At 32.4% G+C, this 288358-nt stretch overlaps 8 protein-coding genes and 1 non-coding gene across 21 annotated transcripts; 4 read left to right on the forward strand and 5 right to left on the reverse strand.

Annotated features, from left to right (window-relative positions):
* The first annotated feature begins 2650 nt into the window (after positions 1-2650).
* LOC145318196 (uncharacterized) lies at positions 2651-31608 on the forward strand. The gene is made up of 8 exons (XM_080159537.1): positions 2651-2713; positions 8601-8908; positions 10316-10452; positions 14668-14820; positions 17417-17465; positions 26800-26914; positions 29616-29678; positions 30444-31608. The coding sequence occupies exons 1-8, from the start codon at positions 2662-2664 to the stop codon at positions 30545-30547; spliced, it is 981 nt and encodes a 326-aa protein (XP_080015663.1). The 5' UTR covers positions 2651-2661; the 3' UTR covers positions 30548-31608.
* A 17385-nt stretch (positions 31609-48993) lies between these two features.
* On the reverse strand, positions 48994-107624 carry LOC145315788 (uncharacterized). 2 transcript variants are annotated; one of them, XM_080155872.1, is made up of 13 exons: positions 107315-107624; positions 83480-85952; positions 69990-70321; positions 69503-69822; positions 68712-69116; positions 68364-68440; positions 64016-64212; positions 56747-56957; positions 55990-56176; positions 55224-55538; positions 50824-51086; positions 49560-49602; positions 48994-49176 (listed from the first exon to the last, which is right to left on the reverse strand). In XM_080155872.1, the coding sequence occupies exons 1-10, from the start codon at positions 107333-107335 to the stop codon at positions 55241-55243; spliced, it is 4521 nt and encodes a 1506-aa protein (XP_080011998.1). In that variant the 5' UTR covers positions 107336-107624; the 3' UTR covers positions 48994-49176; positions 49560-49602; positions 50824-51086; positions 55224-55240. The 2 variants fall into 2 exon arrangements, with proteins under 2 accessions (XP_080011998.1, XP_080011997.1); XM_080155871.1 differs by having other exon boundaries at positions 56732-56957.
* Positions 107625-158447: 50823 nt separating this feature from the next.
* Positions 158448-196837, reverse strand: LOC145315789 (beta-galactosidase-like). Of its 3 annotated transcripts, XM_080155874.1 has the most exons (25): positions 196730-196837; positions 195873-195889; positions 195676-195732; positions 195073-195167; positions 194463-194513; positions 194305-194398; positions 193809-193917; positions 192984-193070; positions 192518-192623; positions 192039-192098; positions 191161-191207; positions 187824-187914; positions 171124-171208; positions 169588-169632; positions 168628-168714; positions 168233-168301; positions 164930-164978; positions 164506-164585; positions 163891-163985; positions 162967-163062; positions 162621-162661; positions 162245-162380; positions 160894-160964; positions 159557-159599; positions 158448-158938 (listed from the first exon to the last, which is right to left on the reverse strand). In XM_080155874.1, exons 1-25 carry the CDS (start codon positions 196826-196828, stop codon positions 158805-158807), a joined length of 1944 nt encoding a protein of 647 aa, XP_080012000.1. In that variant the 5' UTR covers positions 196829-196837; the 3' UTR covers positions 158448-158804. The 3 variants fall into 3 exon arrangements, with proteins under 3 accessions (XP_080012000.1, XP_080011999.1, XP_080012001.1); XM_080155873.1 differs by lacking the exon at positions 195676-195732 and having other exon boundaries at positions 195816-195889; XM_080155875.1 differs by lacking the exons at positions 191161-191207; positions 195676-195732 and adding an exon at positions 191536-191582 and having other exon boundaries at positions 195816-195889.
* Positions 196838-201498: 4661 nt separating this feature from the next.
* Positions 201499-215183, forward strand: LOC145315790 (carboxypeptidase E-like). The gene is made up of 14 exons (XM_080155876.1): positions 201499-202062; positions 202575-202733; positions 203159-203311; positions 204937-205056; positions 205745-205819; positions 206432-206577; positions 207064-207147; positions 210385-210486; positions 211001-211079; positions 212028-212145; positions 213021-213067; positions 213404-213476; positions 213822-213949; positions 214612-215183. Exons 1-14 carry the CDS (start codon positions 201946-201948, stop codon positions 214687-214689), a joined length of 1479 nt encoding a protein of 492 aa, XP_080012002.1. The 5' UTR covers positions 201499-201945; the 3' UTR covers positions 214690-215183.
* Positions 215184-220860: 5677 nt separating this feature from the next.
* On the forward strand, positions 220861-253676 carry LOC145315792 (uncharacterized). Of its 10 annotated transcripts, none has more exons than XR_013878135.1 (12): positions 220861-221338; positions 222116-222214; positions 222566-222765; positions 223327-223396; positions 224139-224220; positions 241438-241634; positions 242036-242157; positions 242490-242707; positions 243003-248911; positions 249049-249946; positions 250323-250373; positions 252531-253676. XR_013878135.1 is itself a non-coding variant. In XM_080155879.1 (12 exons), the coding sequence occupies exons 2-11, from the start codon at positions 222117-222119 to the stop codon at positions 250345-250347; spliced, it is 7383 nt and encodes a 2460-aa protein (XP_080012005.1). In that variant the 5' UTR covers positions 220861-221338; position 222116; the 3' UTR covers positions 250348-250373; positions 252531-253676. The 10 variants fall into 10 exon arrangements, 8 of the variants coding, with proteins under 8 accessions (XP_080012005.1, XP_080012009.1, XP_080012008.1 ...); XR_013878136.1 differs by having other exon boundaries at positions 249796-249946; XM_080155879.1 differs by having other exon boundaries at positions 243003-248475.
* On the reverse strand, positions 224588-236876 carry LOC145315793 (A disintegrin and metalloproteinase with thrombospondin motifs 3-like). The gene is made up of 12 exons (XM_080155886.1): positions 236720-236876; positions 230384-230439; positions 230130-230213; positions 227792-229415; positions 227467-227719; positions 227102-227173; positions 226754-226930; positions 226598-226694; positions 226231-226312; positions 225941-226055; positions 225168-225233; positions 224588-224679 (listed from the first exon to the last, which is right to left on the reverse strand). The coding sequence occupies exons 2-12, from the start codon at positions 230435-230437 to the stop codon at positions 224634-224636; spliced, it is 2670 nt and encodes an 889-aa protein (XP_080012012.1). The 5' UTR covers positions 230438-230439; positions 236720-236876; the 3' UTR covers positions 224588-224633.
* Positions 232388-232459, forward strand: TRNAT-UGU (transfer RNA threonine (anticodon UGU)). Its single transcript has one exon. It is a non-coding gene; the product is annotated as a tRNA-Thr (tRNA).
* On the reverse strand, positions 237324-240865 carry LOC145317948 (zinc metalloproteinase/disintegrin-like). The gene is made up of 5 exons (XM_080159237.1): positions 240620-240865; positions 239091-239140; positions 238350-238436; positions 237912-237967; positions 237324-237544 (listed from the first exon to the last, which is right to left on the reverse strand). The coding sequence occupies exons 1-5, from the start codon at positions 240734-240736 to the stop codon at positions 237324-237326; spliced, it is 531 nt and encodes a 176-aa protein (XP_080015363.1). The 5' UTR covers positions 240737-240865.
* A 12418-nt stretch (positions 253677-266094) lies between the features above and the next one.
* Positions 266095-275633, reverse strand: LOC145318160 (uncharacterized). The gene is made up of 15 exons (XM_080159506.1): positions 275420-275633; positions 275020-275035; positions 273602-273879; positions 273298-273383; positions 272825-273030; positions 272070-272280; positions 271722-271884; positions 271439-271492; positions 271245-271303; positions 271037-271162; positions 270497-270824; positions 270231-270370; positions 269884-270112; positions 269107-269658; positions 266095-269010 (listed from the first exon to the last, which is right to left on the reverse strand). Exons 1-15 carry the CDS (start codon positions 275631-275633, stop codon positions 268388-268390), a joined length of 3285 nt encoding a protein of 1094 aa, XP_080015632.1. The 3' UTR covers positions 266095-268387.
* Between the last annotated feature and the right edge of the window lie 12725 nt (positions 275634-288358).

Below are 288358 nucleotides of genomic sequence, written 5' to 3' on the forward strand. Positions count from 1 at the left end.
ATATTGATCATCCTTGTTCACTTCTGTCTTAAAAATTGCGAAAAGCATCCTTTGTTGTTATGTTGCACAATGTTCTTAAATTATATATTTTATTTGTTGGATAGTTTGGCGAATTCCTTTTAATTTCAATGGATCACTTAAAACCCCTCCTTCTAATTTGAAATACAAGTTATTTGTTTATTTTTGGAAGAATTAGTAAAGCAAGTTTTATGAATTAGGTCTTCGAATAACAACTTTTTCCAATGAGACACAAATACATTTTAGAAAATCTTACGAAAGGGGATAAGATTGGTCCACTGGCGAAAATATGAATTTTACCATAATATCTGTAGCTAAATTCAGACAGGCAGAGTCGATAACATTTGATGGAACCATTATGGAGAAAAACAATTCCCTTCCCTTTACTTACTTGAAACTTTTTCTTTTCCCAATATATTTGAATACTTTTTGTAGACTGTTTTTGTTACAATCACAACATTTACTCATAGGAATTAGAAAGGTACTTTTATGTATCTTTTTATTTTACGAATTTAAATTTTAACAGCGGCTACGCCCCTAGAGGCCTCTAGAGGCTCTTTTTGGGAAGTTGAGAGTGTGATGGGTATTAATGAGCCTTTTAATTTACATTTTATTCTTTTGGGGAATAAATTTTCCAGGGGCGATGTTTCTTGAGTTGGTGGTGTTAACCTTCCCAAATTTTTATAAACCTTTATTGGACCTATTAAAAGCCTCCTTGCGTGCGTCAACAGTGATCACGTCCTTAAAATTGAAATTGAGGAGGACTGCCTTCTATTTTTTAGCCCCTCAAAATACTGTGCACGCCACTGATACCCCCAATTTGCAATTTAAAATCAAAACTACAAATTCTTTCCTACATAATTATTGTTATATTGAACTAATCAAAGCGTTTAATACTAAAATATCTTTAATTTTCACCTCCAAAAAACAAGTACATTTATGTTCATAAGAGCAAAGCAACAACAAGTTAAAACTATTTTTAAAAGAAAATATAACAGCAAACTGTAATACAGTAGTAGTTTAAATAATATTGTTCCATGGTAAGTAAATGCTCTGTTTTAACGACGAAGACTTACTTTTTAACATATCTTTTCGCATAATTTTACTGACAATTTTATGTGTGTTGATTTTGCTAAACGCCTGTACTTAGTTGGGGTTCAACGTTTTAAAAATGTACATGAACGTTCAAGCTAAAAGTTACCTTCCCTCCAAAAAAAACAATAAATTTTGTACTTATAGCAGATACATATATATATATATTATGTAATATGTTTTGTTTTTTGCCTCTTTTAATATCTTTGCTATAGTGACATGGGACAGATAAATCATTGTTCTATAATATAAAACAATGTTCATTGTTCTTCAAAAGTAGGTTAAAACTTACAATATAAGAACAGAAGGGTTCAGAACAAGAAACAATATTTATAGCGACAGAGAGTTTAAAATAAATACAAAATCATAATAAATATGTTAAAAAAGAAATTAGGAAAAAATTGTTAAAAGGAATGATAAAGGGAAACTAGAAGAGATACAGGGAAGAGAAAATAAGGAGAAAATAAAAGAAGTAGTTACAGACACCAATGGTTACTGAAATGATATGTAAAAATTTAAAAAGATGGTACACTGAGCAAAACAGCTCGACATGCCTACAATAATGACTTACTGAAAAGCCCCACTGCATAAAAACAAAAGAGAAAGATTCTAAGAACCATCTTCAATTTGTAAATCTTTCAACAGAAGAGAAATTGTCCTACTGAGATGAAAATTAAAAACCAAATAATAATTCAATTCATCAAGGAAAAGAATATTAGGAGCTGGCAACTGCTGTTTTTATTGAATATGAGAAAAAACAGCCGCTAATGTATATAACATCAGAGATCTAAAGGGATAATACAATTTATGTACATCCCAAATAATGATACACAAAATTCCCCCTCCGGTAGATTACAATTAGTGGTTGAAATTCTTGGACTCTTTAATGTAACCAATAAAAATGCATTAAAAGTCCCCAAAGTTTTAAAGACAACTAATAAGAAAACGTTATCATAAAACTTTGGTGACTATACAACAAAAACAGCCAAATATCCACTCCCTTTCTGATAAAACATAACCCTAGAAGGATTTATATACATAGAAGTAATTGCGCAATAAAATTAATTTTCATTTAAAGAGTACAAATAATAAAAGTAAAGAAAACCACCTTAATTAAAATCAGAATTTAATTAAAATATAACAAAAAAAATTTTTTTTTGAAAATCCAAGCTTTATTAATTTAACATAGAATTTTAATATTATTTTTTTCAGACTGACAATGCTTGATTAATATTAGTAAACTTCTCTCAATAGGAATCAGGTTTACAGGGAATAATATTGTATCTGATAACAAACGTAATTTTTCATGAAGCTTTCCTTAGTGCCTATAAGAAATGACGCCATTGGCCTACCATTAGTCAATTAAAATAGATAATGGCCTGTCTTGATCATTTGTATTGTACATTTACAACGTCATTTTTTTATTTGGCAATGTAAAGAGCTTCAAAACTAACGCATTTTCTTATATTTTAGCAACGTGTTTTACTTTTGGAGTGCGCGTGGATGCCGTTACTTACTTAATATTCTAGCAGACAATAAAATAGTGAGAATATGATGAATAGTTTCTGCTGGACCCTTCCTTTTATTCTGGTATCTATACAAGGTAAAATCTGTCATTTTTATGAGCCCAGCTACTCTATAATAAAGGTTCTTATGATTGTCCGTCCATGCAAATATTTAAAATAAAACTAATATATCTTCCTAGTTTTAAAAATACTGAAACATAATTTAACTTAAAATTTCATTATACATCTTATGAAGTAATTTTTCAATAATACCAGCCAAAATTAGAATTTTTATTTCTTGAAATATGCAATGAGTTGCGTAGTTTTTTAATATAGGTTGGCTTAAATTGATTAATGTATATGAGCATTACTTACCAAATGTTATAAAATATTTTACTGGTCTGTAATTTGGTTTTTCTAATTATACGTAGATTGCGTTTGCTTTATTGCTAGCTTTTTTTAAAGCAAATAATCTGAAGAATAATTGTTTTTTATATAAGAAAAAAAGAATTTCATACTTAAAAAGTTTTAATTTAAAAATATTGGGATACGTTGGAATTCATTACCTGTAAATTCTAAACCTGTATTACTGGATAATAATACTATTTTTAGTTTGTAAAAAACAATTTTTTTTCCACATGAATATAAAAATCTGAATAGAAACAATCTTGAAAAGATGAAAATATTTTTGTTAACTATTGTATTTTTTTATTTTGTACTCGTAGGTATTTTTTTATATATTCAAAGGGTTTTATTTTTCACATAGAGAAAAATCCATTCATTCCCAACAGGTTGAAGTAGGAGTCGTGCTTAGAAAGGGAAGAGGGGGGTGGGAGGTGTAAACTTAATGTTTTGAACCTCTATTATTTTTTTCGATGTTCACAAATTCAATCCTTAACATCAAATTTTATACATGCTTTAAAATGGGTAAATCTTAAATAATTATCCAATTTTTCAGAACCTTTCACCTCTCAGCGGCATTTATAAAAAATTAATTGTACGTTTGATAAGAAAAAAGAAGATATTTTAAAGAAAAATTCTTTACAAATTTCAAAGATTATATGGATTAGGAAAATTATTTACATGTAATACCAAATTATAGCTAAGGTGATGAAAACTTATTATTGGGAAATTTTTTCTTTTTTATACATGTAATACCAAAGTATAGATGAGATGATAATTGATTTATTAACAATTATGTTTCTTTTTAAAAGCGAAGCTTTTCTATAATTAGGGTCGGTCCATCCGTACGTCCGTCCGTCCGTCCGTCACGGATAGCTTTTTTCGTTAATTTAGGCATGTTAGAATTGTCCTATCGATTTCAAACTTTGCATGGTGATTCCTGTAATAGTTACGTACGATTTAGAAAGCGTAGCAACTCTATAATCCTTACCAAAATGTCCGTACGTTCATTTTAAAGATGTTGATTTTTTACTTTTTTAACAACAAATTTTTATATGATCTAATTATCCGATTGATCTGATTTTTTGTATACTGATTCCTGGGACATCAAAGTACAATATTATAAGCGAAGCAACTCTGTAATTAAGTCCTAAAAATGTAAGTATGTCCATAAACATTATTCTGTAATAAGCAGTTTTTCAACAAATTTACATACAATTTTGCATCGACTCTTATACATTTATATTCTGACTATTCAGTTCTGACACTATACAAGTGTTAATGTCCGTTTGTCCTACCGTTTCAGCGCTTCGCTTTTATGGATGTTGTCATCCTTGTTTATACAGTAATTAAGTTTAAATAAAAACATTTTTGAAAATGAATAATTGTCTGACAGTATCAAATTTAGAGTAGCTACACTGTTGTTAAACAAGGATGACAACATCCATAAAAGCGAAGCTCTGAAACGGTAGGACAAACGGACATTAACAATTGTATAATGTCAGAACTGAATAATCAGAATGCGAATGTATAAGAGTCAAAGCAAAATTGTAAGTAAGTTTGTTGAAAAACTGCTTGATACAGGATAATGATTATGGACATAATTACATTTTTAGGACTTATAGAGTAGATTATAGAGTTGCTTCGCTTATAATATTGTACTTTGTTGTCCCAGGAATCAGTATACCAAAATCAGACCAATCGGATAATTAGGTCACATACGAATTTGTTGTTAAAAATGTAAAAAAATCAACATGTTTAAAATGGACGTACGGACATTCTGGTAATGATTATAGAGTTGTTACGCTTTCTAACTCGTACCTAACTATTACAGGAATCACCATGCAAAATTTGAAATCGATAGGACAATTCTAAGATGCCTAAATTGACAAAAAAAGCTATTTAAAAAAGTAAAAAATCAACATGTTTAAAATGGACGTATGGACATTTTGGTAATGATTATAGAGTTGCTACGCTTTCTAAATCGTACCTAACTACTAAAGGAATCACCATGGAAAATTTGAAATCGATAGGACAATTCTAACATGTCTAAATTAACGAAAAAGCTATCCGTGACGGACGGACGGACGGACCGACCCTAATTATAGAAAAGCTTCGCTTTTAAAAAGTGCAATATTTGTGAAATCATAATTTCACAGTTTGTTTGTTTTCATCAGGGCTCGACAACCGTGTCTTTAGGCAAGCAGCTGCTTAAGAGTGGGGTCGAAAAGCTAGAGCTGTGGCTGTTTAAGCCTAAGTGATGCTTAGAATTCCTATGATAAAATTTAATAGCTGCAGCTGTGGGTAGATGCGGGTTCGCTCGGCTTTTGTCGAATTAACTTCAGCTTCTTAAATTCCATGTGGCTTAAGTTGCTGCATTTGAGATTCGCTTCAGGAATAAGGTATAACCAACAAGCGAAATAAATCCAAAATAATATTTGGGGGGCAAATGGAGAGGTCGTCAATTTTACGATGTGTTGCTCCCCCAACGACAGCTGAAAAACACGTATAGGTTTCGTGATTTTTTCCCGAATTAATAAGTTATTGGTAGAGGCTGGGTTCGCTTTAGCTAAGTCAGTCTTAGGGTGTATGAATTGAAATTTGATGGCTGCGGCTTATTTGAATGGCTTTATAAAGCTGCGCAGCTGAATACGGCTGTCAAGCCCTGGTTTTTTATTAGGGTTGGGCCGGATACTTTTTTGGCCGTATACTGGATATCCGCCTGATTCTAATGCCGGATATCCGGTTCTGGCCGGATATCTGGCCAAGGTTCGATATCCGGCAATTTACCGGATAGCCGGATATCCGGCGTCAAAAATCAGCTGGATATCATGTAACCGGATAGTTTTAATATCCGGTATCCGGCCGGATAACCGGCCAAACCGGATATCCGGCCCAACCCTAGTTTTTATTGTAAAATAGCATCAAAGCGAGTTAAATTGAATTAGAACATATTTTCACGCATCTTCTTCCCCCTCCCCCCAAGTGGTCCACCCACTTCCCTGCATCATTTAGTGAGCTCCAAGAACACTTTATTTGCTACCGTTGCATGTTTACTATTCTCATCTAACAGAGACCTTAGTTTCAAGATACATGTAGTTTTTAAGCTTGACTTTGTTGAGACCATTCCTCTAACAAGAAGGAGGTTGGAGTGATCCATAATTTTTTTTTTTCGTGGGGGGATGTGTTCTTTAAGATTGTAAAGGAGAACCATATCGGTCATTTAGTGGTCAGAGAGATCCTTTGCTACAGACCTTGCTTTTAAGTACAGTTCCTTAATTCAAATATCTACCTTATTGTAGTAAAAAGAACCCATTACTTTTCTATACCAGTGAACAACGAATATGGAATAGTAAATTAGAAATGTTTTTGTGTACCTAACTGTGATAGTTATTGCACCAGAGGCAAACTATTTTCCACTAATTGTCTCAAGATGGCGAGATATATTTACCTAACCCCTTTATAAATCTATGTAATCTAAAGTTTTGAAATGCACAGCGTATCCTACAGATCTTTTCTTCCATCAACTATGTATCTACTGCCATTATTTCAACAATCATTACCCTTTATGTTATACTCTATCATCACTCATTTTTAAAAACAAGAATGTTTGATTATTGGTTTACATATAAGCTCCTTTGAAAAGTTGAGAGCTGTTAATAAAATCAAAATTAAGAAAATATTATATACATCATTTTTTATTAAATATTATAAACATAGTACATATTATTTTCTTAAATCGTCTGTAACAGTTAGGGAGTTGAATCCATTTTTATAGAAGCAGAAATATAATCTATGATTATGGTTTGGACCCTCTAAAACTGTAATCTACCTTTCCACTTTCCCCTCTCTTGGTGAAGATATCTTCAACGCTGATACGATTTTTGAAATGTAAGAGTCTACTTTCCCTTCTCTTGGTGAAGATATCTTCAACGCCGATACGATTTTTGAAATGTAAGATTCCACTTTCCCCTCTCTTGGTGAAGATATCTTCAACGCTGATACGATTTTTGAAATTTAAGATTCCACTTTTACCTCTCTTGGTAAAGATATCTTCAACAAGAGAGACAAAAGTGGAATCTTATATTTCAAAAATCGTATCGGCGTTGAAGATATCTTCACCAAGAGAGGGGAAAGTGGAAGGGTAGATTACAGTTTTAGAGGGTCCAAACCATAATCATAGATTATATTTCTGCTTCTATAAAAATGGATTCAACTCCCTAACTGTATAAAATGTTTTTTTATGATTTAAACAATTGATAAATTAAAATTTTCGTTGTTTGTTAAATTCTATAATAAGCTTCTTCATAAAATCAATAAACATTAAAAAATAAAATGAATCAATTAGCGCAATTATGGATGGCCAATTTCTCTTTAAAAAAAATTAAATTTAAATCAATAGAAAGTGAGGAGGAAAATATGCTTTGGAAATAGTTGCAAAGAAAATATTTAACTGTGTTTGTGTGTGTGAACTAAAGTGAAAGAGATATGGTAAGAATAAATATTTAGGAAGAGAGAAGGAGAGAGAGAAAGTTTGGTTTGTCTTGGCGCTAAAGTTATTTGACTAGTGAAAAGATTTGGGTGTGATTTGGCAGCCACGTATACAGCTTTTAAAGTTATGAATAATACTTTAGTCCTGCTGCCATCATCAGCAATGTGTATGAAGTGAGGGAACTATACTCCCCCCCCCCCCCCACCCCATCCCCCCCCATATATATACCCACAACCATATTGGCAAATCTGAAATTAATTCAATTAGAATGCAGGGAATATTTCAAAACTTTATTACATTAAATAGAAAAGGAGAAAGAGAGAGAGGGGGTGGTATAATATGAGGCGAGGAAAAGAGAGAGATATGGAGAGACAGATTCTAAATGAGAGATTTACTGAATGCAAAAATATTTTGCAATGGAAGATTATTCCAAATCCACTATTTTAATTTCTTTTATTTTCATCTCAACCTGTTGGAAATTTTCCTTTTTTTCTCCACTGATTATTTAAGATCCAAAACCTATGCATCTATAAAAACATTTCATTCGTTAAATATCAAAAAATTTAGAAAATTAAATGCACTTATCAGAGTATAGGTTAACAATTGATTTATTAATGATTATTATTCAAAGTTAACTTTTTCCTCTTTGTCTTGGAAACATTTTATCATATATTTCATAAATAAGAACACAGTAATAGTGTCTGACTGATTATGACGTAACAAAAAAAAATAGCCAATGAGAGGCCACTATAAATTTTACCATTGGTCAATAACGGCCTCTTCTTGGCTATTTTTTTTGTTACGTCATAATCAGTCAGACACTATTACTGTGTTCCATAAATAAATCGATTTTTGAAACCACATATCCCTCCCCAATTTTGATTTTGAACTAGAAAATCTCCTTAATATTTCTAAACTAACTGAATGAAGCCTAAAACTATAAAAAAAATACATCAAAAAGTTGGAGATGGTAATAACAGATATGTTTGTAATATAATTTTTAAAATATTCTGTACATAATTTCTGCTCCTTCTCCAAATAAAAAAATTACTGTATTACATTTAAAAAATGATTTTATTCTATTTGCCTAGGTTCTGGACAGATAAAAGACACAGGTAGAGACACACTAACCTTCCGCCACATGAACAAGCGCTCAGAGATAACCATGATGAAGGATGGCCTGGTCCTGCGCTCAGGCACCAGAACTCGCGCCATCAACAAGCGGTCAGAGCTACGCTTCAACCATGGTTACCAGTACCTGGAGGAACATGTGAGCAAGGCAGATAATATCACTGAGGACGGGGTGGCCATCCTCCCTTCACGGTCGCCAGACGTGATCGCCATGGCGGGCAGCGATATTCGTCTGTCTTGCTTTGTTCATAATATTCAAAATAAAACAGTAAGTTTCGTTTTCTGTATGCATACCTATTTTTCTAGGAAAGTTTATCATCAATTTTGTAATAGGTTATTTAAAAGTAAATAAACATTTCGAAGTGTAGGAAAGAAATGGTTAGGTTATTCAAAAGCAAATTAACTATAACAATAGTTACAAACACAGCTAGATCTTTTATTGCTTGACCTTGTCTGGAAGTCCTAGCAATGCAAACGTTACCTGTATGTGGTCCAAAGAAATATCTAAACACTCCATATTTACAAATATGCGATGACAAAATTTATGTAAAGAAGGTGTATCAACTATTTTTTTTATAGCTAGCCGGTTCTTTTAGTAAGTAGTAGATGTAAAATTTTTCATAGAATTCAGATATGCAATCGGTTTTTTTGTAGACCTCTTATTTTTTAAGTAATTTAAGTTTAAAAAAAAAAAAATTAAGTCGATTTTAAGGTACTAAAATGCAACAAAAAAAAGAAAGAAAATGGTCATTATGAACAAAAATAGTAAGATCTTTAATTTGACACCTTACTTTTTCAATTCTGTCAGGTAATTATTGAAAAAATCGATTTTTTTAAACCCACGAGAATAAAAACTTTGAACTTAATTTTATTATTTCACAAATAAAAAAATATGGGTTCATATATACCATTAGAATCAGAAAAATATTACGAATCCATTGTAAGCAAAATTGAAAAAAAAAGTTTACAATATAGTATATAAACTACAATAAAAGGAATTATATGAAAATATCATATTATGTTGTACAGGCAACGTCTTAATTCTTCAATTGAGTATAAAAATGGGAAGGGGGTAAAGAGGGGGTAAAGAGGGGGTAAAAAAGGAAAGACAATAGTGTTGTCTGAACAAAAAAAATAATTTGGCCATTTCTGTAATTTTTTAATTTTTTAATTTTTTTCAATTTTGCTTACAATGGATTCGTAATATTTTTCTGATTCTAATGGTATATATGAACCCATGTTTTTTATGTCTGTTTGAGAAAATATTTAGGTCTAAAGTTTTTATTATACCGAGGTTAAAAAAATAGATTTTTTCAATAATTACTCAACAGAATTTTAAAAGTAAGGTGTCAAATTAAAGATCTTACTATTTTTGTTCTTACTGACCATTTTCTTCTTTTATTTTGTTGCGTTTTAGTACCTTAAAACCGACTTAATTATTTTTTTTAAAAACTTAAATTACTTAAAAAATAAGAGGTCTACAAAAAAACCGATTGCATATTTGAATTCTATGAAAAATTTTACATCTACTACTTACTAAAAGAACCGGCTAGCTATAAAAAAAAAAGTTGATACAACTTCTTTGATGGATTTATAAAAACTTTTGATATGCACGAAAATTTATTTTTTTGTTAGAATTATTTTTCAGTGAGATTTATTTATTTTATTTTTGTAGGTCTCCTGGATCCGTCATTCAGACGTGCACATCCTAACATTTGGTAGATATGCATACACACAAGATTCCAGGATTTCCTCCATTCATCCAGCGGAAGCCTCAGTTTATAAGCTCAGAATATCTTCAGTTCAAAAGAGGTGAGTTTATAAATTTGTTGCGGATGCATCTGTTTTGTTGGTGTGTGGCAGGGACCATTTTTTCTTTTTTTTTTCATATTGGTTGCAGCGAAAGCATCATTAGACCTGTTCATTATTCTTACTTCTTTTAAAATAATTTGTTTGTGTACTAGTATACAAATACCTTAGTTTGCCAAAAACTTAAGATGTGTATCATATGTTGATTTCTCTTTTTGTTTATTGAAAACAAGGACAACTCAATGTATGTTTGATCGAAATTCAATAATTTAAAAAAAAAGTGTGCTTACATGTGTAATTATCTTAATTTGGTTGTTAGTATTTCCGCAAAAAAGAACTGCATAGAGACTGTCCGAGTGATGGACTTACAGAATATTTAAAGAATAACGTAGCTTTGCTACTAAAAACGCCATCTAAGCGAAATTAATAATTAATTAAGTTTCTTCTTGTGAAATTTTTAGAAAAATAATACATTTTAACTGGTGATATTGTTTCACAAGTGGTCATATGTTACAAAACTTTGCCGAACATCCCGATTGACGTCATCCCATCTAATGTGATGTAAATCATTTTGTTGGAGATTCTATTTCTAGCTTCAATAAAATGTTAAAGCGACTACGACACAGGTCATATTTATGCTCAACCTTGTAGTATAATAAGTTTCTAGGAATTTAGATGAATTTTCTGATTAATTCGAGCTTTAGAGTGAGAAAAGTACAAATATTGGACAGGTCTAAGGAGCATAGACAGACACACCATGTATATATAATATATGCATTAAAATATTTTAATAAAGATGTACTCAGTAAATTTGAAAAGGATTATGTTATTTTTTTAATAAATAGTACTTTCCTGCAGGGCTCTTTATTTAGCACTAGCACCTAATTTCTTATTTTAAATTTTAAAAGAAAAAGTAAAAATATTTTTTTTTTTTGGGGGGGGGGGGGGTGGGAGTATTTTTCATTTTTTGGGGGGTTTAGGGTGTCCCCCCCCCCTCAAGAAAATAGTTTTAAACCTTCCTGGGACCTATGAAAAGCTACCCAGTAAAGGATAACTCGATCGGTTCAGCAGTGACCGAGATCATTTGGTACAAACAAACAGACAAATATCCTTTTACTTTATTACAAGGACTAGCGGCTACGCCCCTAGAGGCCTCTAGTGGCACTTTCAATGTTTGGTGTTTTAAAAAATAATAAGATACTTTGCAATGTTGCGATGGAGTCTCTATTAAATTGCTACGATACTTTGCAATGTTATGTAGGAGTCTCTATTCGAGGAAAAACAAATTTCCTAATAGTTATTTCTTACATCGTATTATAAACGGCTTTCCGCGGATATAGAAAGTACAATAATGAGATTAAAACCAGTTTTTTAGCCCCAAGGTGCCGAAGGCACCGGCTAAAAAAACTGGTTTTAATCTTATGATTGTACATTTCTATATTCGTAGAAAGCTGGATATAATACGATGCTAGACATAGTTTTTTCGTATGGATGAGAACCGGTTCCTATCCACCGGATTCGAATGAATACGAGAAACGTACTTACCACATTATAAAATCACCTGAATCGCAAATGATTAGAATAACACAAACTATCCCTATCCCCGGGATTTACGCTTATCATCAAAATACCTCATCATTTTTCAAGGTGTCCGTTGTCGATTAAGAAAAATTTGCGGATTTTCCCAAATCCAGCTTTTGGAAATGTGATAGAAGACCTTTAGCGGAAGTGTTGACACACCATTCTTATACATACAAAGTTCAATACTTTCTGCTTACCATAGGACAGGATTCAATGAAATCTTGAAACCAATTTCCCCAGTTCCATAGAAATAAAGCTATAACCATACACGTTATTAAGAATTAAGGCACCAATGTACTTATACTCGCATGTGAACTTACAGTATAAAGATTTCAACTCAGTAAAACAAGGATGGTAATGCAAAATAGATGCGGAGCATTGAAATTAAGTTTAAAAGTACACTATTTTTTTGTAAGCTTTTTATTTATATTTTTAAACAAGGATGACAATGCGCTTTACTAGCAGATTTTACAATATTGAAGAACTATGATATTTTTGATAGCCTAGAAAAATCCAATGTCATTAGATATACGAAAAACGCTTAATATATACCCCATCGTAACATGAATCTTCATGATAGGTTTATCATCCATAGAGCAAATTTTTGATCAGGTACATCCAGAACGGATGGACGGACATTGCGTCATGGACATAATAAACTTCGTTTCTAAAACGATGTACATATATTTTAATTTGAGTAGGAAAACAAAACGCGGAAAGTACCCAAAAATGTGTAAAAGACCTAGAAATGTGGTTGGCCACTTTTTGCTGACTATGAATATGTAAACTGATACAATAACCCATAAAAAATGCACAAAATTTGGCAACAAACATTGAATTTACAGCGCAAGTTCGACGAAACTTTAACAAACAATTAGGTTTTTTGGACAAAAATGAAACATTACATAACAAGGACAATTATTTCCTTAACTAGCTTGCCAATTATAATCTGACGACATTTTTAGCGTGAAAAAAGCTAAATGATTTGTTTTGTAGGTAGATATTTTGAATTTTAATTCCTATCTAAATGTGAATGACATAAATCATATATTTTATGGAATATGTTTTATCTTTCAAACTCCGTCAATAAATAAGAAGTATGTATAAGCAATTTTATAACTTCCTCGGTCTGAATAGTTATAGGAGCTTCACAAAAAGAAAAGAAAAATAAACTCTATTTAAAGCTAATGAAAATCAAAACTTATTTCTTTAATTTTGATTATGTCTAAAAATTAGAAATCTTTATCCCGGTGTGCTACATGCTAGAGTGTCTTTTTCAAAGTCTTTCTCCAATTTAATTCTGATTTAAATAAAGGTTCCAAAAGTTTTAAAGCAAACGAATCATGAAATATTTGGATACTAGTATAATTTACAGTCCAATGTTGTTAAATGAAAATGGTCTAAGTATAATCCTAATTCACTGTCTTGTCTTAGAGACTATTGGCGCATCCCTTAGTTTTTTCTTAAAATGCAAAAGTACAAAAAAAAACTAGAATATGTACATAGTAAAAATATTTCTTTTCCTTTTATAGTTATGCAAACTTTAAAAAAATATGCAGTATGCAAATATGAATTTTAGCCAACCCCTGACTTGAAAAAAAAACTGTACCTGGATATCCGTATTGATTGTGTATGTGTATTGTGTAAGTCTAGTTTTATACATCAGATCTTTCTGATTCTTCATTGATCCGAATATGTTGTCTTAAGCTTACACTTTAAAAGTTGAGAAATAAACCCAGATTTAAAATTTATTTTTCTAAAATAACGTTAAAAACTGTTAAAGTAATTTTGAAATAATGCAATGTTTATGCTAGGAAAAAAATCACCTGATTAATATTTTATGTTGATTTTATTGTGTAATGTTAACTGCTATCACTTTAATACTTTTTATCAAAAGTGTAAAAAAAAGGCAGTGGAATGTTTTATAAGTAAAATTATTTAGATCCCTCACTCTGTAACCATATTTCTACATAAACTCTTCTAATACTTCCATTCTGAAAATGTTTTTTACCATTACTGGTGGTTTTCTGAAAATTTGTATAACTTCCTTTGTTTTGATTTTGTAATTATCCATGAAATGATACTATTTTAGTAAAGAAATAAATTATTTAAAATGTTTCAAATAATTTATTTCAATACCATTATGATTTAAGGAAAGCTTTGTAAGAAATGCATTTATCAAGACACAAATGTTCTTATTTGACATTTGTTAAGCCCATAAGACATGCCACATTATATTATTTCATATAATATACATATAAATTAAAGAGGGATATTCTCACAAAATTTGCTAAATTGTAAGTGTGGTTAAATTTAAGGCCGCAGATTTGAATGGATTTTTTTACTATTAGCTGCTTGGATTAGACTTATAGTGAGGCTTAAAGTTGTTGTTGCTAGCTCTGTTGCTGATTTTTTTTGGCTGTGCCTTTGTTGGTTGGTTGTGGCTGAATGGAACTTCGGCTTTTAGTGATTCCCTTAGGCAGCGCGGCTGAGATATATTCCATGACTTATGTAAGCCGCGTGGCTGACATTGAACTTCTGTAAATCTTGTAGCTTTATGCGGCAGGGCTGTGATTGAGTCTGGTTTTTCATATTTTCATATTTTCCTCTTTGATATTAATTTTATTCTAATTTCAGTGATGCTGGTATCTACGAGTGTCAGGTGTCGACGTCGCCCCCCATAGGGCACTACATCAACCTGACCGTGGTGGAGCCAGAGACTGAGATTATAGGGGGCAGGGAGATGTACGTCGACACTGGCAGCACCATTAACCTCACCTGTATAACAAGGTAGGAAGTTTAAGTTTAATATTACATTAATAAATATAGGAATTGCAAAGCTCTAAAACTGCAGGAAACTAGCAACGTGACGCAAAGCAAATTAAGAATTTACCCGATCTAACCCAATTAAAAGAAGCATTACAAATACTTCTGTGTAATATAAATATAATATCAAAATTACAACATTGGTTTAAAGGCCGATTTTTACCTATAAACAAATTTGTGCTGCACTACATATTATCCTTTGTAAGCCTACAGATAACAAGAGTAACAACATTCATTAAAGAGAAGATTAAACACTAGTTTTTACTTTCTAGTCTCATTTAATTAAGAAATTAAGAAAAATATTTATTATTCTGATAAGTAATGTATTGATGTTACTTAATCTTTTTGTATTTAAATTTTTAAATGTACCTTTCCCCCTCTTAGGGATAGGACCCATATAAGCCCCCCCCCCCTTCCTAACATAAATTCTATAATTCCATTTTAGATTTCAAAACAAAGTTTTATTTAGGCTACATCCATTTCTTTAATTGGGGCGGAGGAACTCATGTTATAAAAAAAAAATTCTAAAGGAACGAAGCATATGAGACGACAATTACGGAGTAACAGGCTTAAAACAGAAAAGCTTCGCTTTAAATATTTGTGCAACCTTTGAGGACAAAAGGTTTGCTGGTGTGTCTCCTAACTTAGCTCCGGGAAACTAACATATTTTATAATTTCAAAGAAAGGAGAAACTTCATATAGAAAGGACAATTTTTTTTATAGAATGACAAGTTTTAAAGATTTTATTGAATTTGAAAAAGTGACTAAGGACTAGTTTTAGAGGTCAGATATAGTTTCTTGAAGGTGATGAACATCACAATGTCTTTGGAGAGACAAACCACTGCACAATTAGACACCTGTTTTATACGTAGTTTAAACCTTCTTTAAAAAAAATATCCAATATTTTTAAAGGTATAAAAAAATATAGAAAAAATAATTAGTCCACCTCTGTGTTATAAATAGCAACACTGCAAAGAATATATTTTCTTTCCCTTTCTCGAATCATTCCAAATTATTTAAACAAAGTTTAAATGGTGCTTAAAATTTAAATGTCAACTCTAAGAAAAACTGGTTATTGAATCTATTAGATTATATATCGTGTTAAAAGACAAGATATATGAAATGTATATATTGTTTATGTATATTATATTAAAGATTTTGGCTTTTGTAGCCAATTGGGTGCAACTATCCAGGCCATTCAATTAAGCTCCTAAATTTTTACGAAGGCAATTATGACCAAAAGTATAAGCTCTTTATATAAAACTTTTGGTTAAAGTATCCCGAATGACGTCATATTAGATAAAGGGCTTATTTGGCAAAATTTTTTCAAATTAATCCCCTTTCTTTATAAATATTATAAAGTTGCTTAAAATCTACGAGCTAACAATTTACAGCGAAGAAAAAAATATTGTTCATTACCAAAATTGAGTAAAGTATTGACGAATGAACGAAATATACTTTTTATATATAAAGATGCTACGCTTTCAAAAATATTTTGCTGCAGTCTGACAAAGTTTCAACAATCAATCTTTTAATTTAAACAGTATCTAGCTTCATAAGGATAATTCGAAATTGATATTTTTAAATTTAATTACTCTTGTCATAAAAATCTTTTATTATTGTTTATTTTCATCTGTGTCTTATGCGAATATGCAATACAATGCGATTTTTAAAACAGGCGGAAATAAAAAAAATAGGGTAAACTTAAGTGCTTTATTTGCAAAAGGATTCAAATACAAATAATTAGAATTTTATACTGTTCATAATGCCACATATTGGCAATAAAAAAAAACAAAAGTAAAACCGCTCGATATTCTCAAAAATGCAGGATTTAGCTTTTTGGCGACTGTTTTTCAGCGATGTGTTGCTGTGGTTTTTTGTTGCGGCTTCGCTTGAACTAAAGCTTCGGTTTCAGGGAAGTAAAGATGTCCATTGCGACTCCGTGGATTTCGAGCACTAAGATTGAATTAATCAAAATTGTCTTTTCCCTCTTTCCCTGTTTGAAAGAATTCAAATGCATATTAGAGTACAAATCAACTCAAAATTTAATCCTTTTATCTGTGTCATTTAGTTCTTTATTGGAAAAACAACAAACGAATTCTTTTGTGTAAATTTGAAAATAACCAAAAATTAAATTGGAAAACTAGAATTATAACTATATCTATAAATAGCACAGCAATAACAAGGTAAATTTTTCAGTATAAAAACCAATCACTTTAATTATTACTCCCCCCCCCCCCACACTATTCCTCCAACAGCTATAGAGTAATTGTGCTACTAGATACTGTTCTTTTATATCATTACCAGCTGGTACTCCCCTAGAGGGCTCTAGGAGCACTTAAAGCACATCAGTTTAAATTTTAAAAATATTTTTTTTTCTTTGGAGATACCCTATCAAAAAATAGTTTAAAATCTTTCTGGACCTATAAGTAGCTTCATTGTAATGGTGGTCCATATCTGTTGAGCGGTTAGAAAGATCTTTCTGTACAGACAAAAAGCTTACTTCTTTATATAACAGGACATTTATATCATTTTAAATATATATTTATCCTTATTTTAGGTTTTCAGCTGGAAGGCCAGAGTATGTGAAATGGTTCCATTTTGGAAAGGTAAAGTGTATTCTTTTAAAAGATTTGTGCGTGGAAAGCTACGTGACACTTTCAAAAATTTTCCCGTTGTTATTTTCTTTTGTAAGCTCTATTTTTTGTGTGATTTTAGTGTCTATCCCTTTGAGTAACTAAAAGTATGAAGACAACGCATAACTAGTATCTGAAATTTAAACCTTCTAGAGTGATTTTACAACTAATAAAATATATTTTATGTCTCTAAGGGCAAGTATATCATAGGCTATTATTTGAGACCGAAAGCTGGCTCCGTTCATTTGAGTTCAAGACCATTGCCTGGAAGTCTCATGTTCTTATGGTGATGAAATTGTGCCTGTTTACGACCAAGTTATTCTCAATATCCGTTGAATAACTGTCACGTGTCTGACATAGAGGCAATAGGAATTAATGTTAATTTCTTTGGTAATGACTCGGTTTGGGACAAAACTCAAACCCTTTACCATTTGGTATACAAAGCGGAAGAAAATTGGATTACGTAGAGATGAATTCTAAGCTCTCGCCGTAAAAACACTGTAAAAAATGCAGTCAAAATAAATTTTAGCATAATTTTATTTACTAGCTTCAGCGCTAGCTCCTAATATCTAGAGTGTCTGTGTTCAGAGTGGTAGGAAATGGCCGACAAATAGCCTAAAACTAAACAAAGTTTAAATCTGAAAAAGAGTTAGCATAGAGCCATATATATAAAGCTTTCCTACAAGGGAGAACTCAATCGGTTCAGTTGTTATTGAAATCTTAGGCTACAGACAAAAAACCTTACTTTGTTTTATTTTGATCATTTATGATATATATGACTGTAGAAAATAAAAAAAAAACTGTAAGAGAAAGAATATAATTAGAACTACATATGTTTGGATTTTGTTTACAGTGTATATAGTAATCATTTGGCAAATTATTTTTTTATTCACGGATTTTATGGATATAGAAAAATTTAAATTTAAAATTATTTCTTAGTTATTTCTCGCATCGTATTATAAACAGCTTTCCGCGGATATAGAAAGTACAATTATAAGATTAAAACCAGTTTTTTTAGCCGGTGCCTGGTTTTAATCTTATGATTGTACATTTTATATTCGTAGATAGCTGGATATAATACGATGCTAGACATAGTTTTTTCGAGTGGATGAGAACAGGTTCCTATCCACCGGATTCGAATGAATACGAGAATTGTTATTTCTCGCATCGTATAATAAACGGCTTTCCGCGGATATAGAATGTACAATTATAAGATTAAAACCAGTTTTTTTAGCCGGAGCCTGGTTTTAATCTTATGATTGTACATTTTATATTCGTAGAAAGCTGGATATAATACGATGCTAGACATAGTTTTTTCGAGTGGATGAGAACCGGTTCCTATCCACCGGATTCGAATGAATACGAGAAAAATAATTCATTCAAACAAATGTATTGGTTTGAAATGTATTCATATTTATTTGAAAAAAATATGAGAATTTTAAAATTGACCTAACCCTTGTCCCTATTTGCTTTAGAGAAAACATTTGAATGAAAAATTATTTTGCATGTGGTTGGACTAATGTAATAGGAAATAAACGAGGATCACAGCATCCATGATAAACAACTACCTTTACGTAACACTATTGCTCGTTGGTTGGGAGGTAATGGGTTCGAATCCCATTCCCGGCCAAAACCGCGTCACAACTAAAACGTTATAAATGTTATGCCCACTACTGCTATGTCAGATGCTCGGCATTTATTATAATGGTAGGAGGAATACCTTGGACCAAATAAGACGCAACTCATTACCATGCAAAGTTAGGACTTCCAGACAAAGGTCGGGTTGCTTGTCTACAATATTTAGGATGTTATAGTGTATTGGGACCTTCTATAAAATTATGTTACTACGTTGTTATCAGCCGCCCACAAAGGCTAAACAGACGTTCAGTTTAAGAGGGTTATACAGCTGACGGTCAGGGAAATCAAGACTTAAGATAAAGTATAGCCCAAAAACGTAGCCGAGTAAATCATATTTTTTCATCGCATGACAAAATATATTTACTTCATAAAGAAACGGACAATACTTGTCATAGAGTAGATGCTTAATCCATACTTACAGAAATTACAATATATAGAGTAGATGTGCTACTAAAAAGTAATTAGTATTTCTATTTGTTTTCATGCATGCCATTGTTACATGTTTACATACGTAATACACAAGTTTCCTTTAACATTTTATTTAAGACGCGAAACTAAATAGGAAAGAATAGAAATATAATCCTAATAATTAGGATGGCTCCTAATCTGATTTTTTTCGCTAGATTTAAACAGTTTCCAAGCCATTATAAAAAGTAAATTTTTCCTTGGGGGTATCGCTTAAAAGTGCCCTTTTTTCACTTAGTCCAGAATATGCCCTGTTGCCATACTAAACTTCCCTGAAAATAGTGAACAAATCGGTTGCCTGTTTACAAGATCTTAGAGCGCGAACGAACACACAAACTTCTACTATATAGTAAACTAGCGGCTATGCCCCTAGAGACCTCTGAGAGAATGGGGGAAGTCTACTCTTTACTTTTTAGAAATAAAAATAAATGGTCTTTATTATTTTCAATGGGCAATGTCTCTTGGGAGTACATGTAAGCATACCCTTCCCAAAATAGTTATATACCTTTCTTGGACCTATAAGAAGCTACACTGTACAGGAGACCCATTGACATTCAGCTGTTAGAGGGATCCTTCGCTACAGACATAAAATCTTACTATTTTAAAAATAGTGAATTATAGACATACCTTTCGGCGGTGAGGTATTTTTAAAAAGTTATACGGGCGACTTCTTAAGGAGATAAAGGTTTATTAAAGAAGTACACTTCAAGTAAATAATCTATGGCTACCAAGCCAACGTATGTTTGGCCATTACACTTTGCCAATTGCAGACTTTTAACCCAAACTTGCCACAAGCATGTACTTTACATACCAATTCAATTTGGAAATAAATATTTGAGTTTATTATTTGTTTGAATAGACAAGAATATTTGTGCTGCATATTGGATTGGAGCAAACTTTGTGTATGACTCTACTGGTCAACCATGTCATGTGTCAGTGTGTGTGTTTGTTTAGTAGCATAACTATTCTTTATCTAGGTAAAGTTTGACCGTCCGCCACCAAATTACGACTCGTGTCCTATTAACCCTTGCACTAAATTTGAAAGATTAGTTTTGCTATAACTGGACTTATAAACTATCTTTGATTATATATTCTGAATTGATCTAAATTATTAAATTGCAGTTTGACCGTCCGCCACCAAATTACGACTCGTGTCCTATTACCCTGGTACCAATTATCTGCACATTTTCCTTTTTTCCCTTCTACGACCACTAAACATGAGCCCTGCAACTGACTTTGTCCGTTTATTCATTCATGATTTTTCGTGCTTCGCTACTTTGGGATGTTCTTATACTCGTTTCATTTATTTGTTCAAAATAACTTTGACTTATAAAACTATCTTTACTAAGATATTCTAAATCGATTCTAAATTATGAAATTTCAGTTATAATTAGTTAATCTGTCCTATTACAGTCATGATCATCCTTGTTATGTGTTAATAATTTTTCGGGTTTATGTGTGTGTGTGTGTGTGTGTGTGAGTGGTGGAATTTATAACTTTATACAGTTAGGGAGTTGAATCCATTTTTATAGAAGCAGAAATATAATCTATGATTATGGTTTGGACCCTCTAAAACTGTAATCTACCCTTCCACTTTCCCCTCTCTTGGTGAAGATATCTTCAACGCCGATACGATTTTTGAAATATAAGATTCCACTTTTGTCTCTCTTGTTGAAGATATCTTCACCAAGAGAGACAAAAGTGGAATCTTAAATTTCAAAAATTATATCGGCGTTGAAGATATCTTCACCAAGAGAGGGGAAAGTGGAATCTTAAATTTCAAAAATCATATCGGCGTTGAAGATATCTTCACCAAGAGAGGGGAAAGTGGAATCTTACATTTCAAAAATCGTATCGGCGTTGAAGATATCTTCACCAAGAGAGGGGAAAGTGGAAAGGTAGATTACAGTTTTAGAGGGTCCAAACCATAATCATAGATTATATTTCTGCTTCTATAAAAATGGATTCAACTCCCTAACTGTTATATATATGTGTGTGTGTGAACAAATTTATAAAGCTTATGGATCTTTAATAACAATTTTAAAAAATATTAATCCTTTCAAATGTCCCTTAGTACTTCATTTCTTCCTGCGTAATTAAAAAAACAAGGATGACAACATCCATAAGTAGCGAAGCACAAAATTTTGTGGATGGGACTGACAGTCATTGTTGTTTTTTTCAAACGACGGAAAATTTAATTTTGATATCTTTAAATGAAAAAATTTTGAAAATCGATTAATAAACACCAAAGATATGGGGGAAAATGTAAAAAATATAAAAATAGCCAAAAACCTGCAAAAAGGCAGTCTGACCGTCATTGTTGATTTCTTCAAATGACCGGAAATTTAATTTTTATATCTTTAACTGAAAAAATTTTGAAAATCGGTCCATAAACACCAAAGATATGGGAGAAAATGTAAAAAATATAAAAATAGCCAAAAACCTGCAAAAAGGCAGTCTGACCGTCATTGTTGTTTTCTTCAAACGATGGGAAATTTAATTTTGATATCTTTAACTGAAAAAAGTTTGAAAATCGGACCAAAAACACCAAAGATATGGGGAAAATGTAAAAAATATAAAAATAGCCAAAAACCTGCAAAAAAGCAGTCTGACCGTCATTGTTGTTTTCTTCAAACGACGGAAAATTTAATTTTGATATATCTAACTGAAAAAATTTTGAAAATCGGACCATAAACACCAAAGATATGAGGAAAAATGTGGAAAATAAAAAAATAGCCTAAAACCTGCTAAAAAGCCGTCCGACCGCCATTGATGTTTTATAGTTAATTGTGCTCCTTAATGATGGGAATGTTGTCAAAAAATTTCAGCTTTCTATCTTTTATAGGGGCTGAGTAAATCCCATTTCCCCCATAGCGTTACGGACTGACGGACGGACTGACGGACGGACTGACGGACGGACGGACAAAGTGAATTATAGAGTAGCTTCGCTACTAAAAAAAAATAAGATAATGGAAGTGAAAAAGAAATAAAAAGAAAAAGGAATAAAGAGAAGAAAAAAGAAAAAGAGAGAAAGAAAAAAAAAAGTTTGGGAAAGAAAGAGAAGAAAAGAAAAAGAAAGAATAGTTATTTCTCGCATCGTATTATAAACAGCTTCTGCGGATATAGAATGTACGATTATGATTGTACATTTTTATATTCGTAGAAAGCTTGATATAATACGATGCTAGACATAGTTTTTTCGTATGGATGAGAACCAGTTCTTATCCACCGAATTCGAATGAATACGAGGAAATGTTTTCCTTCTTTGTGATAAGTCACAGGTTAGTATATATCGAGACAGAGAGAGAGAGAGAGAGAGAGAGAGAGAGAGAGAGAGAGAGAGAGAGAGAGAGAGAGAGAGAGAGAGAGAGAGAGAGAGAGAGAGAGAGAGAGAGAGAGAGAGAGAGAGAGAGAGAGAGAGAGAGAGAGAGAGAGAGAGAGAGAGAGAGAGAGAAAGAGAGAGAGAGCGAGAGAGAGGGGGGGGGGGGTGATAAAATTAAAAGATATATAGATAGATCTATAGAGAGAGGGAGAGTTGAACTACCCGTTTTTAATAATTCATTGTGATTAGTTGGAAGAGAAACCTAATAGAGATCTGCAGAACAAAAGGATAATAACACATATAGAGCAGCCTAACTAAGTAGTTTCTTAAAATCATGCTTAAAATTAATTCAAACTGTAGTTTACAGGTTGTTATTTCTTGGAAATATATGTTTAAACGATTAAAATAAATAGCTCAATAAGGCCCACAAGTAAAATACAAATAACCAATAAAAAAATGCTTTTAAAATTGATATTTTGTTATTAGAAAATATTGTATTCCATATTCTAGTGCATAGCCTTTATAAAATTATCCATATTAAAAGTATGTACTGTATAAATTTGATTTCTATGATGTACTGCGATCCTTTACAATGACTTGAAATAATACTTTTTGACCTAAGATTAAACATCACCTGATTGAATTAAATTACACAAAATAATATAATTTCCAACTACAACGCATTAACAAAATTGAGTTAAAGAACATTAAAACTTTGTAAGTAGATGTTTATTTTACTAATGATTATGCATTAGCACTCCATAAAAATGGTAAAAATCTTTTATCAAAGTTTGGCAAAGTTATAACTCAAATGTTCATTTCCAGGTTTATGAAATTACTTTTCAACCAAATTGTGATTATTTTCTGCAAGTTTTGACTAAATAATTACACACAATGAAAAAGGAATAAAATGAAAAAAATGAAGTGTTTACACAAAGTTAAATGTTCTCCTTTATTCTTTTTTCTCTCCTTTTTACTCTCTCTCTCTCTCTCTCTCTCTCTCTCTCTCTCTCTCTCTCTCTCTCTCTCTCTTTCTCTCTTTCTCTCTCTCTCTCTCTCTCTCTTTCTCTCTCTCTTTCTCTCTCTCTCTTCTCTCTCTCTCTCTCTCTCTCTCTCTCTCTCTCTCTCTCTCTCTCTCTCGCTCTCTCTCTCTCTTTATTTTAATGTACAAAGTATTGGTGATGGAATATGGTTTACAGTAGAGGGGTTGAAACATATAAACAGTTTGAAAAGGAAAAAAGGTATTTTGATGTAGCTGTGTTTAGTGCCCTAAGAAAATCGGGATGGATGTCACCTACCTATTCTAATGACGTCATAGTAGAGAGAAAGAGAAAAGGAAGGGGGGAAGAAACCCCCTAGAAAAGAGATGGGGTATAGGGTATTTCCTGACTTCAATAGAATAGGTAGGTCAAAAGCAGTGACATCTATCCCCATTTTGCTAGGGCACTATAGACAGCTATATTTTTTTATGCTTATTGTTTTGTTAAGTTATTGATAGAAGGACCAGCATGGACAAAGCCCCGAAAGCTTAAGGACCCAACATTAATAGTTGACAATGAGGAGTGTTGAGTTGCGTCATTTTTTATATACGCAATTCTAATACCAATTTCCAATTATAAATTTAGAATCATGATATGAAGTGCCAACAAATATCGAGTTTATTCGATATAAAGTGAGAAATTTATAAGTGTGTAAGTTTTTTCTGCGTTCGCCTCTTTCAAACTCCCAACTGGTTTATGCAGTTTGCCTTCACTCAAAATTGCTGCCTTTAACTGCAACTCACTTCTGGTTATAAAGGGACAAAATTTTTAATATTGTATTTTTGTTATTCTGAGTAGCGAAGATAATCTATAATTCATTTTGTCTCTTCGTCGGCCAGTCAGTCCGTAACGCAGTGGGGGATATTTGATTTTCTCAGCTACTAATCAGCAGGAATTTTTAGTGATGATTCCTATGAAATACGCGTATCTAGTCTATATATTATTCGTCCGTTTGTCAGTCAGTCATTCTGTTTTAGAGTTGCGGGATTTTTTATATCCTCCCTCTTTCTTATTTTTGTTATAACAACTGAAAATATGCTCTATAACTTATTTTGTCAGTTTGTCAATTCCATGATTTGTTGCGTTTCGCTAAATTTGAATGTTGTCATCCATGTTAATTAATAATTTATAATCCTAGGGAATTTACACCATAATTTTCTTCTCTTCCCAAAACACTAGCCTAATACTCTGCAAACCTTCACTGAAAAGCATCCACGTTTTATTTTTCGTATATTATAGACTATGCTTACTTCGTAAAGGCTTTAGAAATTTTCAATACAGGGAACACAAAATGTTTTATCTAAGAAAATGCAAATAAATCCATGAAACAGCAATTTTAAATAGATGTTATATTTTTGCCAAAAAGTCTTCCTTTGTCATAATAATATTTTACCCTTTTCCCACTTTATCATTAGAATATGTTTCAGGAAAAAAAAAAATACCATGTAAGCATATTTAATGTATGATATAACATACTAATATTCAAATACTTAGCAAATTTAGAAGAAAAATAACTTTTATATAACTAAAAAATAAACAGTATAAATTTTTGTATAAAGATTTGAAGTAAAAAGTTGAAAACTGAAAAAAAGTAAACTTGTTGAGACTTTGTAAAAGATTAACCATGGTGTATCCAGGGTGTCCAATACAATACACAAAAAAAATTATAAGAAAAAAAGTTGTAATCTCTAAAGCTATCACTACTGCATAGTTTAATTAAATCTAACAACTGATTTGGTGTTTTTTTTGTGGTCTGCTTTAGAATTTTCTAAGCTATAACCCTCCACTCCCCCCCACTCACCAAAAAATGTTACATCATGAAATTTTTTTTCTTTATTTATTGCGCTTGTTGTGAAATTTAGATAAATGCCATCAATCATAAACAATTACTACTTTCATGTTAAAGACTTGCATTCAAAGGATTGGTTGTCTGTTTTTGTATTACACTACTTCCTTTTATTATCTTCCACTATTGAACCTATCGTTACCATGTAATAAACAGTAGCTTTTTTTATTGAAGAATTTTACAGTGGCAATCATTAACAACATTCCCAATCTCAATAAAATATTTGCCACTAGCGGTTACGCCCCTAGATGCATTTTTCTAGGGTCAATTTCTCCTGGGAGTTTGATGGTACCCTCCCCTAAAATAGCCAAGGGTACCTGCCAAGCTTTACTGTAAAGGCAGATTTTTTGTTACACACATAGAGACACATTCTTTTACTTCGCAAGTTATAGCGGCACTGATAAATAACCATTTGAAGTGTTTACGGATTATATTGAGTCTAATTACATGACAAACAGCTGCACTATTACAAAATAACAAGCAGCGATCTGAGGATCAAAGAAAATAGTTCTAGTAGTGAAGCCTTTTAAAGAGCTATTAGTCATTAGAAAAAAAAGAGTATATTAGTACGCTTGTACGTTGATCGTTGAGTCTTGACAAAATAGGGGAAAGGAATAAAAAAATCAACCGAAGAAACTTGCAAAATTGCTTTCATATTTAGGATTTAATATTATCACACTTTATGTAAAAGTTGATATTCTTGTCTCAAAAGATTGAGTTACTTTTTAAAATGCAAGGTGGACAATATATCTAATATAATCCTATTTTTCTTTTTTGTCCGTTAATAACTTGTTGATACAAAGTAAAACAAGTTTGTACGTCCGGATTTCGCAAACCTCTGAGTGTATTGGGCTCTAATTATAGGAAATTTGTCATGTGAAAGTTTTAAGCTATTTTCTTGGTGGTTAAACTGTAACCATCCTTGTTGGAATTTGTATTTGTAATCATTGTCTTTTACCTACCAAAAATGTATAATAAATGTATGTTTGATTTTAGGAAATATCTTGGGAGGGTCCACGGCCAGGAGTAAGCTCCATAATGGAGGCTGGACAGACGGGGGAGGTCACGGTCAGTCAGCTCCTCATGCAGAAGGCCAGAGAATCAGACTCAGGTACAAATTTATTTTTTACGATCTGACAACTGTTTTTGATAACACGAAGTTTGTCTGAAAGTTCAAACTGTACATGGTATAAGCATAAGACGAAGTGAAATTTGTTCACTTCAATCAAAGTAACAATTTTTAATTCTTAAGTATGCTGAAGTACCTAACTAACTCATACACTTGAAAACACACACAAACACATGCCATCTATAATAAAAAATGTTGGATATATGTAAATGTACAAAAAGCATTTATTTTTCTTTTCAATATTGCATTTGAATTCCATCAAGGTTGTATACAACAAAGATGTCAACATACATATAAGCGAAGCTCAATAATCAAAATGACAACTGGGATTTAGAGTATCTGCGCTCTAAATATTGTGATTAGTAGACATTTGAAATGAAATTATAGTTTTCTTGGTGTAAAATTTTTATAAAAATCCCATGTTTTAAAACAAAGTTTTTTAAAAATTCATTATCAAACAATAATTTCAAGTTACAGAAGGAGTTATTATGTTTATATCAAATCATCGTCTATTGTCTTATCCCTTGGCCTTAAGATTCAAGCTTAAGAAGGACGTACAGAGCTTTTGTTTTTACTTAAAGTGTGGTTTTGTTAGCCAAAAAATCATAGTAAACAATCTAAGTCCTTTTCATAACTGTAGTTGAGATTAGCTTTGCTTCTTTCAAAAAGTATATAAAGCATAATACTCCATACAAATACAGTACACACACGCCCACTGACACAAACACACACACTTACACACACGCACACACTCACGCACTCACCCACACATATATACAGAGTGATTAAATAAAACTGCGTTTCCAGATTTTCTGACACAACCAGGAGGAATAAAAAGAACAATTATTATCAATTAGTAATAGTATTAATTTTTTTACTTAATTGGTAGAATATATCGTTGTCCGTGTAAAATGTTGTTTTAGTAAAAAAAGTATTTTAATTCAACCTTAAGACAAATAATTCTACCAGAAAAAAGCATCGCACGCACCTTTTTGAAATTTATTTGCTCTAAAATGCGCCGTTGTTTCAAGAAAAATTTAAAAATAACTTTTATAAGTTTAATGTATTTTTTTTACATAGAATAAGAAACTATAATTGTTTTTTTCTTCATATTTTTCCTATTGGTTATTTCTGATTATAGGAAAACGCAGTTTTTATTGAATCATCCTGGTTGTATATTGATGATCTTAGCATATGCTTAAATAATAAATATACACCAACTATCCTAATTATTACATTATTTAGATTGGCCAGATATCAATATATCATAAATGTGTGTGCGGGTGGATGTGTGTGTGTGTGTGTGTGTGTGTGTATGTATGTGTGTGTGGTGGTGTGTAGACACTGCTTGCTTTGATATTAATATCTATGTTTATGTAACTTTTCATTTACAGATAATTAAATATAAATATTTAAGCATTAACATTAAATAGTCAAAATTTTTAAAAGTAAAAATTTTTTTTTATACGAAAAAGAAACGTTTAGCATTCTTTAATATCTTTAAAAGACTTAACCTAACCTACGTAAATGTCCTTGTTATTGACGAAGCCCAATCTGTCCCACTTTTTCCCTTTTTCTTTTCCCTTAATATGACGTCATATAGGAATCGTCTTGCTCAAAGTGGTACAGATTGGGCTTCGTCCTTTTGATAAGGAGCTGTTAACCTTAAATAAGTAATTAATGTTACCTTGACTTAATCAAAGTGTTTAACAGAAAGGAAACTTGTTTTTCACCCTTGACTTGACTTGAGTGACAGAAAGAATAATTATTCTAACTTCATCTTTCATCTAATATCATCAATCTTTGTTTCCAATCAGAATCTGCACAAGAGATATAACTTTCAAATTTAGACAGATTTATAAAGCATAGACTTTAATCTGTAGTTTACAGATCATGGAGGGAAGGGACAAAGGACTGTTTATTATTCTAATCCCCAAAGTTTTATAAGAAAGCTTAGTTATTCGTTAGCTAATAAACTTTGGGGACTTTTATTAAATTTTGATTGGTTACTTTATCAAGTTGAGTGACCAAACGCACTATCCACTAACTGTAATCTTTAGAAGGGGTAATTTTGTATATCATAATTGGGATGTACATCAAATTATTGGCCATTGTCTTATCCCTTTAGATCCCTGACGTCTGGTATTTAAAATTTTTAAAAATAAATCTTTAACGAACTTTACATAGACATTTTGTTAATTATGGTCGACCGTAACAGAAAGCTTTTATCGTTAATTTAGGCATGTTAGAATTGTGCTTCTGATTACAAACTTTGCTTGATGATTCTTGTAATATTTATGTAAGATTTAGAAAGCGTGGCAACTATGTAAACGTTACCAGACAACAATTTGTTGTCTAATAAAATTATCCTATTGATCTGATTTTTGGAATAGTGATTCCTAGAACAACAAACTACAATACTATAAGTGAAGTATCTCTATGATAAATGTGAGTATGTCCTAAAGCACAATTCTATATTTAAGCAATTTTGCAATAAGATAATACACAATTTTCAAGATTCTTCTATCCCAGAATTATACTTAGAAATTAGACCTATAGGAAGCGTCCTTAAAATGAATTACTCAGACTATTCAAAAGTTAGCAGTATAAATATACAAACCTTAAAAAAATCTTACTACTTTGATTTTGTACTGTAATATCAGATATGTTTTTTTTTTTGTAGGGAACTATACCTGCTATCCTCATAATTCTAAACCAGCTTACATTCAGATTCACGTTCTTCAAGGTAATATTTTGATGATTTGGCTGCTATGAAAAATTAAACAGATAAATATAAAGGATGCGATTTATGTTTAACTGTTTAAATTCAATTAACTTTCATGTCAATGGCTAAGGCTGGTATTTATGAAAATTTGAATTGTTAGTATTTATTTTATTTTGACTGCATATTAGCACGCCTGACAGTATTGTAAAGGCTGCATTATGGTAAAAATAATCATACTGAACATACAGCAGTTGCAGCTTTTGATCCTTAAAATATTTTATTATCATCTCAAAGCGATTATTCTGAAAACTTTTAACTTTTTAACGAAAAAGGCAGCTTTGTAAGGCTGCAGCTTCGGCTGAGTCGTATTAAGGTCATCGGTGACGAACCCCAAACTGTCCCACTTTGAGAAAGACGATTCCAGTGACGTCATATACGTTTCGGGAAAGAAAAAGGGAAGGGGGGGAAGAAAATCTCTTCAAAAGAAATGGGAGAAAAGGGAAGAGATTTTCTTCCCCCCTTCCCTAAACGTATATGACGTCACTGGAATCGTCTTTCTCAAAGTGGGACAGTTTGGGGTTCGTCCCATCGGTTACAGGCGAAAAAAAACTAAAGTTTGAAAAGGGACCCCTTAATTAGATAAGAATATATTAATATTTTATGGCGTTAAACAATTCTCTAACCTAGATAATATTAAGGAAAAGTATATTTGGTTAGATATTGCTTATCTGCTGTGAATATTTGTAATTGTGTTATACATGTAGAAATAATCTATAATGTTATCAGGTAAACATCCTGCGGCTATACAACGAGCATCAGCTATCCTACTATCAAACATTATTTTACTTTATGTCATCTTTATTCACTGTAGTATTAGTAGTATATATTAGCACACTGTGTTCTATAGATTTCATTTCTAAAAATGTATCCAAATCTTTTAAAGCGATTCAGAAAAAAAACTAAATTTTAAAATTTATTTATGAAATATTTTATACGTGAAGAATCAAGAAAATTACTGAAAATTGGGTTTTTAAAAAGTTTTGAGTCGCTTAAATACAAAATTATCCTATTAGTTCTATTTTTATGTATGAAAATTTTTATGAGTTTGATGATATTCAATGTCAAAGAATTTAAATCTTCAAAAGCTCTAAAAATTTGAACAAAGGTCTAAAAAATAAAATCTATTAATTTCATTTTATTTTACAAATATTTTTGTTTTAAATATTAGTACTTGTATATTCATCGCATCGTATTGAAGACAGTTTTCAGTGGAAAGAAAAATTCCTATTTTGTGTGCCCATAAGAGCCTAAGGCCCGAACCAATAAAAAAGGTTTTAATTCTATGATTTTATTTGATTTTCTGTAGAACTTTGTCTAATACGTCGCGATTCATGTTTTTTAGTGTATGGCTCAGTACTAATTTTCATTAAATAATCGAATTCGTAGCCATTATAAAATATTTTTAAAGTTAACCAATAAAAACGAATCAAGTCGTATGTACAAAGAAAGGTCATTTTCCGCCAACTCTATAAGCTGCTGACTGTTAAACGGCTGGATGTACAGCATTTTGAAAACTTTTAAATGATAGAATATAAATCAACTAAAATAGCCAGATAAAATTTTGTGGGTGACTGGAAAATCAGCAACTGTTGTCACATTTTTTTTATATTATTCCTATTGAGTTTTTTTTTATTATTTGGGTGCATTGATATGACAATTACAAAAAAAGGTAGCCTTTACGTTCAGACATTTAGCAGCTAAAAGCTTTATGAAATTGGTAGAAAAAAGAACATTACCTTCGTAACTTTGACTTAATAAGAACAAAACTAATTGTTTTATATGACTTAGCAAGATATGAACAAGATATATTATCTTAAAATGTGATGGATGTTATTAAATAGTAAAATAATTTGATTATAGCCATTTGGTAAATAAACACTAAATATGCAAATCTTGTTTTTTTTATTGTGCTTTTAAAAATAGTTTTTCCTTCTCTACCAATTCATTTTTTTTGCTTTCTCGTTCAAAGGACTTCCAGAACAATGATCTTCAAAAAGTTGTTCTCTGTGCCAAGGATGTCCAAGTTTTTTTTATTTCCGACCTAAATTATTAGAATACAATTTATAATCGTTCATGCAGCAATTGGATGTCTACTGCGAAATTACTAGGATGTATGTTTGTCTGTATAACTTATACCAAAAGTAAGGGGTTTAGAAATTATTGCTGTTGATTTATGATGTTGCTGCTGATGTTTGCGACTGCAGTTGCCGAGCCTTGGAAAATTACCTTTTTTACAATGGCATCTGTTATCATACATTGTACATTAGGTTTTCTTTTTATATTTAGTGTTTGCACTTATAATTATTTATTAATAATAATTACAATAAATCATTAAGGTTAGAATAGGGTTTTGTTTGTATCATAATAATGAGGTTAATCATAAATAATACTGAATAGAAGTCGTGTTGCATAGGGCTTAAACAATACACTGTTTATAAATGGCTTTTATAATTTATGTTTGTTATTAAACGTCATTGTTCACTTACAAATATTAAATTACTATAACGTAAACTTTATGACAAAGAAACTGGAAATATATATATAATACATACAATAAAGTAAAAAATCTCTGTCTGTCTCTGTGTACCGAAGGATCTAACTACCCACTGAACCGATTTGGTTCTCTTTTACAGGGTAGCTTCTTATATGTCCCAGAAACTATTTTTAGGGAAGGTACAATCACCCTCCAAAGAGAAATCGCCCCTAGAAAAAAACCCAAAACTTTTTTCTAGAACTTTTCCTTTTAAAACTACAATTGAAAATAGGGGGTGGGGTCGACACCCCCATCCCCTCAAGAACCCCTAAGGGCCTCTAGGAGTGTGGCCACTAGTTAGAGTTAGAATAAGCCCCATCCCACCTTTCTAAAATTAATGTCAATTTAAGTATTAACAGCCAAATTTGAACAGGTTTTAAATTAAATCACTAGGATACATGGCTTGTTTAAATTAATCAATTATTTTTTATTTTCATTTTTAAAATCTGTCATAGGACTATTAAAGATAATAATTAAAATAATTTAAATACATAGGAAAAAAGAATGGTGAACATAGATAAAGAAAATACTCACAATAATCAGAAATCAATCTTATACAGTGAATTTGACGAGTGTAAAAATTGCCATACGGATTCATTCTTTTTAAAGAGCTGCATGGCAGTTCTAACGACAAATCAAAATATTTTTAAATTTCTTTGAAGCTTATATGACAGGCGAGTATACATTTTACCATTGGTCAATTACAATGTATACTGGCCTATCAATGGTCATTTGTAAATTATGACGTCATTTTAATAGGCTCTCTACATGCTGTTTCTAGGGATCTTGGACAAAGTAGCTTCGGACAAAGTAGCTTCGGACAAAGTAGCTTCGGACAAAGTAGCTTCAGGACAAAGTAGCTTCCGGACAAAGTAGCTTCAGGACATTTACTTAAGAAAAGTAGCTTCCACTATTAATAAAGGTCATAGCCGCACGCTCGGCCCCCTGGCCTGCCTAGCCGCGGGCGCTCGGCCCCCTAGCCTATAACCTAACCTAACCTAACCAAAAAAATTGTAAAAACATTATTAAAATTATAAAAATCTATCAACCACTTTTTCCAAAATCCACGAAATTCTAAACCACCTATGTATTATCAGTTTATGATATTTTTCTTAAATAAATGTTCTGAGGCTAACATAGGTTAGGTTATAGGCTAGGGGGCCGAGCGCCCGCGGCTAGGCAGGCCAGGGGGCCGAGCGCTGCGGCCATATTGGAGACTATTTTTCTAAGGAAGCTACTTTTCTTAAGTAAATGTCCTGAAGCTACTTTGTCCGGAAACTACTTTGTCCTGAAGCTACTTTGTCCGAAGCTACTTTGTCCGAAGCTACTTTGTCCGAAGCTACTTTGTCCAAGATCCGTTTCTAGTATTTCTTTTGATGCTGTCTATTCTTGTTTATTATTTTCCTTTTCTTGCCAAACATCTTTCACCTCGACCTTCAGCACATTTATCATTTTTATTATTGAATGCACTAAACAGAGATAAACAAATAATGGGTAAAACAATTGTTAACAATAGTTAAGAACATCAACAATTTCTGTTAAGTTTTGCAAAGAAATCAATCTTTCCACAGTTTTTCCATCATAACTTCTGCAAACAACAATTATATACTACAAGAAAAGAATTTTTATATGAATTAAAGGCTTATGATGTTAATAAAAATAAATTTGATACAATGCAACAAAATGTAAAGCTATATTTATTAAACAAGGACAATCATGCCCGCAAGTAGTGTAGCAACAACAGGCTGAAATACTTTTGATAAAAACAGCCAATTGTATTCAAATTTGTATTTAATTTTTGTGTGCACACTTTAAAGTTTATCCTAAACCCTTATGAAGTCATTCTTATTTTAAAAAAACAAAATAAAAAAACGTAAAGTTTAAAAAAACCTTAAGGTATCTCTACCCCACTGCCCCTACGCCAAATACTTGTTTAGATACCATGAAGCAAAATTATTGCTAGTGGTTAGGCATTATATCATTAAGAAGGCAATTAAGGCCTAAAGAATGAAAGAAATGTAATGTAAATTTAATCCCCATGTTGAGAACACAAAAAATATGATATTACACACAACAATTTTATAATGCTCGTTTAATACAAACTCACAATTTATACGAGAAAGCAAGGCCGAAAACAGTCATATATGCGCAGATCTATATATATTCATAATTTATATGATATAGCATAGAATAAATAATATATAAATAAAAAGAAAAGTTTAAGAAATTTTTTGTTGTCCCCTTTCCCTTTTGGAAATTTGAAGTATATAAAATTTGGTTAAAAATTTTCAAAATGTTTAGGTGTACAAGTAAGGGTCTGTGTACTAATAGCGAACTAATTACCTGCTACTGCTAAGATAAGAACAAAATCAATTATACTACCTCATACTTAGAGTTAAAGAAATATATATAAAAAATGTTCAAAGTTCGTTTAATGGTTTTCATTTCGAAATAAAGTTTGAAAAGGTGATTGAAGGGGAATGATTCCTTAGATTTTGTAGCTTTTCTTCAATAAAAAAACCTAGTGATCTTTTTAACGAGGGGGGGGGGGGGTTGTCTTTTGGCAGGGAGGGGAGTGTTGTTTTTTTGGCGGGGAGGGGAGGGTTGAATATAGGGCAAAGCTCGAAGTGGCATTCTATAAAAAGATATTATTTTGAATTGAGAAATTTCTGTTTTTGAAAAATAATACAATGACAAAGGCATGAAGTATTGAAGTATTGCTTTTTTCCCTTTTTATGTTTTTTTTCTTTCTCCTTTCTTTTTATAAAAAACTTTACTTATTAATCTTCAATGATATTTTAAAACTTGAAATATGGTATTAAAATTATATACAACAATGATCTATCTTATTATTTTTATTCTCTTTACTTTCATATTTGATTTATTTTGTTTTATTTTTCTCTAAATTCCTTCATATATTTTTTTTCATCTTTCTTATTATTTACTGATTTCTCTAACATAATATAAATGTTTATTTGTGTTTTTTTTTTTTTACCATCCTCACAACTCAATTTTACTAAATTAAAGTTTCAATTTTCCCTTTCACATTTAATTTGTTTTATATTCTTTTTTTCCTTTTCGTCTTCTTTAAAAAGGGGCTTCAGGAATCAAATACACTATCCCCATTTTGGTCAAGATAGTACTACTGTAGCTCCTGGTGCATATCCTGAAAATTTTCCGTCTTTTCCACCAATTTATATTTAGTTAATAATTAATCTCTTTGCATATATTATTTTATTTTTATATGAGACTAAACATCATAATATAAACTTTAAATTGTCGATAGATAGCAGCAATTTAGAGTATTGTATGTGCTATCTCCTAAGCTAGGGGGTACCTGGCAGCACCAAATAAACATTATTATTATTATTATTATTAATTTTAGGATTCATGGTTTTCTCACTCACAACTTATTCCTGTAAGCATTCTATACATTCACAGTACATACAGTATTGAAAATAATCATTACTGTTCACGCGGAAAATTTGGAAGCACGCAAGTTTGACTTTGGGTAATTTAGACAAAGATACATTTTTGACTTTTTCCTTTTATTTTCAAGGTTTTTATGTCTGACCTCATTTTTTAACCAGCGCCAGTAGCTTAAGTTTAAACAGGTCCGCTCGTTGTCATGTCAGCAAGGTGTTGAGTTCGAGTATCGACAAAACTATAATATTAATATAGCCATTAAAAGAGTTGGCTCTACTTTATCATACTACTAGCGGATTCGCCTCTAGCCTCTAGGGGCTTTGCCAAAAGAGGTTTGATCAAACAAATTTTTCGTATTTAAGATTTAAAAGAAAAATTAAAAAAATTTTTTTTTTTTTTTTTTTTTGGGGGGGGGGGGGGGGTAGTCGACCCCACTATTTTAGTCTGTAAAGGAAAACCCGATCAGTTCAGCGGTTAACGAGATCCTTCGCTACAAACAGACGAACAAACAGACAGACAAACATCGTTCTACTTTGTATTATAGATAGCATTTAAAATGCTTTGGTTAAAAAATGAAGCAAGCCGTTAAAAATTTAGAAACAAAGACAAAGGACTTTAATCAAAGGGTTAATAGTCTGTTGGATGTTGTAATTCATTAAAAATAATCTGTAAATTTAGATAAGGCCTTGTGGTGTATCAGTTCTATAGAGGTCATGGGTAAATGTAATAGCATGAATGTTCTTATTGGAAAAAGTTATTTTATCACAGAAAAGAAAAAATCAATATTAATGAGGGAGTAAGTTACTATTGAGATAAAATTTATTATTTTTATAGTCGTTCTATATTTGCTACTAGCGGCTACGCCTCTAGAGGCCTCTAGTGGCACTTTAGATGTTTTTGTTTGTTAAAGTTTACGATAATTCTATATGTTACGGATACCTCTTAATGTTACGTTGAAGTCTCCCAGATTTCAAGAAAATTTTCAATTTTTTGTTATTTCTTTTGGGAGGGTGGTAGTACCCTCCCCCAAAATAGTTAAAAAACCTTCCCAGGACATATGAGAATCTACCCTGTTAAGGAGGACCCGATCGGTTCAGCAGTTAGCGAGATCCTTCGGTACAGACACACAGACAGACAAACATCCTGTTACTTTAGTATAAGGATTAACAAAGAAAAAGGGGATGGGTGGGTAGGATACCATTTATTGTTCATTGTCTTATTGTTTTTTCTTTTCTTAAGATAAGATTTTCAATAGATATTCTACATCTTTTAACAGTTCCTTGTTCATGCCATACTTTTGTCTGGTCACACCTGAGGCCTTGGCATTTCAAATATAAACAGAAATTGATAGATATCATATTTATTTATTGGAACCTACATATTTTGTTATATAAATTGTTACCTAAGTTTAAGATATAACAAGAACAATTATTTCCCTAGGTATGTTAGTAGTAAAGAATATATTTAATGGAATTATAACAATAAAATTTTCATAATCTCTTAGTATATTTAGCAAATGCGGTTAGATGAATAATTAAATTTTAAGTAATTTAGTAAACATGCTGTCAATTTATGCAAGGGTCTAAATCACAGAGAGAGAGGGGACAATTTACTGTTTATTACATAATACCCAAAGTTTTATAATAACGTTTTCTTATTCGTTTGTCTAACCACTTTGAGGACTTTAGTGAATTTTGATTGGTCGAGTGTTTAAACGTTTCAACCACTATTTTGATCTACAATTTAGTACATCATCATTGGAGATGTACATCAATTTATCGACCATTCTCTTATCTCTTTAGATCCCTAGCTAAATCAGACTAAAAATCAGACATAGCTAACTATAGGGTTGTTCAACTACCAAAAATAGTGTGTGTGTGTGAGTGTGTGTGTATAAAATGTGTCCTGTGAAATATTGTGTGAAAATAAACATGTAGAATGTGCATCCAAAAATGTGTACATTACACTATATGTACACTACTGTACACACACACATATTATGCATATGTACATAAGTATCAAAGAAGATAAAGTATAGAATAGAATCCAGGTAGAAGATTCTGCCTGGCTAGCCTGAATTAAAATTGGAACATTTGAAAGACTAAAACGGCTATAAGGCTGTTAGTAAATCACACGATTTAAGTAATTATTCTGAAAAAATATTCAAAATAAATTCCTTTTGCAATAATTTACTAAAAGCCATGTAGCCGAGTGTCCAGCTTTCTTTACCCTATTCACAATGGATTAAAATCGAATTTTATGTGCAAAGCCTAAAAAATGTTAATTAAGTAAGCAAACTACTTTTTAAAATATACAAAAATTATTGGTCTCAGCATTTATATGATAGGTTTCGCTCCTATGCTGTTATAAATGTGGTCAATCATACTTATCAAAACAAAGTGTACATAAAAAGTAACTTTTCTTTTTTGTCTAAAACGACCAAGCATCTAATGCTGGAATCACCACCACGTGAGGTGTGTTATAGTGGTGGATTTCTTAGTATGACACCAATATTTTGAATGGTTGAAGAGTACCCACTATCCTCTGTATATGAGAGCAATTTATTGAAAGACAAATCTTGCAAAACACAGTATAAAACTAAATTTTAAAGGCTTAAAACAAATATTTAACAGTATCTATTAGATTTTGAACAAATTAAACTTTTTAAATTTTGTCCAACTAGTCACTGTGATTTGTACTTTACCATTATTGTCTTTATTGCGCAAGTCAAAGATTCTTTCAAATTTCCCAGAAATATTTGGGGTTTTCACTTTTATTCCTCCTTATTCTATGATAAGTATGTGTGTCGGGTTTTGCACTTATTTTGAATATTTTTTTTCATATCGGGTTAAAGAGAAATGACAATTGATATTAATATTTTTTAGTAGCAGCAAAGCATATTTAACAAGTCATATCAGTTTACATGTATGTAGACCTTTTTTGCTCACTTTTCTAAATAATCAACCAATTACTTGTAGAGATAGAGAAGCCTCCTAAAAAATTCAGTTTTATAACATTGCATTGGCAACATAAAAATCACCTTAGACATTTGGGCCTCACCAGCAGGTACACTGGCTATCAGACGCAGTTAGTATTTCCAAACAAAATTGCCTATACGTTGGATAAAAATATATCCATACCTAATACACGTGGTAAAAATGAGTCTACTAGAATACATCAAAATGTTTATAGCCGGAAGAAACAAGGATTGAAATAATCCAGATATTGTGGATCAGACAATGGGCAAAAAAATATTCATCTGCTAAAATATTATTTGTAAAAGTTTGGTATCTTATATTTTCAAGATAAATATAGGGATACAGATTAATTTTTGCGCGCCATTATCCTACCCCTCTCTGGTGAAGTCCCATAGGTAAAGGTGAAGTTTATCCACTTCCATGGTTTGTACTTAATATGCCTACAACTTGATGTGCAGCTAAAGTTAGAGTAAAAATTTTATATTTTAATATTTCAGGGATAAAAAAAATGAAAGATAGATTGATATATATCCAAAATGATGATAAATAGAATTATACCTTATTCCCGATATTGAATATTTTTCAATTGCAACAAATATATTGAATCAAGTGGAATTATTAATTTATTAGGGTTCCAGGACAAAAGCAGGTGTCCCAAACGTCGGAGTGGACTAACGCAGGAGTGTTAAAATATTAATTAAAGTAAGTATTTCCATACACGTTAGGTTAGGTTAAGATATGAATATACAAATAAGCCCCCCGCAGAGGTTAGACAATGAGGCATTTAAAAACCTAAAATATGGTTAAAAATAGGTTATGTTAGGTTAAGTGTCCACTCCTGCGTTTGTCCACTCCGACGTTTGGGACTCTTGCGTTTGTCCTAGGACCTTTATCAGCTATTTTCATTCATTCTTTTCTTTATTTCTTATCGATTGTGTTTATTTATTCTGGGAAAGAGAGATAAGTTATGTAGATTGTATGGATAGAAAGGGTTTCCTATAGCAGGGAAGTATTGTAGAGGATCCACAGATTAGTTCATGTTAAAGAACAGAAACTGAATTACATAAATGGAGTTAACCAAAACACTAAAAGAGGCATATCAATTTAATTTTTATATGTATGTGTCCGTTTGTTTATAACAAAAGATCTTTCTAACCACTAGACCAATATGACATAAGTCTCATAAGTTCTTTAAAAATTATAATTAGAGATTAGCCGCACCAAAAATATGTGATCCAAATATTTTTTTCTCACTTCTTTCTTGAAATTAAAAAAATCAAAAAAAATCAGAAGGGGTATAAATGTAATTTTTAAGATTTTCTGTGCTATTAAACGATTTTTTTATTACATAAATAGTTTTGGTGGTGGGGCGACCCTACAGCCGATTGTCCATTTCTATCATTAAAATTTACCTAGAGTATCAAGCATTTTAACAAAATTTTAAGAAAAGTTTTCTCTGAAATTAAATTCTTTAAAATTGCATTTATTAATTTTTTTTCCACTCAAGGCAATTGAGATTCCATGTATCAGTAGTAACAACATTACAAATATACTAATGTAGTGTTCACATGGCATTCTATAATGCGTTTTCTGTGACATAACTTTTCAAATCCATGGGTTCCCAATGGTTGTACAATTACATATATAGGTAGATGGTTAGGACTGTCCAAGTAGGATGGACATATTCACAATTTACTAATAACAGTAATGTAAAACTTATGTTCTACCGAACTAAATTCCTAAAATTATCTTAAAAAGTAAAAATTTTTAAAAAAGTTTAGAAAGAATTTTTTAACTCTAATATCAGCTGAGATAAAATTTTGAAAGAAGAGAATTAATAGCGTTTTTTTAAGTTTTAGGGCAAAAAATTATTAATCTTAGACATTGTCAACTACCCTAAAATTTGTTCTTAGCCTTATTATCAGGGATCGGAAGCCGCGCGTAAGCCGCGTGTAAGCCTCAGTGAAATCGTCATTTTATCACTTTAAAATTTAGCTGGATGTATAAAACTGTCTCTTTAGTAGACAATCCTTCTTTCAAAAAATTTCTTTTTCTGCTCACAAGCAGGTTTAAAACTGAGGCTTATGCGCGGCTGAGGCGCGGCTGAGGCGCGGCTTCCGAACCCCGCTTATTATGAAACTGAAAAGGGAGAGAGGTAGTAAAAGATAGTGAATGAATATTATGTTAATCTGAGTGGATATCAATCTAAATTGAATTGTTTCTCTGATTGTCTGGAGGTTCAATCCTTAAGAATATTTTATTATAATTTTGTAACTATGTGTGTTTCTCAGATCTTAACTAAAAATTAAATATCTTGACACATTATAGGTTAACCTTCAAATAATTTTGTTATATTGAACTTAAAGGGCTCATTTTGCAGAAACAGCTAAGTTTAATTAATCTATTGTTCAATAAGCCTATCGTTGCCACAACAATGGCCACCGTTTAAGTTTTTGATAGCAAACAATAGTTTAAGGATCGGGCAATAGTGATTAATGCTTGGTCTTTACACGTCTCTTTCCTGCCCTTGATATATACTAAAACATATCAACCTATCTAATCAACACGACCTATCAACCAATCTATCTGTCTATCTATTATGACAATGTATCAACACGACCTGTCAACTAATCTATCTGTCTATCTATTATGACAATGTATCAACACGACCTATCAACCAATTTATTTGTCTATATATTATTACAACCTATCTAATCAACACGACCTATCAACCAATCTATTTGTCTATCTATCTATTATATCAACCTATCTAATCAACTCTACCTATCAACCAATCTATCTGTTTATCTATTATGACAATTTATCTTTTCAACACGAACTATCAACCAATCTATCTGTTTATCTATTATGACAATTTATCTTTTCAACACGAACTATCAACCAATCTATCTATCTATTATATCAATCTATCTAATCAACACGACCTATCAACCAATCTATTTATCTATCTATCAATACAATCAATCTAATCAACACAACCTGTCAACTTATCTATCTGTCTAGCATTAAAACCTTTAAAACCAATAACCTATTGACCGTCTGATCTAACCAAGCAAGCTAAAATCTAAAATTTATCAGCCTATCTAACCTTTAAATCTTGCTTATCTAATCTATAAAACCTATTAGCTTATCTAATCTATAAAACCTATTAGCTTATCTAATCTATAAAACCTGTTACTCTATTCATTAAAAACAACCTGTAAACCTACATCTATCCACACAAAAAAAATCAACGTACCCAACGTATTGACTCATACAGTAAGTAAAAATAATGTGGAAAAAGCTTCATTTCAGATGATTATTCTTCAAAATACTGCTCTTAAATAAACAACGTATATATATTACGATTTTTAAGGACGTTATAAAACTTTACCCAGGACAGGTGAGATCTTTTTTAAATTTTAGGCAAGAACAATTTTTTCCACAAGTAGCGCAACAATTATACTATAACAATATTATCAAAGGACTAAAGAGAAAAACTTATCAAGAAAGACGACAAATAGAAAAGGTTTATTTTATGTAAATAGCTTTTAATCAAGTTGAAAATACTTTCCAGTAGCCCCTGGGTAAACAAAATTGGTTTTAATCTTATAATTTTTCATTTTAATATCCGCAGATATCTGTCTATAATACGATACGATAAATACCTATTCCTTCATATTTCCAACATGATCCCTATTATGTTTGCCTCCAGGGAATAGAAACTTTTCTTTTAAGCACCTGAAAATATGTTGAATAATACGAAAGTTTTATGCATCTTTTTTTTACAAAATAAAAACCATATATATTCTAACATTAAATTTACAACTGGATTTATGGTAGAGCAATTTTTTATTTACATATCAGCGGTCAACTGTCTTTAATACTGCACAACAAAAACTGATGGAAAACCATGATTGTACCTAACATATCCAATATACTCTCTGCTACAAATATTTTGTACTCCTCTACAGATTTTCGCAGCAAGCTTTTCTACAAATTATGGGCATGCCAAACAATTTAGAACAATGACAATTGAGTCCATAAGTTGCGCAGAATTTATGTTTGTGTACCAGTTAAATAGGGAGATAGAGAATTCTATAGGGCCTTAAGTATGTATTTTGCTTGTTCGTCTATCACAAACAGATATACTACCATTGTTATAAAGTAGTTTCGCTACTAATAATGATTACTTAAATTCCAATTAATTTATCTTTGTTGTTGTTGAAATTGAATATCATTAGAAGTTTTTATATTCATGATATATTTCCTTTTTTAAAGCTGTATTATTGTTTAAATTATGTTTGAATACATCCTTGTTTTTGTTGTTTTTGCAAAAGCAAGTGCAAAAAAATGCGCAAATAACCTAATGCTGAAGCAAATGATAAGTTGATAGAAATTGATAAGCTGAGGAATGTTAATCATTCAAACTAAAATTATTTTATGCATTTTACTTCATTTCCTCAATTTATTTTTTATGTACTTTTTATTTTGTATTATGATATCATAATTTACAAGAGAATGTTTCCATTGCTACTTAAAAGCTTAGGAGTACCCAGAATTATATTGTGTTGTTAGCCAGTATCTTAAGGGATATGACAATGGTCAAAATTTTTATACATGCTACATAAACACGGTAAACAAAATTACGTTAATAGTTCTATAAAAAAAAACAGGTTTGCTGAGGGTATGAAATATTCAATAATTAAACAATCATTTATGATGACTTATTTTGAAACATGACCAACAGACAGACGGACAAAACAATGTATAGACGTAATGCGCATATGTCAAATAATTTTTGACTTAAAATTTCAGCTGTCTATCTTCAATAGATGACGAGAAAATCCCCCATAGCGTTACAAACAGACTATTGGACAGACAAAATGATTTATAGAGTAGCTTCGCTAATAAAAATAGGCAAAGGGGTTCAAGATAGGCGGATAAGGACATAATAGACACGTTTAAAATCTGAATATATCCTAACATGAAACACAATACAGATAAAGATTCGTCACATACTGAGTTACTTACAATAAGGTTACAAAAAATACATACGGAGTGAGCGAAAGTAAAGTCTTATAGAATATATGTACATTACGTTTGAAAGGTTGAAATAATATATCAACTTTGAGAGGTGAATTACAGATATGTTTCAAACCAGTTCTATTCCTGACGTACTAAATATGATTAAAACCCATAAAATATTGTTTACCGACATAGATAATTTTCCCGTTGACTAATGCATCATTGCATACACCCGACAACAATATTTGTAAAAATATAAACACAAAAATAGGCAGCAGGGTATGCATGAAATGCTTTGAATAAATTTGCCATAAAAAGCATTGGATCTTCAAGTTATGAACATTTCATTACAAATAAACTGCATTTATATTACAGTTGCACAAAGCCCATATAGCATAAAAAAAAAGATTTGCAGCGCTGCCTTTTCAAGCACCAACTATAAACAGGTAAAGGGAAAACTTGATATTCATGGGAGAACCATAAAATAACAAGAACAATATTGTTAAGAAGCAGTGTTCAAAAAAACATTAAAATATATTTAACAATGTAATATTGCGAAGAAGTTTGAAGCAAAATTACGTAAATTTTTTTTATGTACGTCTTGATGGTCAAACGAACGCAGGTCTTACCTAGATTAATGAGAAGTTTCACAATTTTTTTTTATCTTAGATAAATTTAAGATTGTTGACTTAAAAACCAGCGCCTTTTTATATTTATTTTTAGAGAAAAATCTTTCTTTTTATCGCTTTTTAACGGACTGAATGAAAAATATTCTTTATTCAACGCCTATGGAACCCAGACAAAGCTTCCCTGAAAAACATGTTGATGTATAATTATATTAAAATAATAAAAATTGAGTTATTAATATCTTAAATTAAATATTGACATAAAGAAGGACAAACAAATAAAAGAAAGTAATGTGGGTTATAGGGGTTTGTAAAAAGCATCATTTATTTAAACCTGTTGGATTTCTTTTAACATTTAAATGATTAAACAATATCATAGTTGCAAAGTTACCGTAGATTTAGGGATTCAAGCCATAGCAGAAAATAAAATAAATGTATAGATTGTCCCCTAACTTCTAATGCAGCTGTCAATACCGTTTGTCCGGAAAGCTCTGATTTCAAGCCAATGCCTTGGAAACTTTAGTTTTTGCTATTTGTATATTGATTCAATGATTCCTACGACCATTGGGCATTATTATATAGGCATTGCATCGAAAACATTACATCTCAATTTCTCAAAAAATGTGTTTGTTTTAAAGATCATGTCATAAAAACAAAATTTTAACATAATATTTATTAAGACTTATCTTATAGAATTTTGTTATATTTTTAACTTTTGGATTAATTTAACAATCTTTGCCTTTTTGGATTTAACTTTTTCTTGTTTAATCATCTAATTACTTGAAGTAGAGTGAGGAACTATACCCTCGTAAATTTGAGGTGAATATGAAATTTGTTGAAAATGAATGTCACATATACTTAACCCATTGTGCCAAATATAAAGCTAAGTGCTTGGCCCAAGTGTATTTCGCATATGGCTTTTTAAAAGCAAAGATTTTCTATAATTAAGGTCAGTCCGTCTCGGATAAGTATATTAAAATTGCTCTCTCGATTTCAAATTTGCAATTTTGATTGCTGTAACAGGTAGGTATGATTTAGAAAACGTAGAAACTACATAATCAACTTTAAAAAAAATGATTCCGTCATCCTTTTCAAGAAAGACGGATCACATGACTAAAAGACTTAGAGCACCCATTTCAATTAATGGTTTATATCGACTAAATAGTGTTTAGTCAAGGAGTAAGGGAGGGGACAATGGGCAATTAATTCAATTTAAGAGGGTTCGCTGAAAAGCAATGAAAACCAGATTTATCAAGAAAATTTTACCAAAATTGTAAAGGGATCATGATAACCTAATTTAGAACAAAATTAGTTCTAAGAAAAAAATCATTTACTTGAAAATTAAATTATCAACACATCACAATGTAGTAAACATTCTGTAATTAATCACTAGAAAAATCTTGTTTAGAACTACCTCAACACTTCTGATATATTTATAACTGACCCCTAAATTCAAGCGGTTCTTAGATTATTTAATACATAAATATCACAGTAGAGTTTCTGTACATGAAAAGACATTTTCTTGGGAAAAAATATTTGCTAAAACCAGCGATAAATAACAAACTTTTCTGTCTGCATATTCAAAACTAGCGGGGCATTGATGCGCAAGTCCCCAAAATCAGTAAGAATCTGCTGTATTCGTGCACATTCCTTTTAAGCCAGTCCCCAAAGTCTGAGACTCCTTAAAAATTGAATATTCGATCCATTGTCCCCTCCCTTACTCCCTGGTTTATTATATGTTGTCATGGTTGAATGATAATTAGCATCATTATATTGCATGATATTTAGTACGACCTTATGACCAATGCTTAAAGTCTTAAGATAACAGAAAAAATATGTTCCAAATAATCTTTAAGCAAAATAAGACAGCACTTTTTTTAGCTTTGGAAAGAAGAATTATTGCTGTAATCAAATGTAAACAAAAACAATCAAATGAACATATGCGCATAGCTTAGTTTCAGAGTAGCCCTGTGTTTTTACTCTGGTGCAAATTATTTGGTAGATTTTGAGATGACCTAGGACACACTTGCCTGGAATGCAAAATTCCCAACACATTCCTGACAGATCTTGGTGGATATAGATATTTACACATCATATTTGCTTTCTCTCTCTCTCTCTTTCTCTCTCTCTCTCTCTCTCTCTCTCTCTCTCTCTCTCTCTCTCTCTCTCTCTCTCTCTCTCTCCCTCTCTCTCCCTCTCTCTCTCTCTCTCTCCCTCTCCCCCTCTCTCTATATTTACACATCATATTTGCTCTCTCTCTCTCTCTCTCTCTCTCTCTCTCTCTCTCTCTCTCTCTCTCTCTCTCTCTCTCTCTCTCTCCCTCTCCCCCTCTCTCTCTCTCTCTCTCTCTCTCAAGTGAGCACATTTTTATCACTAGAGAGCCTTGGGACGGCCACATAGTGCGCTATTATTGTCACAAAATATTTACTTCTTTTAAAATAAACTAGATGATTCGCATCTAGCCTATAACCGCTTCACCTCCAAATAGGAAGGCACGAGCTAAAAATCTGGTTTTAATCTTATGATTGTATATTTTTTTATATTAGTAGAAAACTGATTCGATGATATACATATCTTTTCAGTATGGATGAGAACCGGTTCTAATCCACTGGATATTAATCGTTTTCCAGGAAGAATTATCGAAATTGTGATAATAGATCTACAATATTTTGATTTCAAGGGCTTTTTCTAAGTACTCTGACTTAAGTTTTGATTGCTTTAGGATTTTTCCTTCTTATTTGTATATCTAATATATTTACAGCAATGATAGTACACCCGTTCACGCATATGATCGGGAGAGTGAGAGGAAGAGAGGCAATTTTTTTGCATTCTATTGCTCTATGATAAAGGAGGGCCCATTATTTAATACTCAATATGCTTCATACAATATTTATCTATTATTATTTATTACATCATTGAGTACAGCCCTTCTGAAAGTATTGAGAAAAAGAAACATTGATAACAAAAATAGCATATCAAATATATGTAATATTATCTTCATAAATACACAATTCTTTAAAAATTCTAACTTTGCAAAAGCATTTGAAAGATCAGTGTAATATGTATACTTAGCTCTAACATATTAAATATTAGATATTAACTAACTTTCAGTTTAATGGCCAAACTGTGCAGGGGCGTCCAAGCTTTTTTTTTTGGGGGGGGTAAAAAATTTTAGGGGGGGGGGTAATTCGTGTTTGGGGGGGGTAAAATGGCGCGCGAAGCGCGCCGAAATTTTTTTTTACCCCCCCCAAAATTTTTACCCCGGGGGTAAAATTTGATTGGGGGGGGGTAATTACCCCCCCTAAAGTCTGTTGGGGGGGGTAAATACTCCCCCCAAATCTGTTGGGGGGGGTAATTACCCCCCCCAAACTAATTTACCCCGGGGGTAAAATTTTTGGGGGGGGTAATTTAATTATGTAAAAAAAGCACCTACCTAATCTATTAAGTTAATAAGTACTATCCTATAACATAAAGTAGTAAGTAAGGTTTATTTGACTATAGCTTCAGATTTCATTACTTTTAATACTGAGTTCTCCTTTTTAGGAAAGCTTCACATAGATCCCATGATGGTTCCACACTATTATAGGTCAATCCTTTGAGTGGTTTTAGGCTATTTTTCTCCTCCCTTTTTACCCTTTAGAAAACACGAGTTCTTAGATGCTAAGGGCGCCACTACTATTCAAATATATAGTAGTATCTCATTCTTTAGAACATAAAAATACAATAATTAACTCACTAACCAATGAACCAATATGATTATACTTTAAAGTGAAGCGTCTTATAGGTCCTGGTAAGTTTTATAACTAGTTTTGAGACACCCTGACATCCTCCTAAAAGAAATCGCCTATAGAAATTCTTTTTCATTATTTAATGAAATATTTAATTCAGTTAGGTATCTATTTTATGGAATTTTCAGTGCTTTACAATTACATCATAGATCCCCGGAATGGTTTTTGCCCTTATAAAGGCCCAAGCAAATAAAACATGATCAAACTATTAAATTTTTTGTTATCATGGTTAAGAACTGTTTTAACTGGTTGGACTATATTGGGGTATAGTCCCTTTTGTGGCAACCTTCTTTAAGGGGCGTTTCTTCGTTTTTTTCACACAAGCTTCTCTCCTATTTCTAGCCCCTGCGGGGGGCCAATTGCTTAACCATGTGGGGCACCACCTAAACCAATATAACCTATCCTAAAATAAACTATCAGTAAAATTTTTTTTAAAGAACATTCAATTTGGGGGGGGTAAATACCCCCCCCAAAAAATTTTTTTAAAGAACATTTATTTTGGGGGGGGTAATTACCCCCCCCAAAATGGTTTGGGGGGGGGTAAATACCCCCCCCAAAATCGTTGGGGGTGCCTACGGCACCCCCAAGGTAGGGGTAATTTTTTTTTGGGGGGGGTATTGTTCACAAAATTTTGGGGGTGCCTACGGCACCCCCAAAATCGTTTGGGGGTGCCAAATGGCCCATTACCCCCCCCCTTGGACGCCTATGAAACTGTGCATGTTGACGAATTATGCCTGTTGTTAGACAAGGCATTCCTTCAATCTCTTACATTTAATGTCTTTAGATATAATGCAGTTTCTTCTGAGATTCGAACCATTCACCTTTCTGAAAAGCGGATCCTCTATGTGTTACGCTATAATGACGAATGGACAAACAATTAAGTGAAATAATATAGAATTAAGAAAATAATTTAATTGACAAGATTACAGGATAGCATAATAAATAAATAAAATAAATTAAATAGATATAATCACAAACAATATAGAAGACAAGTTAATTATGGTGCATTTTTTATATGGATAACAAATTATTTGATAGTGAGTCTATTTAATGCCATTAAGTTTTCTCCAGACTCTCGCACTGAAATAATAAATATAAAATCAGTAATAGTTATTTATAGCATCGTATTACAGACAGCTTTCCGCTGGTGGTAAAATAAAAAAATTATAAGATTAGCCACGGGTCAACTAAACTGGCGTTGATCTTATCATTCGTGGAACATTGTCTGTAATACGATACGATACATAATTTTTCAGTATTGTTTAGAACCATTCCTAATCCAGCGGACCATTGGATCGTACTGGAAAAAACATATATCACATGATTATATAGAGAAATTTTCGTTTTCTTTTTACATAGCAAACCTATACTTATTTCTATATTTCTCAATACTATGAAAAACCTAACCTTTTAAAATCTTGAGATTTAAATTTTATTTTCTAATTATAAAAACGTTTATTTACCTTTAAATATATAAAGATTTTCTAAGGGAATCAGTTTAATAACCTGAAAATAATTTAAATAATTATTATAAACAATAAGAATTTTCAAACAGTAGGTTCTTTCTTATTTTATGAATATTGAAAAATGCAAAATTAAGAAAGTTCTAAATTTTGTTTTTAATATTCGTATAAAATTTCATGCTTTTTAGTTTATTTTTAGAAAAATACCACAAAATGATATGTATTATTTTAAATTTAGAAGAATACTTTAGATTTAAATTTAAACTTAATACTAAATAATACATTTGATTAAAAAATAATTATAATTGCTTTAAGAGACAATATATAATATTTATAAGAAATGGGTTCTTTAAACCTTTGCACCAAAATTATCTTTATTAAGTTTTTAGAACACATTTTTATCTTTAAAGAAGGAATTAGGTAAACATTATTTGCGCGGCTACCCTTTAGCCGATTTTCCATTTCTAACTTTTAAAGACCCACCACAAAACATGCATTTAGATATTTAAATGGTGGCGCGAAGCGCCCGAAAACTTTAAAACCCTTCATTTTCTCAAAACCAAAAAGAGTTAACAAAACTAGCAAACAGTGGGCTTATTAAAAGTATAATGTTACCAGAATTTCTTGAAAACAAACGACAAATCAATCTTTTTCCAAATGGCAAATACACTCTGTATTAGCTTGTAAATCTTGGTTGAGGAAAAGTGTGCAGAATAATTAGAGCGATGTTGTCCTTTAGGTTCCAAGTTAAAATTCGTGCTATTTCATTTAAAAGTTTACTTTAAATGACCAAAAATATATTTATTTTTTTTTATGTATAATTAAATCTAATATATTTATTTGATTTATACACAGAAATCTAAGTTATTTAAAGAATATTTGTCTCCAAGCGTTGAATTTTGTCCAAGTCCCTTTAAAGACTATTCTGCAGGGACAAAGATACGACCAAGGTTTATTCTTACAAAACACTGAACTGAAACCTCTACTTTAGCATGCAAAAATTAATGAATTCATGCAATAATTTTAACAAAAGCACCTATTCTCTATTTAATTTATAATTTACTTAAAGTATAAAATTCAATAAGATACCTTTAATTTAAATTAAACAGAAAATAAGTGTCAACTTAATTGAATTTTTAAAAGTTTAATTTTATGTATATTTCTTTTATATCCAAAAAATAAAAGTCGGGAAACATTAAAAGAATGTGATACTAAAAAAAATAAAATAAGTTGGAAACTTTATAGAAAGTTATTTTAAGTTTACCTGAATTTTAAAATAAAAGATTATACCATAGTTTCTTTTTTACTTTTATTAGCAACAGTTTTAACAAGAAAATTTAACAAAAAAACTAAAATGATGAATAAAATGTGTGACTAGAAGATAAGAATGAATGACTAGCTTGATCGGTTCACGAAAATGGGCAAAATTTTGATTTTTCTGACTAGAAAGTTTAGGCCTTTAATTAATGTAGTTTGAAGCTAATGATGGAATGTTCAGCAGTTTAGAAGGGCTCGCACTGGATACACCTAAAAAAATAAACATAAAAAAGTTAATAGGATAAATTTATGTCTGCTGTTTGTTCTTCTTTTACAGTCGTCTAAATAATGAAGTGATTAGCTCCCCCCCCCCCTAACTTTTTAGAAGAATCCCGCTCAAAATTACAAGAAAATTTTAAAACAATTTTAACTAAGTAATTAAGCTTTTTATTTGAAAACAAACAATCTTTGAGACGGCTGAATTCTGCTATTAAGGAAAGCTTTTCCAGATTGCTCCTTAAGAAAATGCAACGTTCTAAGGCTTGGGGCTAAGCAACTGATAATAATGTAAAAGGTTTTGGACCTTTGGTGTAATTTATTTGAAAAGAAACCAAAGCACTATTTGAAAGAGAGGCTTTTTATGTAAAGCAAATTACTTAAAATTTCTCAAGCTAGCACATTACTTGCTAACTATTCCTTTTTATCTATGTAAGGCAAAGGTAACCATAACGTTAAGGCTAGCCTACAACATTTTGTTGGATAATGTTTAATGTTACAACAAAAGTATTAAAAATATTAATCGTTGTTACTAAACTTTTTAACTGAGTAGGAACTAAATATACCCGATGTTATGATTTCTTACATATGATTCTAAATTAGATTATTTCCTAGTTTAAAATGCAAAGTCATTCTTTTAAAGCAAATAACTCAACACATTGAGCATCTGGTCATGTATAAATAACGTGCTTTGAAAAGAATCATGGCGTTTTTAAAGCCACAGCTTTCTTTTAAATCCACTAAAAGACCTGTTAAACATTTGTGCAGTGTTCATATCAACATAGGACTGTAGCTGCAATTTTAAAATTATATTGCATTAAGTTTGAAAAGCAATAATCAATTTAATAAATAATAAGCAAATTTTCCTTTAATAATAAAATATTAGAATGGTCGACATTGAAACACTATGTCTGAACATTGTTCCTAGATTTGATATCCTATAATATAAAGTAGTAAGGTTTTTATGTCTGTAGCTTTTGATTTCTATGACAAGTAAACAGATTGGTTTTCCATTTTAGGGAAGCTTCACATAGGTCCTGCGATGTTTTTAGGCTAATTTCAATTTCAGATTCAAGTCTTGAATTGGTTTTAGGCACAGCTACTAGTAGATTGATAAATCACAAAGAGTAATTCAATAAAATTAAAGCGTAGGGGAGGAAAATGTTTATTTTAGTTCTTTATTTCTAAATAAATGAGGAAATCAAACAAAATACTAGAGCAGACAGTCTTTGTCTCATCTCAATTTTTGATTGTTTGATTGCAACTGTGTTGTGTAAGTGATTGATTAGTTTGTTAAGTCTGTATCAGTCAGGGACTTGATGGCTAGGTTTTGGAGCAGCACAAATTAAAGAAATTACGCCATAAGCCACCACATAAGCCTCAGTCGAACTATAAGCTGCACAATAAAAGTGGCAGCTGCACAAAATCACACAACTATAGTCTAGCAATGAGTGCGACTGCCAAGTCCTGCTTTATATTATTAGAATTATAAAAAAAGGAACTACACACATTGCCGATTTTGAGGCATGATTACTTCAAAGTTCATATGATATAAAGTTGATTCAAGTCCCTAATTGTATAAAAGATAATAGTTGGCAAATATCCAAGATTATTAAATGATGTTTAACCAATCAATTAGGTTTAGGCTGCCGCCTACCATTCGCCAAATTGGCGGATTTTTTTACTTTCATATTACAGGCAAATAAAAAAAATCAATGATGTTTGGATCGAATGCAATGATTTATTTGTTCGACTTGTTCTAAAATAAATTTTAATAAATAGGGTGGCGATTATTGAAGAGATCTCTCAATCAAGCTATTTAGAATACCAACCAATAAACATAAAACTTTATATAGCTTCCTAGAAACAGGCAGAACTTAGCAAGATTAAAATAAACATCCAAAGACTTATGAATTTTTTTTATTCAACAAAGCATTCGATACTAACATTTAAAATTCGATATTTTTAACATTAAACGATATCATTTTCCTTAGCACATTGATTAAAATCTTTTTACTAATCATTCAGAACCTTCTATATAATAAACTATCCATTTATTAGTTAAACAGTAAAGTTTAAGTACAATCTTGCCACTTTATTGATTAGAATGTGTACATTTTTATCAATTCATAAATACAAAAGCTTAGTCTATAAACAATTGAATATATTATGATAGAGATAGAGGGAAAAATCTTCCATTGTCAATAACCTTCTTCACTAGCATTAAGGGATTTAATCATATGTGTTACAGCGCTCGGTAAAAGTAAAAAACTAAATATAAACCTACAGATGTTTGTCTATATAGAAATTTCATGGTGGACAAATTATTCTGATTTACCATCTAGGGGAATAAATCTGTTACAAAAGAAAACAAGAAAGTGTGTATAGAACAAATTCTATTTGATTTTCTAAAAAAAATGTTTTAAGTTCTGTAGTAAGAAATAGATTTATGCTTATTTTCAATAAATACCACAAAAGCAACTTATACTTTTGCCAAGTCTATAGCAAGATCGATTTTCTTTATGAATTTTACAAAATAATACTTGTCCTAATGTGATTGGGCCTCAGACAGGTTGAATCTGTTGAATAGATGGCTAGAAGAAAAAATTAAATGTAGCAACGGATTTTGACGGTCTTTCTGCTAGGTATAAAATTAATATGAATAATATTAATATGTATATGGTTATTTTTTTAAATATTATGTTCAAAAAATCTTCTAAAATATTTGTAAAAATCCTTTAAATTTAAATTTGTTTTAAACTTTAGTTTTACATTGACATCTGAAGAGTGCAAACATGCACGAAACAATTTGTAATGTCTGAATAAATATGTAAAATTCATATTTTGTTTGTGAGTTAACCTCTTATATTATTCTCTACATTATGTATTGAGAACTCTCTGGTAACAATTTTGATACCTTCACTTGCAAGATGAAACTAGTCTCCTATTATTAAAATAGTTGAGACCTCTGATCAAAATTGAATCAACGCTCTGAAACAAAAATGATTTTCTTCAACTACTATCCTGATTCCTGAAGAAGAATTGCAACCCCCCCCCCCCCCCCATGACCAACTTCACGCAGCACCTGGCAAGACTGGTCCTCTCATGGCTTACAAGATCAAGAAGAAGAATTTAAAGAAAGAAACATTTCTTACTCTGCCTCGACGGAACTTCTGGTGCTGCTGTATATGGTTATTTTTTTAAATATTATGTTCAAAAAATCTTCTAAAATATTTGTAAAAATCCTTTAAATTTAAATTTGTTTTAAACTTTAGTTTTACATTGACATCTGAAGAGTGCAAACATGCACGAAACAATTTGTAATGTCTGAATAAATATGTAAAATTCATATTTTGTTTGTGAGTTAACCTCTTATATGAATAATATTATGTGCTATGCATAAAAGGTATTAAGGATAAAGACAGCATAAACCAATTTTACTAGCATTGAAGAGTTCAATTGAGGCATGTTAAACTCATACTTTGCATGACGATTCCTGTTACAATGTTATGTTAAATTAATGCTTTTATTTGTTGTTTGGAAATGGATCGTGTAAGCCTTGGGTGTATTGTAACTGTATTGTAACCCAAATAAGTGAGAGGGATTTGTCTGAAGTTTCTTTGTGTTTTTAATAGCTACTCTACAAGTCAAGCTTGTTGGTATAGCAGTTTACTGTGCTATTAGACGTCACAATAACTAGAGAGTGGAGAAGAGCGGTACCCACATAATTTTCTTAGTTGGCGCAAATATTTGGGTGTTTAGAAGTGTCCAAACATTTCAACCAATAATTTAAAGCTACAGAAGTGGTTATTTTGTTTCTGGCAGCGTCCAATGTCTGAATTCTAGTTATTATCAAATATAAAGTTTCACTACCATTGGGCGTATTCATGCTAATTTCTTATTTGAATTTGTTTTGAAAAGGAACTAGAATGAATGTTACTTCTTTATGTACAATATGTAGTATTTATTTAATCATATTGTAAACATTTGGATTTTTTGAAGAGTGAAGCTTCTTTTCAACAACGTCCGCAACATCCCAGGACTTATATGAAGTTTCCCTTAAAATGACATTTCAGTCAATTCAGTAGTTATTGAAATCTTAAGCTTTATATCATAGAACCATATGGTTACCTTAAATATGAAAGAGATCAAGACTGATGATTAAACTCTGATGACAACCTTCTCCACCACTCTAAACTGCGAGAGCTCGGGGCCAAACTTAAATCCATCTCCTCATCCTGGTGGCGGCTGTGACCGTTGTGGCCATCCTGGTCCTGGGACAATATCCTGCCCTCCCTCTGGTGCCAACCATGGCGTTTCTTCTTCACTGTGTTGAAATCTTCCCCAATAAGTTGGCTAAGCTCTATGTTATCAATGGCTACGTCAGTAGTGTTGGCCAGTTCAGTGGACTCTTCAGTGCTCTCCTCTCTTCTCTCGTTTGACTCCCTAAAAATATTATTTTTTTGTCAGAAATAAAAGTATGTGTGCATATTATAGGAAATGTTTTTGAGATAAAAATAGTAGTGAATGATCATTATAGAAACAAAATGTTCTATTCTTGTCTTTTCAGTTACTGTCATTTTTTTTCTCTCTCAAAGCAATGTTACCCCCAACCTCGTAAAAATCATAATTGATTTTTCCAATGAAATCAAACAATAAAGTTCATTCAAAGAAATGTCATTTTCTTGACATCTAGGGTCTAAGTCCAAAGAGTGTAGTTAACATTCAGTTGTTATTAAAATTAAGTTTACGTAATGATGGTAGGCATGGTTATTTTATTTTTAAATTTGAGGGGGGGGTATTTCAGCCACATTTCCCGAACCCTAACATATAATTATTTAGCGGTTTGAGAGATATATCGTCGTTAAAAAACATAAACGCAAGTTTTAATTTCTACCTGTTTTGATTAAACTCGGCAACGGCGGCTTTCAGTCTATCAGTCTCCTCCCTTGTCTTCTCATGTTGTTCCATCATCTCCATGAGATGCAGCCTGTCCTTCTCCATCTTTCTCTTCATGTGCTTCAGGTGTGTCAACTCGGAGATATCCTTCATCGCCTTCTCTCGCCTCATTTGAAGCATTTTACCTGAATATAACTAGTATTAGTAGCGTAGCGGCGGCGTATGGTTCAGGACAACAGTACCCCCTCCCTTGTACCCCCTCCCCTCCTTTATTTTTATATAAATTGAAAGTAAGTATTTATTTTGTTTTATCAAAAAAAGAAGATGGGGGGGGGGATGGTTGTAGTGCTCGAGACAACTTTTAGGAAAAGCACCAAATTAACTATTAAATTCAAAATTTATTTAGAAACTTAGAAATGCATTGTTTATGATAAAAAAGCGTAAAATCTTTGTACTTCTATTTATAATAAAATAAATAAAAGTTGTATAACTATAAACAATGCTAATGATGAATGGATAACAAAAGGTAGTTCGTAAAATTTAAAAAAGGACTTTCATAACTTAAAATTTTCTACGCCGAACAGTAAATAAATATCTAGATTATGGACATACATGTTATTAGTGCATAAGATGCTACTTTGCATAACATTGGGATGGGACATTGGCATGAATATTTATTATTTTAGTATTCTTAGACTTTGGGGACTTATCAAGATAATTTCACCTTCTTAAAAAAAGACCTGAAAAAGACCCACCTCTCATGGCACGGTGTCTGCGTCCCGTCCTTGGGGCTTCCTGGAAGGTCGGAGTCCTGTGAGCCTCTTGGAAGGGCGAATTTCTGGGAGCTTCCAGGAAGGTCGGGCGTTTCTTGACTTGTGGTGGCCTCTCCTGCGGCAGATCCAACTTGACCTGCTCATCAGAACCAGAAAGCTGGATGGTCTCTTCATCCATCAGATCATTTAATACCTGAAAAACAGAAAATATTTTTTAAAAATGTCTTAAAGTTAAAATGTCCGGCAGGGGCAAGGTGAAGGGTATTCAAAAATGTATATAGTGTATTATAGACCACAAGAGGGGTTTTATTTCATAGTAAAGATTTTGTATCCACTTTCCATGTGTCCACCCAAATTCATATTTATCGTGTAGGGGGTGTATCCACTCCACTTATTATTTGCCAGAGGGGTGGATACACCCGAGCTCTGCACGCCACTGTGTCTATGTAATATGTTTGAAGATCTTTACTAAATCTTCATAAAATCTGATCTTACATGTAAGAAAGTTACAAAAGGTTTCTTGTGGATTTATTGTACACTGTCAGTAAAAGATGATTAATTTCTGGTTATTAAGAAATAGTATTTTTTATGCTAAAGTTTGCTAATGTTATCGTTATTAACACATATACTTTTAAGGGCCCCAGAATTCGGTTATGTTCCAATAAAGAAACCTGACCGCAGAAAGTCCTTGAAGTTGACATTTTTGGTCCAATATTTCAAGGTCACAGTGCGTTGTAGAGGTTAATTTTGAGTCTTTACGATTTCTGTAGGGTTGTTATTTTTCATCTATGGGCTGGTTTCTGTACAAAAAAATGACCAAATCCTGTGGTACTTTGATACACACAATGCGTGAATATTTTACTGATACATCAAACATATGCTTCACTTTTTTTCAATTGAGAAATTTTCCCATCCACAGTTGAGGACACTAAAAACATTTTTTTTAACAATCAATTCACAGAAAAATCGTCAGAAATTTGAAGAGAAATATTTTCTTTCTCTCAATGTTTGAAAGATATTGCACAAAATTGCATTTCTAGTGACTTTTTTTTCACAATATGTATTTTTTATTAGAAAAAATACTCAATAAGTTGGATATACTAAAGGTGTTAAAATATTTTTGGTGTTAGTGTGTCCAGCAAGATCATTAAAATTGCTAGATTATTAATTCTTTTTTTTTTCAGCGAAGCTTCATAATAATTTTTAAAAATATCAAGACATATATATTGCGTAGAAAACCATTTAAAGACTACCTCATCCCTCCCCTAAGAAAACAATTCTTCTTTTCTAAGATTATACATTTCGGATCATGGAAAGAAAACAAAGTCATTCCTTAATTAGGACAGAAGTCACCTTCCTAGGAAGGACATAAGTAGCTTCCCTTATGTGAGAATTTGTTAGATGAAGGGCATAACTTGTCTCCCTTAACAAAGATTTTGCAAGATGAAGGACATAAGTAGCCTCCCTTCACCACACAAAACCTAGCTTTTTGGTCCTTCACATAGCAAAATCTTGCATAAAATAGTTTATCTGTCCTGCACATAGCAAATTCTTGCAAAACATAGCAAATTCTTGCAAAACATAGCATTTATGTCCTTCACATAGCAAATTCTTGCAAAACATAGCAAATTCTTGCAAAACATAGCAAATTCTTGCAAAACATAGCAAATTCTTGCAAAACATAGCAAATTCTTGCAAAACATAGCAAATTCTTGCAAAACATAGCAAATTCTTGCAAAACATAGCAAATTCTTGCAAAACATAGCATTTATGTCCTTCACATAGCAAATTCTTGCAAAACATAGCAAATTCTTGCAAAACATAGCATTTATGTCCTTCACATAGCAAATTCTTGCAAAACATAGCAAATTCTTGCAAAACATAGCATTTATGTCCTTCACATAGCAAATTCTTGCAAAACATAGCAAATTCTTGCAAAACATAGCAAATTCTTGCAAAACATAGCATTTATGTCCTTCACATAGCAAATTCTTGCAAAACATAGCAAATTCTTGCAAAACATAGCATTTCTGTCCTTCACATAGCAAATTCTTGCAAAACATAGCAAATTCTTGGAAAACTTAGCATTTCTGTCCTTAACATAGCATTTTGGTCCTTCACATAGCAAAATCTCACAAAACATAGGGTTTTCTGACCTTTTTCTACCAGGAGATCAGAACTAAATCAGAACACACATAACAAGAGTTTTTACATAATACATTAAGATTAACTCTGCATAAATTATGATAATTCATTATTATTACCCCTCCCCCCCCCCTATTTAAAATTTACCCCTGCATAAATTATGATAATTTATGCTGAGTTAAATGTACTGTTTGATCTTCTATCTAACAGGATATGAGAACTTAATCAGAACACACATAACAAGAGTGTTTACATAGTACATTCAGATTAACAATTATTCAATTGGCCCCTTTTCAGTCCATCATATGACTTGGGAAGGAGGTTGAGGAGCATTTTATGCAGCCTAAATTCCACTATGCTATGCCACTTTTCCTAAAAGGCGTCATAACTGGCCTCTTTTGTGTCCATCATATAACATGGGAGGTGGTGCCATGTAGGAAAAGTGGCATTGCATTCTTGGGAATTTAGACTGCATAAAATGCTCCTCAACCTCCTTTCCATGTCATATGATGGACTGAAAAGGGGCCAGCTATGACGCCTTTTAGGCCCTAGAATGCAATGCCACTTTTCCTACATGGCACCATAGCTGGCCTCTTTTGTGTCACAACCTCCCATGTCATATGATGGATGTACTATGTAAACACTCTTGTTATGTGTGTTCTGATTAAGTTCTCATATCCTGTTAGATAGAAGTTCAAACAGTACATTTAACTCAGCATAAATTATCATAATTTATGCAGGGGTAAATTTAAAATAGGGGGGGGGGAGGGGTAATAATAATGAATTATTATAATTTATGCAGAGTTAATCTTAATGTATTATGTAAAAACTCTTGTTATGTGTGTTCTGATTTAGTTCTGATCTCCTGGTAGAAAAAGGTCAGAAAAACCTATGTTTTGTGAGAATTTGCTATGTGAAGGACCAAAATGCTATGTTAAGGACAGAAATGCTAAGTTTTTCAAGAATTTGCTATGTTTTGCAAGAATTTGCTATGTGAAGGACAGAAATGCTATGTGAAGGACATAAATGCTATGTTTTGCAAGAATTTGCTATGTTTTGCAAGAATTTGCTATGTGAAGGACATAAATGCTATGTTTTGCAAGAATTTGCTATGTGAAGGACATAAATGCTATGTTTTGCAAGAATTTGCTATGTGAATGACAGAAATGCTATGTTTTGTGAGGTTTTGCTATGTGAAGGACAGAAAAGCTAAGTTTTGCAACTTGAAGGGCATAAGCAGCCTTCCTTATGTAAGAATTTGTCCGACAAAGGACATAAGTCACCTCCCTTAAGTTAGATTTTGTTAGATGAAGGACATAAGTAGCCTTCCTTAGACCAATTTCCAGTGACTTCTGTCCTAATTAGGAATGACTTTGTTTTCTTTCCATGATCCTATATTTCTTTGAATGCTATAAATAATCTAGATAATTTAAAGTTAAACAAAAACAACGAAATATGTGATTTTTTTCTGGAATGCATTATTACAATGTCTACAATTTAGTTATGCCACTTAGCCTTAAAACCGCGGGCTATAGTTGATCCTGACCGCGAATTGTAATAAAAATTTAGGCTAATGTTCAGTAAACAATTTAAGTGGATTTTTGTGTATTTGAGACGAGGATTTGTATGAAAAAAAACCTTTTTATAAAAAAAAATCCATCAAACTGAATTCTTTTAATTAAAACATAAAGAATAATAACCTTTTTATATTACAAATATATAACATTCGTATTCATTTCTATATCAGTAAAATTAGAATCTTTTGCTAGTATAGATAATATAAAAAGAAAAATATAGAAAATCGCATGGAAATGGAAACATGTAGAGGACATAAAATCTTATTATAGCGAATGGCAACTTATTCTTACAAACTGAAAAAGAACAAACTAGACGCTTTAGTAAACCGGACTCCACTCAAGCTTCCAAACGTAATGTTACTCGACATAATTGTTTATAATTGTTTTATCTCACATATGTATGCGTTTTGTATTTTTTGTTGTTTTTCAAATTTGTTTAAAAATGTTTGTTTACAATTTAATTACTTTTCAAGGAGCTAACGATTATTTAAAAGAAACTTTGTAATACTAAGGGGCTTCATAGCACTGGGAAGGTTAAATGCAGCCCAGCTTTTTTTATTTGAAGGGTCCTAGAACAAACACAGGAATGACAAACGTCGGAGTTGAGATTACATTAACTAATATAAATCAAGATAAAATCTTCCATATCTTAACTAACAAATCTTCGCAGATTATTTGCAGCTGCACTTTAAATCAGCGGCTGCCGAGCCTTAATATGAGAAAAATAATCGTAGAAAATTATCAGACCAAATTATTAACCTCCGGACATAAGTAGTTGCCAGCAAAATAATCTGAATAATAAATTACATATTATTATCATTAAGGTAAAAGATATATTACAACGGAGAAAAAAAAATTCTGGTCAAAATTCTTCTGTCAAAGTATTTTTTAGTATCAAAACATTGAAGACAAAATAAGTTTTACTTTGGTTAACTAATTAAGGAAAGGGGCAAAATATTTTTTTTTCAAGTGTAATATCCTTGCCTCTATTCCAATCCAATTACTTTTGCTTTGTTAGGCCAAGTAGATTAATATAAAGTTAGGAGAGCTGTTCCTTTGTCTGTAATATTTTAAAGTGTCGAACTATGACGTCAGAAAAAATTAACAATTAACCAATAAGAAGCCAGTATTCACTGTGGTAAAATATATAGCGGCCTCCCATTGGTTAATTGTTAATTTTTTCTGACGTCATAGTTCGACACTTTTACTTGTTTTCTTTTAAAATTTACTTTTTTAAAATCAAATAAATTTGTAACCTATTATTGAAATGAAATATTGATATTATGTTTTACTATTTTCAGTTCCTTCGTCCTCAAGTATATTCACTAAAAAGTTGAGCTTTATTGTCAGAAATCGTTCTGCTTTGTACTATAGATAGAACTGGATGTATGTCCAGCAAGATCTCATAATGTGAATTGCATTATTAATTATATTTATCATTGTGAATTATCATCTTTTGCGCGGCCAATTCACTATTAAACTATTTCCACGGCCAGAGATCAATGATTCTTTTTTGTTGAATATCTTCCCACTGATTTCTGCTTTTATTAGTACAAAGACTTAAATTCATAGTTCTTAAGATAGATAGTCTGAATCTGTTCCTAAACAGACAATCCTTCTTTTCAAGACTCTTTTTTTTTGCACACAAGAGGGTCAAATTTGAGGCTTATGCGCGACTGCTGTGTATAGTATAATCAAAATATCAATGCATTAAAATGGTTACTTATTTAAATTTTAAAAATAAAAAGACTTTTATTTGGCCTACCTAAGCAAAACTTACGGTATCGAGGATTCGAGATTGAGAACGGTGATGTAAAATGCGGATATGATTTCTTAAAATCCTTGAATTTACATACAAAATACTTTTGAGACACGCCTAGTACTCGGTTATGGGATTTAATATTTGTTGGAGGATTATTCACATTATAAGGTTTGGTTTCTAATACTCCAACCTGTCGATATCCATGGAACCCCTGTTGTACATTTTGAAACTATATACTAATTATAAGTTTTCTGTCAAATGCAAATAGAATTGACTATAAAAAGTAGCAATAAATCTAAGTTATTTTTGAGGTGGGAACTTCATTTACCCCCTCCCCCCCCCCCCTGCCTAGTAAATTATTGTGGGGGATAACTCTATCGCCATCTAAAAAGCACTGTGGAAGCTTTTGTGAAAATAATATGATGTCTTCATAATTTTATGTAGCTATCTGATTTCGCAAATCACTGAACCAATTATTTTCTAAAAGTAATATTCTTATTGGTTTTAAACATATTTTTGTAAATTGATGATGGGATTTAAACCAAAAGTTATAACCCTCCTAAAAATAATTGTGCACTGCCCCTTATTTAAAGTCTAAGTTGGTGGAAAAACCTTTGACACCCATTGAGTCTATTGAGGAAGCCACAAGTAATATTTTTATCCACACAATAAATCTGATTGACTTAAGTATCTGGTTACACAGCCATTACGATCAATATTTTGGTTAAATGATACTTTAATAAAATAATAAAAAACCCAAGTCATAAAATTGATTGCCATAAAGTTAAATATCATGCAATTCAATGATAACTGTTCACTTTATTATATCATTATGATATCTATTTATGGATGACCAATCGCTGTCATTCTGTACATAAATTCTTGTAAAAAGGAATAGGATATATTCTTAGTGAAAATTTGCCTTTGGTACATTTCTATTATTTCGGGGGTTAAAATCAGCTCATACCAATAACGAAATTAATTCGGAAGAAAATCACGAAACCTATACGTATTTTTCAGCTGTCGTTGGGGGGCAACACATCGTAAAATTGACGACCTCTCCATTTGCCCCCCAAATATTATTTTAGATTTGTTTTGCTTGTTGGTTATACATTATTCCTGGGTTAAAATGAATATAAATTAATTTAACGTAATTTTTCTCTCTTCTAACACAATTTAGATTATTCATAATTATGAAAAAATCTTACATATATAAAATCTAGATAAGTAGTGTCCCTTTTCATCTATAACCTTATACAATCAGTTTCAGATAGACAAACATACATATATATATTTACAATATTGAAGAGTAGAATGGCTTCAAATGATCTTTTTATAATATTTAATGCATTTAAATAAAAAGTAATGCAATATATCTTTTTAAATTTAATCAGATTGCATCGTTTTGCCTCGAACCGTAATTAGGAAGATTTTCATATGATTTATTCAGAAATATATTCTACTTTTTGCTTCGCCCCTTTACTTTTAGGTCTTTCGACGAGAGGATAGCTGATTTTTTGTCTTATATTATCCCATTTTAAGTATTATTTATTAGGAAAGTTATTTTATTGTCATTATTATAACTATAAAGCTTTGTCACTGAAATTTTGAAAGATCAGTCCTGTCGTGTGCGATATCTTGATTATTCAATGTAGGCAATTTTCCGCTGAGCAGGCTAATTTCGTAGAGGCACAAATAACAAAAATTTGCTACTTGCTGAACCCAGCCAGTTCGTCCAAGAATCACCCTTCATAACTAAAAAAATACCTCTCTTTGGCGTTTGGCAATTGCTTCTAGAACATTTAGTCTTGATGAAGTATTGGCTGTGTTGATATTCATGTCATTCAGAGCCTCCTGAATATCCTCCAGGATTCTGCGCTGTCTCCTGCTGGCGGCCTCCAGCTCCTGGATCCGGGTGATGGTCATCAGGTTTTCGCTACGGCTAGGCGACATCAATCTTTTATCTAGAATGAAAAAGTTTACTATTTTTGTACAAAAAAATATATTTTGAAAACAACTTATTATTGTATTTTTTTCAGCTTTATTATTAATAATAATATTTTACTGAATAGTTGCTTATAAGTATATTTTTCTTCTCTTATTTGAATATCTAAATTTACTATAAATAACATACTTGTTATCTGTTTGTTGATTAGGACCTTAATACAGCTAAAATTTTATTTGTTCATCCGATCATAGGGCTTTTTTTATTTAAAAGAAATGAAAATTCTGCCTCTATGCAGTAAAAATTCAAATAGACACATTTAAATAAAACTAAGATATAGTGTAATTCTAAATGGTTCCTTATTTTCAATGTGGTTCTGAATCCGATTGTTTTCTACTGGATAAAAACCGGTTCCCATCAATATTTGAAAAATTTTACCGTATCATAATATAAATGGTTCTCCTCGGAATGAAATATAATGCGTGATTATTCGGAACAAAATTGTGCATACATTCAGGGGCGTCCAAGCTTTTTTTTTGGGGGGGGGTAAAAATTTTTAGGGGGGGGGTAATTCGTGTTTGGGGGGGGTAAAATGGCGCGCGAAGCGCGCCGAAATTTTTTTTTACCCCCCCCAAAATTTTTACCCCGGGGGTAAAATTTGATTGGGGGGGGTAATTACCCCCTCTAAAGTCTGTTGGGGGGGGTAAATACTCCCCCCAAATCTGTTGGGGGGGGTAATTACCCCCCCCAAACTAATTTACCCCGGGGGTAAAATTTTTGGGGGGGGTAATTTAATTATGTAAAAAAAGCACCTACCTAATCTATTAAGTTAATAAGTACTATCCTATAACATAAAGTAGTAAGTAAGGTTTATTTGACTATAGCTTCAGATTTCATTACTTTTAATACTGAGTTCTCCTTTTTAGGAAAGCTTCACATAGATCCCATGATGGTTCCACACTATTATAGGTCAATCCTTTGAGTGGTTTTAGGCTATTTTTCTCCTCCCTTTTTACCCTTTAGAAAATACGAGTTCTTAGATGCTAAGGGCGCCACTACTATTCAAATATATAGTAGTATCTCATTCTTTAGAACATAAAAATACAATAATTAATTCACTAACCAATGAACCAATATGATTATACTTTAAAGTGAAGCGTCTTATAGGTCCTGGTAAGTTTTATAACTAGTTTTGAGACACCCTGACATCCTCCCAAAAGAAATCGCCTATAGAAATTCTTTTTCATTATTTAATGAAATATTTAATTTAGTTAGGTATCTATTTTATGGAATCTTCAGTGCTTTACAATTACATCATAGATCCCCCCCCCAAAAAAAAATTTTCAGTAAAATTTTTTTTTAAGAACATTCAATTTGGGGGGGGTAAATACCCCCCCCAAAAAATTTTTTTTAAAGAACATTTATTTTGGGGGGGGTAATTACCCCCCCCAAAATCGTTTGCGGGGGTAAATACCCCCCCAAAATCGTTGGGGGTGCCTACGGCACCCCCAAGGTAGGGGTAATTTTTTTTTGGGGGGGGTATTATTCAAAAAATTTTGGGGGTGCCTACGGCACCCCCAAAATCGTTTGGGGGTGCCAAATGGCCCATTACCCCCCCCCTTGGACGCCTATGCATACATTTATTGCAAATTGTACATTTTTGTCCTAGGAATCCTCATTCCATATATCAGATGAATTAGATTATTTTATCATGCAAAAAATGTTTTGTCTTATCAAAAAAGTTATCAGCATATTTAAATTGGACATATGGATTTTCTGCTACACTTCCTGAATCATATCTAACTGTTACAGGGAACCATCAAGCAAGTTTAAAATGGATAGGACAATTTTACAAAATTATAGAAATTTTCGCTTAAAAAAAACTACTTGTCAAAGTATGAAATTGTAATAGAACTAAGTGAATGCAGTGAGAAAAGAAACTTTATATACATATATTATATCATATACTCATATAAATGTATATATTATATAATAAAACAAAACAAGTCCACAGAACTGCAGCTTAAAGAAATTATAAAAAAAATTTTAGGGGATATGTTTTTTTCTCTCTTGAAATGATGGAGGTAACCCTCCCCGAAACTCAACAAGAAGCTTTATTTTAAGAAGAGCAAGTTTGTGAGATCTTTCGTGACACAGGCAGACAAACAGAATAAAAGTTTTACAAACAGACAAACTTTTTGGAGACCACTGTCTTGAAGACCCTCAAGAGGGGCTATACAAATGCCATAATGAAAGGATAAGAAAAAATTCTAATGAAAGAAAAGATATAACTCTTTGCTTTTTCTTCAAAAAGCTATAATAAAAAAAGGTTTCAAGGGGACACACAAAAGTGAGATGGATAAACGGATAACAATATTAAATTTAGTAAATGATCATACAATATTTATTGATAAAAAATCAAAGGTCTTTAAAACCATACGTAAGTTAGACTTTCATTAAAAAAAGGAAGGCTATAGAGAAGCTGCGCATGTTATAATGTAAAGCAGAATTAATCAGATATCACTTTCAACCATATCATATATTAAAATATTTTCCTTCTATTCAAATAAAGTTTTCCTTCAGCTTTTTGTGTTCCAAGCAAAATTTTTTGTTGTGTGATATTTAGAATATAATATACTTCTTTTGTAATTTATGTATGATGTAAATTAAATTTTTTTGTAATGATTTCTTAGCATCATTATTGTTTCTTATTAACCTTTACTTTTATTAATATTTAAACTGTCATTTAACATTTTACATAATGCTTTATTTCCTCAATTTAATATCAGACTTGATTGGTCTTATTTAATGAATTTAAATAAATAAATCACCCCTTTACTATAGATTTTTGAATTATAGAAAAAAATTGTGCCATAATATTTTATCCTTATTACAGTTAGGGAGTTGAATCCATTTTTATAGAAGCAGAAATATAATCTATGATTATGGTTTGGACCCTCTAAAACTGTAATCTACCCTTCCACTTTCCCCTCTCTTGGTGAAGATATCTTCAACGCCAATACGATTTTTGAAATATAATCTTAAATTTCAAATCTTAAATTTCAAAAATCGTATCGGCGTTGAAGATATCTTCACCAAGAGAGGGGAAAGTGGAATCTTACATTTCAAAAATCGTATCGGCGTTGAAGATATCTTCACCAAGAGAAGGGAAAGTAGAATCTTACATTTCAAAAATCGTATCGGCGTTGAAGATATCTTCACCAAGAGAGGGGAAAGTGGAAAGGTAGATTACAGTTTTAGAGGGTCCAAACCATAATCATAGATTATATTTCTGCTTCTATAAAAATGGATTCAACTCCCTAACTGTATTATATGCATGCAGAAGGGGAGTTGTCAACGTCCCCTTAACAAAATTAAGGAGGTGGATAAACGTCTCCAGGGTTTTACCAACTTACACCCAAAAGGGGGTTAACATATTTATTAATTTATTTCAAAAAAGATTTGACATTTATCTTTTTAAGACTTTTTTCAAAATTGAACACGAAAACATCCTAATACTCACACCCCCCTACACCCCGCTGACTATCAAATAACACCCCTCTTATAGTCTGTGAAACTCTCCCTAAAGCTCACACCCCTTGACTTTGATTTAAGGGAATGTCAAAATTTTCGGATGCGCTTCGCGCACCCTCCTTGCACAACCCGGTGCACGCCACTGTCCTAATATAATATATGTATATTTAAAATATTCTCAATTCACACAAAGTGGGAAGTTACATCTATTTCCTTTCTTATTTGCAAATAGACGCACACACACACATACACACAAAACATTTTCACAAAATTTTCCTTTATTTGTTAAAAGATTTTATTCGATTTATGTTTTTGAATTTTTATGATCAATTCAGTTTTAGAATAACTATCTCATATTGCATACTAATTATTTTTGTACAAACAGGTTGACCTACGACGCGTACGTTGATAAGTCAGTTAGATTTTTATGAATATTGAATAGGCTACATAACACTTTTTATTTAACAGCGGTAGAATATAAGAAAACACAAAATATTACAGTTACAAAAAACTAAGAAGAAACTAATATTAACATGGCGATTATGTTAATAAGTAACAAAGCAATAACAACCTTACGACCGACTGGGATGACCTGTAGAGTAGCTTTGCTACTAATGACTAAACATAAACCCTCACCAATTTCTTTTAGGAGAACTCCTTGTGCCTCAACTTGCATCTCTAATCTCTCTATTTTATTTTCTTGTTCTTCAGATCTAAAATTCAAAATAAACAAAGTAGAATGCATCTCAACCAAATTATGAGCTTGGTTATATGTAATACTTGTGACTTCGCCCATTACCTCTTGGGGCTTAGTTTCAAGAGTTAAGGCCTTCACTCTAAAAAGCTTAATATTTTTTTTACAAAGAGAAGGTTTTCTGGCAAAGGGTTAGTCCCTCCCCCCCCCCCCTCCCCCCATCAAAATATTAAACTCAGGTAATGTACAATTAATAATCGATTTTATTTCTTGTGTATGAATTGAATTACCTAGCTAATTGTTGCATCATAATGTTATGCATCCTCTCATCCTTCTGGGCCTGCAGCAACAGCTTAGCACTGGTCTCACGCATAGATCCTTCATCCTCGGTGTTAGCAGCACCCTCCTTACCACCTCCAATATTGAGTGTCACCAGCGGTCCGTTCATCTCATCCCTCTCACGTGGCATTATGATAATATGAGGCATGTCAGAATTCTTTAGCTGTCGCATCATCTCCTCGTCTCCCATTATAGTTTGCACAATTTCTTTGTCACTCATGTCTTTGAAACGGAGATGGTTGATTCTCTTCGGCATTTTGTCAGTTTTTGTCCTGGTGGCCATTATTTGTCTGGCCGGAGGTTCCAGGAGCGCAGGATCTACGGGCCGCCGCCGAGGTACCTCAGGAACACTAAATCTGAACAAAACAAATTTAAAATATAAAACTGTATGAAAAATTTATGTTTGCTACTTCCTTCATTGACGTGTCATACAAAGATCAGCAAAAACAAGCTAAAAAACAAAAATAAATGAGAAAATAAGCTTCCATACAACTACAAGAAAGTAAACAAAGTAAACAAAAGTAAAACATACAGTTTTAAAAAAATGGTTGAATTTTATTAAGTCAACAAAAAATCAATTACATTGTTAGTTTGTACCAATTAATCAACAATAAAAAAACCTTTAAAGTTTTAAGCTAACGAATGAGAGTGCCGTGTTTGTAATTCTTTTAGGGCTAGTGGAATTTACAGTAAAATGTCCCCTTCTTTTCTAAGTTTTCTAGTTCCTGAAATGAAAACATACCTGGTTCCAGTTGTATCCAGTCTGAAGAGTGGGTCTACAGTAGGAGGAGCTAGGTCAAATAACAAAGAATCTGGATTCCTATGAGGCATAGTGAACAAATGTTCCTGCGGGGGAATATTCTCAATATTATCTCTTCCTAACAAGCCAGCGTCTCTGTCTCTCTCGGCCTCGTCAAATATGTCCATAAAGGCTGTAGATGAAGGACCAGGGGGACCACGTGGTCCAACAGGTCCTTGAGGTCCTCTGGGTCCTGGTGGACCTGGAGGTCCAGGAGGTCCAATTAACATTTTTACATCTTCCATTTCCAGATCTTTCATCAACTAAAAAATTGCTCAAGGTAATATGAATATTCTTGATAAATTATAGACTAAACATTAAATGTATTTTACAATTCTTTCTTTTAACTTACATTACAAATTAATATCCCATTTTCATGAGTTTGACTTTATTTTCCATATTTTGATTAAAGAAAAAGATAACAACTGACCTTTTTAACATTAACTTTGTTTTTCTCATTATTGTGTCTGTTCCTGAACATCTCAGCCGCGGTCCTGATGTCCCACGGATTTGCTGGCGCCTTAAATCTATCCCTGGACAGTTCAGCCAACAACTTCTGGAGGTCAGTCTCCAGGAGACCACTACCCGGCCTCTCCGTCACTCCATCAATATCCTCAAGAGAGTCTGTAAGTCCCTGAAGGCCAGACAGCTGCTGGAGGTCAAACTCCGGCCTGTAGGTTGACACTTCAAGAATTTCTAGGCCAGGTAACTCTGTGACGTCACCACTGGCTCCTTCATCAGCAACGACAGCAGCCCCGTCCTCTGTAAAAACTAGTTTTTCTAACTTGCTCTTATTTCTATTGCGCATCCATTCTCTGCATGAAGCGTGCATTAAAATGCAAAATCCAGCGCAAGCTTATTCAATTTCAAATTAAATTTTGTAATTAAATCTATCCAATAAAAAAATTTAATTATTTACGTATAAAATTAAAAGCGTGAAAATTGTGCACTGTTGGAATGCTCTGTAGGTGAAATAAAAAGCTTTTAGTTGATTTGCATATTTTCAAAAGCAAAAAAAAATCATAAACTGCAAATACACAGCCACAAAATATATATATAAATATATTTATAACAGTTTGTCTATTTAAACGTGCTTTGTTGAAACTCGCGTACGTGCATTACTGTGGTGTTGTCGCTTTCATTGAGTGTCATATTGTGGGAATTATCCTCTCTCAACAACATGCAACTAGGAAACGGTATGGGGATAACACAGCAAAGAAAGTAAGGGAAATAAAAGTTTGGACATATAAAACATGATTATGGTCATTAATTTGTTTAAAAGTTTAAATGTTTTATTATGTTGTAATTGTTATCAAGAAAGGATACAATAAAACATTAAAAATAATCGGTGGTTTCCTTCAAAGTGTCTTGTAAAGCAAAGAACCCTACTCTAATCATTTTTTAAAACTTGAAAATAGCGGGTGAAGATTATTGGGTACAGGGTAGGGGCTGCAGGGATAGGTCCCCCACAGGGGTTAGAAATAAAGAAAATAACTACTTCCCCTATTTTTAATTTAGTTTAGAAATAAGGGGGTTGGGATGTTCTGCGCTTGGTAAACACTTTGAGGGAAAACACCAAAGTATATGTTTGCTATTGGTTTGCAAAAAACGCACAATGGGTTTTATTACTTGTAAAAATAACAAGATATTCATTAAATTATGCACTAGAATAAGACAGATTTTAATCTATAATACAAAGTAGAACGATGTCTGTCTGTCTGTCTGTCCCTTAAGATCTCGGTAACCACTGAACCGATCGGATTCTACTCTTCAGGGTATCTACCTATTGGTCCTGTGGTGGTTTTAAGCTATTTTCTTGGGGGGTGGGACTTCCCCAACCCCCCAAAAACCAAACCCCCCCCCATTTTTTTTTTTTTTTTTTTTTTTGAAGGAGATTTCCAAGGTCCTTTCGATTTTCGCCATAATCTTTTTTTTATCACCTCTTGGGGCAAAGCCCCTAGAGGCTCGGGGCGAAGCCGCTAGTAAGCTAAAAACTATTTAGTTGTATAATTCAACACCAATATAGGAAGAAACAGAACAACAATAAATATAAATGTGTGTACGTGTGTGTGTGTGTGTGTTTGTTTCTTTATTGACTATGCCATGGTGAAAGAAAGATAATAAAATTGCCATTAATTGCAAGATTTATGGTAACTAGGTATTTAACATTATTATATGCTGTAATGATTAATATCTAATTATTAAATAGGAAATTTTAATTGCATTTTTAAAGCAATATTTATAAAAAGGGAAGCAAATTAAAAGGCGACATTTAAAATCTTTTTAAAACATTTTTTCTGTTGATAGTTAAATAAGCATATAAATATAAAATTAAATCAAATATTCTAGTGTAGCATGACAGTCGGACAGACTGATAAAAAGTATCATAGTGTAGAATTTTAAAAAATCATAAGGTAATTGACCTTATTCGTTAAAAAACCGTATAGAGATCAGTTTTGGATGGCCATAGTTCCTAGAGTGTGAACCTTAGACTCCTGGATTAATCATTATTTTCGCTCTGTGATACATAAAACACTTTTATAGTCCTCACTATAATGCCATATTTATTAACAATAAAACATAAGCTTTATAAGCTTTGTAGTATGTCTTCATATAAAACTTTTGATTAAACAAAACTAAAGTTTAAAAGACAAAGTCTGGTAGATATATAAAAATTTAATGAAAACCAAATATTTCTGTAACGTAAATATTGGAAATTTTGAAGAAAGATTTGAAAATATTGTCCTATTTCAAATATTGAATTGTACTCAGTCGTTGGGATAGATCTTCTAGGTTTTAAATCATATAATGTTTGGGATTAATTTTAAGGCTTTTAAGAATAAATAGGGTTAATTAAGCAAGAATATACCTCTATCATTCCAAGAGAAATCTTACCAGGAAAATACCACCTGTAACCTCCCCCCCCCCCCCCTAATTTACTGTATTTCACTTTTTTTTTAACCATACATTACAGAGGGTTGTCTCCCGCCTCCCTTTCCTTACATGCCCCTAGAAGTCTCTGGGGGCGTAGCCGCTAATATATCAAATAGAAGTAAAGATCTTTTTAAAACTATTTAAATTTCATGGATACAATCAATACATGTGTAATTCAAGAGGTAGTTTCAGGTTATTATAATGCAATACCCCAAATATACCCATTTAAAGAGATTCTAGAAGTTACGGGGGAAGCCACTTGTTACTTATATTAACAAATTATGAAGTTATTGAAACCAAAGTAATTTTATAAATATGATTAATTTTGCAACAAAAATACATTGAAATTTGTTTTGCAAATCTTGAAATAATATTTTATTTACATAACCACCATAATATCCTTCAGCTCAGGGAAAGAAATTACAATGGCGGTTAGATTAATAAACAACCAATGGGACACCATTATTTACATGCTAAGAATTTCATATTTAAAAATTGAGGGGATGAATTTTTTAACGTCATTTGTCCTTCTTCCAGTATCCCTGAGTTCAACCATATTGTGCATATATACAAATTTTTATCAATATCAATAATTATTGTTTTATAAGAAAATCAAATATTTAATTAAGTAACCTTAAGAATTGTGTAATTATTTCATAATATTGGATAATACGACGTTATCAATACAGAAGGTAAACTTCAATTTAATATGATTTTAGTAAATTTACTTTTTTATGACTTGGCATTTGAATTAAAATTTATTAAGCTACTTTTTTTTGTAATTTAGCTAGATTTGTAGTTAGGGATAGGATATTCTCTTTATTAATTGCACCCGGATTTTCTGCATTTTAATTTTCCTAAATTTTTCTCCGCTTTCTCTGATATTCCACTTGTCCTTTTCATCTGGTGTTTGTAAATGTGGCATAAGTCCATGATTTTCCAATATTTGCTGCAGATATGTCTGCTGTTCTCTTGTGAGATGCGCACTGCCCGCAACAACCTCTGACAGCGGAGTCTTCACGATAGGAGCGGTCAACTCGTCAGCTTCGTCGGCTGCTTCGGGCTTTCCAAACCGCAGGGAGGAGCCGCGGATGTTCCATTTATTTTCCGGCACCTTGTCGTTGAATCTTGTCCGCGTCAGAAGCTCTTTTAGATCATTCATTTTTTGTTGCTGAAGGGCTGACTGTTTTGTAATTTTCCACGGGTTTTCTGGCACTGTGGGCGCAGAAAATCCATTTGATGAAAACAAATTTTGTAGTTCTTTTTGTTTCAAACTATCCCTGTATTTTGCTGCGCTGTCATGAATGTTCCACGGAGTTTGTGGCACTGCTCCGATATTGTTAAAACTCTGTTCAAATAACTTCTTAAGATCTGATGCTTTCATGTGAACAGTGTTGTCACTGATGTGCAAAGCATCAGCTGGCATTTCAATATTTGCGTCACCGCTGGCTTCCAGAAGCTGTTGGAGTTCTGTGGTTTTTATGGAAACTATCTCTTCCCTGTTTATATCAATGTGCATTTAGAAATATAGTTCAGATATGGTATGTGTAAATTTATTATAAACCATTGTAATTATTCTTTAAAGCTTTAAAGTTATGTATGGTTAATATGTTTTTTTAATCCTATATTGTAAGTATGTAAATCTTTAACTATTTAACTGTGCGGTTTTATAAAATAATTTTGAACTTAATAAAATTGGGTTTTAAATAATAATGCAATTTTTTTCTTGATAACATTAAAATTATAATAAGCGTGCAGCAGTGTTTGTTTCAAACCAAAGCAGCCCCGGGCATAAACTGATCTTGGCTACAACAATTAACAATTCTTCCATATAAAATATGTTACATTAAAAAAATAAACTAATCTATTTTAAAACTAAATGAACATTTCCTTCCCTGTCTGCCTCTTGTCGAAGCTCGGCTTCCTCGCGGAACTTTTTGGCCGCTTCGCGGATATCCCACTTTGTTTCCGGCACCTCAACATCAAGCCCATTGCCGGCCTCGAACAGCTTTTGGAGGTCAGAAAGTTTCATCTCAACTTCGCCGGTGTCCGGTCTGAATTTCCATGTGTTTGTTGGGGCCACGGGCCTCAGCTCTGGACTTGATTCAAATAGTTCCTGTAAATCTGTTAACTTGATATTAACGGATTCCTCTTTTGGGGCAAATCTAGTGGAGCTGTTGTTGCGGATATCCCAGATATTTTCTGGCACCAGTGGTCTTGCTGAAATATCATTTTGAAACAGTGCCTGTAGATCTGTTAGCTGCAACTGTTGTGTTTTCTGTTGTAAAGTCGTGGGTGCCGGCGTGGTAGTGCCAAATCGTAGTGAACTTTCTCGGATATTCCATGGCATGTCAGGTCTGGCTGGCCTGGCCTCCAGGCTGGATTCAATCAGTTTCTGCAGGTCTGTCAACTTGATCTGAGGGGAGGAGTTTTGTCCTGTTTGTGCCTGATCCTGACCTGATTGAGAATCACGAAACTTTGGAGAGCTGGCGCGAATATTCCACGGATTTTGTGGGGTGTCAATGGTGAGGCCGTCATTTTCAAGGAGGGACTGTAGTCTGGTGTTCTGTATGGACTCTGGCCGTTCTAATTGTCCAGTGCTTTCATCTCGTTCTTTGTTAACATCAACAATTCTGTTCAAACAAATATTATCAAAAATTGAGTGGCAGCAAAGTAAAAATAAATTAGTTGAGATTTTTATCTATATTTTAAAATAATGTAACTTTAAGGTAGTGGGACTTTAAAATCAGCCATGTGACGTCATAAAAATGAGAGATTATCCATCTCTATATTAGGGGTTTACTTTCCCCATTTGTACCACTTCACTTTAAGCTAAACTTCAATGACATTGAAAAAATTAAAAATAATAAAATAGGATGAATTTTTCGTGTGTTTGTTTTTACTATAGGTCATGTTAGTTTAGGTTATATTGGGTTGGCAGCCCCGCAGGTAAAGGCCTCGCAAGGTTAAAGCTTCGCAGCTCTCCACATTAAAAAAAGAAAAAGGTATTCCGTGCATATTTTTCAATTTTTCAATATTTGGGGTAGGGTTAGTGCTTGCTAGGCACTTTAAGGGAATGCACCACAGAATTTAAAAAAAACAAAGACTTATGTGGTGTGTGTATTGTAAAATAAAACATTTCAGCATCATCATTCCCTCAAATATTGTCTCCATAGAAATCAAATCAATCAGAGTCATTAAATTCTTTCATGATTATTATTCAGCAATTCTAAATGAATCACACATTCCTTTGTTATTAAACATAGTATTATTTATATTTTATATTGTTTGTTTCATTCTATATTTTAAATTTTTATATGTACTTGTTTATCAGGGGCGTGGATAAAATTTTGGCAAGAGAGGGCATCGAACAATTACCACTTGATAATAGTACCCCCCCACCCTTTTTTTCTTTATTTTTTAAAATTACCAACGAATAAGTGAGATTTTTGCCTACCAAAAAAATTTAAACCGCAAAAGCTGGACATTCTAAATATTTCAAACCATTCTTTATAGGGGAAGAAAGAGGGAGGGGGTGTTATTAACCACTTTCAACCCACCCCATGTGAACGCCAATGAATTGTGCATTAAGTTGATTCCACCCTTTTGCATAGCGGTAACCATCAAAGTAAAATTAATACAATTATAATCAAATCATGACAAATCATTATTTAATGAATTTATATTATTGATACATTTTTTGTTTTATTAAATGTAATTCATATAATTTTACACCACAAAACTTTTAATAATATATTTTGTAACTTAATTATCTAATCAAGTTCATTTTTAGCTTATGCAACAAAAGAAAGAAAACAAGGATGACAACATCCATAAAAGCGAAGCACTGAAACGGTAGGACAAACGGACATTAACACTTGTACAGTGTCAGAACTGAATAATCATAATATAAATGTATAAGAGTCAAAGCAAAATCGTAAGTAAATTTGTTGAAAAACTGCTTGATTCAGTGTCAGAACTGAATAATCATAATATAAATGTATAAGAGTCAAAGCAAAATTGTAAGTAAATTTGTTGAAAAACTGCTTGATTCAGGATAATGTTTATGGACATACTAACATTTTTAGGACTTGATTATAGAGTTGCTTCGCTGATTATATTATACTTTGTTGTCCCAGGAATCAATATACCAAAAATCAGATAAATCGGATGATTAGATCACATAAAAATTTGTTGTTAAAAAAGTAAAAAAATCAAAATGTTTAAAATAGACGTACGGACATTTTAGTGATGATTATAGAGTTGCTACGCTTTCTAAATCGTACCAAACTAATAAAGGAATCACCATGCAAAATTTGAAATCGATAGGAAAATTCTAACATGCCTAAATTAACGAAAAAAGCTATCCGTTACGGACGTACGGACGGACGGACGGCCGGCCGGACCGACCCTAATTATAGAAAAGCTTCGCTTTTAAAAAGATAGCTCTGCTTTGCGTCCAAATGACCTTTTTATTGTAAGAAAAACAAAACTAATATAACTTTATCTTATTTGAATTGCACTTTCTGATTCTCAGTTTCTTGTTTTCTTTTTCATCTTTCCATTTTATTCCTCTCACTTTCTACTTTTTAGGCTTATTTCATATATGATGCAAGATATTTACAAAATTATTGGTACAACTAGCTTTTGTATATGTCATATTTAGAAATAATGCAAGTTCCAATTTTTGCTTATGAATTTTTTAGCAATATAGGGAAGCTGAGTAAAACATATTTTACAATTGTCTAAAGAAAAGAGAGATTTTTTAACCGAGTAAAAATTAATTGTGGCCAAAATCAATTTAAAAGATTATTTCCATTTTCTAAATTTATATTTAGAAATATACAATACAAAGTAAGTTTATATCATTAATTTGTTTGGCTTTCTGGGAAGCTTTTAATGCCCAATTGAATAATTTTACTTTATTGTAGCATCTACTAATCAAAGACTAAACCTTTTCTCTAACATTATTTTGTTTTAGAAGAAAAAAAATGAAAAGCACAGTAAACTATAATATAAAATGCTTTTTTAATCTTTGATAATATTCCTGAGTTGTTCAAACGACTTAGTGACTTTTCCATCAGGATTGACCTGCCAGATCACTTCTGGTGTCGTGTCAAGGTCACTCTTGCGAGCTCGATCTAAAAAATAAAATAATTTATCTCTAACTATAGAAAATTTCTTTTTGCTTCCTCTCTAGCCTTCAGTTGATTCGCTACCCCCAAGAAAATAATCTAATATCTTGAAAAAAGCAGACCCCAGTTGGTCTAGCAATCAAAGATATCTTAAGATTTATTCTGACAGTCAGACATATGGACAGACATCGTTCTATTTTGTAATTTATATATCTCATTTTAGATCATAATCGAAACAACAGAAGATTTAATAATTTATACTTCATAATTATCAGGAACAGTGTATTTAAAACATTTTTTAATACATTGTTTATTTTTGTATTTCTTCTTTTCAAATCAACATTCAAAAACCAATTTTATTCAGCGTTTACCCTACCGAAATTAAAATAAAACAAGGATGACAACATCCATAAAAGCGAAGCTCTGAAACGATATGACAGACGAACATTAACTATTGTTGAATGTCAGAACTGAATAGTTATACAAAATATGAAAATATAAGGTTTGACAAAATTATACGTAAATTTGTTACAAAACTTATTAAATGCAGAATTCTGTCTAAGGACATACTGACATATTAATACTTGATTATAGAGATGCTTCGCTCATAATATTGTAACTTATTGTAATAGGAATCAGTAATCAAAAAATCAGATCAATCGGATACTTTTATCATATAAAAAAATGTTATTGGAAAAGAAAAAAAATCAACGTGTTTAAAATGGACGTACGGACATTCTGGTAACGATTATAGAGTTGCTCCGCTTTCTAAATCGGACCTAACTACTACAGGAATCACCATGCAAAATTTGAAATCGATAGGACAATTCTAACATGCCTAAATTAACGAATAAAAGCTAACTATCTCGGACGGACGGACTGACCCTAATTATAGAAAAGCTTCGCTTTTAAAAAGTTTATGTAGAAAATGCGGGAATTGAGGGAATGGATAACCAAAGAAAATAAAAACTTCCTCAATTTTAAAAAATTAATAAAACAAATAAGACTTCAAGAAAAGATTAAAGTATGGGGTCAATTAAATAGTGTATTTTTATGCAATATCAACCATTTATATTTCCCTTTAATCCTGAAAAATATGTGCGTTAATGTGAAGAAAATGAAAGTGAGTGATGTGATAAAGTTTGTCTGTTTATAGTTTGTAATCGTCACAAGCAAGTTAACTAGCTAGGATAAATATTAAAATGGATTTATTATCAATTAGATCTTACACCAGATTATCGTGTTCTATAATAAAGTGAATTTTGTGATTGGCTAAAATAACGATCCACTACCCCCAGGGAGTAAGGGAGGGGACAATGGGCAAATAATTTAATATAAGAGTTATCAAAGAAAGGGCATAAAATCCAGTTTAATCCAATAAATTTGTAGGAAATTATAAAGGGATTGTTAATTGAATAATAGATTTCCATAGCGTCATGTAAAGTGAAATCACAACTTGTTTTTGATGAAATATATTGAGGTTTTTTGGTGTGATTTTTATATCAAAAGATAATTGGACCCGGCCAGCTGCTAGCAAGAATATGACTGCCCCTTTTTATTCCGTTTATTTCCCTTGCTCCTTGCCCCCACCTCCCTTCTCCCTTCTCCCCGTCTGCTACATTCCAAACTAACACAACGAGTGTTTATTTCCCTTGCCCCCACTTCCCTTATCCCTTCTCCCCGTCTGCAATATTCAAAACATACATAACGAGTAGCGGCATTTCATGCGCAAGTCCCCAAACTCAGTCAGAAACTGCTAAATTCTTGCACATTCTCTTTAAGCCAGTCCCCAAAGTCTGAGACTCCTAAAAATTGAATATTCGATCCATTGTCCCCTCCCTTACCCCCTGCACTACCCCCCTTTAGAACCCTCCCCTCCTACTGGATAAACAAACTGACCAATAAATGAAAGCGGATATAGCAAACTAAATTAACGAAAATTTTCCCCCTAAAAAAAAAATTAGGCAATCGCGTTGCACCCTCTATAATAACTATAATAAAGTATCTAATATTTGCTTTTTATTAAAAGATTCTCATATTTTATCTAACACAAGAAACCAATTTAAAATTTTTACTTGGAGGTGAGAAATTCTGAAATTTTATCGGTTAGAACAATTACAATTTTATTACATTTTTTCTTTTCGCTACCACAGCTACTCTACAACACAACTATAGTTAGATAGTCAGATTGTACGCAGGAATAGGTCTAGACAATAACTATATTAATTCGAAAAATATATTTGGCTATTTCAGCTGTTTTCAGGGGAGCTGTCGCAGTAAATACTACGTTAGCCCTCCAGAATCACATAAATTCACAAAAATGCAAGAATTCTCTCTTTAATTTTTGTACTTCCATCACATGTCTATTTGTCCTTTATTTTTATTCTTCGCTAATATAGTGCTTAATTATCCTTGTATATTTTGTCAAGGAGGCTGCTAACATCAGAAATTTAAGACTGCACGATAAAATGTGACTCCATAAATCATGAACAATGTCATTTCAAACTAATTTTTTATAAAGATTTCTACACATGTGTGGAAACTTTATAACTCCAGGGAGGGATAGTTTATCAGAAGGAAAACCTTTCAAATAAAATCCTTTTTTATATTGAGTTGTTAATTATAATATTATGCTGTAATAACAACAGTTTTTTGATAAATGAAGAGTTTTTTATATCTAAGATTAGTGTAAAAGACAGAAACTAACATATTATCAGATAACTAATACTCTTTAAATACTTAAAGCCTATATCTATAATACAAAGTAGAATGATGTTTGACCGCCTGTCCCTTAAGATTTCGGTAACCACTGAACCGATCGGATTCTACTCTTCAGGGAATATACCTACTGGTCCTGTGGTGGTTTTAGACTATTTTCTTGAGGGGTGGGACACCCCCAACCCCCCCAAAAACAAAAAAATCTCCATGCCTTTTTTAAAAATTATTTAAAATAGTAATGGAGTCGGGGATCTCCAGGTAATAAAAGATGTAATTATACCTCTTGGGGCGAAGCCGCTAGTTTAATATGTGACAATTGAATTTGATTAGAAATTTAATTCCTTTTAAAGTGTCACATCTAAAAAAATGTATTTCTTACCAAAAAGCTCTTGCAGATCATTCATTGTTGGTCCAGCCAGGTAGATATTTGACCTCGCCGTGCTGGTCAGCAAATTTTTGGGCGTGGTCAGACTTCCGTCAATATTACCACCATTTGGCGTGACTGTCACTGATGTAAAGGCATTTCTAATGTTCCACACTCCAGTTGATGGCTCTCTATACAGATATTTTTATAGTAAATTAAATTAATTGACTATTTCATTGTAAATATTAGGTTTCTTTTCAGAATAGATATATAAATACTTGGATGTTGCACCAGATTTCTATCTACTCTAATAAAATCCTTTTTCACCTTCTTTACCCCATCCCCTGGAACTGGATTAACGAATCGACCAATAAATGAGTATTAGAATTAGTAATTAGAAACCAAAATTAACGATTGATATCCATTGACATCAGGTTGCTTTATTGACAGGCATTTTCTCATTTTTCCTTTCACAATTCCCATATTGTTTGTTGAAAATTATTCACTAGTGGCTTCGCCTATAGCCGCTCTAGTACTGAATTCCCTCAGAAATTGGGAAAAAGGGCTGGATGGAAGTTTAGCTTTATTTTTGAATGTTAATATCTAATCCCCCCGAATATTACTATATACAGGGCTCGGCATTCACACGCGTCAGCTGCGACTAGGCCTCAAATTTAAACCCGTTTGGATGGCATAATTTTTTTTTGAAAAAAGGGATTGCCATATGTTGGTCATGTTTAGACTGCCAGCTGATTTTTACAATTGTTATTTGTTGATTTCCATAAGACTTTCAGGCGAATAAAGCGCGGCTGCTGAGCCCTGATTATACAAATCTATATCCCTCAGAAAATAGCTCAATACCATTAATAGTAAGGAAATGATTGAAATGTATACAATTACCTAAAATCTGTGAGAGAGAAAGTTTGAATCAGTTTTCTCAGATCTTTGTTTGTTTGCCAGTCCTCAACATTTACAAAATAATAAACAATATAATTTTAACCAACAAATAATTCAAATTACCCAGCTTAATAATCATTTTTGAATTTTCAAAGAATTTAAAAATATTATAGCACATTTTTGGGAAATATTTGCAAACTGTTGATTGGCGTAAATGTTTTTTTTTTTATTATAAAAAAAATATGTAAGAGGGTTATAATCAAGTTTAAGTTTACAATAAAATTTTTTTTTTTAAGTTTAAATATAGGAACATTACACAGTTATCAATGAAAAAGAAGAAAATTTTATCCCATAAGCAAATGGGTAACCTTGCCTTTCCTTTTTACCCTAGAGGCACACGTCTGGTTGGAACACAGTAATAGTGTCTGACTGATTATGAAGTAACAAAAAAAAAATTAGCCAATGAGAGGCCGCTATTGACCAATGGTAAAATTTATAGTGGCCTCTCATTGGCTAATTTTTTTTGTTACGTCATAATCAGTCAGACACTATTACTGTGTTCGTCTGGTTGTGTTCATCATTTTTTTAAAGTTAGAAATCGTGTAAATGACTTTTTAGTCAAATATTAATTAAATTTCCCTTTTCTTATTGTAAATAGATAGAAATGTTTAAAAAGTATAAATTGTTTTAGCAGAATCCTACTAATTAAAATTATTATTATCATTTTATATTGGTGTGTCCCTGAGGAGTTGGATTTGTTGTGATGGCCACATTCTCAACATCATTTTCTGTTGTCAGTGAAATTTGTGCAGATTTGGGGCCGGATAGCTCCATTCGTGCAGTATCAACCTTACTGCTAACATTTCTCATTATTTCACAATATTTTATTATTTTATTTTAATTTGAAAGAAAACAATTAATTTACTATGAAATTAATCATGCAAGCTATTAAATGATAATTAAATAAAAAGGCAATATCCCTTCATCATTATAAAGGAACCCGAGCTTCTCTAACTGTAAAAAAAAAGAAAAGCCCCGCAAGGACGGAGACTCCCCCCCCCCTCCCCACCCATACGCAAACTGAGATTGTATACCTAAAATCAGGACTCATCTGCGGAACAATCCACTCAGCCTTGGGGATAGACTTGCCATCCAGCTTCTGAGACTGGATCTTCCATATTCCGTTGCCAGGCACCAGAAACTCCTTCTGATCAATACCTGACAACAGCCTTTGCAACTCATTCTCCTTCAGTTGAATCTGACGGAGCAATTTTTCTCTGTCAAGCTCCTCCTCTCTCTGCTTAATCTCTTTAATCAGGTCATCCTTTTCCATGGCTAAATATATAACGCCCAGCATAAAAAGCTTTAATAGAATTTGTAAAACTAAATTTTTTTCTCAAAGGAATATTTGAATAAGGAGAATAAGGATGAGGATTAAAGAAGGAGAAGGAGGAGCAGGTGACATTTCTTGGTGAGCATCTTCTTTCATTATTTTTGGCAGGTTTAAATTCACAATAAGGAGATATTATATTAGGATAGGAAATACAAGGCAAGTGGATAAGGAGTGTGAGTAAAGAATGGTGTGGTAAAACGTGCAATAATTCAATCAACATCATGCTGGTCGTGGGGGTGAGGAATAAAACATAAGTATTTCTAAATACTTGGCAAGTCATACACTATAATTCAATCATACAGATGGAAAATAATTTCTCATTTTGGTCACGATTCTAATTGATAAAAATTGGTTTAATATGAATTAGATTAATATTTACAAACGGTCATGTGTTAGTAGGACACTAAAAAACTAAAGCTATAACTAAAAGCTATTTTGAAATATTTAAGGATTGAAAACAAATTAAAACATTGTCCTACCTGGAACAGGAGAACGTTTTGACCTGGCCCCGTGGTGGAGAGACTTGATGTGTGGCGGATGCGGCATTCTCAGCTCTGGCAGCACATGGGTTCCAGGTACAAGTATATGGGCGGCCCCGGGAGCATGGGGCACGGGGGGACCGTGGGCTATGCTCTCAGGATGGTGGGGCTTGTAATCCTCATATGGTAAATAGTGGAGTACATATCCGGGATCTCCTTTGTGCAAATAGTCTGGCATCTTAGGCTTGTATGTGGTTGGATGGTAGTCAGGTCGGGGAGTAGCGTATAGTCTATCAGGCAGGGCCTTTACTATTCCAAAAACATCTTCCAGAGAGCCTCCATCGTTAGGGGGAGCATACCCATAACCAGACTTGGGCGTATAGGAGGGTTTGGGAGGAGCATATGCAGGCTCTGGGTGGTAGGCAGGTTTAGGTGCTTCATAGGCTGGCTTAGGGACCAGATAGTCTAGCTTGGGTGGGCTGTAGGATGGTTTAGGGGCATGATATGCTGGGACAGGAGGAGCATAGGCTGGGGTTGGTGCAGCGTAGGATGGTCCATGATGGCCGAGACCAAATATCTCCTCAAGGGATCCACCTTTATGTGGAGCCTCATAGCCATAGCCAGATTTAGGTGCCTTGTAGGATGGCTTCTTTGGAGCAATGTAGTGCTTAACAGGAGGTTGCATTAACATCATGTAATGATAATCGGGTTCTGGAGCATGATAAGCAGGCTCAGGGGCGTGGTAGGCTGGCTCTGGTGCGTGGTAAGCTGGCTTTGGTGCATGGTAAGCTGGCTCAGGGGCATGGTAAGCTGGCTCAGGGGCGTGGTAAGCTGGCTCTGGGGCGTGGTAGGCGGGCTCTGGTGCATGATAGGCGGGTTCAGGAGCATGATATGCAGGCTTCACTTCTGGAAGAATGTATTCCTTTTTAGGTTCTGGTGCATGATAAGCTGGTTCAGGGGCGTGGTAGGCGGGCTTTGGAGCTCCATACTTGGTTGCAACACCAAATATTTCCTCCAGAGAGGCTCCATGCTTAGGCTTGGGGTAGCCGGATACTGGATGGTCATAGTCAGGCTTAGGTACATACACAGGCACAGGATCATGGCCTTGCGCGTGATGGTGCAGCATGTGAGACATGTGAGGGTATTTGCTTTGGTAGTACAGCGGCATCTCAATGCCGAATACATGCTCAAGACTAAAGGGATGTCCTTTCATTTTAGCGTATGGAGATACATAGTCACCAGTAGGATGGCTATAGTCTGGGGTGTAAGGTTTGCTTGGAGCATGATAGGCGGGCTCAGGGGCATGGTAAGCCGGTTCTGGGGCATGATAAGCTGGTTCAGGGGCATGGTAAGCAGGCTCTGGGGCATGATAAGCCGGTTCTGGGGCGTGGTAGGCTGGCTCTGGAGCATGATAAGCTGGCTCAGGTTCGTGGTATCTTGATCCAACCCCGAAAATTTCTTCAAGGGATCCTCCATAAGCAGGCTTGGGATAGCCAGATGGTTTGTGACTCACAACTTTCGCAACAACAACAGGCTCATGGTGAACTGGCACATGTTGGTGGACAGGAGCTGGATGGTGCACAGGGGCATGGTGTACAGGATGGTGTAGGGCAGCGTGTGTCTCATGACCGTGCACTTGGTGATGCTCTTTATGTACAGCATGATGGGTTCCATGATCAAGGACACCATGGCTGACATGATGAGTTGGAGTAGAGATGGTCACATGATGGCCTCCATGAGGTACAGGAGTAGGAAGTCCGAGGGAAGCATGGTGAGCGGGAGGTGGTGGGGGTGGGAGGTGAGACTGTGGCATCATGTGGATGTGTCCATGTTCATCAATATGCAGAGGCTGGTCTAGAGGAGGGAATAATGGTAGATGAGCAGCTGAAACACCTGGAGCTGGTGGTAATTGACCAGGATGAGGTAAAACTTGAGGTGCATGGTGAATCATATGGTGGGGATTATGTCCTGGCAACAGTGAAGCTCCTGCTTTACTGTCTGCATCAGCCTCGGCTTTAGATTCAGCGTCAGCTTCAGCATCTGCGTCAGCTTCAGCACTAGCATCTGCATTAGCATCAGCTTCAGCCTTTGCGTCAGCTTTAGCATCAGCTGATCTCTTCTTTCTATTTCTCCACTCAATGCTCTTTTGAAAATTGGTGGCAAATGATTCTATTTGTGGGAATCCCAGTACCTCGGGTGATGGATAGGGAACTATATTAGAAGCAACAGAGTCAGATCTGTCTGATATAATATCAATAAATACGACAGCATTGTCATCACTTGCCTTCTCTTCTGCTTCATCCACTAGCTTTTCATTTGATAGTGAAACAGAGGCTGCAGAGTTGGAGACACTTGGGCTTGGTCGTCTGTCTCCCTCTTTGTACACACCGGACAGCTGTAGGAGGTCTGAGAATAGAGAGGCTTCGCTCCAGCCTGCTCCAATTAACAACAGCAACACACAAATCTTGTAATTCTGAAAAGAGAAAAAAATATATTAATAAAAATTAAAGTAAAATAATATAATCTAATTCAGACAAAAATATAAAACGACCAGAATCTGACCAGATAGGAATATCTCATCTTATGAAAATTTTTCTTCCATTATTTCTCAAAGTAATTCTTTTTATTTATATTAGTGTAAATTTATGAAAAAGTATTCGGAGTTTTAACTTTTAAGAAACTTTTATTTTAGTTGGAAGCAAAATAGTCTTTTTCTTCATTTAAGAAAAAATTTCCGTCCATTTCAAACAAACTATATTTCTTCAATAATATGAACGGGAACTAAGTAAAACTGGAAATGCCAAACCTAAATGCCATAACTTTAATTTAAAAGCATAATAAAAGAAGCATTAATTATTTCATAAGCCTACTTGGCAAAAAGTCCAAGTTAAAAAAAAGTTCCCACGCAACTATATTTCTTCTATCATTGAACTGTTTACTTAATTATAATTATTTTATGTTGGCTGTTTAAACAAATAATTTACAAGAACAATATGGTCCACAGCATCAATTGCAAAAGCGTTTATAGCAAAAATAGTGAATTTTGAATTATGAAAGAAGACCAAAAAAGCTTTTTTACAACAAAATTGACTGATAAAAATGAGATGTTTAAGTGACAGAAATATTTTCAATTATTTAGGCTGTGTTTCTTTGTGGTTAGTCTCACTTAACACTAGCGCCAAAACAAATAGTTTATAATGTTTAAAGCCTTTAAATTGTACTCCAAATTTCTTATACAGACAATAGACATACCCTAACTATAGTGAATCTGCGATAAATATAATACATAAAGTTGGCAAGGGTATCTTCTCTCTGTAAACACTAGTTAAAATATAAAATTGCAATAAAAGTATATATTACACATTAAATTAGCTACTCTTTAATTAGGGTCTGACTGTACATCCTAACGTCTGTCCAACCATGTTGTAATTTGTTAACTTTTGTCTTGAAAACAGAAATTGGTGAAAAAATCCTTACACTTACTCCTAAATTACTTTAACGATTATATTTCATTGTAAAATAAATACTGTTCAATTTGATGGCTTGTAATTGCCATAAAAATGAAATCTGAATTAAAATTTAATATTTAGGTTATGAGCGTAAAATTAGACTAAATTTCAAACATTGAAAAGTAGAGAAGTTTATTCAATGGTGAACAAAATTAATAGATCAATTGAAATCAAAATCAGGGATCTAAAGGGATAAGGCATTGGCCGAAAAATTAATGTACATCCCCAATGATGATACACAAAATTACCCCTTCAGAAGATTAAAATTTGTGGTTGAAACGTTTGAACACTCAACTTAATGATCCAACTTATCAAGATTCACAAATTCCCCAAAGTTGTTAAGTCAGCGAATAAGAAACCGTTATCATAAACTTTGAGGACTAGTTTAATAAACAATTTTTATATAAATCAACAAGGATGCCAACTTAAAAAAAGCGAAGCTTAAAAAATGATATAGTCAAAGTAAAAACTCATTTAATATTAAACATTATTTCTAATCGTCCTAAGAATCATTAATCCTTCAACTGTTAAAATTAACGACTAAAGTAATACTTTATACCATGCAGACAAATTCCAATGATGTAAGTTTCTGCTTCTATATGTATACACATTACACATAGACTAACATACATCCTAGTGCTTCATATATTTTGAGAGGTATTAAATCTTAACAAAATGTAAAATTTTCATTAATTTGATATAAAAATTGTTATTTATGAAACCATTTTAGTGGCCATATGTGTGAAGTGCACCTTGTCTATTAAGAGATATAAGTTTTCCGGAATTTTAATGTAGGGAGTAGATTTGAAATCTGCATCAAATTTTAAGGATTTTTTATAAAATTCGTTTTTTGTAAAATTCTTTATCTAAAAGCGAAAATACATTTTAAGTTAATTAATTTTGACCAATAGGATAGGTGGATTTTAAACTACCTGCGCTCTAATTGGTTGAATGATGTACGACATCCAATCAGAGCGCAGATTTTTTAAATCTACCAATCACAGATGCCAAAATTAATTAACTTAATTTGTATTTCCGCTTTTAGATAAAGAATTATACAAAAAACGAATTTTATAAAAAATCCTTAAAATTTGATGCAGATTTCAAATCTACTCCCTACATTACAATTCCGGAAAACTTATATCTCTTATTGTCTATGCCGCAGCTACTCTATGATTAGTATAGGTCTGTATTTCTTTAGAATAGAGGAAGTTAAGTTAAAAAAATACGAATTTCTAGTTTATATAGTTATCTATTACATCATATTATAGACAGATATTAAAGTAAAACTTATAAGATTAAAACCCCGATGGGCCGAATGCTAAAAATAAGGTATTTGGTAAAATTATAATTTTTATTGATTTATTGGTAGTACCTGCAAAAAAATTCTACCAATGACTCGCAAAATTTAAACATATTTTGTGAAGTTTTTTCTTCAGGATAAAAAATGTAACATAAAGTGATGCTTTTCATATATTACAAATTTTGTAATTTAAAACATTTTACGGTCTGGCAAAACAAAATTTTTAAATCCTTTAATATATTGCTGCAATAATTATTCCGAATATTGTAAACCATAATATTTCAAAATCTCGGGTTTTTTTCAGAATGTACCTATGTAATTTACTTGCAAGTTATAGAATTCTCAGATTCTGATAAAGATTATGTAAAACAAAAAAAATAAAGTCTACAAGCATTAAACTTTCAAATTTTCCAAACAAGTTTTTGTAAACGGTAATACACGGTAATATATGAAATCTTTTAATTTTGCTCAATAAAAAAGTCAATGGTCAAATAGAAGCAGACCCGTCCCAAGCGTTTATTTTTAAATTTTTTTATTAGATGCATTGCATCTCTATAATTCTCCTCCTCCCTCACTCATATGGGTACATATAAACTTAGAACTTATAAAACTCATAATTTTATTGTGTGTGAGATTGTTTATTTACTCTGTAATTCCAAATTCTGGGAAGGGGATTGGGGAGGTTAATATTTAATAAATTTTAAAACCAATTTAGGTGGTATATTATTTCTTTTACCCCCCCCCCCCTTAAATGATTGAATTAGATTATTCCTTACTGTTACAGAAATCTTCACAAAAGCTTTAAAATTGACAAGAATATTACAAATGCTAAATACTTGTAAATTAGCTATCCGTTACAGGCGCAAAGACCATTATAAAAGTATCCACTTTTGATAATTAATTATTTCTATTATATTCACATATATATATGATATATATGTTTGTGTGCTAAGTTTTGTTGTTATTTGACCATACCCTGACCTTGCTCCATACAATGTTGGTTTTCAAACATTTTAACAATAAAAGCAAATATTTTCATCTATGCAAAAATTTTATTTTAAGCATTTAACCTAAACATTTTTTTCTAAAATAGTCTTATTATCAGCTTGCATCCGTTTCTTTTCAAGCGGAATAAAACCGGTTCTTTTTCTCAAAGAAAATTATATCTTTAATGGTTCCAAAGATGTTGTACATAGAAACGTACATAAAAGTTACATGATCTAGTTTTAAAACACAGCTTAACTGGTTGTGAAATAAATGAAAGTGTTTACTTAAAGCTAAAGACACAAACAACATATGATTTAGATGTATTGAAATCTTCAAAAATTGTTCCCCTGTTTAAAACACAACTTCCCCTATTGATTTAAACTTGCAATCAAAATCTGAAATTTACACAAAGTTATAAATTTTAAAAGCGAAGCTTTTCTATAATTAGGGTTGGTCCGTCCGTCCGTCCGTCACAGTTAGCTTTTTTCGTTAATTGAAACAGATTAGAATTGTCCTATCGATTCCTAACTTTGCATGATGATTCCTGTAGTAGTTAGGTACAATTTAGAAAGCGTAGCAACTCTATAATTAATACCAAAATGTCCGTACGTCCATTTGAAACATATCGATTTTTAACTTTTTTGACAACAAATTTTTGTATGTTAAAATTATCTGATTCTTCTGATTTTTTGAAAACTGATTCCTTTTCCAACAAGGTACAATGTTATAAGCGAAGCATCTCTGTAAACAAGCAACAAAAATGTAAGTATATCCTTAAACAGTATCATCTATTTATGCAGTTTTACAACAAATTTTCTTACAATATTGTTTGTACTGGTGCATTTAATATTCTGCTCATTCAGTTCTGACAATCTACAAGTGTTAATGTTCGTTTGTCCTTCCATTTCAGAGCTTCGCTTTTATGGATGTTGTCATCCTTGTTTGATAATGATCAATTGTTCTATCCGTTCTATCCAAAACAATTTAATAAACCCTCTACAGAAATATCGCAATTAATTAATTCTTAAGATAAATCACTATCTTCAATGAAAAATGATCAGGGATATAGGATGATGCATCTAAAGAAAAACTATTTTTTACGATAGGGTATGATTCACCTTCAGCACACAAAGACAGACAGAAATTATTTTACTTTCATTTTAATATAGACTATCCAGTGATTTTCCTGTTTTTATATATTATATCTCTCTTTTTATTTCCATTTCTCTAGTCTCCAATAACTTTTATTTTTATTTTTTTTAGTTCATAGCTAAGCAGTTATTAGATATTTTTCAATACGCTCCTCTCTCTCTCTCTCTCTCTCTCTCTCTCTCTCTCTCTCTCTCTCTCTCTCTCTCTCTCTCTCTCTCTCTCTCTCTCTCTCTCTCTCAAAGTGCCCAAAGTTTTTTGAGAAAACATTTTTTATCAAACTTTGGAAATGTGGATACCATTTGCATGTCCCCTCCCTCCCTGTACAAGACACACATGCATCCAACTACTCTTGTTTAAAGAAATGTACTTGCTAAAACTTTTCTATGATATACACATACATACATACATCTACTTCTTCTAGTACCTTTTTATCTCTCTTAGTAGAGAATGGTTTTTGTACCTTTTATCTTTCACTTTTTACGCTGTTTACTTTATCTTTTATTTTTTTCTGAATTTTTATTAAATACTGTGTCACAAATAAAAACCTGAAGCACCCATATCATATATGTCAAAAAAGTTTAGGTTTAAACTTTAAAACAGTTCCATATATGTAGATATAATCGTGATTAAACTCCAGTTTTGGTTTTTTTTGTAGTAAATTAACATTAAAGTTTTTTTATTAAAAAATAAGGGTTAAAAAACCTTAACATTCAATTCAATTTTGGACCTGGGTTTCTAACTTTCCTCCCTCTCCTTTTTGTTGAATCCCCCCTCCCCCGGGGAGAAATATAAAATATTGTATGTATAAAAGTTAAAGAAGATCTCTTTTAAATCCTTTATTGCAAAACTTATCTATGTAGGTAAAGATGGCGGGACCGGGTCAATAAAATATTAAATTTTTTAGATATTTACTTCTTGAATTATATTTACTTTAAAGTTACTGATACGTTTAGTGTGACGCGAAGCATCTCAACATTTAAGATATTTCTCTCAGCCGCTAGTATCATATAAAGAAGTAAGGCTCTTTGTCTATAGCTTAAGAGTTTAGTAACTGCTGTTCCGATTGCATTCTTCATTTTAGGGAAGCTTAACATATTTTCATGGTTGGTTTAAGGCTATTTTATTTTTTAGCTTTAGTCATGTTTTATTTAGACTATTTTTCTGCCTTTTCTTACCCCTTTAAATACAAAGCCCCTAAATGCTAGGGGCGCAGCCACTGGTTAATTTTTATATTCTTATTTTTAGAATATTAGCTGCTTTATAACCAACTTTGACTGTTCGTGTGGAAATGATATTCTTAGATTAGGTTGGTGAAGATTCCTCTAACTAATAAGCATATTTTACAAATGTATTATCTTGTTTTTTTTTATGTTCTTGGGATGTGATCGTTATTGTTTTTCTTCCAATCAAACGTAATTTAAGCAATTAAATATTTAATGATTAATTGTTCTTTTTATATTAAGTAATATTCATGACGTTGATAAAATTATATAGATATTATGAAATGAGTTCAAATGACATCTTTAATGTTTAGAGACAACTTATTTAAAAAAAAAACAATCTAAACATTTACATTAAGTTAATTTAAGGTATTTGTTTTTAAAAATGGAACAATTTATTATTGCAAAAGGTAATTTAAGTAAAAAAGTGTAAAAATAGCGCTAATCATAATTTAGCGAACAGTTATAGCTAGCCAGAGAGATAAATGATTTTGTATTATAAAAATGATGACAAATCTACTCCAGACGATTATTTCGGACGGTGCTAATGGTTTTGTAATTAGTTCTATGATACAAAGTAGAACAATGTCTGTCTGTCCGTCCTTAACTGGGTTTTGCTAATCATTAAGGTATATAATACATGCTGGTTATATTATGGTTTTAAGCTATATTCCAGGGGGAAAATTTGCATCTTACCCCACCAAATTGATTATTGAAGAAGTGGATTTAGTTGCCAAAATATATATTTTCTTAATACCCTTTTAGGGCTTCGACCCTGAGGCAAAGAAACAGAAAATCTGTATCATAAAATACTGTTCAAAATATCCGTCCATCTATAATATGATATCTCTGAATTTTAAAGATATTCATTTAAAAAGGTTTAATGTCTAAAAAGGTGTACATTGGTTGATTTTAGTTTTTCACCACACCCCCCCCCCTTCCTAATCCCTGTCTAAATACCACAAGCACTTAACTGGAATATAATTATATAAATTATATTGATTCTAACTATGGGATAATCATAAACACATATATATATATATATATAATATTTATCTATATTAATAAGATAATGAGAATCTAACAATTATTGTTTATATATCTCATAGGCTCACCGCCTGTAGCCCCTGTGGAAACCCTAATCCTAAAACCTGGCTATAAGAACATATACAAAACTTCTTTGAAAAGTTTTACCTAATTAATCAAATCTTTTGCTCCAAACAGAGAGACTGATGGTATAAATTGAGACTGACAGACAAACAGACAGACAAAGGTAACTCAAAAATATAACCATTGCTACCTTAGTTAAAATCATTTCTTAATCAAAGAAAAATATAATTATACACTTCAGCTTTGCAAGAAGCCGAATATTTTCAATAAATTGTTCAAATTATTTTTTGCTGACCTCACATGGTCCGTTGGTCAATATGTCGTACTGAAGAGGGTATCAAAGTGTAACGTTGATTATTTCTCTCCTGTTTTTAAGACAGAAAGTCAAAATATTGCTTTATTAAAAGCGAGGCTTTTCTATAATTAGGGTCGGTCCGTCCGAGATAGATAGCTTTTATTCGTTAATTTAGGCATGTTAGAATTGTCCTATCGATTTCAAACTTTGCATGATGATTCCTGTAGTAGTTGGGTACAATTTAGAAAGCGTAGCAACTCTATAATCATTACCAGAATGTCCGTAAGTCCATTTTAAACATGTTGATTTTTTTACTTTTTTAACAACAAATTTTCAAGTGTTTTAATTATCCGTTTGATCTGATTTTTGGTATATTGATTCCTGGAACAAAGAACAATATTATAAGCGAAGCAACTCTATAATCAAGTCCAAAAATGTAAGTATGTCCATAAACATTATCCTGTTTTAAGCAGTTTTTCAACAAATTTACCTACAATTTTGATTCGACATTTATACATTTATGTTCCGATTTTTCAGTTCAGATACTATACAATTGTTAATGTCCGTTTGTCCTACCGTTTCGGTACTTCGCTTTTATGGATGTTGTTATCCTTGTTTATTTAGAATTTATCTCTCCTTCGCCTATCAATGTTCCATAAAATAAAGTAAAATATTAGTTTTTATTAATTATGTATTTAGCAATTGATCTTTGTTATAAAATTTTAAATTTTTTTAGCTTACAGAGCAACGATTAATTTATCAAGTATTGATTAATTGATAGATAATGGTATAATTGACTGAACAAAGTGAAAAAAGAAGAATGTAAAAGTCTTTTCAAAAGTGTTTGAAAATTTTCTTAGATACAAGCAAGAAGATAGGGGACTGTAAGTTATACAGGTTCCCAAGGTTTCACAATTCAAACTTCTCCGCCAACATTTTTTAAAAGCGAAGCTTTTCTATAATTAGGGTAGGTCCGTCCGTCCGTCCGTCCGTCCGTCCGTCCGAGATAGATAGCTTTTATTCGTTAATTTAGGCATGTTAGAATTGTCCTATCGATTTCAAACTTTGCATGATGATTCCTGTAGTAGTTGGGTACGATTTAGAAAGCGTAGCAACTCTATAATCATTACCAGAATGTCCGTACGTCCATTTTAAACATGTTGATTTTCCTACTTTTTTAACAACAAATTTTCAAGTGTTTTAATTATCCGTTTGATCTGATTTTTGGTATATTGATTCCTGGGACAACAAAGAACAATATTATAAGCGAAGCAACTCTATAATCAAGTCCAAAAATGTAAGTATGTCCATAAACATTATCCTGTTTTATGCAGTTTTTCAACAAATTTACCTACAATTTTGATTCGACATTTATACATTTATGTTCCGATTTTTCAGTTCAGATACTATACAAGTGTTAATGTCCGTTTGTCCTACCGTTTCAGTGCTTCGCTTTTATGGATGTTGTCATCCTTGTTTTTTATTAAACGGATAATTCAGTCCATCGTAAATGGGGCCCTACATCAATTTGGCATCCGTCGTCTTATCCCTTAAACCCGCGACAGTGGCTCAACATACAGCGCATCTGCTCGTCGTCGGGAAGGTGATAGGTTCAAATCTCGGTCCGACATCGCGTCATAACTAAAGACGTTAAAAGGGTTCCTACTGCTGATATGTCAGATGCGCGACATAAATAGTTATAGAAAGGGGGAATGCCTTGGCCCAAAACAGGCGCAACTTATTACCATGCACAGTTAGAACTTCTCAGACAAAGGTCGTGCGATCAAAGGATTAGTTGTCGGATGGATGTTGATACCCTAGGCGATTGAGAGCGTTACATTGCAATTTAAAATGCAAAGTATGTTCAAAGGTGACGTGGAGATGACTTGTACCCGAAGCGTCACCACGCCCCTTGAGTCAATCCCTTAGGATCCCTGGAGGGAAATGTTTGGTCTACAAATGAACGCAACATGATCAATTAGATTCTTAGGAACTAGCAAATACTGGATAAGTATCGTGCAATCAAAGTGTTGTTATGGCTGATTAATTCTATATTTCTTTCTGTTGTAAATTATTTTTTTCTTCTTATTACCTATCCCTGTATTCAATTTATGGATTAATTCCAAGAAAATGTAAATATTTGTTCCAATCTAAAAAGTTTAAAGTACAACAGATTTACATCTCAATGATTTTTAATAAGAAAATCTTTATATCTTATGTACTTTTTAATAGCACAACTACATTATATTTTTATTTGTCTAAACAATAAACTTATGATGCGACGTCCGAAGTATTTAAATAATTATTCCTGTATGGCGACGAACCTGTTCTGGGCCATACTGAAAAATCATGTATCGTATCGTATTATAGACAATTTTAACGAATAAAAAAATAAATAATGATTATCAGTTCTGTTGTCCTCAGGTTCTACGGGGAAAACAAAACTAAAATTAATCTTTTATGGGGGTTGTATCAGAGGGTCTTGACCATTTATAAGATATATTATTAAAAATGTAGGGAGGGGCAAGGGGGACTGGAGTTAGATACTAAAGGAGGTGTATTCACCCCCTTAATTTTACCAGGGGGTTTGATTATTTACCATTACCTCGTAAGGGCGGGATTCTCCTTCGATTTAAGTGATCATCTAGAGAATCCAGAGCATCATCCACTTGTAATGGGATGCGATACTTTAACACTTTAAGGATATTGGGTTAAGTAACATCCATCAGACAACCAACCCTCTGATTGCAAGACCTTTTTCTGAGAAGTCATAACTGTGCATGGTAGTGAGTTGCGCCAGTTAATGGGCCAAGGCATTCCCCATACTCTTACTATTTATGTCGCGCACCTGACATAGCAGCGGTAGGAACCATTTTTAACGTCTTTAGTTATGACGCGGTGTCGGCCCGATTTCGAATCTCTCACCTCCCCGGCGACGAGCGGATACGCTACGTGTTGAGCCACGATCGCGGGTATTGGGGTTTGATACTCCCCCCTTCAGCACACTTCTGTAGAACAGGTTACATGTAGTTTTATCAATTTTGAATTCAATTACTATTATGTGATTATCAATAATCAATAATTATTTGATTATCAATTTTAAGAATTTTTTATTTTGCTTTGAAAATAAACTATAGATAATTATTACAAAGTTTAATTTAAATAGCAGCACCATGAGAAACAATATAAGAACAAAACCATAAACTTCAATTGTCACACACAAACACACACACACACACACACACACACAAACACACACACACATAATATGAAACACAGATTAATTTAATAAAGAACCGCTAATGTTCCATGTAGCAACGCCTATGAAACCCTATCAAACACAAATTAAAGAATTATATTAGCCATTGTCAATTAACGCATTTTTAAATGCTTCTCACGTGTCCGTGTGTGTGTGGAGGGTTGATTGGAGGGGGGGGGGGGGTGAGTGTGTTAAAAATGATCTGACAGTTATTTTATATTTTAGAATGGTAATGTGCAATTTTTAAAATACGCGAAAGTTTAATAACCTTTAACAAGGTACAAAAAGACTTATTGGGATTTAATCAACTTAATGATTATCTTAAGAGACTTAACCAGAGATGTAATTATGTTAAATACCAATTCATAGGGTCAAGCTAAAACTGCTTTAATAAAACACACCCGAGGCACAGCCAATAATGACAGATTTTCAAATGCGTTTTCAACTGTAAAGTATTGTCCTTAAATAGAAAAATATCAATTATCATATAATAAAAATTAACTTTCAATAATAGGAGTCAAGGTGTAATTTGTATGGGTTTCTTCATTTACACTTTTTTTAACTAGCCGTATTATTGGATGTCTTTAATAAGTTTCTGAATAAATTAAAACTTTCTGAATTCAAATCTTCCCTGTAAAAAAATGGTCAAAACCAATGCTTATATAAATCTTTCACCTCCTCCCCCTCATAAAAAATAACAATTTATATGTTTTAACAGTTGTCTTAAATAAAAAAAACCTTCTTGATTTAAAGAAAAGATTGTAGATAATATATTAGAATAATTAAGCTTATTAATGTTGTAGCAAACAAAGACCCCCCATCAAGATATTGTATCATTGATTTTAAACACACCATCCATATGTAGCACTGAAAAAAAAACAATGTACCAACAATTTTCATAAAAAAATCTTTTTAGATGTAACACTGATTTAGAAAACCAATTTTGGGCAGGAGTTTTAAGATTTTCTCAATATGATATTTATATTAACTAATTCAATATATATCAACTTATGTTTGTCAACAAACAAAAATTTTAACTTAAACTTATATTTAATAGGTGTCCACCATGACAGACGGTTGTAAAAACGGGTATATCCTAATTAAAGAGAAGCTGTGCTATCAAAAATTAAACAACATATGGAATTGATAGTAGTTTTGTTCTTTTCATAGGTTTCAACTGTTAGCCTTTAATAGAAAAATATTTCATTGTTTAGGCCATTGAAAAACAATTTGAATTAATATTGACAAAATCCCTTATCAGAAAAGTGGAGCAAAATTATATATCGAAACAGTTCTGAGATTTTGAAGGATCAAATTACCTATTTAACTATCTCATTGGGGCGGGATTCTCTTACGATTTCAAGTGATCGTCTAGAGAACCCAAGGGCATCACCGCTTATAATGTTGTTATTAATGTTATCAAATTAAGACCTAAACCTAATTAAGAAGTGTAATTGTATAAGTCTAGTTTGAAAAGTTTGTATTCCGTTGGTACATATACGTCCTTTGAACTATCCAATCCAAATAATCCAGTTTAGACACCAAAACTTTACTTTCTGAATAACCTCATAAATTAATTATGTCAATTTGAAACTCAAGAACATTAATTAAGCATTGCAAAAATTAAGAAACTTTGGTTCATGAAAATAATGAAGGATTTGTTGGACGATACTATTAGCTGTTGATTAAACCGCCGAAGGAGTGAAAACCCGGTTTCATGAAATTGAAATTGGGAAAAAATTAATTGTGAGTGGGTGGGGGGGGGGTATTTACATTTAACAACCGTATATCCAGGAGGAGAAGGGGTAACCTACCACGACAAAATAACTAAAACCTGCCTCATAAATAAATTTGACATTTTAAAAAATCTAATGCTGTTAATATCGTTATGAATTCATTTTATTTACCCATTTGATTCCTGGGACAACAAAGAACAATATTATAAGCGAAGCAACTCTATAATCAAGTCCAAAAATGTAAGTATGTCCATAAACATTATCCTGTTTTTAAGCAGTTTTTCAACAAATTTACCTACAATTTTGATTCGACATTTATACATTTATGTTCCGATTTTTCAGTTCAGATACTATACAAGTGTTAATGTCCGTTTGTCCTACCCTTTCAGTGCTTCGATTTTATGGATGTTGTCATCCTTGTTATATTATGAATAAGATGTTAATGAAGAAAATAAAGTACTTACAGTGGTTATATAACAATAACAATAATATATATATATATATATATAAATGGATATAGAATACGGGGATATTGTATGAGATTCTCGCATACCTTAATGTTTCTCCTAGCTGGCTAATATAACGAAACCCCCATCCGCCTCACCCCTTTGTGACTTTACCTTATCCCCTCTCTTGACCATGTAGGAACACATTGACCAATATCTGAGGACTATATCAGCAAGCTTAATGGACGACAATTATTCCCTTGTCACAATATCCACTTATTTTATATTCCAATTACATAAATGATAAATGTTAGAATACTCTAAATGGTAGACTTTGAACTTTTGAAGTTTAATTTGCTAAGTATCTTGAAGTAACTATTACATTTTCTCTTTTCTCAACTTAAACTCCGCAAACTTTCATTTTACCTTTTGTCTTTTGTATAAAAAATTGCTTCGCCCCTAGTCTCTTGTTGCTGTTCATTTGAGGGACTGTGTAGAATAGTTAAATTTAAAAAAAGAAGGTTTAATATGCAAATCATAAAATAGGTCTATAAAGGATTCAGGTTATTTTATTGCGGGGGGATATGTCAGCCGCTCCCTTGAAATGCGGCTCTCGTTAAAAATTTATCCCAACCAATCGCAACTGAAAAAAATAACGATACCACCCCTCCACCCCCTTCCCCCCCTCCTAGTGGATGAAAAACTGTTCAATAAATAAATAAATGAGGTCCATGTTACTACCTAAATTGGCGACAAATTTTCCAGTCAATTTATCGGCGTTATCCTCTTAGAAATTTTTTTTTTAAGGGGGCCGAGCGCTGCGGCTAGGCAGGCAAGGGGGTCGAGCGCTGCGGCTAGGCAGGCTGGGGAGCCTGCGCTGCGGCCAGAGTTCATAGTTCGCTGTCGAGGGGGGGGGGGGGGGATAATACCAATTTATCTTATATGTTTTATAACCATTCGAACACCTCAAAAAATGTACTTATATGGAATCTTATATATGGAATCTGTAATCGAATGGTACAGAATAATAGCCTAAACCCTCCAAAGACTTACATTCAAAAAATAAAATGGCATTAAACCATACAGAGATATTTGTATGTGAAGCTTCCCTAAAATTGAGATCACTAGCGGTTCATTTGTTAACGAGATCTTAACAGACGGACAAAAACATTCTTACTAAATACTTTATAATATAGGATTGCCTTTTTCTCTGCTTATATAGTTTTTGTACTTAATCTATGCAGTTTTTTGGGGTTCAAGTCCAAATTGGCGCAAAATTTGAAGTTGTAAAATGAAATGAACTAACTATTCCTCTGTTAAGTGTCGCTTATATGTTCAATATGGCAGAATCAACTCAACACATATGCGAGTAAATTCTTCATTTTTGCAGTGAAGCAATTCTTTGCACAGAAAAAATACATTCTTTGCTCGCACAAGCAGTATAGCATAATCTTATGAAATATGTACAACCATTTTTTTAAGACCTTCATTATTAAAGAAAATTGGTGTTGTATTGACTTAAACACTATAATGCATTCAAATTATCTCAATGTGTTAGACAAGTTTCGTAAACATTTTTTTGCGAAATTTGCTAAACAATTGAATAAATATTTAACGTTTTGAAGTTCAAGATTGTTGCGATTATGAAATTTTTAATTGATTGGTGAGCGAACAAAAAGTTTACATTTTTTATTTCTCTCATAAAACTTTATTTTAATTTAAAAATCTACATTTCAATAGTTAAAATTTATGTTTAAAGTTAACGAAATATCTGACAAAATCAGAGGTAATGATTTACTTTTTCAGACTTAACAAAGCTTTATTATTGTAAAATTGACGACAAAAAATGCAAAAAAAAAGAAATAAATGGAAATTTTAGAAGACTTAAGGAATGCTTTAAGCAAATCATCTGCAAAATCTTTATCCAAATTTAAATTTTGAAAAAATATCTTCACAATACTTAAACTGTATTTTTTTTAAACAGAAATAAATATTTTCATACAGTGTTTAAAGCATTTTTTCTCACCATGTGATACAAAGACATTATTAAGATTGAAAAATACCAGATAGATAATTATTAATATCTTCTACAATAAGACATTTATTTTTTTTACAATTTTTCCTAACTTGGCTGTGTCCCTAACCTAGTTATGAATTTCCTAATAAATTATCCTTTCACCACCCTCACACTCTATATTATAATTCTCGCTAGATTTTTTTTCCATGTAATGTATTTTCAGTAGAAATATAGGCTGCATCACAGATAAGAAGATCTCCTCTTTACGGTAGATACCTACTGGTCCCGTGGTGGTTTTAGGCTATTCCCCCCCCCCCCCATTTTTTTGCAGAAGATTTCCTTGGTCCTTTTTTTTGCTGAAGATTTCCCTGGTCCTTTTACGAATTTCGCCTTGATTTATTTTTGATCACCTCTTGGGGCAACGCCCCTAGAAGCTAGGGGCGAAGCCGCTAGTCTATGATACAGAGTAGTACGATGTCTGTCTGTCGTCTGAAACTTAAGATCTTAGTAACTACTGAACCGATTGGGCTCTACTCTTCAGGAAATATACCTACTGGTCCCCCCCCCCCCCTCTTGGCCGTCCCTGCTAATATTTATTCATTTTCTAAATGTATCATAGTTTACTGTTAGTAAATAATATAATTATTATGGAACTTTTGAACGAGTTTTAATGATAAACTAAAAACATTTGACTTATCTTTCCAAAAAAATTTAACATTGTGGTTGTAACAATAATTAATAATTATCATTTTTAACACAATCAACCATTGTTGGACCAAACGTTTAATGGTCCATAATTGTAAAGACGGCTGTTTTGACACACATAAAAGTAAAAATAAAATAAAATTTGTACATTTCAACTAAGGGCTGGCATTATCAATCCATAAGAAGCACAGTTTATACTCATGTTAAAAGAAGAGCGTATATAGATGCAATTATGTCAGGGGAAACTTGACAAGAAATAACAGAAATGCATGTAATATTGACGCCATGTAATTAGTTTACAACTCCCCCCCCCCCCCTCCATAATATTCAAATTTCTATCATGACACAATGAATGTCAGGACCAACCGAAGGACAAAAATGTTAGATATAGAGAAGATGCTCATATATAAGAGAATATTCTCAAAAAAAGAATTTTTAAGGCTACTAATTATTTTGGCAAAGTACTTATATTTCCATTGGATTAAAACCGGTTCTCAGCCATACTGAAAAATTATGTATAGTAGTTAATCGTAGATTATCCAGTTTTCTACGAATATAAAAATGTACAATCATTTTTTTATATCCGGGGAAAGCTGTTTATAATACGATGCGATAAATAACTATTATTGATGGTTAAGAAAGGTTTAATTAAAAATTATATAAGTTACAGTATAACGTTTTCAAAGGTTAGGTTATGCTTGCAATCCGTGAGTTGAGATAAATCAGACAATATTTCGTATATAAAAATAAGATAAGCCAGTTTTGTGGTATAACTGGACTTTACATTAATACATAAGTCTTATTGGATCTGTCTGATTTGAAAATGTTTGATAATAACATAGAGAAAAAAAATAAAAGAAAGGAATCGAAGCAACTAGAAGACGAAAACAGGCAGTGGGCCTAGAGGCCTACTCAGCGCTGTAGCCGCGCTAAAATTTATTGCTATTCCACTACTTTTCAAATGGGAGGATTAAAAATTATTAAAAAAAATTTTTTTTTTCTTTTTACTATTTCCATATTTAGGGCAAGAATATTAGATTAGATATTTTCGTTTTAATGTTTTGATTAAAAATTACATAGAATTTTATTTTTATTTAAAAAAATTTGTTCATGAAAGATGAATCCTTCTATTTCTAAAAAGGAGGAAATTTTTTTCATAATGAACATTCAGCTGAATCTGACCGACCACGGCTGTTTGCTAAATATCGCTTTTCTTTTTATTCACATTATTATTTATGATTGACTTACAAAAAGCCCTGGGCGGCTTTTGATTTTCGTCTGCTTCTAAATTTAGGGATGGGGAAGTAGTATTTTACCATGAAGAAGGGGTGAGTATTCATCCTCTTATCCTTTTTCCTTATGGATAATAAAAATATTATATTTCCAACCAGCCTGGGAAATAGGTAACAATATTGGTGTCCGTACCATTTTTTCAATAATTATTAATAGCATTGTATTGTATACAGTTTTCCGCGGATAATAACATAAAAAAATTTAGTATTTATTTAAATTATACTGGGGCTGAGAGGCCGAAAGCCTGGGTCAACAAAACTTAAAATAATTCTATGATTGTTTATTTTATTATTCGCTGTGAACTGTTCTTTTTTTATGGAAAATTTTTTTAATTGATACTATACGATACATGATTTTTCAGCATTGCTCAGAACTGGTTCTTATGTAGCTAAAATGAATTGGATTCGGAGCCGTTTTGTATAACAACAGTTATCATCAGATAAAAAATGAAAAAAAAGGTAAAGATGTAATTTGACAAACTTTTGTTGAAAATTTTTATTAAAAGCGAAGCTTTTCTATAATTAGGGTCGGTCCGTCCGTCAGTACGTTGAAGAAAACCATACCAGGGATGTTGGTTTGAACGAATACTAAAATATTAATATAATTCAGAGAAATAGACTTTTCAGGGTATAACATATATTTCCATGTATTTTGGTCAGGAAGAGCATTAATGTGTGAATTGTGGGAGGGGGATTTTGTCTGAAGAAAAAATATATACTCAAACATTCATGCTCACTCATACAACCACAATAACATGTCAATATCAAAATATTGTCCAGTGGGTGTCAAGGCCGTCCAAGTTTTTTTTATTTTGTTTGGGGGGCGGGGACACCCATCATACCCCTCCTTCCTTGGACGTCCTTACTGGATACCATCATAGGGTTGTATTAGTCATGCTTAATGTTACCATCAATACCAGGTAAATTAGCTCCTCTAACGAAAATATAACGAAGGAAGAATAAAAGAAACAAGAATTTTAAAAAAAATATGCTGAATGTAAGGACAAAAGTCGTTAATGAAATAGTTGGATTTCTATAGGACGTTCAAAGTTGTTGTAAATAAGCAATAGCTATTATACTTATGCTTTCATAATTTCGTTTTAGACGGAATGAAAATCTGGGATAATTTTACAATGCATAAATGTAACAGGTTTCATGCTAAATTTAGGGATACAAATATCATATTTTATTGTTAAATAATGTTAAATAATCTCAAATTTATTTTATGTACATATAAATATATGCATTTAAATAATTTCATAACATCAAATCCATGAAATTCTTGTTAATAAAGAAGTATAAGAAGTAAAGCTGCCGTAAAGCTGATAGGTAAGATAGAGGTTTAAATATAAAAAAACAAGGATGACAACATCCATAAAAGCGAAGCAGTGAAACGGTAGGACAAACGGACATTAACAATTGTATAGTGTCAGAACTGAATAATCATAATATAAATGTATAAGAGTCAAAGCATAATTGTAAGTAAATTTGTTGAAAAACTGCTTGATTTAGGATAATGTTTATGGACATACTTACATTTTTAGGACTTGATTATAGAGTTGCTTCGCTTATTACATTATACTTTGTTGTCCTAGGAATCAATATACCAAAAATCAGATCAATCGGATGATTAGATCACTTAAAAATTTGTTGTTAAAAAAGTAAAAAAATCAACATGTTTAAAATGGACGTACGGACATTTTGGTGATGATTATAGAGTTGCTACGCTTTCTAAATCGTACCTAACTATTAAAGGAATCACCATACAAAATTTGAAATCGATAGGACAATTCTAACATGCCTAAATTAACGAAAAAAGCTATCCGTTACGGACGTACGGACGGACGTACGGACGGACCGACCCTAATTATAGAAAAGCTTCGCTTTTAAAAATTATTGTACAAATTCTAGATAAATTCAGTAAACCTGCAGGGAGGAATGAGAAATTGGAATGTAAATTACACTGGCTCCTAATGTTTTATAACCACGTAGTCTTATTCGTTTGACTCATTGAGTTGTGATTGGTTGGCGCCTAACTAGTAGTATTCAAACTTTTCAACTTTTTCTTGGGGGGTAGGACACCCCCAACCCCCTCCAAAAATGAAAACTCCCCCACCCCAATTTTTTTTTACTTTTTATTTTAAAATCTAAAATAAGAAATTGGGTTATTAAATTTGACTCTCCCCTCCTCAAGTGCCCCTAGAGGCCTCTAGGGGCGTAGCCGCTAGTCAAGAATAAAGGAAAAGGCCTCTAAACTTGGCCTTTGGGTAAGGATCAACTAGTTTGGAATGGTACAATCATGGACATGGGAAAATACATATGAAGAAAGGGAGAGGTAGTTTTCTGGTAAAATCCGTAAAGGTTATGTGTTATAAGTTAAAAACAGTAGTAGAACGGTAAAAATTTATGTTATTTCAAAAAAAAATTGTCTATAGTTCTTTTCTATAAGAAATACACATATTTAGTGAATATTATCGTTCTACTACTATTTTTAAGCCTTAAAACACACACCTTTACGGATTTTACCAGAAACTTACCTCTCCCTTTATTGCGCCAAATTTTCCCATTTAAAAATAACAATTTTAATATCGCAACCACCAGTAAGCTGTTTTAATGCCATACCCTATAAATAGCTAGTATTATTCTATATTATTTATGAAACTTGTAAATATATTAAAAAAGAATAAATGAAAATTGGGCCGAAGGACAATAAATTTTTGCTAATATAAATAGAAATATTTATAAATGAAATTGATATGATTAATGTAATAAATTACACATATTTAAAATTGATCCGTAATTTACTGCTAATAAATCATATCATTTCGAATAATTTCTTTATTAGTACCTTTTCATAAACTACAAGTAAGTTTATTTTGTCTCAATAAATTTACATTCAATAAAGGCGAAATAGTTTTTTCTTAAATTGATTATTCATCCTTCCTGTAATAAACAGATAAGCCATGAGAGTGTCATGTCATAAATTTACCATCCAAAATAAATCATATAATAGAAAGGTAAAAATATGCTGTTTTATATCATTCGTTTGTTTGAAGCTTAAGATGGTTTTAGGCTGTTTAATTTTAGAGTGAAGTCTACAGATTTTAATGTTCTTCTTTCGTACCCCATTGAAAACAGAGCCCCTAGCAGAAAAGGGCTGGTACATATATATTGAACCTAACTTGAATAAACAATTATTAGAATGAACAGAATATATATTTGAAATACCCAATCGCTGCAAGGCATCTCATATTTAGAACAATTGTTACATATGAATTTAAAATATCTCCCATGTAAATATACTAAAACAAACTTGCCAATTCTCGCATGAAATTTCTCGCAATTTTAAAATCCAAATTGAATTTTGTAGAAATATCTATCTATATATCTAAAATTTTTATATATATGTAGATATAGCGGATATTGGTGTTACAGCGATTTCGCATTAACGCCAGATTAATAATCAAAATATACCTAATAGTTCAGGAATTATTAGGTCATTTACTTGGGTGTGGGGGGGGGGGGGGGGGGTATTTCGAAAAAACGAAGAGGAACAATGAGCATATTTAGTTAAAATTATGACTAGCATATTTAAACTAGATACTTGAGATTATATGAATATGGGTTGCATCTAATACTTAGATAAATTGAAATAAAGAAGACCTTAAAAAAAGCTGGACAATAAAACTAAAAGTGGCAGATATGATGGAACACTGTGTGTATACATATAAATATATTGAAATATCATACTTGATAGAGTTAAAGTGGACCATTTTTGGGTTAAAATATAATTCATGCCCTGCCCTGCAGAGCCCCTTCAAATATCTACACAAGGGCCCACAAAAATAAAGATTTTTTTTTTTTTTTTGTAGTGAATCTACTTCATAACTAAAGTATTTCATATCTCTGATAGTAACTTAAAATTGATTTTCAAATTTTAATTACAAAACACTGGATTAGCTTTCCAGCTAAAATTTTTTTTTGTGATCTATCGCAAAAAAATATAAAAATGTCTTTTACTATATTAATCATCATTATTACTTCTGTCTTACCGTATTACTGTTTCTTTTCTTTATTATTACTTTAAGTTAAATTATTTTAATCGCCATTAAAATTAAAATTGTTAATCTATAAGTTCAAGTCATAGAAAAAAAGTCAATTCAAAAGCCTTCTTATTTCCATAAAACCTTATTTAATTGTTAATCTCTGTTTAAAAATTAATAAAAAAGACAAGAAGATGAAGTTTTTTTTCTCATAATCAACAGGGGGCATCAAGGAAGCTATGAAAAGTATAAAATTAGTAATTATATAAATCATCCTTTAAAATTTGATTTGCTCTGGGCGCAAACTAAAATAAACTCAACCAAAAACCAACAATATAAGATATTCAAAGAAACATTAATATGGTCTTAATTATAAAAGATAAACAAGGTCAATTATATTAATAAATGTTGTTGGACTATAAAAACCTATTTATAACATAATGCTCCTCTCTGGATAAGGCTATATAAATGGTTTAATTATCTGGTTAAGTTAGATCCTTATCCATGCCTTGTACTCGTTATAAGATATGTATTTGGAACAGCATGTTAAAATTTTCATAATAAAGTTAAGAAAGTCGATTTTTCGATATTCCAGGGAAAAAAAACTTTGTATTAGGTCAAGTTTGTGAAATGCAAGATAACTTTTAATTAATATAAGTTCAGGTTCATGCATTAAAGAAATATTATTCTAGATTTTAAAAAGCAAACTATATGTATAACATTCTTAAACAATTTTACTGATATAGTTTTAAAACGCTTACCATTTTAGATCTGATTTTCATCCAACTATAAACAAGAAACAACCAAAAAATCACAAAAACCACTTGAGTTCCATTTCTGTCACCAATATATACAATATAATAATTTTAATCTGTCCACTTTCCAAGCTTTTTAATTTAATAAAAAGCTTTTGGTAAGAGATGAAGACAGTGCGCGTGTTATAAAACTAATGCCGCTACTCTCAATTCTATGTTTGAGCTACAGGCTTCTTTGGATTATAATAATGTTTTTTTCAGGGTGACCTAACGTCTCCCTTGAATGTGCACACCAAAACTGAAGCAGCTACCATATGGCTGTCGCTAGAATCACATATTAAACGTCTTAGAACTCACACTCTCACATACACACCCTCACACATAACACGAACACACACGCACACAGGCGGAGCTCGTCGGAGGTTCTTGAGGAGAAGGGGGTAGTACGGGTGTGAGGCGTGTTGGTGGTAGTGGTGGTGGTTGTAGTGGAAGTGGCGCAGTGCTGTTGTTATTGTTGTTGCTGGTAACCTTATTGGACATGTGGTCAATTACAAATTATATGGGGGGAAAGGAGGGGTCGCCATTTTTTATATCAAAGAGGGGAATGGTTGAGAAAGATGTGAAGATGTGAGATAGCTCTTGTTAATTGTTGCAGAGAAAGGTATCACAGAGGCAGAGAGTGAGATAAAGAATACATTTATTGTATGTGGTGATAATTGGAAAAATAATAGTTACAGGATGCAAAAGGCAATTAACAGTAGGCAGAGCAGAGGGTTGGTTGAGTTTGGTTCTTTTTAAATATTTCGTGGAATTTCCAGAGTTTAAAAGTTGAAAACCAGGGCTCGGCAGCCGCCTGTAATCAAAAGGAAAATAAACCATTTACAATTTTAAAAATCAGCTTGAAGTTCAAACCTGACCCAATCCCCTTTGTAAAAATTTTCAGAGCATTCATATGGGTTTAAATTTGAGGATTAGTCACGGCTGCCGAGCCCTGATTAAAGCTATGAAAGAATAAAAGTAGATTAATAGCCTATCTATTCACTTGTTTCATAAAAATATTAAAAATTCTATCCTGTTTTAAAAAGTAGTAGAATTATCCATAAATTTCAAGTAAGTTTGGTATTGGTCCGGAGCATGTTTTAGGCTATATTAATTAATATTATTGTTCATTAAAATTCTATTAAACAAGGCATCTTCAATAAAGTATTTTCGTATGTCTATCTGCCTTCCTAAAAAGGAATCCGTAACTTTAATACAATTTAACCAAATATTTCCTGGGTCTCTTCATCTAATATTTTGAAACAAAAAACGGTTTAGAATACCACCAAATATGCAATATGCTCTAATTACCTAATTTTATACCTTTTATATCTTTTTTATTTCCCACCATTGAACTTTTTATAGGGCTGTTGTAAATAGTTTGAAATTACGGTATATTATTGTTCTTTTCCTTGCTTTGAAAGATAAAGTTAAATATTTACAAGAACAACATGAATTTCATTCAATGCAGCTTTCAGAAAACTCATTTAAAAAGCAAAAGATCTCCTGATCAAAGTTATATTAGGATCTAGAGGTGTTTTGGTTAGTTGTATAATTGAATGGGAATCTGAACTGCAATCTCTTGTATAATCTTGACCTTTCATCTGCTACATACCGAAGACGTTAAAAATAAGGCACAGGACATCAAATAGTTTGAGTAAGGGGAATGCCTTGGTCCCAAACAGGCTCAACTCATTACCATGCACAGTAAGGATCTCTAGACAAAGATCGTGCAATGCAAGGGATGGTTGCCTGCTATGTATGAGGTATGTGGGTATGAGGTGAAGGACCAAGAGTCTAGCCTCTGAGTTAACAAGTTGACTGTTCAGTCCAGGTGCAATTTACCCAAACGACATAAGCACACGAGCCCTTCCCATCCCCCCAAAAATATTTTAGTTTAAAGTTATTTTTACATTAAACTGTTCGAAAAAGTAGGAAACAGAGAATGGTCAATAGAACTGATCTAAATATATTTATTTTCAAATACAGTCCTTAATATGAAAATACAACAATAAGTATTTTACTAGTAGCTTTACAACTAATAACATAATAACCCAAGCTTTGCCCTAGAGGCTTTAAGCTAAACCCTCAATTTGAACAGTTTTATAAATGTTATAGGCAATAAGGGACAACATTTTTATTGTGTCAGAGCTTCTCTTTAACTTACCACTGTACAGGTGGTTGTCAATTTTGATATTTTAATAAATCATAAAATTTGAGATTTGTTACATTACTTCATTATACTTCTAAAGCCCATCGTTTAAAAATTCTTGATTTATGAATCAAATAAAAACATTTTATGGGGGGAACACTTTCCTTTTCTAAATAAAAAACGACACTATCTTCCCAGAAGCAAGATGAAACTTTCTGTAAAAATACATTATTTGTTATAAGAACTTACGGTGCTTTAGAGGCTTTTACAGAAGGGGGTTAGAGAGGTAGCCCCACGTACCTTAATTAAAAGGAATAAAAACGGGGATATAATTCAGATTTACAGACAGGCATACAGATTACCGGTTACGTTTTTTATAAGGATTCGAACATAAATATGTGAATATCCTATTATTTTAAGAAGTTTTTGTTTGTAGCTTAAGATTTTAAAAGCCTTTGAACAAATTGAGTTCTCCATTTTAAGACATTGTTCTATGAATAGTTTCTTATCTTCCCAACCCCTTCGCATACAGAGCTCCTAAATGTTAGGTGCGAATCCGCTAGTATTCTTATATTTTGCTTATCAAATAATGTTGTAAATAAAATTTGAATTGTTCATAGCCTTATAAAACACAGCCCCAAATGGAAGAAAACATTGTATCAATTCATACCTTATACGTAAACAAAGATAAAGATTTGAGATTTCTCCGTGCAATATTTAGGGGAGGTGGATAATGATTTTTTCAAAATAGGACAAAACTTGACCGGTACAAAAAAGTTTTCTTAAATATTTAGGACTGAGAGGTCCAAAGGTTTTGGGGGATTTTAGAGGATTTAGAAATTTAAGATATATAGAGATAAAAGATTTGAAATTTTAAAAAAGCCAGTTGCGTAATACTACCACACATATTTATATGCAAAGTAGTAATCTTTATAGTTTGCATATCATCTGGTCAAATTTTGTTTAGACCAATTTTCTTGTCTTCAATATATTTAGTATTTAACACGGGTCGCCAGCCGTTTATTTTTAAGAAGACTTGCTGCAGGTGCAGATTGTTGAATAAAGGTTCTTGGCAGTTGTAATTGATTCAATACAATATATAGATGATTCAATAGCCTATGACAGTTTAAAAACATCTACAGCTGCGAATGAACAAAATATAAAAAAAGAAAGTACATAGATGGTTAGGATTTTAGCCGCTTTGTTAGCGGCTACTGCTGTCATTTCTGATTCTTTCAACTATATCTTCTTATTATAATATAAGGTTCATCATTTTATTCAATTCAACAATTTGGGAAGCTCTATATACATCAAACAATGATATTTAGAATATAAACTTTGTCTTGCTAAGCAAGAGCGACTTAATTTGCGTGTGCTTGTGGCTGTCGAGCCTTGGTATATAATGACTATAGTTGGGAAACTTGTAATATTTCTATTATTTCACTCACATGCATATGCTACTTTTAATTTACTTCAAATAACAAGAACAATTATGTTCATAAAAGCTCAGCATTTGACAAATAATAAAATAAACACTAACATAGAAGATGAATAATACTCAATTTATTTAAGAGACTCAGTTATACATACAAACAAACGTTCAGACCATTATTCCTAAGAAGCTACTTATCAAATGGGGAGTTTACTGTTAAAACTTCATTCAAAATGAGTAATAGTAAAAAGAACAGTATACACAAACGGATAAAAGCAGTCAATGAGCGGTCTGACTGTCAATTATAAATCCGTCATGGTATGGACACCTTACACAATAAGTCTTCTATCTTTCATAGAGACAGTTGTACTAGTGATAGAGTAGCTGCACTACTCCTCTTAATAATGATAATAATATTTTCAACACATAGACATTATACTTTGCATTTTTTTGCTTAATACCACAAATATAGGACTGTGCCCCAAGCCTCAAGGGTCAATACTATACATATGTAGAACTAAAAATGTTTTTTTTCTGGATTATAAGTTTAGGGGGGGGGGGGGGCTTGGAATTTTTTCGTGGATAAGTACAGCATGACAAGTATCTAACAAGGAAAAGGGTACTTAGAGCCATTGGTACGGGGGTTATAAATATTTATCGTATTTATTCGAATCCGGTGGATAGGAACCGGTTCTCATCCATACGAAAAAACTATGTCTAGCATCGTATTATATCCAGCTTTCTACAAATATAAAAATGTGAAATCATAAGATTAAAACTAGTTTTTTTTAGCCGGTGCCTTTGGCACCTCGGGGCTAAAAAAAACTAGTTTTAATCTTATAATTGTACATTCTATATCCGCGGAAAGCCGTTTATAATACGATGCGAGAAATAACTATTCTTTCTCAAAAATTTAAATAAAATGGGACGACGCGATGGAATGGTTCAGTGGTCCAATAAGATTCTCTGAAAAAAATACAAAAAAACATGCCAAAAAAAACATACGTTGTATGGTTATTGAAATATAAATGATAAAAGAAAATTTTAACAAATAAATTTAATCGTTATTTTACATGTTTTATTGTTTCAAAAGAAACTATAAAACAAAATTTTACGGTAGAATTGACAATTAAAATAAAAGAAGAAATTTTATAAAAAGACCAAAGGTTATCAAAATAATTATTTTCTTTTTGTTATAGCGGTTAAATTTGTGCTATAATCAATTAGTATTTTTATATATATTATTAGTTTTATTATCTAATTTGTTATTATCGTACATTTTTTTGTTGTTGTTGAAATTTTAGATAATCTATCTATATACGTCTAAAGTTAAATCAGTAGGATCAAGTTTAGATAAGTAAAAAATGATCAAATATTCATCTTTACGTAAACATCAATTAGAAGAAAAAAAAGCGTAGGATTAAATGAGTAGCTTCGCTCTTAAAAATTTCTAAGGCCACACTTTCTTGTTAATCCCAAGAAATGTATGAAATGTTGGATATGAGATTGATACATATGCAAACATAATTTTTTATGCAAACATATTTTTTCCGGTTCAAAAAGCAGATTACATAATTTTATAGTCAAATGATTTAACTGTTTCATTCAATTTCAATAAAGCTTTTGTTTTTTATTAAATATTTTCTTTTTGATTTCATTGAATAATAATATCTTTAAAATAAATAGATGTTGGATATATATGTTTGTATGGATTTATATTAAGATATATAAGTTGGAAAGAATTTTAATGTTAGAGGGAGATTTGAAATCTGCATCAAATTTTAAGGATTTTTTTTATAAAATTCGTTTTTTGTATAATTCTTTATCTTTAAGCGGAAATACAATTTAAGTTAATTAATTTTGACATCTGTGATTGGTGGATTGAAAATTATCTGCGCTCTGATTGGAGAAGATTAAGTGTCGCACATCATTCAACCAATTAGAGCGCAAGTAGTTTCCAATCCACCTATCCTATTGGTCAAAATTTATGAACTTAAATTTTATTTCCGCTTTTAGATAAAGAATTATATAAAAAAGGAATTTTATAAAAAAAATCCTTAAAATTTTATACAGATTTCAAATCTCCCTCTAACATTAGAATTCCTTCCAACTTATATATCCTAATGTATATTCTACAGTAATTTGCTGAATTTTGCGAGTATACATGGTTAAACTGGCATTTATACATCCAATTATTTTGTGCTACAAATACACCCAACATTGTCAAATATACAATCTTTTAAAGCCAAATGAACTATATATGTCTTTATATATCTTTAAAAGTGTCAAAAATACATCCTATTTAGTTTATTCTCGTACTCAGCAACATTAATTATTTACGAATAATGTCCTTATTTGTTAAAAAAAATCCTTGAAAAAAAGAAATGTGTTTACCTCTGATTTTTTTCCATTTATCCCTGCCTATTATATTGTTATGACACATAAGTTATGTGAAAACGCCTGTTTCATATGTACACAAAATATACAATTTCGATTTTCTGTCAATTTTTATTGTATTATTGTATATCGTCAAAATTTTATTAGAAGAAGATCGAAGTTTTCTAAATTTAAAATTGAAATTTAGGATCATGGAAAGAAAACAAAGTCATTCCTAAATTGGGACAGAAGTCACCTTCCTAGGAAGGACATAAGTAGCCTTCCTCAAGTGAGAATTTGTTAGATGAAGGGCATAACATGCCTCCCTTAACAAAGATTTTGCAAGATTGAGGACATAAGTAGCCTCCCTTCACCTCACAAAACCTAGCTTTTTGATCCTTCACATAGCAAAATCTTGCATAAAATTGGTTTTTGGTCCATCACATAGCAAAATATTAGAAAATTAGAAAAATTAGCAAATTCTTGCAAAACATAGCAAATTCTTGGAAAACTTAGCTTTTCTGTCCTTCACATAGCAAATTCTTGCAAAACATAGCAAATTCTTACAAAACATAGCAAATTCTTGCAAAACATAGCAAATTCTTACAAAACATAGCAAATTCTTAGAAAACTTAGCTTTTCTGTCCTTCACATAGCAAATTCTTGCAAAACATAGCAAATTCTTACAAAACATAGCAAATTCTTGCAAAACATAGCAAATTCTTGGAAAACTTAGCATTTCTGTCCTTCACATAGCTAATTCTTGCAAAACATAGCAAATTCTTACAAAACATAGCAAATTCTTGCAAAACATAGCAAATTCTTACAAAACATAGCAAATTCTTGCAAAATATAGCAAATTCTTACAAAACATAGCAAATTCTTAGAAAACTTAGCTTTTCTGTCCTTCACATAGCAAATTCTTGCAAAACATAGCAAATTCTTGCAAAACATAGCAAATTCTTACAAAACATAGCAAATTCTTGCAAAACATAGCAAATTCTTGCAAAACATAGCAAATTCTTGCAAAACATAGCAAATTCTTGCAAAACATAGCAAATTCTTGCAAAACATAGCAAATTCTTGGAAAACTTAGCTTTTTTGTCCTTCACATAGCAAATTCTTGCAAAACATAGCAAATTCTTGGAAAACTTAGCTTTTTTGTCCTTCACATAGCTAATTCTTGCAAAACATAGCAAATTCTTACAAAACATAGCAAATTCTTGCAAAACATAGCAAATTCTTACAAAACATAGCAAATTCTTGCAAAACATAGCAAATTCTTACAAAACATAGCAAATTCTTGCAAAACATAGCAAATTCTTGCAAAACATGGCAAATTCTTAGAAAACTTAGCTTTTCTGTCCTTCACATAGATAATTCTTGCAAAACATAGCAAATTCTTACAAAACATAGCAAATTCTTGCAAAACATAGCAAATTCTTACAAAACATAGCAAATTCTTGCAAAACATAGCAAATTCTTGCAAAACATAGCAAATTCTTGCAAAACATAGCAAATTCTTGCTAAACATAGCAAATTCTTGCAAAACATAGCAAATTCTTGCAAAACATAGCAAATTCTTACAAAACATAGCAAATTCTTACAAAACATAGCAAATTCTTGCAAAACATAGCAAATTCATACAATGAGGGTCCCAAACTCAAAAACGAATTTTCAGCGCGATCCGACCACTGGTTCTCAAGATACGGTGACCTGGTTTCCTTGGTACCGATGGTAAGATTTGGGAAATGGTTCGAATCCTTAGTAAATTTGGCTAAGTCCAAAAATTTTTTGACACTTAGAATATTTTCGACCTCGTGTCCTCTCAGTAGGTACGCTTGGTGTCACCTGGGTATTTTTTCTTCAAAAATTTGACTAAGTGTCAAAATATTTTTGGACTTAAAATTTACTAAGGATTTAAACCATTTCCCAAATCTTACAGTCGGTACCAAGGACATCAGGTCACCGTATCTCAAGAACTGGTGGTCGGATCGCGCTGAAAATTTGTTTTTGAGTTTGGGACCCTCATTGTATGAATTTGCTATGTTTTGCAAGAATTTGCTATGTTTTGTAAGAACTTGCTATGTTTTGTAAGAATTTGCTATGTGAAGGACAAAAAAGCTAAGTTTTCCAAGAATTTGCTATGTTTTGCAAGAATTTGCTATGTTTTGCAAGAATTAGCTATGTGAAGGACAGAGAAGCAAAGTTTTGCAAGAATTTGCTATGTTTTGCAAGAATTTGCTATGTTTTGCAAGAATTTGCTACATTTTGTAAGAATTTGTTATGTTTTGTAAGAATTTGCTATGTTTTGTAAGAATTTGCTATGTTTTGCAAGAATTAGCTATGTGAAGGACAGAAAAGCTAAGTTTTCCAAGAATTTGCTATGTTTTGCAAGAATTTGCTATGTTTTGCAAGAATTTGCTATGTTTTGCAAGAATTTGCTATGTTTTGAAAGAATTTGCTATGTTTTGCAAGAATTTGCTATGTTTTGTAAGAATTTGCAATGTTTTGCAAGAATTTGCTATGTTTTGCAAGAACTAGCTATGTGAAGGACAGAAAAGCTAAGTTTTCCAAGAATTTGCTATGTTTTGTAAGAATTTGCTATGTTTTGCAAGAATTTGCTATGTTTTGTAAGAATTTGCTATGTTTTGCAAGAATTTGCTATGTTTTGTAAGAATTTGCAATGTTTTGCAAGAATTTGCTATGTTTTGTAAGAATTTGCTATGTTTTGCAAGAATTTGCTATGTTTTGTAAGAACTTGCTATGTTTTGCAAGAATTAGCTATGTGAAGGACAGAAAAGCTAAGTTTTCCAAGAATTTGCTATGTTTTGTAAGAATTTGCTATGTTTTGCAAGAATTAGCTATGTGAAGGACAGAAAAGCTAAGTTTTCCAAGAATTTGCTCTGTTTTGTAAGAATTTGCTATGTTTTGCAAGAATTTGCTATGTTTTGTAAGAATTTGCTATGTTTTGCAAGAACTAGCTATGTGAAGGACAGAAAAGCTAAGTTTTCCAAGAATTTGCTATGTTTTGTAAGAATTTGCTATGTTTTGCAAGAATTTGCTATGTTTTGTAAGAATTTGCTATGTTTTGCAAGAATTTGCTATGTTTTGTAAGAATTTGCAATGTTTTGCAAGAATTTGCTATGTTTTGTAAGAATTTGCTATGTTTTGCAAGAATTAGCTATGTGAAGGACAGAAAAGCTAAGTTTTCCAAGAATTTGCTATGTTTTGCAAGAATTTGCTATGTTTAGCAAGAATTTGCTATGTTTTGTAAGAATTTGCAATGTTTTGCAAGAATTTGCTATGTTTTGTAAGAATTTGCTATGTTTTGCAAGAATTAGCTATGTGAAGGACAGAAAAGCTAAGTTTTCCAAGAATTTGCTCTGTTTTGTAAGAATTTGCTATGTTTTGCAAGAATTTGCTATGTTTTGTAAGAATTTGCTATGTTTTGCAAGAATTAGCCATGTGAAGGACAGAAAAGCTAAGTTTTCCAAGAATTTGCTATGTTTTGTAAGAATTAGCTATGTTTTGCAAGAATTTGCTATGTTTTGTAAGAATTTGCTATGTTTTGTAAGAATTTGCAATGTTTTGCAAGAATTTGCTATGTTTTGTAAGAATTTGCTATGTTTTGCAAGAATTAGCTATGTGAAGGACAGAAAAGCTAAGTTTTCCAAGAATTTGCTATGTTTTGCAAGAATTTGCTATGTTTTGCAAGAATTTGCTATGTTTTGTAAGAATTTGCTATGTTTTGCAAGAATTAGCTATGTGAAGGACAGAAAAGCTAAGTTTTCCAAGAATTTGCTATGTTTTGTAAGAATTTGCTATGTTTTGCAAGAATTTGCTATGTTTTGTAAGAATTTGCTATGTTTTGCAAGAATTAGCTATGTGAAGGACAGAAAAGCTAAGTTTTCCAAGAATTTGCTATGTTTTGTAAGAATTTGCTATGTTTTGCAAGAATTTGCTATGTTTTGTGAGAATTTGCTATGTTTTGTAAGAATTTGCAATGTTTTGCAAGAATTTGCTATGTTTTGTAAGAATTTGCTATGTTTTGCAAGAATTAGCTATGTGAAGGACAGAAAAGCTAAGTTTTCCAAGAATTTGCTATGTTTTGCAAGAATTTGCTATGTTTTGCAAGATGAAGGACATAAGCAGCCTTCCTAATGTAAGAATTTGTCAGACAAAGGACATAAGTCACTTCCCTTAAGTTAGATTTTGTTAGATGAAGGACATAAGTAGCCTTCCTTAGATCAATTTCCAGTGACTTCTGTCCTAATTAGGAATGACTTTGTTTTCTTTCCATGATCCGAAATTTATATAATAACATTTTTTACTTTTAAGGATTTTGCTGTGTTTTAGGATTGTTTATTATTAGTGGCCTCAACGATACAATCCTTGAACGTCCTTGTTATGGATGATTCGCATAGGTCCCTAAATGTTATTTGCAATTAGGATGGATTTAGGCTATTTCATTACCATCTATCTCGATCCTACCCGCTAGTTTGGCATAAAAAATGAATTAAGGTTAGCAAATATCGACTAATGTTTTTTTATGGCAAAATACAAAATAAACGTGATGAATCTAATGTCTGTAAAATAGAAATTTAGTTCAAACTAAGGTTTCTTTTTGTAGTTAAATAGTTGTAAATTAATGTTAATATCATGGTTAAAACAACAAGGATGATTACATTATTCTATACATATGAGCGACCACTTTTATATATAAAAACATATCCTTTTTATTGACACTTGGCCAAAAGTGTCTAGCAAGACTAGAAAACCAACTCCCTTATTTCAAATTTGAATTTAGCGGCTTTCTCTTCTTTAAGACATACCACTGCGGGTCCTAACCCTGCAAAGCCGTTAACTGGAGTACCCAAGCTTTGGTATTTTCTTTAACTTATTATATTGTTAAAAGAGCATAACCGACCAAACAATATACAAAACTATTAAAGAATTTTCAGCTCTAACAAGAGTTTGTACTAAGACAAGCTTTGCTTTGTTTGCAAAGTAATATTATAACAAGAACATTCATGATATACGGAGCACAACAAAACAAACAAGCTATATTCAAATTATAAGATACAAAAATATAATAAAGTGTTAAACACAAGAGAGAAAAGTAATTGGTAAAACCAATTAATGTAATTTTTTGTCAATAATTTATCAAATTTAAAGTTTAATTAAGTGACACAAGTTACTTGAACTTATGAGCACACACTAGATAAAGAGTGCCTTCATTGACAAATAGATGGTTGTCAGTCCGACGTGCGGACATACCACTGCAATAGAACAGCTGCGCTACAAGGAAAAGAAAATGTACATACGCGCAATGTTGCGAGTTTTGTTGAAATAATCAAATAAAAAACTTGTCCTAAACTTTTCCTTTCTCTTCTCTTCTGTGTGGATGAAAAGTTGAAGACTACTTGAGATGGGTCTGGACAATAACACAAGATTATCAACACAGGTAGACCATACTTGACATGGGTCTGGACAATAACACAAGATTATCAACACAGGTAGACCATACTTGAGATAAGTCTGGACAATAACACAATATTATCAACACAGGTAGACCATACTTGAGATAGGTCTGGACAATAACACAAGATTATCAACACAGGTAGACCATACTTGAGATAGGTCTGGACAATAACACAAGATTATCAACACAGGTAGACCATACTTGAGATAGGTCTGGACAATAACACAAGATTATCAACACAGGTAGACCATACTTGAGATAAGTCTGGACAATAACACAAGATTATCAACACAGGTAGACCATACTTGAGATAAGTCTGGACAATAACACAAGATTATCAACACAGGTAGACCATACTTGAGATAGGTCTGGACAATAACACAAGATTATCAACACAGGTAGACCATACTTGAGATAAGTCTGGACAATAACACAAGATTATCAACACAGGTAGACCATACTTGAGATAAGTCTGGACAATAACACAAGATTATCAACACAGGTAGACCATACTTGAGATAGGTCTGGACAATAACACAAGATTATCAACACAGGTAGACCATACTTGAGATAGGTCTGGACAATAACACAAGATTATCAACACAGGTAGACCACTTGAGATAGGTCTGGACAATAACACAAGATTATCAACACAGGTAGACCACTTGAGATAGGTCTGGACAATAACACAAGATTATCAACACAGGTAGACCATACTTGAGATAAGTCTGGACAATAACACAAGATTATCAACACAGGTAGACCATACTTGAGATAGGTCTGGACAATAACACAAGATTATCAACACAGGTAGACCATACTTGAGATAGGTCTGGACAATAACACAAGATTATCAACACAGGTAGACCACTTGAGATAGGTCTGGACAATAACACAAGATTATCAACACATGTAGACCATATTGAGATGGGTCTGGACAATAACACAAGATTATCAACACAGGTAGACCATACTTGAGATGAATCTGGACAATAACACAAGATTATCAACACAGGTAGACCATACTTGAGATAGGTCTGGACAATAACACAAGATTATCAACACAGGTATACCATACTTGAGATAGGTCTGGACAATAACACAAGATTATCAACACAGGTATACCATACTTGAGATAGGTCTGGACAATAACACAAGATTATCAACACAGGTATACCATACTTGTGATAGGTCTGGACAATAACACAAGATTATCAACACAGGTAGACCACTTGAGATAGGTCTGGACAATAACACAAGATTATCATCACAGGTAGACCATACTTGAGATGGGTCTGGACAATAACACAATATTATCAACACAGGTAGACCACTTGAGATAGGTCTGGACAATAACACAAGATTATCAACACAGGTAGACCATACTTGAGATGGGTCTGGACAATAACACAAGATTATCAACACAGGTAGACCACTTGAGATAGGTCTGAACAATAACACAAGATTATCAACACAGGTAGACCACAACAACACAGATAGACAATAGGTTAAAGTGTAATACATCCGCTAATTATCGGGAAGGCGTTGGGTTTAAGTTTCAACAACTAAGCTGCCCACAAAATGTTAATCCCAGTCCCCCTGTGAAGACCTAAAAAGGGTCTAGAGACCAGTGGCGCATTGGCTGAGAAAATACAAGAAAATGTAAAAGACCAACCCGAAACAAAAATCAAGAAGCGAAACTGACAAAATTTCTGAGAGAATATTGAAAAAATGCAAATAGAAACGTCAACTCTTTTAACAACTTTTCTTTTCTTGTCATATGATATATTTAATAGATTCATATTATTCATATCAGAAAACAAGGATAGTAAAATTCTTTAGTAGCGCAGGTTATGCGGGATTATAATGGTAATGCCAACAGAATAATGGATTGTAATTAAGGCTTATGCCATATCGTCCTATATTCAGTTGCCAGAGTGGGTGATGTATTTAAGGCGTGCACAGTGCGGTGAAAAAAGGGGAAAGACATGTGTTCCTAAAATCATGTTTGACGGGGGGGGGGGGGGGGGGGTTCAATTTTTCGCGTCTCTACGCCATCGTCAAAGCATAAAAATCAGCTTAGAATATTTCTAATTCAATATTTGTATGTATTTTTTTTAGATTATCAACAGTACATCTAAAAATTTTCTGTTTGCGCACGGATTGACGAAGGTACCTACGGACAAAAACTAATTACACAGAATCTAACCTACACAAAATCTTTTACATAGACTAGACATTATGAACTATATATTATCAATACCTTGATGTCAAATATGCCGATTGTACAATTTATCCACGTTTTTATTTCTAGAATATAGCGAATGCCCTTATAGAGTTATTCTTAAATAGTTTTAAGCAATAATACTTATTTTGTTTTAGATATGGACGAAAAAATGTTCCTGAGGTGGATTCTTAAAAAAAATTTGCCCCTCTAATCGCTTAGTGGGGCAAAATTGTTTTCGTGAAAAATCCACCAAAATCACATTAAAAATCTACAAAAATTAAACAAAATCATAGAAGGGTTATTAACATAAGATTTTATTTAATTTTTGTAGATTTTTTTATGTGATTTTGGAGGATTTTTCACAAAAATTTTTTAAGAATCCACCTCTGGTGTTGATTATCTTCACAAATCTATGAACTTTGTGTCCCACTTCACCCAAAAAGGCTTAAAACCACCAAAGGACCAGTCGGTATCATGAATCTAAAGGGATAAGACAATGGCCGATAAACTGATGTACATCCCCATTGATGAACACAAAATTACCCCTTCTGCAGATTACAATTAGTGGTTGAAACGTAAGAACACTCAACTTATTCAACTAACCAATAAAATTCACTAAGGTACCCAAAGTTATTGAACCAACGAAAAGGAAACGTTATCATGAAACTTTGGGGACCAGTGTAATAAACAGCCCATTGTTCCCTCTCTGTCTCTGAGTAGGTATATTCCCTATGAAAAGTACAACCTAATCGGTTTAGCGATTAGCAAGATATCAAGCTTCAGAGAGACGGTAAGTCATCGTTCAACTTTATATTATAGAAAGATTTAATGACAATTTTAGCTTTTTCATTCAAGTTATTTTAGTTTTCTGCTGTTGTTTACCTATGGCCATATTTTTCCTTGTTTTTGTAAAATCTAAAGATTTATAATTAGTAGACAGTTTTCTTTGTAAACCGCACAACATTCGTTGAACAAGGATGACAACATCCGTAAAGCAAGCAGATATTTAAAATCATATCTTAGGACAATCAGACATTAACACACTTGTAGAGTGTCTTCTTAATAAGCAGTATTCAAGTATGATCAAAATTGTAAGTATATTTGTTACAAAAATGGTTAAATACAGGATACTGTACTGTTCCAGTAACGATTATTGAGTTGCTATGCTTTCTAGACAGTACCTAACTTTTACAGGAATCACCATGCTAAGTCGATTTAAACGATAGGTCAAATCTATATTAACGATAAGAGCTATCTGTTACGGACGTACGTCGTACGGACTGACCATAGTTATAAAAAGCTCCGCTTTCAAAAATGTTGAGGTTGATAAATTGTTACCCTGTCTAATGAAAATTTGTACAAACACAATTTCATTACAATAGCTAAAACAAAAACGTTAACGTTATCTTTGATTAATAAATACATTAGATTAACGAACAAATTAATCATATGTTTTATGTGTGCTCCAGTTTTAAAAGCAAAGATTTTCTATAGATAAATTCTGTACGTCTATACGAATCAACAGAAATAGATAGGTTTCTTGTTAAAAGCGAAGCTTTTCTAAAATAGGGGTCGATTCGTCGGTACTTCCGTCAGCAAGGGTTAGGTTTTTGACAACAATTTTTTATGTTATATATTTATTCTATATATATTATATATCTGCTTTTTGAAATGCTAATTCATAGGACAACCAGTAACAATATCAAAAGCGAAGCATCTCTATAATGAAGTCCTAAAAAATGAAATGTAAGTATGTCCTTTAAACAGTATCCTGTACGTAATATTTTTTGCCACGAATTTATTTACATTTTTTCAAAACTTATACATTTATATTTTGCTTATTCAGTTCTGACAGATTTAATGATCGATATTCCTATAGTTTAAGAGCTTCGCTTTTATGGATGTTGTCATCCTTGTTTTTTAGGCATAACAATTTGTACATTTTAATGTTGAATTTGGCTTGTAAAATAATTATTTGTGGAAAGATAGGGGCGTGGATTTATCTAATTGCTATTGTCCTTTACCTTCTCAAGAATTTCATATTGTATCTTTGATTTTCGGATCTACTGCAGTTCACGGTAAAATATTGCTGGTAAGCGGCATAAGAAGGCCTACAAATAATCTGGAATAGTCATCAATCAATAATGCATAATTATCTCGCAGTGCAGAGAAATGCGCGAAAAATACCTATTTTACGATTTTTTTCTTCAGTGAAGCTTTCTCTGTGCATAATTGGATCTTGGCTATTCCAGATTATTTGTAGGCCTTCTTATGCCGCTTAAAATGGTGTGCGTGTATGATCTGTACGTTCAGCCGTTTGGCAGCTAGCAGCCTTTAAAATTCATAGATTTTTGGAAATATTGCTTACCAGCAATATTTGTAGTAGATCCTGATTTTCTTTTCATAAATTCTAGAGAAAGTTTCAACATTTTATGATCAATTAACTTTCAGACTATGTGTAAATACAATGCACTGCAGTGAATAACAGACAGACAAACCAACAAAGGAGCAGAGAAACAGAGAGAGACGGGGGACTTTGGGCTGTTTATTACACTAGTCCCAAAAGTTTTATAAGAACGTTTTCTTGTTCGCTAGCTCAACAATTTTGGGAAACTTAGTGAATTTTGATTATTTGGATAGTGAAGTTGAGTTTTCAAACGTTTCAACCACTAATTTTAATCTAAAGAAGAGGTAATTTTGGGTAATCATCATCTTTGGTGATGTACATCAACTTATCGGTCATTGTCTTATCCCTTTAGATCCCTGCACACACACACACACACACACACATTCCCCAGGAAAACATTGAGTTTTTTTCCCTCTGACTTATGAAAAGATAAAGAATTGTTGATAATTGGCCTGGCCCTTTGTATTCATCTGTCATTAATACATCTCTCTTTTATCTGAGAGTGTATGAGTGTATGTATTGTATATCAATGCATTGTTTCATACATTCTATACTATCCCTCAAAATTCTTTATAACTTCATTCTGCCCCCCCCCCCGCTTTCCCCCTCATTCCGATTTTTAACCATTCTATTTAAAATATTAGATAAGTAAATTCCAATTTTCGAATTAACATATTCATCTTAAATAGCTGCTTAGAAATTGCGGACATTTCTAATCAATGAGGAGCTTTGCTAAAAAGTATTATTTTAGAGAAATCATTACAAGTCCTTTGATCATATAGAAACTATGTATTTCCTCAATCGAAGTCATAATGTACTATAAAAACAACCTTATAGAGTAGCATCCCTGCCAGAGACTAAAATATTTTCAAACACATTTCTTTATTTGGGGTCTGTCTGCTCTTCTGACTCAAAATAAGTCCCTAGTGTAAATCTGCAGTCTACAATCTCAAATATTTTTCATTTTAAAGAAACCGCAGCTCTTTTCGCCGCAGCTGTGTCTCGGCTATAAAAGTACGTTAATATTTTCTTTCACAAAGACGAGCGAAAAATATTAATCTTACACGACCACGACCCAAAGTAGCTGCTTCCAAACTAAGCCCGACATGGGATGCCGAGCCTTGATACATACAGACTTCAGGATTTTATATTTTACATAAACTTTTCTTTGTTATTACTGTATTACAATTTACTGTTGTTTTCTGAAATTTAAAACATCTGTCTGTGTTATTCACTTAGCTAACAATCCTAATTATGTCTCCGAGATTTATGTTTAATTACTACTATGGACCAATATCTGTTATTTAATCCAGTCAAAACAATTTTATAAAGAATTTAATCGTTGACATTTAACTGAATCGATCAAGCTTGAAAAAGAATTAAGTGTGTGTGTGTGTGTGTGTGTGTGTGTGTGTGTGTGTGTGTAAATGTGTGTAAATGTTCGTGTGCGCAAGTGTAAATGAAAAAGTACAGATATATTATCTATTTAACATTGAAGCTACTCTATAACTCTGTTTGAATGTATGTATTCCTTAAATGGGGAGATGTGATTTCCTCGGCTATGACTATTTGATTTTGTGGTGTCTGTCTGTCTTTCTGTAATGCTCTTTGTGACTTCCAATTTCTATATCTAGGGAAGATGGTTTTGTTGTTATATTAAGATCCACTCTATTAATTATATGATCCATCGGTCTGTAAGGCTCTAAGTCTTCTAAGACACTAAATTTTGCTGTGTTCAATTCTGCTCTTCATTCAACTTTCAAGTAGAAATGCGATATTATAAACTCATATTTGATTTTGATATAAAGTTCTATCTATTCAAAAAATTTAAATTAATTTTAAAATATATATTGGGCTTAAAGATTATTTTTGGCTCCGCTACTTTTTGATGATACTATAATTGCATGTTTATCTACGCCACTCCTTGACTGAAATAAAACATTATTAAATTATTTTAACATTTTTATTTTCTTGTGTTTTACTCTTGTTATTATTCTTATTTGAAGAAATGTAAGATAAACTTCTAAGTCTCGATACTAATTCCACATCTGCTAAACTATCAGCTCTCTGCTTGATTTCATCAACGCCAGAGATTCCAAAGGTAGAAAGCAGCTGAAATACGAAAAAACTTTTTTCAGCCCATAGACGTCCAAGGGGGGGGGGGTAATGGGGCGATTACCCCTGCCAACAGATTTCAGGGGGGGTAATTACCCCCCCCCAAGCAAATTTTACCCCCGGGGTAAAAAAAATTTACGGCGCGCTTCGCGCGCCATTTTACCCCCCCAAAATAAAAAGCTTGGACGCCCCTGGTTCAGCCGCAGACAAAGTAAACAGTTTATCGCCGAAGCTGTCACGACTGCTGATAACTATTAATGAAAAATAATTAAATTTTTTTCTTAATCTTGCTATTAAAAAGCAACAGTAAAATAAGAATTGTATCATCATCATAAAACCATTTTATCGGAAACTTTTTGATATGTATTAATCCTGGATTACTTAAGGATATTTCATTTTAGAAAAATTAACCAATGCTGTTGTTGTCTGTATCATCCTTATATAAAAGAAACAGGGTGTAGGTCTGTCTCTCTGTCTGTTAAGGGAGTTAAATCAATTTATCGTCTTAACTCTTAACTTCTTAAGATCCTTGATAATATCCCTAATTTATACGCAGATTTGTTTATTCCTCAGTCAACAATTTGGAGGTAAAACAAGCAAATTTTTATCATCAAAAGTTTCCTAATGTCTGAAACTGATAATGATTGTGCTTAAAGTATTAGATATCATTTATTAATTGTAAAGCTCCTATTTAACTATGCGTATTTAAGAAAATACACGATAAATTAATGTACATTCCACAATTGTGTTGAACAAAATTACCCTTTCCGTAGTTTGTACTGCCCAATCAATGTACCAAAGCCTTACAGATTTTTAAGCCAACGAATGAAAGAATGTGTTGTGAATCATTTTAATTTATCCTATTATATAAAGTAGTAAGCGTTTTTTGTCTGTCCCGAAGGATCTCGCTAACCGCTGAACCGATATTGATCTCCTTTACAGTGAAGCTTCTTATGGGTCCTGGGAAGGTTTTAAAATATTTTTTGAGAGGGTGGCTTCACCCCCTTCCCCCCAAAAAAATATTTTTAAAACTCAAATTTAAAATGGGATGAGGTCTACTTTTCTCCCTCCTACCAGTGTCCTAGAGGCTTCTAGGGGCGTATCCGCTAGTACCCAGATAAAGGAACTAATTCCTTAAAAATGAGGTCAAATGAAGAATTTTAAAGAAAATTGATGAAGTAGAAAGTTCACCTTGTCGTGCATATGTAAATAATCCAAACTTTTTTCATTAAAAATACATTGTTGAAAGTCTACATTTTTAAAAATTTGCATACACTTAATTTAGAAAAATGGTATTAATATTATAATAACATATCTAAATAACAATAAAAGTAGCCTGAAAGCTAGGGGGTGAAACAACTAATACATCCACAATGTTGCTAATACGCTAATATCAACTTTCTTTGAAAGGAAGCTATTCGTCTTAAGTTTGTGTGTCATGATCTTCACTTAATGGTTTTTAAACTCAGTCTAATGTTGAATAAAAACCTTGTGTATAAATTCCTGTAACAATGAGGTACAATACTAAACTGATATGTAAATATAGCAATAAAAAAAATCAATGTTGGATTAAATCTATTTTGAAACATTTTAATCTGTTACAAAAGTGTTACCATGAACGATCGGACACAAACTTTTTAATCATGTATAGTTCCACGTAATGTTTAATTGCATAAATAGTTTATGTAATAGGCATACATGTATAATATAAACAAGAATTTAAGAAAGCAAATCTAAACAAATAAGATAATTGAACAAACAAAAAAGAAGAGATTGAAAGCTCCTTTAATAATTTAGAAGTATAATATCACGCATACTTTGAGCAAAAATTCTATTTTTATCAGTCATAAAACTTTAACTGAAGGATAATAAATTAGAACGCGCCTGTATTTTGAAAGGTAATTTGTAGGTATAATTATAATCCACTAAGTAATTTAAAAAAATGTGCCAAAAATATGTCACAGGACTAAATTTTCTATCGAAACATTTTACTATTGATGATAGAACAGATATAACTTAAATATAGTAAAGCTTTGCTTTAAAGAAGCAAACATACACACCAAAAAAAGAACACATGCACAAAACTATTATTTCCACAGATATCATAGCTATAGAAAGACATTTTTTATATATTTTTTTCAAAACTTCTTTTAAAAATCATTTTGGGACATTGGAATCAGAAAAGACATAACTGATCCTCAAAGGGTACTACCTAATCCAAGAAATAAGCATGGCGACGAGGTCCAACACAATAATGTTTTAGAAGCCTACTTTATAAAGTAATAATAGCATTTTTTATACGCGGATGACATAGCAACATAAATAAGTTACTTATTATCTTCAGTTTTGACGTGGTTAAGAATAGAATACCTTTCAACTAACTGACATGCATTGACGCTGTTTAAATGCCATTAGAATAATTACATTTTCATAATTTATCAGCACGGACAACTTTTATTTACTGCCAAAAGTAGTCGCCACAAACTATTGCACTGTTTGTTGCATAATAACATAGGATCCCTCTGGGTAGGCAGTGCAGTGTTATTAAAAGACAGAGTTGAAATCTATATACTTGATGTCTTTGCAGTTGAGTTTCTAAATTCTGTGCAAACAGAAAGTTTCAATGTTCAACAGTAGACAATAAAATAAACGAGAAGAAAGAAAATTTAAAAGCTTAGTTTTCACGGCCAAACTTTGCGCACTTTGTTAGCTTTAATGACAATTGAATGGATATGAATTTAAAACTGTATACAAACAAACTGACTTGTAGTGCTCATTTTTTGGTGAATCTTTAGTTTTGGAAACGTTATTTTGTCAGTTTATGAGTATGAACAACTGTATTCTTTAATTAAGTTTTCAAGAAATTGTTTCTTTTCCCCCTTAAGTAAAATTGCAGTTTAATTTTTTACTGCCCAATAATATTTTACTACTAATATATGGCATGACTTTTTTGCAGTATTCTAAATAAAGGGTGAGCAAAAAAATGCGCAGATTTTTAAAATTCAAATTGCACGGCTTCTATTAATAGTAGAAAAATGTTACGCATACCGTTAGAACCGCTATGAAGTGTATTTTTTGGAAATATAAGAACGATTCCTCTGCTGCATATAGTTAGGGAGCTAAGTAGTAAAATGTCCTAACTGACTTAAAACTTGACTTGCGAGTAAAATTTAGAACGTTTTACCACCTAGCTCCTATATTATTTGTAGCACAGGCACCGTTTTTATATTTCCAAAAAAAAGAGTTCATAACGGTTCTAACGGTATGCGTAACATTTTTCTACTATTAACACAATCTGCGCAATTTGAATTTTAAAAATCTACGCAGTTATTTTTGCACACACTATTCTCTAAGTCAAGTTTTACGTCAATTGGGACATTTTAACGCGTAGCTCCTAACCAATGTGTAGCACATGAATCGTTTTTACATTTCCAAAAAATACAGTTCATAGCGGATCTAACGGTATGCATAACATTTTTCTACTATTAACACAAGCCGTGCAATTTGAAATTTAAAAATCTACGCATTTTTTTTTGCTCACCCTTTATTACACTATAGTTTTGTTATCCTATTTTATAATTAAAAGTTTTTATTATTTAGGCAACATTATTCAATATCATATACTTTTGTACTGCTAGGAACAGCATAAGTAACTAGAAGGTTATATGGGAAAGCCCTTCACATTGAGTGTCCAACCTCTATTTATCTCACCTCCTCCTATGATAAAGCTATAGCTAAGATAAGACATTTAAACTGCTTTAACGTTTTAGAGAATATAAAGAATCCAATAACTATTTGGCACATACTTTAAATAAAGCTGATTTTTTTTTATTTGGGAGAGGAAGACTTTATGTTTTCTTTTTTGTTTGGCTTGTACCATGTAATCTAAGAACACTTATTGACAGCAGTGCTTATACTTTGTAAATCAACTTGTGAATGTGTACAACCAACAAGCACAATATCAGAAATAAATATTCAGGAAGTTTTTAGGGGGCTGTATGAACATTTAATATGGATGTTGTCTTCCTTGTTTTAAAACTATACTTGGAAGCATAGACGTCCAAGGATAGGGGGTAATGGGGCGATAACCCCCCCCCCCCCCCATTTAAAATTTAACCCTACCCTGGGGGTGCCCCCAACCATTTAGGAGGGGGTATTTACACCCACCCCCAAACAATTTTGGGGGGGTAAATACCCCCCCCCCAAAATAAAAAATCTCTGATAAAAAAAATTTGTAATACTAAATATCAAATAAATACACACACACACTCAGCCTAAATGTAGGAAAGCCATGCGTTAACTTAGTAAAAACAACAGGAGTTGAAAAATGCAAAAAGATAAAATCCAGACAGTTTTGCTAGATGCAGTTTCAATTACACGACAACAGTTAAACAAGGAAGATATCATTCAGAAATAGCCTAGATATAAAACAATAGTTTTTAATTTATTTTAACTATCTGTCCGTCTTAGCAAAAGACATCAGCAACCGATTTGACTATCTGAGAATTACTGCAGGTTTAATATTTTTTATGATAATAAAAATGAAATATCATTTTGTAATTAGCATCCTGAATCTAAAAAAGTCTAAATCAAAAAGAGTGTTTTTTCATCAATCCTAAAAATACTTTTTTGTAACAAAGTAATAAAAAGTATTAACAACAAAAAATGAATTTAAATAAAAACATCATTGACAAAACCATAAACACATATTTTTAAACTAAAACTTTTCTGAATACTATCAAGTAATAAAATGCAGCACATTTTGTAGAGTAACTGCGCTACTAAAAAATAAGATTTTCATTTGATTATACGTGATTGATACAGCAGATGGCGAACAACAGTTATAATTATACACACGCCCCTCACTACTGACTCAATTTTTATACTCACCCACTTTTTAAAAGCGAAGCTTTTCTATAATTAGGGTCGGTCCGTCCGTCCGTCCGAGATATATAGCTTTTATTCATTAATTTAGGCATGTTAGAATTGTCCTATCGATTTCAAACTTTGCATGATGATTCCTGTAGTAGTTGGGTACGATTTAGAAAGCGTAGCAACTCTATAATCATTACCAGAATGTCCGTATGTCCATTTTAAACATGTTGATTTTTCTACTTTTTTAACAACAAATTTTTATGTGATCTAATTATCCGTTTGATCTGATTTTTGGTATATTGATTCCTGGGACAACAGAGAACAATAGTATAAGCGAAGCAACTCTATAATCAAGTCCTAAAAATGTATGTATGTCCATGAACATTATCCTGTATCAAGCAGTTTTTCAACAAATTTACTTACAATTTTGCTTCAACTCTTATACTTTTATATTCTGATTATTCAGTTTAGACACTATACAAGTGTTAATGTCCGTTTGTCCTACCATTTCAGTGCTTCGCTTTTATGGATGTTGTCATCCTTGTTTTCACTAAATGTCAAGTTGACATTGACCAAAAATGATTGGGTAATAAAGATCTTAATATAACATGAGTTGGCCCAAAGCAAAGGTGATAAAATAGGACAGTTAGAATCATTTTAAAAAGTTTTCATCAATATATGTATGCGTGTCTGTTGGACAAAAAAATGTATTTAGGCTTTTTTACAATACACGATCCCAGGTCATAAAACAAGTATTTTAACTATTTAATAAAAAAAAGTCTTTGGATATGAACGTACGTCGTAAGTAAATTTATAATTTTCTGTACAGGGGCTTTGCGCCAAAAAATTTAGATTATTTTTTTGCTGTGCTACATATATGTACATAGCTGTCCTTGTTGATATAATACGATTTTAGATAAAAATCATCCAAGTAGTTGAATGTATTGAATATATTTATTTTTGCTGTCTAGAAGAGCATTGATATAAGCAGGATATGGTAGCTCTTGGCCACGTAAAGTTGCAATTTTTTATAAGCCACAATTGCGGATTTAGACAACAAAAATCCGGAGCAGCACCAGACTTGGAAGATTTGGGCAATTAACATCTGAAGCCATACCGGCTATCTTTTCAAATATTCGTTAGCGGGCCTCAGTTTTCTAATACTTAGCCGCAGACTGCTGCTATAACAATGAACGGCTACTGAGCTCTGGTCCAAAATGTGCATCAGTATTGAATAGGTTAATTGTTCCCGTTGAAATAATTCCTTGTTTACACTATTTATACAAATAGTTTACAAATTACTAATTACAAATTATTTATAAAATTCAATAATAGGACGAGTTACGATAAATATATACCCATCCCAAACCCCCCAAAAAATAGTAACTAATAATGGTTGCGACTTAAATTTTGAGGAAAAATGGTTACCGTTTTGTTGACTATTTTTTTAGTCGCCTTTGAATTTCATGTTTATCAAAGAACCAGGTAACTTTGAGTATAAGAAGATTAGATTAGGCTCTCAAACCGGCCATTTTGTCGTATATATGTCTGTCTGGCCTTTCATTACGCTTAGTTTGTTATGAAAGTTGAGATTGAATTTTACCAAATTCATAAGTTTCTGATTTATAACTAACCTCGCTCATTAGTCATCGCGTCGTTTAGGCCTTTCAAAACTTTTAAAAATTCTTTTAAAAAAAAGATTTTGTAATCCTTATTTATATAAAACTTTGGAGGTTCCTCTGTTGATAATATTTGTTGCATTCCATTCTATTTGTTTTGGCTGTGAGGAAGTGATTTTGTTGGCACATGTGTGCCATGGATTTAGGGATGATTATATTTGTATTGGCTTTGGTAATTTAATTGGCACATGTGTGCCATGGATTTAGGGATAAATATATTTGTATTGGCTGCAAGGAAGTGATTTACTTGCCACATGTGTGCCATGGATTTAGGGATAATTATATTTGTATTGGCTGTGGTGATTTTCTTGGCACAAGTGTGTCACGGGTCTAGGGATAATTATATTTGTATTGGCTGTGGTAATTTAATTGGCACATGTGTGCCATGGATTTAGGGATAAATATATTTGTATTGGCTGTGAGGAAGTGATTTACTTGGAACATGTGTGCCATGGATTTAGGGATAATTATATTTGTATTGGCTGTGGTGATTTTCTTGGCACAAGTGTGTCACGGGTCTAGGGATAATTATATTTGTATTGGCTGTGGTAATTTAATTGGCACATGTGTGCCATGGATTTAGGGATAAATATATTTGTATTGGCTGTGAGGAAGTAATTTACTTGGAACATGTGTGCCATGGATTTAGGGATAATTATATTTGTATTGGCTGCAAGGAATAGACCTACTTGGCACATGTGTGCCATGGATTTAGGGATGATTATATTTGTATTGGCTGTATGGAATCAAGGAACTGATTTACTAGGCACATGTATGCCATGGATTTAGGGATAATATTATTTGTATTGGCTGCGAGGAAGTGATTTACTTGACACATGTGTGCCATGGATTTAGGGATAATATTATTTGTATTTGCTGTGAGGAAGTGATTTTCTTGGAACATGTGTGCCATGGATTTAGGAATAATTATATTTGTATTGGCTGTGAGGAAGTGATTTACTTGGCACATGTGTGCCATAAATTCTGAAATAATTTGGACAATTTTTATTCAAAGGCTCATATAAGTTTTTTCTATACCTTTTGTATGTATGATACTTGCAATTTTACTCGTTATAAGTTTGTTTTTGAATATAATGTATATTTGTTTAAGTGGGTTCTCGAGTCAGAAAAAGCTTTCTCGTATTCATTCGAATCCGGTGGATAGGAACCGGTTCTCATCCATACGAAAAAACTATGTCTAGCATCGTATTATATCCAGTTTTCTACGAATATAGAAATGTACAATCATAAGATTAAAACTAGTTTTTATAGCCCCGTGGTGCCGAAGGCACCACGGGGCTAAAAAAACTAGTTTTAATCTTATAATTGTACATTCTATATCCGCGGAAAGCCGTTTATTATACGATACGAGAAATAACTATTATCGCTTTTTAAATTTGCATCAGCTTCGCCTAAAGATGACTTTTTAGGAGGTGGGGGATGGGGGGCGCAAGTACATCTATTCCCTAATGTTTAGTTTTAAATCAATGTTTCCATTTTGGATTTGTGCTAACGTCACCCAAAATTAATAAAATCCTTCAAGGGACCTATAATTGGCTCACACTGTAAGGTAAGCAATTTGTGACTTTTATACTATTGATACGGCAGGTTCTAGGCCAGAAAGCTGCAAGATTTAATGTGATTAGAAAGGTAGCTGTATACAGGTTTCGATAACAAAAATACTTAACTGTCCAGACTCCACAAGGACAAAATATGCATAATAATAATATTAACAAAAGGCAACATTCTATATTAATAATATGGTTCAACGGGCCAGCATATGAAATGTAAGGCACTTTTATGAGAAATTCATTTCTACAATATCAGACTCACGCTCTGACGAAATGTCTTCGGTACCAACCTTTCTGGGAATGTCTTTATGTGTGATTTGGTTTGTATGTGTGTTAATGTGTGTATTAATTTTGTTTGTGTATGTGTGTGTGCATGTGTGTGTATGTGTTTGCAGATAAAGATAGCAATGTTACGATTTTGCAAACATAGGCCATATGCTTCATTAAAAGGTCTGTCTGGTAAAATTTTTTCTTTCTGCTTAACTAAATGGAAAGCAATATTGAATTTTGATTTTGAATAGTAAACTTTCACCAATAAAGGTACTAAGAAAGAGAGGGAATGTCTGATTGAGCCAATAGGAGAATCGCATCGGTACATACATTTAATTTCATTGGTTGAAATTTTGTACACATCTTGTCACGAATGCATGTTTTTTTCATTTCATACATAGTTAAAAGTCAGCTGTAAACAGTATATTTTCTTAGTAGAAAGCTTTGCGGAATCAGAATTAATTGCCCAAAAATTTCGTTTAAATTTGAAAGCTTCGAAACGAGGTGGATTCTTAAAAAACAAGTTAGGCTGGCTACTCGCTGGTGAGGCAAAATTATTTTTGTAAAAAATCCTCCAAAATCGTAAAAAAAAATTTACAAAAATTAAATAAAATATTAAGGGGTTATTAACATATGATTTTGTTTAATTTTTGTAGATTTTTAATGTGCTTTTGGATGATTTTTCACAACAATAATTTTGCCTCACTATCGAGTAGCGAGTCTATATTTTTTTAAGAATCCACATCAGCTTGAGTTGAAAGTAAACAATACTTTTGTCTGCTAGAAATGTTCCTTCTTAGATTTGACGAAAAAGGGGTTCAGAATATGCTTCTATTCTTCTATTTCTATTCTTTCACCATAAAAAAAATTAGAAATACTTTTATAATTTTATGGCATTAAAAACTTAGATATCACTAGAACCCACATATGTAAAGGAAACGTAGCCTACACAACAGTTGGCAGGTTTCTAATGCCTTTTTGATTTTCAAATTTGTAATCATAAAAAAAAAGAATGGACAGTCCATTTAAAGTTGTTATTAAATTGTATAACTAAGCGGGTTAATAAATTGGTTTAATATAACGGAGGAGACATTATTGTTTTCTGTTTTTACTAACAAATTATTGTCTATATTTATTATTACAAGAACACAAATTTAAGTAAATTTAATAAGCAATAAGCAATTATCAAATTATATATTTAAACATTAGATTATTTTCTTTGTTAAATTTTCAATGGCAAATTGTTTTTTAATTTTAAATCAAGAATAATTATATCAAATGAGCGAAGTTTTTTAATGACTAATCTCTTCTATAGCTATCAAATTTCACATTTGCGATAATCAGAAGCTGAGTGAAAATAATGTAGATGAATTATTGCAGCCGGGGATGTATATAGAATCTTAAAACAATGCGACTTTTAAGACGACGGATATTTGCGACTGTTCCTTCGCCTGTATATTTCTAAAGATTTGGCCTTTTGAGTTCTGCTTAATCCCTTCCAAAATTTAGTGCAGGTATTGCATTAAAATATGTAGTCATATTGCTATTTGTTAACTATGACCATTTTAAGGCAATGACATAAGGAATTAATTTGCATGACGTTGACGTTGTCAAAAGGTCAACATTTTTAGCACATATATGCATGTTGTCTTCCTTGTTTTATATTTTCAATTAAAAAAACACGTAGTATATGCTTGCATTTTTCTAAGAATACCGCTATAGAAAAATAAAACTTCTTATACTTTCAAACCCTTTCTAAAATTAATTTTGTCTGTCAGACTAATATTAAATCTGATAGCAAACATAGACCTTTTTGTCATGGGAATCTTCATAAAAAGAATCATAATCTAATATTTGAATAGCCGATTAAAACATTGTGCTGGGCAGGAAGCGCTCCTTAGTCCTTAGTCATGCATTTGTGAAAATACGTTTCCTCAAACCTTAGGCCAAAAAAGCAACAACGACGACCTTTCCAAAATGCGGCATCCGTTGTTTCCGCCTCCGAGAGAATTCTAGAATTTTCTGTCTCTTCCGGAATCTGCATGCGCTAAGATGTGAGTAAAGCCATTGAAAGAAAATGCATGTTTGCTACTAAAGATCTCCCATACGGCTCTTCTACTTACACGGAATCAAAACCTGGTACAATTATAATTGTGCGAACGTATATAGGGCCAGTTATAGAGTAGTTTTTTCTTCTTAAATAAAACAAATAGTTATTCTTTAAACATTTATTGAAAATTGATCATGTTGTATTATGTATTAACAATGATATCATGTTTTAATGTATTGATCTCGTAACTATGGTTGTATTTGTACTTGACTTAATTAGGAATGTTGAATAATTCTGTTATCTCTTCGAATATCTTCATCTTCGTACTATGTTGCATTTATATGCATTTTCTAATGTTCTTCTATTTTTTTAGATGCTCGGATTTGACACACAGAAAACTGTCCCGAATTTGTATCAATTTTGAGGAACCAGACTCCAGTTACATCATATTTTTCTTTCCCGAAAAAGGGAAGGGGGAGAGAAAAAAAGGGAAGGGGGGAAGAAAAAAGAGATGGGAGAAAAGGGGGTTTTCCCCATCTCTTTTGAAGAGATTTTCTTCCCCCCTTCCCTTTTTCGGGAAAGAAAAATATGACGTCACTGGAGTCTTGTTCCTCAAAATTAATACAAATTCGGGACAGTTTTCTGTGTGTCCTCGGATTTCATCGCAAAATGAACGATTGTAACCCATCTGTGTTTCCTCATTTGAACAGTCTGTATAGTAAAGCTTCTCTTTAGTCGTAGAATCTTCATATTATAGAAACTATATTTTAATTTCGTTACTTTTAATTCTGAGCTATGTTATTTCTCTCTTTTTTTATTCTTGTTAATTTCTAAACTAAGTTCTTGATTAAATCTAAGAACTCTACACTTTTATGTGTGCAAAGTTCGGATCATGTTATAGGGTACCATACTCGCCCAAGGGGAAAGGTTTATTTCCCTCCCCACGATAAAAAAAAACTTTAAAATCCCTCATTTTATGCTTCCTTCCCTCCAAAAAAGAAATTTATAAGCATGGACGTCCTTAGATGTCACGAACACTAATATAAAATGATTCTTTCAATGTATATTATATCAACATAAGACAGTATAGGAATGTTGATTTTGGATCATTAGAAAAACAGAGTGTCGACATAATAATATGTCAACAATGAACACTTTATCTATTGCTCTATAGTCGATATAAATTATATAATACTTTCAAGATTTAGAATCAAATTATCCAACTAACTTAATCTTTTAAAACTTTTAACAAATAAACAATAATCGCTCTAGGTATTTAAAATAATCATTATAAAATGATACAAAACACATTCGGTGTGAAATCATTCTGGCATATTTTTAGCAATAATAATAAAATCATTTTTAGGATAGGGTTAATTAGAAAGCATAATTTTGGAAGTAACGCGTAGGATATTATTAATGTATATACTATATATCATACTAGCGGCTACGCCCCCTAGAGGCCTCTAGTGGCACTTTAAATGTTTTTGTTTGTTAAAGTCTCTACGATAAGTTTTTACGTACGATACCTTTTCGACTTTTTTGTCATTTCTCTTGGGAGGGTGGTGGTACCCCCCCCCCCCCAAAATAGTTAAAAAAAACTTCCCAGGACATATGAAAATCTACCCTATTATGGAGAACCCGATCGGTTCAGCGGTTAGCGAGATCCATCGGTACAGACACACAGACAGACAAACAAACAAACAAACAGACAGACATCGTTCTACTTTGTAATATAGATACGCAATTTGGCGACCAAAATATGGTGTTGATATGTCAGCCAATACCACTTTTATTAATACTTGTACAGGGTGCGCCACATATCCTCGGACATTTTCTAAATTGTAAACAAATGAACATAAAATCGTCAATTTTAAAGATTTTATTAAATTTTAAAAACTGGGAAGCAAACTAGGTATATGACTATTAGATTATTGATTAAAATCGCCGCCAGCATCAATCATCGCCTTTACCCGCCTCCTCAACCGCCGGCAGGCCCAGGTCAAAATGTACCTGTCCAAGATGGCGAAGTTCTCCTTGATAGTGGCAATGGGGGAGGTCTTTGTGGTATGGGCACGTCTATTGGTGCATGCTTCAAAGTAGCCCTAGACCCAAAAGTCCATTGAATTAAGATCAGGCTGCTGGGAGGCCCCATTTCCTTAGGAATGTGAGTAACCGCAGGATCCTAATTCACCCAACTTTCAAGCTACCATTTGACACGGAGGCCTTTTTTTAGACCACAGTTGAGCTAGAACGACGTTCTATACCTTTTTAGAAATGGCATGAAGATTCAAATAGGGTTGTCAGCGCAATCCATAGTCTAAAATGAGTTTTTAAGTTCCATATGGGTCTCTTAAGTCGAGAACCGAGAAATTTTCACGATTTTACACGATTTTTGACGTTTTTGACATCTCTAAATCTATCACGTTTCACTTTGCCGGAGTACTACAGCCAAGCCATTTTAGATAGAGAGCTCTAGTCTTTTCTAGTGTCTTACTTATGTATCTAACAGTATCCCCAGCAAGTTGCACAACTCTACCTCATCTACAGATGGGCTGAGGTCCGATTTATTAGGCCCTAGTCGAGAATCCAGATTATACCACCGGCGCAACTCGAATCTGCCTTGTTGAACATAAGCGCGGCCAGCTCGGAGTACGAGCCCATCTTCGTCCAAAGATTTTTTTATGCTTAAAGGTCATTACCTAAGGTTTTTATAGTGGGGTTAAACGTCCTGATTGGTCAAGTAGTTTTGACGCTATGGCCGTTTAAAGAATGTCCGAGGATATGTGGCGCACCCTGTACAATATATAGAGAGTAGATTTGTTTTTAAAACTTAAATAATAATTCTAGGGATGTTTTCACTAAAATTGCTAATATGAATTTCTTCTACTTTAAAAAGAGGTTTATTTGCTGAATCACATAATTAATATTTTATTGTTTTGCATCCCACTTTACGGTTTATAATTCTAAAACTGTGATATTATATTAAAGGGACAGCGACACAAAAAAATAATTAGGTTGCATACATTATTTCTATTAGAGTCTTTAGAAAAATAGATTAAATATTAATTAATCACTAGTGAGGAAGGTGGTTGTGGGGTTGCACCATAACCCTCCTAAAAATATAGAGAGGGGGGGGGGGGAATTCTCCTTCATTCGAAATAATCAAGAATGGAGGTGTAAGGGAGTGTAAATTTCATTGGTGGCCAAAGTTAAGAAACACATTATCTCATTTATTATCTTAAAAACGTTGGTTACTTTTGTGTATAAAAATTGGATTTTTTGATAAAAACACTCAAATAAAAAGCAAAATTCTTTAAGGTACCAAGAGTTAGTTTTAAAGCAACTACACTACCAAAGCATTCTCTAAAAAATCCCTATCTTTTGTAAATTGTATAATCTAACTGTAGCGTCTAGTGAGGTTTTGTAAATTTACATGACGGTCCCGTGATTTACTGGGGTTATTAGATGTACTGAATTTCAATTTCCAAATGTGTACGCAGTTTCTGCGGTGTTTCCTCATCCTATCTCAATATTTACTACTAGCTAAAAAAGCTTCAAGCTTTAAAAATTTTGAACGTATAAACGATTTATAAATTCAAAATTTTTATTTTTTTTTGGGAAGTTTGAAGATTTTTAGCTAGTAGTAAATATTGAGATAGGATGAGGAAACACCGCGGAAACTGCGTACACATTTGGAAATTAAAATTTAGCACATCGGTTATTATCCATAAGCGATTAGATATATCATAGCGTTTTAATACGGTACACAATCTATAATGATTAATCAAGACGTTGTAGCATTTTATGCTTTAATGTTTTAAAGAATTAATTTATGATATACTTTGACTGTTTTAATTGCTCTATTAATGAAGTTCTTTCTTTGATTTAAAAATATTTCCCCCAAACCATTAATAATATGATAAAGAACAATTCTTGAAACTTTTTATAATAAACAATAAACAAGGATGACATCATCTATGAAAGCGAATAATATGGACAAACGAACATTGATTAATATAGAGTGGCTGCACTTTTACACAGAAAATTGTTTTGAAATTTGATATTGACGTATATTTTTTAACTTCATAGAGATACTTTGCTTCTTACACAATACCTTATCATCATATGAATCACCATTTGGACCCTTTTTTTGTACTTTTGATTATAAAGTTGCTTCGCTTTGAACATCGTTAATGTTACAGGAAAAATCATTCCAAGTTTGAAATCGATAGAACAATTCTGCAAATTACTTGCCGGACCTTACCGTTACGGAAGGGCAGACCAAATGACCTACCCTTTTTGTAAAAACCTTTGTTTTTAAAAAGTCAAAAGGCTCATTAGCAGCTTTTGTGCAGCTTTTCTAAGGCAACCAATTTATTAAAGTCGCCAGTATTATCCCATTTTTTTAAAGGTGGCTACTAGGACAATAATTTACGATGTATGATTTCATAATTAAGTCTCAATGTTTAAGCAATACTGTATTAATTAAGTCCGCTCTTTATTTTTATAACAAATGATCAGACATAATTTTCTGTTAGTTAGATTTTTGGACGTTATGTGATGGTTTTAGGAGGGTAATGATACCCCCCCCCCCTTAAAATGAAACCTAGGTTGCTTGGGAGGTCTTCGTATATCTCCTCAAGAATAACAACTCTTGAGAAAAACACAGTACCACTGCATTCATATTAAATTGAATGTCCGACCGACTGATTTATAATATTTGCTTTCATGAATATTGTTATTCTTGTTGATTACACTAGCAAGAAAATGTCACTTTTTTGTAACCACAAATATTTCAAATATCATCATAAATTTTTTATTTCTTTAAATTGAAAAAAAAAACAATAACAGTTATTTTTGTATTTGTATTGTACAATAAAAATGTTCTGGTGCCTTCGTTTAAAGTGCTTAACGAGCACCGAACCCCTTTTTACTTTTGAAAAAATTAAAATAAGTGGGTGGGTGTAATTTTTCTTGTTTAAGATTAACCCCTGGGTGGTAAATTCCTGTGGTGCCCTAATTCTATACCCTATACAACCTAACCTGACTTGACTATAGTAAAAAAATTACCTCCCACCCCCATTATTTTCAATTTATTTTTAAAAAAGGGGAAAACAGCCTATATTCAGCATCCTATGAAATGTATTTATGCATATTAAGCAAAATATGCATAATGGTAATAACAAGCTGAATCATTTATCTTTAATTATCTAGTGCAACGCTTCAAATAATATTTTAAGTAAATATTTTCTAAATTATGTGTCTGTCCGTTAGTCTATAACATGTAAGTCAAATATTAAATTTAAATTTGTTAAAAATGACCAACAGATTTTTAATATTGATTCCTGTAATAATTAAGAATATTTTTTTTAAAACCTTTCTTAATAATGTTATCCTATTATTAAGATTTATGTTGAAAACGATGCATCTTCATAATATAAATAAAGTCAATGTCATTTCATCGATAACAAGAATGACAACATCCATAAAAGCGAAGCACTGAAACGGTAGGACAAACGGACATTAACACTTGTATAGTGTCAGAACTGAATAATCAGCATATAAATGTATAAGAGTCGAAGCAAAATTGTAAATAAAATTGTTGAAAAACTGCTTGATACAGGATAATATTTATGGACTTTATTACATTTTTAGGACTTGATTATAGAGTTGCTTCGATTATAACATTATATTTTGTTGTCCCAGGAATCAATATACAAAAAATCAGATCAGTCGGATGATTAAATCACATAAAAATTTGTTGTTAAAAAAAAATAAAAAGATCGACATGTTTAAAATGGACGTACGGATATTCTGGTAGATTATAGAAAAACGTAAAAATCTATCCGTCACGGACTGACAGACCGACCCTAATTATAGAAAAGCTTCGCTTTTAATAACTAGTTATCTTAACATTTGAGATAAATGTTACAAAGCAATGATGAGTGTTTCCAGCACCATATGTGACCACTGTCCAATCAACCTTATGAACTGGGGGGAGGGGGGGGGGGAGTTAACAAACTCAACCAATTATTATTAACAAGGAGCAATACTTTCGTAGATGAACATAGTTTAGAATTTTTTAATATTTAAAATATGCTCAAATGAAAGTCAAGAAAAGGCGACAATATGTTTTAACAATTATTTCTCATGCCTTTGCAGTTGCAAATCAAATCGGAAAAAAGTGAATTAAAACATTTCACTGAAAGTAAAAGTTAGCTATATAAACAATTTCTTTCATTAATTTGAGAAAATTTAAAATTCTACACTAGGAATATGTGAAATCACTAAAATAGTTAGGCAAACCAATCTCTATTCTAACTGGGGAAGATATTCTTTTATTCAATCTTCACTCGTTTTAGTCTCTTTTGATATTTTAAAACTATAAATTAAGAATAACTTAAGAGTAGCTAAAACCTATAATGATAAAAAAGGAACAAGAGCTTGTTACTACAAGTGTAACTGCCCATTTCCGGGACAACAGTTAAAATTAAGGATAACCTATTTGATTTATAGGTTGGCACTTTTAAAACCGCCCCCCTCCTTTTTACACATAAAAAAATAACTAAAATGTTCATATGTAGTAGGAACTAAAAAGTTTAATGAATCACAAATTTGCAATAAAATTAGTCAATATCATGTCAATAAAGCTAGCCAAAACTTGATGTTTCAAAGCCAACCGCTTGCCTAGAATTCTAACTGGCGGAGCTATCCGTCACGGGTATTGGGATAGGCACTGACTGTAGAAAAGCTTTGTTTTTAAAGGTGAAAATATATAAGGGGGCGTTTTCGGTCCTTTCGAAGATGAGGGGATAATGCCTCAATTTATAATAAAGTATAGAATTAGACAAGTACCATTAGTTTGGAGCAGCGTAGTTAATATTCTTTTATAATAGACTGAACATTGATAAATGATTTTCTGGGTTTTTTTTGTGATAAAACATCCACAAAATTTACCTTAAATGAATATGAAATTAATTTTATGTTATAATTATCAAAATTTATTTGTAATTTTCTAATATAATATATTAATTTATCTATGTATTTGTTTTTAGAAACATTATACGTAAAATTCCACTTTTGGTAGCTAGTAAACTATGGAGATGTAAACTTTTTATAGATTTATGTAATTTTCATTATCTTCTCTCTCTATGTATGTATATTTCATAACATTTTCCTTAATAAACAATATTCTTGTGATATTCCAATTAATATTTCAAATAGGTGTTTTATTAGATGACCCCCTTTGCCAAACCAAAATATGTTTTGTCTTCAACGAGGAAAAAAGATATTTTTCTTATAAAAAATGCAAAAAAGTAAAGAATTCATATATCGTTTACGTTATAATAGACATGTGTATTTTGTGGAGTTTAGTTAGTGTGGTAGTACAATAGATATAGCAAATCTCGATGGTCAAACAGGCCTTATAATCTGTTAAACTTAAAAGGAAATCCTAGCAAACAAAACAACTATATTTTTTTTGTTATAGAAGATTCATTCTAATAATCAGAGCAATGCAATTTTTCGACGATTTAATTTCCAGAAAGCCAACTTTATCTAAAGAGATTAAACTTTTCTTAGCTGACTTATTACATTTTTACGTGATATAATTTACCCAAGAAAACTTTTTCCTAAGAAATGCGACTATTTATTGCTGTCTTATTATGCGATGAAACGAAAAAATAATTGCCTTTCGTATCAAAATTTGTACACTTTCTTACCAATAAAATTGCCGGATTGTTTCTCCACTGTTTTCCTATAGACTTATTTCTAGAGTATGTATCTAGATTATATATGTATTGTTAGTACAGAGTATTGTATAGAACTAAGAGCATATAATTAATGTCAGTCTAATGAGGATACATTACCCATTATTTACCCCCAAGGTTTTCTATTTTCAAAGGACAACAACATACTAATATACAATTTTGCTATTTAGACAACAGGTCATATTAACTTTCATTGACAGATTTTGTACTTTATGAGAAAGCAATTTTTGCAAAAATTCAATAGTAACCATGCCATGTTTTACCAGGGCTTGACATTATAATTTACACTTGTACCCATAGTTTTTAATCACGTTCTCTCATTTATTGGCTTAAAAACGTGGGTGCTTGTAAAGTAAAAATTTAAGTTAAAGGTAAAAGAATAAGGATAAATAGTGGTAAATCTTTTAGTTGACCTTCATGTGCATTTTCTGACGTAATTAATTGCATGACCAACTCTTTTATGTTCAGTTTTCATAATCTTTTTAAATGTTATTCATTTTATGGTGCTGAGTAGTAATAATGTCTATCTTTTTTAAATTTAAAACATAACCCTTTTAAATTTCTTTTTGGCCATTCAAATGTATTCTGTATATTCTGTGTATTCTAAAGTTGACAATTGGCACTAGTCAGTCACCTTCAAGTTAGACTCAGTTTCTTCTACAGAATACCACATCTCAAAATGGAACACAGTAATAGTGTATGACTGATTATGACGTAACAAAAAAAATTAGCCAATGAGAGGCCGTTATTGACCAATGGTAAAATTTATAGTGGCCTCTCATTGGCTAATTTTTTTGTTACGTCATAATCAGTCAGACACTATTACTGTGTTCCTCAAAATAAAAAATTAATTTTAAAAGTTTGAACATTACCAGTTTGAACCAACTAAAGAAGATTTAATAAAAGTAAATAAATATTTTAAGCCAACCTATAAAAGGATCGAGTGTATATTACATTAACTACAATTTTACAATTCAATGTTCCCCTCCCTCCATAATGTAAATATTTGTACCGCTAGTCAATGTCCTCTTAGTACCTGTTATAACTCTAACGTTGCTAGTTGCTACCACAAATTTGGTAAGTTTTAGTAGGAAGACGAAGAAAGTCCCTCAAAAAATAAGCATGTTACATCATAAAAACGATGGACTATCAGTATCCATCTCTTTTTTAGGGCTTTTCTTTCCAACTCCTCCTCTTATTATCCCACATTTTTATGACGTCATTGAGGGACTTTATTCGCCTTCTTTAGCAGCAACTAAATAAATAACATCTCCGCTTAATTCAGCTTAATTGGAGTAATTTAACAAATCTTGATGAAATTAGAAAACTTTCTTACTTTTATTTCTTTGAAACACTACCAGCTACGTACCTAGCCTGAGAAGAAAGTTTTTATCTGTGAGGAAGGTCTCGTCCGATGATGATCCAAACCAAAAAAATAGCGTTAAACAACGCCCGGTAAAAGCAAATACAATGGGACTAGCGGTTAACGAGATTTTTTGTAGAATAACGGTATAAATATTGAAACAGGCTGTCATGCAGCAAGCCGTTATTGGCATAATCATCAAAGTATTAAGGGGGGGGGGGGGTTAATGCAACCATCTCGTAATCAATGATTAAATGGCACTTAGAATTCGAATTTTGATCTGAAATTTTGCGTGAGTAATCCTTGGTAGGTCTATTTTCCCTAAATCGAACGAAAAGTTGGAAAAGTATCGGCTAACGGCTGCCGGCTCAGCCGTTTAGCTGTTTAGGGGCTTTTTTTAAGGCAAAATTATCGATAATAACACCAATAAACTTTTTAAAAATTTCTAGTACCAGCTGTTTAACAGCTATAATCGACTTAAAAAGGCTGGTAGAAGCTATAAAATGCCAAGATTATCATTTTTAGACCGAATAATGAAAAACTAGCATTCAAAAAGTTGATTTCTCCGTAATTAATAATGGATTTGCCCTGAAAATAGCCAAAAACCGGCTTAACGGCTGAGCCGCCAGCCGTTACTTTTTCCAACTTTTTGTTCGAATTAGGGAAAATAGACCTACCAAGGATTACTCATGCAAAGTTTTAGATCGAAATTCGAATTGTAAGTGCCATTTAATCATTGATTACGAGATGGTTGCATTACCCCCCCCCCCCCTTTTAACTTAGACTATACTCTTACAGTAATAATAAAAATACATTTTAGTCCTTATGTCTTATTGACATCTTGTCTTAAAAAAACAAAACTAGATTCTCATCAAGAAATTTTTTAATGGATTAGAAGCCATTTTATATATAATATTTATAATAAAACGGCCATAAAGCTTTAAAATATTGAACAGTCAAAAGCATTCTATTTAAATAAAATGTATCTTTAGCCAAACTTATTAAGAGTGAAGAAAAAGCAACATTAGTCAATACAGAATGCAGAGATGTTTGAACCATTTAAAATGGCAATGCCCAGGCTTTAAAACAGGTACAAGTATTTCGACATTTATAGATTAAAGAGTGATATCTTATAATGTATGTAAGCAATATTATAATTGTAATTCACAGCTGCGGCTGCTGTAACATGCTCGCGTAACTTGCGGCTAATACCCCAGCAGAAACTTTTATATGATTAATAAATGTACACAAACATTGTAAAGACAAGGAGCATCATGTTCACAACTTCCGCGGCAATAATTATTATATAATAATGTTAATGCAAATAATTGTAGATTATGTTAAGTAAAGAATTTTCAAAAATGGGGACAAAATGTGGGACAACAAAATTACGTCAAATACTGGCCTGCCATTGGTAATTTGGTCTGTGTCTTGGCCTATCATTGGTAATTTGTATGGTATGACGTATTTTTTCTATATGCACTATAAACAGCTTTAGGAAAAACCATACCAATGAATTTAAACTGAAAATATATCATAAGTCATTAATACGTATCATCGGACTTACAGTCCTAACCTAATTCTAAAGTAGCGCCACTACTAAAAAGTTAATTAAGTCCAGATTAATAACAGCAATTGTTTTGCACAAAGAAGAGAGAAGAAACGGTATCTTATGATGAGCTTCTGTTTCTTAATTATACAACATTATTGTTTTATCAGGTAATAAACAATATCCCAGAGCAATTTTATTTACAATAACTTACATATTATAAATGAACATCCTTACATACCATCTTTGTTTAATATAACTATAGCACTCATGGACAGGACAATAGCACATAATTAATCTTTCTCTCCAGTTAATTTAAGTTTTTTTAGTAGCGAAGCTACTCTATAATTCACTTTGTCCGTCCGTCAGTCCGTCAGTCAGTCCGTCAGTCAGTCCGTCAGTCCGTAACGCTATGGGGGAAATGGGATTTACTCAGCTCCTATAAAAGATAGAATGCTGAAATTTTTGGACAACATTCCCATCATTAAGGAGCACAATTGACTATAAAACATCATTGGCGTTCGGACCGATTTTTAGCAGGTTTTAGGCTATTTTTATATTTTTCACATTTTTCTCCATATCTTCAGTGTTTATGGTCCGATTTTCAAAATTTTTTCAGTTACAGATATCAAAATTAAATTTCCCGTCGTTTAAAGGAACAACCATGAAGGCCAGACTGCCTTTTCAGCAGGTTTTAGGCTATTTTTATATTTTTCACATTTTTCTCCATATCTTCAGTGTTCATGGTCCGATTTTCAAAATTTTTTCAGTTATAGATATCAAAATTAAATTTTCCTTCTTTTAAAGAAAACAACCATGACGGCCAGACTGCCTTTTTAGCAGGTTTTAGGCTGTTTTTTATATATTTAACATTTTTCTCCATTTCTTCAGTGTTTATAGTCCGATTTTCAAAATTTTTCAGTTTTATATATCAAAATTAAATTTCCCGTCTTTTAAACAAAATAACCATGACGGCCAGACTGCCCTTTTAGCAGGTTTTAGGCTATTTTTATATATTTAACACTTTTTTCCATATCTTCAGTGTATATGGTCCGATTCTCCAAATTTTTTAAGTTAAGGATTTAAAAATTAATTTTTTTGTCGTTTTAATAAAACAACTATGACGGCCAGACTGCCTTTCATCAGGTTTTTGGCTATTTTTATATGTTTTACATATTTCCCCATATCTTTGTATATTTTGATGCAATTTTCAAACTTTTATGGGATATCTGTATCAAAATAATTTTTCCCATTATAATTTACTTTGACCATCGTCATCATGCAAAATAAAACAAGGTTTCATGTTTATTTTATCCAATAAATCTATTCTTGATTTTAGTAAAAACCTTTTAAATCTACGTATTCCAATCGACGATTTTTTGTGCTTCGCTACTTATGGATGTTGTCATCCTTGTTTTAATCTGGAGATTCAAGATTTGATAAAAGTTGTAGATAACTTTTATCTGTATATTCAATTTTGAAACATAAAACCGGTTAATGGGTTACGAGATTTTCACGGACAGACAAAACAATTACTTGATATTGAGGCCTAGCGGCTATGCTACTTCAATTTTCAACAAATAAGCTTTATACGCTAGGGCTCGGCAGCCGTGCTTAGCCGGTTTGAAGTCTCAGTGAATTCGTCATATCATAACTTTTATATTTAGCTGTATGTCTAAATTTGTGCCTAATAGACAATCCATCTTTTAAGAATCCTTTTTTATGCACATAAGTAGGTTTACGTTTGAGACTAATGCACGGCTGCCGAGCCCTGATAAAATCCACTGCACAGACTTACTCTTTAATTTAGAAAATATACCAATATAGAAATATTAATGAATAAAACGTTTGAAAATACCCCCGGCTGTAAAACAATTAAGCCACGTGGTTATAAGTAATGCAAGTTTCAATTCACTCTTAGAAAAAAAGACAATAACACAAAGCTCATTAGAAGCATAATCTAAGAAAAAAAACCTGAATTTAAACCAAACAGAGAATCAAAATGTTTATAGAGTATGCAAAGTGTAAAGCCTGTAAAAGGTGGTCCATAACTACAAAAAATCAACGTAATGTTTCAAGGTATGATAGCTAAGATTATGCTATCCTTATAATATGAACAACAGAGGAGAAAATCGTGAAATGCTTCAGTTTTTCCTTCGTTAATTTGGTATGTAATCCTATAAAAACAAGGATGACAACATCCATAAAAGCGAAGCACTAGAACGGTAGGACAAACGGACATTAATACTTGTATAGTGTCTGAACTGAATAATCAGAATATAAAAGTATAAGATTCGAAGCAAAATTGTAAGTAAATTTGTTGAAAAACTGCTTTATACAGGATAATGTTTATGGACATACTTACATCTTTAGGGCTTGATTATAGAGTTGCTTCGCTTAAAATATTGTTCTTTGTTGTCCCAGGAATCAATATACCAAATATCAGATCAAACGGATAATTAGATCACATAAAAATTTGTTGTTAAAAAAGTAGAAAAATCAACATGTTTAAAATGGACGTACGGACATTCTGGTAATGATTATAGAGTTGCTACGCTTTCTAAATCGTACCTAACTATTACAGGAATTACCATGCAAAATTTGAAATCGATAGGACAATTCTAACATGCCTAAATTAACGAAAAAAGCTATTTAAAAAATTAAAGAAATCAACATGTTTAAAATGGACGTACGGACATTTTGGTAATAATTATAGAGTTGCTACGCTTTCTAAATCGTACCTAACTACTACAGAAATCACCATGCAAAGTTTGAAATCGATAGGGCAATTCTAACATGCTTAAATTAACGAATAAAAGCTAACTATCTCGGACGGACGTACGGACGGACGTACGGACGGACCGACCCTAATTATAGAAAAGCTTCGCTTTTAAAAAGTAGAAAGATTTGTTTGTCCGGAGCTAAAGATCTCAGAAAAAATTCATCTGAACTGTGTTTGTATGTTTTTTTTCTTCAAGGAAACCATATAAATGTCTTAGGTTGGTTTTAGGCTATTACCCTGACATCTAACGCCCTTTCCTAGAGGCTAGAGGTGAAGCAACTAGTAATGAATAAATAACAATTTCTACACAGTATATATGCACAATATATATATGTATATTTTATATGGTTGTAACAATACATATAATCTAACTGTTTTCCATAATTTTGGTTTCAATCTTAATTGTCCAAACATTCAGAAGATTCTTTGGCAAATTCCCTTATTTTGCCATAGGATTACCCTATATACACTTTCTTATTTCAAGGTGTTGTATTTTTAGGTAGGCGTACAGATCACTTTAAGGGAGGGGGATTGAAGTATAATAATTTGGTCGAATGCTGGTTAAGCTTCAGATGCCTCTCAGGGAACAGATTCCACCGATTGAAATTACTCAAAATGGAGAAAAGCTTTTTTATGCGAAAAAAAAGTGGGGTTGAAGGGGGGAGGGGCTTGTGCAATGAAAAATTCTGATATTATTCCTATACAATTAATGCTTCTGGCGCATAAAGGCAATAAAAGATATATTTAAATATAAAATTTTCAATCCTTGTAGCAATTTCAAACCTGCTTACCTAAGTAGATGGGTGTGTGTTTCTACAGGGAGTAAGGGAGGGGACAATTTGCAATTAATTCAATATAAGAGTTATCAAAGAAAGGGCATGAAATCCAGTTTAATCCAATAAATTTGTATGAAATTATAAAGGGATTGTTAATTGAATAATAGATTTCCATAGCGTCATGTAAAGTGAAATCACAACTTGTTTTTGATGAAATATATTGAGGTTTTTTTGGTGTGATTTTTATATTAAAAGATTATTGGACCCAGCCAGCTGCTAGCAAGAATATGACTGCCCCTTTTTATTCTGTTTATTTCCCTTGCCCCTTGCCCCCACCTCCCTTCTCCCTTCTCCCCGTCTGCTACATTCCAAACTAACACAACGAGTGTTTATTTCCCTTGCCCCCACTTCCCTTATCCCTTCTCCCCGTCTGCAATATTCAAAACATACATAACGAGTAGCGGCATTTCATGCGCAAGTCCCCAAACTCAGTCAGAAACTGCTAAATTCTTGCACATCCACCTACATCCACCTTTGGAGCAAGGGTTGAGATACTCAATTTCCATGTCCTGTTGTTTTGTAATCGAGGTTAGTTGCGCAACTTCATATAAAATCTATTGTCACTATTACTATATTACATAATGTTAAACAAATGTGCATCTACTAAATTTTAAATTTTACACATTTTACAAAGTCTCAGCAAAGTAAAGTTCAAAATAAATCACTTTCTTTCTCTTGCTCTCTAAACCAGAGCTCGGCAGCCGCTATCAGTCTCTCAACCAGACCCTAAAGCTGCCTAGAACCTCGAAATTTGAAAAAGCCGCCCATACACTTCTATAATTGGATATTAGCCTCAAAAACTGAAATGAGTTGCAGCTTGAGGTACATCAAATAAAACAGTAATTAATCCTAAAATCTTTGAGTCAATATGTTTAAGTTTGATGTTTAACCGTAGCGGCATTTTCTTTACATCCCGAAATCTAGTTAACAAAAAACGTGCGTCGGATGACGATCCTTGCTATCAACAAATGTGTTTCTTTTATAACCCTAAAGGTTTTGTCGTAATTGAACATAAAAGTTTAATATTTTTCGTCAAAAATATATTAATATTAGGTACTTAATATAGTCAAGAATATAGACATGACAAAATGACATTTATCAACTAGATATGTTATGTGCATTATTAAGAAACAGATTTTTTCATTCCGGATTTACCACATCCCCTTATCATCGTTCTGGATAAAGTCACTGACCAATAAATGACAGGGAAAATAGCAACCTAAATAATGACAATTTTTCTCCTCTCGTAATATCCACGTATATTCTACATCCATTGTTTAGGGCTTATCTGTTCTGTGTTAATTGTAAAGTTTTATTTTCCTGGAGAAAATAGGATGAGAATGTGAAAATCTAGTATCGTGTATGTCAGCATGACAGCCAGCCCTAAGCCTGCAAACAACCAGGTATACAAGGATAGGATAATAAAAAATGTTTTTAAGTCCACCACCTTTGGAATTGGAAGATGGAAAATATTGAAAGAAAAAGTAGTTGTAGATCAATTCAATATTATTCTAGGGATTATTCTAGGGTTTAAACAGAGAAGATAAATTAATGTATATTTCCAATGAGGATATGCAAAATTACCCCTTTCTGCAAATCAGTAATTTTGGTTGAAAAACAATTATGTTAGAACTAACTAAGTTCAATAAAGTACCGTTATTTTTCAGGTAACGAATAAGATAATATGGATTTTAAACTTTTGGTACCAGCGTAATTAACAGTCCAGTCCTTGTATTATTCTCTACCTCAAGGAGAACAAGGGAGAATACAATTTTTAGCTGAGAATTATTTTTGTTGTTTTAACATTCACGATAACATTTTAAAATAGCGGAAATAAATTTGCCGAGAAAGGTAGTGTCAGGTAGAATAATAGAAAATTAAGTAAATATAATTGCATTTTTCTATTTTCTATTTCTTTTCAACACTTTATTTAAATGTGTGCACTTACCAATACTTCTTTGTTGTTCTGAAACTGTTTATTTTGTTTCGCTTTTAGGAGGTTACTATCCTTGTAATGTAAAATGAAATTCTACATTTTTGGTAAAACACTGAATTTTCTGCATTTGTTTTTGACAATTACAAGCAGAATAGGGGAGTTTTTGTCTCGTCTTCTTTCTACAAAATTACAATTAAAAACGAAATTATGTTTAAGAATTCTGATTTGTTAAATAATATATGTTTATTTTTTATGAAATAAATAGAGCATCATAGAATTTTTAGCTTTCTTTTAAAGCGTGTAGTTAAAGAAGCTGCTGAACAATATTTGGGTAATCTGCAGTCGCTAGTAGGTGAAAATTCTGCAATCTCCTGGCATTTTTTAAAATTTCACCCTAAAGCCGCCTAAAGTTTTTGTTCAGCAGCTGAGCCAATCTATATAATTGATAATCTGCATGGCATTGGTTATATTTTTTTTTAGAAAAAAAACAAAGCTTATTCCATGAAAATCAACATATATTTTTTCATATTTAATTTTATTTTATGATGATGATCACACTTTGATACATATTAAAAGGAAAACAAGGATGACAGCATCCTTATGTTGCGAAGCTCAGATATTCAAACAGTAACTGACATAACAACAGTTCTGACATCTAGTTTCAGAAATCTATCTTCAATATTAGCCAAGAAAATCTAAATTCTCCTTTATCATAGCTGGCGGACGAACCTAGTAATAGTGTCTAACTTTTTTTTTCGTGACGTAACAAAAATCCATCTCTTTTTTAAGGGTTTCCTTTCCCACCTCTCTTCTCATCCTTCGATTTTTGTTACGTCACAAAGATAAAAAAGTTAGACACTATTACTAGTTTCCTGGCGGACTGAAATTGACAAAATAAAAATTTGTCTCTGTAACAATGCAATGAGCGCGGATAGGCAGACATTGCAAGTTACTTTATGCCTAGCTGTCACAACGACGTACAGATATTTGGAATCCTAGCGTTGCTTTGCTAAAATTTTCACAAAGTGTAGAGGTAAAAGAAGGGGTGAGGGGGGGGGGGTGCAGGAAATAAAACAAGATTAAAACTTGTCTAAACTTTCTTCTTATCTCAATTTTTTTGTGTGTGCACAAAATGTTATGATGTGCTGTCAGAGTTATCTCTATGGTGTGTGAGTGGGCGGGGGGGGGGGGGGGGGGGATGACGCGAGGGAGAAAAAGGATTGCAAAATAAGAGTATAGAAGTATTTAAATTTTGTGGTTGATGGAGGGGGCGTCATAGATATGTAAGGGGGGGGGGGGGCAGTGTAGTGGTAAGATTATTCAACTTTCAATAAAAGAGAGGTTGTACTTTTAACAAAAAAATGAGGATGACAACATCCATATGTAGCGAAGCACCAAAAAATCATGGATAAGAATACAGCATAGGTATAAATAAATATGAATATCACTAAACCTTTCACACATATGTTTAATTTTGTTTAATAGTATTTAGATTTTGTATGTTGACGGTCAAATTATATACTGGATGCGCAGAACAACGGAAAATAAAATTTTGTTACTAATAAATATTCACAAAAATTTTTTAAATCAGACTAAAAGCAAAAAAGATATGGCGAAATATGTTACAAAAAAGGGCTACCAGTCCATTCATCTTTCGATACAAAAATCCCTTAGAATAACGGGAATTTTAATTGGGTCATCTCAAAAAACTCCAATCTCAGAAACGCCTAAAAGCAGTCCGACCGCCATGGGTGCTTTGTAGTCTAATATACTCCTTAATGATGGGAATGATGACAATAAATTAGCCCGTTCCTTCGGCCCCAAGGGTCTAACAAAACTGATTTTAAAATATTTTAAACAAATTTAATATTCGCGGAAAGTTGTCTATGATAATATTGATTTCCACCTTTCTTGTCTGTTTCTCTTTTTTTCTCCTTTTCCCTCTTTCTCTCTTTTTCCAAAGAATTCTAAAGAAGGCTAGCTATTGTTTCTTGGACACTCGTTTAGAAGGCAGCGTAACGACAGAGATCCAGTAGACCGAGAATATACACAATTTTAAAAAGTACTGAGGCAAAATAATAATTAGAATACAACTTCTAAAAGTAGAATTAATAGATTTTTTTAAATCTCTGTATTGTATTTTGTGATAAATTTTAAATCTATTTTAAATTGTATCAAAACTCGAGGTAAACACCTTTTTTTAAAGTATTCTGTACACAATTGGGTCCTGCTTTATCCTATCATCGGCAGTGCAACATTTAAAGAAGTTTTCAGTGAGGTAACTATAAAGAATAGTAATAGTAAAGGGCGAAGAATCATTTCTAATTTTTATAATATTTATATTTCATATCATTTTTTTCTTGATAGGCTAAGGCGTCCAACATATTTTTTTTTAAACTAACGATGATGACAATTTAAAAATCGACTAAAGAATTCAATTTGATACAAATTATTAGGAAATTATCTATTTTTATTTGTATATTAATGAAAATAATTTAGAATATCTACTAAATTTCGCCTAGGTTTTAGGAACAACTCCAGTATGCAAGAACATGAACAAAGCTCTAATTTTATCCAATATTTTTTTTCGTCTTGTAATAATGACATTTGTTTTATTACCCACACTGTTAATATCAACACCAGATGGTCAAAGTATATTTCTGTATTATATGCTGTGCTTCGCAGTTTAATGTTAACAGGGAATAATTGGATAGGTAAATGGGAGAATTTTAAAAATCTTTTTATGTTATTTTTTAAATTCTAAAACGTGTTATATTTGTTCCCCCCTCCCCCCCCCCCCCCTAAAAAACAATATTTATTTTTCTTTATATTTTAGCAAGCTGCAGCCACATACACAGCTGCCTAACTAATATATGAAGCTCGTATTCCGCAGACAAGCCGTAACTTTATCAATTCGCAGCCAAACTTCCCTTTTTTGTATTTTTTTTTATAAAACTAATCTATTTTTGAGCTTTCGTGAATATAATATAATTGGCCATTGACCTATCCTTATATTTTTGGTCCCTAGGCACTACCCCTGATTCTATACTTAAACAATTACATACTTAACGGTCCAACCTTTTATTATAAAAATGTATCAAATATTTTGATTTCAAAATAAGAAATATTAATACTTCAACCTTTCTTAATTATTTTGGCTATGTTTTAAAATCATTTAAATAAGAAGAAAGGCTTTGATATTGTCCCGTTATTATTGATAATGAATATTTAAGTTACCATATGTTCACTTTTTACAAGATGCGATGTATCTCATAAAAGTGCCCTTCAACTTATCAGTGATGAATTGACTGACGTTTTAAACAAATTCAATATAGCGTTTTAGCTATATTTGTCAGGGATGATAACTTACATGCAAAGAATTGATAGTTTTATCATTAGTAATTTGCATTTTGTCTGTATCATCCTTTAAATTTTCTCACTTTACTATTAGGAAATTTATTTTTATATGTAGATTTTGTGTAAATTCCAACTTCATAAATTTTACCCTAAACTAACAATTTTTTCTTATACCTGTATTATATACATTGACCTTGGATATAACAACCTTTCATCCAAACTGATGAAATAATTTGGTGGATCTTGTCAAATACTTGCAGTATCCCGACTCACAACCCAATGCCCGGTTGGTCACAAAGCCTACGTCCTCTGTAGTATAGCAGACTTGACAGGGAAAATAATAATAAACAGGAATCAATACTGCACAAAATACGCGCAGTCAACGCACACCTGCGAAATAATCAGTCATTTTTTAAATTTATTTTTGTCTTGTTGAGCCACTATTAAAATTAATTAAAAGTAAGCTAATTGTGAGGTAGCCGCTTGAATAGCTATTCCAAAAATAATATGTGATGGACTTTTTCAGAATTGTGACATGATCCAATAATTTAAAACAGTTAGTGGATGTATTGGGGAATAGGGATTTGCTGCCATATACAGTTATAGCTATAACAGCAGAATGAAAGTAGGTAAAGAGGTAACTAAATGGCACAATTTTAAATGTTACTTTGGGTTGCTTTTTAAAATTTGAAAGGCATTACAATATTGCTCAGGCAATTTGTGGCTCATCTGTATGTAGCTGTAAATTTTTGAAACCTATGTGCAACAGCAGCAATGCGATTGTTGAAAAGGTTGGTTAAAGCATTTTACCATATATGCTCCTTTTGCGGCTGCTGAACCTGAGGATTATTAAACCGACCTAGTTCTCAGACAGAATTGGAAGAAATTATAACCAATCAATTCAAAAATAGATTGATGTTTGCTTGGGGAGAAACTATATTTAATATTTGTATTCTACATATTAGCCTGGTTCTAATATGATCTTTTTGGGTATAGTCCTTTCCACGACATATCTCCATAAGGAGCGATTCTTCGTAATTTTAAAATGGCTTTTTATATGTTATTTTAGGTTAGGTTAGGTTATATTGTGTTAGGTGATTGCCCCACAGGGTTAGGTAAATGGCCCCGCAGGGTTAGAGCCCCCCGCAGGGGCTAGAAATTGGAGAAAAGCTACTGTGAAAAATACGAAGAATCGCTCCTTATGGAGATATGTCGTGGAAAGGACTATACCCATCTTTTTTTTACCAAATAAAGGTTATGAAAAATCTATTAACCTTGCCAATGCAAAGATCGCCTTTGCTGTCTTTTCACGAAATCAATTTGTTTTAAGATTCAATTCTATCTTATTTTAAGATTATTTATATTTTTTTCAAACTAAAGAAGTGTTTTCACTATATGATTTCTGTTGGTCATTGTGTAACGCTTTTTAAAATCTAATTGTTGAACGTGGAATTGTGACCATAAGGGCTTATATCCATTTCAGTAAAAAGCTGTAAGACAAGTTAGGTTTAGTTCATTTATATTTTCCTAAGGTTTAAAACAGACCATATAGGACAGGAGCAGTTAGTGGCAACCAATCCTGTGGGGGTGGGATTTCAGTGTCTTTATTTTTTCTCTGTATTTTCGTGTTAGGACCGTATGAAGCAACTTTTAAAATTCAAATTGAAATAGGAAATTTCATTTTGTTACATTCTAGATTATATAATTGTATATTATAAACTTTTACAAATACAGGAAGAGAAACTTTTTATATAATCACTAGCGGCTTCGCCCCTAGCCTCTAAGGGCTTCGTCCTATGAAGTAATGGGAAGTCAACCCTCCTAAATAGAAATATTCAAAAAAATTATTCGTTGTTTAATTACTCTGTGGTAAAATTAAACCCAGGTTGTGCGTTTTATGCACAAAAATTTTAATTTGTACAAATTAAACCCAGGTTGGGCGTTTTATGCACAAAAATTTTGATTTGTACAAATTAAACCCAGGTTGTTTGCCGTATACACAAAAATTTCAATTCGTAAAAATTAAACCTAGGTTGTTCGCATACACAAAAATTAAAATTAAAAAAAAAATATTTAAATTTTTTTTTTTAAATTTTTTTAAATTTTTAAAAATTAAAAATTTTGGAAGCGGGGATATTTTTTATTTTTGGGGAGGTTGGGGTGTCCCACCCCCCAATAAAATAGCTTAAAACCACCAGAGGACCAGTAGGTATATTCCCAGAAGGGTAGAGCCCAATTTGATCAGCAGTTACTTAGATTTTACAAAAAATGTAAAAAAAAAATTTTTGGGGGTGGTTTTTTTTATTTTTGGGGGGGTTGGGGGTGTCCCACCCCCTAAGAAAATAGCCTAAAACCACCACAGGACCAGTAGGTATATTCCCTGAAGAGTAGAGTCTGATCGGTTCAGTGGTTACCGAGATCTTAAGGGACGGATGGACAGACAGACGGACAGACATCAAGCTACTTTGTATTATAGATACATAAAGGAAGTATTTTGTAATTGTTATCACTCTTAAAACTCTTTTTCGGTATACTTCGATTCTTTCTATAAAATCACCTTGGCAATTACTTCACACGGGCGAGGATGCTGTCAAGGACATGTCCAACGATCAACCCTATCTTTAATTGCACGAACTTTGTCTGGAAGTTCTAACTGTGCTTGGTAATGTGTTGCGCCTCTTTTGATTCAGGGTATCCCCCCTACTCTAACTATAATGTCGCGCATATGACATGGCAGAGGAAGGAACCATTTTCAACGTCTTTAGTTATCATTTTCAACGTCTTTAGTTCTGACGCGGTGCGAGCTAAGATTCGAACTTTTTACCTCCACGCCAATGACGAGAGGATGAGCTACATGTTAGACCACTTTCTGTGACTGTGTAAGTTATTACCATTAACTGACTTAATAAATTACAGAGTATATAATATAATTTATAGTGTCTATTTTTGTAAATGAAATAATAAAATTAAATAGTATTAGTCATTAATGTTGATTGAATTCTTAAGTAGGGTCAATCTTTCTTTTTTAATTACAGTCCATAATTAGTCAGCGATGAAAAGATAGGTAAATGAAAGATAAACTATTTCTTTATAAAAATGTACTAAACAAAAGTACAGATTAACAACTTTAACCTTTTTTCAAAGAAAAAACTAATTTATCTGTCATTGACTTATCTCTTATACCTAGTTAAAGTTTGGGTTTAATTGAAATACATTAATTTTATTACTTAAATAATTTATAATTATAGGCTGAACTAGGAGTTGGTTTATTAAGAATTGGAGTTGTGACAAATTCAATTGTGCAGCTGGGGTAGCAATCTGTTCCATCTTGTTCAAATATTGTTATCTTGTTATATTCTAAACAAAAATAAATCTTGTTGATCAAATAGAAAAATACAGGAAGCTGCTACTGTCAAATAATCTTTAAAAATTATTTTATAAATTCTTAAAAGCCATCTGAATTTGTTATTGTAATTAGATAGAATTCTAGATTTTTAAGAATTATTTCATATGCTTTTTCGAGCAGCAAAAATTTTACTAGTTTCCATACCATTTAACTTTAACAAAGACGTCCAAGCTTTATTTTTTTTTTTTGGGGGGGGTGCAGAATGGAACAAAATCTGATTAGAAAGGAGGGTGGGAATTAGATTTTTACACTCTTTTGAGCAAATATCTCCTCCCCCCCATTGGACTCAAGCTATTAACCATTTTTAAAATCAATTTGTAGCTGACATCATCCTGCCTTTTCGATCAATTTACAGCCGTCAGCAATTATAATTCATAACTAGTTAAATTCGACGGCTGGCAAGCCTCGGATAAATCTGTTCTATAATTGCACCCACATCTGCAAAAACACAAACAAAAGCTGTTTTAAAAGTACATACACCCAAATTGAGGAAAAAAAGAAAGTTTAATAATGTTACACAAAAAAACACTCAACTTTGTTTGTTATTATTGTTTTATATAAATCTGTACCTGGAAACGGTTTCAGGAAAGATTTGGGAACATACAGAGTAACCTATAAAAAAAAACAAGAATATAAAACAAGGCCGCGAACGGTAACATCATTTGACAGACACAATAGTCTAAATCCTATAAAATTTCCTAGGCTAGCCTAGGAGTTAGTGTTTTCAAAGTCTTACATATTCCTTCATAAGCTAAGGAAACCCTCACAGTGCAAATGAAGGTGCTTTGACTTTAGTGTCAGAACCTAAATTGGGACATAGTGCATTTCATTACCCTAGGTTAGGTAACTTCATTTCACTTTTCAATAAAATCTAAAATGCAGCCGTTTTTCAGAAAATTAAATTTGAAAATTTCAAGTTCAATTTTCACCCACTAGGAGTTACCGCATAATCATGACAAGAAAAGCAAAGATTATTTATTTAAAATTTTGAACAACTTTGCTTTTATAAAGTTCTTCATAAAAACACTCCTGAAGTGAGTTAATTAATGGTCATTTTTATCAATTGCTTTGCTAAGGTCACGGAAATTCAGCCTTAAATAAATTATATATAGAGAGGTTTTATGACAGACTTTATAAAAGCAAAGTTGTTCAAAATTTTAAATAAATAATATTTGCTTTTCTTGTCATGATTATGCGGTAACTCCTAGTGGGTGAAAATTGAACTTGAAATTTTTAAATCTAATTTTCTCAAAAACCGCTGCATTTTAGATTTTATTGAAAAGTGAAATGAAGTTACCTAACCTAGGGTAATGAAATGCACTATGTCCTAATTTAGGTTCTGACACTAAAGTCAAAGCACCTTCGAAGGCACTGTGCCTAGGAAACTTCTAGGCTAGCCTTTGAAAATTTTTTAGGATTTTGCCCAATGTTCACAAATTGTGTAAAATTGGTCAAAATGAGGAGATTAACATACTTGCAAAATTTAAGAATTAAATTCTACTTTTGCTTGTTTTTTTTTAATTTCTTTTACATGTATCAATTATGACCTTTACTTAATAATCACATAAATCATTGAAATTGTAGACACAATACAATCTTTCCCGATTTTGTATTAATTTTGAGGAACATGATTCCCAGTTACGTCATATAATTCTTTCCTGAAAAAGGGAAGGGGGGAAGAAAAAAAGAGATGGGAGAAAAGGGGGTTTTCCCCATCTCTTTTGAAGAGATTTTCTTCCCCCCTTCCCTTTTTAGGGAAAGAATTTTATGACGTAACTGGGAATCATGTTCCTCAAAATTAATACAAAATCGGGAAAGATTGTATTTTGTCAAATTGTACAGATGTCAACAGGTCAAAATGATCTTGTTTGATGCCTACAATTTGATATTTTTTTGTTATATTTACCTGAGGTCCAGCAACAGGCCAATATCTTCCAACAACTTCTCCATTTATCATTAAAATACCTTTATGCCAACCTATAATTGATAAAATATTATAACTTGTATCTTCCAAAAATTTTCATATAAATTAATAAAATAGTAAAAATTACCCCCCGGCCCCCTAAAAACATATTGTCACAAAATCTAGGAAATTCAAAAATGTTTTCAAAATCTTAGGAAGCACAATACATATATTCTACACGTTTTATTATTATCTATAATACAAAGTAGAACGATGTCTGTCCGTCTGTCTGTCTGTCTGTCCGTCTGTCCGTCTGTCTGTCCGTCTGAAGCTTAAGATCTCAGTAACCACTGAACCGATTGGGCTCTACTCTTCAGGGAATATACCTACTGGTCCTGTGATGGTTTTAAGCTATTTTCTTGGGGGGTGGGACACCCCCAACCCCCCCAAAAAATGAAAAATACCCCGACCCCAAAAAAAAAAATTTTTTACTTTTTCTTTTTAAATCCAAATTACGGAAAATTAGGTTGATCAAACCTCTTGGGGCAAAGCCCCTAGAGGCTAGGGGCGAAGCCGCTAGTAAGTATATAATATGTAAATCTATTTTACAACATAAAAAATAAAATAAAAGAGTCGATTATTAACAAAAATAGAAATTAATTAAGAAAAAGAAAGTTGAACATTTCTTTTAAAATTTAATTATGGATATTCTTTTCTCTGTAGGAAAATGCATTTCATTATAACACCATTAAATTCAAATTTTATTTCGATAGAATCTCAATTATTTTTATGTTTTAAACAACAACAAAAATTCATCAATTTAATTATCAACGTAAAAGATGAAATAATTTTTTAAAAATGATTGTGCAAATTTTTCTAATATTTTATTGCAGCTACTCTTAAAGGAGAATATGTCCGTCCGTCTCCACTCCGTATGCCAGTTTTTGAGTCACCACGTACGTATTTTAGTTTCTTTGGTTCTATTATATTTTCTGAATTTTACTCTAATAAAACTTTAAGTTTTATTAGAGTAAAATTAAGAATTTGTTGTCCTTTTTTGTCCATACTATTTCTCATATATCATTAATGCTAAGTACGCTGTACTAGCAACAGGCGGTCAAATATATCGGAGCTAGTGAACCTGATTGGGTCGCCAAGGTGTCAAAACAAAAAGAAAAAAAAGTTGAACGTCATGGGGACTGATTCCAAAAAGTCATATATAAAAAAAATTTGAGCTCAAGTCCGATATGCAAAGTAAGATCTTTATTTGTTGCTTAAGAAAACGCGCGTAAAATAAACCTTTTCATCCGAATTTATCTACATTGTTTTTATTGCCTATATAATATTTATATACCTGGCAACTTGACAAATGTATCATACACAGTTCCATCCTCAGCCAGCTGAATTACCGAGCTCCATAATGTCATCCTTGCATCTTGACTGGCCCTTCCATACCTGCCTTTTCTTACCATCTGATACACATCTAGCCGCTAGTCAACACATTCTTGTTCGAATTTTTAATTTTGTTTACAAGAGTTTCTTTGAGGCTGCTTCTCTTTTATCTTTTCTATTCGGATCTTTAAAAACTGGAATATACCGTAAAGGCTCGAAAGTATTGAGAAAAGATATTTCTTAATAAAGTATCAACCAACAGAAAACGTTGTTTTCGGGCCTAATGAATAGTTATCTAATAATTGAATATAAACTTTTGTTGAAATGAATGTATTTTCCTCGTCCAGTAGAGTGTTGAAATCAGCATCAAATGGCAATCCTAAATTATTCAATTATATGTTATAAGACTACTAGTACTAAGTGTGCCATGTTTTTTTTATTCAAGCTGCACATTCAGCCGCATTGTTGCCGACGTGGCTAAATTTGCAGCTGACGTGGCTGCGGCTAAGTAAGGCTTTGTGCTTTATAATAAATCATAGTAGTTCGACTGTTATGAACAAAAGCGATTGTTATAAAATATTTGGTGAACCATTTCTGTAGGTAAAAAACTGAGTTTTAAATTTTTAATAAAATAGTCAACACTACCAAAACTTACAAATCTTAAATCGTTTTTCTTTATTCTACCTGAAATTCTCCAATCTGTGAGTATGTTTGCATCCAGAGTTATGTTCTGTGTTAAACCTTTCCTATCCTTCATCTGAGGACCATAACAAAGCCTTCCTGATACGAACAATAAGTATATTACAATAGATATAGAATACGTGGATATTGTGAGGAACACAGTAATAGTGTCTGACTGATTATGACGTAACAAAAAAAAATTAGCCATTGAGAGGCCGTTATTGACCAAATGGTAAAATTTATAGTGGCCTCTCATTGGCTAATTTTTTTTGTTACGTCATAATCAGTCAGACACTATTACTGTGTTCTATTGTGAGAGATAACCGCATACTCTTGTAAAAATTTTCTCCCAGCTGGCTAATATAACAATACCATCCATCCCTCCTCAGTATGACCTAACCCATCTGACAATGGATTAACATATTGACCAATATCTGAGGACTATATTTGCAATTAAATTGACGGTAAAATTACTCCGTCACAATATCCACGTTATCATTCGCCCCTAGCCTATAGGAGCTTTGCCCTAAGAGGTTTGATCATCCTAATTTTTCATATTTTAGATTTAAAAAGAAAAAGGTAAATAAAAAAAAATTGGGGGGGGGGAAGAAGAGGGTTAGTCAACTCCCTTTTTAAATTTTAGTTTTAAAAAAAATAAAAAATTTTATTTGGGGGGGGGATTTTTCATTTTTTTTAAATAGCCTAAAACCATATCAGGACCAGTTGGTATATTCCCTGAAGAGTAGAGCCCAATCGGTTCAGTGGTTACAGAAATCTTAAGCTTCAGACGGACAGACAGACAACATTCTACATAGATAATAACTTTCAATTCAATAAATTATTTTTTAAGTTAATAGATCAAGAAATGTCTAGATTTATGTACTGATTTTTTTTGTATTTTATACAGATTGTCAAAATTTAGAATACCTTGATTTTCTACAAGGATAGCCAGATCGTCCCCATGCTGAATTTGAACAGGTAAAATAAACATATCCTCGGCCCGAGATAAAATTCCAACAAATCTAAAAATGAAAACGATCAAATAAAAAAAAATAACGATGCTCTTACTATGAACTCAAATGTCAAAACGTACTATTTAGTAATCATTTCTCGATGTGTTCACTCTTATATTTATGCCCCTACAGGGGCCTTCAACACTTCATAATGCAATCAATATGGGGCTCTCATAACACTTTAATAACTTAAAAATAAAAATATTTTTTTTCTCAAATACTTTAATTGTTGTCCAAATTTGATATTAGGGATATATCACGATTTCTACATAGAAGACTAATAATTCAGAAGGCCCTGTAAGGTTGGCAAATACAGGTTTATGCTCCACAGAGGCATTATTAGGAATAATGGATAACGCAACCTAAATTAAATCTATTCCTCACCAACTTTATGCCAGTCAAAATCATTAAATTAATGTACAATAACATACAGTAACTAGAGACAAATTATGCAAAATTAATAGAACCTTTTACTTTAAAATGGCAAAAAATCACTTTACTTAATGATAATCCATATATAAAATACTACCTTGAGTTGACATAAATATAGGCTCTGTCTGCCAATCCTGTTACATTCAACATTGCTGGGTCCCGAAATAAACCTGAAACCTAAAATAAAATAATTATTTTAAAGTGTTTAATAACCGCTGGATTGGAACCGATTCTCAGTCACACTGTATACCAAAGCATTACAGACAATTTTCCACGAATATTGAAATAAAAATCATAAATTGATATCAGTTTTGTTAGCCGAGCCATCTGCCATTTGGGGCTGACAAAACTCGTTCAAATCTTTTCATTTTAGTATCTTCGGAAAGCTGTCTATAATACGATGCGATAAATAACAATTAAAACATCAAAAAGCAAAGAACTTTAATAATCATGTACAACGACGCATACATGTAACTTGTAAAAATGGCTGATATTAAATGTTTTAGGACCTAACGAAATACCTTAGTCTCATAAAGCATCAAACCAGCTTCTTGGTTCAAATCTTCAAAACTAAACAAAATAACAAATTGTTTAAAAAGTAACAGGATGTTTATCTGTCACTGTGCCTTTACCAAAAGATCTGACTAACGCCTTAAAGGTATTTTTTATATATTTTTGGAATGGGTACCTCCTCAACCCTCTGTCCTCAGACTAAAAACTTTATAAAACTAAAATTGTTTTCATTGAAACAACTCATCTAAAAATTTTCCACGAAAATTCATTAATTGCATAACTATACACAAAATTACGTAAAACACAAGTCACAAACAATTATCTACGTTGTATCTATAATACAAAGTAGCTTGATGTCTGTCTGTCCGTCTGTCCATCCATCTGTCTGTCTGTCCCTTAAAATCTCAGTAACCACTGAACCAACCAGATTCTACTTTTCAGGGAATATAACTACTAATTCTGTGGTGGTTTTAGGCTATTTTTTGGAGGGTGTGACACCCCCAACCCCTTTAAAAGACAAAAAAATCTCCCTTATTCTTTTTAAATCAAAGATAGTGTGGGCACCTTCAATTTTATATTTTTTTTTAATTACCTCATGGGGCAAAGCCCCTAGAGGCTAGGTGCGAGGCCGCTAGTATATATACATATATAGTAAGTGCAAAACATATTCTAAACCTTAATCTAATGATATTAATTCATTTTGGTTGGAGACCTCAAAGCAAAATTCTCCACATATATTATAACTAAAACACACACACACTGGATGTAAACAATTATTTATTACATAATCATATTGTTTAGTAGCGAAGCTTCTTTATAATTCCAAAATCCTGACCGTCCGTCTGTCAGCTACGTTTAAGGGAAACCGTGAATTTCTCGGCTGCTATTCAAAAAAGAAGATTGGTCCTTTTTTAATTTAATAATCAAAGGGCATCTACTTTATAATGCATTTGGTTTGTCGGTCTAGCTCTAAAGGACATGATATTTCTGTAGGGGAAATGCATTTTTTGTCCAAGGGAAAAAAGGAAAGAGCGGTAGATAATATGTAAAAGGCTGATTTTTTGGTGATATTTTTTCTGACCAATGTGCATCTGCTCTATAAATCTCAGTTGTTATCAAAGATAGGTTGCTGAAGTTTTTTGTGGAGCTTTAAACCACTGGGCATCTAAACAACTTAGTATATCCGTCTGTTTTCCAGATTTATTAACTTTCTATTTCAATTTCGTTGGCTGTTTCACTTTTATATTCTTGTTCTTCGCTAGTACTTATGTTGTCATCCATGTTTTACAATTTTTCTAAAACTTTTTGGTCGTGTGTATTTATTTCCTGTATAAATCTCTTTTCATAAACGAGGATGACAACATGAATACAAAGCGTATAAATCTAAAATAATTTACAGAGATTTTTGTTTTATGAAAAATTTAATACAAATACCAACTTTTCCAGTATGGCTTCGAAACCAATTAATGTCTACTGGATTAGGATCAGTTCTAAGCCACACTGAAAAATCAAGTATCATATCGCATTAAGGACAATTTTCTACGAATAATAACATAAAAATCATAATATTAATACTAGTTTTGTATCGAAACTCAATTATTCTTAAATAATTTCCTTATTTACTCTCCGCGGAAAGCTGTCTTCAATATGATGCGATAAATAACTATTCTTTACTTAAATTCTATTCAAACATATGAGACTTAAAATTTGCTTCGCAGCTTGTGGCAAATGACCAAGAATCCTATGAACGTTCTTAGTTTCATGTTTACGTACACATCATTAATGTATGGAATATTTACTTCTTAAAAGATGCAAAAGAATTTTTTGTTGAGTTCATATTAGTGGGGCAGTTGAATCAATTCCTGTTTTCTTATCATTCCCATCTCCTAACATATTTTACAAGATTAATAACAAATTGTCCGCTAGTAAATCTCAATGTGCATGCTGAAAATACATGAAAGAACAAGTAGCTTAATTATTCCCTTATTTTTGTTTTTCTCTGCTGCGTTTGAAGAGAGTTTGCTATTTTTTTAAAGTACCCTTACAAAAGACACAAAGTATATTTTAATTAAGGTTTCGTGATTTAAATCCAAATATATTCTATTCATATGTTCTTCTTTTTTTTCTAGCTCTCTTTTTTATGACCACTGAACATAATTGATAATTTACTGCTTGTTTTTCACTTTCTTTTTTTTGTGCTTCGCTACTTATGGATATTTTCATATATCAAAAAATATATTATCCGATCAAGTAGAAAGTAGTTGATTAAAATTCCCAACTGTATATTGTATGGCCTTAAGTCCCTCTTTAATTTGTTGACTTAATTCCTTAGGGTTTCAACTTTCAACATTTATTTTATATCAAAAGTTTTTTTTTCAAGAAATTCTATAGAAAATAAGAAACTGGGCATTTAAAAGAATGTAATTTTAATATTATATTCATTTTTTTATTTTCTGCATCAATATTTTTTGACAATCTAAAATTTAGTAGCGAAGCTACTTTATAGGTAAACGTGTATGGCCGTGTTCGCGTTAAATCTTAGTTTCAATGACTATGTTAATCTGTAAGGCATGTATTTGGGTAAGTATAACTTCCTTAGCAATATTTAATTTTAACTTTTAAGACCTATTTTACAAGATTTTAAGAACAGATACTATGTCAATACCTAGATAAACTGACTAGAATGAGGAGTTTAAGATACTCAATAAGCTATAAAAATTGGAAAGAATTTTAATTAATATAATAGATTTGAAATCTGCATAAAATTTTAAAGATTTTTATAAAATTCGTTTTTTATATAATTCATTATTTAAAAGCGCAAATCCAATTTAAGTTAATAAATTTTGACCAATAGGATAGGTGGATTGGAAACTACCTGCGCTCTAATTGGTTGAATGATGTACGTCACTTAAGCTTCTCCAATCAGGGCGCAGATAGTTTTCAATCCACCTTAATTTGTATTTGCGCTTATAGATAAAGAATTATACAAAAAACGAATTTTATAAAAATTCCTTAAAATTTTATGCAGATTTCAAATCTATTATATTCATTAAAATTCTTTCTAATTTTTATAGCTTAATGCTCACCCAAATATATATCTAGATAAAATTCTTTTGAACTACAAGACTTTTTATCCCTTTTGATAATTGCATTTAATAATCATTAATGACTAAAGCAAATACTTTTCATTTAATCGTTTCTTTATTTTTCTTTACCAGCGGCTATGCCCCTAGGGGCCTTTAGGGGCACGTTAAATGTTTTCTTTTCAATATATGTTAAGGTCAGCTTTTATATGAGGAAAAAAATTTTACCTCATTGGATACTTGTATATACCATAGTATTTAAAAATGTTTCTCATATCCATGATATGACCAACATAACTGAAACATAGAAAATTATCTACATAAGTAGCGCAACTAATAATTATTTTACTTTTAAAAATATGATATTGTGGATGAATTTGTAAATTTAAGAAGGTAAAATAAATAGTAATGTTAAAAAATTATGAACTTTGCTGCAATGTACATGAATTACTTTTAATTGTAACCTGAAATAAATATGTATTTTCCTTATAATATAAAATACGCATTGAAAAAAGCATGAATACCAAATAAAATAAGTGCTAATATTAAATTTTACACTTTATGCAGTTTGTTGAAATAAAAAATATCTCGAGGTTTCGTGATTTTTCCGTGTAAATTCTTACTTCATTTGCAGAGAACCATAATCTCCTTTCTTGGACACATTCATAAACCCAGCTGGAACTTCAGGTAGTGGAGAATATTTACCAATTCTTAAATAACAAGGATGGTTGTAACAGAAGTTTAACAGCAAGTTTTATAATTTTAAATTTAGATGATATGATAATTTTCTTCATATATTTTTTTAAAAAGTAACAAAAAAAGAATGTACACATACAAAAGCTGCTAATCAAATAAATATAAACTAAAATTATATGAAAATTGGTACAGCCAAAGACAAAACAATGAGAACAATGAGACAGACAGACAAAATGAGCCATAGAGTAAATGTGCATAAATTAAAGTTTATCTATGAGAGGTTCCAAAATTTTATATCATACATCAGCTGAGTAAATCATATTTCCCTAATAAAAATGTATATACTTTGCAGAATAACAGACGGACTTACGTACAAAAAGCATTATAGAAAAAAATGCTCATTGGTTACAAGAATATTGTCAAGATTTTCCAATAAAAATGCAATGTATTCCAAAACATTACCGTCAGACCGACGGATAAGGTAAGTTATGTACTGGATGCTCAGCTCATAGGTATTGGAAGCATTAACAAAAATCAGCCGATTAATATACGTTACCTCAAGACAGACAGACGGGTTGAAAGAAATTTAAAATTGTAGAGTAGGTTCGCTTCTTAAAACATGAGGCTCATAATTAGTTCTAGTAGGGTAACAAGATCGAAAATGGTCATAGATGCCTAGATGTATAAATGACAGAAAAAGAGAAAAAGAGTAAGTGAGATAAGTATTTTTTTTTACATAAAAAAATGGAGTTAAATGCCTTTTTGGTCTTTAATAGAATTGTTTTCCGCATTTTTTGCTTTAAAACAGCTTCGCTACTACCGATAGTTATTGTCGTCCTTGTTTTAATTGAGATAAATGAATCTTGTGTGAAATTTTCTCTGTTTACCTATTTCTCAAGGTCCAATATTTTTGTGTCAAGTCTCCGCTTTCACTAAAAAACAAAAATATTTGTTATAAAATTAATGTTTTTCCATTCTTAAGTATGTATCTGTACTTTAAATCTTTTTATACGTGAAAATGGGGTATTCCTGTCCAGTTTTTTGTTTAGGAATGAATATTTCTTACCCGAGGGAATAAATGATGGACCGATAGTTCATCATTTATTCACGAGGGTAAGAAATATTCATTCCTAAAAAAAAAACTGGACAGGAATATCATTCTCATTTAAACAAAAACTCATTTTTATGCTAGTAAAATGTGGTTTAATTTTGGTTTTTAAATTTCATTTATTTCCCTGGTATAATTTTTCTTTCTTTTAGTAATTAATAAAAATTATAAAATCTTTCAAAAAAAATTAAAAATCTTCTAAAATCATTTCATGGATATAAATGAGATACCAGGGAAATAAATGAATATTTACATCCACTATTTAAGGGGTTGTTTATATGGGAATGGGTAAGTAACAATTTATTGAACCTGATTACATGAAAAATCGATGAAGGAAGATCTCGATCTCAGATATTAAGGATCTTTTCAAACCCGTTTACCCCTCCCCTATTTTCATTGTACATGAACCAGAAATTTCTGGATACACCCCTTCAAAGCTCTTTCAATATGTTGCTACAGTTCAACAAATTTAAATTGTAAATTGCCGTTACTAATTTATTGTTAATTACTAGCTTATATAACTATTAAATATGTAACAACGTACAGCCAGAAGTAAATAAAAACAAAAAACTATACTACTTTATATAAATGGATAAGGATAATAGTAATTTTCGATTAGGATTATAGATAGCTTCTCTAAGCCCCGGGCTAACAAAAATGGTAGGTATTAATTTTATGATTTTTATTATAAAATTCGCGAAAATTATCTATAATACGATGCTATACATGATTTTTCAGTATTGTTGAGAACTGGTTCCAATCCGGGGGATCTTAATCGGTTCTGAAGCCATACTGGAAATTTTTAGTAGGATAAAAGTTATGCTTGAAAATTGTTTTATTAGCTATTATTATAAAAATAAATTTAATTTTTAAAAAACGTCATTTGCGTCATTTTCGCGTAATTTCTATTTTCAGATATTTTAGAGAAGCTATCGAAAAATCACCCCCTTGAAATAAATGTTACCAGTTTAACCCTATTGGGATGGAATGAATTATACAATTTAAAGTGCCTAGCAAGCACAGAACAAGCGCATCAATTCTTTTTATAAACAATTGACAACAAGATGACAGGGTATTTTTTTTCATTATTTCTGACCCCTGTTGGGGCCCTAAACATGCGCGGCTAAACTGTATGTACCAAATGTAACCAACTTTGGAACTTTGAAGGAAACCACCAAAATTTGAACTAAAATCATATAAATATTTAAAGATTAACCTATTTTTGAAAAGCTGGAAGGTTTACTAATCTAAAACTATTGTTTAGACAAGTAAATCCATCTATCTAACTTTTTTGGTGTTATTGAAAATAACAAACCTAACAGGAGCATTGAAATCGTAGGATGTGGGATTGGGCGCAAATGGAGGTCCATTAGATCCAGATTTTAAACCAAAAGAAGTTCCTTTATAAATATAAGAATTAATTGATTAGTGGCGTGAACAGGGTTTTGCCAGCGGGTTGGGCGAAGCGAACCTAAATTTTTTTTACATGCCCTTACGATTTTTAACAACCTTCATAAATATAAATTGAGGGGGTGAGAGCTTTAGGGGGGTGTATTACAGACCACAACAGGAGTGTTTTGTGTGAGGGGTTTAAATACACCCCCTTAATTAGCAGTATACTCAAAAATCAAGGAAGCCTTCTATCTGATAAAATAAAGCGCGATGCGCAATTTTTTTCAAACCCCCATTTGATATAGGGTTTGTAGTGAGATGAACACGTAGGGGGGGGGGGTGTATCCACCTCTTAAATTTGCCAGGGGGCTAGGATACACCCCATTCTGATTAGTTTCTAACTACACACTAATATAAAAATAAGTAGATAACATAACAAAATAAAAAAAAGAGAATAAAAGAGAAAGAGGGAGAAATAGATAGAGAAAGAGAAAAGGAAAAGAGAGAAAGGAGATTTGTTTTGGTTGTGTTTGTTAATCTATGTAATTAAGTAAGTAAGTAATTACTGCTCGTAAATTGTCTTCTAAAGGCCTTGGCACTATGTAAACTACACAAATATTTGACAACAACAGTTTTACAATGATTCGTTTCCCTTACTCTGTCTGTTTGAATGGCCTTAGCGTGATTAGTAGCTCTAGTGTTTACACTTTGTTTTCCTTAAGCCGGCTTAAAAAGCCAGGTGGCTGAAAAAAACAGGAAATCAAAGTGTACAATAGTAAGTCTATTAAGTAAAACTACACTAAGAATTCCTTTCATTTTTCTCACTTTTTCACAGAAATTGGCTTAGAAAATTCAGCCAATATTGAAAAAAATCTCCACTTTGATTCTCATGAAAGCGTTGTTATTGATTATACGTCTGATAATAGAGGTAATAAAATTTTTTTAAAAAGAGAAATATAAATTTAGTAGGTTTAAAATCACAAAACTTATCGTTCAAATCCTAATGAAAATTCAACTGGAGGAAAACCAGTTAGCAAAACCTAACTTCTTTATTTATGAACGGATTTCAAAAATTCTTTCACTAAACCCAGGATGGGGAGGTATCGAGTGGGGTTGAGGGGGGAGAGGGGGGCGACCTCACCCCCCTAAATTTTTTTATTAAATTTTTGTTTCTTAACCAATTAAAAAAATTCTTTCACACATGACATCACCAACCCCCGGAGAAAGAGGGAAGGGGGGGGGGGGGGCTGGCAGGTATTTCCCCCAAATTTTTGTATAACTTTCTTGTTTCTTAACTAATTTTAAAAATTCTTTCACACACGTAATCACCAAACCTCAAGGGAGGGGGGGGGGGAGTAAGTCCCTGCATTCCTTAATCCAAACCTCCAAACACTGCGGGCAAACCTAACCTTAACTAAACACACCCTAACCTAACCTCCCTTTTCTGGACCCTGCGGGAAGCTCCAATCCTAAAAGTCTTTATTTCCAACCCTAGGGAACTGCTTAACCATTACTTAACCTTACATAACTAAACTAAAATGACAACATTCAGTAAAGTAAATCTCAAAAAAACAGACGAATATTGAAATGTAGAGTAGCTGCAAATTAGCCCTCCTTACTTTAAATAAGGAAAACTTTTTAAATTTGTCGTTTTTTTTGCTTATTCTTATTATTGCATGTATATAAATTACTAGGATTCAGGGAGGAGACAATGGAATGTAAATTCTCCCCCCAAAAAATCGTCTAATTTGTCTTTATGTAGTTGGTACTTTCTTATGATAAGATAGGACATTTTTTCGGCATTGACTAGTCCCTCCCTGTTGTAATCTGAAAAAAGTATATTTCATTTTATTAGAAAAAGTAGCCTTTTGATACTGCCTCGTTGTTGAAAGTTTTAATTAATACCTAAATATTTCCCGAATAAAAAAAGTAAATAAAAAATGCTGCAGTTTTTAATCGCATGGGATGTCAAAGTGACCTATTTCATTGAAAGGCAATACATTTTTTAAACTGTTTCCATGGAGGAAGAATTTTCTTCATTCTTCATCATACAGGGAGGGGGCATTAGGCTGTTTATTACTCTAGTCCCCAAAGTTTTATAATAACGTTTTTATATTTGTAGGTGTAATAACTTTGGGGTTTTTTAGAATTTTATATAGCTTATCCCTTTAAGTCTCTGAGTTTATGGCTAATATACCCATTATACAAGTTTCCGTTTGCTAAAAAAAATAGATTTATTGCTCTAGATGGTTATTCAGAAACACATATTAAAAAGAATTTTTTGGCAGAAGAAGATAATTTTTATAATTGACATATGTGTTACATTGAGTAATAATACCTTCAAAATTAATGATTTGGTCGAAAACTTCCTATACTATTTTCCTTATTGGTATAATTCTGAAATTGTAGATCTAAACCTATTATGTCTATTGCCAAATTTTTCAAATACTTTTAAATAAGTTTTCTTTTAAAACAGCAAAAAAAATAGTTTTTCTATGTTTAGGGTTAGTACGTCCGTCCGTCAGTGGTTAATTTAGGCAGGTTATAATTGCCATATCAAGTTCAAACTTTCAGGGACAAACCTCTAGCAAATATTACTGTTAATTGTATCCTAAGCTTCACATTCAATCATTTTGTAAGCCTTATTATTTATTCATATAAACAAAAAAACGGAAAAGTTTGTTACCAATGAAATATATGGACGCTAGACTATTGCAGAACAGCGAGGAGGTACAACAAACATTACCAGAAAAATGAAATGTGATAGTTTTTTGTTGTTTTCAATGTACACTTGGTGCATCTGTTTAGATTCCTCTCATAAATTAGCATTTATTTATTCTATTTGTCCCTGTCAGTCATGCTAATAAAGACATAAATAAAAAGAATTGGAACATTGATTTCCCCAAAGTTTTATAATAACATTTTCTTATTCGTTGGCTTTAAAACTTTAGGTACTCTTAATGAATTTTGAATGGTTGGTTTATTAAATTGAGTGTCCATAGGTTTCAAGCACCTAACATAAGGGGTTATTTTGTGTATCAACATTGGGGATGTACATCAATTAGTCAGCCATAATCTTATCCCTTTAGATCTCTGTGAATTTTTTTTTATTTAAAAGTTAAAGACAATGTTTAATTTTAACGGAAATTTACAAAAAGACACATTTTTTTGCAGCTACTCTTCATCTTACTTTGGCTGAATCTTCTCCATAACTACTATGGCTGTCCGTCCGTATGTCAGGTTTAGGTGATAACGCAATATTCTCGGCCCATAATTAAGATAGAGGACTCATTTTTTTGTGCCAATTCTGTAAATATTTGTCTCTGAGTCTGTTAGTCAGGTGACCAAAGGCAAAAATGTACAATTATAGAAATGTGAATTTCTGATTTGTTATTTCAGATGGATAGATAGATAGATATATTGTATATTGAATGTCATATATATTGATAGGTATATGATTAGCGCACCTCCCTGGCAAAACCCTGTTCACGCCACTGAATAATGAATTCTACAGAGAGAGAGGGGACAATGCGCTGTTTATTACATAAGTCCCCAAAGTGTTATGATAACGTTTTCTTTTTTATTGGCTTCACAACTTTGGGAACTTTTGATAAATTTTGATTGGTTGGTTTATTAAATTAAGTGTCCATACGTTTCAACCACTAATTGTAATCTACATAAGGGGTTATTTTGTGAAATAACATTGGGGATGTACATCAACTTTAACTTTATTTTACAAGGATAAAAAGTTAAAAACATCCCTAAAATCAGATCTTAAAAAATTTACAAATTTTAATTATAGTTTTGAGCAAGGTAACTATATTTTAATTGTAAAGTTTTTGGTCAAATTATAGAGTTGCTTACCTTATAGAAGAATCGCTATTATAGTTCCAAATGGACATACATACTGTCGTAGATAAAGATTATAACCATAGAGTTGTTTTGCTTTCAAAATGATAGCTTTTTTGTAATCAGAATCAACAACAATTTTGTTTAAGATTTATAACCGATAGGACAATTCTTTTATTTTACATGAACTTAAGTTTTCTGTTTTGCTGTACATAAACGTATGGACGTACTGGAATACTCAAGTTATAGAGTAGCTATTCCACCAATAAAAAGGAGCTACACCACAATACTTCACCTATTACATTTATATACAGATAATAAAGTTGGGTGGGTGAATATATCTAACTTGAATATCAATTATTAAATTAAAAGTATTGCTTACTGTAACCCACTTATCTTTAATATAAATTATTCTTTAATACCTTTTTATATCCGAAACTAGAGTTAACAATTTGCAATAATTATGCTTCAAAACTTGTTTAGCAAAATAAATGATTTTTGAAATAATGATAAAACAAGTTGTCTTTTCAGTTTTCTGTGGTTTTAGAGTGCATTTGTAATCAGAGAAAGAGCTGAGGGGACATTATGCTGTTGTTATACTAGTCCCCAAGTCTTATAATAAAGTTTGTTATACGTTGGCTCAATAACTTTGGGGACTTTTATTGAATTTTGATCTGTTGGTTTATTAGGTTGAGTGATCAAATGTTTCAACCACTAATTCAATTAACAGAAGGGATAATTTTGTGTATTATCATTGGCGATGTACATCAATTTATGGGCCATAGTCTTATCCCTGATTTATAAATGGATATAGAATATACGTGGATGAAATCAAAGGAGAAAAATTGTCGTCAATTTAGGTTGCAATTTTCCCCTACATTTTTTGGTTGGGCCGTTTATCCAGTAGGAGGAAAGAGGATGGGGGAGATTTTTATTTAAGCCCGCTTCAGAGTTTACTTGATTATTATAGAACATGAAATTCTGGTGTAAGATCCAAGTAATAATACATCCATTGATTTAAAGTACTTTAATTCATAAATTATATTAATTCAGATGCAGCCAAAATCAAACGGCTGAAGGCACAGTTGCCATGCCCTGCTTTTAACAGTAGTTGCCAAGTTGGCAATAGAAGTTTAGAGGGAAGAAAACAATCATTTTTAAGAGAGGAAACAAATTCAACCTTTCCAACTGTAATATTTAGAATTTAGATAGCATTTTATCTGTTTTCTTGCATTTATTAAATAAATAGCCCAAAACCACAACAAGACACTTAAAATTCAAACAATTGTCAAGATCTTAAGCTTCGCACAAAAAAAAACTTTCTACTAAAGGGATAAGACAATGGATGATAAATTTATTTTGATCTTCAGTGATGTTAAATAAATTGCCCTCTTTCTGTTAATTAAAATAATAGTTTAAAAGATTTTAAAAGTTAGGACACCATTCTAGTTTAATTCGTTCGCTAGTTATCGAAGAAATAAGTAATTTTCAAACCTAGTAAGGTGCCACTGAAAAATTCAAGGTTTGGCCACTATCTGGGCTAGGATTGAGCTACATAAGATTTAAACGGCAAAATGTTCGTCTCAATGAGTAGAATAAGCACACAAATTTTGGTGAACCTAGGACAATTTTAAGGGGGCTGGACCAAACGATGTAACTTCCATCGATACAAGTTTTGGCTCACTTACACTAATTTCGGCCTCTCGCGTATTGAAAAATCTAAGTTTTCTCCACCATTTGGGCTAGGATCGAGCTACCATCGATGTTAAGGTGTCTAAATGAGCGTCTCGCCAAGTAGAATTCACCCTCCAAAGATGAAGATCCTAGGACAATTTTTAGATAGGCGGACCACAAGATGTAAGTCCATCGATACAAGTTTTGGCTCACTAAAATTGAAGTTACAAGTCGTGGTCCAGCCCCCTTAGAGTTGGAATCTTGACCCCAAATTTTGTACACGTGTGTAGCATATTGAGACGGACATTTTGCCACCTTGAAGTCCAAAATCGGTTGAGAAACAAAAAAGTTTTCCTAGGAAAAACTGATTTTTTGGATTTTAGTGAGCCAAAACTTGCATCAAAAAATCAAACATCGTTTGGTCTACCCCTCTAAAAATTGTCCAAAGTTAACCAAATTTTTTGTGTGAGTCCGTGGGGTCGAGACGGTCATTTAGACACCTTAACATTGATTCTAGCTTAATCCGTTCGCTAGTTATCGAAGAAACATGGATTTTGTCAATTTGGTATTTAATGTTTTTAAACATTTATAGGTGTAATTTTGAAATCTAGTGTATTTTCTTGGGGAACTATGATGTGCGTCTATCTTGGAAAGTCCACGGTAACCCTATATGGACTCGGTGGAGGTTTTAGCATTAAATGGCAACACAAAAGTGTCTACTAAGCTAGTCTACGATGTAAAACTGTCCTTTAGAGGGGAGATAGAGCCCTTTTAGCTTAGTATAGATGGCTTATAAGTAGACTACGGTTGGAGATATCTTAACAACGGTTAAAGATCTTTGGTTCTAGGTTCAAGAGGGCTACTTTGGGGATACCCTGGCTTAGCTGGGTAGTAGATAACCTGGGTATTGGTGTCCTGGCTTAAGAAAAAGTGTCTTTAGGCTGGATTACGGTAGTCTAATTGCGCTTAAGTAGGGAAAGGGAGCCTATAACTGGGCGAGGGTTAAGGGTAGAGTAGTCTAACCTTCTCCCGCTTGACAAGGGTTACTGTATATGCACAATAAATGGTTTCAATATCTCATTAGAAAAACAAGAAATTAAGCCATTTTCTACTTTCAATGCAGGGATTCGAACCTTAAACCTTCAACTAGAACTGTGACCTGTTAGTATGTTATAACTGAAGGTTAGACATTTCAAAAAATGTAAAGACCAAAATTTTGTAACACATATTGTCATTTGTAGAAGGGAAAAATAAATAAAAATTAATTTGATAAATAATCAAACTTTGAAAGGGCCTCAAACCTGCAACCTTTGAGATATGAACTTAATTTCTTGTACAAAAATTTCAAATAGATAAGTCTATTAGCTAGTTTTGAAATTTTGTTAAAATGTTAAAAGACCTCGAAGCTAGAGTGCTGGTTATGGAAAAACCAGAAAAGATAAGTTAGATTAGATTAGAGTTGACTGATTTCCAAAAAATCACTTGGAGGTGGTACGTAGTTATAAGAAATGTATATACACAATAAATGGTTTCAATGACTCAATAGACAAACAAGAATTACATTGTTGTAACGTAAAAAAAATATCAAAACTTTAAAATGGCCTCACACCTGCCACCTTAGAGATATGGCATTGATATGTTGTGCAATAATAGCAAATAAATAAGTCTATTATCAAGTTTTGAAATTTTGTTAAAATCCTAAAAAACCTCGGAACTAGAATGCTATTTAGGTTAAATCAGCAATGTTAGGTTAGGTTAGGTTGCAGTTGACTGATTTTCAAAAATCAACTAGAGGTTGTTGATACAGGGTGTTTCAATAGAAACGTTTTTTTTCAAATCTTAATTATGAATAGAAAATATAACAATTATATAAAATGCTTTATATATTTGGAAAACCTATTTTGGGACATTTATGTTTCAAATATTTGAAAATAATTTTTTCAATAAATCATGCCTTAAAAACCGGTTTTTCCAAGGGCCTTATTTTTGAAGATTTAGGGATTTCAGGTTGTGGAAAAAATGTTCACATTTTTAAAATTCAAATTGCGCGGCTTGTATTAATAGTAGAAAAACGCCATGCATATTGTTAGAATTGTCATAAACTCTATGTTTTGGAAATATAAGTGCCATTTTTGTGCTATTTGTAGTTTAGGAGCTACGTTGAAAATTGTGAGAAAGGTTGAAAAGTTTTAAGTAAGTTGGAACATTTTATCACGTAGCTCCTAAGCTACAAATAGCACAAAAATGGCACTTATATTTCCAAAAAATAGAGTTTATGACAATTCCAACGATATGCATAACGTTTTTCTACTATTAATACAAGCCGCGCAATTTGAATTTTAAAAATGTGAACATTTTTTCCACAATCTTTAAATCTGTAAATCTTCAAAAATAAGGTCTTTGGAAAAACCGGTTTTTAAGGCATAGTTTGTTAAAAAAAAAATAATTTTTAAATTTTTGAAACATAAATGTCCCAGAATAGGTTTTCCAAATATATAAAGCATTTTATATAATGTTTTTACTTTCTATGCATAATTAAGATTTAAAAAAAAACGTTTCTATTGAAACACCCTGTAGTTATGAGAAATGTATATGCACATTAAATGGTTTCAATAAATGACAAACAAGAAATTGAATTTTTTATGAGCTTATTTCCAAAATACAGCCATTTTCCACTTTCAATGCAGGGTTTCGAACCTTTAATCTTTAGCTAGAGCTTTGACCTTTCAGTATGTTATAACTGCAGGTCAGACAATTCTAAAAGTATAAAAACCAAAAATTTTGGTCAATTAGGAGCTGAGCTACGATTTTTTAAACATCAAAATTGTCATTATGGATTGGTTTTTTGAGGCTCGAGGCCGCCAGAGGCCCCCAATCACTTGCTTAAGAAGGAGCAAAAACGCCAGCTCGTCGAGCTGATATCATTAGACACTTAAACTTAATCTGATTTATTTTGGAAGATTTTTGGATCATGACTAATTTAAAGGGTTTTCAAAAATGCGTACATTTTTAAAAATCAAATAGCGCAGCATGTGTTAATAGTAGAAAAATGTTATGCATATCGTTAGAATCCTCATAAACTCTAGTTTTTAGGTGTTTAAGAACTATTCCTGTGCTACGTATAGTTTAGGAGCTACGTGGTAAAATGTTCCAACTTGCTTAAAATTTTCAACATGTCTCACATTTTCCAATGTAGCTTCTATACTACAAATAGCCTGTATGTGTTACATATATTTCCAAAAACTAGAATTTATGACAATTCTAACGGTATGCGTAACATTTTTCTACTATTAACACAAGCCGCACAATTTGATTTTTAAAAATGTACGCATTTTGGCAAACCCTTTAAATTAGTCATGATCCAAAAATTTTCCAAAAATAGGTATTTTGGAAAAACAGGTTTTTAAGGCAGAATTTGTTGAAAATCACCAAATATTTTTTTCTCATACAAAATGCCCCACACCACTGAAGAAATTAAGATATAGATTATTAATTTCTGTCAATAGCAAGTGGGTTAAATTAAGCAATACTTTTAACTTATTAAAAAAAAACACCCTGTATAAATACCCAAAATTTTGTGCGAACATCCGAGAGAATGTGTTTGCAAAACTTGGAGCAACAGTATAATTTTCAGACTACTTTGCCTCTAAGAAAGCTTAATTTATTTGAAAATACAAAAAATAATTGAGTATATGCAATGCCATAGGTCCTGTGATGGTTCTAGGCTATTTCAATTTTAGATTTAAGTCTTGGTTTTAAGCTATTTTTTAAGCCCTTTTAGATACAAAACCATCCTAAAAATAAAAGTATGTCCCATATTTAATTTATTTTGCAACAAATTTATGTTGTCTGATGTTGTCATCCTTGGTTTGGTAAATTTATGTGCTTTTATGTGATTTTCAAAAAATCATTATCCAAAATAATCCTTCTATTAAAGTAACAGTGTGTGTGTGTGTTTGTCTGTCTGTGTGTATCGAAGGATCTCGCTAACCACCGAACCGAGATGGTTTTCTTTTACAATGTAGCTTTTTATAGATCCTTGTAAGGTTCATAACTATTTTGGGGGAGGGTACCACCACCCTCTGTTACAATACCTATAATATTTTGATATTCATTCTATACATGTTAAATCATACATGAAAACTTTTTTCATATTTAAGGAGTTAAGAAATATAGAACAATCTTAGAAGTTAAATATTTAAGTTAAATTAATTCAATTTATTTATTAGTAGCAAAGCTTCTCTTTAATTTACTTTGTCTTTTCATCAGTCCGCCAGTCTGTAATGCTATGGGGGACATGCAATTTTCTTAGCTTCCATTGTAGATAGACAGCGAAGAATCTATATCAGTGAGCATTAAGTGTAAATTTATCTTTTACTGTTAAAGAAAACAAGGTTGACAACATCCATAAAAAGAAAGGGATCATGGAAAGAAAACAAAGTCATTCCTTAATTAGGACAGAAGTCACCTTCCTAGGAAGGACATAAGTAGCTTCCCTTGTGTGAGAATTTGTTAGATGAAGGGCATAACTTGTCTCCCTTAACAAAGATTTTGCAAGATGGAGGACATAAGTAGCCTCCCTTCACCACACAAAACCTAGCTTTTTGGTCCTTCACATAGCAAATTCTTGCAAAACATAGCAAATTCTTGCAAAACATAGCAAATTCTTGCAAAACATAGCAAATTCTTGCAAAACATAGCTTTTTGGTCCTTCACATAGCAAATTCTTGCAAAACATAGCAAATTTTTGCAAAACATAGCAAATTCTTGCAAAACATAGCATATCTGTCCTTCACATAGCAAATTCTTGCAAATCACAGCAAATTCTTGCAAAACATAGCAAGTTCTTGCAAAACATAGCAAGTTCTTGCAAAACATAGCAAATTCTTGCAAAACATAGCATTTCTGTCCTTCACATAGCAAATTCTTGCAAAACATAGCAAATTCTTGCAAAAAATAGCATTTCTGTCCTTCACATAGCAAATTCTTGCAAAACATAGCAAATTCTTGCAAAACACAGCAAATTCTTGCAAAACATAGCAAGTTCTTGCAAAACATAGCAAATTCTTGCAAAACATAGCAAATTCTTGCAAAACATAGCAAATTCTTGCAAACATATATATGGGGGTCCTAAACTCAAAAACAGAGTTTCAGCGCTCTCCAACCACCTGTTCTTGAGATATGGGCACCTGGTGTCCTTGGTACCCGCGATTAGATTTGGGAAATGGTTCAAATCCTTAAAAAATTTGGCTAAGTACAAAAATATTTTGACACTTAATAATTTTCAAATTTTTGATCAAAATTATTCCAAAAATTTTTTGGACTTATTCTTTTTTTTGCATGTCGACCTGGGTATTTTCTTCAAAAACTTTTTAAGGATTTGAACCATTTCCCAAATCTAACCTTGGGTACCAAGGACACCAGGTGCCCGTAACTTGAGAATGGGTGGTCTGAGAGCGCTGAAACTCTGTTTTTGAGTTTGGGACCCCTATATATATATTTTGCAAGAATTTGCTATGTTTTGCAAGAATTCTTGCAAACATATATATGGGGGTCCTAAACTCAAAAACAGAGTTTCAGCGCTCTCCAACCACCTGTTCTTGAGATATGGGCACCTGGTGTCCTTGGTACCCGCGATTAGATTTGGGAAATGGTTCAAATCCTTAAAAAATTTGGCTAAGTACAAAAATATTTTGACACTTAATAATTTTCAAATTTTTGATCAAAATTATTCCAAAAATTTTTTGGACTTATTCTTTTTTTTGCATGTCGACCTGGGTATTTTCTTCAAAAACTTTTTAAGGATTTGAACCATTTCCCAAATCTAACCTTGGGTACCAAGGACACCAGGTGCCCGTAACTTGAGAATGGGTGGTCTGAGAGCGCTGAAACTCTGTTTTTGAGTTTGGGACCCCTATATATATATTTTGCAAGAATTTGCTATGTTTTGCAAGAATTTGCTATGTTTTGCACGAATTTGCTATGTTTTGCACGAATTTGCTATGTTTTGCACGAATTTGCTATGTTTTGCAAGAATTTGCTATGTGAAGGACAGAAATGCTATGTTTTGCAAGAATTTTCTATGTTTTGCAAGAATTAGCTATGTTAAGGACAGAAATGCTATGTTTTGCAAGAATTTGCTATGTTTTGCAAGAATTGGCTATGTTTAGCAAGAATTTGCTATGATTTGCAAGAATTTGCTGTGATTTGCAAGAATTTGCTGTGATTTGCAAGAATTTGCTATGTGAAGGACAGATATGCTATGTTTTGCAAGAATTTGCTATGTTTTGCAAGAATTTGCTATGTTTTGCAAGAATTTGCTATGTGAAGGACCAAAAAGCTATGTTTTGCAAGAATTTGCTATGTTTTGCAAGAATTAAAGAATTAAGAATTAAAGGCCTCAAGAGCACATGAGGGAGGGGAGGTTTGACAATCAAAATTTAATAAAGTTAAACATTAGACAGATTAAAAGAGAAAATTTTATATTAAAAGCATATACAACAGAAATACATACAGAAAAATAGACAAATATCATTCCATACTAAAAATAATAACTGACTGTCCAATCGACAGACAGACGTACTACAAACCAACAAAATATAGAGTAGCGTCGCTAAAAGAAATAGAAAGATACTATAAAGGTTACAAGCCTTCCCCTACATTAAAAAGATTAATGACTGTCCAATAGACAAACAGATGTATGTACAACAAACAAACTAAATCAATAAATATAGAGTAGCTTCGCTTAAAGAAATAGATAGATGCTACAAAAATGCTAAAGAGCTCAGAAAGCCTGGAAACTCTGACTAAGTCGTATTTTCACAGTAGCTTTTAAAAGGTTATCTTAGGTTAGATTGGGTAAGGTAAATTTTAATGATTGCACCGCAAGATTAAATCCCCCGCAGAGGCTAGAAAAAGAAGAATATATACTGTGAAACTACGACGAATCCCGCTAGTTTCCTTGATCCAAAACGATTTTGTGCTTCGCTACTCATGAATGTTGTCATCCTTATTATATTTCAATTTATAAATTATTTATTATTTGTGAGTAATGACAGCTGTAAGACCCCCGTAAAGATATTTAGTAAATATTTTGATGCAAGAAAAAATAGCAAGTTCATTTCTTGTAGTTTTTAGGTTAAGATATGAATGTACAAATAAGCCTCCCGCATGGGTTAGGAATATAAAAAACCTATAAGATGGTCTGAAATAGGTTAGGTAGGTTAAGTGTCCACTCCGACGTTTGGGACTCCTACGTTTGTCCTAGGACCTAATTTAGAACTGAAAACCTTGGGTACTGCAGATTAATTTTAGGTGCTTTAATACAAAATGCATGTAAAAGCTGATAACCTCCACTCTCTTATTTGTAAAATGAATTAAAAATAAGGAGGATCTTTGTGGGACAACTCTGGGGCAACTAAGTACCAAAATGACTGAGCTTAGGCTAATTAAAAGTAATAAACAAACGCATAAAACTACTACATCCCAATACTAATATTAATCATTAATAAATCATTTATAATTTAATTTTGGAGGGGGCGGGGTATTTTTTCGTTTAACTTTGGTTTAATTTATACATCTTTATTACTAAATTAGTTGGTTTCATTAAGCTCGTTTGTCATTTATTGGCTTTACTTTTAAGGTTTTGTCATCCTTGTTTAAAAGAAAGAAACAGGGGGAAAAATTTGGTGACAAGATATTCAAGTTTAACAAATAACATAAACAAATAAATAACAAGAACAATCATTTTGAAATGTTATCTCTTTAGAAACATAAGGAACAGAAAACATAAATAATTTATATCTAATATTAAAAATAAAAATATATTATCATAGCATTTAGGATATTTTATTTAACATCAAACATAAAGCCCACTAACCAGTCCTACTAGATTTTTATTTTGTGATATCAATGAAAAAAAATCAATAGTAAGCTTTGCTCCTACATATTGGCTCAAGAAAAATTTAAAAAGATGTATCCTATATTTAATAACAAGAACAATTTCTTAAATACAAGCGGAGCTATTTTAGTAAATATACAAATAAAAGATGAATTGAAATTTCTTCATAATAGTGGCAAATCTTATTATCATTAGTTTTAAAACAATTTTTTAATTATTAAACTTTAATAATTAAAGTAAGGCATTAGGCAGTGGACTGGTGCAGGTGTAATATTGTATATATTGCTTCGTAAAGCAGGGCGCATTCTGTCACTGAAGAATATGTCTCGTCACTTTTCAGAAGCTTCAATAAAAAGGAGATCCATATCAGTCGTGATCTTTGGGTGCAAATAAACACACATACATATCATTAGAGACAAGTTTGAATAATAATATTAATCAAGTATATAATAGTATATAATCGAGTAAGCAAACTAAAGCGAAGCTACCAAAAATCCTTCTCATTTTGTGTATTTCCGTTAAAATTAAATATTATCCCAGATATTTGAAAGATTGTAACTAAAGATTTCAACTTGGAAACCGACATTTATTCTGAAAGATAAGAAGCAGTAAACAGAAAAAAATTAGCATTTGCTGTTTATTTATTAACAGCACCATTTTGTTCATTGTCATAGGAATCGTTTTATACATTAAATCAATATTGTATATGAATGTATAATATCAATTTTGATAAAAAGAGACCTTTTCGCTATTATAGAGTTGCATTTATAGCTTATAGATTATAGAAATATTTATTTTTTACTGTTTTTTAGAATATATATCCTTGATTTCTGAATTTGATGTTTTTGGGGGGAGAAAAAAGGACTCATACAAGAACTTTTTTCTGGGACATGCGCAGGGTTTCAGGGACAGGTACTCTAAAGATAAGTAAAATTACTGAACATTATTTAAAGAAAAATCTTATGTAGAATGATATATCTTTTAAATATGGAGGGATTCAATTCGATAAAGAGTACACTTGGGGTTAAGGGCGAAGCTGATACAATTAGTTTTAATTAATTTTTGTAACATTAAAATTAGAAGGATTAAATAAAATATACAATAGAGGCAAAAAAAAAACTCAGGGAGGGAGAGGAAATCAGGCGTTTTATTACCTTTGTCTCCAAAGTTTTATGGTAAGGTTTTCTTATTCGTTTGCTTAACAACTTTGGATACTTTAGAATTTTGATTGGTTGGTTCTTAAATTTGAGTGCCACTTTAATAAATGCCAAAAATTAAATGGTAATGCGTTTAGTTCTAGTTTTATATCTTAAACCATTAATAAATAAGGTTTCGTGCTTTTATGGATTTTTAGGCCTTGTTTAATGCATCTTAAAATAATTTTTTTGACCTTTACCTTTAAGGAATTTACCATAAACAAGGATGACAACATCCATAAAAGCGAAGCTCTGAAACGGTGAAACGAACAAACAGTATTACTTCAAGAGTATCAGAACTGAATAATCAGAATATAAACGTATATAAATAGAAACAAAATTGTAAGTAAATTTGTTAAAAAACTAAGTAAATACAGGATTTTGTTTTAGGACATACTTACAATTTGAAAACTTGATTATAGAGATGCTTCGCTTATAACATTATACTTTATTGTCCTAGGAATCATTCGGATAATATTTTCACATAATAATTTATTGTTAAAAAGTAAAAAATCAACATGTTTAAAATGGACTTACGGACATTCTGGTAACGCTTATAGAGTTGCTACGCTTTCTAAATCGTACCTATACTACTACAGGAATCACTATGCAAAGTTTGAAATTGATAGGAAAATTCTAACCTATTTCAATTAACGAAAAGAGCTATCTGTCTGTGACGTATGAACGTACGTACAGACGGACCAACCCTAATTATAGAAAAGGTTCGCTTTTTAAAAATCAGTAAATACTCTTTTTATAATAAACAAGGATGACAACATCCATAAAGAGAAGCACCGAAACGGTAGGACAAACGGATATTAACACTTGTGTAGTGTCAGAACTGAATAATTAGAATATAAATGTATAAGAGTCGAAGCAAAATTGTAAGTAAATTTGTTGAAAAACTGCTTGGTACAGAATAATGTTTATGGACATACTTACATTTTTAGGACTTGGTTATTGAGTTGCTTCGCTTGTAATATTGTTCTTTGTTGTCCCAGGAATCAATTACCAACAGATCAAACGGATAATTAGATCACATAAAAAATTGTTTAACATGAACGTACGGACATTCTGGTAATGATTATAGAGTTGCTATGCGTTCTTAATTGTATCTAACTACTACAGGAATCATCATGCAGAGTTTGAAATCTATAGGACAATTCTAACATGCCTAAATTAACGAATAAAAGCTATCTATCTCGGACGGACGGACGTACGGACGGACCGACCCTAATTATAGAAAAGCTTCGCTTTAAAAAATAGTTCAGCAATCCTGTAATATAAAATAGTAAGGTTTATTTGTCTAAAGCTCAAAATCTCGATACTGTTTGGTTAATTTGATTGTACTTTTCCGAAAGTTTTATTAATATCTTTGGGATCTTAAAAAGGCTCAATTGGATAACAAAAAGGTGGAGTTTCGTGATTTTTTTATTCTGAAAATATAAAAGCTTAAAATCAAATTCATAGTGTAAAATATTCAGCCACTTTTAAGCCAATACACTATGAATCCAAGATTCTTATCTTTACAACCCTGGTATCATATTTCATTTACACTATGAAATCCCCAGTTTACACTATGAATTCCAAAAAATTGGCTTAAAACTTGAATTTTAAGCCGGCTTAGGAATTCATAGAATATACACTTGCCGTCGAGGAGGTGTCGGGTTCGAGTTTATAACACGCCATGTCACACTAGAGATATTAAAATGATACCTTCTGCTGCAAATATTAGAGGAATGCCTCGGCAAGTAAACAAGGACAACTCATTACTATGAACAGTTAGGACTAACTGCCAAAAATCGTCAAATTAAATGATTGGTTGTCTGTTGAAAATAAAATTTAATATCTTTGGGCGATAGAGAAACACGCTCAGTTAAAATGACACTGAGTCCCTTATACTATCACTTAAAGTCAAAGAGGATCTCACTCTAACGAGGGGTAATAATAGGTAGCTGGTAACGGTGAAATCTCTGTTTAATTTTAATTTTTAAAAAGAACTACCTCCGTGAAACATGTATATGTTGACATTAGCCCCAACTGATAAGATTTCATCCAGGGTTTTGTCCACCGCGTCAGCTGGAACTACAGAATGCTAATAATATAACAACGTCATATAATTTTGGTTTTAGTAGCGCGACTACCTTACAACGAAATTTCCAAACGTCTTTACGTAAGGAATCTACATTGACATATAATAAAAAGATAGATTATCTAACAAAAATGCCCTATTTTGAGGTTCTTTTAGCAATACCTACAAATATTCAATTCCAAATGTACATTACAATTGTTAATAAAATTATTGGTAGATTTTTTATGAACACAACATTTATAGATGAAATATTTTTTTGACTTTTGCAAAAAAAAAATATTATTTTAACTTTAATAATGGTAAAATTTGTAGAAAACTTTTTGTCGCTAAGTGATGAGACGCAACTTAATAAATATTTGAGGCAGAGTATGCAGTGCAGATGCACTTGGAGTGCAGAATAATTACATCTTAGTTCACAATAAGAAGCAGTTTAATATTTAAAGTGTGTGATATGTATGCAGTAGGATAGGGGTACTTATGGATTGGTTCATGTTGGAGATATAAACACAAGATCATCCTTATTTAAAAGTAACATGATGTCTGTGTGTGTCTGTCTGTGTGTTCCAAAAGATCTTGCTAACCGCTAAGACGACATTGTTCTCCTTTACAATGTAGCTTCTCATAGGTCCTGAGAAGGTTTATAACTATTTTTGGGATTGTTACCACCACCCTACAAGAAAAATCATCCCTATATAAAAAGTTTCACCCACTAAAATGTATTTTCTTTACTTTTTCTTTGTGAAACTAAAATTGTAAATGGGGTCCCCCTTCTCTTCCTTCCCCCTAATTACCTCAATAACTCCAAGAGGCCTTTTTTAACTAGTAAATTATAAAGAAACTAGCGGCTTCGCCCCTAGCCTCTAGGGGCTTTGCCCAAGAGGTGATAAAAAAAAATTATTGCGAGAGACCATAAAGGACCATGGAAACTCCTTCAAAAAAAAAAAAAAAAAAAAAAAAAAAAATGGGGGGGGATTTTTTGGTTTTTGGGGGGGTTGGGGGTGTCCCACCCCCCGAGAAAATAGCTTAAAACCACCACAGGACCAATAGGTAGATACCCTGAAGAGTAGAATCCGATCGGTTCAGTGGTTACCGAGATCTTAAGGGACAGACAGACAGACGGACGGACAGACGGTCAGACGGACAGACGGACAGACGGACAGACAGACATCGTTCTACTTTGTATTATAGATAATAGATCTTTGATATTTTTATTACTCAGATAAAAGCTCTTCATAAAGTTTTGAATATAAATATGATGTTAACTTTATTAATTTATTTCTCATGAAAAAGTGATTATGGGCAGGTAAAATACTTATTTTAGATACCATCATTTTTATAATAACATTCAAATAGTAAAGGATGCCTTTTTAAAACTAAAACATGGACCAATCCTTTGGTACCTACATCGTATGTATGTATGACTACTATATGTACTACAAATGTATGCTTTAATTAATCAAAGTTCTCTCCTATACACATAAGTTTTCCCTTCAACCATTCTTCCTTGTAATACAAACACAATTGTCAATTTCTACTGGGTCATTCATACAATACGTTTTTTTTTATCCTCAGAATAGTTATTTATAGTTATTTTTCGCATTGTATTATAAACAGCTTTCCACGAGTATAAAAATGTACAATTATAAGATTAAAACCAGTTTTGCTACGCCTGAAATGCGGAAAGCACGGGCTAACATAACTGGTTTTAAAATTACAATTGTAAATTTTTGTAATAGTAGAAAACTGAGTATCATTTTAACGATACATGATTTTTTAGTATAGCTGAAAACCGGTTCTTATCTTCTGGATATTAATCGAAGCCATACTGGAAAAAAAAACTTATAACCATATAGACAAAAAGTATTTTTTAAAGCTTTCATAAGAATGTGTAGTTTAATGCCTTTGATGTGATTTTTTCAGTGAAAATAAAAAAAATTCTAGTAAATACATTGACTATATAAATAATTAGGGTTTCAAATTATTTGTATCAAAAAATATATCTTAATTTTTACTTGTATCACTGTATGTTGTTTAAGGTAAATGCATACCCTAAATATTCCTACTTAATAAAGTTCCACAGTAGAATATATTTTTATTCTCTTGAAGTTTCTTCTCATGAAGATTACAATTTCCTGCTATTGCTATACTGTGCTATATAAAGTACGGAACAGAAATCATTTTCCAGTATAGCTTTGAATAATATCTGCTGGATTTTAACCGGCTCTGATCTGTACTGAAAAATCAGTATAATAGGCAATTTTAAACGAATAAAATAAGAGTTATAGTATTAATATCATTTTTGTTAGCCCGGGACTCCGGAACCTTTTTCGTCAAACTAGAGGAAATTTGTCTATATTACGATACAATGATACAATAAATAACTGTTATTTCTCTATAAAGTATGTTTATAATGCACAAATAGTTGGACATATATGTATTACCAACTTTTTTTTATCTAAATTTAGTTTTAAATGACTATTTTTAAAATTATCCATATTTAAATTACTGCGACTAAAAAAGGTGGAAGGAATAATAAGAAAAAGTATGTATATATTTCCACTAGGGACACCTTGTCTATATTCCTCAACTAACTTAAATGAAATATGCTCTAAAAGAAAAAAATGATGGCTATTTTATACGTAAAAGACTATATTTTAAAGAGAGGACAAAATTCTCTGCTTCCCAACTGTAATAATATATGTACTTAGATTGAAACAACTATCTCCCTATATACTAAGCATGTGTACATGTACATAATTGAAACCTACTCCAAACTTTATATTGAAAACAAGTAATGAACAAGACCACAACAGTTTACAAACAATGAAATAGTTGGGGGGTCTAAATGACAAAATTGTTTAACCTATTTCAAGTTAAACGTTCATGAACATTGTTTTGGCCACAGTTTAATACTAGTTTATGATCATTTAGATTGTGAAAGGCAGTACCAATCTGCAACAAGTCTCTAAAACCACTTGTGGGAGGGGACATTGGACTGTAAATTATCCCGGTACCCAAAGTTTTATAAACACGTGATCGTATTAGTTGCTCAAAAACTCTTGGCACTCAAAAAATCTTGATTGGTTGGTCCATAACTTTTCAATCCAAAAGCTTTATCTAAAGAAGAGATAATTTTATTTATCATAATTGGGGATAAACATCAATTTTTATTGTCCATTGTCTTATCCCTTAAGATCCCTGCTAAAAACCTTTCTAACACAATAATTGATCAAATTCTGAAATACTCACAGCTTCTTGCCAATGATCAATCCACCCGGAGTAATATTCAGAATTCACTAAAACCAAATAAAAATACTTTTTTTTCTATGTTCATTGAATATCTAAGATATTTGTAATTAAGTTTTCATAAAAGTTGTGTCATTTTTTGTTATTAGTTTGCAACTTTATATTATTCCTGTCCTTAAATTAAATAATTAGCTTGTAAACTTGGAATTGTACATAAAATGGTAATAAGCTTTTTAACAACCAGACCTTGAAGACTTTCCAAATAAAATAATAAAAGGGCAATTTAAAAAAAATTGTATAGCTTGGGTATCCAGTGAACTTAGATTTGCATGCAATAAATATTATTAAGGACAGTCATAAATGGCGTGCAGTACTCACTTTTTCCTGCCAGTGATCCATCCATCCAGAATAATACTCAGAGTTTGCTATAATTGAGTAGCATTTGTTTTAATTGGTAAAGGTAAATTAAGCAATCTCTCAAAGAACATAAATCCCCCCTCAAAAAATAAGTGGAACATTCTGAGTAGCCTCACAGGGTTAGGTCTCCGCAGGTATAGGCTTCGTAGGGTTAGGCAAAGGGGGAAAGCACCCAAAAATTTAATTCTAAAATGCTATAAACAAATCTCAACTTCTTAGGTGAGAAACATCTCTGAGACAAAGCCCAAATTGTGTTAAATATGTGTCAAAAATGATCCATGTGATGTAATAAAAATGAGGGATAGTCCATCTCTTTTTTAAGGGTTTTCTTTCCCACTTCTCCTTACACCTCCCTCATTTTATTACGTCACATGGATCATTTTTGACACATCTTTAACACAATTTGGGCTTTGTGTATCTCTGATACAACTGTAGAAAGTTGTTAATACTGGAAAGGAACTTACCAAGCGGACCTTTCGGTTCAAACCTCCTCTGCACTTCAAACGATTGATTTACATTCGTTCCTAAAATATTATTCAGTTATTCTCAAATGTTAAAATTCAACTGGGATTTCAGAGTGAAGTAAAAAGATATCATGCACGACCAAACGGACAAAGTGAGTTATCCAGCAAATGTAAAGTGGTCATAACAAAAGAGGGAGAGGAAAAGAAAAAAGAGAAGGATAAGATAAATAATATAAAATCACGAAACCTTTGAAAATCATTATAAAAGGACATTTGTAGCAGTGCCAAAAGACTGGCGGACAAAGTAAAGGATGCTTTTTGGTAAGAAATATCTTCACAAAAATAATCAGCAGTCACTCTTTAATAGCCGCCGAGAAAATCAGTTTTCTGCATAGCCTGCCTTCCAGATGGGTTGACAGACGGACAATACTACTCATAAAAAATAGACGGTATATTTAGTGAAAAATATAAATCTGTACCTGAACCAAAGTCAACGGTTGCATATACATCCTGTATTTGTCCACACTGAACAACCTGATCCCAGTTTCCATCAGTTGTAAACAGAACAACATCGTCTCCAACAAGCTAAAAAAAATAGATTTCAGATTTCATATCCTATTTTTTTATTCCTGTACATAAATTCTTAAAATCAGGCTTCCAACAAGAATGATTACGGGGAGGAAACTCTCCCTTTCTCACTATCTCAACCCCTACAAAAGCTAGAGGTTGAAAAATTGCTTTGCATTTTCTTTCTTTTTAAACAAAAAAATAGGCGAGGTAATAGTTACACAATTCTAGATAGATAGATTCTACTCAAAGAGATGTCCAACACTAACGGCGCCGGACCTATCATCTAGTGGCTCTTATAGCAAAAATAACATCCCAGCAACTATATTAATGGTTGAGAGGGGGGGCTGGATGGAAAAAAGATTCAACAAAATTAACCTGTAATATAAGATCTCTAAGATCTGCTAGATATTTCTTGTCACAGTTTGATGTTTGAGTTCCATACGATCCATACTCATTCTCTACCTAAAATCATATTATCCTGATTACGAAGTATACATTCAATAGAAACTGTAGGTTACGCGGCAATGCTCTTGTGATGTTAAGCTGTTTGTTTTGATTTTATGACTTACTTGACTCTAGCGGCCTTTAAGGTTGGGAGGGTGGAGATAACCTTTACCAAAATATAAAAAAAAATTTAGACCTATAAAAAGCTTCACTGTAAAGGAGAACCATATCGGTTAAGCGGCTAGCGAGATCCTTCGCTACAGACAAAAAAACCTTACTACTGCACTCACGTATATTTTCTAAACACATTTTTATCATTCGGCGCTTTTAAATTCTAATTGTTAATCCTATTATATAAAGTAGTAAGCATTTTTTGTCTGTCCCGAAGGATCTTGCTAACCGCTGAACCGATATTGTTCTCCATTACAGTGAAGCTTCTTATAGGTCCTGGGAAGGTTTTAAACTATTTTAGAGAGGGTGTCTTCACCCCCCTCCCCCCAAAAAATATTTTTAAAAAACTCTTTTGAAACAAAAATTTAAAATGGGATGAGGTCGACTTTTCCTCCTCCTATCAGTGCCCCTAGAGGCTTCTAGGGGCGTAGCCGCTAGTTGTACAAATAGCATGAAACCATCCGAAAAACATAGTAAGTTTTCAAGACCTAGAAAAAAAAACCTTTAACTTAAATCATACGTAATATAAAAGAATTTTACAATAATTAACTTTTCTTTTTTAATGAAAACTTTATTACAAGCTACCTGAATCAAAATAATTGGACCACCATTCTTGTGAAGATATTTCTGTATTATTTGAAAAAGTTTCTGGTACCATTTCTTCACTGGTTCAAAAAACTTTGGATCTGAAGTTCTAAAAAGAGTATAATTAGGTATCATTTTATAGGACAGGATGTCTGTCAGTACATCTTGCTACCTGCTAAAACGATTATATTTTCCCCAACAGTTTTCTAGAGGAACTGAGAAGATTTGTAACTTATTTTGGGGATGTTAGCTCTCCGTCACAAAAGTTTTTTTCCCCTAAAAAATAATTTCTGTAAGAAATTATGGTGGCCTATTCCCATACCCCTCTACCCACTCATTAACCTTCTAGAGGCCACTAGGGGCCCAATTGCTGTTAATTGTTAGTTTTTGTGTTTTTATTTAAGGAGTGAGCGGAGAGGGGGGCGTGTTGAAAGTTAAACCTAGAAGTTTTAAAAAAGAAACAAGAGTTATAAATAGTCATTATGATATACTTTACCTGAGATTGATGGAAGGATCCTTGAGTAACCAGAATGGCAGACCTCCAAAATCTCGTTCTGCGTCAATATAAGGACCAGGACGCAATATTACATCTTAATATTATAATTAATTGTAGAAATATAATTTTAATAGCTCCAATAATCAAGAAAAAATTACCTAGTCCAAGATCCGCTGCAGTCTGGAAATATTTCTCAATATCCAAATTATCTAAAATTCAATATTTTATATTGATTATCTGCAATTTTATTCAAATTATTTTTATTTGAATATCTGTAACATAATATTTACTTAAAATTAAATATAACTGCAGGTTCTATTAAATATAAAATATGTATGGTTTTAGAAGTTTTTGAGTGGCTTTTTCATGTGTGTTTGTGGCTTTACCTCTAGTCTCAGGCTTCCTTGTAAAGAACAGGATCGTCCAAGAGAGGGGGCGGGGTAAAGGTATGATCATCTCTTCCCCCCCCCCCCAAAAAAAAAAAAAGATCTTAGGGGTACCGTAGGCACCCCCATAATAAAAAAAGCGTGGACTTCCTTGCCTATATGAAATAAAGATCCCCCCCAAAAAAAAAAAATTGGTATTTTAAATTTTATACTACCCCCCCAAATTAAAAAGCTTGGACGTCCTTGGTAAACAAGACCCAATTCAGTTTGGACAAAAACCAGACAAACACACTACCTCGTTTGATTAGAATACATCAATTTATCGTCCATTGTCCTATACCTTAACAATCCAGTAATCTGTAATCCATTACTTATTTTTTACCTGAGAAAATAAACTGATCAGGTTGGGGTTGGTGAGATGACCATTCTATGTATGTCTGTACGGCTGTTAAACCACTAACCTTCATCTTTAACATTCTAAATATTAAAAAAAAATATAACTATATTTCATGCATTTACAGTATCTATATTTTTCAATTAATACATTGCTTAGTGTAATCTTCATTTTTGTCATTATAGCAAACCTACTGAAACATATGAATATATAAAGGTGGTCATTTTTCTTAGCAAAAAATTGGTTTCAAATAATTCTACTGCTTGACACAAGTAAATTTATCAATTATTTTACTTTATATAATGTACTAGTTGCTTCGCCCTTAGCCTTTATGGGAGGGAAGTAGGTCAGCAAAATAGCCTAAAACAACCCCAAGACATGAATAAATCCTACCTAAAAAGTACAACAAATTATGGCCCGTATTTTTCAAGATCTTTAACTTCAGACAACAAACCTGACCACTTTCTATTATAAGATTATTTCAACATAAGTCAATATTAATTATTTAAAATTGTATTTATACGCAGGAAAAATATGTCTATTACAAACATATACACACAAACACACAACAGGAAGATGTAAAATAGAAACCTGTCTTTCCAGAACTCCTGTGGCACTCTGAAGTAGTGCATAGCTCCAGATATATACCTGTAGTGTTTACCTGTCTTTCCAGTACTCCTGTTGTACTCTGAAGCAGTGCATAGTTCCAGATATATATCTGTAGTGTTTACCTGTCTTTCCAGTACTCCTGTGGTACTCTGAAGTAGTGCATAGCTCCAGATATATACCTGTAGGGTTTACCATTCTAAATATCGATAATATTATATCATATATGATAGTGTCTTGGCCCTAGCCTCTAGAGGCTTCTCCCGACGAGGTGATGGGAATTACCCTCCCTTCAGAGATATTATCAAAAAATCCTCTAATCAAATTTACTCTTTGGCACAACTTGTCGCACACATAAAAACTGAAACAGACAATTAATTTAGTAATATAAAAGGAGGGAAATATTTTTCCCAGCGGTTACCAAGATCTTAAGCTTTGTACGGAAAGACAGACAGATAAATATCGTGTTACTTTGCAGTATAGACTAGTTGGTTCGCAATAATCTATAGGGGAGTGCGATGGAGGCCAGGAAAAAAGAATATATTAGTATATAATAAAAGTCTACATCCAAACGACCTTATATAAATAAGTTATAAAAAAGAAACTGTTATAAATGTTCATAATTTATTTTCAGAAAATTATTTTTAATTTATAAATATGTAATATTTACATTGTGTTATCTTACTTGTTTCTAAGAAAGCAAAAGCTAGAGACGTACTTATTATCAAAACAATTTAACCCTTTAAATAAACTCAAACGAATATGCAATGTAATACAATAAATGAGTATTGACTTATTTTTCAAAAATTAGAAAAGGTGCAAATTAGTACCACGAAACTTTAGAACAACAAGACAAAGAAATTACAATCAAAGTATTAGTTGTCTGGGACTCATTATACCCTGTTTGTTTTGACACAAAAAGATACAGCTATTCTTAGTAATAGACCCTGACGCTTGAGTGTTAGGGACAACAGTTCTATCCATATAAAATAACTAAATAAACAAGAAAATCCACAAACCCGGTATAAAGGGTACTTGCCTTGACATATGTATTATTGTCATAATCAATGTAGAAGTTTGATCCAGCCAAACAGAATATCAACTTATTTAATATTATCAACAATCCAAGTTTTAACATTATATTAAATTATCTGAAATCATAGGTCATAACTTTGTCGTGTCAAAGACGTTAAAAGTATTCATAATTTCTCCTTAAATGACGCGTAGCATTAATTCTAAAATTGGTTGGAATGCCTAGGCCATAAAAATGCCAATCTTTTAAGCATCCATATTTAAGGAGAAATTCCATAACTGTATATATTGCTCTACTACACACAAGTTTTTTTTTAGAAGCGCAAGCTGCTCTATAACAAGGGTCGGTACGCCCTTCCGTCCGTCCGTACGTCCGAGTACGTTATCAAGTGGTTCAGCATTGATGTTAACAATAAGAACACAGTAATAGTGTCTGACTGATTATGACGTAACAAAAAAATAGCCAATGAGAGGCAACTATAAATTTACCATTGGTCAATAACGGCCTCTCATTGGCTAATTTTTTTTGTTACGTCATAATCAGTCAGACACTATTACTGTGTTCTAACAATAATTCTAGGATAAAAAAAGAAAAATATACGGTAATTCCAAAAAATATTAATTTAATAAAATTGAGAAAAAGGTAGAATTAAATAAACTGTAAATATAAATTCAAAAGACTGACATATACATATGCTCTATTTATAGAGTAGCTTCGCCACTAAAAATAGCTTACTATCTCACATTTTATTTGTTTTGTATAGTTACACTACTTTATATTATAATCTTCCCTGTTTCGTTTGTATTAAAAATAAAAAGAGTTGTTAAATCCTGAACTAACGTATAAGATAGATTCTTCCATTACAATTCTAAAATATATTAAATTTAATGCTACACTTTCAATAAACATAATCACCCTTGTTTGTTTGTAAGATGATATTTAACAAAGGTGTTTAACCTCTATGTATAACACTATAACTGCACAATTTCATATTTACAATGCATAATGTTGCTTTATAATCAACATGAAACAAATATATTACAATTTAGGTTTACTTGTGGGTTCGCCCCCAGCCAAAAAGAAGGGGCCTATCTAAAAAAATATCACAAAACAATCTAAATTATAATGTATCAACAAAATATTATTTTTCAACTGAAAAAAGTATAAAAATAATTTTGCAGCGTTTTGCTTCTATTTTCGTTCATCCAAGATTGAAACATAAATATTTACACAAGCTGAGCTGAGGGCAAATAAAGTTTAACTCTTATCAATTTTGTTCTTCCATACTAAGAGTATGATAAGGAACATTGCAGATATTATATTGGTATAGCAGCTACTCTATAAATATTGTGTGGTGTGTCTGTATGACCATTAAAGTAATATATATAGAGCGATAAATAGTATATGTAACAACCACCCCTTTTCAAAGGCCTTCTACCGACTTTTGGTTGGGTCTTCGAAATCAGCTGAATCTTTCAAAAATGTAAATACAGCCGGGCGCTGTCAAAAGAACCAAGAACAAATTGTAAATTAATGTTAACACAAGGACGCCCAAGCTTTTTACTTAGCATGGGGGTAAAATGAGGATTTCTATATGTTCAAGGGGAGTAATGTAATGTATTTTAAAAAAAACTTGAGGGGTGCAAGGGATAAACACCCCTTTACCCCTTTACTTGGACGTCTATGTATCAGCTATAATGATTTCTGCATTTTACCTAGTAAATTTTGTTTTTGCATTGTTTAAATACTGTTCATTTGTTGAAAAATATTTTGAAAATTATCTATTGATCTCATGAAACTGACAATAACCCAATTATTGAAATAAGGACATAGTTAATTTGCCACCACCTCAAGGGAGAGCTCAACCCTTTATGGAAAAATAATTGAAAACAACGTAAATACAGGCAAAAAATAAATTTGGGAACATCTGCAATATATTAGTTCTACATTTGTCGCTAGATGTCACAAAAAACTTGATAATTTTGATTTGCAACAAAGTATTCACATCATTAAGAAAAATGTCTTATTAATCACAAATAACTAGGTTTAAAAATGCAGTATTGTAAATCGGAAAAGATGATTATGAATATAATTGTATAGCCAGGAGCCTTGTTGTGAAAAATTGATAATGGCAGTTTTAAATACTTCACCTAAGTTTAGACAGAAATGGCAATTTTTCACAAAAATTGTCCCTTTCTTTTTCAAAAAGCAGAAGAAAGCATTAAACAGCTGAAATTAGAAAGCAAAGTTTAATGAAATTATTTTTCGTCTGCAACGCTCTAGGTCTTTGCAATTGGAAATCAAATAGTAAGCTCTTTATACATCTATACTATAAATTTATTGTATGACCCACCAATTGGCCTAAGCGTAAATTCAAAAAGCTTATATTCGTAGATTTTTTATCATTTCTTCTTAAATATCATGTTAATTTTTACGTTTTCTAATATCATATTTTTATACAACAGTAACAGGACGTCTGTCTTTGTGTTGCGTAGGATATCGCAAACCACTGAACCGGTATGGCTCTCTTTTTCAGAGAAGATTCTTATTGGTCAGAAATTTTTTTTAACTATTTTGGATGATGGTATAAATCCACTCTTCCAAAACAATTGCTTTAAGAAACCACTCACCCCTCCCCCTACTTTTTCACTTTCTTTTAAAACTTTTAGGGATCTAAGATCGATATGGCATTTTAAACAAAAATGACGATTTTTTTTTGTAGGCTTCTTTTAAAGGTAAGGTGATTGACACTAAAATGTGTAAATGTTGGTCTCAAAATAGCTAAAGCTTAATATGTTAAAATATCGACAAATCCTCTTATCATAAACGTTTACCTGGTCTAAACTTATTTAATTTTACTATTTTTTACCCATGTATTAACGTGTTTTATCCCAACCATTACACTTATAGAGTAGCTTTGCTGTTAAAACATATCCTCGATGAACCTTAGATGTTCACCTATAATTGAAAACCTGGAAGCAGACAGAATAATGTTTACAAATGTATTCAAATTCAAACCAATAAATCTGTTAGAGCTTGCCATATTTTTAATCTTTTAAAGTTGGACTCGGCATCAAGGATGTAAATGGGGAGGGGGTGCTAAAAGTGTGATTTCAACCCACCAAAAAAGAATGTTATGAAATTCTTCTCAAACAAATGTTGGCGCTTCGTGCGCCATTTTAGTCCACACCCAATCAACCTTCAATTACCACCCCCCCCCCCCCCCTATTAAGATTTCTATATCCTTCTAATTCAATATATCCATACCGAATAAGGTAATCATAGATTCATTGCAGTTTTTTTTCTTCAAAATACAAAATTATGACGCACTCTAATACAAAAGGTATATTAACATACATATAAACTTAGATTTAGGCTGGAATTTCAAATATATATAATATATATATGAGAAGTGAACATAGATAAACTGAAATATTGTATGGATAAAACAATTCTTAAAGACCTGACACATAATATATATCATATATTAGGGATAAAGGGATAAGACAATGGGTAATAGTTGACTTGTTTCTAGTTCTATCTCAATAGTATTAAAAATCAGAAATTGTCGGCTGCCTCGGTCAAATTGTCTCAAAATAGTGTGCTGCGGATGTGACTTGCCCCAAGTTAAACGGAGGCGAAAGGTTACCGCTTGAGGAGATGCTGGATCATCTTATATCAAATTACGAATATTTAATGGAAATTGAGATTTTGTGGGCTCCCAAGGTCGCTGTAACCAAAATTGTGTTGTATATTAATGATTTCTTAATAAATATGCTAATGCTATAGAATTATAATGTAGATATCAGGTTTTGTCAGGGAGGGAGGGGACATTGGATTGTAAATTATACTGTCACCCAAAGTTTTATAACCATGTTATCTTTTTCATTGGCTCAAAAACTTTGTGGTCTTTTATTGATTTGTTGACTAAATAACTACTTTATACCTATTCTATTAAAAGGGTGATTTTACCATTACATCCTGAAAAGAGGACTGATTAAACTTTTTTAAAAGACAGGAAGTAAATCACATAAAACATGGGTTTAGATATCTTAAATAGGTATACCTATGAAAATACCTATATAAAGTATATGTATTTAATCCAAAATAAATTTCATTTACGTTGTCAATATGCAATTATCAATATCAAACACTCTTACTTCTTTAGTACTATATAGAAGTTACTAGCGGCAATGTCCCTAACCTCTAGGGGCTCAGCATTGCAAGGGACAGGGAGGGGCTAGAAAAATAGCTCAAAACTATCCCAAGACTTAAACCTGAAAACAATCACATGACCTACGTGAGGATTACCTAAAACAGGAACCCAATCGGTTCTGTAGTCATCGAGATTAAGCTTCAGACAAAAAACTCTTACCACTTTATATAATAGAATGACACTATTCCCATTATTAAATTATTTCTCTAAATTATGTTGATAATATACCAGCACTGAATTTTTAGAAGGGCTGTATAATTATATGTTTCTTATCCCTTATTATAAGTATAGACTTTCCTCTGTTAGAAAAAGAAAGCTGGTCTAGAGACAACCACTTGTTGGAGATTATAATAATCAGTTATATTCAACAACAATTCCAGTGTATTTATGTAATTACTTGACTTTTTTATATAAAAATAACTGCGTATTAGGTTTCATTATTAGATCTAAATTAATATCCTCGGTTTTGGGGGATGAAGGGGGGGGGGGCAAGGTATCATTCATTCACAAATATTACTCTTTGCTCGCCATTGACGTAAACCTTTTTCTGTAAGTGTGTGTGTGTTTGTGTGTGTAATTATAAATGTGTGTATGTGGGTATGTTACGAATCTAAAGAAATTGGTTATGCTTATTTTTCTTTCAGAGTACCTTCCCTTGCCAACCTCTTTTTATAATCACCCCCCTTTAAATTCAACTTCCAGATGATAGTCGCGTCTTTACAAGAAAAAAATCTGTTTTCCCCCTTTTAATAACTCTGTTTGTTTGCTTCTTATACGCGTTGTCTTTGGTTGTTGTTGTGTGTGTGTGTGTGTGTGTGTGTGTTTGTGTGTGTTTGATCAGCCTCGAATTTTACCAACCTGGCTGTATATTACAGAGAAAGATAATCTATAGAGAGAGCTAGAGAAAAAGAGAGAAAGAGAGAGCTGAAGAGAGAGAGAGAGAGAGAGAGAGAGAGAGAAGCAGGCTCACAGACCAGAATCCAGCAACACTTGATAACAAATTGGCATGCTGACACACAACCTTATCATCCCTCTTCTTACTGTTTCTATTGGTGTTCTTGTCCACGGAGATGTTGAATTTGTCCACCACAACAACACCATGCTCGCCTCGGTCCTGCAAAAGGTAAAATTTCATTTATTCTATTAAAATTGCGATTTCTATCGTCTAGAAGGTGAAACGTAGTGAACAGCTGTTTTGGTTTCAATTAATGGTTTTCGTTTATTTTGTCTTTAATTTAAACTATTTCGATGGTTCTTTTAGATAAAATTATATTTATGACCTATTAGTATGTAACTTTAATATATATCAATTGTGACGCATATTTGAAAATTTAAATTAAATAAAAAGAATTTGGATAATATTTGTTATGTATGCATTAAACAAGTTAACAAATAAGGGTTCTTTGTTAAAAAGTAATAGCCTCGAATAAACATTTATATTGATAATTAGTAAATTGTAAAAAAAATAAAGTGTTGATAAATATTTCTATCTTATTTGTCGGTAAAACATGCTATGATAAAAGTAAAAATTATATCAAAATACCTATTTATATTTAAAGAATATGGGTCTAAATCAATTGAGTTAATTTTTATTAACCTATACTTGACTAAAATGCATTATTTGTTGATATTAAGGTGCACAACAGGTGCCCGGATATCTCTCGTCTGTACACCCTGTCGGAGACCAGCGTGAGCGGAGTCCCCCTGTACGTCCTCGAGTTCTCCGATGTCCCCGGCAAGCACCAGCTCATGGAGCCAGAGATGAAGTATATCGGCAATATGCACGGCAACGAGGTTACAACCATTTTAATAGATATTCAGCGAAGTTACTCTATAAAGAGGAATATTCGTCCGTAAAAGTTTTTGAAGTCACATTTTTAGGTGCATAATGTATATTAGCGCTACTCTATATTTAATTTATTCTGCCCGTCCATGTCAAGTCAGTCCGTAGAAATGTTATTTTTTCTGCCGCTTTTTTGATAGACTGTTGATGTTTTCGTTAAGATCTACTTTTTCAAAGGGCAGCCAGTAGGTATACAAATACCTTGTTCTTTTAGTCTGTCGGTAATGCTACAATGCATATCCTTCTTTCTCTTTATATTTCTCTCTTTTTTAATGATGTCAAAACATCTGCTCTATACCTCACTTTGTCCGATTCTCCATCTATGATTTTTTGTGCTTCGCTACTTATCGTTGTTGTCATCATTGTTTTTAAACAGGTTCTTGGACGTGAGCTGTTGCTGCACCTTGCCAACTACCTGTGCAACGCGTACCTGGCCGGGGACAAGGAGATCATCAAGCTGATCCACAACACCAGGATCCACATCCTGCCCAGCATGAATCCGGATGGTTGGCAGACTGCTACTGATAATGTAAGTTGTTATGCTTGTTTTGGCTACAGGCCCTGTCAGTAATAAAGTCAAATTGTAATTTGGTGCTTATCGAACACCGAAGGAGGGTGGAGAATATTTTTCCTATTCCTAGTCCCTTCCCGGGCCAAATCCCTGCGTTACCATCGAAGCTACTTAACCAAATCTAATAAACAATAAAAAAACCACCCCCCTGCTCATTATTTTCAAATTATTTCAAAAGTAAGGGGTGGGGGGATTTTAGTGCTTGACTAGGTAATAAGCGCCTGCAATTTAATGGTAAATCTGGACTATGCAGACAACACAAAAAACCACTGCTTTCTTATCTTCTTAACCTTGAGGGGCCTCCTGAAATCAATCTAGTAAAGCATATCAATTAAGTTTGTCAGAAAAAAATATTTGGAGGGCAATGGAGAAAAGTTGTATATTTAATCTAAATGACACACAACTGAAAATTAGAATTATCTTAAAAGTAAAATGTAAAATTATTAATACAAAAAGTGCACAGTCCTTTACAAGATCCTAGTTAAATTAAACCTATTATTATTTTTTGGAAACATATGTTTTCATGAAAACCCATTAATTTTTTAATAAAAGATAAAATAAATCCTTTTTTATCCTTCTGTAAAATAGATAGTACTGCTTATATCTATAAATATATTTCCCTAGTGTTTCATAAGTCAAATAAAATCAATCAAAAAGTTAGAGAGAAGTTTTAGAAAATCTTTTATACAATAATCTTTATTATATAATAATCTGTGTCATATAAAGAGCTTAAGAGAGAGAGAGAGAGAGAGAGAGAGAGAGAGAGAGAGAGAGAGAGAATTTAAACTTAATGCTTTGAAGCAAAGTACTTTTCAAAATCTAACTTTATTGTAATTAATATTAACAAGTTTAGTTTCTAAACTTTTTTATATTAATCTTTTATATGATAAAATTATCCTATTCATCTTTAATTTTGAATAATGATTCCTAGGACAATTTTATAAGCGAAGCATCTTTAAAATAAAGTGCTAAAAATAAAAGTATGTTCTAAACAGAATCCTGTATTTAAGTAATTTCGCAACAAGTAAAATGGTTAGATGATTATATTCTGATTGATAAGTAATTGCACTCTAAGTCTGATTTTGGTGCTTATTTTTAATTGATGTTGTCATCCATGTTAATTTTTGGTCTTTACGAGGCTAAAAAAATGTAACATGATTTTTTAGTATTTTAAGACAGTATAAAAGCTTAATTATTATTTGTCCGTACTTCTGTCCATTTGTAGGAACGGTTTGGGTATTGTCGGTTTCGTGATGTGGCCTCTTCGTCGTATTTTCACCGTAGCTTTTTTCCTATTTGTAGCACCTGCGGGGGGCACTGACCCTCTGGGGCAATCATTAAAATTTACCTAATTTTTTTTTGTAAAGAAATTCTTGATCAATCTTCTTTAAAACTACTTGATGTTATTGGAAGCATAACATTAGAAATTAATTTTAATCAAAAAATATGTCTTTTCATCCTATGGAGATTCCTTTGACGAATAAGCTTCTACTCTATAAATCATTTATTTGGCAGTCTGTCCATCTATAATCTTATAGAATGAATTATAAGCAAAATTTAATTAAATTTTATGTTGTGTTTAGGGAGGTGATGATTATCTGATTGGTAGAAACAATGCGAATGATGTTGACCTGAACAGAGACTTCCCTGACCTGGACAGGCTCGTATTCTCTGGAGCAAGGGATAACAACCATCTTATGAAGGTTTGTTTTCTTTGAACTTTTATGCTTATAATAACAGCTATTATAAGCATAAAATTTCAAAGCCAACAATTCTAAATTAGGTTAAAAGTATATTACTTGATTTCAGCTGTTTTTTTTTTTTTTGGGGGGGGGGTTCTATTATTTGTCCTTTATTTTATTTGCTTGTCGGTGACAATATACTTTATTAAAAACTTGAATGCTCCTGTTAAAACGACACACAGAAAACTGTCCCGAATTTGTATTAATTTTGAGGAACAAGACTTCAGTGACGTCATATTTTTCTTTCCCGAAAAAGGGAAGGGGGGAAGAAAATCTCTTCAAAAGAGATGGGGAAAACCCCCTTTTCTCCCATCTCTTTTTTCTTCCCCCCTTCCCTTTTTTTCTTTCCCCCTTCCCTTTTTCGGGAAAGAAAAATATGACGTAACTGGAGTCTTGTTCCTCAAAATTAATACAAATTCGGGACAGTTTTCTGTGTGTCGTTAAAACTTGTGTTGGCTTCAAGTTTGACCGTTTATGCCTTCAGTAGGGCATTTATTAAATTCAAAATTATCATAAGGTCTAATTTATTTCATATCTACATTGTTATCATGACCAATATAGGGCATTTTTTATGATAAGACGTACTCTAGTTACAAATTATGTAGAAAAAATATAAAATTTTAAATATATTAAAATTTTTATTCAATAGAATGCTAAATTGGACTACACTCTGCAGCCTGAGACTGAAGCTGTTATTAAAATGATCATGGACAGTCCTTTTGTTGTAAGTATTTTTTTTATTTTATTACAAAAAGGCAGAACTGTACTTATTAGACGTTGTCCGTGTTTTAAGTTTTTGTTCGAACGGCTTGGATGGTATAAAGAAACATGAGTCAACTTTATAAAAAAAAGATAGGATTTATTATCTTTTTACAATTTTTCATCAACTCATAATAGTAAGCCATAGATTATAATGTTATATATATTAAAGAAACCAACAAATGAAAACGAATTACATTAATTCTCATAAAGAATGTTGATGCTACCAAAAATAGAAAATTTAGTAATTAAATTTGATATGTGTTGGCTCTCATTTGAAGAGGTTTAGAGAATTTAGAGCACTTCCATTATATAAATACTAAATAGGATGTTCTAATATAGTTCAGTTCAGTAATGTATCATGTTTGGAATACAACTAAAGGCTTTTGTTATCAAATTTCGGCGACAACCAAAAAAGAGATTGCAATAAAAAAAAACGTCTAATATGTAAAAAATCAAATTGTAAACCTGCTCTATACGTTTTCATAAGATTATTTTGTGCGCAAACGCATCAATGACTGGCAGAGAAGTTAGAGGCAAAGTAGTTTTTCTTTGACTAATTATTGCTTTGTGACAGGTATCTGCCAACCTGCATGGTGGAGACCTGGTTGCCAACTATCCGTATGATGAGTCCAATGGCAACTCTGAGACAGGTTACAGCTCCAGTCCTGATGATGCTACCTTCCGCAGCCTGGCACTTACCTATGCTGGCAACCATCCCAGGTATAGTTCTAATTTTGCAAGCTTTGCTCGCTAATTTGGCATTTAAGATACTTGTTGACTCAAAAATTGAAAGTAAGGAAAATTCCTTCGCCCGAAACAGTCAAAACTTATTACCATCAAGAGTTTGAACTTTCAAACAAAAGATCCTGCATTTAAACGTTTACTTGCATGTAATTTAAACTTTAAAGATAAATAAATGGTTCTTTCCCTGAAAGTGCCTTGCGAGCATAGAAAACTCACGTCCTTATTTTTAAATAAATTGAAAATATGCCTAACATTGCGAGGGTCCCAGATTATGCGGATTTAACCTGTATCTAAACTAACCTAAAATAAAGTTAAAAAATGTTCAATTTATTTCAAACCAAACGGGCCTATTTCTCAGTTTGACTAGGTATTTTCAGTGAAACCGCCAAATAAGCTAATTATTTTCTATGACCATATTTTCATGATTAATCCTAATCACACAAAAAAAAACAATCTATTTAGGATGAGTAATGTTAACACCCCTGGGTGTGAAAGCAATGAAAATCAGTTTGCCAAGCAAGGAGGAATCACTAATGGAGCTGCCTGGTAATTTTTTCTTTTAAAAGAAAATAGAAATTATTTATGTGCCCTATTTTTTAGGAATCTTTTTTGTATAATAGAACGAACACAATTATCTTCTTGCTGCTGTTTAGAACACGTAAGTCATAGTGTCAGACGAGAACTGGTGTTTTCAACATGGCATGGCCGTAGTAATGGATATAGGATGTACGTGTACATATTGACAGGGGAAAATTTGTCCTAAAATTAACTTGCTAATATGTACTTTATTTATTGGTCAGTTAGTTCATCCAGTAGGAGGGAAGGGGATGGGGTAAAGGGGGTGGATAGGGAATATAGTTATTTTAGCCAGCTGCGAGTTTATAATAGTACACGAAAATCTGGAGCAACATCCATGTAATAATATATCGATTGCCGAATTGATATGATCACCAATCGTGTTGGAATTTCCCGAATCCTACTCCTTTTCGCCCCTTGAATGGTCGCACCCTCCCCTTCCCCTGAAATCCCCGTGCACGCCATACTGCTCTCAAGTAATATAAAATCTAAATAGAATATTTCAATTCTATTTTTAATATTACATCACACCATATTTAAGTTTGAATTATATTTCTAATGTCCATGCATACATTTTAATAAAAGAGAAATTTATTCACAGATAATACAATAAATATTCTAAATTGTGTTTTAATAGCTTGCCCCCACTTTCTCTTTTGTCTCCTCTCTTTACCATGTTTCCTCTATTGCCCTCTTTAATTCTGTATTATATATCTAACAAGGACAACTATTTATATAAGAAGCACAGCATATGAATTCAAATAATGCTATTATAACTAGTCATCAAAAGATACTAGCAGGTACAAGGGACCAAGATTTTGACAATTCTAATTAAAAGATTTCCCCACAACCGACTCCCTTATTTTCCACCCTTCTTGCCCACTGCCCTTTAGTCACAGCACAAAATTACGCCAAATTACGCCTTGCAAATATCCAAATTTACAGTAATTTTAAATGAAATTAAGTTGCTGAATCACGGTTCCTGGATAATAGGGGTATTATATTTAGATTGAAAAAATAAATGAAAACCTGAGCTGGATCTTTAAATGTGTAGCCGTTGCCGTAGCCGTAGGCTTGGCTGTAGTCGTGGCCGTAGTCGTAGGCATAGTCGTAGCTGTCGCCACTGCCAGTGCTGCCAATAAAACATTGATTTTTAAATGTTTTTTAAAGTTTTTACGTATTATTATTTTTTATATTATTTTTTCCATATTTTTACTAAAAATTCAAACAGTTATTAGGTTAGTGGCTGTACCTCTGGCAGCGGCAATGGCAACACATTTTGAAGATCCAGCTTTGTTATACACAGGATAACATCTGGTTTAATAGCAAAAACAACCTTGTTTTCTTCTTATATATGCACTTTTGTCAGAAGAAAGCTTTGTGAAACTTCGTAACAGATGAGAAAATTACGTCGGACATGCCCCTTTTTCATAGTAGCCGTGCGACTATAAATAAATCTAGTGCAAGCCACTTTAAACAAAATATTCAAGGTTAGAAAATGCAACAAACTCAATTATGTATGGAGAGGGGGGTGGGACAGAATACAGGGAGAATAAATTAAAAGTCTTTTGATCTTGAAATCAACAGATATTGCAAAGTGTGCATATAGAGAAGTAATGAGATAATTAATAGTTATTTCTCATATCGTATTATAAACGGCTTTCCGCGGATAAAGAATGTACAATCATAAGATAAAAACTAAATTTTTTAGCGCCGAGGTGCCGGAGGCACCGGCTAAAAAAACTGGTTTTAATCTTATGATTGTACATTTCTATATATTCGTAAAAAACTGGATATAATACGATGCTAGACATAGTTTTTTCGTATGGATGAGAACCGGTTCCTATCCACCGGATTGGAATGAATACGAGAAATATATTTATCTGTTACAATACATATTTTGTTTATCTGATATAATATTCACCGCACGCTTCCAACTTCCTTAGTTTCGTACCCAACGTTAACAATTATTAAATTTTTGTAGCAAATCTGCTCTATAACCAATCTTATCCGTTTATGCCTCTGTCTGTCAATCTAGCATCGATTTACTGTGAAATGCAGTAGACACTTTATTCTTTGATACTGATAGTTGTTTTCCTCGTTTCCCCCTCTAAATTATGTAAATGTAACAATTCTTAGAACCATTATTGCTTATTCTCTAAATGTCTTGATTATATTAGAACTGTTCATTATTCAGAAATTTTATTTCTTTATCTTTTTCTTTCGGAAGCGCCCCCAACATCCTTATACTCTATGGGGGAGGGGAAAAGCAAAAAATAGCCAAGAGCTATTCAAAAACTCAAGAATGAAAATGAAACAGCTTTAAACAACCCCGAGAACTATATGAAACTTCCCTAAATTAGGGAGCATAACCGGTTCAGTGGTTTTCGAGACCTTAAGGAATATACGCAATACATTATTTCTTATATGATTGGATCTAACAAAAAATAATGGCTTTTTAAAACTACCTATGAAAATTAATTTAAATTCATCTTTATATGTAGTTAAATGTAAAAATGATTTAAAAGGACCGGGTCTACCATATTTGATAATAATTATTATAAACAAGCATTTACCATGACCCAGCTCTGAATAGAGAATCTGTGGTGGGCAACATGGAATCCTTTGTCTATTATTGAATACTATTGACAATGAATGGTATTCAGGCCAGATTAGCCCCATCCCCCCCCCCCCCCCCTCCCAGTCGTCCTTTGCCCAAGCTCAAGCACAATTAATTATATCTAAATGAGAGAAGCTAAGGGTTTATATTTAAATTTTAATTGTTATTAGGTCAAATGCTTATTCAATTCATTTTAATACTAAGTAAAGACCACTTTACTAGTCTTTGCTACTCATACTGCAGCCATTTTTTGAGATATTATTACCAAATATGTACTTTAGTATTTAGAATATATATCTTGACTGTTTTTCCTGTTTCTGTCTGAAATGGATTCAGGGACTGTCTTTGACAATAAAAGGGCCCTTCCTTTATAAAACCAATACTTTTTTGCCTTAAATATAAATATTTTCTGGAACGTGTTATGTACAAAGACTTTAAATTGTGTTAAAAATGATATAATATTACAGACGCTTTTGATTCATCTTCATTGACATTTATCTCTAAGTAGAGGCCACACTCAACTTTACCTTTTCTTGGGGATTCCACTTCAAGGATTTTAATTTGTATGATTAAATATTTTTATTAAGGTATTCTGTGCCCGGTGGAATGCAGGATTTCAACTATCTTGGATCTAATGACTTTGAAATTACCATTGAGCTAGGATGCGAGAAATACCCACCAACTGAGAGGTAAATTATTTTGGAATAATGTTTTCCAGTATGGCTTCGAATCCGATTAATATCCGCAGGATTAGAACCTGTTCTCAGCCACTCTAAAAAATCATTTATGCCATCGTATTACAAACAAATAATAAAAACCATAATATTAATACCAGTTTTGTTAGACAGGGACTTCAAGCCCTCGAGACTAAAAAAACTGGTTTTTATCTTATAATTTTTCATTTTAATATTCGCGGAAAGCTGTCTGTAATACTATGCGATAAATTACTAGTAAAAGTACTAGATTATTATATGGATCATAATATAAAAAACTTAATTCATTTAAACCTAAATATGTCCCCGTTTATACCAAAAATCCCTCCCACTACTCGATATTTTGTAAATTTTAAGAATGAATAAGCCTCAAATGGTGTAGAATGAAGAAGACCAGCCTTAAGGCTAGTCTTCTTATAAGGCTAGTCTTCTTCATGTGAGCTAAAAAAAAATTTTCTTCAAAATCCTATAGATATGTTTCTTCTTTTAGTTTGAAGCAAGAATGGGAGGATAACAAGAAATCTTTAATTGAATTTATCTGGACAGCTCATATGGGAATCAAAGGAGTGGTAAGTGAACATTTAAATTAATTACATTTATTTTGACAGTATGTAACAAAAAGTTTATTTTGGGTTTATATCCAGTTAAAGACTATGTTAAACAAAACTTTGGGTATAGTCCCTTACGGGATATCGACTATTAAGGGGCGTTTTGTCGTATTTTTAAAGTAGCTTTTCTCCTATTTCTAGCATCTGCGGGGGGCTCTAACCCTGCAGGTAATCACCTAACCTAACCTTAAATGACCTATCAAAAGGAACTGTGAAAATACGACGAAACGCCCCTTAAGAGGCAATGTAACGAAGTGGAGTTTTCCCATATATAACTTGAGATCCGACTCATTTCCTTTGGATTAAAACGGTTATGAACCATACTGAAAAATCATGTCAATTATTTTGCGTTTGTCTTTGGATTAAGGATATAAAAACAATTTCATATTAAATTAAAACAATTAAATATCAAGTCTTGTTTAATCATACTATTTTGCATCATATAACTACATTTTTAGTTGAGAAGCTACTCTATAACTAACTTTGTTTACCTGTCCGTACGTCCGCCTATGCAGCTATGAAGAAGCCGCACTTTTCAAGACAAAAAGCTAGAATTTTTGTGATGACTCCTATGACCTATGAATTGTTTTGATCTTCGAACGGTCAATTATGGTAAGAGAAAAAACTTGATGTACACGCTATTTATTTCTTCGCTACTTATTGATGTTGTCAACTTTTTTTGTAACTTTACTTTTTATTAACGAAAAATTATAAACAGGGTCATTTTTTCGCGTGTTTTCCGTAAAGTTGTAACGGTTTAGTCAAATGCTTTTATTAAGTCAAATTGTGATCAAATTTATACTTAGCGTTTGGTCATAATTAAGAACAGTTTGATTAATAAGATAATTTGACGAAACCGTTACTCACATTTTTATGGAAAATACGCGAAAAAATGACCACTTTATTAAGATCCGTAACTCTGCAACTGGAGTTGGAATACATGGAGCTGTTATCCACGTAAGGAATGTGACCAGAACTGGCAAGTACACCCGCAGGGACCAGGATATTGATCATGACGTCACTTCAGGTAAAATTGTATAGTTTCTTAAACAAGAATCTTTTAGTGGTAGCTGTCTATAGTGCCCTAGCAAACTAGGGATAGATGTCACTGCTTTCGGCCTACCTATTCCATTGACGTCAGGAAATACCCTATACTTCATCTCTTTTCTGGGGGGTTTCCCTCTACTATGCCATTTTCCCATTGCACTAAAAACAGGTACTACTGTATCAAATGTTGAATTTTATGTGTTTGTTTGTCTTTTGATTCACTTAATGACGATTTTATATTATGATTCAAAAAAAATTAACTAAATAGTTGGTCAATTACCTCAATTGAAGTTTAAAATATGCCTTTCCAGTATGTCTCCGGAACAGATTAATATCTGCTTCATTATATCCGATTTTGAGCCATGCTGAAAAAACATGTATCGTTTCGTACTATTAAAAATTCTAACGAAAAATAATATTAAAATCATAAAGTTTATACCGGTTTTGTTATGCCAGATCTTCTGTCCCATATAATCATATAATTTGTTATTTTACTTTCCGAGAAAAGCTGTCTATAATACATTACTATAAATACCAATTTCCGTATTTATCCGTGCTCAATTTATTAATTTGTGTTATATTAGATTATCAAGCATGACGTCAGATATTTACTCACAAACATTATCGTAAATTGTAGAGCAAACATCAAAGATTAGAAATAAAGTTGGGGTGCAATAACATCCGCATGTTGTCATATCTTAATTGTTTCATATTTGCAAATATGTTCATTTGCAAATGAGTAGAAGCAGTGGTAATATTAAGGGGAAATGGCAGAATATGCTGTTAAAACTTACAGATATGTTGTCTCGGTGGAAGTGATAACTCACCAATAACATATATTTTTTTTATTTTTAGCTCGTGGTGGAGATTACTGGAGACTCATTCCTCCCGGAGAGTACCAGGTAACTAACCTTTCTGTAGAGTAGCTACTCTAGTTTTATTTTGTCCAACAAACATCTCTCCCTTTTAGATTTACTCTTTCTTTGCTTTTTCATATGCACAAACAAATGGAAATGATTGCAACAACATGTCAAACAAAAATATGGACATTCTTACTTTTTTAGACTTTATTATAGAGATTCTCCGCTAATAACGTGCCTCAACGTCCTAGGAATCAATATGTGTATAGGATGAGACTTCCTTGTAATGATCATAAGTTGTTGTGCTTTTAAAATTGTACCTTAATGTTACGGGAATCACCATGCTACTCATTCATTTTAATTCATAAAACTTTTTAGATTATTGTCCAAGCCAAGGGATTCGAACCCCAGGCCAAACTTGTATCTGTATCAGAGCCAAGCCACGAAACAGGTGAATACAAATATAGTTTTTAGGATACATGAACATATTCAAAACTTAAGCTGAATTCTGTGATAGATTAAACTAACAAAATTCAAAGTTGATATCTATCTAGGGCCATCCAATAGTATAGTTGTATTAAAAATAGCTAAAAACCTACCTATTGCAAATATAAAGCTTCCCTGAAGAAACGGAGAACTTTGATTCAGTCGTTAGCGAGATCTTTATGCATATACAAAAAAACATACTACTTCATATTATAGGATTAGAATCGGTACTTGATAATGTTACACATTATCAATGTTTTTTGATAGTAGTGGAAATATTACTTAAAATATTTATAATATTTAATTTTAGCTCCGATTTTGGATTTTGAGTTGCAGCCTCTAGCTGAGGAGACAGAGTTGCAGCCTCTAGGCGAGGACACAGGTGTCCCAGCAGAAGAAGATTTTTACCAAGATTTACAAACACAACAAAATATTGAGGTAAATATTGAATCAAATTAGAAGCAGCCTAAAAAAATCACGCCTTACATTACAAATGACCAATGATAGGCGCAAGTATACATTTTACCATTGGTCAATAACAATGTATAGTGGCCTATCATTGGTAATTTGTATTGTATGGCGTCATTTATTATTAGGTTCTATAATCTGATTCACAAAATTGCAGTTCGGATAAAAAAACTACCATTTTTCAAGCGCCGTTTCAGTAGCTTTTGTAAAGGTTACAGAGGGGAAGAAGTTAATAATTTCTTGATTTTTAGGCATCTGTCAAAAAAGTATTAATTCATTTTACAATCCAATGATCGAAGTTTTATTATTAAACGCCTGACAGAGTAGCAGTGCCTAATTTACATCTAAATGTATATAAAGATCTATTTCTTTCTAATTAAATTCTCAGGAAGAGAACTGATCTAAAAATCCACAAAATTAGACAGAAATTTTTTTGATGAAACTTTACACTTTTAAATGAGATGGTTTCTCAATCAAACTTTGTCAAAAACCAAATGAAAGAAAAGGTTATTTTTCAAAGGATTAGAGTTTTATAATTTTCAAGAGTTTGTGCGGTTTACAAAACAGAGTTTTTACCACAAGAGATTAAATTTTATGGAGAAGTTTTAGAATGATAATATCTTTTATTTTAGGATATGATGTATTACAACAATTATGCTGATAAAATGGAAGAATTCAACCCAAATCCAGATTATTATTCAACAATCTAAGAAAATAATTCGAAAATCCATCTAACTAACAGCACAAAATAGGTCTCAAAATCATTATTTATAATATAAATTATAAATTAATATCAGTATGCAAATGAAAACTCAATGAAAACATCAAAAATTTAGTTTTCTACATGAAAAAATTTAAAATTTGCACTAATACAGAAAAAAATAAAACATTCATTATATGTAGAAATGCCAAATAAATAATTGTTTTAATATTATAATATAAAAATAAAAAAAGAAAAAAATCAATACTAATTGTCAGACAACAATTATTTCAATTTTTTTAATCTGAAATCACATATCTAATAAAAATTTAAATTTAAAGTATAATTATTTTTTACAAAAAAATTTAATTTTGCAATATGTTATTGTTGATGATTACAAAATTTTTATTCTGATTCTTTATTAATTTGATTATGTTATGTTTTTAATAAAGATTTGTCTTTTGTATGAAAGAACCTTCAAGAATAAAGCTATTTTGTATTAAATTTACTCATTCTCATAAACAGGTGGTAGGATCATTTAACATCAAGATATTTTGCAATAGATCAAGTCCACAAGTCATGGTTATTTGGCGGGGGTTGGATAAAACCCTCCACTCCTAAGAAATATGTGCCAAAAATATATTTTTCTTACAAAAAAAGTTAATGTGGGGAAACACTTACAAGGTTTTAAATCGTTAGGACAATTTTAAAAGTAAAAAATACTGCTGCAAACCCTAATCGTTACAAACAAGCAAACATGAGAAAAGTCAACAATATTTACCAGAGATGGGTTTTTGAAAGATGAATGCCGCGTTTTTCAACATTTTTTACGCTATGAATAACAAGCGCGGCATTCGCGAAATCTAAACAGAGTATACAACTATTTATTTAATTATTTCGCTTTTGTTGGTACAGCCTTTATAAAAGAAAAACAAATTATCTTAAATCCATTTTTGCTGCATATTAATTAATATATCTCTTTAGAGCTATATTAGACATTATACAAATGGGTAAAATAATAATTTTAAAATTTTGAATTCCTAAGTTGTATACTCTGTTTAGATTTCGCGAATGCCGCGCTTGTTATTCATAGCGTAAAAAATGTCGAAAAAACGCGGCATTATCTTTTAAGAACCCATCTCAGGATTTTATAATGTATTGGTTATACAGAGGCTTCGCTAATAATATTGTGCCTAATAGTCCTTTCTATAATACAAAGTAGAACGATGTCTGTCTGTCCGTCTGTCTGTCTGTCCTTCTGTCCGTCTGTCAGTCTGTCTGTCTGTCCCTTAAGATCTCGGTAACCACTGAACCGATCGGATTCTACTCTTCAGGGTATCTACCTATTGGTCCTGTGGTGGTTTTAAGCTATTTTCTTGGGGGTTGGGACACCCCCAACCCCCCCAAAAACCAAAAAATCCCCCCCCCCCCATTTTTTTTGTTTTTTTTTTTTTTGAAGGAGATTTCCATGGTCCTTTACGATTTTCGCCATAATTTTTTTATTAACCTTTGGGGCAAAGCACCTAGAGGCTAGGGGCGAAGCCGCTTGTATAATATAAATTGATATACAAACTTTGTAGTAATAATAATTACTGTTAGAGTTTGAAATCGATAGATAAATCTGAACATTCTATACGTCACGGACGGACAAACTCTAAGTGTGAAACATCGACAACCTTTACAATAAGTTAGCAGAGCTGGATCTTTAAATGTGCAGTTGTTGCCGCTGCCAGAGATACAGCCACTAACATAATAGCGACCTTTAAATGAAATTGGCTTCGCGTGGCCACGGCTTTAAATCTTTAAATCACAACCACTTTTTGAATTTTCAGTAAAAATATGAAGAAAAAAATAATAATAATAATACGTAAAAACTTCAAACATTTAAAATCCATTTTTTATTGGCACCACTGTCAGTGGCGACGGCTACGACTACGGCTGCGACTACGGCAACGGCTACACATTCAAAGATCCAGCTCAGGACATTTTGTAGTACCATGCAATGTATCGACAAATAATCCCAGTCCTCAGATCTATTGGGTAGTTGTCGTTGACATATAATCTATAGTTATGCCGTTATAAGAGACTATTTAGTTGATTATAAACGTCATTAAGAATTTATGCTAGATTACTTTTAAAGTTTGAATGTAAAAACTCTATTGATTATTTAAAAGCTGATCTGATAAGGATTGTTTTTTTTTTATGGGATAGATTTCAATGTTTTCGGTCAGTATTTTGGCAAAATATTTATCAATTAAGCTTAACTTAATATGTTTAACATTTGCTTAGAAATAATTAAAAGCATAATATATTTTTTATGTCATTTTGTTTTCCCTTTAACCCTGTAAAAACTAGACTTATTTTAACCTTCCTATTATAGCAATTTGGCCATGTACATACAATAATAGTTTACAAATCTATAATATAAAATGGCAAAGTTTTTTATGAAGAAAAAGATCTTTTAAACGAACAAACTGATCGGAATGTAAATATTAAGTTTATAAATTTGTGATTTTACCAAAATGTATATCAATAAAAATGTATGTATGTATATGTGTAAAATACCCCTGTCACTGTTAAGCCCAGGGTGTGCAGGTCAACATAACCTGTTAGAAAGCTGTGTCCTGCGTTACTGCGCCTATATAGTTAGGCTAGAACCTACTTTCCTCTTGCTGAAGGCATAGAGGCATACTTCAGGCACTGCTGCATATGTAATAGTTAAATGAAAGCAGTCACTTGTTTTACTAGAATATCCTAATATAAATATATGAAGTCATACCTGACCTAGACAGGTTCTAAATTTGTAGTGAAATTTTAAATTGGTGAAAATTTATATGTTGTTTGTGATACGTAATGAAACTCATGTAGTTAATCCCATAAATTATTTTCAAATAATATAAACTGTGCAGATAGGGGGGTTTTGAATTTGCAGCTGCTATTTTTTAGCCGCAAAAGCTGCATATTTAACATTAAGAACTGTCACGAAGGACGAAAAACGGACTTAATAATTCGGAATTTACGTCGGTCCGTCTGCTCGTCTGTAAGAAACTGTTAGGGAAAGCGTGAATTTCTCAGCTGCAATTCAAGATAGACGGCTGGAATTTTTTGTGAGGATTCCTATACTTATGAGAAACAACTACAATACATAATACTTAGTCCATCGTTTTGTCGGTCATGGTACAAAAGTCCAATTAAGATTTCATGCAAAAACTTTTTGTGATTTTTATATCTATTTTTTATGGCCATGAATATTTGCTCTAAAACTCACTCTATCTGTTTGTCCATCAACGGACAATCTAAATTATAAATTAGCTTTGCTATTAAAAAATCTGTTAACCAGAGCTAGGCACATTATTTTTGGGAAATCTAAATTCGAAGAAGCTAATGCGCCTTTATGAAAATGTATTACATATTCTATTAATTGTTAATCATTTGTCTTAGTACATACATATAAATAGATCTTTATTAGATACTCTAAAATTCATATTGTCTGTCTGCCTTTTCGTTCGCAACAATATCAGACAGATATTGTTTGTATACTTTTAGTTGCCTGTAAATCAGCAATCTGTTAAAATATTCTCTTCTTAATGTTTTATTGGCGTTTAATTAATATGACATATGAGTTAATTAGATGAATTTTATGAAAATAAAAGTGCATGTATGTTTTTGCATCTTATGCTACGTTGCTTGTAGACATATAATTGTTCTTCAACAATATGCAGTTTAGGTATAACAAGCTAATTTATGAAGCTCTCATTTACAACATAAATAAGATGACATTATCCATAAAAGCTTAGCTTTGAATTTAATCCTTATCTAACTAAGAAAAATTAAAAAGATTTTTGTCAAAAAAAGTTTAGAATCAATAGGTTTAAATGCAACTTATGTTAACAAAAAAGCTAACATTTATGAACGATTATAAATATTAACAGACATAATGATATAAAGCTTTGCTTAAAAAAAAACTTTTTACAGAATTTTTTCTACTTTTCTAGATTTTATCAGTATAAAGCTAGGCATCCGCCAATCACTGACACAATATAATCGTTTTTAATTCTTTTTTAAGACCATTGGTTTAAAAGTGAGATAAATATCTAAGTTAAGATTTTTCTGAAATCTCTAAGTACAAAAATTTAAAGTTTGATATCTAAAATCTTGAACTTTAAGATTTTGGGGAAAGATAAAATGATCTCCCATTATCATATCCCTATATTCTTGAAGGCTGACTCATTTATTTATGCATAATCAGGTTTTATACATCAACAACACAGATTTTAATTTTTTGACTCATAGCAATATATATACACACATACTCAAATATGTGTAGAATTACAGAGATATTGAAAAGAAAGCCCGTGTGTGAGAAACATAAAAAAAACATTTGTAATAAAGTTCTTTTTATGAATAGAAACTGCGACATAAAATTTTTTAGTTAAAAAAAACTTTTTAGTAGCGAAGCTACTCTATAATTTGCAATATATCTCGTCCGTCTGTGTGAACTATTTTTGGGGAAGTATGATTTTCTTAGCTCCTATTCAATATAGATGGCTGAAATTTGTTGTCAAAATTCCCTATACCAAATAGCATCAAGTATGCAAAGATGTATTTATATTTATATCAGGTTTTGCTATTACCTATTACCATCGCGTTTTTTCTCTTTTTTTCCTTTTTCTCTCTCACATTTTTATTTTTTATGACTACTGTTCTAATTTTCACTTTATTCGTTTGCCTATCCATCATTGTGGATGTTGTAATCCTTGTTTTGTGATAAAATAGCTGTCCAACTGTAGTTAAACTCTTTTTAGATAAGTTAAGTTAATTATCATTTAGGTTATTATAGTCAGACTTTTTAAAGAGTTAAAGTCTGTGCAGTTAAAAATGAAGGCAGTTAGTAGGTAGACTTTTAAGCGCTTAGAATGTAAATGGAACACTTTTGGGTATTCTTAATCAAAGTAATGTTTATTTATTTAATATTTTATTATTTCAAAATATTTTTGGGTTTCTTTCTTTATCCAAATATATACAGATATAGTATTTTATGTTGCAATGTAGATACTCTAAATAGTAAAAACTTGAAAAAGAAACGAATATGAAATTTTAGTCATATTATTTCTTATTGATGTAAATCTATATCTTTGTTTGACTTTTTTGTTAAATTTTTCATAAAAAAGATGAAATGTTCTATTTAAGTGGTTAAAAAACAATGAATTAACAAAAAAATATTTGAAATTATTCCGATGGGTAGCCAGAACAGACTTTGAACTAGACTTTGTCAGCCTGTGGATAAAGTTATTCAAGAAATAAAACTTGGTTTAAATTATGTCCATGTGTTTTTATTTGATTTTGTTAGTAGATTGTTTTATTATTAGTGGATTTTCCCCCAAATTTTGGAAGATTTTTTGTTTTTTTAAAGATTTTAGACCGTTTTACTTAAGAGATGGAAGTTTGTCTTCTAGTACGTTTGTCGCACTAGAGCGTTTGTCCCCCTTGTACCAATTGTCGGTATACTGTTATTTTGATATTGAAGTATAGGAATTCTTTGCAAAATGTGTATGTTTATTTGAATTATTATGCTTACAAAATCTTTCTTAATCATAAGAGATTCTTTCAAATTAAAAAAAATTGATGACATAATAGCAACATATGAAGAACAGCTTTGTTTTAAAAACTCGAACAAATTGATTTTAAATTTTTTTAAATTTGAAAGTTTTGTATGAAAGTCCTATCATTGATGCAAGCAAAAAGCATTACACAAAGATTTCCATAAAACATATTTTTTCAGAAACAGACTTATAATCTGATTTGCAATGTACAATATATACAATGTACATGAACTAATGTTGCAGTGAACTTTGACTTATGTTCTAGAAGTATTTTACTGAGAAAAATTTTATTGAAATGCTAATGGAAAAGCTATTAAATTTTAATGTTCAGTGAAAATAATTTGTGAATGATACTTCATCTTCAAATATTACTCAGGGAATTTCAATATGAGACTTTGATTCAAATAATTAGTAAGGAAATTCTTCAATAAATCTTATTCATCAAAAAAGGAAGTTACATGATTTTAAAACAGTTCAAAGATTTTTTCAATATTTTTTTTCATGTTTGATTATTTTCCTTTATTTTGACAAATTGATAATTGTTCCGTCATATGAATTATATTTTAGTCTCATATTTTAAATGCGCTTGTATATTCAGACATCCTAATGATAAAGCAACATTCTGATGGAATGTAAGTCCTGTGCGCATGCGCAAACACACGCACACATTCAGCTGCAGACACTCACACAATGCTTCCGGTTACAGGGAAGTGGGTTTTCCTGATGACCGGGACAGCTAGCCACTCTCCACCTTTCCCTTTCCAGAACTAGCCACTTACCCCCTCTCCCTCTGTAGTGCTTGCCACTCACTCTCTCCCCCTCCCCTCTGTGGTGCTAGCCTGTGTGTGTAGAGCAGCCTATGCGTGCGCCCAGCTGGCTCTATTAACATCAGCTGACCTCCGACACCCAACAACCTTCCCTATTTCTTATATACAACCCGGTTCCCCTCCACCTCTTTACCCCTGGAGGCCTTCTTTCCTAGGTGATACAAATCCCCCACCCCCTTCCCCAACTGTGTTGTATTGAGCCCATCCCATCACCTTCCTTATAGATCAGGTATTTTTAGACTCTTATTAACATGGCCTCACCAAAAATTAAGAACAAATTTCAATGTTATCAAATAGTGTGATAATTATTAATTGTGATTATGTGATTATAACAAACAAAAATTAATTTTGGGGGCAGGTATTTGTGACTTATTATTATACGTTTTATGTACTAAATTTTAGTTAACAATTAGGATACATTATTATGTGTATTGTGTATGGATAATCTTTTCATCTTTTATATGTTTAAGGCCGAAGTTGAATTGAAAACGGCCGTAGATTAATTTAACTTGAATCTGAAATGGCCTATTTATTGCCTAGTTTTTTCTCGGTTATTTAAACTAAAGATATTTAAATTATATCACTTAACCATATGAAAATATAATTTAGAACCAAAACTGAGATATCTTAAAGGACATAAATCATTTCGTGTAATCCCATTCACATTAAAAATACGGAAATTTCCCACATTCCAAAATTAAACTTTTTGTATTAAAACTGTATTTCGATGCTTTTAAAAGTTATAGGTTAGGTTTTGAGATCTCCGTTGTACAATGGGTCCCGCAGGTGCTTGAAACATGTTCATTTAAAATTTTTATTAAGAGTGATGGGATGGAGGAAGTTAGGTTTTTATAGGTATGAATATGAGAGCTCACAAAGAAACACTTTTCAGTTATATAAATTGCGAATGTATTTAATGCTGTTTTTACTTTAAATTAGTAAGTCAACTTTATGAAGTAAAAATATTGACGTTTGAATTAAAATTGGTTAACAAGATGCTGTTCAGGATGGTGGTGAACGAGGAGGATGTGGTCAACATCATGGGGGGCATGGAGCATGCCGGGGGAATCAAACTTAATGACCACAAAAGAAAATTAAAGAATAGGTATGCTTTTATAACATGCTTTTATTTCAATCTCTAGTAAAATTTTAAAAATCACAATATAATAATATATACAGACAACAAACTAATTAAGTATGTCATGCTAGCGGGTGCGCCTCTTTATAGTTCTACGGTTAACTTTAATATTGGGGCATGTGGATACAGAGAAAGTGAGATACATATCAAAGCTTTTTATTACACATTTTTAGCCTTAAATTATTGATTGACAAAGTTTGAACCAACCTATCAAGATTTGATAACAATATCTTAAGTTTTTAAGCTAACGAATGTCCCCTTCTTCGCTAGTTTGTAGTACAAAACATAAGCAATCCAAAATATAATTTTGACCGATAGGTTTGAAATATGTCGGAAGCTTGGTCAGGGCACGTACGGCAAGGTCCAGCTGGGGGTGAACAAGGAGACGGGGCAGCAGGTCGCCATCAAGACCATCAAGAAGAGCAAGATAGAAACGGAGGCAGACCTGGTGCGAATACGAAGAGAAATTCAGATCATGTCGTCCGTTCAACATCCAAATATTATTCATATTTACGAAGGTAAGATAAATTTTTTATGACTCCGTATATATCTATGAGATTGGGTGGGTTGGCCATACTTTTTTTTTTTAAATACGAAAACATTAGAAACGCAAAGAAAGACAACCCGATACCCCACTTTCTTCATAATATCATACTTTCATTAAATGTTGATTAAACTGCTTAAAAAGCAAAAAAAAGAAATCTATAGGTTCAAACAAAAAGAAATCTATAGGTTCCTTCGAAAACATAAAATTCTTCAACATTTTTTATCAATCCCTGGTTATGACAAAGTAATTTGAATATAGAGTCTCATAAAGAAAATTTTTACAAAAAATATCGATAACCAAAGTTTTTTTAAACCTAGGCAAGTAACAATCATTACTGCCGCTTGTTTGAATAAAAAATTAGATGAATGACAATTTGGCTTTATGCATAATTTTATACCTGTAGGTTTTTGAAGGTTTTTGTTTATTGAGTTGTGATTTAAGCTACAATATAATAGTTTTTCTGCATTTTAAATATTAATACATTTTAGATACCTATTAAGATTGAAAATTGAAGTTGTTGCAATTATTTTAGTATTTGAGAACAAGGAGAAGATGGTTCTAGTGATGGAGATAGCTGCCGGCGGTGAACTTTATGACTACCTCAGGAATAAAACAACTGTCTTCAAGTCACCTATTCTTTAGTTGGAAAGCTGAACTACAATCCATTATTTGTTTCTCTGAAGCTTGTTTTCATGACTTAATTTTCCTGAAAAAAAAACAGTTAAAATTAGTTGTTATTCTTATACGTGTGCGTGTGTAGCAAAGGATCCGCTGAACCAATATGGTTCTCCTTTACAGTGAAGATTCGAGGAAAGGTTTATAACTGTTTTGTGAGAGATATTACCACTCTGACTAAAATAAATCGCCCCAAGAAAAAAAGTACCCCCCTAAAAAATTTTTCTGCAAGGGTTGCATCTGTTTGTTAGCAAATAAAATTAAGAAATATGCTTATTCTACACTTTATTAGTTTATTAGTTTAAAATAAACTAGCGGCTTCTCCCCTAGCCTCTAGGGGCTTTGTCCCAAGACGTGATAAAAAATATTTTTGGGCGAAATACGTAAAAGGACCAAGGAAATCTTCTACAAAAAAAAATGGGGGGGGATTTTTGTTTTTGGGGGGGTTAGGGGTGTCCCACCCCCCAAGAAAATAGCCAAAAACCACCACAGGGCCAGTAGGTATATTCCCTGAAGAGTAGAATCCGATCGGTTCAGTGGTTACCGAGATCTTAAGGGACGGACGGACAGACATCGTTCTACTTTGTATTATAGATTCAAATTATTAACATCAACAGTGAACACTCCATATTTATTTTTTAAATATAAAGAAAGACATGTTTTTGTATGCAGTGACCGCAAAAGTTTGGAAGAGAAAGAGGCCCGCAGAATATTCAGACAGATTGCTACGGCTGTATATTATTGTCATAAGGTAAAAGAAATACAAGTGAAATGATCAAAAGGGAGACTAGAATTTCACTAAACCTGGTTTTCTTTGACAAGTGTTATTTACTTTTGTTTGTCATAGTCAGTTTTTGTAGCCATTACACAAGTTATGTTAGGTTAGGTTGGGTTAGTTAAGATTTATTAAAGTCAGGTTAGGATAGCACTTATTTGTGGGCTCCCGTAATAAAAGTTGTATGGTTTTATTTCCTCCCTATACATTTATTCAACACAATAACAATATTACAAGATTATCATTTAATATCGATTAAGTTGCTTAAGTATTATTGTAACTTTTATATACTTTTTTTCATATAAGGCAAAAAAATTCTACTTTCTATACTACTACATGAAACTTTTTAAAATATTTATTTTATAAATAACCAGTATATAAAATAAGTATTATATATTTGCTTCATTCTTCTCACAAGACTTGCAGCACTTCTCTCTGTTATATTATTTAGATTTTATAGCATAAAACAAACTAAAAATAGCTAGAGCTTTGATATATATTACACAATTAAGGAAAGTAAAATTAGAATAAACAAAACTTTGAATATCTTATTATATAAAGTAGTAAGGTTTTTATCAGAAGCTAAAGATCTCAATGACTACAGAGAAGGTTGGGTTCTTTTTTTAGGTAAGCTTAACAAAGGTCATGTGGTGGTTTTAGGCTATTTAACATTTTTATTTAGTCCTTGGGATGGTTTGAAGCTTATTTTCTATTTGCTCGCTGCCCTTTCTAATACAGAGCCCCTACATGCTAGGGGAGTATCCGATATTGAAATAAAAGAAAATAATAGTTAATAGGATATTTCACGCAAAGGCAATAAAAAAAAATGCTCTAGAGAAGTTGCAATCAAAATTAGTCCAATTATTTCTACGTTTTTATGTATATTATACTTTTTTCTTCTTCAAATATAAATCTAAATATTCCTGTAAGAAGGTAAAACACAATATCTCATCATTTCTGGACGTGAACAAACCCTTGACTCATCCATACTAAAAATAATATCCACATAATATTAAATGCTTTGCTTAGTTCAAGCTTACAAAAATAATGTGTATAATACAACAATTACATTTTTAATGTTAAAATTCAAATGTTAAAACTGCCAACTACTTTGTGATTCAACTGTAAGGACTTGAACCCTTAAATTAACCCCCAATAAAATAATAATAATTTTTCAACAATTTGATTTTATTTGATTGTTTTATCAGTCAGGCGAATTAGATAAAAAAATCACTAAAATTTGTGTCAAAAAGGAACAGACTTTAAAGCTAAAAATACTACACAAAGCATATAGACCTAGTTTTTAAGAAAATATGTTTATTTAAAAATAAATTATTGTGTACAATTATAACTTTTGAAGCTAAACAAACAGTGCATGTTAGAACTGTGTGTAACTGTTTGAAAAGAACCTAATGCCCACTTGACATGCCCGCATTTTTAAAATATCTTATCTAGCTTTCCTTTGTTTTTAATTTTAAGTACTCAATTTTATTTTTTAAGACTTCTTTGTTTAATTTGTTAAAATTTTTCCTTGATATATTAGGTTAGGTGATTGCCCCGCAGGGTTAGGCAATTGACTCAGCAGGGTTAGAGCCCCTAGAAATAGTAGAAAATCTTCTGTAAAAATACGACGAAACGACCCATAAGAGGTATAACATATGGTTATATTAGATGATTATCCACTTAATGTTTGTACCTGCAAGTTTCACTGGGGCACTCCGCTGGTCGGCACACAGCAGAGTGTAAAGGCTTTGCTCCGCATGAGAATCCTTCCTCTTCAGATGTACAGTTGTACAACATTCGCTTAAATCCTAAATTAATAGGGTATTCTATAATTGAATTTTAATGTTTTCGTCTAAGCATAGAATCTTTTTTTAAATTTATATGATAATTACTTATATATCCAACTAAAGCAAGATAAATTTCAGTATTACTTAAAATTAAATTATTTACTTTTATTTTTATTTTAGCCAAAACAAATGTTACCATATCCACAAGTATTAGAACAGGTTGACCAGCCTATTTCTTCCCAAGGTTTTGGACAATCTATCCTGTTACAGTCTCGGAACTAAATCATTACTATTTACAAACTTTCTGTAGGATTTATTTGGTAGAAAATCCTTTTAGAACATAATTCTTAAGAAATAAAATATCAATATGTAAAAGTTTAAATTTTAAAATAATAATTATGATTTTTTTAAAATCATAGAGCATCACTGCTGCAAGTATAAATGTGTGTTACTATTTGGAAGTATTTTTATGGACTGCTTTGCAGATTGTGTGGTCTAGCATTTAAAATGCACAGAGGTACTTCCAAACAGATGAAATAAGACGCTGTTATTTTTTGATTTACCTGGACAGGTTTTTGTTGAGGACAATACCTGACATCTACCATGTGAGTCCAGGGCTGTTCTGTGCTGTTCAAGTTTTCAGGAACACAATATACTTCCCTGCAAAAGTTTAATGTATTAGATTATAAAAAATAAATTGATGTTTTAAGAAAAAAAACCTGTATTGTTGTCCTGAAGTTCCACATGACACTGGACAATTTTCCCAGGGTCCCTCCACCCAGTTGGATTCACACTGAAATATGTTGCAGGGTCTTTTCTCTTTGTTTGGTCTACTCTTTTTACTGCCACAATGTCGTCTTTTCATTCTTCTTCCAGATTCACTGTCATAGCATCTACATACATCATGAACATAAATAACAATATTCACAAAAATACCTCAAACCTTAGAAGGATATTCTATGAAGGACAAAATAGAGTTCTTTCAGGGTAGCTCCAATTATCCTCACAGTCAAAAAAGTCTTACATACAATTCTTTAAGTTATAAAGATGTAATGTTCACAATCCTGATAATAAGTTTCTGAAATCCACCTCCACAATCTCTGGAACATTTTGACCACCCGCGTGTCTGCCATTCATACCTATGAAAAAAAATGTTCTGAATGTGACTATTTTTTGTCATTTCCTTAAAGTTTTACTTCCATTAATCCTTACTTGAAAGTTGTATAATATTTATATTTAAACTTAAAACTTAAAGCGTGTAGAAGGGGGTTGTATTCACATATATGGAAGGGTGGATACAGCCCACCACTCTACATTCCCCTAAAACAGCTAAGAAGGTTATCAAGGTAAAAATAGTCACAAATTTCATGCAAACTTCTGGACTTGCCTTGGGTTAAAACTATTTTATTTCTAATTTACATCAAATTGTTACCTGCTTCTGCTTGAAAGGGTCTCTTCCTTGGCTTCAATAACATACTCAAGACTAATATCTGATTCAGTATTTACATCCCCCTCTAAGCTTACAACCAGAGGTTTAAGCAGGGGACCTCTTGAAGTCAAGTATTCAACAGTATTGATGATTCTGTATTCAAATTTGCTTCCATGAACAATAAAAATTGATGATCCACCTGCTGCTTCTTTGCCAGCGAAAATATGTTCTGCAAATTTATTCTTTTCACTCAGCACTAAAAAAAAGGATTGATAACATTTCTGTCATACTTTTTTGAAACTTTATTTAGTAGATAAAAAATGTTTACCTAATTTTGTATTTTGTTCTTCACTGCTATCTACAATACTAATTCTTCTTGCCAATTTAGGAATGACAAAAATCTTTGTTAGTCTGTTCCTGAGTTTCTTTTTAGATTTAAAAACTTGTTTAGAACACTTTGATCCATCTCCAGCACATATACCACATTCATCCTCATGCAAAGGTGATCCAAGAATCTTATCACAACCAACTTCAACACATTCACCTTGTATACAAACATTACTTGGATGATCATAGGAACATAATGTTCCATCAATGACATTATCCTCAGTGATGATAAACTCATTAGTAAGAGTGTTAAAGCATGCCAGTCGACATTTATATTTATCCTCAACATGTTCATAGGGTACCCAAATATTTGGTTGTGAATTTGATTTTTCTGTTGATTGGAAAAAGGTTGAGTTACATTGCTCTGCTCTGAAATCTGAATTATGGATACATTTGTATATATTACATAATCTATATTCCTCAGCATCTCCAGGACATGGTAAGCCCCCATAGGATGGCCTAGGATTGTCACATCGTCTTGATCTGAACCTAACACCCCCTCCACAGGTTCTAGAACAATCTCCCCATCTGCTCCAGCTACTCCATCCTCCAGGCTGGGCATTGTGTTTTAGGCCATCCTTTTTGGTCAGACTCTTACTTGTAGATTCACAAAATCCATTTATGCACCATTTATTTTTACCACAAGCTGTTCCATCCATGGGTGGTCCTTTTTTAGTTTTACAGAGTTCTGGAGAATCTTTATGTGTACACCACAAGTGTGCACAAGGATCAGATAACTGAAAACTTCTACAAAATGAATATCCTTCATCAAACTCCATCCTGCATTGATCATCCAGGCTGTATTCATATTCAATTTTGTCACTGATAAATGTATAGTTTTCAGTATTTCTTGGCTTATTCTTCATACACATCCATTGATTTGATTTGAAATGATACTCACCGGCAGAACAAGAAGACCAATGGAAATAAGAAAAAGTTGCTGTTACCATTGAGGCCATTACACTTCCCTCATTAGACTCTTTTGCACAAGTATTACCAGCCCCCAGGTCTCCATCATGTGATAGTCCAAGTATATGACCAAGCTCATGGGCTAGAATAAAGGCGCTTGAAAGACCTTCATCTCTGTTAAGAGAGCATGATCTTTCAGGATCACAAACCCCAGACACAGGTGCATAACCTGAAGGGCCTCCAATATTCAATCTTGTCAACCATACAGCAATATCATGGCGTTCATTCTTTTGAAGATTTTTCAAAATTTCATCATTCCAAGCATTTACATTCTCAAGAGATGCTTTAGAGTTGTCTTCTACAATAGGATTGATGGCATCATCCTCATAGAAAATCATTCTAGTTATGACAAATTTTAAATTTGCACCAAGAGTAGGATCTCCATAAATAGCACTTACTATGTTAATCAGTGTTAAAATATACTTCTTAACAGTTTCTCTCCCATGAAATGAAATGACAGAATGATCAATGTACAGCGCCATTTCAAGCCATTTTGGATCATCTGTTTTCACCCTGAAGTATTCACAGTAAGGCCCGTTACACACAATGTGTCCTTTTTGTCTTTGTGTTTTTCTTCTAGCAGCCGCTGTGTCGACCTTAAATTGTTTTTAAATTAGTGGATTAATAATTAAGTTTATGAATTTGATTATTGGATAAAAGTAATTTCAAATAATTCTATTATACAGTGTGTTTTTTTTATGAGAACTTTTTTGAAAGCAATTTTACCCCACTTATAGTTATCAGAATTTAATGATTAATGGCTTATTTTCTTCGTTTTTTAAGGCAATTAATAGAACAACAAAAAAATATTTCAGTTTTTATTTAAAAAGTACAGTAAAATCTAAAATTCAAAACTTAGGTGTCAACATATAAAAATGGTTTTAGCGCATTTTTCTTTAAAAAAATAGATTTTCTGTAGTCGACTTTGGGGGGCCAAAACTCCCTCCCTGGTTGAGATATGACATTCAAACTTTGATATGTTCTAGTACATGTCCCTAATAGTATCTGTATACATTTTTAGCTCTATATCTCAACTTTGAAGTGTTTAGCAACTATTCTTGCAAAAGGTTGATTATTTGAGTATAAGAAAAATGCGCTAAAACCATTTTTAGATGTTGACACCAAAGTTTTGAATTTTAGATTTTACTGTACTTTTTAAATAAAAAGTGAAATATTTTTTTGTTGTTCTATTAATTGCCTTAAAAAACGAAGAAAATAAGCCATTAATCATTAAATTCTGATAACTATAAGTGGGGTAAAATTGCTTTCAAAAAAGTTCTCATAAAAAAAACACACTGTATTAATGATACCTTCCAAATATCTCCAACCACATGACCAGTCCACTCAAGGTCAGCAAGATCATCAGTCATAGCCATTGCTTCATCAAGATTAACCTTAGATTGCATTTAAATGAATATATTAAACCTTATGAAATATATGCAAAATTATATGTTCTGAAGCTAGAATTCTCAATTCTAAGTTATAATTTTGTTTTCAATTGAAATATGTGTATGTACAATGGAGAAAAAATAATTAATAAATAATTGATGACAAAATAACTTACATCATACCATTCAAAAACATCCTCATCCCCTGTCAATCCAGCCTTCATGGACATATCTTAACAGCAAACTATTTAATCATTGTTATTTTAAGAAATTTATCTTCCTTGTAAAAACATTCATTGTCTCCCAGCCCTCCTTTCTCCTTATGTATACATTTGACATTCTTTTACTTTGAACATCATAATTTTGTTTGTTAAAAAATGTTCCGTCCTTAACCTTTAAGAATTGATTTTTTTTCTGCTAGGATGTAAACACAATATTGACTTTTCTAACAACTTGGAAATTTAACAGTAAACAAATAAAGATGACTTATTACAACATGACGCAAGAAAGCAAAATTAGAATTATGAATTTTAATTCTCAACATTTTTTAATAAGATTGTATTACTTATTGATGCATCTATGAAAAATTAAGTAATAATAAAAAGCTTAATTTTGATGAACCTAATCAATTGTCAAGGCTTGTAATCAGGGTTCGGAAGCCGCAGCCTCAGCCTCAGCCACCATCAGCCGCGCGGCTTACGAGAAGCCTCAAAATCAGCCGCGCGGCTTCCTCAGCCACCCAATAAGCCTCAGCCTTAGTCGCAGCCGCGCGGCTTAAAGAAAACATAAGCCACTGTAAGCCTCAGCCGCATTCAGCCACTGTAAGCCTCAGCCACTGTAAGCCTCAGCCACAAAACTCAAATTCAGCCACATTAAGCCTCAGCCGCACTAAGCCTCATTCAGCCAACGCCCCTCTAAGCCTCAGCCGCAATCAGCCGCGCGGCTTATAGTTGGGGAAGCCTCAGCCACACTCAGCCGCGCGGCTGTTAATAATTTGAAGCCGCAGCCGCACTCAGCCGCGCGGCTTCAAGAAAGCCTCAGCCGCAGCTGCAAAGTTATGATTATGCCGCAGCCGCAGCCGCGCGGCTTGATATTTGTAAGCCGCAGCCTCAGCCGCAGCTTAATTTTTTAAATTCAGCCGCAGCTTTGACACAGCCGCGCGGCTGAGATATTGTAAGCCCCAGCCGCAGCCGCAGGTGCTAAATTAGTACAAGCCTCAGCCGTCAATTCAGCCGCGGGGCTTAATTTTCATTTAATTTTGTCTGTCTGAAGCTTAAGATCTCAGCAACCACTGAACTGACAATGTTGTCCTTCTCAGGAATCCTTTTACTACAGTAACAGGATGTCTATGTGTCTGTGTGTCTGTACCGAAGGATCTCTCTAACCGCTGAATCGATCGGGTTCTCCTTAACAGGGTAGCTTCTCATAGGTCCTGGGAAGGTTTATAACTATTTTTTTGGGGGTGGGACACCCCCAACCCCCCCAAAAAATTAAAAATCCCCCCCCCTCAAATAAAGAAAAAAATTTTTAAATTTTTTAAACTTAAATTAAAAATGAGGGGGGAGGCCCCCCCCCCTAAAAAAAAAAATTTCCCCCCCCAAAAAAAAATTTTTTGTTTACTTTTCTTTAAAAATTTAAAATAAGAAATTGGGTTATTAAATTTGGCTCTCTCTCTTCCTCAAGTGCCCCCTAGAGGCCTCTAGGGGCGTAGCCGCTAGTTATATATATATTGACATTGGATGGTTTTGAGCTAATTTTGGGGTGGGGGTCAGACATTTCCATCGCCCAAAAATAATTTTTTTAAATGTTATACTTTTAAATTTTTTTATATTCTTTTATAAAAATTTTATCTTAAGTTTTTTTTAAAATTACAACATAGAAACTACCATCTCGAACAACTACAAAAAGTTTGAGCCTGTAATGTAAGAGCTCCAGTAGCGCAATCAGTTAGCGCACGGTTCTTCTACACTGATATGCCGGGGTTATAAGTTCGAATTTCACCAGGAGCAATACGTTTTTGAACGTTGATACTTATGAATATTATTGAATACTATTTATAGGGTAACTGCCCTACTGACGTTTGCCTAATTTTATTGTTTTTAAAAGATACAAATTTTTCAGAATTTACTTAATATTTACTATGAATTTGTATTATCTTAAATTTTTTTCTTGTAAAAGTGGCCTATTTAGCTCAATGGTAGAGCACTCGTCTTGTAAACTAGGGACCGTGAGTTCAAACCTCACAGGGGGCAATCAATTTTTGTGATACTCAAGTTATATAGTAGCTTCTCTATTATTTTTCCGTTTAGGTACGCAATACTTGTTATATATAATTAAGCTTCTCCTACTTAGATATTTCTTCAATTTTAAATGTATTTAATACGTTGTGGTTGATGAGAGACACTGAAAAAGTTATGCAAAAAAAAAGATTTGTATGGAGAGTTATTTTGTCTGTAGATTAAGAATTCGATAACTACTGAACTAATGAAAACTTTTTAAATTGCCTTTTCCAAGTTTTTGAATTTTTTAAAAAACTAAAATTAAAACTGGTGGGTGCTCAACCAAACTCCCCCTATTTTCCCATAAAAAAATAATAAAAGTCACCCTTCATCCCCCCAAATTTTTTTTTCTTCTGGGATTCGAACCCGGATGATAGATGGTTCAAAGCTGTTACCGTACCAAAAAGCTATCAGAGCTCCAATATTTCAAAATGAAAATTTGTCTTATTTTTAGATCATTAAGTTTTATGATGTCTGTTTGTTTGTCTGTCTTTATGTTTGTACTACAGGATCTCGCTAACTACTAAACCGATATGGTGCTCCTATTCAGGGTAGTTTCTTATAGGTCCTGGGAAGGTTTACAACTATTTTGGGGTAGGGTACCATCACACTACCAGAAAAAAATTGCCTTAGAAAAAAAATTAAACATCACCCCAAAATTAAAAATGGGATTTACTCGCCCTGGCCCTCCCCACCCAATAAAAATCACCCTACCCCCCAAAAAATTATTTTAATTCAGTTCTTCTTTTTCCAGTACCTATTGTTTAGTATTTTTTGTAATAACTTCATAATTACATTGTCATTAAGATTATGTGACATAAAAAGTTAGTCATAAAAATTATACCCATGAATAATTGTAATAAAAAGCACTTTTGTAAAAAAAAACATTTTTCATAAGAGGTAAGTTTTTATGACTAATACATTTATTGCAAGTGTACATATGATAAGCATTTTAAAGACGATTATTTTTAAGACAAATTTAACCTGCGTACCATGGCTCAACATGTAGCGCATCTGCTTGTCATCATGGAGGTAATAGGTTCGAATCTTGGCCAGACACTGCGTGAAAACTGAAGACGTTAAATGGTTCCTACTGCAGCTATGCCAGGTATGCAACATGTAAAGTTAGAGTATGAGGATTTCCTTGGCTCGTAAACAGGCGTAACTCATTACCATAGGACTTTCTGGCAGGTAGTTGGTTGCTGGATAGATGTCACTTAAATTGGAAAGAATTGGTTCCCCTTAATTATCCAAGGTTCAACAAGAAGCGCATCTGCTTGTCATCAGGGAGTTAATAGGTTCGAATCTCGGCCAGACACTGCGTTATAACTGAAGACATTAAATGGTTCCTACTGCTGCTATGGCAGGTGTGCAACATGTAAAGTTAGAGTAGGAGGATTTCCTTGGCTCATAAACAGGCGTAACTCATTACCATAAAACTTTCAGGCAGGTAGTTCAATAAAAAAAAGTTGGTTGCTGGATAGATGTCACTTAAACTAATACAGAAAAGGAAAGAATTGGTTCCCCAAGGTTCAACAAGTAGCGCATCTGCTTGTCATCAGGGATGAAATAGGTTCGAATCTCGCGCAGACACTGCGTTATAACTGAAGACATTAAATGGTTCCTAGGTGCTTGGTGTGCAACATGAACAGGCGCAAAGGAAAGATATAATTCCCCTTAGTTATCCAGGGTTGTTGGACCTTGAGTTAATGTCATAGAAACCCTCGACCGTGGCTCAACATGTAGCGCATTGGCTCGTCGTCTGGGAGTTGATAGGCTTTGTACTGCATCATAACTAAAGATGTTGAAATAAATTCCTACTGCTAAAAAACTTGTATAAAACTTTGGGTACCAGTATAAAACTTTAGGTATCAGAATAAATTTTTGTCTATTAGTATAAAACTTTGGGTACCAGTATAAAACTTTGGGTACCAGAATAAATTTTTGGCTATTAGTATAAAATTTTGGGTACCAGTATAAAACTTTGGGTACCAGTATAAAACTTTGGGTACCAATATAAAATTTGGGTACCAGTATAAAACTTTGGGTACTCGTATAAAACTTAAGGTACCAGTATAAAACTTTGGGTACCAATATTAAAACAAAATTTTAGGTATTAGTATAAAATTTTGGGTACCAGTATAAAACTTTGGGTACCAGTATAAAACTTTGGGTACCAGTATAAAACTTTGGGTACCAGTATAAAATTTGGGTACCAGTATAAAATTTGGGTAACTGTATAAAACTTTGGGTACCAGTATAAAACTTTGGGTACCAGTATAAAATTTGGGTACCAGTAAAAAACTTTGGGTACCAGTATAAATTTTTAGTACCAGTATAAAACTTTTGGTACCAGTATAAAACTTTGGGTACCAGTATAAAACTTTGGGTTCTAGTATAAAACTTTGGGTACCAGTAAAAAACTTTGGGTACCAGTATACATTTTTAGTACCAGTATAAAACTTTGGGTACCAGTTTAAAACTTTGGGTACCAGTATAAAACTTTGGGTACCAGTATAAAATTTGAGTACTAGTCTAAAACTTTGGGTACCTGTATAAAAACTTTGGGTACCAGTATAAAACTTTGAGTACTAGTATAAAACTTTGGGTACTAGAATAAAACTTTGGATACCAGAATAAAATTTGAGTACTAGTATATAATTTTGGGTACTAGTATAAAACTTTGGGTACCAGTATAAAACTTTGGGTACCAGTATAAAATTTTGGGTACCAGTATAAAACTTTGGGTACCAGTATAAAACTTTGGGTACCAGAATAAAACTTTGGGTACCAGTATAAAATTTTGGGTACCAGTAAAATTTGGGTACCAGTATAAAACTTTGTGTACCAGTCTAAAACTTTGGTTACCAGTATAAAACTTTGGGTTCTAGTCTAAAACTTTGGGTACCAGTATAAAACTTTGGGTTCTAGTCTAAAACTTTGGGTACCAATATAAAACTTTGGGTACCAGACTAAAACTTTGGGTACCAGTATAAAACTTTGAGTACCAGTATAAAACTTTGGGTACTAGAATAAAACTTTGGGTACCAGAATAAAATTTGAGTACTAGTATATAATTTTGGGTACCAGTATAAAACTTTGGGTACTAGAATAAAACTTTGGGTACCAGAATAAACTCTGGGTACCAGTATAAAACTTTGGGTACCAGTATAAAATTTGGGTACTAATTCTGAATCAAACATTTGAAAAAATCCTGCTGTCCTCCCCCCTCTTCCCTCCACTCTTATTCTCACAACCCCTAACCACCCTCAACTCTCCAAAAAATGTCCTAGAATGCATTTAAAAAATCCAATTTAGCCGAAGCCTCAGCTTATTTTATAATCAGCCATAAGATCAGCCGCAAGGCTTAATATTGTATTCAGCCGCAGCCGTATTCAGCTGCGCGGCTGAATTTAATTCAGCCACAGCCTCAGCCGCACGGCTTTCAGTAAGCCGCAGCCTCAGAATCAGCCGCGAGGCTTAATTATGTTATCAGCCACTCTCAGCCTCAGCCTCACTCAGCCGCGCGGCTTAATTTTCCAATCAGCCACTGTAAGCCGCAGCCGCTATGAGCCGCGCGGCTTTCAGTAAGCCGCAGCCTCAGCCACAAATCCTTCAGCCACTGTAAGCCTCAGCCACCCTCAGCCACTGTAAGCCTCAGCCGCTCGAAGCCTCAGCCACAAAATTCCAATTCAGCCACTGTAAGCCTCAGCCACCCCAATTCTTATTAAGCCTCAGCCGCATTCAGCCGCAGCCACTCTCAGCCGCACTAAGCCTCAGCCACTCTCAGCCTCAGCCACTTCCATAACTTTAAGCAGCCGCAGCCGCAGCCACAGCCGCAAATTAGGATTCAGCCGCAGCCGCAGCCGCGCGGCTGATAGCGCGGCTTCCGAACCCTGCTTGTAATCTACCTCAAGAACATTGTAAAATTGTGTCCTACTTTTTTCCCCTGAATGAATGGACAAGGTGATTAAATAAGAATATTTTGTGTTTGTTATACTAAGTATGAAAGTGCAAAGATTGGCAGACTGCCAGGATATATGCACACACACACACAAATCAGCCCACAATTACAGACAAATTAAGAAAAAAAGTTAAACTTCATTATCAAACTAATGATCACCAATAATAACCATATGATTTTTTTGTTGGGGGGGGGGGGTATTTTATTATTTTTTCTTTAGTATTAACAGACAAACATACATCATACCTCTTTTAATTAAGAAAACATACCATCAAAGCTAGCCTTTCTCTTTTTTCTGCTATTTATTTCTTCTTTGTCAGTTGATTCATGATGATTATTGATATTTTTATTTTCTTTATCTGATGTATTTATGTCAATATCCTGTTTTTGTTTTTCCTGAAGTTTCAGTAATTCCTTTTTATTAATAGCTTACCAAAAACTTTAAATTCATGTACACACGTTTTTATTTGTATAGAAATTGAGAGACAAAAAAGATGTTAATTTTTGTAGCAAAGGAAATATAAGCCAACACATTTAAATTTAACCAGATATATAGTAGCTACACTACAGTTAATAATATTGGATATAGAATATACGTGGATATTATGCATGACAGAGGAAAAAATTATCGTCAATTTAAGTTGCTAACATGGACATCATTCACTGGTCAGTTTGTTCATCCAGTAAGAGGGGTTAAAGGGGATGGATGGGGAGATTGTTTCCTTTGCCTTCTACAAGTTTCATTTTATTAGAGTAAATGATAATCTGGTGTAATATCCAAGAAATAATAAATACATTATAATTGGTCATACCATGCCACTTATATCATTGAATATTGGCAGAGCTATAAAATATAACCAAAAAAAAATTTAGTTACAAGTCTTGAAATTTTTGTGCTGTAATAATAATAGTATAAAAGGAACACCGTCCAATTTCCTTGAATTGTCTAAACTCTGGTATAACTGATAATGTGTGCATATCTGTAATAGATTTGAAACTGTTTACTGTAGTATTGGCCCCAGAGGGTTGGATTAAAAATCCAGTATTTTCAGTTTGAATAAAGCCTTGTAATCCATCGCACACGCTAACAGCGACTAAAAAAAAAGTTTGGTTACTAATATCTTCTACTTTTGTTCTTTAAAAGGCAGTGTATAGATTTTATTTTTTACAAAAAGCCTGTTAAAAAAATAACTTATTTTATGTCAAGAATTAAATTAATTTGTCATCTATCAATTATTTGAAGTGTATTTAAAAATGATAAAGTTTAGTTTATATGCCATAAAATTTCAATTTCGTTGGGGTTTATTTGACATGCATTAACAAAGCTGGTCTTAATTTTATGATTTTTATTTTAATATTAGTTGAAAATTGTCTGTAATTTGATGCTATACATGATTTTTCAGTATGGCGGAAAAACCCTTTTAATCCACGCGGATAAATATAATATAATATAACATTAACCTAAGCTGTTGTTATGATTTTGAACAACCCCAGTATACAAACAATCTTCTAATGCTCTGAAACAATTAAAAAATAGCTATATGTGTCAACAAATCTTATTAATTATTTGTTCATAAATGATAAAGGTTCTCAATTAGTTACTTTAAAACAAGGGCATGTCAATAAATAAACGGACGAGTAATTTGACAAAATTAAATTTAAGTGTTAACTTTATCTTACAGAAAAACATAAAAAAATTTCGACCATGCTATAAAATTTTCATATTCATTAATGATAAGGGTTTCGTGATTTAATAAAATGTATCATATCCTTCTCTCTCATTTTTCTTCTTTTTTATTACCTCTGAAACATCTGGTCACTTTGTTCATTTGTCCATCCATGATTATTTTGTCCTTCGCTACTTATGGATGTTGTCATCCTTGTTTCAATTAAAATTACCCTTTTGATGTCAATGGTTCCAATATTCTTGTCCCATTCTTTAAAACATATTCTGCTACTCCATGGGATAATATTAAACCATCGTTCCTGATATTATATTATCAATCAATCCATAGTTATTATCATTTTCAATAAGTTTTCATGTATAATATATCAAGAATCTACAATTTTTTTAAAAATACGTGGATATTGTGAGAGGTTCTCGCAGGCCAAGATAAAAAAATTCTTGCTAATCTAACGATACCTTCAACCCCATACCCTCATCTGACCATGAAGGAGCCTATTGACCAATATCAGATAACTATATTAGCAACCAATATTGAGACTAGTCTAAAATTCCCCTGTCACAATACCTACGTTTTCTATACCTATTCCTTTAATGATTGCCGCCATCCTAAGTCATAATTATCCAACTTTTTTTATGAAATTTAATAGTTATTTCTCGCATCGTATTATAAACAGCTTCCTGTGGTTATAGAATGTACAATTATAAGACTAAAACCAGTTTTTGTATTAGTAGGAAGCTGGATATAATACCATGCTAGACATAGTTTTTCGTATGGATGAGAATCGATTCCTATCCACCGGATTCGAATGAATGCGAGAAAATATTTTCCTAATTTTAAAATATACAGAAAAAGTAAAGGTCACAACAATTTTAATTTTACTATTTTTGGTTTAAAAAATGCAATACAATACATACAAAGAATTCATAAATAAACATTTTAAGTTATTAAATACCTGATGAGGTTGAGGAAAAGTTTCTGATTGTTTGGAAGCGGTATTTCAACCTGAATTATTAGATAAGTTTCAAATGTATCTCAACAATGCCTGTTTGTATATGTATTTATATCCGTATAATATGTTGGAGAATTGTTTTGTTTTAAGGCCTCTCTCTGGTTTCTAGGCATTCTAACCTTAAACTTGTAGGAAGGGCGTCATTTGAATGAAAAACAGGAATAAATTCATATTATTTTAAAAGGTTATTAAATAATGGCAAATAAAGAACACAGTAAAAGTGTCGGACTGATTATGACGTAAAAAAATTAGCCAATGAGAGGCCATTATTGACCAATGGTAAAATTTAAAGTGGCCTCTCATTGGCTAATTTCTTTTACGTCATAATCAGTCCGACACTTTTACTGTGTTCCAAATAAATTATTCGACCAATCTTTTCCAAAATTAAATTTTTAAGGCTTCATAATAAATTGTTATAAGGTTAAAATAATTAACTGCATATCTAAACAGTTTTTCATCGGATTTCAAACAAACTTTTAGCTTAAAGCAAATTAAATAATTTCAGTCATTCTATTCATTAATTAGATCTGCCAAAGTAGTAGGGTGTATGCATGTCTTTCTATATATAATGTTACTTATCTTGGCCATTTTAAGTTCTAAATATATATTAACATTTTACAACTTAACTTTTCTGAATTATTGAGATTAAAAAGGTACATGCATATATACACCTCCCTACTACATTGATTGAAATCTAGATGTAAAGTATTTGCTAAAAAGAAAACTATTAACAACATATTGATCACGTAATAAATGTTCAATAAGAAATTCCAAGCCTGTAGAAACGAAGGTTTGTGTTTGTATAAGAAAAAAAAGTTTAATTTTAGTAACGAAGCTTTACCATGATTCTAAATGTCTGTCTGTCCGTCAGCTAATCTGTATGTAATGTAATAAAAGATATCAAATTTTCTTACGGGGAAATGTTTAAGAAACAGGTTGATCTTTTTGGTTTAATTTTGCTGCCCAATGCACATCTACTATACAATTCACTTTGCCCGTCTGTCTATTGGTACTGCTCTGAATTATATTGAATTAATGGGAATAGTCCCTTTCGTAATATCAACCCATAAGGGGCGATTCGTCGTATTTTAAAAATGGCTTTTTATGGGTTATTTTAAGTTAGGTTAGGTTATTTTGGGTTAGGTGATTTCCCCACAGGGTTAGGTAATTAGCCCCGCAGGGTTAGAGCCCCCCGCAGGGGCTAGAAATAGGAGAAAAGCTACTGTGAAAAATACGAAGAATCGCCCCATAAGGTGCGATGTTACGAAAGGGACTATACCCGAATTTCAGAGATAGACTTTTGATATTTTGTGTGGAGATTTGCTTGTTCAGTGAGCATCTTTACCATACAATTTATTACATTTATCTGTCTGTCATAATGTTACTAATACAATTTTTATGAGTCTCGCTACTTTTGAATGTTGTCATCCTTGTTTTCTCATTCAAATAACACAAATTAAATGATATTTTACCTGTAAAACTGGGTTTAAACTTCGCTTTGCTCTGCCATTATTAATTATTCTTGGTTTTGTTTCAAACACTCTTAAGGACTCACTTGTACAAATCAAACATAAAAATATTAAAAACATTTTATTAATATATTATATAAATATAAATATTTCTGTGTAGGCTTTCATTGCGTCCTAAATTGATGCAATTGAGTATTTTAAACATTCAGCCGTTTGGGTATAGTTGTAGTTAAACAGAGCTTCCGTTACTTAAATAAATTTATCATTATCTTTAAAATTTCACAATAGCTGTGTTAAATTTAAGGGGGTTGTGGAAATTTTTTTACATTATGTAGGGGGTATCCTATCAATCCCCCTAACTATAAAATAACGCCCCTCTTATTAAACTCTGAGCACGCCACTGGGAGTGTTAAGAAGCTATCTATAAAGCTTGAACTAGTAAAAGGAGATAAAAATCTATATTTCCTATTAAAAATCTGAATAAATTTGTTAAATAAATATAATATAGTTGGCAACCTTGTAGTCTCAATTGAAAATCATTTTTAGTTTATATTTCCTATGTGTTCAAACAAACATTAAAAAAAATGCAAAATAGCGTAGGAAGCTTATACTTACAGGGCGATTACCGGATATTTCAGGCAAATTTTTATACATAGAGTATCATTATGTAGGATCATTTTTAATATATCACAATATTAGCAAAAAAAAAGCAAAAGAAGTAAAAACTTTTTTTATTTTTTCTGTATAAAATTAACTATCAATTTAATCTCTTTAAATTTTTTTGGTGCCAATTCTTGCTAATTTTCTCTTTTGTTTTTCAGCACAACATCTGTCACCGAGATCTGAAGCTTGAGAATATTCTGCTGGACGCGGACGGAGCCGCCAAGATTGCTGATTTTGGTCTCTCCAATGTTTTTGATAGAAAAAACTTGTTGAGCACGTTTTGTGGGAGCCCGCTGTACGCCTCCCCAGAGATTGTCAGAGGTTCTCCTTATCAAGGTCCAGAGGTGGATTGTTGGTAAGATTTTGAATCTTATTGTTTTATTAACACAATAGCTATTTTATATATTTAGTTCAGTGCAGATGATTCGCCCCTTTACTTTTGTGGAGGGAGGGGGAGGTTCAGGAAAGTTGCCAAACCCTATCCCAAGGTATTAATCTGAACACTACAATCCGTTAGGGCTATCAGTTTTATAGATCCCTAGCTTCAGACAAAAAATATACAAACTAATTCTTATTATGGGATTATAGGACTACTGGCGTTGTCTAAAAACTTTCACTTTTGATGTGGTAGGGGTTTTAAATCTAAATAAAGGGGAAATTTCACTGAGAAGGGTGGGAGTATCCTCCCATAAAATATCAGTACATGATTTATTCATGTAAGGTTTATTTTTATTTTTACCTATAATTTTTTTTTAGGTCTCTTGGTGTACTGTTGTACACTTTAGTGTACGGAGCTATGCCTTTTGATGGATCAAATTTTAAGAGATTAGTTAAACAAATTACAACAGGAGATTATTATGAACCAAAACATCCTTCAAGTAAGATTTTAAATTTAACTTTAAATATTCTCTAAAGTAATGAAGCTCTTTATAGAACCAATGCAAAAAAATTACGTCATACAATACAAATGGCCAATTCACAGACTAAATCATTCATGGAAGGCCAGTATAAAATTTATATTTTAATTAGCCAATGGTAGGCCAGTATGACGTTATTTTTACTAGCCACTATAAAAAATTCAAAAGTAATGTAAAGCATCTTCGGATTTCCATCCATTCGTTTTGTACTTAATTTGATTAAACTTCAAACCAAAAAATTCTAAGGGATCTTAAACTAAAACTAACTAATAACTAAAACTATCTATTTTCAGCTGCCTCCAGCCTTATCCGTGGTATGTTGACTGTGAAAGCCGAGGAACGCGCCAACATTGTGGATATCTGTACACATTGGTGGGTGAACGATGGATACAAGCAGAGCTGTCTGGACGAGGCGGAGTACCTGGCGTCCCTGACCCCGGTCAGGCTGGACTTGTTGCTGTCACTCACCAGGCAGGAGAACAGGGCGCCACCAGAGGAAGTAAAGTCAGAGGTAATTAATTAAATGATTAAGGGATGGGGCACCTGAAAAAAAAATATTTTATTGACCAGTTATACCAATGACCGAAAAAAATTGGGCACTTAATTAAAACAATTAGGCCAAATAGTTGATAATTTAATGAATGATTGATTTCTTTAAATGCCATAAACTACCTAAACAATTTTTTTAATGACAAAAAGAAAAATAAATTTAAATTAGTTTATGCCTTTCATAAAATTTATTTTAATAATAATCAAACATTTAAACCTCACATTCACATTTCAATCAAATTTTAATATTTTTTTAGGTTGCAACTCCAACAAACAAACACACGCCAAGCATTGATATTGAAGAAATCCCAGCTGGCATGGAGATACCTGCGGGTGTTGAAGAGTGTGATGTCTCCCTGTCCGAGGAGCCTAATGATGACAAGTCTCCCGTGTCAAGAAGGCGGGCTGATCACAAGCGCAAGCTAGATGAGAGAGCCAGCCTCGTTGAGCCTGATGTTGTGGTCAAGAAGCAGGATAATAAGGCTTCTGAGGATAGCCTGCAGTCTCCACCCCCTCCACCTAGAGTAGTGCCACCAGAGCCTATGGAATGCTTGGTAGATCAAGTGTATGAACGCCCAAGAGACAGAAAAGAGTCCAGTGACGCAATTGATATTGAGAAGACACCTAAAGTTAGAAGAAAGAATAAGTCATCGGGAGACCTTGTAGTGTATAACAATGATGTCTTTGACAAACAGCATAATGATAGTGAAAACAAACGTACAGTTGCTACTCCTCAATCTAAAAGAAAACAGGAAGATGGCAGGAAGACGCCAAGATCACATGAGGGAAGAAAGTCTCGCCAATCCAAATCTAAAACACCAGACAAAGCCAATCAAAAGCACAAGGAAGAAAAAATGAGGCAATTTGAAAGGCCGGAACCGCAACCTTCTCCAAGGCCACCAAGACAAATGTTTACACCAGATTTGTCACCTGAAAAAATATTTCCTATGGTAGAGCCAGCAACCCCAGCTGCACCTCCAGCAGTTATTCCCACTCAACCTTCTGCTAAGGAAGAATCTATTTTACCAACTGAGCCCAAATCTGTTCAACCAGAACCCACCCAATTTGTTCATCCACAACATGCTGAGCAGATTATGCCTGTCAAGTCAGATCCTGTCATTCCCCTTTCACCAGTTAATCAACCGATTCCTCCCACACTTCATGAAACAGAGATTTTGCATCAAAATAATGAGTTAGAAAAAATACAAGGCCCAAAGAAAGAATCAACAGTAGCTCCACCTCCTTTGCCAGAGAAAAAGCGCAAATCAAATATTTTTGTACGGGATCCAAACATTATTGATTCAGAACATATTAACAATGACAACACTATTCATGATCTTCTTGATCAGTTGGTTGATGAACCTATCAACCAGCAAACAACCTTTTCTACACAAAACTGTGATTTCAAAGAGGTCAAAAGTGAACCTTTGAATAAATCTGAAAATAAGATTCTAGAGGCAGACAATAACATTAGTGATATTAAACCTGTAGCACCAGTCAAATTAATTGATAGTGAACCTCTTAAAAAGGACAACATATCAAATGTTAGTGTAGTGTCAAAACCCAAACAATCTGATATAACAACTGCAAAAGAACAATCCATTGCCTTGCCAGTTGACCCTAATACTAGTTCTAAAGATGTGATAAATTTACCGCAGGTTAGTAGTATACCTGTACTGAATAGTGTTGAACCATCAATAAGCATTCAGAATAAAGTTTCTGTTCCATCAACAGCAAATGTTACACAGCCTGAGGTGAAAAGAACATTTTTAACAGAAACCCTGCAGGAACCTTCCAAACCAAAGGAAATTTTAACGCCTCAAGTTGCAGCTAACAATCTTACTGCCAAACCAAACATTGAAAACCAACCAAGCTTAAAAGAGGAAGTTAAGTTACCAACACTGTCCCAACCTACAGGACCAAAGTTATTATCTCCAACAAGGACAACTCAACCAATTGTTACAAATCATGTACAGCCTGCAGAAGTAATTAATTCATCTTGTCCTTCTCCAAGTGTTCAAAGAAATGACAAAAGTAATGTTAAAGTATCTATCAACAATCTTCCTAAATTGGTGATTAAACAAAACTCTCTGAATACAGATACTTCAAGTTCTAAAGAAAGAATCATGTCCACCTCCCCTGAAAAGGCTGTAGCAAGTCCTATTAAAGAAGAACCCAAATCCCCACTTCAACCATTACATGCAAAAAGTAATGACTCCCTTCAGCCCATAAAGTTAATGAAACAAGACAGTCCTAAATCTCTTATCAACAACATTCCAAAACCATTCAAGCCCGAGTCTGAAAAGCCAAAAGATACTCCAACTTCTCCACAAATCACCAAGGATGACTTCAAGATACAAACAGAAGTTAGTAAACCTAAGCTGCCTGAACCAATTAAGGAACCTGTTGTGGTTCCTAAACCAGTGGTTCCGGAAACACCCAAACCAAGATACAAACCTATTGATGGTCTTATGCAGACTGTTCAAAATGGTCCAACTTCAACACCTTCCCCAGTCAGAGAAGTGAAGGTGGAAACAGTTAAAACAAGCAAGAGTACAGATTCTGTTGGATCAGCTATCTCACTGTCAGATGATGAAAAGGATGTAAAACCCCAGAGAGTTACACCATCAATAATGCCCAAGCAGAATGGACCCAACTTGAACTATTCCACAATATCTCCAGCAAACTCATCAAGCAGTGTTAACCAAAAGAAAGGAACAGAAAAGAGAGATTCAAAGGTGATTAAGGCAGCTGCTTATTGGAACAATTATATAGGTGAAGTAACTTCAAAGGCTCGACCTCCATCAAATGTAAAACAGCTTGACAAGCCAAAGAAAATTGTCAGTGCTGGCATTGGAGAAAGAGGCCTCAAAGAGTTGACTAATGCATTTGAACAAGGTAAACCCATGGTACAGGAAGAGAAAATTACTCTCATGAGAAGAAACTCCAAAAAAATGAATGTAGAGACATGTAATCCTGGCCTTAGAGTTAATGATGCTAAATCTGTATTTGAGAAGAAGTTCCAACAACCCATTGAAACTCCAAGGCTTACAAGAAGAGGCAGCTCCACCCTAGATAAACCAAGGTATGGTCAGCCCAGGGATCAAGAGAGTGATGAACAAAATACTCCAAGTCCTCAAACTATTCCAAATGATAGCAAGACTAAAGTATTTAAAAATGATGATATGAACATAATTACAAATAACAATAACAACTCCAATGTAAAGTCAAACATGAACACAATCCCATTTGTTAAAACACCAAAGGAATCAAGGAAATTACCTGCACCCTCAACTGAGGAAGAAAGAACAAAGAAAAAGTCTCCTAGTAAGAGTCCTGCAAGGGAACAAAAGTCAAAAAGTCCAACTAAAGCTGTGAAAGATTTGCCATTAACTGCTCAACCTTCTAACAGCTTTACTCCTGCAACCAGCAATGAATCTAAAAGTGTAGAAGTGAATAAATCTTTACCAGCAGCTACTAAACTATCACAACCATCTGTTCCAGCAGTCCTAGATTCTACTTTAAGCCCAACAGTTGCAGAAGCACCTGTTAAACCACCCACCAGTCCAAAGCCATCTCTGAAAAGAAATGATCTTGGTAAAACAACTAGTGTCAACACTGAAATAGAAAAGGCAAAGGCAGCAGAGGAAAATAATAAATCTCAATCATCTGTTTCTTCAATGGAAATTAGTAAGGAACCAGAGGTTAAAATTGAACCAATAAAAGAGCCAGTAAGTGAGCCGGTAAAGATGAAGGAGCCAGAAAAGATTGAGCCAGTTTTACGTCCAGTAAGGAAGGAAGTTACAAAGATCATTTTCAAGAATAAGCCCAAGACAGAAGAGAAGAGATTTAATGGATTTGATAGAAATAACAATAGTAGTGGCAATGTTGCAAACAATATTGTTAGTCCTGTTAAAGAGCCTGAAACTCCAAAGCTTTTCATCAAAACAGTAAAAATCAAAAGTCCTGAACCTGACAAGAAGGAAACCATAACCCCTCCTGAACCTTCACTTTCTAATATTAGAAGCTCATTGAAGAAAGTTCCTCATGCTGCTTCTAATTTGAACAAGTCAGGAAATGATCTCGGTCCTGATGAAGCATCTCAAGCAAACGGAAATGATGGTAAAGAAAATCTAATAGAAGTATCTGAAGGATCTCAGCATAAAGTTGATACTAAAGAACAAGTCACTGAGGCTATGCCAGAAAAAGATTTATCTTCTGTTTCAATTGCATCTGATAGCAAAATCCCAACAGCAGCAGCTAGCCCAAAGAAAGAAAGAATTATTCCAATTACATTTGTCAATGAAAATGTTATTCCAAGGCCGTATACATCCGAATCTGAAATTGCTGAGAGGGCTAGTGTAGATCCTGTTGGCTCTACGCCCAGGGCAGAACACCATATTCCTATTCTTGTTGAGGGTGGTCCACGTTATCCTGCCAGGAATGAGGAGGATATGGAGAGACTTGATAATTTCAATACAAATACAATTAGTCGCAGAAGGTGGGGCAGCCGGAAGAAAAGAATGAGTTCAGCATTTAGTGATTCAAGTATGTCTGATGATGATGCATTGGGCACACCTCTGAGTGGACTACAAAAATATACTTCCTATGGAAAGCATGGCTTAAGCGAACAGCCGCTGTTCAGATTAAAAAAGACAAGACCCCCATTCTCTGTTGAGAAGACTGACAGCTTCTCTAGTGGAGAAGACGATGATTTTGATGATGATGGTTTCCAAGAGATGACAGCTGAAAACCTGTTCTCTACTTTATTATCACGGGTCAAGAGTTTAACACGCAGAATTCATGATGAACATGATGATCAGATGAACTGGCAGCTAACCAGGCATGGGCCACCTAAATTAAATCCGGGTGGGACACATGCCAGGCTGGAGAGAACAGCACAAAGAAACTCAATTAAAAGAACAGGAGAACCAGCCAGACAATATTCCAGCTATGATGAACCACCATCTTCAAGGTCCTATGATAATACAAGTTCCAGGTATTCTACCTCCAACTATACTCCTACCAAGATCTACAACAGGAGCAACTCTGTCCTGGATAACCCTGATCCCAGGTATTCGAGCTCTGGAACCAAAAGGTATGATGATAACGATGCCGCCAGTGACTTTTCTGGCAGCATTTCAATAACTAGTTCTCAAAGATTACGTCCAGGATACCTCCCTCCTCCTGCTAACCATAACCACCCTGTTGCTTCCTCAAAAATTAACAATACTAGTCTGGATGTTTCTGATATTCATGCTCAAAATCTAACCCATAGACCTGAAAGTAACCTAGAGCGTAATATTCCTATTAATGTTCAATCAAGTAATTTTTATGACAGTCCAGGCTCATCGAAACCCGGTACTCCAGTTCCGACGCCCGGAGTTTACATGAAACATATGAAACCTTTCAACCTTAATTCATATGAACCTAATGATAGATTAGACGCTGGAGGATCATCTGACTACACTGTTGATCCTCAGCGAAGAGTGTCGAGATTCTTGCGCCCAGACTTTTATGACATTCCTAAAGAAGACAGCATATATGCAAAAATGAAGGAGATTGAGGACGAGGACAAGAGGAAGCCGAGGTTTCTCAGGCAAGTCCAGACTCGGGGTAGGGAGACACTGTCAGGAAGGTCTACACCACTTGACTATTCTTCCTACTCTGAGGAGGTGCCGAGGTCAGAAACAAGAACACCCTTTGGAGACTCCAGTGTGGCAAACGAAGGTCAGTTTATCAATCGACCCATATTATCTTTCAAGCGACAAAACTCGCTGAGAGAAACAATTATCCCAATAAATGTTTCTAACCAAAAAGTTTCTGTTTCTTCCACTGCTAACACACACCATGACACATCTTCTTTACGACCTTCTTCTTCTGCAACCATGACAACTTCTTCTTCTACCACAACTTCTAATCTTTTAAACTCACTACCTGGTCAATCCATGGAACCTATTAACCAGTTCACTCAGACGAATCAGAGATCTCGGAGGCCTGTACACCCCTACACGGGAGCCAAGTCCGACGGCCAGCTGGTTGCAAACAGTCATGCCAATATCAGCTTAAACATTATTGCTGCAGCTGAGCGCAAGAAGCGCCAATCTTGTTTCGGTGCCCAAGACCCTGATTCTTCTCAGTGACACTGAGTTTAGCAAAAGAAAAGGTAGATTCATCTTTTATCTTTCTCCTGTAAATGTGTGCATTTTTTCAGTACATATTATTTTTTTCCTTTAACTATTTAAAATTTTCTATTTTTCAACTAACAACACGTGAAATAAGACAATTTGATCCCCTTTTTAGGTGTGAGGCAACAACATTATAGATCAAACATAAATTCATTACACAACAATCATCAACATAAACGGCTGGAGGACTCTGGTATAGAACAGGATGTGCTACTTGCTGGGGTCAACAAACTGCGCAGACAGGGTATCGAACATTCAACCGAGGTCAGCGAAATATCTGACGGCTATAGAACTCCAGATTCGGAGTCCATAACTTCTGATGTGTTCGGTGCTCCCGACTTGATTTCTGAAGGGGATGACTCTTTCCAGGAAAGATTATCCCAGAGTGGTCTGCTCAACAGAGTGGAACGTAAAATTTCTCGCGGTTCAATGTCTCATGAGGGTGTTGGTGATGACGCAACAGCCGCAAGATACACATCTTCCAGGCCAGTGTCGCGTCGCAGCATCTCAAGGGAGCTGTTTGATCTTAAATACAGCAATGGCAGAGATATATCAAAAGCAGTTGCAGACTACAAGAGAGAGTTGACAAGCCCAATAACAAGAAGATACTCTAGACACAGCAGTAACACAGACTACACATCCACTACAGACAGACACAATCTTGCCTCTGATTACCTTAGGTCCTCCTCCGTCCTGGGCGGAGCTGGGGCATCCACAGAAAGGACACGCTCTTTGTCACAAACCCGTGCCTTGGGTGCCATTTCCCCCACCTCGTCCCTTAGTGTGCATAGTCCTGGCTCCGCCTATTATTCCGCCGGTTCGGCACAAAATGATATAATTAGACGATCTCCATTAACTGCAGGAGGACGATTGTTGTCGGATGACGGCGGCTACGGTGCTGGATCCACGGCCTACGGCGGCAGTCTCAAGGACAGGAATAGACAGAGCTGGCGAAGAATATCTGTTCCAGAGCGGGGCAAGGATTTCAACACCTTGCCAAGAAAATACAACAGGTGAACATGTCAAATAATTTACATTTTTCAACCAAAAATTGTCTTAAGCATGATCTTCACGTTTCATATTTTATACAAAGAATAAATCTTATTTTCTCTTCAATTATGTTCAAATATCCTTTTCTCAAAATGTTTTTATTTATTAATTATATTCAACATTTTTTAAAAATTTTGATACTTTGCACAGATTTTTTAGTATTACATTTTTACTTCAAGAAAAAAAAGTTAAGTTAAGTTAAAAACAAGTAAAAGAAAGTTTTAAATAAACAGGCAAGGAAAGCAAACAAATATCTTTACTAATCTGTTTTAAATTTCATGTATTTTTACTCTTAGCATGTACTGTCATTGCTTCTTTTTATTTGTTTATTATTTTTAGGGACATAAAGAAGAATTACTTCTAGAATTATTTTCTCTCTACTTTTCAAAGGTCTGCGCTTGGAGGAGTGAATTAGATAATATTTCTAGATATAATGATATTGTAAACAGTGACTTAATGACGTCACTCTCTTTAGAATAGCATACAAATACAAATAGAAATATGTGCAAAACTAGGACAATGTGTATTCTACATATATAATCATCACATACACTATACACGCAGTAAAACAAATATAAAGTAGTGAGGTCGAGCTGGCATGGCAGGAGTGTGTCAAACGACGGGGCGAGCACGCGCTCGCGCACACCTCAGCCGGCCAGCACAAATGAGTGGCTTCAGATAGTGTGTAGAAGCAATGCAAGCTGGCTGCTGCGCTGTGCCCTTGACATTCGTCCTTGTCTGAATGAGCACAATTGGACAGCTATGTTTTGTATTTCATATTCAGGCTTTTTTTATTGGACACTGTAAAAAAAATATTCATGAATTTAGAACTTTTCTCTATTAAACTAAAATTAAATATACAGTAAACTGAGTTTTTAATCTCTTTTCATCAATTTACTTGGAAGAAATTTAACCCGTTTATCTTTAATAAAAGCACTAAAATGTGTATATTTTTTACAGTGTTACTTAGTCTTAACTGAAATCTGATGTAGTTTACTTAAAATAGAAACTTTGTTCTGAAATACATATAAAATAACACATTTCTTTAGAGTAAATATTATGCCGGAATAATACTTTACATCCTTGACAGAATAGGAATATTACTTTTTATTTGCAATCCTTGTGTATTTAAATTGCATGAAAGTTTACTAACAAAAAATATTATTGATTTGAGTAAAATTATAATACTACTCTGTTACCATTAGTTGGAAAAAAAGATATTTATGCAAAATGCTTTTCTCTTAATTTTATGAGATAATAAATTTACAATCATTAAAAAATTATTTAAACAAGAAAAAATATCATGAAATGAAACGAAGTAGCGGATTTTGTCGTATTTTCAAAGTAGCTTTTCTTCGGGGCCAATTTCCTGCGGGGCAATAATTAAAATTTACCTAACCTTACCTTACCTAAAATAACCTATCAAAAGCTATTGTGACAAAATTTTTAAGTTTCATTTAGGAAATGACGACATTTATATTTTTCTTTTTATCCTTTACGATTATAATTTAATATTCAATTAGTTACATATATAAATACATAAGCAGCGAAGCAATCTGCATTAAAGTCTTTCGTAAGTGGCGTTAATAGGCTAGGCCTAGATATAGTGTAACTTCAATACTAAATAATGTTTCAAAATTTGAACTAGAAGATGATAATTTAAAGGATTTTTCCCAAAGAAATGCTTGGTAATCTTTTAAAAACGTGCAAAAAGGCTTAAATGGCATTGTTGTCCTTGAAACTACTACAATAATATCATATGTATTTTATAAAATATTAATTAAAAATCCATGAGTTTTTTGTATAAGCAAGTTTGTTTGTTTTATTACTAAACTAACATTTTTGTGTTAGGCATTTTGATTTTTAATCGGGCATGATTACTAACTATCAAGTATCTATATATCATAACACGTTTAGCTATGTGTATTGTGTAGGTAATCATCAATACTAATGAGTAAGTTTAAACACTACCAGATCACTCACACGACAACCATATATTTACACTTTGAGAAAAATCCAATGTATGACCATAAGTATGATTTCTAATACGCATAGTGTGTTCTTTAAGTGAGGCATCCCTTACTCTGTCTGTTTGTAAACAAAACCATTATAAATATTTGGCTAACATTAATACAAATATGTGATATTTCTATGTCTAAGTTGTAAGAGGATTTTTGTCCGTTTATTTTTATTTTTGGGGTATTTATCTCAGGGTATTTCAAACCACACTGTATTACTTTTGTTTTATGATCTTATGCTATATGCATTATTGCCATGGCTTATGTTATATTTCTATAAAGTTCAACATAAAAAAATGAATTATTTTATGAACATGTTAATAATATTATGACTTGTCTATAAGACTTTGAACAAGATTAATGACAACTTTCCTCATGTTTGTATATGTATATGAATCATATTACAGAAAGGGCTAATAATCTTTTATAATCTAGGACAGGTGAATTTTTGTCATGTCAGTTTGACTTTTGTAAAGCGTTTGATACCACCAAATGAAAATAATAAATTATAACTTATTTTTTATTAAAGATTGAGCACCGGGCAGAATTTTGATGTTACCCCTTTGGGCAGCTACCTATCCCGCCCTCAAAACAACACAAGAACCCTCCCACCGCCCTCCCCAGTTATAGTCAGGCGCAGCAGCACGCAGGAGTCCTTCCGCCGTCCACCCGGCATCAGAAAATCTGCCACGCTAGAACACAATCAAGAATTTTCCGACGGCAGCGGCTACAATTATCCGTACTATGATCCTCCGCCTCGTGTTGAACGGTCACCGAGCAGGATGGCGGGGCCAACAGCTGCTGATATGATGATGTACGGCGGTTATACTCGCGGTTCACGTGAAGTGACCCCAGTCCAGTCAAGGGACCGTGAGATGTTTATAGCTGGCCTGAGAGGCGGAGATTCTGCAAGGGAAGTACAAAGTTATGGAAGGCGGACACCAACCTACCCGTTGCTGAAAAGAAACAGTGTAGCCGCTGCTTCCGGAAGCAGTGGTCTCTACAGAGATGGTAGCTTTGACAATTTTAACGGTGCAAACTTTGGAGGTGGTTCAGCTGGCACTGGAGCTACTGCCAGAGAGGAAACTCCAAACTTTTCCAGGTATTCGTCAATCCTGGATGACAAACATGACTGGGGCTTTAGTACGCTCTCCAGAAGAAATTCAAGATCCTATACTGGATTTTGATTCAATAACTAGTCAATCAATAAAGTTAAATTTATTCTTAAAATGTATAGAAAAAAAAGTAACGAAAGATTTTATGAACATATTTTAAACTTAAAGACACTAGATTTAGTGATAAAATCTACGATTTTAAATTTTGTGTTTAAGTGTATCATCCGTGATAGAAATATTAGAATTAAGCCTTACTTTTATAACAATTTTAACATTCTACTTAAAAATAAATTAACTCCTTCAAATTATTATAGAACATATAAAGAAAGAAATTAGATATATTGCCGAAAATTTTAATTTTTTTTCATATTTTATTACATAAATTAAAAATAATCTGCTGCAATTTAAAAATGATATAAATACATGTAATATTAATATATTGTGATCCAATATTTAATTAGTGATTTTAATTTTCATAACTTTCACTATTTTATAAATTTGTGATTTCATCATTATTTTAGATTTTTATCTCATACATATAAATAAACATTATAATCAAATTATGTTTTTAAAACTGCATGTTGGTCTTTCTGTCCCATTTTCAATGTTTGGAGATGTCTCATATTTTAAATAACAATTGCTTGGCAAACAAGGTACAATATTATAATCAAAGCATCTCTATTATCAAGTCCTAAAAATGAAAGTATGTTCTTATACAGCATTTTTCATAACTTTTTGTTAAGACTTAAAATGTATATTTAATAGTTACTACGTTCTGACACTTACAAGTGATTATGTTCGTTTGTCCTACAGTCTAAATATATAGAGCTTTGCTTTCATGGATGATTTCATGCCATCCTTGTTTTAAAATGTTTTGTTTTTAAATAAAATAATATAGTATCAAGTCGTTCTATTTGGTTCTTATCTATACAAATGAACAATAATTTTATTCAATCTATTCTTTTTAAAAGATAAAGTGTGTCTGTGTTTAAAGAAAATATAATTTGTAGTGTTAGCGCAAACAACCAAGACAGAATCATCACTTTTCCAATCCAATAAACATTAATGATCATCTTATTTCGTGAGAGACTGAAAGCGTAGCGCATCACTTTTCTACAGACAACAAATAAATAAATGATATTTTTTCAGTAGGGCTTTGAAACCAAATAATATCCGCAGGATAAAAACCGGTTCTAAGCCATACTGAAAAACCATGTGTCGTATTATACCTAGTTTTCCAAGAATATGAAAAAATCATAATATTATTACCAGTAATGTTAGGAAAGCTGTCTATAATACGATGCAGTAATTAACTATTAAAAATTTATATTTTGTGTTCAAAAAGTTTTTAGTATCTTGTATCTGAGAAAATGATAGTTTTCTACTTTGATAAGCCAATCAAAAAAATTCATTGGCCTAAAATCTTAGCTTACAGATTAAAAATGTATATAAATAAATTAATGTTTAATATCAACGTTATTCGCTATCCTAAATTTCCAATACGTTTTAGTTGTAATTATCTTAAAAAAAACAAATTATAAAATTAAATCTATCATTTAAATGGATATGTGTTTCGGTACATGGCTGACGTAGACGGCTGATGCCTGACCTACGGCCGTACACAAGATCTTATAGTGCAGACGCACTTAAACCTGCTACTACCCGCATGAATCAAAACTAGTGCAGTTACAAATACAAGTTTATTGTATGAAACGGTGGGCACTGAAACAAACAATAACAAAATTAATAAAGATATATTAAAATGTTAAAATGTTTGTAAAATAAAAAAGAAATATTTTTTCTAATGGACATAATCGTCTTTAAAAAGGTTGCGTGATTTGCAATATATTATTTTATAAGCGTATGAAAAAACTAGGCTTTTTCTCTTCAAAATTAAATCAAAACATAATGCGAGTTTATAAATTATAGGTAGAATCATTTTAGACTACTATAAAAATATTCTGATACAAAAATAAATCAATTACTTGGTCTATTTTAATAAAAAATAAGAAAATTAATTTGGCTTCCTTGAAAATATCTTTCCATTCTAATTTAAATGCTTAAAAGAATTAAATATTTACCAAATCATTGATCATGACAAGCCGGGAAGCACTCAAGGTATATTCAGCACGGATAACACCACATTTCATTGCTATACATGGGTTTTCATTCACACAAAAGCGCGTACTTATTAAAGGAATAAATCAAAATGGCCACATGGGCTTTGTTTTGGCTTGGTGCGCGTTCATTGTTTTGAATGCCACGCGCATATATGAAATTCAAATGTTGGCGTTCTTCTTACTACCCAATAATGATAAGGAAAAGAAAGAAAGGATAAGGGTTCGAATCCATACGGGAAACATACTATTATACTTCCAATACAATATGAATAGAATCTTTATTCCAGTATCGCTTCGAAACCGATTAATATCTGGTGGATTAGAACAGATTCTCAGCCATACTAAAAAATTATTTATATCAACGTATTATAACCAATTTTCTACGAATATAAAAAAACATAAGAGTAAAACCAATTTTATTCCTATAATTTATTATATATAATTTATATCCGCGGAAAACTGTTTATAATACGATGCGATAAATCACTATTACACACACACACAGAATATCAGTGTTGAAGTTTAACTTAATCTAAATGAAGAAGTAGAATATGGAGAAGCTTGATCACCGCATATAAAACACCGACAAACCGAACTGTGGATTAAAATTATTATTTACAGAATTGTTCCCTAAATTGCCCTTTTAAACTAATAAATAAATCGAATTTGGCGGGCCCTTTTATATTTTATTCTAATTTGGCGGATTTTTATCTTTTAAATGCAGTGGACTAGCCTTGCCTAAAAGTTTTGTTAACTCCATATGGAATACCTGGAACCTTTTACTATAATAGGGATGTGAACGAACACTGCTAATTTAGTTATAAACTGTGAACCAAAAAAATAGGCAAATCCGAATTTTCAGTATAGCAGCTTTATTTACTGTAAATATAAAATGTAAATGCATCTTTTGTTTACAAGTTTCAACTGTAATTTTTTTTATAAATTAGCACCATTGAAGCACAAGATCTCAAAAACAGCATTAAGAGAAATTCTGGTGAACCAAAAAGATATGCAAATCCAAAACAAATCAATGGAAAAAAGATTTTTTGGCACTTTTCTTCTCTATTAAAGATTGATTCTGATAAATTAACAATTTTTTAAGGGATTTGACCCCTATCACTTTAGAGGACAACTGCTGACCCCTAGTCTTATGGATGTATCTAAATACATGTTAAAGAAAAAAATTACCCTCAAAAGTTTACAGAAACGTTTTTTGATGTGTTAAAAAAAATTTAAAATCTTGATGACCTTTATGATGCTCCTACTGGTGGTGATGGTGAGCCAAAAGTTATCCAAGTACATTCCCATGTTGACAACTTGTCTATTAACCTATATACCATTTTTTGTAGTAATAGCAGCATCCAATGGAGCATCTCGACATGAAATATAACCAGCATCTAAAATCTACTTTATTTACCTTATGAATTGGAGTAATTAAAATTGCATTTTTTTTCTTTTTTAATACTGCATGGCTGGAGGCAGCTATGACTATAAAAATAGGGCTATAGTTCGATATATAAGTTGTCTTCATAGGCATGCACTTTGAAAACATTTAGCTCACAATCACCATTAGTAGAGCATTTTAAAGGCCATCATCCTCAAAATCAAGACTATAAAATGGATTTTTTAACACATCAAAAAACAGTTTTGTAAACTTTTGAGGGTAATTTTTATCTTTAACATGTATTTAGCTACATCCATAAGACTAGGGGCCAGCAGCTGTCCTCAAAAGTGATAGGGGTCGAATTTCTTTTTTTCAAATATTTCTTATTTGGAAAAATCATTAATTTCTACTTTATACTATATTTAATAATAATTAATGCATAAATCCCTCAAAAAAATTGTTAATTTATCAGAATCAATGTTTAAAAGACGAGAAAAGTGCCTAAAAATCGTTTTTCCATTGATTTGTTTTGGATTTGCATATCTTTTTGGTTCACCAGAATTTCCCTTAATGCTGTTTTTGAGATCTTGTGCTTCAATGGTGCTGATTTTTAAACATTTAACAGTTGAAACTTGTAAGCAAAAGATGCATCAACATTTTATATTTACAGTAAACTCATCTCAAATGAATAATAAAGCTGCTATACTGAAAATTCGGATTTGCCTATTTTTTTGGTTCACAGTTTATTTAAGTGTTATTTTTATTTTTGGTCAGTCAATGATACAATTATTATATGAACAAGGATGACAACATCCATAAAAGCGAAGCACTGAAACGGTAGGACTAACGAACATTAACACTTGTATAGTGTCAGAACTGAATAATCAGATTATACATGTATAAGAGTCGAAGCAAAATTGTAAGTAAATTTATTGGAAAACTGCTTGATACAGGATAATATTTATGGACATACTTACATCTACATTCATTTTTAGGACTTGATTATAGAGTTGCTTCGATTATAACATTATACTTTGGGCCTCCACTGACGTAGAAAAGTTGTTTAAGTGTCACTGGATGCCTCTTGTGGCTTAGTCGTTAGTGGGATAATAAAAGCCTTATCATTTTTGAAGCTTTAAATATTACTAGCGGCTACGCCCCTAGAGGCCTCTAGTGGCACTTTAAATGTTTGGTTTTTTGTTCAAGTCTCTACGATACCTATCTATTCAAGTCTCTTTTAAAGTCACTATGATACCATCAATATTGCGTTTAAATCAACGAATATTTAAATATTTTTCGATTTGTTTGTGATTTCTCTTGGGAGGGTGGTGGTACCCTCACCCAAAATAGTTATAAACCTTCCCGGGACCTATGAGAAGCTACCCTGTTAAGGAGAACCCGATCGTTTCAGCAGTTAGCGAGATCCTTTGGTACAAACAAACAGACATACAGACACACATCCTGTTACTTTATTATATGGATATTCAACATTTCAAAACACATATTTTTGTGTAAGAAGACATGCGTGGTAGGGAGCTATCACTGTATCCTCATTAAGATTAATCCCCAAGCAATATTTCTATTGGGGACGGGCCAGGGGGTAAATTTTTTTGGCTTATGGCGCTTTATCGCTAAAATGGTGCTTACTCCAGTGACTAAATAAGAGGATTTTTTGTTTATTTATTAACCAAATTCCAAATAAAATTACAACCGAATACCTGACAGATGCAATGTTGAAAGAAAGATTGCTATATACATTATACATACAGCATCATGTTTTCTTCTGGATAAAAATTCATATTTTTCTTGTACAACTTTAGAAACTTGTTATGGAAAGTTGAACAATTGTATGGTGGAAGTTTATATGTTGAGGTAAATCATTCATACATTAAAAATATATTCCACAAACAAGGATCAGGACATCCATAAAAAGACCAATGAAGAAGGATATACATTGATTTGATATACTTTAAATTACCATTTTAACGTCTTATTAAACAATTAAGGGGAAGAGTCCCTTTCGTTGCGATTAGTCGTATTTTTAAATGACTTTTTTTAGGTTATTTTAGGTTAGGTTAGGTCATATTGGGTTAGGTGATTGCCCCACAAGGTTAGGCAATTTGCCCTTCAGGGGCTAGAAATAGGAGAAAGACTACTGTGAAAAATACGAAGAATCGCCCCTTAAGGTGCGTTGCCACGAAAGGGACTATACCCCAATTAAGAATAACTAAGGGCAGCAATGTCTACATTTCTATCAAAGAACCTAGAATACTAGGAAAAGTAACAGACATCGTACCCTTTAATGGCACCACCCTTTTTTAGAAATCTTTTTTCAGTAACTGGGCTTTTTTATAACATACTAGCGGCTTCGCCCCTAAACTCTAGGGGCTTTGCCCCAAGAGGTGATCAAAAAAATTTTTAGCGAAATTATTAAAGGACCAAGGAAATCTTCAGCAAAAAAAATCTTTTGGGGGGGGTTGGGGGTGTCCCACCCCCCAAGAAAATAGCCTAAAACCACCACAGGACCAGTAGGTATATTCCCTGAAGAGTAGTAGAATCCGATCGATTCAGTTGTTACCGAGATCTTAAGCTTCAGACGGACGGACGGACGGACACACAGACATCAATTACTTTGTATTATAGATAATTATATTAAAAGGTAGTTTTGTAAATAAAAATGTTAAAATATTTCATATGAAATATGATTGCTCTTTCATCCTTCTCTATGAAAGAGTTCATATTTTTGTTGTGTATATAATATCTTCGCTTGGAATGTACTTAAATTATTTTTTTTAAATGTGAATGAATTGTCGTCAATTTAGGTTGCAATTTCCCCTCGCTTTTATTAGTCTGGCCGTTTATCCAGTTGTAGAGGAGGGGATGGGGAGATCGTTATTTTAGCCTGCTTCAGAGTTCACTTTATTTTAGAAAATCTGGTGGTAGTAATAATATATCCATTGATGCGTATTATCAATCGTCAAAATATAATCAAAAGTACAATTACCTTTTTTAGATTTTTATTTAAGGCCTTATACGCCCTGCTAAATATTTTTACAATACCATCTTAACTTTTTTATTTAGGGTTTATCATTTGAAAGCTTTTTGCAGTCTTTATTTTTCAATCATCCTTTGAAATTGAAAATCCAACTCCAAAAATGTAATATTGTTGTTTAATTGAATAAACAATTGAAAATATTGAAACTATTCATCGGATAAATGCAGAGCAAATCTCAGCTTGATATAAACCAGATCTGGCGGACAATCTAAAGGAGAACGCAGCCTCCAATACCGGAATAAACAATCAAACCCTCTACTTTATTTGTTATGAATATTATTGTGTATATCTGACTCAGGAGCATCAAATAAAAAATGTGAAAGGATTAACCATTTGTAATTTAGACTGGGTTTGCATTGTATAGGTAGACTTTGTAGGTAAGAATTTTAATTTTAATAAAAATTAAAAAATTTTAAAAAAATTAATGAATGTAAACATAAATTTAAAATGTCTTTATGACATGCAATTGTAAATTAATTTTATTAGCACAAATATTCTTTTTAAATTTGATTTATTGCAATGCAATGTATTTTTTAATATTTAATATAATAAAATATAGGGAGGTGGGAGGGGGAAAAGTCGACCTTCCCCCATCTTCAATAAAGGTTTAAAAAAGAAAACAAAAAATTGTGGGGGGAGTCATCTTTTATTAGGAGGTTAAATATACCCTCCCAAACAATAGTTATAAACCTTCCTAGGACATATAAGAAGCTTCATTGTAAAGGAGAACCATATCGGTTCAGCGGTAAGCGAGATCCTTTGCTTCAGACAAAAAAAAGCTTACTACTTTATATAATAGGATAATCAAAGCCCAATTTTGAAAAAGCAAATGAATATTCAAATGTATTTTATGAACATATTTGATTTATTTGTAAAATGCTTTGTTGTAATTAAAAGATTTCTTTTAAAAAAATTATTTACAGGACATTTTTATTATTTATAAAAAATATAATTTTTCTTAGCTACTCGATATTTAACTTTTTCTGTCTGTCTTTCCGCTCTTCAGACGTATCACTATGGAGGAAATTAGAATTTCTCGGCTTCTTTGTAAGTTGGACGACTATTTTTGTATGGGGTATTCCTGTCCAGTTTTTTGTTTAGGAATGTTTTTTGTTTTTTCACGAGGGTAAGAAATATTCATTCCTAAACAAAAAACTGGACAGGAATATCATTCTCATTTAAACAAAAAACTCATTTTTTTATGCCAAAATGTGGTTTAATATTGGTTTTTAATTTTCATTTATTTCCCGGCTATGATCATTTTTATCCCTGATATCAAGTTTCTTTTAATAATTAATAAAAATTCAAAATCTTCCAAAAAAAAATTGAAAATCTTCTAAAAATGACTACCTCGGGGAAATAAATGGTTACCTCCGGGAAATAAATGAATATTTACATCCACTATTTAAGGGGTTGTTTATATGGGAATGAAGATTCCCCCCTACACCGATGAGCGTCCAGAGAATAATTCACTTGGTCCGTCGATCTGTCAATCAAGTTACAAAATTAAAAATATAAGACGCACGTTAAAGGTTTCGTTATTAGTAGCGAAGCTATTCTATAATTAACAATGCCCGTCCGTCCGTTTGTCTGTCTGTCCGTCAGACACCGAAAGGGGTGAAAGTGATTTTCTCGGCTCCCATTCAAGATTAACAGCTGAAGATTTCTATGACATATGCCCATCTAATTTTTTCAAGATAGAGAGCTGAAACTTTCAGGGATTAATTGATTTACATTTTACATATTTTCAGGGATTGATTATGCTCATATTTTACACATTTCCATCAAGTTTCATTAAGATTTGTCTATTAATTGCGGTGCTAGATTGATTCCTAGATCTTTAAGTTTTCGTGATTTTAAAGGTTGCGTGATTTTTAAGGTTTCGCGATTTTCCCATTTCATCAAGTTTAACGTTTATTGTATCACACTGCTCTATAGTAAATTTTTTCCCAATATCAATTAAATATTTTTAAGCCTCGCTACTTATGGATGATGTCATCCTTGTTTTTTTTACAATTAATATATCATCTATTTATAATCAATAGATGTTTATTCACTAAATATTTTTAAGCTATAAATAGTCTGCCTAACAATATAATATCATAAACAATCATTACTTATAATTAAGTAACAGGATCTCTGTGTGTCTGTCTGTACCTAAGGATTTCGGTAACTGCTGAACTGATATGCTTCCACTTTTGTGAGAGGGTACCACCACCATCCCAAGAGAAATCACACGTAGAAAAAAGTTAACCTTCCCCCATTAAAAAAAACTTTTGATTTTTGTTTTAAAACTAAAATTAACCTTAAATGCCGCTAGATGCCTCTAGGGGCTTGGCCACTATTCATGTTATATAAAAGAACGCATTATACTTTTTAAAAATTAATATTTGATTTTAAATTACTAATGCTCGGCAGTCACAGCCAGTTTCCAGATAATACTTGACATTGTAAAAGTCGGTTTCGCGCTCGTAACCGTAAAAGAACCCTCTGTGCCATAAATACAAATATAATTTGTATCCTTATATTTGCCATATTACATACAAAATATGTAATTAATTATCTGTAATATCTATATATTACTTATTTCAATCAATTATTAAGAAGCATTTATTTTTCGTATAAAATCTTTTTTAAATTCTTACATGGTAGTGGGACAAAGTGACTCAAAAATCAGCCATGTGACGTGATAAAAATGAGGGATTATCCATCTCTTTTTTAGGGGTTTTCTTTCCCACTTCTCCTCTCATCTCCCTCATTTTTATAACGTCACATGGCCGATTTTTTAGTCACTTTGACCCACTACCTTACATGCATTTGAAATTAATCTATAATCTTGTCGTATTTTTAGTAGCCAAGCAACTCTATAATTTCAAATGTCCGTGTGTCTACAAAGTTTGATGTTTGATTTCTCGGCTGCTATCAAAATATGTGGCTGAAATTATTGGTACTACGTCAAACCCTAGATACGTCAAACAGTAGATGCGACAAACGCTAGACAGACAAACAGTAGACAGACAAACCCTAGACACGACATACGCTAGATACGACAAACGTTAGAATGCGACAAACACTAGAATATGACAAACGCTAGATTTTTTCTGAAGGGGACAAACAATAGATACGACAAACGCAAAAATTCTACTGTTTGTCGCGAATTTGAAAATTCTACTGTTTGTCGTAGTCTAGTGTTTGACGCATCTATTGTTTGTCTGTCTAGCGTTTGACGTATCTACTGTTTGTCTGTCTAGCGTTTGTCGCATCTACTGTTTGACGTATCTAGTGTTTGACGTAGTACCAAATTATTTGTAAAGATTCCCTCTACAATAATTTTCTAGATTGCTACCATTATAGATAAATTCTGTAGTAAAGATTCTCCTGATCAATGAGGAGTGAAAATTCCACATCTACTCTGTAAATCACTTTGTCCGTTAGTGTATTGTTACAATTCTGGAAAATTATGTATAGGTTTTTTTAAAGTTAATATAGATATACTGATGAAATTTTGAGGGAAGATTTATATGACCACAAGCAGCTATACTCCATATCTCATAATGTCCATCTGTCTGTCTTTTATCCTTAATTTATCCTTATAATTGCTGTAATGTTCTTTTACTTCTATTTGATCTTCTGTTTTTATGGCTTGTGTGTAGGTTCTAGTTCTTATATCAGACAGCTTAAGTCCTGGTTCTAATCAATAATAAATCAACTACGGGGATTTTTAGAGCTAAGGTGTTAAAAAGTGTCTAGGCATTTGGCACTTTCAATTTGATGTTTTTTAGGATGAAATGAGTTTTATTCTCCAAAATAATCAATTTTCTAAGTCCTTTGATAAAAATGTGTTTAAGAAATATTGATAAGACTGATAAATATTGTAGAAAATGTTTTTGTGGAGATTTTATAGTAGAAATGTATTAAACAGAGAAAGACATGCTCCTTTTATTTACATAAAGAAATAAGCCAATAGGGACATAAAAAACATAAGCCAAAGGTACATTTATTGTACTTTTGCTGGAAGTGCTATGATCCCGTCACAAGTACTAAAAACAACTTTAATACAAGTTTATTAATTTTACCTAAATAGTTGATAGTTTCATTACATCTGCAATCTTAATATTGGATGCTGTGAGTATTGGTGCATAAAATATGACGTAACAAAAAAAATTAGCCAATGAGAGGCCACTATAAATTTTACCATTGGTCAATAACGGCCTCTCATTGGCTAATTATTTTTGTTACGTCATATTTTTTGCACCAATACTCACAGCATCTTAATATTGTCTTAGCTTACTTTATATAAGTAAGATTTTAACAATTTCCTACCTCTCCTTACACTTGATTCATTGCAACAATATCCTAATTTTTTTTTAATTGGGCTCCTTGCAAAATTTAATTTATCTGGGCCGAACTGTGAATATGCAAGGATCTGAAGGGATAAGACAATGATCGATAAACATATGGACATCCCTAATAATTATAAAAAAAATTACACAATGTTTAAATTACAATTTGGTTGAAACATTTGGACACTCAACTTAATAAACCAATAAAAAGTCCCGATAGTTTTTGAGCCAACGAATACGAAACCATTACTATAAAACTTTGGGGGCCAGTATATTAAACAGTCCAATGTTCCCTCCCTCCCTGGTTGATATGCATCATTGTTTTAAAATAAATTCCAGATCATTAGAATTAGATTAGCTGTCATCCGTCATAAAAGTTTTAAATAAAGTTTCTCACATAGATATAAACATCACACAAACGTATATGTATAATGTATATGTATATATTTGATATTCGTGTAATTGCTTGTAATTTTTATGATTTTCCACATATTTTACAAAATTTAATGAAACAAAGTTGACATGATGCTGTGAGTATTGGTGCAAAAAATATGACGTAACAAAAAAATTAGCCAATGAGAGGCCGTTATTGACCAATGGTAAAATTTATAGTGGCCTCTCATTGGCTAATTTTTTTGTTATGTCATATTTTTTGCACCAATACTCACAGCATCAGTTGACATCCTTCCTAAAAGCGGAGGTCATCAAATAAGACGGTCAGACAAACAATTTAAGAAGAAAAACATTATCTAAAAGTTTGAAAAGAAACCGATGCTAATTGTCTTAAATTGATTGAATACAGGATCCTGGATAAGGACATCAAATTCAAGATTTGATCATAAAGATGATTCCCCTCAACAAATTAACATTGGGGGAGGGCACATTGGTCTGTTTATTACACTGACCCCCAAAGTTTTGTAATAAAGTTTTCTTATTCGTTGGCTCAACAACTTTAGTGACTTTTATTGAATTTTAATTTGTTTGTTACTTAAGTTGAGTGTCTACACGATTCAAGGGTACATTTTTGTATCATCATTAGGGATGTACATAAATTTATCCTTATTTATCCCTTTAAATCCCTGCCTTTTAGTCTCTTTTAAAAAAATCATTTGTCAGACACTTCATAGGAAATGCAGAACCTTTATGTGGAAAATGTTGAATAACTTGTTTTCTCGTATTCATTCGAATCCGGTGGATAGGAACCGGTTCTCATCCATACGAAAAAACTATGTCTAGCATCGTATTATATCCAGTTTTCTACGAATATAGAAATATACAATCATAAGATTAAAACTAGTTTTAATCTTATAATTGTACATTCTATATCCGCGGAAAGCCGTTTATAATACGATACGAGAAATAACTATTCTCGTATTCATTCGAATCCGGTGGATAGGAACCGGTTCTCATCCATACGAAAAAACTATGTCTAGCATCGTATTATATCCAGTTTTCTACGAATATAAAAATGTACAATCTTAAGATTAAAACCAGTTTTTTTAGCCCCGAGGTGCCGAAGGCACGGGCTATATCTGCGGTAAGCTGTTTATAATACGATGCGAGAAATAACTATTAATTAACTCATGTGTTGCTTAAAAAGTATCAGTACTATTATCATTTATTCTAATATTTAATTTTTTTCATTATGTAAGAATTTAGTAATAGTTATTTCTCGTATTGTATTATAAACGGCTTTCCGCGGATATAGAATGTACAATTATAAGATTAAAACTAGTTTTTTTAGCCCCGAGATGCCGAAGGCACGGGCTAAAAAAAACTGGTTTTAATCTTATGATTGTACATTTCTATATTCGTAGAAAAAACTAGATATAATACGATGCTAGACATAGTTTTTTCGTATGGATGAGAACCGGTTCCTATCCACCGGATTCGAATAAATACGAGAAAAATATATCAGTTATTTAGATCAAATATACTAAAAGTTTTAGTACCATTACAAATGGTACTTTTTTTACATGAAGCACAATTGAAGTTATGAAGTTTTATTTACACATTGGTTATTGCATGTTTAAAATTATGAAGGATTTGAAGAGGCTCTTTCAATGATGTGTCTACTAGATATTTAAAATATTAACTATTCTAAACCCTAAACGTATCGTATTTCGAGAAAATTTGGAAGGGAATTTAGAGATATGAAAATATTGAAATTGGGGAATATTTATATACGTGTGCAAGAATTCTATTTCAAAAATAGGATATTTATTCCCCTCTCCCTTCGTTCAAAAATACATCCCTATTTCTATTTTTCTAAATATTCAAATTTCTTAATATTTATTTACGAAGTACTTCGTAAATAAATAGAAGATTTTGAAAAATAATAAATTTTTACGTTTTATATTTCTATTTCGAAATAAATCACGCAATCTTAAATTAAGTATGTTCGTTAAACAATTCCGAAATAAAATTTACTAGATATATTAGACTTTTAGGTTCTTTCTATGAAATTAATGTGATGACATAATTTCCTTACTCCAAAAAGTCTACCTGTTAAGAATACGACATTTTAGACGTCTTACTTTTTTCATTGCTTTTTTTACAGGGTAAAATAAAAATTCTTCCTAATATTAAAAAAGGATAATTTTGCATTACGTAAAAAAAGTATATAACGATAATGAAATATATTAAAGTTAACTTATAATAGTTTGTAATTGTATTTGTAACAATATATTTATAGATTCCCTGTTATTTGATATCATCCGTTTCCGGTGTATGCTGTTATATCAGGGATAAATATATACACAAAAATTCCTCCAACAAATTTTTATTATTTACCGTGGTCAAAACATATTAAAAAATCTTATTTTAAAAAATGTAAATATAACGAAATAAATTATATTGAAGTTTCTAATTACCCATGTACATTTCTACCTCGTGCACCTCGTGCACACACACATAGTTCTTCAGTCCTTATTTGAATTTCAGAGTGTATTGACACGTCATACTACGCGTTAGTTAGATACAAAGAAAAGTGAAAAATAATAAAAAATTTAATATTCAATGTGAAAACTTCAAATGGAATTATATTAATACAATAAAATAAAGTGATAAATATTATTTGCATAGTTATAAAAAAAAGAAGAAAGAAACAAAGTCAAGTGTCAACACAAGAAGATCTAATTCTGTACTGTCGTCCGAAAAAAATTATTGTAGTCTATTGTTTTGTGTGAATGTCATAAGAGTACATACACGTCAAAATAATAGGCTATGTTTTCTATTTCGGAAGGCAGTACACATAATCATTTACTGTATATTAAGGTAAGGATTTTGTAATAATTTGTAAATATAAAGTGATAAGTCTGTTCGTTATAACTTAATTATTCTTATTTTGCCTTTTGGTAATTTCAATTTTAAACGCACAGATTTTATACTGTGAATAATTCGGCAAGCTCCATACTTTGTTTTTAATTATGTTTATTTTTTATTTTTTTATATCGTTCCAAAATTACAAAGTATCGGGTGTGTTTTATCGATAAGTCTTAGTCTTACCTAAAAATATTGAATCCCTGTGTTCGAAAAGAATTTCCGTGCATTTTTTTACGTCGTTCAGAACGGCTCGGCTCCACATTAGTTAAAAGTGAGTTTTTACAGTAATAATATGATTTAACGGTCTATTTCCTTAAATTAAACTTAAAAACCATATGTTACCAAATATACACACATCCGCAGCCGTATTTCTAGATTCGGCTCCGCGTTTTTTTGCGTTGAAACTCGTTTTTAAATGTACGCTCATATTAAACCTGATTATCAAGCTGTTTTTAAACAAATTTACTTACAATTTTGCTTAGACTCTTATATATTCGCATTCTGATAATTCAGTTCTGACATTAATGTCCGTATTTTTTTTACATTTTAACAACAAATTTTTATGTGACCTAATTATCCGATTGGTCTGATTTTTGGTTTACTGATGTTTGAATGTACAATAATATAAGCGAAGCGGCAAGTACGCATTTTTATTTTTTTCCATCACCCTTTAATTGAAATTCAAATTTATTTTTGGATATTTAGTATTTACTTTCATTTGATGTCCAACTTATTTACTCTAGAACCTCGAGCAAGAGACCATCCACGCATAAAGACACAAGACAAGTATGATTTGAGTAATGTTTTTGGCTTCGCTACTTATTGATTATTCATCCTTGTTAAATTAAATAACAATACTGCAAAAAAAATAAATATATCAATAAACAGTTTTTTGGGTTTTATTACAACATTTATTTTATAATGGTAATGATACAGATATTTAAAAAACACAAAATTATTTCATTAAATTATTTGTTTTACTTTTACTTCTACTTTATTTCTTTCCAACATAATTAATATGATAAACATATTTACAAAAATTATTTCACTTTTCCAGTTCCTTGGTTGCTGTCTTCTTGGTAACTTTTACCTGTCTATCCCAAAATGCTTGGGACTTCTTGGGGACTAGCTTGTTCATCTTCAAGAACATGATGGCGTGGATGGTGTCTTTCTCTAGGTTATAGCGCCTCGATGAGTAAACTAATTTGAGGTGTGAGAAAATTCTCTCACACCTCGCATTAGAAACAGGTAAGTTGTTGAAGTTGGTCATCAAACTGACAAGTCCAGGTGGATAACATATCTTCTCTGCAACATGTTCATACCTGGCAGTAAGCATCCTGTGGCTTGCGGTCATTGCTCCTTGTTTGTACAGTTTCTGGCGTTCTTCAACATCGAAATCCTTGGACTTAGATTTTTTGACTTTCGCAATTTCCTCCTTTATCTTAGCGACTTCACGTTGGTAACCGTATGTCAAGGCATGCAACTTGGATTCTTCTATGTTATTCCAATCCTTCAGCCCAGCTTTCAGGTGTTTCTTCATGACGTCCAGGGGATCCTTCTGTTTGTCACGTTGTTCTTTCTTTTTCTTCTTGGCTGCTGCTTGAGCCTGAATTTCTTTGAACTCTTGTTGTTTGTTCCATAACATCTTTTGGATGGGTGTCATCATGCCTGTAATACATAAATATAATTAATAAAAATGATAATTGAATTATTTAACTAATGTTATTATTATTATCTATTTTAATTAATATTGTATATCTTTACCTGTGGGAGGTGCAGTTTCTGGAGATTCGTACTCGTCAGCTTCGGAATCCTCATTGTCGGCATCCGCATTAGCTCTACGCAGGTCGGCCTCTTCATCTGCCTTTTCTTCAGGACTTAGGTTGGCTCTCAGTGAGATTCGGTGTAGCCGTTCACCCAACAACCTACAATTTTTGGGTGCTTGTTGTAAAATTGTTTTTGCTTCATCCTGTGTCACCGTAAAGCTTTGTGTGCCACTCGCAATCATTTCCAAATGACTGCGTGACAGGGGGTGTAGGTAGAGACAGACTTGCCAGCCTGCATTAGTACGGACAATCTTGTTAACTCTCAGGTGAAGGAACTTGAATACACGTCTAGCGAATAAGTTGCCAGGCATACTTGTCCGTAGGGTAAAGAACACCGTATCCAGCATGGTGAACATCTGGACGATTGTGGCCTCATGGGCTTGTGCGGGAATTGTCAGCATGGTATCCACACACTCCAACACTTGCAGGACTTCTCTGAGGGCAAGAACCTGGTCAGGTGTTGGCCACAGATTGTCAAACTTCTTGTTGACTAAAATAAAAATTAAAAATTAAAAATTAATTCTATTGATATATACAGTTCTAATTTTTAATTAAGGGAACGAGAGAAGAAATAATTTATTTAGTTTAAATTTTAATAAACTTCTATTTGTTACCTTTCTCTTTTGTTTAATTAAGGGACAGAGAGAAATTTAAGTTGGTAATTTTGTTAGTTTTAAATTGTTGTTTAAATTATAATTAACTTTTTTGGGTTTACCTTTCTGATCCTGCACGGATTTTTTCACCTTCTGAAGTAGTTGTTTGTTGTCAAACAACTCTAAGAACCGCTTTATCATGTTCATTCTGGAGCTCCATCTCGTCTCCACGTATCTGGTAAGCATACGTTGTCCACTCTCTACCAAAATGCGACGCAGCTTCTTGTTATTCATAATTTTACTGACCAGCTTTGCCAGGTTAATTATGGTTCTGTTGTACCCCTTCCCTTTCTAAAAAAATATAATATTTGTTAATTTTCACGTTTTTGTATAATTTATTATTTAACTTTTTAAGTTACTGTATAAGTTATTTAGTTGGTTCTATTAATCATTTAATTAATTTACTTACAACTTTGGCAGCCTGCTTCAACGCCAACTCCACTTGGTGGTTGAGGCAAACGCCTCCCACTATTAGTCCACATTTTTGCTCATCACATATCATTGTTTTCTGGATGTTCTCTTCCATTAGTTTCCCGAAATTTGTGATTGCTGAAAAGAAATAATTTAATAAATTAATATAATTTAGTTAAATGCATTTCGTGAAACTACCCCTGTAAATCATTAAATGTAATTCATTGAATTTTTTGGGAATGAATTTAATTTAACTTTACTTACCCTCTCTTTGTTGTGGATCTTTGATGGCGATGGACCTGTAGAAAATCGCACTTGATATGCCGCCATCGCCTTGTCTTGTTCCTGCCAGGGTTTCTTCACCTCCATCCTGACCCTCACCTTCGGCTTCTACAACACCATCCTCAACCTCATCTAAATTTTCTATAACCATATCCAACGGGATTTCATCTTCACTATCAGCCTCAGGTGTGTCTTCCTTATCACTATCATCATCATCATCACTGACTTCCTCATCTTCATCCTCATGGTTCATGAAACTTGTATACTCTGTGGGGGTTTTCCCGTGCTCTTCATTGAGTATCTTGACGGACTAAAGAATGAAAAATAAATTAATGATTTACTTTCTAATGGTATTGTTTTAGAATATTAATTCTCGTATTCATTCAAATATTCATCTAAAAAAACTGGTTTTATCTTACAATTGTACATTTTACATCCGCGGAAAGCCATTTAAAATACGATGCGAGAAAAAACTATTAAATAGTTATGATTTTATAATTATAATTTATAATTTTTCATTACCTTTACACAGTTGGCAGCCGAGTCGGATGTGGAGCTGAGAAGTTGATAATGCTCAAGCCCAAACCTTTTCAACAGTTCTTCGAAATATTCGTAGATGCTGCGGCCGGAAGCATCGGGTTTAGGCATCTAAACATAAGTAATTAATCAAATTATCATTTAGGTATTTGTGGTCATTCTAAATTTCTAAGAATTAATTTTAAACTTATACCTGTTCACAGGCGAGCAACAATTCTTTGGGACCGTCTGCATCGGTATAGTTTGCAGTTACTGAAAAATTAGTAATTATTTTATATTATTCATTCATAATAGTTTACTTTACTTTATTTAATTCAGGTTATGTAGCTGCTGCAGTTGTAATTGCATTAATAAATAATAATAGTTTATTTATTTTATTTAGGTTACCTGCAATGAAGTCGGTGTGGTGAACATTGCCGAAGTCGAAGGAAAGGTGCAAACCTGCGGAAACAAAGATAATATTGATTATAATTATTTGTTATTTAAAATAATTAAATATTAACATTTTTTCCGCAGGTGTGCACCTTTCCTTCGATTTCGGCAATGTACACACCCGCGGAAGTAAAGATAATTTAAATTAATTATTTGTTATTTCTTTCAGATTTTGAAATTATTTAGTAATGTTTTAGTTTATAAATTATAATACTTAATAGTTAATAGTTATTAATACCTTTATTTTCTAAAATCTTCTTGAAGGATTCCATGTAATACTTGTGCTGCCCCTGCAGCCAGTTATGAAGCTGTTTGCTGGTGGGTGCATCCTGCTTCTTGCCTTTCTCAAGTAAACCGACCTGCTTGGCGATGAGATGGTCAAAGGCATTGGCATCCTTATCCTTAAAGCGAATTTTTTAAAGTTAGTATGTTTTTCAACCTATTTTTAAAAAATACACTATTCTAACTGACATGAAGATATATTTCGATTTTAGCAATCATTTTCAATTAATTTTGTTTAAAAAAATATAGGTATGAGACATTAGATAACAGCAAATATGATCAAAAATATTAAACATACATTTACCTTAAAGCGAAGGAAACTTTCATTATTAACCAGTTTTCCTGTTATGTGGCGCAGCGCTTCTAGGGCAGTGACGTATGTTTTGACTTCATGGATAACTTCAGCATCTGCCTGGGCCTGTTGAAACTTCCTCTGAAAGCTGGCCAGGTTCACTCCCTTCCTATACTCTCGGTAAACATCTCTGTGGTCATTGATCCAGTGATGGGTAAACCTCCTAAACAGGTAAGCAATTAATATTATTTTTTTTAGCAAAGCTACTCTATAATTCACCTTGTTCGTCAGTATATATTTTTAATCAATGTTTATGAATACTTAATACCAGTGTTCTGGAGCCGGGAGCCGGGAGCAGCAACATTTTTTGTGGAGCCGGATCCGGAGCCGTATTTTTTGTTAAAAACGGCTCCGGACTAGGTAAAAATGATTTTTTAAAGTAATATTATAATTTGGCAACGGTCTATTTCCATATAATAAACTGAAAAACTATTGTTACTTAACAAATAGACACACATCCTTCTACTTTTATATAGCTTTAATCAAATAAAAGCAAAATATTTTATATTATTTATCTTATTTTATCAAATTCAATAATGAAAAAAAATTGATATATTAATTTTAAGGTAGGAGCCGGAGCTGGAGCCGGAGCCGGGAGCCGTATTTCCAAATACGGCTCCCCGGAGCCGGAGCCGCATCAAAATTATACGGCTCCGGCACGTTGCGTTAATACATCATGTTATTTTATGTCAACTTAATATTATTACCTAACAAGGTTAGTTTCTTGCAGTATAAATTTCTCTCTTGCTTTTCCATCTGTGGGGTATTCTTTCACGTGGTATGTGCCATCCCAGGTATTGAAGTGACAGTATTTGCACCCCCGCCCCCACGGGGTCTTATGCTTACCCTTTCCAGGGTAGTTGGGGATCATGTAAGCATGATCTTCAAGCACTTTAACCAAGTAGACATAAACCTGAAGTAATTTTAATTTTATTAAACATTTTATTTAATAATCTCACACCTGTAACTCTTTTTTTAGTTGTGTTCCTTTCTTGACTTTTAGTTTTGCTTTCAAAAAGTGTCACTTTTGCCCCCCCCCCCCCCCTCTACATTTTATTATTATTTTTAGTATTTATGTTTGTACCTTATCACCATTACTATATGTTATCCTCTTCCCATCAAGAATTGCCCCCCCCCCCCCTCTACATTTTATTATTATTTTTAGTATTTATGTTTGTACCTTATCACCATTACTATATGTTATCCTCTTCCCATCAAGGCGGTCATAGAGCGAGTGTGTGTCCCCTTGTACTGTACCCACGCAGTCTAGGTAATCAATAGAACAGTTAATTTAATATATAGGTAAAGTAAAACAAACTAGTATTCTAGAAATTTATGTATTTACGGTTGAGATTGTATGGTTATTAATTATAAATATAATATAATGTATTTTATTTAAGTACAGACAAATAGACATCCTGTCAATTAAATTTTTAATGTTACTACCTATGTTATTGATATTAATTATACTAATTTAAGCTTACCTTTGATGAACATATGTTCCGTACTGTCACTGTTCATCTTGGGTTTATTCTTGGATCCTGCTTTACGGCCACCTCTCCCTTTTGGCTTTTCTCCAGCTGGGGATGACTGTGCTGAAGAAGGTGTGTCTCCAGCTGGTGTTGTAGGTGTGGCTGCGGCTTTAGGTGTGGCTGTTGTACTTGTAGGTGATGGAGACGGCGGCGGCGTTACGTTGAGTGGGCGCATTGGTGATGTATCTGGTGTTGTTTGTGAAGCTGGTTGTGGGCTTGCTGGTTTTGACCTTAAAATAATTAATTAATTAATTAATATTATTTTTCCCTTGCCCTCTGGACAAAATATAAAAATTATTTGGCTACTTGTTTTTTTTACCTCGATTGGGGAGAAGGTTTGGGGGGTGAAGTTGGATTTTCAGGTTCTGGGCTTGCAGGTTTTGACCTTAAAAAAATAGCCTATTATTTTAATTATTAATTAATATTATTTTTCCCTTGCCCTCTGGACAAAATATAAAAATTATTTGGCTACTTGTTTTTTTTACCTCGATTGGGGAGAAGGTTTGGGGGGTGAAGTTGGATTTTCAGGTTCTGGGCTTGCAGGTTTTGACCTTAAAAAAATAGCCTATTATTTTAATTATTAATTAATATTATTTTTCCCTTGCCCTCTGGACAAAATAAAAAAAAAAATTATTTGGCTACTTGTTTTTTTTACCTCGATTGGGGAGAAGACTCTTTTCTTCTTTTCTTGACCCTTGGAGGTGAACACAACTTTGTTATTATGCGCTTCCGTTGTGGATCAGCTATTTTTGAAGCCACTGGAGTGCAACTGAAATTAAATAAATAAATAAATTTTCAATTTCTCTGGTTCTTTTTAGAACCCACCAAATTTACCAAATTTGGGATTATATTCTAAAAAAAAATGGCCTCTCTTGGTGTGTAGAGCACCGAGAGTTGCTGAACATGGAAGGAATTCGCCCCGGAGGATGGATTACTCAATGCGACCCAACCTAACCTGACCAAAAGTAAGTAAGGATATTTTTTTAACATTTACCTACCCTAAGATAAAAAGTTACTGTAAAAATACAAAGGAACCCACTACTTTTCATAATCCCATTTATTATAATTTTATTAGGGGTATGCATTTGAGCTTAATAGTAAATAAAAAGTAAAAATACGACGAAACCCACTAATTTTATAAGGGGTAGTTTCACGAAATGCATTTGAGCTTAATAAATAAAAAGTTACTGTAAAAATCCCATTTCTATACTTTTTTTAGCATGGGTAGATGCACTTCGTGAAACTACCCCTTTTAGTTTTTTTATAACATTATTAAATATAAAATGAAAATATTATTATTACCTAATGTTATCAATGGGGGTTATTTTTTTTGTGGGGGTCCCCAACCCCTCCTTTTCCTCCAACATTACCGACCCTGGAGTGCAACTGAAAATTAAATAAATAAATAACATTTACCTACCCTAAGATAAAAAGTTACTGTAAAAATACAAAGGAACCCACTACTTTTCATAATCCCATTTATTATAATTTTATTAGGGGTATGCATTTGAGCTTAATAGTAAATAAAAAGTAAAAATACGACGAAACCCACTAATTTTATAAGGGGTAGTTTCACGAAATGCATTTGAGCTTAATAAATAAAAAGTTACTGTAAAAATCCCATTTCTATAATTTTTTTAGCATGGGTAGATGCACTTCGTGAAACTACCCCTTTTAGTTTTTTTATAACATTATTAAATATAAAATGAAAATATTATTATTACCTAATGTTATCACTGGGGGTTATTTTTTTTTGGGGGGACCCCAAACCCTCCTTTTCCTCCAACATATCAAGGTCAACCTCATCCAAAAAATCGGATATGCTTGCATCGTCGATCTTAGTCTTACGTTCACGCAAACTACGCGTAACTGAAGAGTCAGGCATAGCTTGGACAACCTCACTGTCAATATTAATAACATCCGAAACATCGGACATGTTGTCATCATCGTCACCTATAACTTTATTAGAGTCAGGCTCAGCCATTCTCTAACGATGTTGTAACTGAACTAAAACTAAAATAAAAAGATTAATATTAATTATGACTTTATGACTTTAAGCCTAAGGTGGTGAAAATGGCCAGGTTACCGCTTACATTGGATGATTGGGGGAAGAAAAGGGTTAACAACTTAACAGTAACTCCACCCATAATTTTATTTTTTGGAATAGTAAGGGATAAAATAAACACACATAAAAGAAAGTGTGGGGGGGGGGGGTATAACTATAATCCGTATCCAATTACTACGAAGTACGAGGGAAATCATGGGATGTGTTGGAAAATATTTATATGACATGTAAGACTAAGAATTCTCCTAATTTCCCCTTGAGGAGGGGGGAGGATTTGATGCTTAATCTGCAGAAGGGGTAATTTAACACTTAATTTACCCTCCGTAAAAGATTAAAGATTAAAAGATTAAAGATTATTTGAAACCTGCCCCACCCCCCTTTTTCAACACTTCTTATTTGAATATAATTATATGTAATCTTTTTTTCTCCACCCATCATAACGTAATGGTTAGGAGGAGGGGGGGGGGGGAACCAACAAGATTTAATTTGGATTTAATACGATGAAATTTTAGTAAATAAATTAGCCGTTAGAGGCTGGATATTTCAAATTGTTTTTCAATTTATACTTAAGTTTCATCATTCATTGGTAAGAAAAGTTAAAAATTATATTTCAAGTTTTAGAAACCTATTTTTAAGAAAAGTTACATTTGAGATGGATAGAATTAAAAAAGTATTCGGTAATGTAGACAAACAAAATTGCTTCATAGTTACATATTGGAAGTTACATAACATTCAAGGATTACCATTTTTATTGTCAGCTTGCTGTCACTTTATGAAGGCTTTTTGGCCAATTATAGAATAGATTGATGATAATGATATGATGAATATCTGTATCATTTCATATCTTTTAAAAACAAAGTTTTATACCAACGTTTTCTTTTTGGTTTGCTCAACAATTTTGGGGAATTTTGGGACTTGGTTGCTTCATTAAGTTGAGTGTAAAAAGTAAAAACGTTTCAACTATTAATTGTTATTTACAAAAGGGGTAATTTTGTGCATCATCATTGGGAGTGTACATCAATTTATCGGCCATTATAATATAAGGTTATAATTTATAAAGGTGTCATATATATAAACCTTTCTTAAAAGTTAAAAAAACTCTCTCCCGTCACCCAGCATTAGTGGAAAATTTTTATAAAGGAAAATTTAAATAAATAAAGGGATTATTCTTTGTATTTTTTTTTTTGGGGGGGGGGTTATAATAAAGGTGTCATATATATATTATGGAAAATTTTTATAAAGGAAAATTTAAATAAATAAAGGGATTATTCTTTGTATTTTTTTTTGGGGGGGGGGGGGGTTATATTCAAAATCAAGTTCAACCCTTTCTTTTCATATAGCAACCCTTCTTAAATAGGGGAGGGGGGGGAGACTAGTGTAAAATAAACAGCCCATTGCCCTTCCCTTTTTTGGGGGGGGGGGACTATAAAGGTGTTACTTACATGTAAAACCCTTTTCCCCCACCCATATATGTTTGATGATATTGACCTCTAGGCTCTAAATGCGGATGCCACTTATTTTAAAGGGTATGTAAAGATAAAATTTTTTCATGCTATTAGACTATTAGTATTAACAAATTAAAAATCTTAACATTTTCTAAATAATAAATATCGAAGATTGATTTTACGGCATTAGGTTGGTTTATTCGAAGATTGATTTTACGGCATTAGGTTGGTTTATAAAGATAATTTACATTTTACAAATTTGTAATTTAAAGTTAAATTGTAGGTTGGCGACGAACGAGAGATGGGCCAGCCAACTTCAAGTTACTTGGATACTAAGGGGAGAAGAAACGGCGGCGCAACCGCCGAAAACTGCCGAGAAAAGGCAAAATAAATTTCAGCGGCTTATCGGAAGGTAATGAGGAAATTACATTTTTGCATACAACCCCTTTATTTTAATGGCTTTCTCTACCTTTTGACCGCCTTTCTCTTTCTTTTAAATGCGTAATTAGTTTTTATATACGCATAAAATAAACTTATAAAGTTAATTATTTTTTAATATTTGATTTTGCAGTGTTTTTATACTTATATTGTGAACGTTTTGAAATTGAATTGAAATTGAAATTAATTATATCTGCATTTGCATTATGAAAAATACTAATTATTAAATTATTATTTATTACCTTAATAATTTATTTCAGTATAAATATCCGAATAATGAAATCTAGACCCAGCAGCACGAAACGAAGGAGCCAGCGAATACTTGAACGACGTCAACGACTTGACCCAGGTATAATATATATTGAATTCTATTTATTTTTAGTTATTCCAAGTGTAATATAATGAATAAATAATCTTTATATGAGGAAATTACATTTTTGCATACAACCCCTTTATTTTAATGGCTTTCTCTACCTTTTGACCGCCTTTCTCTTTCTTTTAAATGCGTAATTAGTTTTTATATACGCATGAAATAAACTTATAAAGTTAATTATTTTTTAATATTTGATTTTGCAGTGTTTTTATACTTATATTGTGAACGTTTTGAAATTGAATTGAAATTGAAATTAATTATATCTGCATTTGCATTATGAAAAATACTAATTATTAAATTATTATTTATTACCTTAATAATTTATTTCAGTATAAATATCCGAATAATGAAATCTAGACCCAGCAGCACGAAACGAAGGAGCCAGCGAATACTTGAACGACGTCAACGACTTGACCCAGGTATAATATATATTGAATTCTATTTATTTTTAGTTATTCCAAGTGTAATATAATGAATAAATAATCTTTATACTAAAGGATCTCGCTAACCGATGAACCGATCGGGTTCTCCTTTTGACCTTTTAATTTACCTTTTTAAAAGCGAAGCTTTTCTATAATTATGGTCGGTCCGTCCGATTTAGAAAGCGTAGCAACTCTATAATCATTACCAGAATGTCCGTACGTCCATTTTAAACATGTTGATTTTTCGTCCGAGATAGTTAGCTTTTATTCGTTAATTTTAGGCATGTTAGAATTGTCCTATCGCTTTCAAACTTTGCATGATGTAGTTACGTACGATTTAGAAAGCAAAGCAACTCTATAATCATTACCAGAATGTCCGTAAATCCCTTTTAAACATGTTGATTTTTCTACTTTTATAACAACAAAATTTTATGTGATCTAATTATCCGTTTGATCTGGTTTTTGGTATATTGATTCCTTGGACAACAAAGAATAATATTATAAGCGAAGCAAGCAACTCTATAATTAAGTCCTAGAAATGTAAGTATAACCATAAACATTATCGGTTATCCTGTATGAAGCAGTTTTCCAATAAATTTACTTACAATTTTGCTTCGACTCTTATACTTTATATTTAAATTATTCACTTCAGACACTATACAAGTGTTAATGTCCGTTTGTCCTACCGTTTCAGTGCTTCGCTTTTATGGATGTTGTCATCGTTGTTTTAAGTATAGCTACTCTTTAGTTTAATTATATTACTGTAGTAAAGTTTAAACTTTTTTAAAGTTAAACTGTCCGTTTGTATAAACTATAGGACTAAGTTAATAAATTTATTTAGTGTATAAGATTTAATTCATTAAGGTGTGGCTGTTGTAATACTTTAACACTCCTGCGTTTGTCCACTCCGACGTTTGGGACTCCTGCGTTTGTCCACTCCGACGTTTGGGACTCCTGCGTTTGTCCACTCCGACGTTTGGGACTTTGAAATAATAAATAAGATTTAATTTATTAAGGTGTGGCAGCTGTTCCTCCTGTTGCTGTTGATGATGGCCATGGACGGGTTGTTCAACCAAGAGGACAAGGTATTATATATAATCATATTTTTATTATTACCTATTCCAAGTCTTATATATCTTGTACATATTAACCTAACCTAACCTGTACAGAAATACTTAAAATTAATATTTTAATTTAACACTCCTGCGTTTGTCCACTCCGACGTTTGGGACTCCTGCGTTTGTCCAGTCCCCTTACTTTGAAATAATAAATAAGATTTAATTCATTAAGGTGTGGCTGCCGTTCCTGTTGAACCCCAGCCTGATGGGCATCGTCGAGGCCATGGACGCCGTAATGCTCCAAGAGGACAAGGTATTATATATAATTGGGACTCCTGCGTTTGTCCAGTAACCTTACTTTGAAATAATAAATTCACCTTTTGGAATGAATTTAATCTGATTGCGTTGAGATATTTTATGATTTTGAAAAATTAACCATTTAAATTAATAGTAAATATCATACAGAATTGCTTACATGATTATTATAAAACAAGGATGAAAACATGCATAAAAGAGAAGCTCCAAAAAAATGCGTCAAAAAATCTAAGCTGGATCTTTAATGAAAATGTATTTTTTTTGGCTCTTTAATTAAAATGTATTTTTTTTGGCTTTTATGGAACTAATTGTAATCTACAGAAGGGAAAATCACTGGGGATGTACATCGATCTATCGACCACCCTCCTGAGAGATTTTAATTTTAATTTTGATTTAATTTATTAAGGTCATGCTCAACAGGTTGTCCAGCAGATGGGGAACCATAACAATGTTGGTGTTGCTCCGGGCCCGGCTCCCCATCAAGCACCACAGCCCCCGCCCCCCCCTCAACAACAGCCGGACCCCCCACAACAACCAGACCCCATTCCAAACCCCCCCCAACAGCCCCCCCAACAGCCCCCCCAACAGCCCCCCCAACAGCCCCCCCAACAGCCCCCTCGTCGTGAGCGTGTCGTACCGGCTATTTTTAATTTAACTATAGGTGCGCACGCCACAGTCAATATCAACAATAATCAATTTGAATTCTATTTAAATTAATATTTATAATTTTGTAATATTATTTCATAATAGAATTCAAATTGATTATTGTTAATTTTGCAATATTATTTCAATTTGTATATACTATTTAACTATTTTTCTATTTTGTGGTGTTATCCCCCCCCCCCCCCCCCCCCCCGACTATATTTCAATTTGTATATACTATTTAACTATTTTTCTATTTTGTGGTGTTATCCCCCCCCCCCCCCCCCCCGACTAAATGACTGGATTAGGTTAGGCTTTTCTCAAATTTATACCCCCCTCCCCCCCCCCCCCCCCCGACTAAATGACTGGATTAGGTTAGGCTAGGTTAGGTTATATGGCTAGGGGGCCGAGCGCCCGCGGTTATTTTTATTGGTGGGGGGGGGGGATAAAAATTGTAAAAATCTATTTTGTATTTTCAAATTTTGTATATACTATTTTTGATATATTTATACTTTATTTACTAAATTTGCAGATTTTTTAAAGGGGTAGTTTCACGAAATGCATTTAAACTTAATTTAGTGAACCGCATATTTTATCCTGGTTAAATGGTTAAACTACATTTATATGGCATATATTTGAAAAAATTTCAATTTACTACCACATAGTTTTTAAAATGTCAAGACTTGAAAATCGTCTTTTTAAATTGCATATATCACAAAAAAGACAATTTTAAGGTCTTGATATTTTAAAAACTACGTGGTAGAAAATTGAATTCATTTCAAATATATGCCATATAAATGTAGTTTACCCATTTAACCAGGATAAAATATGCGGTTCACTAAATTAAGTTCAAATGCATTTCGTGAAACTACCCCTTTTCTTTAGTTTTAATTTTTTCATTTTCATTTAATTTTTTTTTCAATTTCATTGTTTCATTTTCATTTTTTAGTAGCAAATCTACTTTATATTTCTAAATGTAAATATGTCTGTCTGTCTGTCTGTCTGTCTGTTTTTTTTTCGTTTTTCAATTTCATTGTTTCATTTTCATTTTGTATTTCATTCATTTCATATTCATATTCGTGATAAAAATAAATGTGATAAGAAACTCGAAATAATACACTTTTTTATTCATTCTTATGGTCGGTCCGTCCGATTTAGAAAGCGTAGCAACTCTATAATCATTACCAGAATGTCCGTACGTCCATTTTAAACATGTTGATTTTTCGTCCGAGATAGTTAGCTTTTATTCGTTAACGATGCAAGAAATAGCTATTGATAATTTTAAATACGTGGAACGCTTACCTAACCTACCTAAGTATATCAAATAACTATATCAAACGTCTCTCTTCCTTGGATACAAACGGCTGCGCCCCTAGCATTTAGAGGCTCTATATTCGAACCTACCTACCTACCTACCTAAGTATATCAAATAACTATATCAAACGTCTCTCTTCCTTGGATACAAACGGCTGCGCCCCTAGCATTTAGAGGCTCTATATTCGAAGGGATATGAAAGGGCAGAAAAATAGCCTAAAACCATCTAAGGACCTATACGAAGCTGTACTGTAAAGGAGAACCATATAGGTTCAGTGGTTAGCGAGATCCTTAGCTACAGACAAACAGAGCTTACTTCTTTATAAGTTTATAATACAATTATTAACCAAGTCTTTAATTTAATTTCATAAGATTAAAACCAGTTTTTGTAGCCCTGACGTGCCGTTTAACGATGCAAGAAATACTATAGCTATTGATAATTTTAAATTTATGTCTTCAAAGTTAAAATAAGTACACAAATAATCACGGCAGAAACATAAGTATTTCGTAAACATATATTAATTAACGACCTAACTAAACTTTAACTATATCAAACGTCTCTCTAGCCTAAAACCATCTAAGGACCTATACGAAGCTGTACTGTAAAGGAGAACCATATAGGTTCAGTGGTTAGCGAGATCCTTAGCTACAGACAAACAGAGCTTACTTCTTTATAAGTTTATAATACAATTATTAACCAAGTCTTTAATTTAATTTCATAAGATTAAAACCAGTTTTTGTAGCCCTGACGTGCCGTTTAACGATGCAAGAAATACTATAGCTATTGATAATTTTAAATTTATGTCTTCAAAGTTAAAATAAGTACACAAATAATCACGGCAGAAACATAAGTATTTCGTAAACATATATTAATTAATGACCTAACTAAACTTTAACTATATCAAACGTCTCTCTAGCCTAAAACCATCTAAGGACCTATACGAAGCTGTACTGTAAAGGAGAACCATATAGGTTCAGTGGTTAGCGAGATCCTTAGCTACAGACAAACAGAGCTTACTTCTTTATAAGTTTACTAGCGGCTACGCCCCTAGAGGCCTCTAGTGGCACTTTAAATGTTTTTGTTTGTTAAAGTTAATACTATAGCTATTGATAATTTTAAATTTATGTCTTCAAAGTTAAAATAAGTACACAAATAATCACGGCAGAAACATAAGTATTTCGTAAACATATATTAATTAACGACCTAACTAAACTTTAACTATATCAAACGTCTCTCTAGCCTAAAACCATCTAAGGACCTATACGAAGCTGTACTGTAAAGGAGAACCATATAGGTTCAGTGGTTAGCGAGATCCTTAGCTACAGACAAACAGAGCTTACTTCTTCAATTATAATTCAAATTATAGAGCAGCATCGCAATTACAAATTAAATTAAATAAAAATAAGAAAATTATTTTTCATAGTTTTATTATTATAGCATATATATGTCAAGTTATTTATGTGGAATCTAACTAAATATTCACAGGAATGCGATCTCAACTCAACGCAACATCAATGATCAATCGATAATGATCACAGACTCATCAGAGTCATCACCTTCACCTTCGCTCGCGCCACCTTCGTGTTCCAGAACTTCCAGGATGGCGTCAATATCGTCATCATCGGAAGATGGATTTACATCGCCGGAGATATCGGGATATTCGTCTTCATCTGATGATAGATCTACTGTGCCATCTAAATTAATCGCACGGTCATAGACAGCTAACGACTGGATAACGTCGTCACGGTAACCGTTGCATTTGGCTTCCAGTTGCTGCAGAACAAGTTCATTTTCTTCGCGTGTACGCTGAGAAGATGGAAGGGCTTGGTGAAGGAATTGGTATATACCAATTCCTTCACTAAATAGTCTGAGCGCCTCCATATTACGAACACTCTGAAACCCCGACCTGTAAAGCAGGTTAGATATATCTTTAAAATATCTGTGTAGGACCTGATAATGGGCGTACCATCCAGGCATCAGGTCGGGGTATAAACTTGGTTCTGGATCTGTGCAGGTAAGAGTACGGGGGAAGTGAGGAACCAAGTCATCCATCATCACCGGCTTGCGCCTGCGCCCAACTCTGACTCTCTGTCCTTGTTCCGCCATAATAACGATAGCAAAAATAAAACAAATGTTCAAATGTTGTCACTTCAAAGGTCTGTAAGCAAATGAAATTTCAAGGAATCATTACCCCCTACAAATTTTTCTTTGTTGTTGGTTTCCAAGAAATTATTAAGATTTATAATATTCTAGATATCTTCAAATATGAACTTGAAGTGTTGGGAATGGGATGTGTGAAATATTTTTAACAAGGATGACAATATCCATTAAAGCAAAACATTAACATAAATGCATTAGTATAATCAAAATTATAAGTAAGTATTCTGTCTATAAATTATATAAATACTAACATACTGACGTCTATAACCAACACAAATTATAGAAAAGCTTCGCTAATTCCTAGTATTTTGAATTTTCCATATGTTTTGTTTTGTTTTGTTTCTTGGGGGGGGGGGGGGGAACATTAACATAAATGCATAAGTATAATTATAAGTAAGTATTCTGTCTATAAATTATATAAAATAGTAATACTAACTGACATTTATAACCAACACAAATTATAGAAAAGCTTCGCTAATTCCTATTTTCCATATGTTTTGAATTGTTAACTTATTTCTTGGGGGGGGGGGGGAGGGGTCAATATTTGTATCGTAAGTTGTAACGGTCAACCTTCAAATAGGGGAGGGGTGAGACTACACTAGTATAATAAATTATAATCTTACCCACTCCCCAAGTTAAAAATTAATCGTGACCCCCCCCCCCCCCTCTCATATATATAAACATAGTGAAAATGAAATTATAAGAATCCTTGTTACTCTATAATTAAGGTATGTCCATACGTCCCTCCGTCCGAGTCTTTTTACGGAAATACACTATATTGTTATATATAGAAAAAGATTGTTATAAATGTTTTATCACGTATTTTACAATTTTTTTGTCCATTTTCACCGCTCATTATGAATATGGGCGGAGTGGTAATGCGCGCTCCCCCCCCCCCAAAAAAAAAGGGGGAAAAACATAAATATTAGGAGGGGATAGGACAGTGGACAATAATAATAATCTATATTCTATCTTTATATATTTAGAGGTGTAATTTGTAAAAATCTCATAATTTTTAACATTTTCTCCATGTAACCCCCTAAAATTGGGGTTGGTGTTGTATGTAATAAATATTAGGAGGTAATAGGATATCTGTTTAGCTCCCCCCCCCCCCCAAAAAAAAGGGGGAAAAACATAAATATTAGGAGGGGATAGGACAGTTGACAATAATAATAATCAAAATGCTGAACTGATAAGAAATAAACAATTTTAAGTTTAGGCAAATTTAGGATTATGTAATTGTAAATTCAATTGTTTAAGTTTTAACGTTTTTCTATTAGCTTAATGCTTCAAAAGACAACCATACATTGTTCCAAATGGTCTATTTATTATTCATAATTTTAGAGCTTCGCTACTTATGTATGTTTTATTAGGTAGACATGTAAGAATTCTGCTAATTTCCCCTTTGAGGAGGAGGGGAGGATTTGATGCTTAATCTTTCATGTCCCACGGTCCACGGATAAAAAACAAATATATAATATCGTAACCAACCTGGTAATGGTATGGTAATAATTGGGATGGGGGGGGGGGGGAGAAACAAGATTAAATTTGGATTTAATACGATGAAATTATAGTAAATAAATTAGCCGTTAGAGGGTAAATATTTCAAATTGTTCTTAAATTTATACTTTCATCATTCATTGGTAAGAAAAGTTAAAAATTATATTTCAAGTTTTAGAAACCTATTTTTAAGAAAAGTTACATTTGAGACGAATTGATTTCACAAAGTATTCGGTAATGTAGAAAACAAACAAAATTGCTTCAAAGTTACATATTGAAAGTTGGAATATAGATATCTTCAGTGATACTATATTCTCTTTATAACACTTTATGAAGGCTTTTTGGCCAATTATATTATAGATTGATGATAATATCTGATAATATCATTTCATATGTTTTAAGTTTTAAAAACATTCTTTCGCAAGGAAGGGAAATTTAAATTTTTTAAAAAGGGTCAACTAAATAACATGACACGGATATGAAGCAAAATTGTAAGTGAATTAGTTGGAAGACTCTAATTGCAATAAAACCTACTCTTTTTGAATAAAACAAATATACAAAGTTTTTACTTTTTAATTCGTTCGTTCTTTAAGACAGATAGCTATTTCTTTCATAGTTAAACGGCTCCTCGGGGCTAAAAAAACTGGTTTTAATAATCAAACGATTGTACATTTCTGTTCTGTCTATATATCATAGTTATCATTGAAAACCAAAGAATAAAATAATAGGATGTCTGTTAATAATCTCCACGGATAAAAAACAAATGAAAAAAATTATATTTGATTTGCAATAAAAACTACTCTTTTTCTGTTCTGTCTACTCTATATATGTCATAGTTATCATTGAAAACCAAAAAATAAAATAATAGGATGTCTGTTAATATCTCTCTACCAAGGATCTCAAATTGAAATCTGAATCTCGTTTTTATGGTAAATAAAATTAACATATCTTCGCTTAATCGCTGTACAATATTTTTTTTTTGGGGGGGGGGGGGGCGGGGAGGAAAAATTTATGTCACCTGATTAAGGAAGGGAAACTGGAAGGGTCAACTTAACTGAACTCACATGAGAAATATGAGATCTTCATACAGAACAATAATTTTCTATAATTAGGGTCAGTTTGTCCGTCGACTATTTGTCGACTATTCTGAACTATTTAAGTGTTATTATCCGTTTGTTATACAGTTTCAGAAATCGTTTTAATCTTACAGAACAATAGCTTTTTTATAATTAGGGCTGGTCAATCTCCGTAAGAAAGCGGATAGCTTTTTTCATTTCTGGTAATGTAGGCATTTGCTTCCTGTATCCGTTTGTCATAAAGTTTCAGTACTAGTTTTTATGGATGTTTTAATCCTTGTTAATATTCCCCAATATACAAGGTATATTGATAAAAGCGTTTTTTTTTTTTGGGGGGGGGGAACATTTATGACCGCATAAAGCTAAGGGTCAACTCATGATACAGGAAATATGAGACCTTAGAGAACAAGGACAAAACGTTACAATTTACAAAACTAACTCCAATCCAAATAAAATAAAAATATTTATTTTCATTTTATTTAAGTCAACATAGTTTATTTATTTATTTAGATTATTTATTTCATTAAAGTAAAAAAAGTTATGATTATTGTTTTGTTAGTATGTTAGGTTAAATAATAAATTAGTACATATTACTTGAGTTAGAATGATTAATACATTATTTAATGGTTATTGGTGGTTTATTTTTTAACTTTTCTTTCACTTTATGATATTAGCAAGTTTGATATATGGTTGAGTTGAAATGTAGAAGACAGTAAGCAGGGTGGAGGGTTGGAGAATGTAGGGTGTTGGATCTTTGGAAGGTGGATTATTATAGAGTAGATACGCTGAAAGCCTGAAACAAAAAATCTTAAGTCTTAACAGCTATGTGAGGGAGAGGGGGGGGGGTGGTAATTTATCTATCCTTTACAACCCTCTCACATACTCACACGACAATACAAATACACATAATAAATACTAGGATATGACAATGAAAGAAAAATCGAGATTTTTGGAATAAAGAAAGGGGAGAATAAATTATTTAAAAGTCTTATCTATTATACAAATTTTATATCTAAGTTTTCATATTTATTGAATTGTTTACAAGTAAAACTGATATGGTTCTGATATCGCAAAAACCAATCAACCAATATTATTTTTTTATAATTCATTCTAAAAAAATAAAAAAAACTCATCAATATTTAATTTTTAAAGTTTTCATATTTATTGAATTGTTTAAAAGTAAAACTGATATGGTTCTGAGTTCTGATATTGCAAAAACCAATCAACCAATATTATTTTTTTTATAATTCATTCTATAAAAATAAAAAACTCATCAATATTTAATTTTTAAAAAAAATTGTATAAAAAGTAAAAAAAAACACTGAGAAAATATTAGGTGTAGAGGTTTCGTGTTCTTTCTAGACAGCCATATTGGCTATTTTTCCAAATTTTGACGGAACGAAAAAATTTATTGGAAAATATCAGTAAATATTAACTTTCAGGATCGTAAAAATTTAGAAAAGATTTTAATATTTAGGTTTCCTGTCCAAATTCAACCCTTTCCCTAATTATTATAAACGACTTTGGACAGTTAGAAAATAGAGGGAATATTAAAGAAATATTGACCCGAGAGTTTCAAATTTCCATCGTCAAAGATCTATTGAATAGATTTCAAGTAGACATATGTCTGGGCTCTTTATAGTGCCTATAAATGACCAATGAAAGGCCAATACACGGATAAAATTAACAATGGCAGGCCAGTTTACATTTTAATTGACCAATTGTAGGCCAGAATGACGTCATATTTTATAGGCAGATAAAATAATTTTATTTAAATAAAATTATTTTAGTCAAACTAGTCTGTTGGTAATTTATAATTAATTTAAATATATACTGTTAGAAACACATTAGAAATGTAAGAATTTTTTATCATATAAAAAAACTTTTAACATGATATTTT

Source organism: Acartia tonsa, chromosome 4, assembly GCF_053477335.1.
Source record: "Acartia tonsa isolate MP-2025a chromosome 4, ASM5347733v1, whole genome shotgun sequence".
Lineage (NCBI taxonomy): Eukaryota > Metazoa > Arthropoda > Copepoda > Calanoida > Acartiidae > Acartia > Acartia tonsa.

Bases quoted from the DNA above. Each gene is read 5' to 3' on its own strand.
- LOC145315793 (XM_080155886.1), bottom strand. From the start codon at position 230,437: ATGTCCATGAAGGCTGGATTGACAGGGGATGAGGATGTTTTTGAATGG. The intron at 227,174-227,466 runs GTAACAATTTGA...TTTTTTTCATAG, and splicing joins ACCCTTTCAAGCAGAAGCAG to GTATGAATGGCAGACACGCG. The intron at 226,056-226,230 runs GTAACATTTGTT...CTATTAATTTAG, and splicing joins TTCTAATACTTGTGGATATG to GATTTAAGCGAATGTTGTAC.
- LOC145317948 (XM_080159237.1), bottom strand. From the start codon at position 240,736: ATGTTTTTAATATTTTTATGTTTGATTTGTACAAGTGAGTCCTTAAGA. The intron at 238,437-239,090 runs GTATTTAATAAC...ATATAATATCAG, and splicing joins CTTTTCCTCAACCTCATCAG to GAACGATGGTTTAATATTAT. The intron at 237,545-237,911 runs GTTAATGTTATA...CTTTTTTTTTAG, and splicing joins AAATCATAACAACAGCTTAG to TCGCTGTTAGCGTGTGCGAT.
- LOC145315790 (XM_080155876.1), top strand. From the start codon at position 201,946: ATGCTGACACACAACCTTATCATCCCTCTTCTTACTGTTTCTATTGGT. The intron at 212,146-213,020 runs GTAAAATTGTAT...TTTTATTTTTAG, and splicing joins TGATCATGACGTCACTTCAG to CTCGTGGTGGAGATTACTGG. The intron at 213,068-213,403 runs GTAACTAACCTT...AAAACTTTTTAG, and splicing joins TTCCTCCCGGAGAGTACCAG to ATTATTGTCCAAGCCAAGGG.
- LOC145315789 (XM_080155874.1), bottom strand. From the start codon at position 196,828: ATGTTAAAACTTGGATTGTTGATAATATTAAATAAGTTGATATTCTGT. The intron at 163,986-164,505 runs GTAGTATTTTAT...TTTCATTTTTAG, and splicing joins TATATTTATGTCAACTCAAG to ATTTGTTGGAATTTTATCTC. The intron at 158,939-159,556 runs GTACAGATTTAT...ATTTTTGTTTAG, and splicing joins TTTCCTGAAACCGTTTCCAG to AATATAACAAGATAACAATA.
- LOC145318160 (XM_080159506.1), bottom strand. From the start codon at position 275,633: ATGGCTGAGCCTGACTCTAATAAAGTTATAGGTGACGATGATGACAAC. The intron at 271,163-271,244 runs GTATAAGTTTAA...ACTTATGTTTAG, and splicing joins TGTTGCTCGCCTGTGAACAG to ATGCCTAAACCCGATGCTTC. The intron at 270,825-271,036 runs GTAATGAAAAAT...TTCATTCTTTAG, and splicing joins CGGCTGCCAACTGTGTAAAG to TCCGTCAAGATACTCAATGA.
- LOC145318196 (XM_080159537.1), top strand. From the start codon at position 2,662: ATGATGAATAGTTTCTGCTGGACCCTTCCTTTTATTCTGGTATCTATA. The intron at 8,909-10,315 runs GTAAGTTTCGTT...TTATTTTTGTAG, and splicing joins ATAATATTCAAAATAAAACA to GTCTCCTGGATCCGTCATTC. The intron at 29,679-30,443 runs GTAATATTTTGA...TAATGTTATCAG, and splicing joins TCAGATTCACGTTCTTCAAG to GTAAACATCCTGCGGCTATA.
- LOC145315788 (XM_080155871.1), bottom strand. From the start codon at position 107,335: ATGAAAATCAGATCTAAAATG. The intron at 69,823-69,989 runs GTCAGTTGTTAT...GCAATTTTTTAG, and splicing joins ACAAAGTTAATGTTAAAAAG to TTGATGAAAGATCTGGAAAT. The intron at 64,213-68,363 runs GTGAGGGTTTAT...TTTTCATTCTAG, and splicing joins AGTTCTCCTAAAAGAAATTG to ATAAAAGATTGATGTCGCCT.
- LOC145315792 (XM_080155877.1), top strand. From the start codon at position 222,117: ATGGTGGTGAACGAGGAGGATGTGGTCAACATCATGGGGGGCATGGAG. The intron at 222,215-222,565 runs GTATGCTTTTAT...TTTGACCGATAG, and splicing joins AAAAGAAAATTAAAGAATAG to GTTTGAAATATGTCGGAAGC. The intron at 249,947-252,530 runs GTGAACATGTCA...TTTTTATTAAAG, and splicing joins TTGCCAAGAAAATACAACAG to ATTGAGCACCGGGCAGAATT.